Below are 288,358 nucleotides of genomic sequence, written 5' to 3'. Positions count from 1 at the left end.
TGAGCTTACTCGCTAATTATTAGGTCGATGCCTCATAATCTTGTTATTCCGGGTCGCAGGCAAGCTGGTATGTTAAGTAGTATTCTTCAATAAGTAGGCATTCATTTTTGTCTAAGTCTTCTGTGACCGCGTGGTCTGACAGCCATTAGACGACACCCCGTCTTTATTGTTACCCACCCTAGAGACAATGTAACGATTTAACAAAGGGAGTCGATAGGTCGACGTAAAGTCGGTCCGAAGGCACAAGTCACTATCGGCCCTAAGTGTTGGAATTACAAGATCCATGATTAGTAAGTCGTGTAGTATCTGATTCAGTGGCTCGGGTGTGGCGGCGCGAGGGTGAGCGCGGGGGTAGGCGCGGCGGAGGGGGGGGGGGGGGGGCGACGGTGCTCCTTATTTTATTATCGCCTTCCTTCCTACCCGCGCCCCTCACCCCGCCGCGCCGCAGCGCGCCTGCGCACAGCCCCCGCCCGGCAACTGTAAGGCATTACAGTAAATACTCCATCTACGTTTTTCTGACTCTGTTCGGGATTATTAACTATTCATTCTGTATCATAGACCTAATGTATTCATCTTATCGCTACGAGTCTCTGTTGGCGAGATCATCATCGTAAGTCTCGCTAGTCTGCTTCGGACACGTGGTGGGTGTAGTTTGGGATAACTGGATGAGCCGCTAGCTGAGTGGGGTGTTTGCTTCCCAAACATATTGTGTTCACGTACAGGCTCTTGTTTCACTCTAATTCGATTTGGACGATTTCTTCGTTGTCATCCAGTTTTCATTTAATCCTGAAATAGAAAATACCTCTGTTTGTCCTCGTTTTCCCCAGATTTTTACCGTTATGTGTTACATTTTACTTTATTTTTGGAAATGTTTATTGCAATCATTTTAATGTCAATTACACCTAGAACTCAGCTGGACTAATCGAATAGTTAATAGTTTATAGTCGATAGATGATAGCGGCTAAATTACAAACAGTTAGTATTCCTAGAAAATGCTGTCTGTATCTGTTCAAAACAAACAGCATGATATCGTTATAGCAAGATAAGTATTTTACACTATCATTAAGTCCATTTTACACACTTGTAATGCTTGCTTTAATATGACTTTATGCTTGACAACATTGTAATATTGATGTAGAAAATTGAGACAAGTGTCAGCCCATAAACTGGTAACCATATACATTGAATACTGAGATCTCTTCATGACTCAGAGAGTAATTCAAGTCGTAGGCATAGATTAGTTTATACATCTATAATTGTGGTTACGAATAGTATGAAGTTAGAAAATCGTACTAATAGTTTCGGATGCCAACAATGTTGTGGAGATTTCGTGGCCTGTCAATTACTGCAAGGATTGGTCTTATTCAGATGATCATATAAATAATTTGAGATAGTGCAACGCATTCAGATGTCTATTGGAATTATGAATTCTGTGTAACGTCCGAGTGTAATGCAGCGATTAATCTGCGTGACAACTGCTTTCGTTGCTTTTGGTGATTATAATTCATATTCTTGCAGTTCCTGGCAAAAGGAATCTTATTAAAATCACGGTTCTCAATATGTGGTTCGCCAAAATAAGTTTAACAAAATCTTCCAGTAAAACGAGAAAATTTAAAAATTCACTGAAAAAGGAAACCCTGTCATTATTATTACATTTCAATCAGAGCGTGAGTCATGCGTGGGCGCATTCGTCACATAAATGTCTTATTAAAGTTCTACCCACGCTAAACTTGCTAACTAAGTAGAAGAATAGTAATAAGTTGTAAGAACTATATATTCTTACTTGGTAGTTTCTCCAACCAACATCAGATTCTCCATCAATTTTAAGTTAAGCATTGTGTATTTTTTACATAATGGATTTCCTCTCTATTCTATATCTCTCTATCCTCCTATATTATATATCTAAACTGTTTGGAGAATTCAGCTATTTTCAGAATGTCAGTGATTTAGGAACACCTTCGTGATTTGATCTTTATTGAAATGTTATTAACCCAAAGAGACTGCGGACAGATTAAACTTGTAGTTTTGTCTAATCCGTTTGATCACAATGCGGATAAATTCTTTCAGTTCTTGATAAGGTCGATGATCTCTACATTGTCATGGTTCTCCAAAAATTCCATAGATTCCAATTGTCGATTTCTCTTATTCTAATATACCTCTAGATACCCACAAATGTAAGAAGGAATCTCTGATTTTTTTGTATTTTCTCGTCGATTTTGGAGCTAGATAGCGGCAGAAATTGCTGTATTTGGCATTGGCTTCTGAACCCTACACTGGCCATGATAGACAAAAATATTGCGCAAAAGAAGCCTCACATTGCATTATCATACTCAAGTAAGCCAATCTCACTTAAAACTATACCTTCCGTGTTATTTGAGTGTATAATCTCGTTTGACACATTATTGTGAACTGCGCCAGCTCTAAACTTAGACGGTTCGTGTCAAACGTCCAGTTTACCCTGACATCTTGAGAAATGGACAGCTCTCTGCAGTTCAGTCTCATGTGAACAATGCAGGGGTCAAGTAATAATTGATGGTGTAACTGAACATTTCATAGGCTTCACGTCCTCAAACTACACTCACACATGCAAATTGTGCCAGTGTCGGTTACGCCCTTTGAATATTTAGCTGTTCGGGTGAACGAGGCTGCAAATTGCTTCGCTAGATCATTTATTCTCGCATACAAGATTAATTAGTTAAGACATAAGAGGTTCTCAGATAATTTTATACCATTACAAAGACTTGTCTTGAATTGAAGCCCAAGATCTTCATAATGTAAACATTATGAAGATATCTACACGCTTAATGTTATCTAAGTACATAATCAAAAGGTCACTGTGTCACCAACGCATTAACGGAATTAAAGTAAAATAGACAAACATGTCAAAACATCAATGTAAATTGACCCGAAACGTCCACATAAACCGAGAAATGTTTTCATCACTGCCCGTCTACCGTCACGTGTCAAAAGGTCGTATAAGTATATCACGTAAAGTGTACATAAGCCCTTTGCACTTAAGGAGAAATATTGCCTAATGTTATACAGAGTAGGATATAAGCTAGATATACAACATAGGGGGAATATTAAACAGTGCTTCTAGCGTCCTAAAATAAGGCCGGAGTGGTGCGTGGCTTTTGGCATAATAGGCCGCTTGGCTGGCGCCTCTGGCAGCCTCTATGCGCGCATTTGCCAAACAGTTTTTTTCTTAATTGCCAAGCCTTTGTCTAGATGTAGATGTTGTTGGCATCGCGTCGTGTGCACTACGCTTTTTGTTCGAACAAGCTTGCTCTTGTTGCGCACTACCTTTATACGTCTCGTGCTGCAGTATAAGGGGCGTTTTGGAAAATACGTAGTGGCTGAAGATGTACTGCATATTGTTGCTTACCAATTCATGAGCTTGTACAACTTGTTTCAGCAACATGGGATCAAGTTTTCTTTTTCTAGGATAAATTACAATTGTATTGTTACTATTTACCTCCTCTGTATAATCCAATAAGCAATTACCACAAATATAGAATTACCTAATCTCGTCCAACTGTAATCGAGTTCTAATCGATACAGAACCCAATATAGCAACAAAAACAAATAGCCGACTACGGCAAGTAGCGGTGAAGCCACATTTAGCCGAGTGTCCCGACCTTGTCTCTCGTAAGAGGCACCTGAGGACAATCGATTTAATTAAGTCCGGATTGGTCCATGAATTATGTAGTCCGACCCGCGTGATAGTCGCGTTACAGGCTAAACGATGCCACTCTATGACGTATAGATGACCCGACATTTGAATATGTGCACAGGCTGGGTTTATGACTGACTTATGTTAGGTCTAAGATTTTGAAGTCTATCTTAATCTTACACTTTATAACTTAGTTACGATGTGAAGTTTTGGTTCTTTTATCAGTCGCAAATTAGCTTTATTTAAACATGGCTTTGAATGTTTCCGAAAGTAGCAATCTTAAAAGTATTTCGAAGAAACACAATGACTTGAGAAATCAACCCCACATTCCATTAACCCATTTCCCGTATATCCATACATAAACAAACATAGGCACATACGTGACACTACACTCTGTACCGTTTTCAACAAAATCCCTTTCTTGTGTCCTTTGATACAAACAGATAGGGGTTTCATTAAATTAACTGCTAGCTAAGTAATTCGTCCTTCAAAGGAATGCCGTGGAATTTTGATAATGCTTTCGCAGAGAATTTGCGTAACTATTGAGTTGCGTGCCGCGGCGTAGTTGCGATGTTGCGGCGACACAGATATACTCCCTGCGAGGCAATATTGCAGATATATTGCTGCAGTGGGTGAGTGCTGCTGGGAGCCGCGGCCTGCGCCTGACAGCTCCACATCAATTTACATCAAGGCCGAGCGAAGCGGTTTCGCGTTTGTGAACGTGAAACTGTACAAGTAGTCCACCTTGTAAGCGTCTTCACCTTGACCCGAATGTAGTGCGATTAGTTACACGCGTAACTAGTTGATTTCAGTCATTACCATAATTGTGTAAGATTACCCCAAATTGATATAAACTTTACTGAGCGTACAATAATGTCGTGGGCGGCGTGAGAGCGGCGCGCCACATTTTACTAAAACTTTTCACAGCAATGGAGGCTTTACAAAGCACAAAGACAGTTTCGTGTGAAATCCGGGAACACAATTAAATTAGCTTTTCCAGGCGGAATTATTTCACGTGCATTTAAATTAGTTGCATTGTGTTGGGGCGCGGCGCGGGCGACTGCGGTTTGTACAAATAAGTCCGGGCGCACACCGGAACACGCGCCAGTTTATTTAGCGTGAGCAATTTAACTTTTGCACCGAAACTTATAACGCGCGGCAAAGCGACTCGCTTTAATTTAAATATTCAGTAAATCAGTTAGTGTATGTTTTACCGTGCTCATGTATAATGTCTGTACTCTTACGTGTGTGTGTTGAATATTTTATTTAGCTTTAAGTGCTGCGTTGTATTCATTACTGGTATTATGTTAATGGCCCATTAAAACTTGGCGTTAACTTCTAAGGATCTATAACTTCTTTAAAGTATTCTGTTCTTCGTATCGAAATTGGCGGCGATGATCAAGTATACATCATCCATTTCTTAAAAAAAAAACTCACAAAAAACTGAATCAAATCTAAAGTTTCTCGCATATAAAGTCTAGGTGTAGAAAAGTTTAAATAAATAGTTGTGAACAAAAGGCGTAGTTTTTCATCGTCAGCGGCGGGACACGCGGAGTTGAAACAAAAGGCTTTCTAACGAAGATTTAGTTGTAATGGCGGCCAGTGCCGAGTATATTTATTGCTGGCCATATATACAGGCGGAGACAATAGATGACGTCACACCGTTGCGTGAGCGGATGATTGAGCGATTGCATTGCTGCCCATTATGGACGATGCGTAGGGTTTCTTGCTGTGTGTGGTATCTTGATGAAGATCTTTCATTATTATACAGGATGCTATGTGTTATAGTTGGAAAATCTTACTTTATTAAATGTATGTCTTATCAATTCTTTTAGTATTTCTGAAGCGTTATTTAGCACGATCACGTTAGACGGCTTTGTTTTGATGACTCAGCAAGCCAGGACTAGTAATTATAAATGTAGGTATAGTTTGAACGTGTTTTTCCTTACCGCAAAAGTCTTATAATGAAGTACGTTAGTTAATTACAACGATAATAATCCCCCCAAGTATTGGCGTGGCCATTAAAGCGGCATGTTATGCAAATGTATGGCGCATGCCATTTAATATGCTGCGCGGCTCCTGTCATTATACAATTGCTTTCAATGACTTTTAATTTATTCACAAATACCCCTTTGTTGGCCGCCATTTTGCTAACGTTTTTAATTTGCTGCTGAAAAGGAAATTTCTTTTTAAAGTAATATTGGCGTAGGTATTGAATCGGTCGCGTTCCCTACGCGGGGTTTGCGAATCCCATTTTATGTGTAATAGATTTTTATTGAAATGTAACGTAAATGTTAAATGTGAAATAAAACGTAGAGAATACAAACGAGTTGATTACATCCAATTCTCGTTCAAAATTGTGCACTAAAATAGTTGATTGCCTGAATAATTCCAAGTTTGTAATTGCGGTTGCTGAATTTCAGCTCCAAACTGAAATAGAAAAGAATATTACGTTCTATTTTAATAAAACGTTGTATATTTGCAGAGTATTTCAAATTAAAGCGGAATAGTTATACAAAACAGGAGTAAAATCCCCGGTGGGAGCATCAGGGAGTTTAATTAAAGCAAGAAAACCTCATAATTAGAGGAGACTATGTTTTGCCGCGGGTTCGGCCGGGATGCGGGAGTAACTAATTGCTCGATAAGGACCGTCAAACAGTCGTTACCGTCTCGCACTTCGGCCTTCTCATGTAGGTGTACTAATTAACTCAGACCGGTAGACCCAGGGAATACCTGCGACAATGTTCTGCAGTGTACTTCCGATATATGAATACCTTTATCTTTGAACATTCCTATATGTTTTCATCTGCACACCTATTGAAGTATTGAATCTAAAATAACCCTTTTGCGTAGTGTTTACATAATTGATTATTTAGGTACTTAGAACTTAAAATAGGTCTCAGACATTCTTGAAATTGCTGAATGAAACGAAAGAAATTGTGAAACTGTGTACCTAATTACATATAACACATGCTATGTAATTGGTAACACATAAGTGGCTCTTGTTTAGCATGTAGAGCAACTGTCTAGCCGTAACACTTAGATCCCCACCGTCGTAAATCAAAATGGAAATCTAAAGAGAATGACCAGCAGTTTTGTAAGTATCGCAGTAAACCTATAGTTGTATATCTTTACGTATCTTTCAGGAAACTTCCGCAGTCGATACTTTGCTATGACTTTTCCTTTCACTTCCTGAGTCAGGAAATTAGCATAATTGACGCTAATATATCTTATTTTAAAGTTAACTTTGTAAAATCGGAATAGATTTCCGAACTTTATTGAAACTCCTACAGTATTAATGATGAACTGAACGATAATTACAGGGTGAGCGAGTCGATTATTTGTGTGGAACCGATAACATGACCGGTTATTAATAACCGTCGAGTTATCGTATCGTTCGCGTGGCGTGGCGTGTCGTGTCGTGTCGTGTCGTGGCGTGGCGTGGCGTGGCGTCGGCCGCTCCTCGCTCAGGACATCATTCCGCAGTCCGCATTGTTATTCATCGCCGACCTCCTTTGTGACGTTTTAGGAGCATGCGATGCCGCATCCTGCCTCCCGCTCGCACGCGTGCCGCCGCGCGCCCCGCACGTGAGACGGCAGATGTGGTGCGTGAGTTTTGCGCTATGAGCTTGTTCTGGAGTCCTTCGCTCCGTCCCACTCTCCCGCAGCTTTCCCGCTGGGTGCGAGCGAGAGCGCGGACTAGCGCAACAGTTGTCGCACGTAGTATCGATCGGTCGGGCGCCACGTGCGTAGCGCGCCTCTGCTGCCGCTCACTACAGTTTTCATTGCAATTTTTACTTTTGAGCGACGTCCATAGCGGCGTTTCTTTTGTGAAACTATTGATTTATTGTTGACGGACGAGCGTTGTACGTCGTCACGGCTGAGCGGATGGGCGGCTCGCAGTAATTGCTTCATTTGTTAGGTGTGTGATGCTCGGAGCGGCGCGGCGCGGGATGCGGGGCTCAGCACTACATGTGCGCTAGTAATACTATCTCGATAAACTGTTATCATGTTTGGCGATTACGTAACACGATAGCGCAGTGATAGATCTTTCAGTAATTCCCGTAACTTGTGATACAAACCGAATTACTTAAGAACTTTAGATAAAGTGCTTGCTAACTGAATATAAGATTTTAGCCTTTGAAGTTGTAAGAATATGTAAAAATATTCATTAAAAGCTACAAACTTTGTTCTTTGATCTCCACTGTTACAGCTATAGATAACATGGTAATGGCTTTCATCGGATCAGTTTCTATATTATACTTTGAAATAATCAACTTTATTTAAATACAGACTGAAAAGGCAAATCTTGAACATTTCCACCCAATTGATATAAATATTCTCTAAGTTTACAAAAATGAATTGATATTGACAGACTCTATTATTTTACGTAGGTACAATCATGCACCATCATTATTGCTAGATATTTCAGTATAGGTACTATAGTTTATCGGTAAAGCCTTTGGATAACAGTAAGTATCCAATATGCGTACTTAGCTAAAATTACCGCAGACCACTTAACCTCAAGTTGGATTCCCTTTTGTTTTCCTTCTGACGTTCAATTGTTCATATAAAAGCTTTTATGTTCACTTATGTTTGATCTATTTCACGTGGGGTCGTGCTATTCACTCTTTTATCGCGTTTTATTCATTTCCTGGTATTCTGAGCTGTGTTACAAATAACTTGTATTAAAAATAAAGATATTGAAATTACTTCATTTAAAATTACCTAGTACCTATTATTTACTGGCATTTTTAGTATAATGTAGGTACCTACAACTTTTGACTTATATCCAAAATAGAGGTACTTATTCAAATAACTTTTTTCTCCAATTTCTAGCTAAATAAAGTAAATAAAATGAATCCTTTTAACTAACAAGTGAGCCAGTTGGGCAAGTTAATAGAGGCGAGGAGAGAAAGTTTAAGTCCCTATTACTTGTTCGGATGAAGTCAGTCTCCGGCGACAGTTGTGTTCGCAGTCCGCTCGTGCACGCGACTGTACCGGGAGGAAAACTGGCTGAAATTTTATAAAGGATTGGATTTTTTTTTAACTAAAGAAGAAGAATCTCTCTATGGCTTTAAGGTTGGCTGTAAGAGAACCCAATTCTGGGTTAAGCTCACCATTTATATAAACTGTCTATATTCTTTTTAAATTAAAGAATAAATCAAAATAAACAAATAAGTTAATAGGACCGTTTAAAATATAATAGAGTAATGAGCACAAAATGTGATGCAAAGTTACTTTAATATTATGTCACTCAGAAAACAGCTTCATAAATATTAAAATAAAGGCATTTAAATTATTTAACTACAATTTCTAGAGGAGAGAAAGTTCAAGTCCCTATTACTTGTTCAGATAAAGTCAGGCCATGGCGACAGTTGTGTTCGCGACTGTGTGCGCAGCCCGCTCGTGCGCTCGACTGTACCGGGAGGAAACCTGGCTTTATAATGCTGGTACAGACTTATTGGTTGAATTGTACGTCGTTTTGTAAAGGTTTGAGAGTTTTGTTTAGTAAAATATTAAATGTAATGGGTTAATAGGCAGATTTAAATAACAGCATAGCGTGATCTGTAATGTATGTGAGGTAAAGTTTCTCAATTTAATATTTTGCAAGTCAAAAATCTACTACCTTCACATAGATTACATGTTAATTTATATCTGTAGCACTGTCGGAGAAATGACACTCAAAAATACTTTCAAGCGAGATACAACCAACGGTATATAAAAAATACTTAATATTTTAAACTTCACTTTAATCTTTTCACAAGTCAGTTTCTTCAAGACACTGATATAGTTAATCAAAAACAAAATGCTAATCCACCTTTGAGCAGTACTTCGCGAACTACGTCAAAAGGTTTACGAGGAAGCCGCGGGCTCAAGCCGTGGCTTTGTTACAGAACTGCGATTACTACTCCGAGCAGAAGCTTCCAGATAAATCGGATTTTTAAACAAACTCCTATAAAGCCAAATATTTTATCTTACAAAAGAGACGTACAAAAATATCCTAACATTCAAAACAAACAAGTATGTGTCGTTGTATGGTATGTGTGGTTCTGTATATCGAAGCTGTGTACTTTGTTAATTGTCTGTCTACTTTGATTTTGGATGTGCCTCATTAAAGCATTTTGATTCACAAACTAGTGACATGTTGATTTTTGTAGTTGACTACCTTATCTACTTTTGTTGCTTAAATAGTTTGAAAACATGTTATCATTACTTCACAGTACATTGTGTAAATGTACCTATGTACTCTAATAAAACTGTGGTTCCCGTCCCTACAGGCAATTTACAAGTTTCGTTTTCAGCATTTAACTGCGGAACCTTAATAAAAACAATCATAAAAGTTGGGCAAAACGAATCCAACGAAACAACATTCAAACAAAACTTGAAAGGGAATATTCAGAAACAACAAACGGGCAATATATTTTCCTTATTGCGAACAAAAAATTCGTTAGTATTGCGTGCCTTTTGGAATACTGGAACATTGTCATTGCTGACATGAGCCGGACCGGCGACACGTGACGCACGCGACCGCCGCACGACGCCGCACGATACCGTCACGTCAGCCGCGTTTCTGCCATCCGTCATACGCTTTATGAACACTGCACTGCGTTATTAGCCTCACTAAAATTTCGCCACGCTGCCTTAAAATACCCTTCTATCTATCAAGGTATTTATAGACAGAATTTAGCTCAACCCTAAAATATTCCGCAACGCTAAAACCCGCATACCAAAAATTTTCATAACGGTACAAATGTTTTATGTGGTACAAAATAATGAGATGCGGTACATCGCCGCCATAGCTGACGGAATCTAGGCTACATAGCTCACTAGATAGCTACACCGAAATCTGTGAATTATGTACGGCGGATTTACAAATACCTGCCTACGCAGTAGGCCTTAATAAGATTCAAGTTACCTGCATATTTTGTCTGTATTTTCTCCTTAATGAAGTACAAAAGCAACTGATTATAATCTTCTAGGAAGGCGAGCTAATCCCCCAAGGTTTTCTTAGTTACAAATTCCATTAAAATCAGTTATACTTCCGAAGTAATAAAACTTAAAGTTACGGAGTTGGGACACTGTTGAACAAGTACACAACATAAATAGTTGAAGCATTGTGGTTTGCTCATTAAAATAATAGTGTTTAGGTACACAGCGTGGTGTGTCGCATGTCGGAGCGAGCTAGGGCGGTCGACACGCGAGCCGCTCCGCGCGGCGGGCGAGCGCGCGTCGGCACGCTGGATTTTTCAATTGATTTCCAATTAAGTAGCGACACGGCCACCTGTGCCTGCATATTGATATATTATTCAGGCGCATTACGTTTGAATGTCAATCGATTCGCTGTCGAATGAAGTGATACACTGATAAATGGTTCAATCTGTACAAATGGAGCGCGTTCCGTTTTACATATTTATTGAATTGTGATATTTTTTTTAATGTATTTTATATAGCGTATATAGGTAATATAGGTGGTGGGTGGGGGGAAGTCCTGTAGATAAGAATGATAGATAGTGTATGTGATGCGTCTTGTTTATCTGTTTATGAAAGCAGCACTCATTCATTATTGTCTCCAGTTATTAAAACCATAAACTATACGCACCATAGTTAGATAAATAGTCATCGTTATTATTTGCAATAGATATTGCGTCACTAGTTCGCATGTACGCGGCAAACAATTTATGAGTTTGGTATTTGCGTTCTCAGATATCTGCCGTTTAATATTAAAGTGGGAGCCAGCGAAACAACAGACAGCGTTGTTTACCGTGTAAAAGGAAATTATTTGTTGCTTCCTAAATAAGGGTGAATCGTTCATAAAATGTAAGTGTAGGTAGGTATGAGTAGCTAGTAATGTTTGCGCGGGTAAGTCGCGTGTTTATCGAGCGCGCGCCGATGCGCCCGGCACGACACCACTCCAAGGATAATGATTTGCGGCAACTAGAAAAAGCCAGGAGGGGAGGGACTTCACGAACTTTTGTCTTATCTCTCGTTTATATCTGTGAAAACTATCGTTATATTTTTGTGGAGAGAAGCTCGAGGTTGTGCAACTTTACTTTTAGTTTACTTTAGTGTAATAGTTATATGAATATTGAAATATTTTAATGGTTGTTACCTACATATTGAAGTTTCGTTCCAAAACAAAATCCATGATTTTTTTCCCCAACCAATAAAGTTAGCGAACACAAATTCGCACGTAACATGACTAACAAAAATTTCCCACAACAATTTCATAACAATAATTTTCCTTTTGTGAAATTACTTTCGGAATTTGTTAATATTTCGTCAACGAAGTTATAATACCACAACGTGACATACAAGTCACTATCGCTGGAATTTAGCTATTCCCTTGAGACGTGGAGGATCGAAACACACACACACATACATGTACCATGTACACATAGGTATATATACGTGTATGTAGTCACCCACACTACCACGTGTAAGTTAGCGAGGCCTAAAAAGGGACGTTCCTTGATCCCGGTTTCCGGGATTTGCGCGATGGCCCGCGATTGTCGGCTCCCCCGGGAAATGTGCCCGCATTAGATATTTACCCTGCACATTATAATAAGGAAAAGTTTGCCCGTGTTGTTATTTGTGAGATAAAATTTCAACTGTAAGTTTCATAATTTAAGATTTATGTGATGATGGCAAGTTCTTTGTTCGCTGAGTGACTCCGGCTTAGTGCCAGCAGTCATGTGAACGTAATGCCTCCATTTAAAAAGCTATTTACTGATAAAGACATAAACTTGTTGGAGCTTTCATATTTTATTAAAATAAAATTCTGTCTGCATACTTTATTCCATGTAATAAAGTCACAATTTTAGAACCGAACGGAATATTTATGAGCGCGATATTTCTGTCTCCACAGAAATAATGTAGGAGCTTCGGAACCGGCTTGCAATTTATTTGGTTAAAAATGTAGTTGTATATATGTAGTTAGTGTTGATAAATCCGTGAACAAGCGACACAAATGACGGCGCTTCGTCATTCAGCGCTCATTTACATCAAGCGGTGAGCACGTGCCTCGTGCCTCGCTACTTACTACAGAAGTAATCTCTTGAAGAATTTTAGTAAGGAAAGGTGAGCTGTAGGGGTATAAATACAAGGTTTGTAGGTAGATATAGTTATTAGCCAATGTCGCCAGTATTGAAGTAATAGGTTGATTTGAAATTTGTAAACAAGGGATACTCGTTTCTAGCCATACATACAATATTTCATAATATCTCTGCTGTCTCGTGACCGCTTACTTGTCCTATGTAATTCTCAACACCTATATATGTACTTTCAGTGAGGAATACATAGTTTAGGCATGTTTGGTGTGTGCTAAAATTCCTATGAAGGTAGGTTTAAACGAATAAGAACTAGTAAATAAAAAAGAAAGAGAGTCTTCAGGCGAAATATATAGCTACAGATTTATAATTTTATTCAGGGTGATATAGCTTACATATCCACCCAAATCTTGCGACCATTTGCGTGCGGCGAAGACAGATGTAGTAGTGACGGCGAACAAATCACGCCGGGCGCGTCGTGACGCGGCGTGACGCGTCAACACGCGTCGTGCTCCATTATTCACGCAGAGTACACGTAGTGGCACCACGCGCGTTTACAACATGGTTCCCACGCGGTTCTGTGTACCTTAAAGCAGAATAAATGTTTGTTTTATACAAAAATGTGGAAACACTGAGGATTACTCGTTGTGTTAAACCTACTAGAGTGTAGAGGCGGTGAAATATGTTCACGCACTGTTGTACAGATTTGCATGATATTTAATGGTCGCTACGTAACCAATTAATCATTTTATTTCAGCCCAGAAAACATGTTCATCAAAACTTAGTATTTTGCTAGCCATTGAAATATATTTCAACTACTGATTAAAATTCGCTAATAAAAATTGATGGAATTCAAAAAGAAAGCTATTTCGTGTAAATAATGAAGTGGTATACTACTTCTGCCCCCCGACCGCGCCTGTCCCAGTGGGTGCACAGTTTATAGCCACGACTGCATTACGTCTCGCTTTTATTCCCTACAAATGATTTTAATTTTTTCGTGACTTTGTGTAGGGTGTGGCGCGTGGCAGTTTATCGTGCTTTGTGGACCCAAGGGGCCATTCATTATGTTCGTAATAATAAGGTTCTATTAGCACTTCGTGTTATGAGCTTTTGGTTATGCTGTTCTTTTCATGAAGTATCTGTAAAGACATAAATACATGTGTCACCATTAGGGACTTATTTACAACAAGGTGATGGTTTCTCGACGTCATCATTATGTTCGAAACATTCGTCATCGTCAGGATTTAATTTAAAGTCTACGTTTTATGCGGTTTTGTGAAGAAGTTTTCCTCGGAACGTGGGTGAAACCGCATGGAGCAGCTAGTGTAAAATATAAGAACGAGTATATAAGTATTTTGTTATAGGTTGCCTGTGTAAGCTCAGTGCTAAAGGAGAAGTCTATTTTGGTGGGAATGATAAATGAGAGTCTACATAATTTAGTGTTAGTATACAATTCACATTAGTGATGAAGATGTATGATCGAGACGATAATATACAAATTACCTACTTGTACGTTTGTTACGAAACGCTACATCATATTATTGTAGAAAAATAGATTTGGAAAAGTTTTTCTATTATTTGTAATATCGTTGGTTCTAGAAGTTGTTGCGTGACTGTTTGTAGTAAATTTGTCTTTTCTAGGATTATACTGAGTCTCTGAATAACCAATAAGATAAGTATCGCCAATATCCTATCAACAATCAAGATAGTCAGTGTTCCTTTTTTATCTGACGATACCTTTCCTACCAGTGCGACACTATATATTTTAGTGTACTGAAGTAAATTTCAGAAATAGGCAAAATGCGTAATGTAGTGTGTAGTTTTATAGTGTGTAAACTAATAAACATTCCACAGTTATTAGACCCAGTCATATTTTGTGCTATCCTAATACTGCTACATTTAAATGGCAATACTAAACGAAATTATAGCACGATAAAACGTCTGCAACTTACGACAGCTCTGAACGCTATATCACTTAATATTCCAGACCAAATGAGGCACTAAAATGTATACATATACACCGTATATACGTACTGTATACATTATATACATTCCCGACAACGGCACGGAATTTATCTTAAAGCAATAATATACCGTATTGACGTAGCATATTCGTAGCGGCGTCGTAGCGTCGTAGCGTCGTAGCGAATCGTAGCACGTCTACGATATCGTAGACGGGAATATAAAACGGGCTAGGAATACCAAATTAGGGATTGTTGGTTGAGTCATTACTTTATAGGTCGTTTACACAATGCCATGTATTGCTGTGTTAGGCTTTGTAGATTTATGGAGGAAGCTGTAGTTCACCTATTTACTAATAAACATTTATTGATTTCATAATAAGAATTAAAAGCCATGCTGTCAACGTAACGTAATATTATGTTTTTAAGAATAAGGGGTAGGTACCTATATATTTATTAACCGGCTTCCCAAAAAGGAGGAGGTTATCAATTCGGCCGGTATGTTTTTTTTTTTTTTCTATGTATGTACATCGATTACTCCGAGGTTTATGGACCGATTTACGTGATTCTTTTTTTGTTCGACTCGGAATAGCTGCCAGTTGGTCCCATAGTCATCAGGTCAGGATCTGATGATGGAAACCCTGAGAAATCGAGGGCAACCTTCGAAAGTTGTAGGCATACATAGGGTAAAAACTTGATACTCAGGTGTACGCCTAAAAGCACTATTCAACAGTGAAGATTTGGAGCTGATCTGATGATGGAAACCAGAGAGGGTCGAGGGAACTCGACAACTGAATATGTAAACTACCTCGTGTTTGGGCTTAAATTATTTGTATTGACAAGACCTTTGCAACAGTGAAGGTTTGAAGCTGACCTGATGATGGAGACCAGAGAAAGTCGAGGGAACTCGACAACTGAATAAGTAAAATACCTCGTATTTTGACTTATATTCTTTGTATTGATGAGAACTTCCCACTTGTATGGATAGTGACAACTATACGTATCACTGAAAAGCTTTAAATAAAAAACTTTTTTACAAAAAAATTAAACCGACTTCCCAAAACACTAAAAAGCAAAAAAAAAAACTATTTTTAGGTGCATCGGCCTAGAAGTCGGTGGCAAAATTAACTTAGTGACATCCATTAGACACCGAATTCTAGGCCGATGCACCTAAAAATAGTTTTTTTTTTGCTTTTTAGTGTTTTCAAATTTTAAATTCTTGCGTGTCTCTGTTAACCCAAATAGTCTTCCAATTATATGCATAATTTACACTAGCTGAAATACTTACATATCTAATGACAACTGTACCTTATATCATTCTCCTCAATGGCACTAACGTCTCTATTCTCAGTACTATCCCATTAAACCTCAATAACACGACACAATCAATGTACCACCACAATAATATCGAATCACCTCTGTACCGTCAGCAGCGAGTCTCAAGGGACCAGGCGGAGAGCTCGCGTTTATTTGCTGACCTTACAGCGCTGTTGCTGTTTACTCGGACGATGTTAGGATAGCGGAGTGAAGGAAAATACTACAAGGATAGGTATGTCTAGTTGTATGAGGTTGTAATGGATTTCTAGATTATAAGGTCCTTTAAATGGAATGGCAAACAGTTATTTTTTAGCTTAGGATATACAAGAAAAAATACTTAACGTAACCAGGAACACTGCGTGTGTCAAGTTCACATACGTTTCAAAAGTTACATCAAATTAGTGGATCCTGATAGTCGTTTGAGCATCTTTGGCAGTCGTTACGGGGCGTCTGACAACCAGTCCTACAAAGGAGTATAGGGTTGACTGGGTAGGACAAGCAGGAGGTCAGGTAAGCCGTCGCTGTATGTGGCCCACTGGTACTCAGATGCATCCCGTTAGCCGCGAAGCCGATCTCAACATGATTGGGAAATGATGATGATGGTTTTCAGAAATGCTAATTGGGACCATTTAGGCAACATTTTATCTACACATTTATGATATACTCGTACATAGAAATTATTATACAAGTGTATGTTTGTTATATTAACCTTTTGAACGCCAATGTCGGCTATAGCCGACATGAGCAAGCGTGCCCTGTGCGCCAACGACGGCTATACTCGACAAAAAACAGGTCGCAGAAAAATACAAAATAAACCTATTAAATCATTACTTTTATGTATTTTTTAGTAGATATTTAATTAAGATTTTCGGGCTTGGCGTACAGGGCATAGGAATACCGATATGGCGTGGCGGTGAAAAGGTTAACCTAACATGTTCTTACCTAATATAGCAATTATTTAATACTTTATCATATTTACTTCGTATCATATAAATGAGGCAATAGTTCTAGTAATTTGTGAGTGTATTTCCCACGAGTATATTTACCGACCTTGGTTCACCACATTGAACGTTATTTACTATTAACTATTGTTTGTTGTACAAATATCTGTCTGTTTACATTGCGGTTTTACTGTTATTGATGTGGGATGCTCTGACAATTATGAGTTAGATACTGTAAAATATGGCACCTAGAATCATGGAAGTCTGAACGTAATATCGAGTAGGTAAATGAATGATGTAGTTTATAGACGCAGTTCAACGTATGAAAAAGGTTAGGAACAAGGAGTAAAAGAAGGCCGAGAATTAACTAAAATTGAATTGGTCCTTAGATTCCAACAGTAGAACATTTCAATGCTTCTGTAAGCACACACAATATTAGAGCAACAAGCAATACTTATAAAGCTTAGCACTGACAGCACACGTTATCCGTGGCGCTTACACTAGATTTGAGAGGCGACGCTCACGAGATCGTCGAACTGAGCTGATCTCATTAGCCGGCGGCTCTCGGCTGTCGGCCTCATCCGCTATGCAGATGATGGCTTTGATCCTCAGGGGGCTGCAGCCACCCCCCACTGCCCCCCCTCCCCGGGGCAGTCTAGTGTAACGAACTCTGATGGATATAAAGGACCGATAACAATGTTGACGGTTTTACTATTAACCTGCTAATTACTCGAGTACTTATAGTTCGGCCATTCAGAGAATGCGTTCCTGACACGTCGCGATTGAACTGACGACGTAACTTTGCAATGGCGTTGCAGTTACGATAAAAATATTTTTGCTGGTTGTTTACCGTTTTAACAATTGAGGAGCATTAAAACAACATTATTATATCAATAATCAATGAATGTTATTACGTCGTCAGTTCAATCGCGACGTGTCAGGAACGCATTCTCTGAATGGCCGAACTATAGTCGGTTAAGGACCGGTGCCTATTTCATTTTTTAACAAATAATAATCAGGTTTGAGTTATAAATCTTATAGTATGGTTAATAGATTTTTTATCGGCTAATAGGTAACTAGTTTTACTACAATTATAACGGTGAAATATTTCAGTAGCTAGATTAAATTGGTCGACCTTGTTAGGAAAAGCCACTGCCTACAAATTGTTTTAAAATAAACTGCTGCTTGCTACAGTAAATAAAAGTTCGTTCAGCAATGCTAGTAATAAATCACATACAAATTTTTCAATCTCCTTCCGCAAGAAGCTGAGCGCGTCAATTTGTCGATAAGCGATTGCGCGGCTCCCCGGGGATTAGTCCCGCATCCCGCATCCCGCAGTCCGGGGCGCGGGACGTGCCACATTAGGCCGCGCTTATCGTGCGGCCCGTGGCGTGGCGCACCGGCGATGTCTTAATACTTACCAACACGGATGGTGGACGCCAAGCTTTAGTTTCGCCAAGTAAGAATGTTATAAAGCTATAACCATGTAAGGAAGTGTATGAGGTTTCTCGATTTCAGAGATGAAACTTTTAGTAGTCTATGGGAATTTCGGAACAAATGTTAGAGAACAGAAAAGTATCGAAGTATCTTTTCTTTTTGTTGAACAAATGTAACTGGAATAAGATTCTAGAAGGTATTTCTGGAGCGTTTCTTTTGCAATTTAATAGCTAGTGTCTGCCTTGCTAAACGGATTAGTAGTAAGAAGTGCTCATTAGTGTAGAAAATAAAGAAAGAAAACGCAAGACAGTACTTATTGACTACACTACAGAGCTCTTTAATTTACTGTAAAAGCTAGCTTTTACAGTATTACAAACATACATTCGACAAAAGAAATACTTGATTGTTGATATTTTACAGGAATTTACTTTTAACTTTAATATTTACGTGATACCTATAAAATGCAGATATATGAATTTTAATCCGATTGTGAACACTTAAATAATTTGCCTACAAAAAATCGCAGGCCTTTCGTAAGTTTGGCCTAGTACACAGAACTTCCTACCGACACGTGTATCATTTGTTCGCACAAAAGCAGGCTTATCAAGCATAGATATGTATGGAGCGTCGCCTCTCACGTCGTAAAGTGCGCACATCGCCACACAGCCGCGGATTATGCGCACACATTCAGAAAGGCAACTCTATTGAGGTCTCATTTTATATAGCATACGCTTGTTTCGAGGTATCAGGGTCTAAGGCTCAAGATTACGAACAACATAACGTCAGTTTTCTTGAAAAAGAACCTGGAAATTGTCTAAACAGTGGTGTTAAGAAAACTTGGGCTTAAAGCTGGGAAGTACACAGTCTTATTCAGCAAATATATATGTAAATGTGTAAAGGTGTCTTCCTAACTTAACAAGTGCTAAGACAGCGCGGGCCGGAGCTCAGAACCGCGCGCTCGCTGCAGCGTCGCGGTTAAGCCGAGCGAATAACTTTACATTTATCACGCCTTTGTATGCAAGCGAATGAAACTGTTACATTGTAATGTTGCCAGGTTTATAGACTGCGCATAAACCTGTTTGTTATTTTGAGATAGAATAGTAACATAGACAGGTCTTCATTTTTACAGAGTATAGAGCCCTTTATAAGACTGGTATCGACAGGTCATGGGTGTCGAATAAAAATCGACAGATGGGCTAGACTATCTACGCAGTAACTTGAAAAAGGTGTAACCTGAGATAAAAGGTACTATAGAGATGACCTAAAAACATTTGTAGCGAATAGTACAGATTATGGCAACATGGAAAGGGTAGCAAAAACGGGATGGCAAAACTAAAAAAATATGAAACGGTAAGACAATACAAGCGACCTTTAACCTTTGCCTCACATATAGCACATTACAAGCATTCTGTTTGTATTAAAGCCGTGTAACTTAAGTTAGAAATAACTTGGCTGTGTAAAGTGAAACGCGTGACATTTAAGATTTGAACACACTCGCGCTAACGTGAATACCTTCGTTGTAACTGGGTAACGTTGTTTGTACTACACATACATAATGGCTTTATACAAGCTAGATTTATTAAAAGGTTGTCGAAAATAGTTAAACCGATTAATTAATTACATTAGTACTAGTAAAATAACTGTTGAAGATAAAAGAAGCAACTAGGTCCAATAATATAATTAGTTACTGACAAGACAGGATTTGAAAACCAAGACGAATACACGATGCAATGGACCAAAGTAGATATACATAAAAATGCGTATATATGTATAACGAATAACGCAGTTCATTTATTTGCTGTGGATGTCAACGCACTCGGCGTGCCTGTCCGCAGTCTCATCACGTGCGCCAATACTTCCTTATTTCGCTACTAATTCTTCCCCAAGGAAAACGCTTTAGAATAACGAGCAGTTCAGTAGAAACCTGAAAACGAAACGTAAAAAATATCATTTAATATTTCATTATTATTTTGAACAAATAAGAATCTAAATTAACTTGGTAGAGACCAAATTGTTCATCATTTTCTCAACTGAAAATAAAAGCAATTCTAATAAAACCTCACAAACTATTCAATCAAAAATAAATTGATGTCGAACCAAAATAAATTACAACGAACTTCAATAACAATTTCATTTGAAGAATTTATCAAATTAAATAAAAATACACGAAACAAAGTGGAATGCCTTCTACGAGGGAATGAATAAAGTAATAAAACTCCAAGACCTATAACTAGAGAATAAACAAACACAATTCGCTTACATTTTAAAATAAAACCGTAGAAATAAAGTTGCAACCATCAAAATAAGTGTAATGGTCTCGGCCGCGGTTACGAGGGGCCACCGAACATTATCGTGAGTTTTGTGGCGCATAAACCCGTCCTTTAAACATAAACATTAGCTGGAGGTACCTCCGACCGCGACCTCTCACATTTATCACGAACACCCGATGTACCCACCAATATCTTTTTACAGATACACACGTTTTACGACATGCTAAGCACAACTATATGTCTCCTTTTACGTCTCGTTATTATCGTATTTCTGGCTTACATCAAGGATACGCAATCGGTTACTACAAAAAAAGGTTTGGAATAACAACGTACTAAATCAGGTTGAAACTTACTACAGCGTCCACTACGCTTTTGACATAAGAATGAATAATATTAGGTCGGCGTGAACTATGTACGGCGACTATATTAATAGTGTCGCCTGAATATAATACAGCCTTGGCTAAAGCTTAACAAGAACATTGCCAAGAAAAAATAAGGAACACGAGCAAGTAGGGCTGTCACTTATTACAGTAAGTGTACCTTCTCCTGAGTTAAGAAGGCAGTGTTTGTTAACGCAGTATATGTAAAGCAGCTCCCCAGCTGCAAATGTACTAGTTTTCGTGAGGAACCTCTCCGCGCATGCGGGTAAGCTCCCTGCAGCTGCATTTATGTATTACCTTTATAATAAGACTGCTGCAAACCTAACCTGGGCATGGGCAGATATTATTGAACTTTGTTTCGCTGGCCGATTACAAATGTACTAAAATGAGAATACAAACAGATGGCTTTTAGATTTAATATGATCTAAGTCCGTCGGTAATCTAGTAATAAAATGAACCACTTTTAATAATTTAGAAAATACTCCACTCAATCAGGTGATATGAAAGATCGGCGTGTTGTAGGCACGGTATGTGGTTATGTGGTACATCTAAGATATGGTATTCCGCCATTGTAATATGTACCGCATCTCTAAATCCGTAGAAGGGTTGTATTTACAGTGGTCGTGCTATAGCCAGTTTGAGTAACATTTTCAGGATTCGTGACAAGTTCATGTTTGTAGGATGCCGAGTGAGAATACTTTCAGATGTAAAGCTTGACCTCCTTATTTCCTCATGTGTTCGTAATTTGAGTAACAGTTGCTGGTTTATGATATGTTACCTATAGTGCAGTTCGAGTTCTACAAAATTATTCAAGCATCATTGCAATTCTGTAACGTATTTGAATCCAAAGGTGAATATTATTTTTGCTATATGGTTTGTCACTGAACATAACTAACACTGCATTTAGGCTTGTACGAGTATGGTATATGGTCTTCACCCTTTATACATATCATTATTACACCATCAAATCAATCACAATACTCTGCAAAGCCAACAACCAAGTACCCAGAAAAGGAAATAAACTGGGAAAGTAACAAAGGCACAAAAAATAAACATTAACACGATAAGGGGTCGACAATTGTTGTCCGGCGGGCTCATGATGAAGTGTGACCGCGCTTTGTACTGGATCGTGTTTTTATCAGGAGTAGGCTTGGGACATCCTGGTGTAGTGGTCAATAGGTACAGATATGGAGTTGGATTGCTGGAAGACTATAAGTATGTATATATAACTCTACTTCTAATATTTTAACGCTGAATAGTTAGTTTGAACGCGTTAATTTCAGGATATAGTGGTTGGATTGAAAAATTCTTTCAGTGTTAGATAGCCTTTTTTGTTGACTTCTACAAAATGTAATTATTATGTAAGATAAAATCAGATATTTTGAATATGTGTTACTGTGACAGAATTTTCTTCTTTTTTACCAAAGAACGATAAAAATAGGACAACTACACAATCATGCAAAAAATAAAACCGATTACCTGAAACCTAGGACGGGAACAGCGAAAATATGTACCTAAAGGTCGCAGCAGTCTTGTACCTCTCCACCTCGGTAAGTATTCATAAGCGGATTTATGTTGCCAGATGAAAAAAATATACAAGCAGACGTTCTGAAAAAAACGAGTTTCATTTTGTTTCCGAGTACGAACGACATGACAAATGTTTGTGTTTGTATGTACATGAGGGCTTTGCATTTTTAGGGTTCCGCATACAGAGGACGGAAAAGGGGTTGCCACTGTCTGACTCTGTTAGGGGGTTATAAATCAGATACCTACCTATGTGTATTGTAATAGATACAGACAGGAATATTTCACAGATAGAGTATTCCTTCAAAAAATATATCTGTATTATGTCACATGGGATTATTCACATTGAATCCTTTTCGTTCTCCTCTAATACGTACTTGACCGGTTTTCACACTCCCGGTCACCTTCATTCGAAAGGAAAATATGCTTGGAAAGGTTCGGCCGGCAGATATATCTGTGAACTATTTGAACGATCGCGTAATGTACTGAATATGTTAGCCGAACAAATATTGTTTTATCTGTTCACTAGTTCCAGTAATGGCGTGTTTGTGTGTCTAGTATTTATAGTGTAGCGTTTGTGATGTAAAACATGCCTATACATATTTATGCTATCCAATGTTCACTATGTTCAATACCCTGTTACAATAATAAGTGAACTACATTACATATGTTTTCTATTAACGTTGCCGCCTGTCCTTTAATTGTTCTAATAATCGCCAACTAAAAAATATTTTACTTAAATTTTAATTCCAGAAGTAGGTTAAAGTCCTGGCGCGATGCTCAACAAACGAAACCCTTCTCCAATGACAGACATGAATGAATACCAAAAATACTTTCAGAAGCATCAAAGTCACGTCAAGAGTATTCTTACAGATTACCTTCAGATCGTCAGTAATGTACCACGTTGGGCGATGCATCTCAAGTGCATGAGGAGATATCGGCGTGACGTCATCAGCATCCGGGTCGAGTGGCGGCGAGGGCCATCGATCTGAGGTGACGACTCACCTACTCTCGGCTCTCATGATGAAGAGGAGCTTTGGAAGACGGAGATAGGAACCTACGTGTAAAGTGACTTGGTAATGTTGGTGATTATTCAGGTACCTAATTGGAGGCAGACCTGTAAAATATTGTAACAGTTCTTCTTTGAAGAGTGTCTATGGGCATTCTTGACGTGTCTTATACCTATCCATGATATCAACTTTTTAGAACCGTGCACCTGGTTATTGACGTGTCTTAAACACCTGTAATAGGAATGGAAACAAAAACCTTTGACTTTGAAAAAAGACCAAAAATTCAAATATATTAATTTATTGCAAGAATTTACATTAGGTACAGATATGCATCTTTATCCTATTTATACATTACCCTGTTAGGGCGCAGCAAATTAACTTAAACCTAGGTAATAAAGTGGTATATATACAACACATGTGATACACACAATGTATCTCGATATTTACATAGGACAAAATAATACTGTTTAATTCTTAACTAGACTTACATGAGAAGTTAACAATATCTGCAAATAATTATTAGTTAAACTTATATCTAAAATCAAGTAGTATTTACCTCTATATAAGTATATATTTATAAATAGTGTAACAGTTTTTGGTGTTTATATATTTCTTAATTATTATATCTACTACTTACAGGTATTAGGTACACTTTTTTAGATACTTATAATTTGTAGTATCGTGTATTTAATTTTCTGGTGTATTTGTTGCCTTATAGAATGTAATTTAACACGTTTTCCATCACAAAAACTGACAGTGGTACAATTGTAATGTATTGAAATATCAATCGTGATAAAACCCACGCTAAAATAATATCGAAATCGATCTCGTCCATTTCAGATTAAAGTGCGATTTATTGAAAACACATCAATCGCACATTTTGTTGCGTTGTCACACTCGCCACTTTGCGTCGCACTAGTGGGCACATCACTCATCGCAACACACATATATCTTTTACAAATAAATCAAAATGTATAAGAAATATATCTCTTTAGTAATAACAGAAATATCTCCATAATAAGCAGCTGCAGGCAATAACAGTTGGGACTGTTGTTATTTAACTTTTATTGTATTATCTTTATAAAAGCCAGCGTCTATCAGTATAGGGGTTTTAATAAAATCCAAAGGTCCAGGGCGTGCGCGGGGCGACGTGAGGGGTGGGTTCGGAGGGGTGGCGGGGGTGGGGTGTTGGATCGATGAATATAAAGTTTGGCAATAACGCGGCGGGACAGCGCCGAGTATGTCATCGATGTTCACACAAACACTATCATGTACATTGTTTTTATACTAAACTCCGGGTTCACGCGGCTCCGTTCGCGTTCTATGAACATTTCTACCGTTTTGGTATGCTGGGACTTGGATAGATATTCTTATTCGAGCTCGACTAGATGTCTTCAATAATCGTTAATACTGTCTGATCTACAGTTTTAAGAATTTTAATAGCATAACTGACTAGTTCTTTAAATACCCGGGGAAAAAACGTACTTACTGAAAATAGCACATCATATACCATGAGATAAGCCAATTCATTCCCCGTAGCTTAACTTCGTAATCGCTTCAAAAGACTTTTGAAAAGTATCTCTTTAACGATCCAAAGTTTTTTCTTTTAGCCGAATACATTTTCTGTACATCTTATTTACTTTTTGTGGTGAAAGTTACTCGAATTGTTCAGATAATGCTCGTGGAACACCGCAGTGTTTAATTTAAAGTTGAGGTTGGTTATTTTATATTGCTCTGTAATCTGGCTGATTGAATAAAAACTATATTATTTACTGTTAAGTCTTCATCAGCTGACGAGCAGAGATTGGACGAGTTAAATATGTTTTTAGCGTATCATACTAATTTCAAATGAGCTTAATGGGTGCATGAACATACCTACTAACTAATCTTTCATACTGATAATGGTTTTCTATCAATATTCATATCTTTCGAACGTATCGCATGAAGGATTCATTAGGTTCATAAATATAGCTCCATAATTTATTTCTTCTGTAACCGTTCCTGAAGAACCATAGGCTGTAAGTAGTATTATAGGTATCTGCCAGACTATCACAGTTCCCCCTCTGAAAATCAGACGCGCGACGTAATACTGCGTTTGAGAAAATAAATAAAATGTCACCCTTTTTTATATATTTTTACCTGTTTTTTTCCATTACGCACCATACTTTGATACATAGTACCTCTCGAGACGCACCGCATTATAAGTACCTATTAAATCCAAGCTCACGGGATCTACAAGCATGTAAGCATTAGCGTGTGGTATTCCGCCTACCTTGTATGGCCCATCATATACCAACGAAAACTCCTTCGATATCTTTGCAGCCACATCGGATCTATTATCTCTCCTGACCTTCACTAAATCACCAAGATTGAATGTTTTTACCTTATAGCGTTTGTCATACCCTTGACTCCTAACGGTTGCCACTTTCAATAAATTATCCTTAGCCCTCTTCCGTATTTCCTCAACGCTTAAAAGTGGTCTGATCTCAGGATTGTCACCCAAAGACTTATCAAAAATTTGTTTAGGGTTTTCACCCTTAAGAACTTCACATGGCGTAAATCCCGTACTAGAATGTATAGTGTTGTTATAAGAATGCCCAATCGTTGATAATACTCCCACCCATTTGCGTTGAGAATTGTGATTATAAGCCCTAAACAATCGCCCTAATTCTTTGTTAACGTACCTCGTACTATTTGGGCGGGGGTTTCTTACTGCTGTATGTGACATAGCTATGCCTAATTGTTCCATTCCTTCACACCATAACTTTGATGTGAATAGTCGACCGTTATCCGTTACAATTTTTTTTATCGGTACGGCCGATTTGTATTTGCGTACACATGCTAAGGCAATCCTTGCATTAGCTCGCCGCACCGCATACAGGTGCACATACTTGCTAAACACATCCTGCATCACCAATATGTACTGCATACCGAGTTGTCCCGGCGGCAGGGGTCCGTACCAGTCTGCCATCACTATTTCCCCTACTTCAGTTGCTATCACTGGTTTACAAGCTCCAACTGCGGTCTGGTTTGGATGCTTTGTCTTTTGGCATAGTTCACACTGCCTTAGAACTGATTTGATCATCCTTGCTAACCCGGGGAAATAAAATCGATCACACACCAATCTCTTAATCCTGGCCTCACCAAAATGCCCCACTTCCTCGTGCACTGCTTCTATTATCTCTGCTTGCATAGCCCTGGGCACCACCAGGGCCTCCTTGCCAGAATGATCTGCTTTGTATGTAAGTTTACCATTCACTAAAATGAGTTCCCCACCACGTTGTTTTATACTTTCGCATCCACCGAGACTTAGCTTCTCTATGGCTTCCTTACAAAATTCGTCCTCAATTTGTAACTTTATAATGTTTTTAATTTTAGTGTTAATAGCTTTAGCTTTGCAGGATGTAAACATGTCTATTTCAAGACACAACTTTTCTAACTCTTGAACAGCCTCCACTGCATTTGCGTACCTCGATAATATATCAACAAGATTATTACTTCCCTTCACATGTTCTATTGTGAAATCAAACTGTTGAATAAATAGAATAAATCGCGTAACTCGTGCACTGTACAAGTTCCAGTTATTTATAAAAGATAAATTCTTATGGTCAGTCCGGATGACTACTCGGGAACCTCTTAAATACGTCTCGAACTTCTTGAGACCATACACTACAGCCCACAATTGCTGTTCCGACACCGTCCACTGTTGTTCAAGACGGGTCAAGGCCTTGCTACAAAATCCTATCACTCGTTCATTATTTTCGTCGTCCAACTGGTAGAGGCAACCAGCCACTCCTACCCCGCTACTTCCGGTTTGCAAGTAATATATTCTATCGGTATCTGGATGAATCAGGACAACGGTCTCTATAAACGCGTCTTTCACGGCCTCGAATAGTCGGTCTTCTTCAGGGGTCCACTTCCACGCTGTTCCCTTCTGGAGCATCTGGCAGAACGGAACTGTCATGTGACTATACTTAGCGACAAACCGTCTGTAATAGTTCATGAGACCTAGAAATGCCCTAAGTTGTTTCACAGTACGAGGTGTAGGGAATTCCCTAATAGCTGCGACTCTGCCTGGGTCTATCCTGATCCCCTCAGGCGACACAATATGACCCAATAGCTGTACCTCACTCTTTATGAATTGGCAATTTTTTAGACTACACGTCATATTTGCTCGCTCTAGTAAGCCTAAAACGTGGTCAAGATGAGCCAAATGTGTCTGAAGATCCCCGAATTTCGTAAATACTACCAAATTATCTAAGTAATTTACACAAAATTCCCTCACTTCCGCTCCTAGAATCACATCCATCGCCCGAGAGAACCTACCCACAGACGTCTTCAAGCCCTGCGGTAGCACCGTGAAGGTGTATCTCTTGCCCATAAAGGTAAAACCGGTATATTTAGTAGAATCGGGGTGGAGGGGTATTTGGAAATAAGCACTCTTAAGATCAATCAAGGTGATAAACCTAGCACCGTTAAATGACTGTAATATATCCGCGACTAGAGGTGGCGACTCTACTTCACCTATCTTCCTTTTATTTAACTCGCGCACGTCTAGCAAGATTCGAACGGAGCCATCTTTCTTTAATGTACATGTCAGCGGACTACTATACGGCGTTTCCTCTCTCTTAATTATGCCTAGAGTTAACAATTCCTTCAGTTTCTCTTCCACCTTTGACCTATACGCGAAGGGTATCGGGTAAGAGCGTTTAACGAAAGGCTCCTCATCTCTCATTTTAATAACGTGATGGTATTTGTCGGTGCGTCCCGGATGTACTGAAAACACACGTTTGTTCTTTATAAGGAGCTCTCTGAGTCCATCCAATGAAAAATCTACCGTTGCCTGAAGCCCCGATATTAGCTCATTTATGTTTTGTTCAGATTCATAGCATATCTCAACTACATTAGTATCTAAGGTTAGTACTTCTACCCCAAACTTGTCGCTAGATAAAGCGGGCCTTTCTGTCTCACTACTAATATTAGACGTAATATTTTTCTCTATACTATTACTGTCACCACCATCGGTCAGCATACATCCAATTTGATCCTCTTCAAGATTAATCTCTATCACCTTTCCTAAGTAGTTTAAAAGCAACGACCGCCTAGGCCCACATATATTGACAGTAGCCTCCCATTGTTCTAGCCAATCCATGCCTAAAATTATTTCCGGGACTAAATTATTAACAATCAGACAAGGCGTCTCTACACAGATTCCATTTATTAATAAAGGCACTAAGGCGGCCCTGTCAACTCGGCCACTTTTAGTGGTACCGTGAATCTGAACAGGAGATACGGGCATAAGGGGCACCTGTATGCCTCTATTCTTAAGTGCCCTGTAGGAAGCCTCAGCTATACAGGTAACTTGACTCCCCGTATTAATTAGGCATCTTAGAGTGTATTCCTTTATTTGTACAACTATCTGTAGTGGTCGGGAGCCAGCGCTTATACTATCAACCTTGTCTAAACTTAAATATCTCGCGTTAGTGCTTACTTCTTGGGGCGTTTGATTAAGAATATGGAAAAACAGATCGCGCATATCGTTATAGTTTGATACAGTCGTTGCAATGGATTCTATTGGGTTTCGTATTCCCTTACCTGACAATCCTAAGCTTGTGCCGGGGGACCAATTATATCTAATCATATACCTATATGCGGCCTCGGTGGCCTTACGACCGCACATGTTTGAGCCATCTTGACATATACTTGTTGGACCATTGGGACTCAATTGACCATTAATTAGTTCCAACCGCTCATCCTCCGGTACTACATATTGATCATACTGGTCTTGGTCACTATCTTCGACGAATTCTATCGCGTTTGCCTGCCACTGGTGATAGGCTGGGGCTCTAAATTGCTTGTTTGTATTACCCCTACCTCTAGCTTGCATGTTCGTATGTGCATAACCTCTACCTTTAGTCGTCATGCGATTTCTGTTGTTGGAGTCATCTACTTTGACTGGCTGCCTTCGCACATTTTTTTCTATATTCCTTAAAAACTTTATCCCGTCTTCACAAGTACTAGTGTCCCTATTGGCAAACCACGCTATCTGTATGTCTTGCGGGAAATGGCGTATTATGTAGCTAACAACTTCGGATTCTTCCAATGGCAATCGTAAATCCTTTACTAAATCGACTAGTCCTGCAAAATACTCTTCCATAGTAGACCCACCGTTTGGGTTCCATGTCGAATCGAGTAATCGGCTCTTCGCTCTCTTTCCTTCCCTACTGCCCCAAAATACATCCAACAAATCTTTCTTGAAATCATCAAATGACTTCCAACTCTCACTGTATAACTCCATTATGCTCTGCACTGACCCTGTCAAGCTGCCTGTGTTTATATCTAGTGCCCTTCCGGTACTATTTTCTACAGTAACAGTGGGCTCGTTTTTAATAACGTTTACACTGGGTACTCCGGAGCCCCCTGCTGGCATACTGTTATTGCTACTTTCTACTGCGGTCTTACTGGGTGATCCAGTTTTTTCCACCTTTTCAAGCCGAGTGACAATATCGTCGATTTTCTCCACGATCTTCGATAATAGTGAGACCTCGCTATTCGTGTTTACGTAACCTTCACACTGCTTTTTATTGGTTATTGTTGTAGTGATGTCACCATCATTGTTAGGCCTAGGGCGCTTCGGTCTCCTACCCTGACGGTTCATGCTTACACTTTAATTTGTCACTTACTTCAATAGCTCAGTTTCGGAGAATCTGAGCTACCTAATTTTGTTCCTGCTTGACACGACGTTGTTCATGCAACTGTCATCAACCTGATATCAACACGATGGTCTTGTGGCTGCAGTCAACTGCAACGCCAGACGCTGACGCCGAAACAGCTTGTATTTACTTCCACGCCGATGCTCCGTCCTGAAATATTCGGCACACAAGTGTCAAAAACTGATTTAAACAATATGTGATTCTACTCTGATATCACGTCCCATTATTAGTTAATAAGGAATCTAAGTTATTGCCGTAATGCAATGTTTATAACAATTTGATAATGTATATGTAGAATTTTACGCTGTGATTTCGTGTAGTAACCCATTTTGTATTTTTATACTGAAATGAATTAGTACACTTTATGACGAGAATCCTGGTCGGCACCAAATGTAGGTAACCGTTCCTGAACAACCCTAGGCTGTAAAATTTTTCGTTTTTCCTAACATATAAGTACCGCAGGCTTCCCTCGGAGTGGAAGCCCCACCATCCGCGCAACCCTGTAGAGCTCGTCACCTTACTGGTCGCTCTTCCACCGCTAGAGGGTCATGCTTTATCTTTACTTAAGTCCCGTCTAATAAGAACTAAGGGCAGGGGATGACGACACGTCAACAAATCAAATCAGACTTTACATGCACGGTACAATTGAATTACAGAATTACAGTAGAGAGTGAGAGGAGAGGCAAACCTACCTATCGGAACCTAACAGAAGAAATACACAGAACTTTAGGTTATAATGGTATACTATTCTAAAGCTGCAATCCCCAGTTTAGTGACGTGGAGTCAGCCTAAGGAGACCGTAGAAGATTCTAACTGTCACGTTCTTTACACACTAAAATATCCCATCCAATCCTAGGACAGAATACTGCGAATTATTACTGACATTTAGAATGAGAGACAATTTTCCAGTTAGAATGAACGCGTACAATTGATGGATCCCCGTTACGGACCGATTTACCCTAACAAAGATCAAATTAGCGCAAGCGCAGTGTATGGTCGGTCGGTGGTAACTTTCTCTATGAATACACTTGGTATGCACTGAAGTGGTAATTAAGATTTGTTCCGGCGGAGGGTAAGCCTGGTGTTCTGTAATACAGGATCAACCTATCACAGACACCAGTCTCTATATCCAATGAAACGTGTACTATTATATTCTTGTACTTGATGATGAGAAAAATAAATAAATGATTGATTGATTGAATTCGTCACTTCCTCTTCCTTAATCTACCCGTTCGTGGAGGCGTCGGCGAATATTCGAACCTAGCCAGTCCAGTCTGCGTGTTTCACCATCAACACAAAATCAGTGAGAGACCCAGGGGGTCGAGTGAGTGAGTGAGTCGATGGCAAGACACGGCCCTAGCGTCCATCAGGAGGGGTCTATGGTTTGGTTTTGGTCGTCATGTTTTGATTTAGGCTTTGCAATAAATTATGTTTAAATACCAAAGCAGCTAGAAGGTACAGCCTAGGGGTGTCAGTCGGAGCCGAACTACATAATTAAGGTCACACAACTGTGGTCGCGAAGTCACTGAGGTAATTTTGAAGGAGGGCTCAACTCGATTCCCTACGCAGTGCATAAAGTACACTTAGATAAAAGACAATAATAATGTAAAACCGTATGTAACGTAGATATAAATCACTCACCGATCAATAACCTGGACCTAATCGACTTACTCAGCCGAGTCCTCTATGCCGCTTGCTCGAAGGACGTTTCCTTCCTTCCTACTTATGACCGGCTGTGGGTCTTGAGTTCACGGTTCCTACGACTTAGTTACTACCACAATACAACACTCTCGCGCAGATCACTTCGATCAGACACCTTCGCCTTCAAAGATTCACTGGCACCATCTCGCGTCGTCAACACCCTCTCTCCTCATATCCCTTCTCTCGCACCTCAGCCCCCCGCGACACTCACCGCGTCCCTAGCGTTTCTTTTCGTTCAGCCGATTCCCTTTGTTTTTTCCTAATAGCTTTATTAGTCTTTTGCTAAACTCGATTGTTCTCAGGATCGGGTCGGCTGGTTCGGTCCAAGTGGTTTGCACGTGTGCACTTCTATTGAATGTTACATTTCCTTATCGCAACTTTTCGGTTATTCCGAGAACTGTAGTGTTTTAAGCATGGGATTCGTATCTAAACTGTATTTAAGGTTCGGCGGGAACAAAGGAAATAGGGCATCTGCTAGTTACTCCACTTGCTCGTTTACCTAACGAAACCCGTGGTCCATAGTCTGAACTCGTTATTGCCCAGGGCTAGTCTAGCACGCATCTAAACCGAGGTTCCGAGCTTTACATTATGCCCATCCAACTTCAACCCGTGGTGGTCCAATGGCGTGTAAGGGAGCCGTGTGGGAGCATTCCCCATATTTAATTCCATGCATAATAACAGTTCATGTACCTACACAGTTGGTGAGTCAAAATATTATCTTAATCGGTGAATGCGCCGGACGAACTTCCCTTTATTCTCATACCGTTATTTTTTTAAGAATGCAAGAATGCGCCATTGACTTAACACGTGTTAAACATGGGCCAGCAATAGGCCCTATTATGAAAGGTCATAAAATACAATGTTCATGGGTTTATAAGAGGTCCGCTATTATTTAGCAGGCGTTTAGGCGCCTAATAAATAATAACAATGAGCTAAGTTATGTTTACCAGAAAGTTATGTTTATAGGTATGTGCCAGGCTATCACACTTCAATACATATAATAAGTATAATATACACAGTTGTCAGCATTTCGTGTGTCTGCCACTCACGGCCATAACATTATAATGTAAAGCCGGTCCGAGGCTGGCGGTGACAGGCGCGACTCCGCCCGAACGTTCAGCTGTCACCCATTACTGCTGTTCCAAGTAGCTGATTAGATCGCTCATCTTTACTTGTCTGTCGCTGTCTTATAACAAACTGCTTCAAGTATTCTAGTATTATACAGTAAAATGTACTTTTAAGCTTTTCGAGAACAAAGCAAATAATGCCCCGAAGAGACAGCGAAAATAATAGATTGTTGACATTTTGATGTTCCCTTGAAAAAAAATCTAAATTGTACCTATTTATAAGTACAAAGTCAAAACACGTGGAAGATGATAAGACAAAACATACAGTTTATTGATATTTTCCCTGTGTTTACTGAGCCTCTTTCGATGTGATCTCGCTTCGTTCTCATAATAACAATAACACATAACAATTACACAGACAACAGCGTCAGAGCTGATACTGTGATTACGTCACTGCAGCTGATCATCGTTATATTCCGAAAGAAAAGTGCCTATTGAGTGTATTCCCTGGATAATTTGATGGTGTTAATGATGTGGTATGAAGAAATCAGTTTTAAGCTGATAAGCGTCAGAGATTAGCTGCTTATAAAAAAGTTTCATTTGTGTTGAGTTTGGTTCTAAAGAGTAAATCGATATCGACCTATTTCAAATTATTTGAGACTGACTGGATTTGAGGCTGAAAGGGGCGTTGACGTTTTAAACTTTTGGCTTAGACACCTTCCGATAAGGATAAGGTTACTTACCTCACATTTGGGAACTAAACATACTTGCAAAAGTGCTTGGGAACTTTTCCTGTCTGCCTGATCAACATCTACGCAACAAAGTTTTAATTTTGGTAAGAAATTGTAGGCATTTGCTAATTATAATAAATTCAAAACGTTAACATCGTTACTTCATTAACCAGATTAAATAATATTATCACAGAGCAATGTACGTTGATTAGTTTACACAGAACGAAGAGGAAATAGCATGGCAATCTAGTAACAAGTTCAGTAGAGCGAGAACAGTCGGGGGGCGGAGTAATGCTAACGATATTACGTTGTGTTCTGATTGATCTCGAGTTTGCCTTCTCGATGTCGGTGTAAATGTGATGATGTCTCAAGATATTCGAGGACGATGTAATATATAATGCGTGGATTAATATGGAGGTGTTCGTGGAATATCACGGTAATTGATTGAGTATAATTTAGAACATGAAGTAAAATATAGGTACAGTTAATAATATGTATTGTATTTGCTATGGACCTTAGATGCCTGATTTAAATAAATAAATAAGCGGGGTTTATATTAATTTTTTAACCGACTGCCAAGAAGGGTAATGTTTTACTTATAACGTAACCCTTTAACACTTAAATTGGATTAGCTATATACAGAGGCACACTACCAAGGTCTAAAAGCATCTTCCCTCTCTTTTGTGTCTTGTGTCTCTACGTCTACCTAAGTTTACAGTTCTATTGAAATACAAGCTTCTTTAAACCCAGTCTTTAAAACATAATGAAGCAATAACCGCGAATATTTCACTTGAGAACGTTACAGCGCCTGACGTCCATATTTAATAAAGCGGCGTTCACAGAGGTCACGGCGCCACGTGTAAGGCTCAGCCACACAGCGCCATGTAATACGACCCTGTTTATCTCATACACACCCCGTTTGCTTTACGACTCGACGTGAATACAGCGAGGGTTTAGGATTTTTTTGTTCGTGTCTCATATTATTTATTCTTGAAAAGGTTTAAGAAACTTGTGAATGTCATGCGTAAACCTGTGAATGGGATTTTCTGAAATATTATCCTAAAGCGTAGTTATATTTATAAAAGTTATTTTTCATTTAATATTACCTGCATCGTAGTTCATTTAACATTTTGAGTATATAGGGTTTTTTTTAATGCCAGAAAATGCAAGGAGAGCTCATTGCTTCTTCTAACTTCTTTTCTTTAGTCTGCATGTCGAATTTTATTCTAAACAAAATAGCCAGTCTTCTGGGCACGTTTCCGGAGGACAGTGATGCGGAGGAATACTTCGACGCCTGATCGATGCTCTTTTATATTTTATGTTTTATGTTTATATATATTTTGTATATAGTATTTTATTTTTAGTTTTGTATAAAGATAAGTAGTTTAAGTTTGTATATATGTATAGTGTATTTGTAATTATTTAAATTGTAATGTAGGTACCTAATTGTATTGACAAATTGCTTAGAACATCGTTAGGTATTTTATAATAATCCTAAGAAAGCTAACTCTATTGAAGTACGCAAAAATATTTGTTTCATGCCTCAACTTGTTCGTACAGCTCGCCGTAAACCTTTTACGTTAGCCCGGGGCGTGATTCCCGTGATTTGCCGGGAATAAGCCCGCGGCGTGAGATACGGCCCGGGCCTCCTGCGAGGCCTCGCACGCTTGTTTACGAGACACGCCTCGGAGGAGCCCCTAAACTTGATAACACATGTCCTTTAAGGAATCACGAGAGATCTTGTTTTGTCTAAGAAAAGAAATTGCGAGTAACTTGAGTAGGTATGGCAATTTTTGTTATTGAACAACTGAGATGTCTTGTTTTGGTAATTACCTATGTTGGTGGTGCTAAAGAACTCGAATTTATTTGATTCATATTCCCTTCTTGTAAAAGTGACGTGTCAGAGTAAGTAGCTAATAAAATAGTATCAACATTCAACTCCTAGCATAGTTGGATAGTTGAGAGAAGACTAAACAGATGCTCGAAACATTGATTAGATACTGAGACATGACCTTACAAAAATGACTTCGACAATATCTTTATTTTCAAGCTTTCTATAACCATCTTTATTCCTATATTAATATTGGTTCAGTAATTCCACATTAAAAGACCAAGTAACATAAATATCAGGTCGGATGTGCGGACAGTGTATGTATGTATGTGTGTGTGTATGTCTGTATGTTTCCTGTTAGTTCGTGATATATTATTTGTGTGTATTTGTGCGTTGTATTAGATTTATTTGGCGCAGTTTCTTCTCCGCAGTGCGGGGACGCGTGCATTCTTAGAGGTTATTTCTATTTTTACTGCATTAGTGTTTAATGGTAGAGGTCACACTACGCTACGTTGGATGTATGACTATTTTACATGTGCATATGTAATTACGTACATAAACAACATTGTAATTGAGCTAATGAAAAAAATACTCTCACGCATGATATTTTGTCAATGTTATTTCTAGGCGGTGTTACATGAATGAAGCAAGCGTCCATCCTTCACACATATTTACGTTACATAACACTGGAATGCATTTTACACGATTTACATCACCATCAGTTTTCCCACCTTCATCTTAAATCTCCCTCTTGAAACTTAACACACTGAAGTCCACATCCAGGACTGTATAATAGAGCTAATCATCTAATATAGCAGCAAGTGACCATAGCTCAGCTGTGGAGCTATTTACAACGCTACTGCGGTTCCTCGTTATATTTTTAATCAAGATGTTATCAGTGAGCTCTGACCTTGTGTTGTAGCTACATATAAGAACAAAATACATAAGTGGGTATTAGGTACTTACGTATACCAGCTGTTTTTTGCGGTTTCACCCGGGTCCTGAGGGAGCTTCTTCACCACTATGCTCAGATTTCGAAATGCTTGCAAACCGTAGGTAACTTTAAAAAGAAGTGATTACTCGATTGATTTTAAAACTCTTTTACCATTAGGACAACATATTATCATTAATTAATATTGCCTATTTTATCCAACTATGAAAAGTAGATCTGAGAACACAGTCGAAACCGTGTGAAACAGCCGACTGGCTGTTTCACACGGTTTCATAAAACACCATCCCACCTCTAACTTAGAAGCAAAGAACAAAGCAAATCCTTTGACGTTCAACAGCCCACAATCTAGGCCAGGTCTAACCACAACTTACCTCCCAGGATCAAGAAGTCACGCGTCAGTACAGCCCACTAACATATTGTAAGTACGACTCACACGATCAGTGTTCGTGTGGGACACAGTAGGCTGTTGTGTGGGATTAGTGCTAGTGAAGAGAATAGCTTTGATATGAGAGTGTTGTGTGAACTGTGAACTGACAGCAGGATGTGAGGTTGGATGTTTGTGATAGCTTGTAATGTGTGGCTTTGTTGAATGTACTGGTCAGCGAACAACTCGGAATGAAACTGTGATACCTAAATTACAATATGAAAAAAATAAAACCTCGACCACTCAGAAACATTATCAAAAATTATGTAGATCTCATAAAGTCTACTGACGCTGCGGTTGACACGACTTACGATGGTTTATTAAAATTCACTCAATAAAGGCAACACAATCTTTACAGTTAAGATGTTACACGACTCCCATAACATCGGCTATTGAGAAACACACATTCGCACATTACAATTTCCTTTGCATTTTTATTTATTAGTAAAATTATAAAAAAAAACATAGACCACAAAAAGCCACACAACTCAGTTCTTACTCTAAATATTCCGTGGTCATTGCAGCAATAGCATTGTCCTCGAGTCTCCAATCAGTATGCACCGGCGCTCTGCACTCAGCACAAGTGGACGTACGTGGTCAACGTGCCACCACGCGCAATACTGCAGCTTTTACTAAAATGCTGGTCAATTGTGGGGGTTTATGTCATTATATTTCACGAATGCTATTTCGAAATGGATCATAATGAATCAATCTGCAGTAAATAGATTACGAATTATTTGTGGTGTGTTTTAAGCTTAAAAAGTTCTACTGTTTCGTTATCATGATTATAGGTATTTATTCTTTGCATTAATACTAATTCACAAATCGTCTACAACTTTTGTGTAAAACCATACAGATACCAATGTATAAGTATTTAGCGTCTGTAAAAAACAAGGTATCTCATAAAAAGCTAATGAAAAGCTAAAGACAGAAGTACCCATTACGGCCAATTAGATTACCATATGAATACATGTCTATTACAATACTATGTATGTACCAGGTCCGAAGGCGTGCTTACCATAGCATTAACATAACAACTGACACTCGCCGACCTGAGCACACCTTGTGTGGCTCATTGTCACTTAAGTAGTACTACAGATACGTAAATATTAATGTAGGTACTTGTATTATTTCTTATTAGTTTTCACGAATGGTTTTATCCGTTTCCGAAGGATGAAGTTCTCGCAACCGTATAAAATGTAGCGTATGTGTTATTCTGATATGTAAGCTATTACTGCTAAGGTTCATCAAAATAAGTACGTACAGCCGTTTCCGCGTTCTCATAAATTTAGTTCTATTTATAGCAAGCTATACATTAGTGTAGTATTGATAGCTAATGCTAGTTTCATACACCGTTTAAAAAGAGAAGCTATATATTCATCATTTTCATTTAATTTAACCTAACCTAAACGCTATGAACGCAACCTCGAGTATAGTTATAAATATCCACCATAAACACGAGAACGACTGCAACACATTTCCTTATTACCATAAAATTCACTTTACCTAGTACAAACTATTTGCTTACCTTACTCTCAATTCACCTATAAACGTGAAATATGGCCGGCGTAGTCAGACGTGATGCCTACGCCGTAGCCCGTAGCGCCGTAGCTCGTAGCACGCGCTACACATTATTATAACACATTGTTCCCCGGGGAAGAAACACTGCGAGTCTTATTTTAATTATGTGAGTGTTTTTGCTGTGCCGTTTATATTTTGGCAACATTTTGTTGAGTTATGCTGGTGAGAAAATAATTTTAGTATTATTTTAGGTGTCTGGCTAGAGAATTTACGGTATGTCAAAAAATATTACGACAAACATGGACCTTATGTCAAAATCTTGTGTATTATCTGGAATATTCGAAAAATAATTAGATTTATAATAATTTTAGGAATCTCATGTAGAGTTAGAAAATTGGGTCCACGGGAGATCTGATTGCTTTTTGGCAGTGTGAGCAATACTTAAGTCCCGTATTGCCAAACTTTTACACAGTGGCGGATTTACCAATAGGCCAAGTAGGCCAGTGCCTAGGGCGGCAGATTTAGAGGGGCGGCAAATTTTGCTAATTTTTTTACAGTTTTTTTTTTTAGAATTATACGAGTACACAATCCATATATAAATAAACGATTAATAAATGCACTGTAATATATGCTTAGGTTTATGTGATCATGAATTTTAAAATATTCCAATAGCGTTTCAATAAAAATAAATTGAAAGATCCGCTCGCTTCGCTCGCGGTTCCTTCATCATTTCTGGTTTATTCTGCGCTCTTTGAGTCCAATGTAACAAAAAGTTAATGCACCGAAGTAGCAAAAACAACTGACGCTCTACGCTGACGATTTCTAAGCTGTTCAGGAGGTGGAGGACTTTTGTGTCCCAAATAATTTCGCTTTTGTATCCCAAAACTCAAAAAATTTCGCGCTCGCTGCGCTTTCAACTTTTTCAATTTACATTGGTTTTTTTCAAACTTGTTTGAGTATTTTTGTGTTTCAAGACTCAAAAATTTCGCCTTTCACTTGACAGTTACTTTTTTCTAATTTCTTTAGATATCATTGCGTCCCAAAAATCACAAATTTCGCGCTCGCTACGCTCGCGGCTTCTTCTCTTTGCAGTGGTTTTTTTTCACACTTGTTTGGGTACGTTTGACTCCCAAAACTAAAAAATTTCGCGCTCGCTACGCTCGCGACTTTTTCACTTTAGGCCGGTTTTGTAAACTCGTTTTGGTACTTTACTGTTCTAAAACTTAAAAATTTTGCGCTCGCTGCGCTCACGGCTTTTTTACTTGACACTGGTTTTTATAAAGCTAGCTAGCGCTTTATAACTTTGCAGTGGTATGACTCCGGTTTCTTTATGTTAAACCTAGCAAAAAGCACCATGAATGATTTCTACACGATTTTTAAGTACTTCAATTACAATTTTAGTCCGTGATTATATTGTGTCGTTTTTTTTGGGGGGGTGTGCTCAATAGGTAGTCCGCCCCGGGTGCCACCCGATGCGGCGTACGCCACTGATCATAGTATCCGAACGAATGAACCGATTTCAATTTAGTTTTTTTTTTGGTATTACAGGTGTTTTACGGGCGAGTGTTCTTAGACATGTTTCCTGAAAATCAATTGAGCCGTTTAAAAGTTACAGAGGTTTTACGCTTTAAAGTCGCTGTCAGATAAACTTGTTAGGTCAACATTAAACTCTTCGTTACATAGCGGGTTGCAAAAATAATCTAGTAACTGACAGAAATGTCATCATTAAGTTCACAATCATTAGGGGCGGCAAAAATTGAATGGCCTACTAGCGGCAAATTTATAAATCCGCCACTGCTTTTACATAAAAAATGTTAATCTGGGATATATTTCAGTGGTCACCAAACGATCAGTTCAAAACAAAACAATCTAATCATGACCAACACGATCAAATCCATCTTACTACGGCGTAGCGCTACGAGCTACGTTGCTACAGAGATTGCGTAGCAGCGGGGGTCCCAATATACCGCTTACTGGTGACCGGGGCCTCTCAGCGGGACCCAGTAGGAGGGATATTTACTGGTAGAGGATAATAATACGGTCAATGGTGACTTGGCTTTGATTTAAACATGTAATTGGTTGGTAATGTGATTTCTGTGCTGGTTGAATTAATTGCCTTATTAATGAATTCTGAGTCTATATTTAGTGTGTAGTTAGAGTTTTAACCTTTTCCTTAACCTTGACTATTAATTTGTATGTACGTTTGACTTTGTCTATTTTTGAAATTAGTTGGCTATAGTTAATAAAAAAAATATTTATACATTTGATAGTTATTAGGAAAGAAAAGCAATTTGATGTCCACGTCATTTTCGGAACACAAACAGGTCAACCATTTTCAATCCATGAAACAAACTAAGTTACTCTAGAAACGTAACACAAACGTAAAATCTCAATAAAATAAACAATGTACAGTACAGTACAGTGCTTAAACTTAACTTAAACATATAGAAACTCGTTCAAAAATCTCCATGCATTCGTGTACAATAAACATTAGTTCGCATGACGTCACTCGCAATGTAAAGCGCACTGTGTTACCATAGAGTGGGGAATTTCTAGATGACGTCATAGAAGTTTAACGTGCACTCAACTTAGCTATGACTTAGCTCATGTTTGAGTGACATGCGAGAAGGTTGTATGCTTAAATGGAGACGATCTATAAAGACTTGATGGCAGGTCAAGAAAGGGTTAAAGGGACGTGACTGCCCGCACAGTTCTAAACTTCAGAACTAAAATTGTAAAGCCTAAGAGTAGCCGCACACAGCCAACTTTAAGTCGGCCGATAGTTTGTTTGGACTCATGAATCAGTATGAAGATGAATGGTTGTACGCACATTACAGAGATCAGGTATTTGGCCGGTATCAGACTCCTGAAAGCCGTGGTGGCCTAGTGGGTAAAGGACCAACCTCTCAAGTATGAGGGCGCGGGTTCGATCCCAGGTCAGGCAAGTACCAATGCAACTTTTCTAAGTTTGTATGTACTTTCTAAGTATATCTTAGACACCATTGACTGTGTTTCGGATGGCACGTTAAACTGTAGGTCCCGGCTGTCATTGAACATCCTTGGCAGTCGTTACGGGTAGTCAGAAGCCAGTAAGTCTGACACCAGTCTAAGCAAGGGGTATCGGGTTGCCCGGGTAACTGGGTTGAGGAGGTCAGATAGGCAGTCGCTTCTTGTAAAGCACTGGTACTCAGCTGAATCCGGATAGACTGGAAGCCGACCCCAACAGGATTGGGAAAAAGGCTCGGAGGATGATGAGACTCCTGAAAGCTTTGATTAGAGATCAAGATTTACTTATAAAAAAGAATTTTGCCAAACATCGGCCGACTCTTTAGTCTGCAGTTTGCGGGTACTCTAATACGCTGAACCGATTTGAAAAATTCTTTCATTGTTGGGAAGGTACACTATTCTTGGGTGACTTAGGCTATATTTTAACCGGGTGCTGGAAGAAGAAGCGTGTGAAACCGCAAAACGACCTCATGCACACAACTCCGAGTAGTAAGATATGAGTTATCCTTTACTAAATGGGTGCTATAACGGCCATTTATCAGATATAGTCCAAGCGATTTGCACAATTCCCTTTACATATTGATTATGATGAACACCATCCCTTACACTCCACGCATCAATAATGTATACTATCGTTATCATCCATTATCATGCGATCAGTCGCGCGGGGATTGAATACTATATGCCTTGTTACATGTTGAATAGTTATGACTTACTTCCTCTAGCTTGGATTACTGATGTCTGTTTAAATGTAAATTGTGTTAAAAGGTTTAAATTATTATATCTTATGTGTATTCACCTTGTATATACGGTGAGAAGCTACAAATATAAATCGATGTGTTAGGACTGAGATGAGCATGTCTATAACAGTGTCAAATGACTGCACCTGTATTGGACGCATTTGCAATAAAACATGGCACACCAAATCTTTATTTACTGCCAAAATCAGTGATACGTAAAGATCTTCCCACAGACAAACCACAAACATCGATGACCTCACTCAAAGGCTTTGCCTCACTCACCGTACCACCACAAAGCAACGAGATAATCCTTGTTGCAACCGTAACTGTAAAATCGCCACAATCAGTCGTATTATTAAATCTCTTTGTTACTTCCCTTTGTTCGCCATGCCTGGGCTGGCTACTGGGGCGCTATTCTGCTATTTGACTCAAGCGATATACGATTCACATCCGACTGAGATCCAATCACGACTCAATTACGATTGAAGCTTATGTGGCATGCCGTTATTTTTTAACCGTTTATGTGATTCAATAATGAATCATATTGTCTAAAAATTATTTACGATTGAAATATGATTGGAGAATAGACTAGACCAATGGCGGACGGATCGAATGTCATTGGAATACGATTGGTCTTATTTTAGTAGCAGAATGCCCGCTAAGGTTAAAACTGCTATTGCGATTAAATTTTGACATTATTAACTTAGCAGAATCGGGCCCTGGCTACTGTTGTGTGCACGCGTGTGTACGTGCTGAACTCAATGGCGTCGAATGAATGGGACTGTATGATTAATTGTGAGGATTGATGGAGGCTCTTCCCTTTTTATTTGATTTGCTGCGTGTCGCTGTAAGGTGGTGGAGCCTATTATTTGTACATTACTGTCTACTTTTATGTTTAGTTTGTATCGATCGTGTTGTGGTAAGTGGGTTCAATCAAAGCTACCACTTTTACATTTAGAACATACAAGTTTAAACGTGTTTGGGTATATTAATAAATATAGAAATTATTTACTTACTAATGGTACCTTTATCGCATTTAAAGTAAAATATATGTGTGTGTACAAAAATTTGTAAATAAATAAATAATAAATTAATAAATAGAAATTGTGTTTTATTTCTTTACTGAAGTTGTTCCATTGTGCAAATATAGCTTAAGTAAAAAGTAGGTTTACGATGTTTGGTTATTTGTTAAAAGGCTAATAAAATTGTCCCAATACGACGCGCATCGCATCCCACAGGCACGTAGTGTATGTGTCTGCGGGTAAATAATACAGCCACTCTCTAAAAGGTGTACCTACCTATGTGGGTCAAAGCGTGACCCGCGCACATCGGCCCGAGTCCCACTGATAGCGATCTTTGTAATGGAGGTGAACTATTATAATTAATTCTATATTTTAAATGTAAAAGTGGCCATTTCAGTTTTCAATAATCAAAAAACTTAACTTTAAAGAGCAACTGTGATCTGTGAAGTATGTGCTCATGCGCTGTACCAACATCTTTTCATATTCTTCGAACCTTGGAGATCTTTCTAAAGCAACCGTCCAGCGCCGTGAGTAACCTCCATGATCTACCTATTTATTTACGCAGCTACTTAACTTCATGCCTGTCAATGTCATAAAAAATCTATAAAACATAGCAAGTAAGTGATCTATGCTCCCACCCGCTGTGAGTGGCGCCCCACCCATCGCCTTTGCTAACGACCAGCATAATGATGAAACACGCGCTCGCTAATGCCTCGCGAATGCCGCACTACAGTTATTGCACTTGTTCTTACACACACAGACATATTACCTACTAGCTGATACATGCGGTTTCACCCGCGTTCCGGGAAAATTCTTCCTGTACCCGGATAAAACGTAGACCATGCTCAGCGCAGACAGTGTTTCTTAACAGTGAAATAATTATTTAAATAGGTTCTGTAGTTCCACCAGTAGGTGCCTATTCGATTCAAACAAATATACAATCAAATCTTTCCTCTTTGTATATTAGTAAAGACTACATTACACATTTACAACACAAACACTTATATTCATGAGGGGCTACTTTGAAACTACTGTAATGTATTGTTAGTTATGTACGTTAAGTTGGAAAGGTGGAAAAATCGATTGTAAACAGCAATTGCGTGGGAAATTACGGGTGATTTCATAAGGCGAGCATGTAGCCAGGAATAGAACAATATTTACAGGAACCACTCGTAATTGCACGTAAACTTTCTAGTTGCAATATGCTTTTTTGGTGGAAAAAATGATTATTGGCCTCTATTCTCTTTAATCCTAAATTATCCTTCATAAAACAATGTTGAATCTGCTTCAATAAAACTCCGAGGAGGTTATTTTTGACCGTAATTGAATTATTTCGTTAACTGATCTTAGCTAATTAACCCTTATTACAAAAGTACTTGAGGTAAATATTACAATAATGAAACTTGAGATATAATTACGTTTTAATTAAATTTTACTCTTCACTGTGACCTATCATCGTTTAAATTGCTATTAATAAATCCCATTAAGTATTTGAAAGTTAAGTTTAAGACATAAAAGACGTCAGTTTTAGCTTAGTTCAGGTCAATTGTAGGTGTAGAGAGACTGATACTAAGATAAACATGTAATAAGCTAAACTTTCATGTAAGTCTTGTAATTTCTATAGCATCTACTCATTCTACTGTGAATGTACCGTGAGAGCACTGCGACGTACACATTTTTTTCTTCTGGTTTCTAAAAAATAATTGCGTGCGAGCAATTCTCATAATTCCAATCTTTCTAAGAGAGCTAGCAGTAGATTTAGGCCGAAACTCATACATATTTTTGGTTTTCACATTCACAATTTCAGTGGAAACTCTCCATATTACTACATTGTTATAGTCGTAACACCTGTCGTGCAGTGAAATCGATCGCTGCAAGCAGTCAGCTGCAGCCGTTCTCACAGGATTACACACCTGGACGCCACTTAACGGCAATTATAGCCAGCCTCGCACATTCATTACATTTATAACTATCGCAGTTTGTTTTATCGATTACAGCTTATTACTTATGCAACATATCTGCAAGGTTTTTGCAGTTATATTGCGTCTTTTACTTAGTCCGCAATGTCAATAATAATGCTAAAAATTGTAGTGTGTGTTAACATGTAATAATTTGTGTCAAATATTTGCAAAAATGTCGACAAATGATTACTTCCTAAATAATAACAGCCGCGCCCACATTCCGTAACAACCGCCTATTACAGTAGTACCCTAGTTCTGTGTAATAGCTTATAGTTATAAAGCAATTTGCTTATAAATACCGTTCCGGGGTAAACACAGGTAAATTGCTTCGCTAATTAAATTAAATTCATGACTGGGTACTTTCGTTCGCGAAGCTTTCACATTAATTAGTGTCTTTGTACCGTTGTTACAGCTCAATGTGTACCTAAGCATTGTTGTAACTCATAATATGTTATTCATTTCATATTGTACTCTTCCACCTTAGCTTAAAGAAGGATATTATTTATATTGACGTGAATAAACGAGATTAATACCATGTGTCTAGTTTTACACAAGAGAAGTGATTGTTATTCTTTTGTTATTTTCACAAAATAAACAGCCAATAAATTCATATTAACTGACTTCTTAACTTCGTTGAGAACCAGTGAGTTATAACTGTAAAGCGTCACGTGAAAGCGTGCGTCTGTTCTCGTGAATATGTAAGTAGTACGTAATTGTCAGCGCGCTGTCACTCAGGCACTCAGTAATTAGTCGCAGTTTGCTCAGACCTGTGACATTACGTGTGTTTGTATATCAGTTGTAAAGGATCACTGTGTATGCTAGGTATTCAGATTCATTAATAAGGTGCTAGTGGCCACAATAGATCGTTTCATTAGGTAATTGAGTAGATGACCCGACTTGATAACTGCGAGTGATGAATTAACTTCTTGGAAAAAACTTTAATTTATCTACCACTGAAATGTTCCACAATAGGAATTGTTCCTAAAAATAGATTATTCAATTCACGTCTAAATTTTCTAGAAAATTGTTTACAACTCCACAAAGTGGTACTGGCATATACGAAAACGGAACCTAGTCATATAAATTAGCATAACAATGTTACCTGAACAAAATGTCGGCCACATTTCATCCTAATAGCTTCCACAATAGTCGTATAAAACGGCAGCTCATTCTACTTTTCCTTTTCTCCGTTCATTATTCAAAGTTGATGAATTTTAAAAACTCGACAAAGCAAAGGTAATAAAGGGGAGGTTATAAATTCGGGTAGAGCGGCGGGCGCGGCCGCGGGGCGGGGAGACCTCGCGAACGGAGTAACACGGGTACCTAATGTCGCTTCCAAAATTATCAGCTACTTTTAGATATTTTGTATCTGTTTCAGTTACCTCTACGTGTTCATATATCTTAGTCAACCGCATGGAATTTTCGCAATTGGTGACTCTAATGTAGTTAGTATCATACATGAAAGGGATGTTTGGTAGGTAATTCTGGTGAATTGAAATCTAAGGCAGTATTATAGTTACTCTAACATAAAATAACTCCTAAAATTGTTTGTTTAAGCATATCTGCAATGGTGAGTGAAGTGGTTGTTATTTCCTGCTATTTAATGCGGGTAATATCGGCCAGTCAGCTTGTCCGTAGAAAGCTATTATATTATCCAACTTTATGATAGCAGTAAAGGAAGTCCTGTGTCTGCTTCTTCAAAATTTTATGATCCATATTTTTGAGTCATAAAATGGAGCTTATTACCAATTTTGTCACGAAGCTGAATTATGCTTGTTTGTACCCAGTTCTTAAATATCGGGACACCTTTCACCCACGGTCACGTTTACTCCGCGTGGTAAGCTATTGATTGGGTGCTAACTGCTAAACTATGTAATTACACATAGACACTTATAATGCCCAGACCAGAGCAATCAAGCATGTTCATCACACAAATGTCATCCGAGAATCGAGCCCAGGACCCTTAGTTTGGCAGTCAGGTGTGGTGACTATTGCGCCAACTGGTAAGTATACTTACCTACAAAACATCATCATAGAGTTGACATCGTCAGTACTAAACTGTGTGACGTGTAACAAAGCCCCGTTGTGTTGCAATGACTTGCGGTTTTCACATGAATATGTGGTCGGTTTTACACTCTAAAATGCGACATCTTGCGGTAAGATGCACCGGGTATTTAATAAGCACTACTGAGCTTTTGAGAAAGCTTCTATCTGCCAAGTCTCTTACAACGTACATTTCACTGAAAATAGCCTAGTAACAGCGTTAAACAATAGATTCGGAAATCTGGCAATGAAATTATAAAGGTTCTGTATAATGTCAAAGATTTCATCTCAATCCCTAGGAAGTTTAAAATAACACAAAGCAATAAAATCTGAAAGGTGTTCGTTTATTTTCCATTATCTCGCGTTCGAAGGGAATACACCCGAGGGCTAAGATTATTTCGCAGAAATTACAATTGGTTAATTTTGGCTGGCTCTAAAATACACATATCGAAGTTAAATAAAGGGAAATAGGTACTAATACACGGAATGAGGTTTAATTATGTTTATTCAAAAGTAAAGTCCATATAAGATCCTGTTCTACTCGTGACAAAATAGACTTGTTCGCAATAACTGTTTATGTGTCGTTCTACACTGAACTACCGACTTTATGTAAATGCAGTATCTTTGGATTGGTAAAAAAATCTAGTTGATAATTATATTTTTCGCGAGATTTTATAAATATTGTTTTTAATAAATCACAACTGAATGTAAGTAGCCTTATATTCCTTAATCCCTTTGTAATTGCCATATAAATTAAGTATACATTATAAATTGCTACAGCAACGATTATTAGGTCTTGTTCAGTGGCGGCCCTAGGGGTGTGCGAACTGTGCCATCGCACAGGGCCTCGCGCTTGGGGGGGCCTCGCGCTACAACCCACACTAATATAAAAAAATTATAATTAAAAAATATTTATATCTGGTCCAAGAAAACAAATGTGCATTTTTTCTTTATTTCTTATTCATTCTGCGTTTACTTTTTGAGCCCTCAATTTAACAAAAAGTTGGAACACCAAAGTAACAAAAACAACTGGCTCTCGATCCAGTCACGGATTCTTTGTAATTGTGCTTAATTCCGAGTTTAATTTGAAAGTCCTTAAACAAACAATTTTAAAAAATTCGCACTTGCTACGCTCGCGGCTCTTCACTTGACAATGCCTTTCCTTCTAACTTGATTAGAGTACTTTTGTCCCAAAACTCAAAAATTTTCGCGCTCGCTACTTCACCTAGCACTGTTGTTTGTTATACAAGTTTAGGTGCTTTAGTGACCCAAAGCTCAAAAATTTTTGCGCTCGCTACGCTCGCGGGTGCTTTCCTTTCCACTTGTTCTGTTTTTTTAACCTTTTTTAGCCGAACCTAGAAGGTAGTGCCGCTTTTAAGTCTTTTTATTAACAAGAAAATAACTCCTAGTTTCCGTATGAACTTTCTTATTTACGACGTTCGATTGACGACGTTGATTCTTTAAATATAAACTGTAGTAAAAATAAAATTTTATTAATTTGTTTAACTTGAGCATTTCTACTCAAACGACGTTTAGCTAAATCAAAACACCAGACCTACTCTCGCAGGGCACGCCACCATAGTGGCGGTAAGTCCCCTCTTTGAGGAGTGGCTCGGGAGGAGTCACGGCGCCCTCACGTACCGCATGACGCAGGTCCTCGCCGGACACGGTTGTTTCGGGAGGTACCTGCATCAAATCGGTCGTGAGGAGGCGCCCGGGTGTCACCACTGTGCGGACAGCCCCGAGGCAGTGCCGGCTTTAACTCTACTAGCGCCCTGGGCGAGATTTCTACGGCGCACCCAACTGCAATTCAAACCCATACGAAAAACAGAGACATATGTAGTTACCGATTGCGCGAGCGAAGCGAGCGCGAATCTGAGGGCACGGCAGTGCCCCAGCCAAGACTCGAGCAAAGCGGGCACGGCCGTACCATCTTTTCTCGAAGCGTTTCGCGGCTATTTCAGCCCCCTGTATCTTCCATGTGAACAAAGCTAGGAGTTTAGGTTTTCGATGACCAAGAGTAAGTATTAGAACAAGCTCAGTCTCAAAATTACAAGACATTTGAATAAATAGTTTACGAGATATGAGCGATCAAAGTTACACCATTTTGTCACTGACTCACTCACTGACCGATCATCAAAAGTCTAAGGTACTTCTAGCAAACTTAGAACCTTCAAATTTGGCACCAAGATAGGTTATTAGCTACATATAAAGAGAAAATTATAAAAACCTTAAAACTTAATAAAAAAAATAGGAAACAAATTTATATTTGCGGTTTTTCAAGAACATTGTGTATGAATTTTGACTGCATTGATAACTTTGTTTTTTATTTATGTACAAAATGTTACTAAGTATTTGTTTTATTATTACGTGGTGGTATATTGTTATTATGTATTAAATATACAACATATGAATAAAAAAGCTAGGTTTAAATGAAATGAATAATGATAAAATCTTTCATATTAATGCAGTGCGATAAACACTGCATGCTCGCTCGATAGATGGCGTTGTCCTGGTCTAAATCGCGCTATGGTTTCGTTACATAGCTTAGTATAAGTAGTACTTAAAAAAAAATCAAATAATTTCATGTGATAGCCTCTGAAATAAATCTCTTTTATTCTAAAAGATATTCGATTAAAAAATTCGACAATTACGAAATTTTTTAGGTTAAAAAAAATATTGTTTACGTGCTACTTTAGGTGTACATATTTAGTTTGTTATATATTTAGTTAGTTGCATGTAAGTTAATTTAATTTGTTATACCTATACTTAGAGAAGAAAGAGACCTACAAAAAATAAATTAGATCCCACCAAAAACATTAAATGTAAAAAAAAGCCAATCCTCTACGCAATTCCTCCACCGTAAAAAGTTTTGAGATCGCATAGAAGCCAAGTCCTGTTCTACTTTATTTGTAATAATAAATCAATATTTTGTGACTATATCAATAGTTTTGTTCTCATTACAATAATACTGTCTTGGCCATGAGCACAAGTTAAAAGTCGCTCCTTGTAATAATGTGTAAATACCAATGAATTGATAAATTCTATATGGACATGATTTTACGATTGGACTGATTATGGACTGATTGGAATTTGGACTAAACATGCGCCATAGTACATGTGCAGTTCATTGATGTTGGATGATACTGACTGTCGGTCATTTAGTAACAATTGAATAAACTAAAAGTATTTAATTCTGTGATATTAAACTTCATGTTTGACTTTCACCTCTCCAAGATATGCTGTATTATATTTGTAGTTTATTGTGCTCATGGCCAAGTCAATATTATTGTAAAGTGAACGAAACTATAGATATAGTCACAAAATATTGATTTATTATTACAAATAAAGTAGAACAGGACTTGGCTTCTATGCGATCTCAAAACTTTTTACGGTGGAGGAATTGCGTAGAGGATTGGCTTTTTTTTACATTTAATGTTTTTGGTGGGATTTTGTTTTATAGTTAACAAGTCAAAGCAAAAATTACCTAAAATGTAGCCCAATCGTACATAGGTTATTGCTGGTTGATGAATGCAAAAACACGGGAACACAGGTTGTGATTGCGCGAGCGAAGCGAGCGCGAAATTATTTGTTATATTTTAGAACTCAAAACAAAAATGACTTAAAATGTAGCCCAAACGTAGATAACTCTTTGTTGGTGTTGGCGCCTATGAATTAAAATTTTGGGACTTAAAGTAGTACCATAAATAGACACTAGAAGTTACTTTCTTATCAATAAAAGGACTTAAAAACGACGCTACCTTTTTGCTAGGGTAGACAAAAAAAATTTCAAAAATAAAAACAACTATCACCAGGCACCGCCGGGTCCTCGTCGAGGTTTTAGGCGGCGGCGACCTCTCGCGTCCGGTCCTGGTTCAGGCCATGGTCCGGGGCGAGAGGGAATGGGATGCCGTCGCCTCCTTCTGTGAAGCGGTCATGCTCGAGTAGGAGGAGGCGGAACGCCAGAGAGTCCGCACCTCTCATCCCGGCCGCCGCACTAGGCCAGGTAGACATCACGGGCGCCGGGTGTCGCGAGATGACTCCCGGCAACCGTAGGCGTGGGTCTATGGGCGGTGAGTTCGGGTGGCTCATCGTCCCTCTGTCTGCTTAGACGTCAGACCCGTGTCGACGGCGCGTGTTGTTCCACGCGCTCCTCAAAGAGATGTCAGCAACCCCAGCGGGTCCAGTAGGGCCAAAGCCTGCCGGGGCTACGGGTTATTCGAAAGAGATACCGCGGCCCTGGCACATGAAAGGCTTACGACGGAACACGACGGTTTTTAGTCAGTAAAAGTCTGACACTCCCTCGCCGCTGCTAACCCACAGCGGGAGGGGTCAATTGATGATTTTTGACGTCGTTAAAAAAAAAAATACCTACTCTCGCAACACATACTTTTCACGTAGGACAAAGGGCCTCGCATAGACCTGCCGCACATAGCCTCGCAATCGCTAGGGCCGCCGCTGGTCTTGTTACATCGCTGTATCATCACAACCAAGCATATTTGTTGCAAACAGAAAATTACTACATCACTTTTACCGCATTGTGTAAAAACGCCAACAAAAAGAATACTACAGACTACAGCCTATAGTAAGCTACAACAATAGTAGGCTTTTACGCCGGGGAATCAGTAATCAGGCTAATTTTACCAGGAAGTTCTCGAGCGCGTCAATGGCAGTCGATACCTCATTGAGCAATACCGAGGTAGGGCCCGCCCGACGCATGCGCACTGCACGACAATATAAATTAATTAGCGGTAATGAGCGAGCCGTATTCACGCTTTATGGCGAATAAATTCTGTTTAGAGCTGATATTAATGCGGGATATTGTTTTCTGACATTGTTTGATGGCGTGATCATTTTATTGGGGATTCAGTTTATGTTATTAGGTATTATAGCGGCCTTTTTGATTGCTGGTGTTAAACCTTTTTTGTAATTTGCGGTGTTTATGGAGTTTTACTTACTTATGGCTGTCTTGTGGCTTCCCATTTTATACTAGGTAGGTACTAAAAATGGCATTATAGTTCTAAACCATTTTTGTTTAATAATACATAGGTGAATAAGTAATGTGTAAAGAAACACTGCGTACATAGTTTACGAAGAAAAAACCAAATATCCGTCTCACATGTATGTGAAACATTTTTCCAACAAAAACCCCTTTGAACCCTTCGCATAACTTGCAGTTGAAGGCGCGTTTGCGTGCAAATTGTCACTTTGTGCGCTCGCACGCCTGTGGTATAGTCACATACTTTAACACAATATGGACTTTTTCACATAGAAACTGTATGTAATATTATTCCGATAGTTTTATGTATAAGGCCTATTGAAAGTAATCCTATATGAGAATATATTTTTTGCAAAAATACATGATTTATGAGCTATCCATTACCTGTAGATTTCCTGTAGCAACTTAATATAATAATAAGAATTTATTATAACATCTGAAGCCGGGCTAATGCCGGTCGCCGACGGCACGGCGCGGCGGGGCGGCGGGGCGGGGCAGGGGGGGGGGGGGTGACTGTAGGCTCAGCCGCTCCCTTTGTTTCAGCTTATTTACAAAAACTTGGCAACTCCGGCTCTTTATGAAGTCTTGCTAACAAAGAGATGTTTGTTGACGACTTATTATTATTTTATTTAGAGGTAACGTTACTGGGAAAAATGTGACATTGCTACTTTTTGATGTAGTCATCCCTAATTACGTATGTATAAGGGATACATGCCTAATTAACCTTATCCGTGCTCTTAACCTTAAACAACATAAGTGACTTATCAAAATTGATTATGCCATATAGTCCTCAAAAAAATCCAGGTTTTTACGACCAGCCTAAATGGTAGACTGTTAATACTCTGTAGGTCGGTTTTTATTATCGCGTAGGATATTCTCTTATTCACTAAATTGATCTTTAAGTGTCTTTTTATGTAACGAAAGAAAGAGGTGGCCATTTAATGTCAGTACTTAATTGACTAGGCTATTATTAATTAAACTTCTAACAATTAAATGTCCTGGTTATTTGTCCTGGAGAGTATAGGGAGGTAAATTAATTGCAACCATTTTATTGGTCAGGCAGCTAGCAGTATGTATTCTAGTCTCGTGAAATGACTGCAGTATTTAACAGGCTGTATTGGAGGGCGGGGTCACCAGTTGCTTCCGTGCGTCAGCGCGAAGCTGGCGGCCAAGGACGGTGCACCCGCATCCCTGGAGGAAGCTGCGACTGTACCAACGTAGTTGTATCAACTACACAGATTCTATACTTCCCAATTGTTTATTTTTTAATCAAGTTAAGAATAGACTTTATGCACATCAAAAATACCTAATATTATTAACTATTCAGAAATTAGGGCACAGTTTTGACTGCTAAATAAATTAATAATAATAAAGTTGAATTGGCTAATTGGATAAAAAAATATATCTCAAACACGATTTATGTACTACTGTCTAGTTTCAAATCATCAAAATTCATTTAAATAAAACTACTTTTACGGATTTTATCGCGTTATATTAATATTATTTAATCCCGACGTTTCGGATCCTTTACAGCATCCATGGTCACCTGTCAAGTGTCACATACCTCTACAAGATGCGGGTGTATACAAGCTTGAATGTGACTGTGGTCTCTCTTACATAGGCCAAACTAAAAGAAGCATAGGGACCCGCATAAAAGAACACATCGCCGATGTCAAACACCGCCGTTCCAGACAGTCAGCAGTTTGTGAACACACACTAGACAAGGCCCAGCATTACATCAGATTTGATAAACCACAAGTCCTTGCAAGAGAAAACCGATTCCTACCTAGGATGATTCGCGAGGCTATTGAAATTAAAAAACATCCAAATTTCAGTAGAGAAGATGGCTGGTGCATACCACCTGCTTGGAATCCCATCATAGAAACTATTAAATCAAAATCCAAGCCTACAACTGCTCGACCTATGGATACAGTGAGCTCGTTTTGCGTGAATCGGATTGTCAATAATAATCAACAAAATGTAGGGTAGCTGTTTGTAACTAATATATCAAGACGACCAACACCTTAGTCTGCCCGTGACCATGGATGCTGTAAAGGATCCGAAACGTCGGGATTAAATAATATTAATATAACGCGATAAAATCCGTAAAAGTAGTTTTATTTAAATGTCTAATATTCGCGTAAGTGTCAGAAATCATCAAAATTCGTTCAACAGTTTTTCCTTGTAAGAGCAACAAAGCACCTATATAGGTATTCACACTTTTCTTATAAAATACTACTGTAATGTGATGACAGCATAAATAAGTTACAGCTACTGCAATGACCTGTATCCGAATGAATCCTAAACGAATAATCTGTGATCGGAATCAGATGTATCGAATGATGGGCGGCGCAATGCAGGCCAAGGTCGGGCCTGCCGCATCCAGTTCCGGCCGCAGCTATGTCCTACATCGCAGCTCAGATGCCAGACCTAAGCCAGGCAGACATGACCTTGGATTTACATTTTACACCTGTGAAGATTTATCTTCATTGGTCATTCTTCTGAAAGTTGGTGGCCTTTGAAAAGGTTTATAGAAAGATCGCGAGTTTGATATTTATGAACTAGCTACAGGTAAAGATGCTCCTGATTATGATAACAATAAGTCACAAAAGCGATGAGAGATAAGTTAGCTGATGGGCGATTATCAACGGATTAAGACAGTTGACTTTGATCGATTAGTACAGGTACTATTCTATTTTTAAATCACCTACAGACTATATGTTAATAATTAGTCACCCTGCATTTACAAATCTGAGAGGAAAGTTATGGACTAGGCACTCATTTACGTATGCTTGTTATAAAAATGTAGGTACATACATATGTGAGAGGAAATAAAGATGATATTTCCGCATGATTGTTGACGTGGGCGTGTCTGCAGAAAATATCAGTAAATACAAATTACGGTGCTGCAATTATGGGTCAAGGGCGGTTCTCCCGCATCCCGATCCCCCCCTGTCCCGCTCTCCCCCCGGCTCCCCCGCTCGATAGCCGCGTTACTTGTGCACCGAGCTCATTCATACCTGTGTGTATAGTTATGAATTAATGGCGTCGTCAACTGGACGAGAATAGCTGATGCCTGGCAGAAAGGATTAGCCAGTCAGCAAGGTTGCCGCCGAGGCTGGCTTACTTAAGTATTTACACTCGTGGAGACATCACTTATTTATTTACAGCTGTATTACATAATATGAGTCTGAGTTGGGTCACAACAGATAGATTTTATCTTTTCAGTATCAAGTCGTAAAGGCCTCTGTTGTCTGCAGTGTATTGTCGTCGCTCTATTTCGGGTAAAATTTGGGATAAATAGTCGACTTATCTGCAGAATTACCTACTTAATCTAGTGTCTCCAACGTCGTAGTCTTTCAATGCAAATATAAATGTAACCGCCCCTATAAATACTCTTACCAGCGCCAAAAATATATTTTTATAAACTTTCCATAGCTCATCTATCAACTAGATAAGACAGTATAAACATTCTGTAAAGAAAATTATAGTTTCAGCTTCTCTATCTATATTTAGGTGAGTACGCAGATAATCTAGATGTTCCGTTGCAGCCGCCAGGTACCAAGGACGCGAGAAGCGACCCGGGCGGGCGCGGCGGTTAATGTTACTTATATACTCAGGTATTGTACCTTTATAGTTCTTGTATTAAGTCGTTGCGCTGAACGATATTCTAGACTTCAAGCGAAAGGTTAATAATAGGTACAAATAAAGTGTTGTGAAATATCTTAATCTTTGAGAACTTTTATATTAGCTATGAATGTATGGATAAGCTTAGTTTGTTTTTAAATTAAGAGCTACTTTTACTGAAATATGAATACCTACGTTATTTTATTTGACGGATGAAATTGTTTAACAAGCTAACATCAAACTGTTTATAAGTATTTCCAGAAGTATATCGTAACCTTAAAATAAAATACAAGTTTACAGCTGGCTGGCTCGCCTGTTGCTAGGGTCTGGCTGAAGCCTCCCTTTCAGTCGTAAATCTACGTTACGCCGAGGGCATGCGGTGCCCTAACGAAATTACTGCCATCCTTACACAAATTCTTTTGGAAACACAAATGGTGCTCCTTAAAAAGGTTCGTGTAATAAGCTGATAAAGTTGAAACAAACGAGATATGCCTATATTAGTAGATATGTTGTGTTATAATGTTGATAAATGTATTTCGGAATAAGCGACTATGAAAATGAGAGGTTATCTTTTTTTATTGCTAAATGAGTAAAACCTTTGCCAATTACCTCTGTTGAGTTATATTCTTCATTATATTTTTATTTATCTACACAATAATATACGACCACTGTTAATCACCCGTTTATTTCCCTACTCGAGAATAATATGCAACTTCCACACAAAACCCTTTTCAATCAAACACTAATCCAATCCTCGCCTTACAAAAACGCCAACTTTTCCTAGAAACGGTAACTTAATAAAGTGCTTCACCAATTCGAAGCTGTGTCCGGGCTGCTGGAAGCTGCATGGAGCGCATACAGTTGCAGCTGCACTGGCCAAGGACAGCGGGTCCTCGCGATCGATACGTCAGCGCCGCCCACTAAATACCACTCCACCGCCCAATGTACGCGCTCAGGAACATGCAACTGACTGAATCAAGGTGGGGGCTTGAAAGCTCTGCTAAAATAAGACTAGAGCATCATCGTAATTAGCCAATGTCCTAATACATGATACATACTGTTCCCACACGTAATGGGCGTTGAGATTGGCATTATTAAAAAAGAACTCAATTACAAACGAGTGCGGGGTCTCGAACAGTATCAAATGAAAAACACCACTTAACGTACCCGTAAAAGACACTTAACTCCAAATAAATTACCCCATTAATAAAACACTCAAGTATTCTACAGAAAGCATTCAGCATAACTTTTTCTTATTGCCATATTCAAGAACGAAAAAAGGCTTTTTATATTCAGAACTTTTTCATTGATATTTATTCCCTCTGCGAAGAAAATTGTAACCATTTCAATAGAATCTCCTCCAAATTGAGATGAATGTATTGGGACATTACTTGAATGTAAGTCATGAGGAAGTCTGGTCCTTACGAGAAGTGACGAGAAAAAGGTACTCGTCACAGATACTTCAAACAAAAACTTGACGAAGGAATACTTTTATCTTTCTTTATTGCACGCCTTCGTGATGTAGATGGCAGTACGGTTTTATTTGATCGCTGTTCGCTACGTCCTTTCTTGTTCTTAGACAACTACTTACTTAATGTGTCTTTGTTGATAACAGCAAACAGAAATTCTGTAGTTGTTTATTATATCATCTCATGTGGCGTAAGTACGTATACGTTGTCTGTGAAGATCGAGGGAGAGACACGCTGTAATGAAGTAGGTACTCAGCGTCAATAAAAAAATCATATGCAAATTAGTTCTACTATCTAGAAAAACTGGTATGATTTAAAATGTGGTTAGGTTAGGTTAGCTTAAGTCAAGTTGTCAGAGTCATACGAGGGTACCGCACGATTTCCTACGAGGCGGCTTGCGTCCTGGCCGGATCCCCGCCCTGGGACCTAGAGGCGAAAGTACTCGCGTCATTATATCGATGGCGCGAGGAAGAGCGGGCACGAGGCTCGAGGCTGTTGGAGCTCCGTCAGGACCTAGTGGCGGAATGGCGGCAAAGGCTGCTGCGCCCTACCGCTGGCCTTGCTACCGTCGAGGCGATCCGGCCAGTAATAAACAAACTGCGCCTCGTGAAAACTGCACAATTTTAGAAATGAAAGGGACCGTAAGCTCAAGTAGGGCGCATTGAGTATATAAGCAATACCGCGGGCAGACCTAATCACAGTGCGACATGAACGACAAACAAGTCTACTACTAGTCTACTACCACATCATTACCTGCGCGGATATTGAAGAAGAACTCAGACAAAGGCAAGTGTATCCTATTGTGCATTTCTATGATGAAACGTGTCAAACAAACTGCCGCAAAAACAAACGGCAAGTACTGGAGGAGACATCCCCGTCACCGATGACATCACAGGTGACCACCACCGAGCCCGGAGACGATCAGGGAGGGGATAGACGAGTGCGGGTGGGAGAAGAACTGGAGCAAATTCCGGGAAGAGAAAATTCAAAATTATGTGCTGGAAACGAAGGGATTGGGGAGCTTACAAGCGATGGCTGCGTTAAATGGAGAAATGGAAGAACAAGACGATACTCAAACGGAGGAGGAAGTTGCGAAAGACTTGGAGATGACCTTGGAAGAATGGGACAAGATGTATGTCCAGTCGGTACGTATATCACAAGTGCAGAAAATAAAATGCCAGCAATTTATAACGGACCTTATTAACTCATCGCTTTTCACCAAGGAATAAGAAGACGGCATTGGCACCTCATTTACATCAGTAATAATAAACAGTAGGGCGCTAACTCTAGATTGGGACGAATTATTCAAAACGGAACCTACAAAAATTCAGACATTAATTGTGTGTCTTGTCGACGCGAGTATCTTTATTCCGGCAATGGTCGTCAAGTCGTACAAGACATTCTCAGCAACGTACGCAGGTACGTTCAAAGGTATGGTCATATAAAGTATTTATATTATGCATTTATACATTATGCATGTATAATTAAACTAGTAGTAGACGTAAACCTGTAACCTAACCTAACCTAACTTGACCTAACAAAGACGTGTAACAATACAGAGCTGTTTCAATACAATGTGAAGCACTCGGAGGCGTCGAGTGCGTCTGTGTGATTAATAAAGTGCTTCCTTCCAACGTCTCCTGTCGCCGTCACCAGGTGGCTATTGTTCTCTCTGCAGGTTTTATAGTTGACATGTTACAACTACTCTATGATGGTTTTATTACATGTATGGTTGTGCAAACATATGAGTCAAAATAGTGCGCAATGGAAGGATTAGCAGCACCTTTAGATGCCCAACTCACGTTATCAACCAATTATTATCAGTAATCGTAAAACTTTCCATACCACTTTACCAATTAAATAGATTTATTATTTACCTCCAAAACCTGTACAACAATGATTTATATAAATATTCAAACAAAGGGCCAAACAAATGTAGGCTATTCACACGAGTACAATATGAGCTCATAAAACATGGACACATAAAATGAAACACAAAGGTATGACGTATCACCTCTGACCCTCATCAGCTCGCGCCGAAGCAAATTGAAAACGGAACATTTAGATCCCATCGCACTCGCTGATGCCTATAAAGGTAAACCAATTTTACCGCGGGGTGGGGGGATAACGCTGTCCTTTTCGCCCCCCATCCCCCAATCTCCTCGGTGGAGGGGATGTGGCCCGACATTGACCCGCACTGCGCCGTGCCGCCTGCACAGGTGCGTCATTCATGTGCCCTCCCCCACCCTGCTGCATAGCCGGTACATGTTGCAATGCCTTGTTACCGGATCAAACTAGTTTGTGGGAAATTCGCTGCGAACCGCTTTGTATGACAGGAAATTGATATTTACGTGAAAATTGTGGGAAACCCGCTCCGAAGACGTACTCGAATGCTGGGAAGATGCATTTGATCGCTAAACACTTTGTGAAAGTTTTACGTTCTACATAAAATTTTTAAGGGAAAGTTGAGCATTAGGTATACTTATAATAAAAGTTGCTACAAATAAAAGAGCTAAAGTCCGGTTAAGCAGTACACGGCCTCCTAGGCTGAACTTACGTAGTAACTATTATAAAATCTGTGGCTGAACTACGAGATGCCATACCAAAAAAAAAGAGCATTATTTGAGCCCCCTCGGTGAAGTAGTGCCAGTTCAGATATTACGGAGTCAATGGTCCCGGGGAGACTCGCGCTGGTGGCTCGCAGGTACTCGTTATCTAGGACAGAATGGAGCCGCAGCTTCATACCTATGAATATTCGCCTTTCTTACTATTTTAGACGGTTAAGTTATGAATATAGATGGAGAAAACGTTACATAAGCCCTACTTACACTTTGTATTGTAAGTAAGTATTGTAAAGTGAATTTAAAATACCTAAATACTAAGTAGGTACTTCGATTTTGATTTTGATGTTCTTCGTACATTGAACAAAAATACAAAGGCCTAATGACACTAAATTCATCGGTAGGTACGAGTAAAACACGTTAGGTCACGACTCTTTCGACATTGCAAACTGGTAAGACTACTAATAAAATATGCAAACACGACTCCACGGCAAGTTGTAAATTCTAAAATTACAACGTGGCTAAAACTATATTTAAGTTCATGAACGGCTCATTGAAATAGTAAATAATTTCGATGTAAATACGAGGGAGGTACCGAATGTCAAGGTGTTTCGTGTGGCAGAGAGCCTGGCAGCCATTGGCGCGGCCTGTGTCATACGACGATAGACATGCTCGATAAGCTTAAACTAAGATCTGGTAAGACATTATAGAAAGTTATTTTTTTTATGTAGCGTTTCGGATAACCTAGACACGTTAAGGGATTACAATTTACCAGACAGAATAGGGATTGTTAGGCGATTAAACCTGCAAACTCAATCGAAAATATTCAAGATTTAGAACTCTGCAATTTTTCTTCAGCCAACGGTTGCAGGGTGCCGCCGATAGATACTTACCTAGTTACCGAGAAGGGCGGTAAACTTAGCTAGGATTAGTCGTCAGCTTGTCTATGTAGCTTAAAATATGCATATGGACTAAAGTGTTTCAAGGATGTTTTTTTCAATATCAGATTACAAACCCTACCAGGCTAGACCTGTGGGTATTAAATGAGACTTACTAGGCCACAGATATTGAACCCATTCACGGTCCGACTGCAGCAAACGTTATACCATCTTGAAAAGAAAATTACAAAAATAGCCTTTAAGAATAAACATTGGCAACCCAATCCAGGTGTTAGGTAAGGTTGTGCCCTTGCCTGCGCGCAGTGTCAGCCGGCGATAATCCGGCGAGCGCGACGTCGCCGCCGCCCTCCGCCCCGGGCTCACCACGCATTACGCTGTGAGCGGACTGCTCCTGTATTTGTTATACTTAGCATTTCAGTGAAGGAGCGACAATAAGAGTTAAGTTAAGGCCGAAAATATGGACGACAAAATCTGTACTAATATAATAAAACGGAAGCATTTGTTTGCACCATAATGGCTCCGAAACGACTGCTGGGAAACTGGACAATTCCCGAGTAACGTAGGCTATATTTTGTTTCCTTGGGACGTGGGATCAAAACGCGCGAAAACAGCTTTTGCTAATAAAAATACTCCTGAAAATATTTCTTGTAACTCGACAAACAAACAATAGTTTAAGAATTTGGTATGCGATGATTCGCTATAAACTCTCACTAAATACAAGTTGAAAACAGTTTTTAAAGGAACTGTTAGGTTAGAGTGATTGGGAGACAGGGTCACAAAGCAGACATTTCCATAACCTCTTCATGAGCAAAACCGTTTTAGTGCTTATTTCTCCATATTTTTACAAGTCTGTCCCACTACTCCCTAGCAGCGTGGCCACCCCACATGGCGGGTCTCGGAAGCAGTTATGTTATAAATGTCAATCAGACAGCCGTAACGTTTTATATTCCGCTAACTGAGCGCGCGTGCTGGCTTGTACCCGCTGTTATTTGCCATTTGCCACGCCGTATCGACTTAATGGTTGACACAATTCTATGGGGTTTGATGCAGCGTTTGTACGTAATTTTGTCCTAGTTTTTGGTTTGATGATCATGCATATTTTTACTTTCAACTGATCTTAACCGCCACGATTGCTCAACAAGACGATAGAAAAGATAACGTTTTACGATTTTTCCTTCACCAGGTGGTGAGGCGAAAGTCAATTTGGTCTAATGTTACATCCATATGCTTCTGGAGTCTATGTATACTTATTTGTACCTACTATAATGTAGCTACAAAAATTTATTATATATCGTATATTGCATTACATAATATAGGTAAGGAGACACATAAGGTGGAAATTACGAAAATGTAGGTAAGATAATTGTCACAATTTTGGACGGCATGATGGGCATAGCAATATTTTTTAGTTCACTTTTATATACTAATAGTTACTAGTTACCTAAAAAAAAAACTGACTCGTTGGTCTAGCTGTCGCAAGTGCGGCTGCTGAGCACGAGGTCTCGGGTTCGATTCCCGAGTCGGGCCGAAATCGCTTTGTGGGTTTTAGAAGACTTTCACAAAGCAGCCCGGAGCCTGGAAGCTGGTGATTGATACACCCGTGCATCGGAGAGCACGTAAATGTCAGTCCTGCGCCTGATCTCTCTCCGGTCGTGTCGGATTACCGTCCCATCGGGCTATGAGAGTTAAGGAATAGTGAGTGCACCTGTGTATGCGGAAATGCTCGTGCACTATAATATGTCCTGCGCAGCTGGCTGATCTCCTTAAATGAGAACAGCCGCCGTGGCCGAAATCGGCCGTGGACGCCATTATAGTTACCAAACTATATTAACAACTAACTAGAGTGCTATATACTTCGGAGTAACCTTCACACGTCAAGCTGTGTAGCGGTTAACTGTCCATCAAAGCCTCTTCACTCTTGATTAAGACATCCTGTTTATTGATTTAGCTGTCCCACACATTACACTATATTGCCTCATCTCGTGTAAAGGGTTCAGACTTAGATACAATAACCTACCTACACTGCCCTACTTATGAAGGGAAGTTATGATGAGCTCATTTTAGGCGATTAGGGTTTAATTAGGTGCATAAGGTGAATACAAGGAGTGAGCGACTATGTGGTCTGCTGAATGTGCATACAACTGTTTCTTTGCATTTCCATATAGGTATATCTCTATGCAGGTAGACATTATTTTCATACCGATAGGTAGTCAAATGTCACAAAAACTCAGCTTCGTCATGTCCAGCTGCGTTAAGTTTTTCTTGCTGTTTATTCTAGAGGCACTCATTAATAGGTAGCCTGGGTTTCACAAGGAACATTTGCTGAACTGACCTCCACTGCCTAGTTAGCGGTTTACAAAATACCTAGACACTTCTCGTTAAAACTGATTGGTAAACTTCCCGTTAGCCAGTTAGAATATCGGCATCGCAAAATATTCATGTGTAGCTTAATATTCAGCACACGTTCGGTAAGCCGGTACCTAAGTACCTATAGCGCATTTGGCAAATCACCAGTTTTGTATCTGCGGCAGATAGGGATCTAAGTATGCAGGTACTTTCCGACTATTAGGGTGGCTATTGACGTTAAGAGGCCTCTAATACCATAAGGGTAAAGCGTTTCCTACTATCTATCCTAATAATTAAGTATTAGTATAAATCGAGGAATTTGTTTGGTTGAAAGCGCAAAACATCGCATTGAAAATTAGGATTGAAAAAGGAATTAAAGAACTGGACCTATAAAAAAATTATCAGTGTTAAATGGCCCAATTATCTTGAAAGGCTTTTCATCAGGGTACACTAAGACAATGTAGGTACCTAGCACCCACGGGACCCAGGTGAAACTAATGTCGGAAGCTATTCTAAAATTGGGAAGGTAATAAGCATAATCTGTTCCAGCCCATTCATTTATTTTGAAAAAATGGTGTATACTAAACTAAATAGATACATACGAGAAGTTTTTCAAGCTGGTTACAAAAGAAGGAACCACCCTATGGAACCACCCTAAAAATCTTGCAAACTTGGAACTACTAGCGCCATCTGTTGTTGAAGTGCCTACATTAGTATTGGGCTTTTACAAAGTCAGCTACGAATAATCTTGAAAACATTCAATAAAAAACTGAAAGAATAATTGTTTTGAAAAAGCGAGTCTATTTATAAATCATTTGTTAAAACGAATGGAAATGTGAGTTATTGAAATGTGAAGAAAAACATATATTTCGTAGAGTAAACAGCTGTAACAACTAAATGATAATTAGGTATTTGAAAAATATTACCATTATAATCATCTATTTTTGAAGATAATAAAATTCATGAAATAATAAAGAATTTAATACCAGCAGTCATTATGAAACGAAAAACATGAATAATAAACATGTTGCAGAATAAGCTACAGTTGTAGAATGAGCTCCGCGAACTATGTTGTCATCTGTCACATTTGGCCTTCAATTCGCTGGTGATCCTGGGCACTGGGGAACTAATGCAATTTCCAAAAGGTTTTGCAATGTATGAGTGAGGTGTTCAATAACTTCGATGGTGTGACAAACGAGTAAAATAATCCCCGTGTTAAAATGACATCGAGGAGTAAGAATGCTGTGCGAGGCTACGAAACTGAGATCGAGAAGAGTCGTGAGGAGTCTAATTGGAAGAAGGCAGTGGAATTGGCTCAGCAGTTGAAGGCCAGGTCACCGCAGCATGGTCAGTGACACGCGTTACGTATTCTCTGTACACTCGCATTGCTTTCAGGCACTCGTAACGTTCTAGTTCAGAGATGGGCAGGCAGTTGTTATCATGAGAGCTTAAAAATACTGTGTTATTGCTTATCAGAATATGTTCAGGACACAGCGCACGTGAGCTGATGTCATGTATGTATGTGATAAACATGAAAACATAAGCCATGCCCAAACTATTGGTTTATTATGATGATTATTTATTCATATTTCTTTGAATGCCAGTTACAGATTCATTAAGTTTTGATGGTTTAGGCCAGTGAAGAGTAACCAAGGTCACTACAGTTTCTGTAAATAATTAGTTTCTTTTTTAATAAAATGATATCAGCTCTTTATTGCAAATATTTCATTTTAAAAATATACATTGCTTATCAAATGGGTAAAACCATTATTATGTTTATTAAAACAACACTACGGAAGAAGATTATTTATTAAGATATATAGATGTTGCTTTTTTCCTGTAGTCATGACACAAAACCTTTACAATGGCATGGGGAAAAGTGATTGGTAGCCATTAATATAATAACATGAAAGATAACTTTCTGACATGCAATGGAACAACCCTGTTAAATTATTGTAATCCATTAAACCTTTTGGATGACCAAAACATGGATCCATTATAGTTCGGCCATTCAGAGAATGCGTTCCTGACACGTCGCGATTGAACTGACGACGTAACTACATTCATTGATTATTGATATAATAATGTTGTTTTAATGCTCCTCAATTGTTAAAACGGTAAACAACCAGCAAAAATATTTTTATCGTAACTGCAACGCCATTGCAAAGTTACGTCGTCAGTTCAATCGCGACGTGTCAGGAACGCATTCTCTGAATGGCCGAACTATAAAGACAAGTGAATATTAACTCTTGTCTTTAACATTTACTTTGGATTTCAATAACCTATTTATCTAAGGATATGCTTACTAGTCATAGAGTTTTGACATTAGCCTTATATAAGTAAATCCTATCTGTAGTAATCCACCATATAAACATAATGACTCATAATATACATTGTGTTAACAGAAAGCCTCGCCCACTTCCTCATCGGGGAGGGTAAGCTTGAAGCCCACCTGGAAGAATGGCCGCCCAGCAAGGAGAACATCGAGAGGGCACAGCGAGAGCTCTCCGAAGCCCGCGGCTACCTCACACTGGCCACAGACGAGGCGGGCAAGAGGGCTGGAGTGGCACTGGATGCTCATCTACTGCTCGGAAAGCTGAACTATGCGTGTGGAGCATATGACGATGCACTCAAAAATTATAAACTGGCGGAGCTGAATACTTTGACAGAGAAAGAGTTACCTGTGTGAGTTCAATATTTGTTTGTACTTAATCAAATAATCCCTTCTTAGTGCCCGCCGCTTTCAAAGAAATTCTATTAACAAACTCCAGTCTGGTACTATGGCTAGCTATTCCATTTTATAGAAACATGGTGAAATAATAATATACTCAACACTGCACTGATAACAATATCAAAACAGTTAATTTAAATAATAATGTCAAATGCAAAAAAAATAAATTGCATTGACCTTATCAGAGTGTATGAAGATTGCCATCAAAATATTAATAGCATTACATTGTTTGCTATATCTCAAACAAACAATAGATCATTATTTACAATCCTTAGGACATAGAGTGAGCATGTCCTCCGTGCACTTATCTCAGTTGTTACTCATTCATTACAATAGAATTGTTTGCAATCAGACTCTGTATCAAAACCAGTTTTAACTAGTAATAGTACTAATTAACTTTTTTCCCATTAATAGTTTGTTTACTTCACTGCACAGAGTGCCAAATTAACAGTAATTAAAGTCAAAAGCAGATTGTTGCAACACCCACGGCTGCTATTTATGGCTGAATGGATTTGTTGACTCACACCCGCTGTGCTCACGAAACTGCACGCATAATCATTGTGTAACTGTATGTAGTCAAGTGTAAAAGTAACATATACTGCACAATTATTGCACATCATAAAAAAAAACAACTGACAAACGAGGACAGTATTTAATTAATTAATTTATATTTACGAAACTAATGCCACTTTTAATTTCACCATGCCGGACTGCCGAACCTGAGGTCCCGGGTTCGATTCCCGGCTCGGTCGACATTTGTGTGATGAGCATGCTTGTTGACCGTGGTCTGGGTGTTACAATATGTATTTAGAAATATGTATATATGTAGCTATATGTAGTTTATCAGTTGTGTTAGCACTCATAACACAAGTTAATTAATAACTTACCGACCGTGTGTGAAAAGGTGTCCCGACGCTAAAATTTAGTTAAGCGTCCCCACTTAACCCCACACTTAACTAAGTTAACTAAAATTTGCAAATACAACTTACCCACTGCATGATGTCATATGACCATGAGTAAAGCTTTTGCATGTACGGTTCACCTTGGTCTTTATGACTAAATCTATATTCTGTACGACATACCACATGTGTAACAAATCCAATGTTATCTACTAGACTTTCTAGTGTAAACAAAAGTTTATATTTTAGGGATCTAATATGGATAGCTGCTACACGTGTTCCATCTGACGTCATCTAAATCACGAGTATCAGACGATCGCGCATGACAAACTCTAAACAAACTGGTACATGCCATGTGCATAGTAAATATTATGTAGACAGCTATCAGGTGCTATACATTCTTGCAAATAAATTGGATGAATTGAAGCGTTACTATCTGGGTATTATGGGTTATGATTTGTAAAATATGGAGCAGAACATATATACTCATTATAAGCCAATTTATCGGTTGCATTTCAAGAGCATACCTTAAAAAAATATTATAAAACAGAGTGACCATTCTGTATTTACTTGCTCCTTGGTCCATAGCAACATAAAGACAATAATAATTGAATTATTTACGCGCGCAGCTCATTCGTCATACTTTTGACACTTTATTGGGATTTATCCTCAACATTTTCGGTGCTAATTACCGCTCGGTCTCTAAATAATACAATTATGTACACAATGTAATCATGAAACATAATGGTCTATTTATATGTACATGAAAATAGCGAGATGACTAATCCATAATTATGCATTTACACTCGTACATTTTTTTTATCACTAAGTAAGATGTACCTACATATTTATGATGAAGTGTTGTATTAATCACGACATACACGTAATCGGTTTTAATCTTGTTGCACGTAGTTCAGTTCCACTAAGGTAATTGCTAAACAATACTGATTCATTGTAGTGAGCTCCGGGTGCTGTTAACATTGATGACTTATGATATCTAGCATGAACAAACAGTACGGCAATGCCCACACTTATTTCTTCTACCTATACCTACCTAAACATCTGAAGATATCTGATAGCCTGTTCCCAACTATGGTAGGGTCTAACATACCTAGATGGAGATGGATAGTCAGTGATCACCCATCCACGAACCGAACCCGCCAAGCGATGCTTAATCCTACGACTGTTATTTAGTAACGATCTCTTCGAATTCTCCAATTGATATTCGATCTTTTTTTGGAGTCCCTGTGTCAAAATCCCTTCGCTCAATATTTAATATACCTATTACAGTCGCAGTCTCCGCATCGTGGCGGAGTCGTACGCCATCAAGGGTCTGTGCCTGGAGCTGAACACCGTGCCCGGCTCCACCAGCCGGTACAAGCAGGCCGAGAGGGAAAATGAAATGGTGAGAACACAAGAACATGTAGATATATCTTATCAAACTATTATAAATAGGACTTTTTATTAATTCCCTAAAGGTTTCAAAACTTATGTATTGGTACTTAAACCACCTTTTCTTCTCCAGATCCGCAGTTTCGAGCTGTCCTCAGACCTGACCCTGCTGTACCTACAACGCACGGGCGCCAACGCCCACGCGGGCCCCACGCTCGAGACAGCCCTACAGAGAGTGCCCATACTGCACATACGAGCTGGCAGGCTGCAGAATGCTATCGATAGGTGAGGATTACTTTATCATAGTCCCACATTAAAAAAAAAAAAAGAAAAAAAAACATGTAAAAAATCTGAATTGAGAATCTCTTCCTTTTTGGAAAGTCGTCTAAAAATACAATGAATACAACTGTTGGTGGAATGTGTAGAAAGAGCCATAGCTCGTCTTAGGATTTTGGGCGGTAAGTGTTTCACCTTCACCTCTTTAAGGCGACGAATTGGTAAACAATAATTCCATAACTGGCACGCGCACCTAAGGGGCCAAGAGGGGACGGAGCGTCTGAGCGGGACGAGGATTATAATACGCGCGCCAGCTTATAACTAAAAGTCCTAAGCGACACAATGGTTTTGTAATTTTATTATTTAGAAATGATAATTTGATAAAAAATCCTTCTACAATTTTAAAGAATATGTATGTACTCAACTACTAAAAAAGTTAAGAGGCTTAAATCGGTCCCGTTTACCCATAATATGTGAATCTCTTTTTAAAAAGAGGTATGTTTGATATATTTTTGTCTGTTATAAAAGTTACCTAATCATGTTTTGAAGTCTAACAAAATAAGGTTTTTATTATGAACTTTCAGGTAACCAAGTTGTATTTTGATCCGTTTTGTATTTACTGAGAAAAATTGAGATCCTTGGCGCCAAAATTTCCAATTCGTCCTCTTAAGACGTTTTGCATAATCAATAACTTTCTGGCGGAAATATTTATTTGCAAAATAAGCAGTTCACAAACACGTCTTCTGAGACGTTTCATTAAGACGCTAAGGCGTCGTCCTAATTGGCAGCGATCGCACGATGACGCGATGCGTTTTTCATCTCACGATCTCACTATCTCACTTGCGAAGTTCAAATAGGACACTCTGATGAAATCTGTATGTTTGAACTCATCGAACGACGAGAACGCATCGTGTCATCGTACAATCGCTGTCAATTAGGACGATGTCTTAGATGAAAAACGCATCGCGCCATCGCGCGATCGCTGCCAATTAGGACGACGCCTAAAGCAGATCGTATTTCAGCTAGATTACCAACTACCTCACTGTTAAGAAATCACAACCATGATTTTTCTTTTTTAACTGCAATGCTTTAAAAAGAATCATAATAGGAAATAGATAACAAGATTACACACATCGTGTTTTAAATGCTGAGTCACACATTAGATACAATAATGAGGCATGTTCCGTGCGGTCACACAGCAATGTAGGTTGTGAGTTAATGCTAACTGGCTTACTCGTCAGATTGGAGCTATATCCTATTAGCGTCGCGTGCCATCTGTTGCTATGCATAGTTTGTATGAAAACCATGTAATTTCTGCGTGGTTGTGTGTGAACGTTACTTGTACTTTGTACTATGAAATACTAGTTAAGTAATTATACTGTCAATGCTAGAATAGAATGACCGTAATTATATTAATGGCTAAGGTCCAAGTCCACCGACAGTAAATAGTATAGTAAACAGCTGTTTTAAGAAAACTGACTTTGATGTTGTCAGTAAGTTAGGGCCTTATTTAGTTTGAATAAAGAGTCCTGTAATAATCTGGAGGGAGATGTTTAGTCACAAATAAGTAAATGATTGCTCTAATTATTCCGATTGGGTACATTTTATAACATCTCATCTCATGCCCCATTCCCACCACAGTAAAACATGTATTAAGTCACTATGAAGTTGTAAGAATAGCTATATCTTGTATGTGTAGGTATCGTGAGATGCTGAACGCGGTGGAGTCGACGTCGACGCAGGCGCTGCGCCTCACGCTCACGCGGCAGCTCGCCGAGGTGCTCATGCGAGGCGTTACTGGACAGGTACACTTATATTATGGCTTATAAAGTATGCTATATCAGTAAATATAAACATACTTAAATAAGAGACAGTGTTATAAACTGACTATATTTTGCTTACCCTTCATGTTCTGTACTATACCTACATACATATGTTTATTTAACATGCTATATACCACCACATCTCTGGCAACCAATTCATTTATTATTATATAAGCTTAGGAATTCCTATGGTGCTTTCTGCATTACGTTAACAGCTTGTTTTATGGACTTTATAATTAAAGTCCAACGCCAAATAAAGGCAGTTACAGCTGTAGGCATGTAGGCAATGTATTTAACATGTAATTTTGTTATTCCAGGTGTACAAAGCGCCAGAGAAGTTAGCGGTGGTGCCTGCGACGGGCACGTTGTCGCGGCGGAGAGACGATCATGTCGCTGATGGTCCTTGGAAACCTAAGCGATATGCTGCTATTAATCAGGTTAGTGCACTGGCTAATGTGTTTTGTAACATGTCGTAATTGTAGAATTTTGATTAGGACTATTTTCAGTTGTCAAACCCAGGTATCGTGAAGGCATTTTTAGGAACAGCACGCTGTTATGCTACAAAATATGTCGATGAATAATGATTGAAACTCCTTGAGTTTAACAAATGGAACTTTAAAATATTTAATTAATTTTGCGATTCTTTTAGATTGTTTCTTGTTCTTGCTATGACACAGTGTTTCTCAAGTAAATAAAGTAATGATTATGTATTTCCAGTTCGTCCCGCGTAACGAGTACGAGGAGGTGGTGCTGCTGCTGCTGGTGGGCGAGGCCATGGCGGTGCGGGACGCTGTGCTGTCGCAGAGCGCGGAGTTCGAGGCCGCCCGGGCACATGCCCTGCGCAACGCCATCGCCGTCACCGACCTGCTGGCCCTCGCCGCCACCCGCTGGGGGCAGCTGTGTCTCGTGCTGGAGGTCAGTATGTCGAGGCCGCCCGGGCACATGCCCTGCGCAACGCCATCGCCGTCACCGACCTGCTGGCCCTCGCCGCCACCCGCTGGGGGCAGCTGTGTCTCGTGCTGGAGGTCAGTATGTCGAGGCGGCGTCATCGACCTGTGGAGAGGAAGCCTGTGCCCAGCAATGGGATAATAAAAAGGTTGTGACGTAACAGTAAATATCCTGGTTTTAAGTTTGTCTGTTATACCCTCAAACAATTAACATTACACTTGTTAAGATCCTTTATATTTATAATAGTCCCCAGGCCGGCGAACAAATTTTTTTTTGATACATATACATTTAAGACTTTGTGAGTGCCTTCCTTACGATGAGTCCGACAAAGTTTTCGAATGCGCAAATTTTGGTGCCGCTGCGTTTTTAATGCTTGACTCCTGGAATTGTCAATATGACGTCACTATGACTCTTCGTACATACAAGTTTCATTTTTTGAGATTTGTTTAATAAAGTTAACTAGAAAATTGTGGTAAGCTTGTCCGACAAAGATCATGCTGCATATGGAGTGTCCACCGTCCGGAAAATATAGATATATTTTAAGATTTGGTATAAAGTACTGACAATTGGTGTGAAGTATGTTAATAGTAAATGTTGCATTTAGAAAGTCGTTTCGAATGATATATGTATCATTACTACAGGAGGGATTTATTAACTCGAAAACACCTATCGATAAAAAATCTTATATAAGCTCTAGCTTCGGAAATACTAACAATTCGCCGAAGTTTTTTTAATATGAAATGTTGCATTTAAAAACGTCTTTTGAATTATGTATAACTCATTACTAGAGATGGGATGAATGATGATGGAAACATCTATCAATAATTATAATTTTAAATAAGCTCTAGCTTCTAAACTACTAACAATTTGTCGGAAGTATGTTAACACGAAATGTTTCATTTGGAAAGGTTTTTCAAATAATATATAATTTGTTACTAAAGAAGTAATGGATTAGCTTGACAGAACCTACCGATAATATAATCTTAGAAAAGCTCTAGCTTTTAAAGTACTAACAATTTGTCGGAGTTATGCTAATACAACCTTGCGCTTAAAAAGATCTTTTAATTGAAATATGGCTCATAACTTCAAGTGAGATGTTATTCCATAACACAATGTAAAGTATCAATAATATGCCTTAGGTCAGTTATGTCTTCCTAAATACTAAGAATCGGTAAGTGGTATGTTAAGACGGAATATAGCGCTTAAAAAGATCTTTCGATTGACATATGGTTCATACCTAGAGGTGGGACATTATTCCCTAACATAGTAAAACCTATCGATAATACGCCTTATTTGGGCTATATCTTCTAAAATACTAAGAATTGATAAGTGGTATGTTGAGACAAAATGTTGCACTTAAAAAGACCTTTTGATTGATATATAGTCCATTAATAGATGTGGGATATTATTTCTTAACATAATATAAACTATCAACAATACGTCTTAGTCAGGCTACTTTTTCTAAAATAGTAATTAAAATTGGTAAGTAGTATGCCAATTTAATATACTCAAATAATGCACGTGAATATTTAAGTCAGAAATTGACAAAAAGAATAAACTTCTTCCAATTGTAATATTTTTTTCTCATTTTCTTGTCGAACTGACTATTTAACATGTTATCTATCATTGTTATTCTTGCCTGACATGTATGTACGGGGAGACACAGTGACGTCATATCGACATTTTTTGGATGGTGGACACTCTAAACGCGGTATGATCTTTATCGGACAAGTTGACCACAATTTTCTAGGTAACTTTATTAAACAAATCTTAAAAAATGAAACAGGTATGTACGAAGAGTCATAGTGACGTCATATCGACAATTCCAGGAGTCAAGCATTAAAAAACGCAGCGGCACCAAAATTTGCGCATTCGAAAACTTTGTCGGACTCATCGTAAGGAAGGCACTCACAAAGTCTTAAATGTATATGTATAAAAAAAAATTTGTTCGCCGGCCTGGGGACTATAACATCAAATTCCTAAACTTGAATACATGTTCCATTTTCCAGTCCCTAGAACGCGCGATGAAGTTCTCATTCAACTGCGCGCACATCTGGCGGCAGCGCGCGCTCGCCACCGCCGCCGCCGCGCCCGCGCGCGCCGCGCCGCCCGCCGCGCCGCCGCACGTGGCGCCCGGCGCGCCCGCCTGGAGCGCGGGGGTGCGCGCCGCCGGGGTGGCGCGCCGCGCCGCCGCGCTGCTGCCGCACGACACGCCGCTCAGGCTCGTCGCTGCTAGCACGTGCTATAGGATGGGATGGGTATGTATACTTACACATGAATTTAAGTCGGTAGAAAATGATAAAGGGCACTTGTTGATACGATTGAATCTTCATTAAGTAGTTAAGTAGTTCAAAAAATAACTATTAATGGACACTACAACATACTCAAAATGTTAAAAAAAATAAGTTTATATATTCCGCACATTAAAATCTATCACATTAAATAGGTAACTGTAAATCTATGTTATACAAACCATAAGTTGCATAAAATCTTCTAATCTTCCTCTTCCTCGATGGCGCAATGGTCACCATGCCGGACTGGCGAACCTGAGGTCCCGGGTTGAATTCTCGGTTCGGTCGACATTTGTGTGATGAGCATGCTTGTTGGCCGTGGTCTGGATGTTATAATATGTAGTTTATCAGTTGTGTTAGCACCCATAACACAAGTTAATTAATAACTTACCGTGGGGCTAACCGACCATGTGTGAAAAATGTCCCGGCATTATTTATTATTTTATTATTTATTTATTAACTGATTTTTATCATCATCAATCAATTTGACATAATTTACACAAAGCTTATGTCAAAATTCAATCTCTAATTAATAATAAATCAGCAAATAAAATTATATAAATCCGCAGTTGCTTAGGCTTAGGCACCCACACAAAACTGCTAAAACTGATGATGATACGATGCGATTTTGTTCTTCGGCCTGTTTAGTACGGTAACCACACTTTCAAGTGTAGTCAACCATATGGGACGTGTTTTTAAGATTTGTAAGATGAATCGCAAAAAATTATTAGACTGCTGTTATTATTAAAAAGACATATAAAAGATTTTAATAAGATTCTGGGTTCATTTATTTATCACGATTATGAACTCGATGGGAACTATTTTACTCGAAAGAAGGTACAATGGGTTGAGAACTGAAGCAGATATATGTTTTTTATTATTTTAAATGAGCAAATCTTCATTTGAAGAGCTTTTGAGTTTATTATCATCATGCCCTATGCCTACAAAAACGATATACTTGAAGATATGGTTACCCTACTAAACGATTTGCCAGACAAAATCGCATCGCAGAAATTCGTATGGCAAGTACACAAAACTACGATGCGACGCCGCATCACGAGGAAGCTCTTAGATGTAATCATTTAAAAGACAACACTAATCATATCCAAAAATACAATTAAATAATATTCTTTTTTCTCAAAAACAGATAGAGGAAGGCATAGAGATGTCGGAGGAGGCGCTGGCGATAGAGGACGCGCGCGGCGGCCGCATGCTGGCGCGCTGCTGCCTCTACGCCGGACAGGGCTACCAGATGAAGGCACAGGTCGGTCCTTTATTCGACACTAACATACCTATATAGACTGGAAGCCAACCCCCAACATAGGTGTGAAGAAGCTCGGAGGACGATGATGTATTCTCATTTGGCGAAAATCGGACGTCCATTCCCCTCTCCCCTCCTAAAACTATCCTCCCTCTCACAATAACATGAATGCGGCAAAACAAGTGATTATCGATAAATATTCATTAATTACGAATCTACAACACTATGTTATTCCTAATTGAATGACACTGGCCACTTTTCTCACTTTCTACGATCGAATAAAGAATTCCATTTTCAAATTGGAAGCTGGTGATGTTACACCCCCGTGCCAGCACGTAGTCCCGGCGTCCCCGGATGCTATTCAGTAGCAGTCGTTGTTACAATTCTACATCAGAGGCCGCTAGACGGATTTGAGAAAACTTTGACATGGTTTGTTAGGTGATTAAACCTGCAGCTCACTCGGTAAGAAGCTGCAGCTATTTTAACGTGAAAGCCTGACAAACTCATTTATAATGTAATAATTTCCTTCTTGTTCAGAAAACAAACGCGCGCATAGACAAGGAGGCGGCCAACGACACGTCGCTGAAGCTGCTGCTGCGGGCGGTGTCGCTGGACGACAACGACCACCTCGCCTTCTACTACCTCGCGCTGCAGTACATGCACCTCGGCATGCTCAACGAGGCCATGGTATGTTGTACCCACCATGTTATATGCTAGGAAAAATATTTAGCTTTTAGCCCGCGAGACAATCAATCATGACTTTAGATGCAGGATGCAAATGGCTTCACGTGATCTAATTTCTGTCTTTTATACAAACTCTTGATTACAAACGTCTTTCCCAACTCTTTTATGAGTTTAGAACTCGCGCCTTTCTCTGTTTTATTTATGTAATGGTTGTTGCATATAATGTTCAATGGCGGATTTAACGCTTTAGGCGTTCTCTACTTTAGGTGGTGGAGAGAAAGTATTGGTAGGTGCAAAAAAAATATGAAAATACATTACAAAGCATATACCTAAGCCGTGGAACGCCGGCTTAGAATTGCGTTCCCCCAAATCATCCCGTGTGTGTCGTAAGAGGCGACTAAGGGACAAAAACCGGAGGTCGGGCAGCAGCGCCCTCCGTGTACTGTACACCCTCACTGCGATCGCCAACCCGCCTGCCAAATGTGCCGACTAACGGCAAATACCCCCCTCATGATAGGCACAGAAACCAGGCCCCGGCAACTCGTTGTCAGTCAACAGTCAGTGAGCAAGTTACATTGGGGCATTATAGGGTTATGACTGTCTCGTTGGTCTAGTGGTCGCAAGCACGGCTGCTGTGCTCGGGGTCTCGGGTTCGATTCCTGGGTCGGGCCGAAATCGCTTTGTGGGCTTTCTTAAGCTTTCACAAAGCAGCCCGTAGTCTGGAAGTTGGTGATTGATCCACCCGTGCATCGGAGAGCACGTAAATGTCGGTCCTGCGCCTGATCTCTTTCCGGTCGTGTCGGATTGCCGTCTCATCGGGTTATAAGAGTGAAGGAATAGTGAGTGCACCTGTGTTTGCGCATATGCTCGTGCCCTATAATATGTCCTGCGCAGCTGGCTGAGCTCCTTAAATGAGAACAGCCGCCGTGGCCGAAATCGGCCGTGGACACCATTAATAAAAAAAAAATATAGGGTTATGCGAAGTCCGTTGAGCGGGAGAGGACACCGTAACCCTGAAGTCTGGTAACAACCATCGACAGTGTGTCGAACAGGGTGGTATACCTAATACTCAGAATATCCGATAGATATTCGCTGAAGGTCATTCAGGTGTACGCACCGACCTCGTCACACTCCGATGATGAGGTGGAGACTTTGCATGAGAACGTAAGTAGGGCCCCACATAGTTCCAAAACCCACTTCACTGTTGTTATGGGGGACTTTAACGCTAAGTTGGGCAAGAAAAGCGGTGATGAGTTGAGGGTGGGGCGATTTGGGTATGGGCAACGGAACCCTAGGGGACAGAGGCTGGCCGACTTTCTGGAGAAAGAGGGACTCTTCATGATGAACTCCTTCTTCCAGAAGCCGCCTCACAGGAAATGGACCTGGATGAGTCCCGATGGTTTCACGAGAAACGAGATAGACTTCTTCATGACCGACAAGAAACGGGTATTCAGTGACGTCTCTGTGATCAACAGGGTAAAAACCGGTAGCGATCACCGAATCGTAAGAGCCTCGCTGAATATCAATGTTAAACTTGAAAGGTCGCAACAGAAACGCAAACAGAAAGCTTTCAACTCGAGCTCTCTAATCGCTTTGCTTGCCTCGAGAACCTAGCATCAGTGGACGAGATCAACGACGGGCTAGTGTCCGCACGGTGGGGTCTAAGTTTTTTAAACCCTGCCGTAAAGAGAGACCTCAAAAACTGACCGAGCAAATCTTAAACCTCATGGCTGAACGACGCTTGCTACAGTTACAGTCTTCCAGCATAAGTCATATAGGCAGCTCAATAGACGAATATCTAAGTCCTTGCGACACGATCTGCATCTCTTTAATACGAATCGTGTTAAAGAGACCATACAGCGAAACCAAGGCTCCAAAGTGTTCGCAAAGGACAAGTCTATTGGGCAAAGGCAGATGACTAAGCTGAAACGGGAGGATGGCAGCATGGCGTCGACCAAGGCAGAGGTTTTAGGCGAGATCGAGAGGTTCTATGGACAGTTATACACTTCGGTCGCAAAGCCCGTTGACAGCTTGGCAGGAGAGCTGTCCCGACATTATACCAAAGATATCGGCGAATACATCGCTCATTTTCGGTTTGCCGATGACATTGTAGTCATGGCAAAGTCGATGGAGGAACTAAGTACGATGCTCGATGGCCTCGACCGAGTTTCACAACGGGTGGGTCTGAAAATGAACATATTATGGACAAGACGAAAATTATGTCAAATGCCCATGTTGAGCCCACCCCAGTCTCTGTTGGAAGCTCGGTACTCGAAGTTGTTGGCTCATATATCTACCTAAGACAAGTAGTCCAATAGGCAGGTCCAACTTCGAGAAAGAGGTCAACCGCCGAATCCAACTCGGCTGGGCAGCGTTCGGGAAATTGCGCAATGTCTTTTCGTCCGACATACCTCAGTGCCTCAAGACGAGAGTCTTCAACAATGTGTGTTACCAGTGATGACTTACGGCACCGAAACGTGGTCTCTCACTTTCGGCCTCATCTCAAAGCTCAAAGTCGCTCAACGAGCTATGGAGAGGGCTATGCTCGGGGTTTCTCTACGTGATCGAATCCGAAATGAAGAGATCCGTAGACGAACTAAAGTCACCGATATAGCCCACCGGATTAGCAAGTTGAAGTGGCAATGGGCTGGCCATATTGCTCGCAGAGCAGATGGCCGATGGGGTCGAAAAGAGCTGGAGTGGAGACCACGGACTAGCAAGCGCAGCGTAGGACGTCTACCAACGACCTTATAAAGGTCGCCGGAAGATGCTGGATGCAGGTCGCCTCCAACAGGTATCTGTGGAGATCTGAGGGGGAGGCCTATGTTCAGCAGTGGACGTCCTATGGCTGAGATGATGACCTATGTATCCAGCACCTATGTATGTACCTATGTATGGAGTCGTGGTTATATAATTAAAGACACTTCGAACATTACCTTACATGGACATTTCATACACTGTGTTTTAGTTCATTCCAGTACGACAACTATTTTATTTGCTGCAAGTCAGGGAGTGTCGTTAATTACGTGAACACGACTGTATATTACAATACACATATTGAATTTATTTTGATGAATGAAAATAACAATAGTTTCTTAGAGGTTTTTAATTACCCGTCACCTTGTATTACATACTCCGATTTTGTCTTGCCAGTTCATGGTTTAATGAGCTCATGGTGCATTTAGTAGCTTATGCTAAAGCTACTTGTGACGCATCCCCAGGACGCGACGCGGTCGTGCCTGGCGGCGCGCGCGGAGTGCGGCGGCGGGCTGCGCCTGGCCGTGGCGCTGTGGTCGTGCGCCTGCGCCGGCTCGCGCGGGGCCAGAGCGCTGGCGGCGGCGCGGCTGGCGCGCGACCACTACCCGCACGCTGACTGGCCGCTGGCGGCGCTAGCGCAGCTACAGTTGACGTGGGAGACGCCTGAGGTCAGTATGTACGCACACGCAGGCCGTGGCGCTGTGGTCGTGCGCCTGCGCCGGCTCGCGCGGGGCCAGAGCGCTGGCGGCGGCGCGGCTGGCGCGCGACCACTACCCGCACGCTGACTGGCCGCTGGCGGCGCTAGCGCAGCTACAGTTGACGTGGGAGACGCCTGAGGTCAGTATGTACGCACACGCAGGCCGTGGCGCTGTGGTCGTGCGCCTGCGCCGGCTCGCGCGGGGCCAGAGCGCTGGCGGCGGCGCGGCTGGCGCGCGACCACTACCCGCACGCTGACTGGCCGCTGGCGGCGCTAGCGCAGCTACAGTTGACGTGGGAGACGCCTGAGGTCAGTATGTACGCACACGCAGGCCGTGGCGCTGTGGTCGTGCGCCTGCGCCGGCTCGCGCGGGGCCAGAGCGCTGGCGGCGGCGCGGCTGGCGCGCGACCACTACCCGCACGCTGACTGGCCGCTGGCGGCGCTAGCGCAGCTACAGTTGACGTGGGAGACGCCTGAGGTCAGTATGTACGCACACGCAGGCCGTGGCGCTGTGGTCGTGCGCCTGCGCCGGCTCGCGCGGGGCCAGAGCGCTGGCGGCGGCGCGGCTGGCGCGCGACCACTACCCGCACGCTGACTGGCCGCTGGCGGCGCTAGCGCAGCTACAGTTGACGTGGGAGACGCCTGAGGTCAGTATGTACGCACACGCAGGCCGTGGCGCTGTGGTCGTGCGCCTGCGCCGGCTCGCGCGGGGCCAGAGCGCTGGCGGCGGCGCGGCTGGCGCGCGACCACTACCCGCACGCTGACTGGCCGCTGGCGGCGCTAGCGCAGCTACAGTTGACGTGGGAGACGCCTGAGGTCAGTATGTACGCACACGCAGGCCGTGGCGCTGTGGTCGTGCGCCTGCGCCGGCTCGCGCGGGGCCAGAGCGCTGGCGGCGGCGCGGCTGGCGCGCGACCACTACCCGCACGCTGACTGGCCGCTGGCGGCGCTAGCGCAGCTACAGTTGACGTGGGAGACGCCTGAGGTCAGTATGTACGCACACGCAGGCCGTGGCGCTGTGGTCGTGCGCCTGCGCCGGCTCGCGCGGGGCCAGAGCGCTGGCGGCGGCGCGGCTGGCGCGCGACCACTACCCGCACGCTGACTGGCCGCTGGCGGCGCTAGCGCAGCTACAGTTGACGTGGGAGACGCCTGAGGTAACTTCTATTACTACCAGTACTACTTATATGATTGCCTCGTTGGTCTAGCTGTCGACGCGGCTGCTGAAAACGAGGTCTCCGGTTTGATTCCCGGATTGAGCCGAAATCACTTTGTGGGTTTTAGAAATTTTCACAAAGCAGCCCGGTGCCTGGAAGTCGATGGTTGATATACCCATGAATCGGAGAACACGTAAATATCAGTCCTGCTTGTGATCTCTCTCCGGTCGTGTCAGTTTGCCGTCCCATCGATCTATGAGATACAGGAATAGTGAGTGCACCTGTGTCTGCGCAAATGCTCGTGAACTATAATATTTATGTCCTGCGCAGTTGGCTAATGTCCCTACATGAGAACAGCCGCCGTAGCCGATAATCGGCTAGGAGGACATCACCATAGTTGACACTAAACTTAATGGTAATGGGGACAGTATGTCAGCGACGCGCGTTATTCCACACGCTTCTCAAAAAGATGTCAGCAAACTACAGCGGGTCCCACCAGAGCGAAAGCCTATCGGAGCTGCGAGATAGACAGCGTACGAAGAGCAACTGTGCAGAAACCATTTACAATGTGGTAGAAGTGTAATAATCGTCACATACGCGTAGTAATCTATGTTCTGAAATTATTTGATTGCCATTCTGATATTACAAATTTGCACGGAGGACAAAAGACTAGCGGAGATGCCCTAAAGCAGGTAGGTCACGCGCCTTCAGGTAGGTCAAATACGTCACGACTACGTCACGGCAGGCGTGGCTGGACACCGCCCATATACCGTCCTTCACATCAAACTGACATCTTGTCATAGTTGTATTATTACAACAATTTCAACAGATTTTATTTGTTACTCGATTAAAACGATGAAATGCGCTATCATTAATTGTAGAAATTGCTCAGGATCCAAAGTCAAACATACCGATAGGATAACATTTCACGTGTAGGTAATATTTTAGCTTTAAAACATATTTTTTGCTAGAGACATCTGTCGTCGAATAGCTGCATTTCTAGAACTTCTAAGTGAATTTGTATTATTTTCGTATCAATCTTTTATCAATGTATATTATTGGTATCAATTTTTTGCCTTAAAAATAGCTTAATTTTTCCTTGCATCGTACAAGCTTTTTTATAGCTTTTTTATTTACAAACCAAAATATATGATACCATGAAAATTTAAAATTATAAAAACACCATCTTTCGGTAAGTAGTCGACTTAATATTTGAAGTAAAATTGTGTTCATCAAGACAAAGAGACCCGTTACAAAATTAAATGCTACCAGGCATAGAAAATTCACTCACCCATTCTTTTAAAAGGTCGTATTTAAAATCATAACTCTATGTATTTTTTTGTTTTATCTAAGAAAAAACATAAAGGTAAAAAGTACTTTTGTAAGAAGATTTCTCGATATATGTGAATATGAATTTCTATGTAGAAGGAATATTTTTCAGTTAAAAATTATAGGTAGGCACTGTGTTATTTTAAATATAAGGTCAGACGAAATTTGGTGTAGATTTATTTATATTCATCATCAGCAATGTTTTACATAGGTATATCTCTCTTCCCGTACTTACTTTTTGAATGTACCTTTACTCAGAGCAACATGCTACACACATAAAGTCTGCTATTTAGTGGATGCGCCGTTATGATATATTTGTGAAAACTCCGATAAACACTGACCCTATAATTTTAATTCCCATTTTTCTTGGTGAATTTTATAACATGGCAACATTGAAAATAACAACAGTCATCATCAGCACGGTTCTAGAACAAATAGAACAAATTTTCGTGCTTGTGACGCCATAGTGGCTAGTAGACGAACTAACACAATGACATAAGTTGATACTTAAATTACACGATGGGGGTATTTTAGACCGGTGGTGAATAAAAATGATTTTTTAATCGAGTCTCCATTTATTGATTCCTAGTAGAATTATACCTACCTATTTCATTTTTGAGGGTATAAAGAAATTGTTGTGGGGCAATTTTTTCGAAAAATAATACTTATATAAGTACAATTTTTCTATCTTTTTTATCTCTCTCTTTTTCTTCGTTCATTTCAAATGAATGCTTGTTCAAACTTTCCAATTCAATTACTATTTTTAAAGAATTAATAAGTTTGAGTATTTACTTTACTTTTTAGTATGTCACTAGTGGTCGATGTTAGTTTAGGGTTAGATTTTAATTATCCTATTCCACGCTAGATGGATTAACAAAAAATGGGCGGCTTCCCATAAAAGGCGTATAAGGGTGGAGCACGGGTGGAGTCAGTAACTTTCCTCGTCCCCCGCTCACCCGAATTTTGGCGCGCTGCTTTGTTAGGAGATTTTACGTTAGGGCACCTCCGCTAGTCTTTAGTCCTCCGTGCAAATTTGGCAAACGACAACTATACCTGACTTTAAGTCGCAGATAGCAAAACCGATTCTGATGGCCTTACTACAAAAACTTAAACGCCTGTTTTACACTTGTCTAAAAAAATTGTGGCTGCAAAATGAACCATATATCAACGTCATAATTTGACATTTTTTTAGACAAGGCTTAAACTGACGTTTAAAAGTTTTGTGGTAAGACTGTGAATATTTTTTCTTGTGCCATACTGAAACTTTTTAAATAAAATGTCAAATCAGTACTTGTCAAACTTCAAAAATATACCCATAGCGCCCACCCTTTATCGATTCCTGAGTATATTTGATGCAAAAAAATTGCAACATTCCAAAACAACACACATCTTATATCCTACTACTACTGTCAGCGTAAAAAATATATAAATATCTAAAACCTTTAGAAATCCATAAGTTTGATTTTCATTTTATAGCAAAACAGGAAAAAATACTCATTACCATTTATCAGTCAGTTGTAATACCTATTTTCTCATTCGCAGGAAGCATTAGCGACGGGCAAGGAACTGTTATCACTAGTGAACAGTTCCGAGTCGGAACTGGAGCCGGAACACAACGGCTACGCGGAACTAGACGCCATGTCCGACTCCGTGCACGACGACACGCAGAGCAATCGAGATGCTGGTATGTAGCTGGGAATTTGATCTGAAATATAATATGATTAAATATGTATAGAAAAAAAAAGATTGTAATATGTATGCTATGGACAGCGTGACTTGCCCTACAAGCATTATTAATAATGTCTAGCAAGATCGGTAACGTGAATTTATAACTGGCAAAACTTTATTTATCATATTTCCCTGTCAATTTTGCAATTTTATAATATTATTTATTGAAATTAGACCATTAGTGAAGTTGAAGTTAAATGTTGATTCAACGATTCGTTCCGCTTCCTTCGATTACTTCGCCGCGATCGTTTAAGACAGTTGCTTCCTTTTGTGCAAGTCCTTGCAGTCACTACTTATCGATTTAACTGGACACGTACATCATATAACGAAACTATATATCGATGTTCCCAGCATCGATACGCGCGGAGTCGGCAGGCGTGTACCGCATCGAGAGAGCATTGTCTGAAGGCGCCTCGTCACTATCGACCGCGCGGCCGCGGGTGCCGGGGGCTGACAGCCGCGCACAAGCCTGGCTGTTGTTGGCGCAGCTGTGTCTCAGGTATGTCGCGATAGCTTAGTAGGTGCTAAGAATAATACGAATACTGTACAATACTGGACTGTACAATATGCGAGTATAATGACAGTAGAACAGTAACTATTATAGTAATCTGTGGTAGAACGTAATCATCTCCCGAGCATTTTCCCAAGTATGTATGTTGGGGTCAGCTTCCAGTCTAACGGGATGCAGCTGAATACCAGTGTTTTACCAGTTTAATGTAATAAAATAATATACTCGTACAGTAACGATACGATTCGCGCACGGGGTGATGAGCATAAGCTATGTAAATTCAATTCTAGCACTGGACCACTGGCCATGAGGTCTCTACTTGTTATCTTGCGGATAGCGGAGACAATGGAGCAACCCTCGGTGTTGATCGTTCCGCTCCCTCACTACTGCGGTCCGCAACAGAGGAGGGAGAAGCCTAGTACCCACCACATAACAGTCGCTGCCACTATTTGTGACCGTCGTTCATTTACAAATTATTTCGTGGGACGACCTAGATAAAGTTTTATTCACAACAATTTTCGCACCCACTATGTGTGCTTAGTGTGTCACATTCCTTTTTCTTATAAAATGTCTCCTACCTCCCTCTTCGGATGCCCATAGAATGTTTTAGGAAATCAGCATTTGATAATGTGCTTGTGTATGGTCAGGTTAGGGCGGGTGAGCGCGGCGGCGGGCTGCGTGTCGGAGGCGGCCACGCTCACGCCCTTCAGCCATCTTGTATTATATACGGTATGTTCGCTTAAAAACATGTATTCATTGTTTATTAATTTATGGTAAGACTCAAATAAAATTAAAATTGATAGTTTAAAAACTAAAAACCGCGCTTTTAGAACGCACAAATTTTTTTTGGATTTTTGATAAAGTTTTTTAGCTAGTCATGTATTGTCATCAGAACTCAGAGCGTGTTCAAAATTTCATCCTAATCAAAGAACGAGAAGTGGGTCATATTAAGATTCCAAGATTTTCTTACGTGCGTGCTAAAAAAATGCGGCAATATTTTAAAATCCAGTTGAAACCAATGTTTATTTAAAGGAAGATGATATTTACTACAATATATTTATTCATTTTATTGTATTGTTTAAATGTGCGTTTGTTTACCACAGCGAGGTTTAGTTCACGCGGCGAGTTCCGAGTGGGATGAGGCGCGGCAATGTTTTCAGAACGCGTTAGCGATACATCCCACACATTTGGACAGTATGGTACAATTAGGTGAGTAATTGACTATCTACTATATGAAAATAAGTCGGGTTTTCCTTCGTAACGCGAAAACTCCAGAACGCACGAACCGATTTCCACGGTTTTGCATTCGTTGGAAAGGTTTTGGGCTCCGTGAGGTGTGTGGCAAAGGGGAGAAACATATGAGGTGTGTTATGTATGTATGTTTGTAAAATATGAAGTCTTTTTTTTGCGCACTGTTTAAAATTCGTTTAAAATTCATTCTTGTATTTTGTTTGACACGCAGATATTTTATTGATAGTTGCTCATATTTTAATAAATTGCAGGTTGTTTTATTCCGAGATAGTAAAAAAATGATAAATAAAAACATTCGAATTGAGAATTTCCTCTTTATGGAATTAAATTTTTGGGTCTGGATGACAAATCTCCTTAGTTGTTGTTATATAAAGTGTTCGGTGTGCATCAGGCGCGGCGTACTACAACCTGGGGTGGCTGGGGCTGGCGGAGAAGGCGCTGCGCGAGGCGGCGGCGCTGGAGCCGGGCCGCGCCGACACGTGGCGGCGCCTGGCGCTGGTGCTGTGCGCCGCCGCCGAGCCGCTCGCCGCCGCCGACGCCGCCGCCGCCGCGCTCGCGCTGCACCCGCACGAGCCCAAGCTCTGATACACGCCCACGCTCGTCTCCTGCTGATGTGTCCTACTGCAAGTCTACAACCCTATCTATCATGTACTACTACTCGTACCTATATTGAATTTCCTACTTCCTATTTCAAACACTTGCGCGAATATTAAACATTTAAATAAAACTACTTTTACGGATTTTATCGCGGTTATATTAAAATTATTTAAAGCTGACGTTTCGGATCCTTTACGTCATCCATGGTCACAGGTCGGGTTTAAATAATATTAATATAACCGCGATAAAATCCGTAAAAGTAATTTTATGATAATTCCTGTAACAAATCAGAGAAAACAGAATTTTAAACTTGATGACACCCTTTTTCCAGCCTGTCTTTAAAACTGATAACCTTTCTTCAGGCCTGGTCGTGGTAACCAAACCCACGTCTAGTTAATCTGCTTATCCCAGACAGCCACTATTTAAACTTGGAACATACCTATACCTCCCTATAACTACGTATTCAAAAATTATGTCAAATGTATCCTCACATTCATACTAAGATATACCTTCTGAATTTTTAAAGAAAAACAAAACATTCATACAGTCAAATGTATTATATCACTTATTATTATCAAAATAGAGAAATCCTTATCAATGCAAATAATGAACTTCTACATACAGCATTGTTAACAGCCATTACATACAGCATTTTACGGTGAACCCTTTAAAACTACATTTACCAAATAAGTATAATGTGCACTTCCTGAAACCTGTCAATATAATAATGCAAATAAGAAACAAATTAAATATTTTTCTTCTACTACATATTTAAAAATGTCTAATACAACCAAATAGAAATAATGAAATACGCCTAGACGAACGAGTTTAGCTACCTGGTCTAGCTAAACTTCTATTTCGTTGTCCTAGGAACATTTCAAAACATAGATCAATTAAACAAAAATAGTATAATCAAGTATAAATAAAACTGCCGTTTAGTACTTATAATGTCTAAATAATGATAGTGAGATAAATGTACGCATACGATCTGTAATTCCTAACTCGATAAAGTAGGGTAAAATGTTTTGTGTTGCAACAACGAATCGACATCTATCGAAATATACACGTTAACTAAAGAATACAACGTGTATACCAAGTTAGCGCATAATATGCACATTTAGCGCAAAGATAGCGCAGGTTTGCGCAAAGTTTGCGCAACGATACTGAGGAAAGTGATCTGTTCTAATATCCGCAATATCTAACGAGTTTAATATTTAAACAAATTGAAACTCATTGCCGCCTCGAGTAAAATAATACAAAACTTAAAAAAAAATTACTGTGACGGACGATCAAACTCCGGTATAAAAAACAAGATTAGGACGCTCGAAGTAACTCGGACAATGTAGAGATAAACAATAAATAAATACGAAATATTTAGGCGTAATGTAGTGCAAACTTTTTAGAAGCATTTAGCCTGTACCTGTACTCGCGTCGGTTCTACTAGCGTATCTTACGAACTTACGACTGACTACTGTATTTACTCGCCTCGGAATTGATGTACGCAAGTGCTTCATTGCTCATGGTGACTTCATATTTTCATACATCTTAATATCGGTAATATTATAACCACAATTTCTAGACAGATGTGCCTCAAAACCACTTGCAAGTCAATGTAAATCATTCTAAACTAAGATACTATATTCAATACTAAATAATCATTCTATAGATATTGTAATCGTAATAGGTCACCGTGAACAATGACGTCACATATAGTTTCTTTCCTTCAATAAAGATAACGAAAACTGGCGAGGGGAAACTTTGTATGTAGGAATCGTCATTCACTCGCCATTATTCAAAAAAAGGTAACGTGAGCGACTAAAGTGGAAAATATAAATAACTTCTACGCATTATTTATTTTGGTGTTGAACAACCTTTGTCGCTGACTATACTATCGCTGAATATAAAAACATATAATTTCGTTTTCTATTGGATACTGTATATACCACAAAACTATTCAACATTGTCGTCATAAGTTCCTGTTCACTGTGAAACAAAGCTATATAAAACTATATGAAAACGAAAAGAGAAGCAATATATAAAATTATTAGTTAAAATAAACATACAGATACGCAGATGTTATTGTACATAATGTAGTTCTCTATTAATTTCCCGATTTCAAGTGATTGGTTGTAGAGTATCGTGAACTTCGCCAGCACTACAGCGAGTAATATCTAAACTAAGACAATAGCTCGTTACTCTCTAGTTCGGTGTCTGTTATTGTAAATCATTAAATATTATTATAATATAATACGTTTATATCGTTCGTGTACTTGTGCTACTTTGAATTTAATTGTTGAAACATGTTTTCTTGGAGCATGTAAACTCATGCTGAACGTGTCACCAATATAAAGTTTATCTTTATTTTCTTTCTAAACCCGAACTCAACGGCTCGACAAATCGTGTTAGCGTTTTAATTATTAGCTTCCTATATCGATGAAATTCCATCACTAGTGTCGATGTACTGTTTAAATGCTCCAAGTATTTTCAAGTCCCGTCCAGTGGTTTCAAACATTTTGATTGTGACTTGCGTGTATGATATAATTGTATATAGTATTGCGGGAATATCCTCTACTTGTTTTTCCATAGCTGTATAATAATTACTTTATTACAAATATCGTGTAATTTTCTTAACTAAAGTGATGTTAATACTTTTAAACGTTATTATTATTATAACTATTGTATAATTATGGTTTAGGCAATTTAATTATTTATTGTAAATTAAGACCAATTAAGGAAATATTTGTGTAATTTTAATATCCTTGTGTTTGTAACAAACTTACAGAGGCGTCATCAGTAAGTGTGGCAAAATGTTAAATATGATTAAATCCCTTCAACTTGACTCTTGCAGCGCGATGTGCAATGTTGTTAAACTATTTGTCACCAAATATTCCAAAATATTCGCAATTATTTTAGCTACATTGCACGGTACTGCAAAAAAAGCCCTGTAACATTGTGTACGTTGCTTGTACTGAGGACGCGACTGTAAGGCTCACATGCCGACCTCATTAGCTAAGGAGATCATCGCCATATACATATGTAAGCTACCGGTGCGCATATCACAACTTAGGCCTTCGCCGACTACATAAACGTCAGTTTTCTTAAAACAAATCATTATTATGAATTTAAAGTGTGTAAAATTTTCAGTGTTTAAGGAGAATAGACGTTTATGTTGTTGGTGAATTAGGGCCTTAGTGCATTGTAACATTGTATTGTTGCTAGTCTGTGTTGCATGTTGTGTGAAGTACAGTTCGCGAAAAATATCTTTGGTTCTCTGAAGTTAGCTTAGTGGACTCCTAAAGAATTGTTTTGTGAATATTTTTTTGACTATTGTGATGTAAACAGAAGTCAACTTCCAAGCAAAGCTTCTCGACAATACCTGTGGAAACAAATTCTCGAGAAGTCAAATGGCTAACTTCAGGATTGCAAAGTTATTTGGCGCGAACAACATTGAGTAATCATAACGTGTTTGAAGCAATAGTTAGTAAGCTTGAAGATACGTATCAATTTAATTTACTGCGATATAACTATAAATGCGATTGTGGTTAAGTACGTTATAAATTATAATAATATACGATACACGTTTGTTGATAATGCCGACCTTCCGATGCAAAGAATTTTAATGTCTGGATATCTTAAAGAAGTACCTAATCATAAATATTTATTGGAGATCGTATTTTAAATCTAGCTCGAGTTTTGCAAGTTACATAATAATAACTTTGGCGAGTGTATCATTTTTAATTTATTAATGAATAATTGAAGGTTCTATAGGTTAATTAGTTGGTGTTGTGCTAGTGGTGTGAGAGTGGTGACAGAGTGGTGGTGGCTGGTGGTAGCGTGGTGAGAGTGGTGGTAGGCTCGGTAGACTTCCAGGGGTGCACGTATTAGATTATGTAGACAGGAATCGGTGCGAAAAGTCCGTTGTAAAATTGAGTTGACACTTTTTCTGTGTGTGTAAAATAGTACAAGAAATGAATAAAATTCACATAAAACACCATATGGTGTGTAAAAACGCGTGTGCGTGTAAAATGTGTAATTAACAATATTTTGTCCGTAAACGGTTTCGGCTAATCTAAAAGTTTTAAGTATTAATAACAATTAATGAACAAAGTAAACTTAACAAAGCAAACACAAAGTACTAGTTTAAGTAATAAAACGGTCGTTTATCCGAGGTAATTAAAAACACATAATTTGTGGTTAGCTGCAGTTAAATAGTATACACGAGTCATGACTCGGCCAACACTTTTCGCACCGATTGTACAAAGTACGGTTCTAATACGAGAGCCTCATTAAAACAAAACGACATTATTTTTAGATAATTATATGACGACTCTCATTAATTGATCATGGTGTTTTTTCCTATAATAAATACATTTGTATATTTAGCAATTTACTACAAAGTATTGCCAATATGTTTGTCATTTCTGTTCGCACTGACGTAGGTAAAAATAGATGTAAAATTTCATATTTTACCTAATATATTGACTATTAGAAGTTATCATTTGCTTATTTTGATGTGGTCGTCTCACCATGTGATCGAAACCTGGCAATAATTTGTGTCGCAACTAATCAATAGCAAATATAATGTAATTAAATATTAATGTTTCCGAATAGTGGTTAGCCGGTGTTAGTGCCAATGTCTGTCTTATACTTAATAATGTGAATGTCTAACGTGGTGTCTGTTCTCAAGAACTGCTGAGCACTGGGCTATGTGGCATGTCCTTGTATCGAAGCCAGTTATTGTAATAAGGGTCACTTACAAGTGAAACTGTCTGCTCATATAAATTAATGGAGCTATTTGACTACGCCGTAAGTCACAACTGGAAAATTGCTTACTTGGAATGCAATAATATGTATATTATTATATGTTCTATTTTGCATAAGTTTTGTGGCCACTCTTAATCTATGTCGTTTTCTATAATTTGTCTTGAAGAAATGGCATTAAAAGTAATAATGGCGTTAATCAGTGCTTGTTCATGAACATATCGACCACTTTACTTAGGATCTATTCGTTACGGTGCTTCGCAACACTTTGGTTGTGCTCACAGGTACAGTCTGCTACACAAGTGCTACAGTCTCGAGTATTTGTTAAGTTGAAGTAGCAAATGCACACGTGTGTGTGTTAATTTATTAATCTTGCCACTCTGCTATTTCGTTTTATATGGAGGCTTGATGCGTGTGTGAAATATACTAAATTTATGTACTTGAAACTTGTGTAACCGATTGTACTTGAATGAATCTAATTTAATGCAATTTGTTGAATCGTAGCACTCTGTTATAAAGTAAGTAGACACTTGTACATGTTCCGCGACGCAACGGCTCGGCACCTGTTTACATACAAATATTACTGTTTGCAAATTACATTATTGTATGTAGTAATTATAAATAAATAATTAATTATTATGTAATGTTCATATGTTTTGCTCGTTTGTAGGTTACAAGAGTTTACGTTTAGGGCCTGGCAGAGTTGCCTCGGCTCGAGTAGGCGACAGCTTCCAAACAAAGCCATCTTTCAAGTGATAGTTACGTGTCAGTGTCGTGTATCTCTATCCCTTTCTAGTGTTCATTAATCCTTATACAAAGGAAAGAGACGAAACATTTTGAAATATTGTGTGTTCGATAGCTTTTACTGTCCGTGCGACGCGAACGACAGATACGACACGCTGACGTCGTGTCTGTCGGCGCGAGCGGCGGCGTGTAGCTGTAATCATATAAATGTATAATAATCCTGTAATCTAAAGACCAATGTAATATTTATTGTCGGTCTTCATAGTTGAATAAATACATTATTGTATTGAACTTCACAAGTTTTCTATCGTGAGTCTGTCATTGTATGTCGGTCTGTTCGTCGGCCTCGTCAAATGTTACATTTTGACTTTATGCACATAGTTGTTTGAAATATGTGTAGATGTAGCATTTTAAATAATTAATATAAATTCACTAAAATATTTGAAACACGAGGCAGGTGATTTTATTAACACTAAGATAAATGACAAATAAGAAAATCTTTTATTAGCAACTGGATATTTGACGAGTGCCGGCAGTAGACCGACCTGTGAGTATACTGACAGTGAAGGTATAACTGTGTAGATGTATATAATTTATCTATACATATAATATATAAATATGAACATATAATATATTTATAAACCTGTTGTGCTCTTGTGTACTTTACTACGTTGTAGATGTTGTTCTTGGCATTCGATGTTGACTGTATATAAAACGTTTAAGGATATTAAAAAATAATAATTATTATGTTACATAATTATTGGTTTTATTTCATTTATGAGAGCCACGTGTTGTGACGTCAGTACGTCTCAGCGTGCGCACGCGACGCCACAAGCAACTTCATCATTGTTGCAATAGGACTAACAATTTAATAATGATTTATCACGTCTAAACCCACATCCCAGATACCAAAGAAGTATAATCCAGTTTGTGATCAGAATATAATAAATAGCTCTTTACGGTGATGTTCTTTTTAATCTTTATAATCTAAATAAATAAATAATAATAAATTGTGCTAATGTGTAGGTAAAGAGCCAAGCTGATATCAGACGTCTCCTTTCACTCGAATTGAAATTATAGGTAAATATGATAATATAGGTGCAGACTATTCCTGCTGCAATAAACAACGCTGGATGAAGGTCGTAGAATAAGGAGTACTGGCAATTTATAAGCATCTCATAGTTCTTAATAGAGATTTCAATAGATAACATGTGGACTCATGACTGAGTGTGAATGGAGCGGTTGTTATCACCGTAATCCCGTCTAAGTGCCTTTATTATTATTAAATGCATTGTTTTTAGAAAGCTCGTGTGTTTATTGAATATTCAACTGTGTATACTTTTGAGTTAAATTACCTCCAAGTAAAAATCCTTGTTGATCAATTATGCAAGTGGATTGGGGTTTCCACATTGGGTAAACCTTAAAAAATCAATTTCATAGTTAGTCTGAAAGTCGAAACCAGAAATGAGGAAATTCTAGGAAAACCTTCTTGTTGAAACAGGTGGCATAAACCATCACAGCCTATGCAACGCCCATGTCACTTTGACAGAAAATGACCTTCAAAGGGCTCACAAATAATCAGACGTGGTTTTCGATGTAAATGCTATTTGCAACACAGTTTTACAATGTGATGGTATCGAATACTCCATTCGTGCAGTCGGTAGCGTGACATCGTTCTGCAGGAGGAGGCATGCCCGACCAGCTGCAACCCAAGATAGACCTAGACGAGATACTGCGGGAGCTGGGCCAGTTCGGACGATACCAGTTGTGCGTGTTCTGTTACCTGTGCGTCGCCATCATCTTCACCAGTATATACAACTGCCAATACGTGTTCAATGCAGGCAGCGTCGCATACAGGTGAGCTTAACTTGCTTTGTGGCCAATGCTTGCCAAGAATATCTACCCGGACTGTGAAAGATTTGATGCTATAGAGCTGCGTACTTGTACACTCTTGATATTGTTAAATATTTACTCTTACTCAAATCTTTTATTTTTTTACTTGCGCTAACAGTCATAGGAACAGATTTGCTAAAATTGCGCAGGTGTAGAGTGCCAGCATGCGAGTCTACACCAGAGAAATTCGACCCTAACGGTTGGGGAAAGTTTGCATTGCCATCGACGGGGTACGACTGCTGGCAGAAGGTGCCCATCGGGTCCACTTGCGAGCCCCAGAGCTTCTCCAACAAGACCCGCCGCTGCTACTCCTGGGTTTACGAGAATCATTATACAATCGTTCCTGAGGTGAACTCACTTATTGTATAAGTAGGTAGTTTTCCCCTTTTTGGGTAGTTCAACAGGAAAATTGTTAGGATGTCATGTGCTAAATGTATGAATAAATAAATAACTCCGTCCAGTGCCTGACGGAGTAGACTATTTTTTTGATGTGAGACGCAAGGATGTTCTTCCGTGGTAATTTGTTGATATTGCAGTATGACCTGGGGTGCCAGGAGTGGAAGCGCACGCTGGTGGGCACCATACACAACGTCGGCGTGTTCATCGCCATTCCCTTCACCGCGGTTATCTCAGATAAGTTAGTATTACATAAAATTCTGAAATAAATTGAATGAGAGTTGTGTTCCTAAAGTGCAAATAAATTGTAGCGTTTATTGTTCCTTCCCTGTTATGATGAGCCTGTCCACGAACGAGCTGAACACATTAGTCCCCGTATAGTTACATAGTCGCTGTCGCCGAATACGGCTATAAGGCAAAGATTTTTATACTACGCGAAGAAATTCAGAATCAGTCAAGAATGGCAGACTGATATTATCAAAACGCTGTATGATGAGAGTGAGTGTTGGTCAGGTTTGGTCGTCGTCTGGCGCTGATCGGCACGGCGGTGGCGCCGGCGCTGGTGGGGGTGGTCCGAGCCTTTTGTCACAACTACTACCTGTACCTGGTGCTGGAGCTCCTCGAGGCGTTCGTCGGGAATGGCACTTACAGCACGGCTTTCATTATGGGTACTTACATGAATTTTATATGTTCTTTTTACGTCCGCTCCGAATGATCTAAGAAGAGTCCCGTTGTAAATATGGTTTTTTCTTAACATACAAGATTCAAATCAAACTAGTGACTAATCTTTGTTTTTAATGGACTACTATTTTTCACGTTTTCAGCATTAGAAGTAGTAAGTCTTAAGAAGAGAGTGATAGGCGGCAACGTGATTCAGTGCACGTTCGCGATGGGGCAGGTGATCGCCGCGCTGTGCGCCTGGGCCATCCCCTACTGGCGGACGTACACCATCGTCATCTTCGCTCCCTCCTTCTTGTTCATATTCTACTGCTTCTTCGTAGAGGAGAGTGTACGCTGGCTCATAGCCAAGGGACGCAGAGATGAAGCGATAAGAATCATTTTCAAAATTGCGCGGTACAACCGCGTGACGCTCTTACCGGAAACACTAATGTTACTAACCAGTACACCGAGGTTACACACTGTAAGCAACAACCCGCGACCGAGTGCGTTCCCCGAGCCGGAGCCGGAGCAGCCGTCGCTGCTGAGGCAGGTGCTGAGGTCCAAGACCATCCTGGGCCGCATGGCCGTGGTATCGTTCTGGTGGATTTCCGTGACCATGATCTACTACGGGCTGTCCATTAACTCCGTGTCTCTGATGGGCAACAAGTACAAGAACTACATACTGACGTCACTCGTGGAGATTCCCGGCTCATTGCTCGGCTTCGCAACACTTGACCGATTTGGAAGAAAGGCTTCTCTTATGACAAGTTTTTTTGTGTGCGGCACATCACTTCTCATGCTACCTGCCACAGCTGACCGTTAGTATCTTTATATTATAACATTACTTAGTACCTATCAGTTTCGCGTGCCTGTGTAGATACCATCGGAGCCATTTCCACCTTATTACCTCTGAATTTAATGCTTTTTTTTTCAAAAATAGAGCACTGGCCCGTTGGCCTAAAATATAGCAATATATAATTTTGCTTTTTCCAAAAAAAAAAAAAAAACTGTAAGGGTTTTTTTTTAGCAGCAGATCTAAGCGGTAAAGAGGAAAAGTTTGCAGTAGTACCTGCTTATTGAACAAATTCCATGAATGAAATTGCATTCTATGTGATATTTTCCGATGTTTCAGCAACGTTGATAATGTTGCTGACGCTGGTGGGCAAGATGATGATCAGCCTGATCTTCTGCGGCATCTACATCTACACGGTGGAGCTGTTCCCGACGCAGGCGCGCCACATGCTGATGGGCTTCTGCTCCATGACGGGCCGCATCGGCTCCATGGCCGCGCCGCAGACGCCTCTGTTGGTTGGTCGGTCTATTACCTTAAATTATTTTTACAATTTTAGGCGTAAGTTGATGAAACTCCTAAATAAATTGGTCTTGAACAAAGATAAAAAACGGCATTAACTTATGTTACACATAATACTATGGTCTTACAAACGTCTTATGAGTGCTAACATGTAATGAGGTTAATTCTGATTTGCTATTTGTCTAGAAGTCACTCGTTTCTTGAGTTGAGTCGATAACGGTTTGAAAGATAACACTTTAAAAATTATTTCATAAATAGAATAATCCAGATGAGAAAAAAGGACGACGTTTTCTCTGCACTAGAAGTATTCTGGTGCTATGTTGTTAATTGATATGGTAGATGCTGTACATGAAGTCACTGCCGTACATCTTGTTCGGGACGATGGCGGGCACGGCGGGGCTGCTGATGCTGCTCACGCCGGAGACGCTGCACCTCAAGCTGCCCGACACCATCGCGCAGGCGGAGCAGCTCAGCGTGGCCGTGCGAGGGAGGAACACCCCGAGCCCATGAACCCAAACATATTAATAAGCATTCCAACATCAAGTGACATTTGACAATGACCTTCTAACTCGAGCGAGGGCCAAGCATATCGATCAACATGATGTGTACGATGCGTCGTGTGGCGGAAAGACTGATGCAGGTCTTAAGCTGAATGAAGCTTTACACAGTCTGTAAAAGCTTTAGAGTTTTGCACATAAGTATTTCTGCTGCCAATTTATAATTAAGGCTACTTGTATGGAGCATCAACTGGACATTTAAGATATATGCTAAAAATCCATCTGTAACTATAATTGAAAACCGACACCACAATGTTTTAAATATTAGTTGTGCAAGTTGCTCAGAGACGTAGATAATGAATGTATAAATGAAGTAAAACCTATTAAATATCATGGTTTATACGATGGTTTTTTGTTAATTTTTACATAGCTATTTTGCATTAAAGGTTTACTCCTCAATAAGTGTTGGTTTCATTGCTGACCGGTTAGGTATAATAAGTCGTCTGTAACTTGTCATTTTAAATCTGCCGTCTTGCCATCTCATTGTGTTGTAAGATAATAAGCACTTGGGTTTGTTTTTCCTAAAACGTTTTCCTCTGATATCAAGGATGTATCAAGCATGAATAGAAATGAATACCTATGTACCTATCGATCTGTTTCTCACGTTTATCTATAAATTAAAGATCACTCAAAACGTAGATTTTATTAACAAGTTGAATGATTTGCAATCCTTCAGTCTGTCCAAGAAAAGAAAATAATTATCAGTTCTACATTAATGAAAGAATTTTGTTATCTCAAGCTATGCTACGCTACTGCTGAATATGTGTCCAAATGACCGACGACTTTGTTTGTTTATACCTATCTAGCAGAACGTAAACTTCTTACACAAACGTCCTGCACATATCACAAGACGGGTTTGTTTTTATTTTGCTTTATTAATAACTACAATAGATCACACGTGAATCCACAAAGGTCTCGCGGTTATCACTGCTAGATATTCATTTAATCAGTCATTAAAAGAAAAGGTATCTATAGATAGGTGTCACAACTAGTGTTCGCGAAACGCGTCTTTCGAGCAATCTACGCGCTACGCTTGACCATGACGATTGAGCAGAGGATTACGTTGGTTTGCTCGATAAGCTTCAGTTGATAGTCGAGTGCAGCGACTCCGCACTCGCACCTGTGTCCGTGCTGCGTGAGGATCGCGGGCCAGTGCCACACGCGCGCCGCCACTCGTCCACGAGTGTCGTGGACTTCGTAACTCCTTGTTCCTCTTCGTGGCTGCTTCGTCTTCACCATGGCGGTTACAATAGACCTGGATGCCATACTCCTGGAGCTGGGCCAGTTCGGCCGCTACCAGATCCGCAACTACTGCTACATTCTGGTGGTGATCCTGATGAGCGCTGTCTATAACACCCAGTACATCTTCGCGGCTGGAGACGTACCTTACAGGTAGGACTTTATATGTCAAGCTTAATAAATAAATACAGATTATATTTAATAGACAGGTATACTATAGTGTTAAGTCAGGTCTATTGGCTTTTTATGTCATGAATCTTAAAAGGTCTTCAAGTGTAAATAAATTGTTAACTATTAACGATTTTGGTTAAGATATACCTACCAGGTGGTTGAAGGGATCATTGACCACTGAAAAGGACGTGCCAAGAATGTTTTTTCATTCATTAATTAATAGCGTGTATGATGTGTAGCTTATCTTAGACACCAATGACTGTGTTTCGGATGGCACGTAAACTGTAGGTCCCGGCTGTCATTGAACATCCTTGGCAGTCGTTACGGGTAGTCAGAAGCCAGTAAGTCTGACACCAGTCTAACCAAGCGGTATCGGGTTGCCTGGGTAACTGGGTTGAGGAGGTCAGATAGGCAGTCGCTTCTTGTAAAGCACTGGTACTCAGCTGAATCCGGTTAGACTGGAAGCCGACCCCAACATAGTTTGGGAAAAAGGCTCGGAGGATGATGTATGATGTGTAGCTATTGTGTCGCAAAATAATTAAAATCTCTTTCTTACTTTATTTATCTGTCTGAAGGAACTGGTAGCAAAGAAAATTAAACGTTGAAATTGAATTAAGTATTTTCTTTGTTTATTATTTGTTAGAGGAAAGTTAAGAACGATCGACGATCCAATAACGAGTCGTAAAACAATGTCGCAGCGGATACATTTTATCGGAAGAATAACATTTTAATATGAACTGCATTAGAAACGATATATAACCGAAGCTATCATGATCTTAACGATAATAGAGGTACGTAATTATATTACCTTGACGTTTATATCTAGTGTACGCAAATTTTGTAACAAATTGTTTTGATAATAATCGTCTGATTGCCGGTATCGGCGCGGACTGATTGCCGGCACTCGGATCACTCGGGATTAAGACTGGCTCCAATATTGCCTTTATTTTGGGACATCTACGTATGTAACTAAAGAAACCTAAGAAACGATGGATGGATTGTGTGAAAGTAGATATGGTAAGAAAGAATGTTACTTGTGAGATGACGGCAGATAGAAGAGTATGGAAGAAGAAAACATGCTGCGCCGACCCCAAATAAAATTGGGATAAGGGCAGGAGGATGATGATGATCTACGTATGTAACTGCGCATATTAATTTAGGGGGTGATCTAGGTACTTAATTTTATGGACTAATTGGAAGAAGAGCACAGAAAGTAAGCCTCCAAAGTTATTTGCAACATTTACCCTTAGATAACTATGAAAGTCTAACCTCCGACTACCTATATTATGCAAATCCATAAGGAAGAAAGTATGATATAAATGAAAGATATGTCTGTTTAATTCCTCTGCCTAATTGTGAAAATTTCACGTATTCTTATTCTGCTGGCTAAGTACAGACCTATATTTTTGGTAACATATGCAAAAATAATTAATTATGGTCACAATTTCGACTGTCCTGTAATTTTCTTAGCAGGCACATAAGATATAGACACCTTATTATTCGTTTCATAATACAATAATATTTCGTGATAGCAATAAGCTCAAAACAAATTATTTCGAAGTTCCTTCCCAGCATACGGACATAGAATACACAAACTGTGTCAAACAAACAACTTCCGCACCAATTTGTACAATAAGATTTAGTTCAGTTTCCTATAGTTAAGAGGCTTTTTCTAAGACATTGTGAAGATCTCAAACGCGGAAGGAAGGTAGACACAGTCCGGAAGTGCGGGAACAAGGTTAATGTGTGTCGAGTGTGTCATCTTACGTGTAACACGATGCTGTCGTTTGATGACACGAATATTAATCGTCTAGTGGCGCTTCTAGGAGGAAAGGTCGATATGTTATTAGAATATCAAACCTTACTTAATATTATAAATGCAAATGTAACTTTGTCTCGTCTGATGCGCTTTCACGTCAAATCTACTGAACCGATTTAAATGAATTTTCCCATTCAGATAGTTTAGAGCCTGAGATAGGAAATACGTTACTTCTTATCCGGATGCATGAAGTTGTTCCGTCAGGTCGTCGGTGGATCACCTAGTTTTATAAAAAGCTATATTTGAAACCTAAATTATCGTCCTAGACAAAGGATACCTTATATTATATAATGTATAGCAACAATGTCTTGTAGGACAGGTATCTTTTTCAATTTTCCAAATCGGCACCCTGTAGGCATGGCATGTAGTTATAAAAAAACCCTGTATACCTGAGCTTCTTGAGTTCTACTGAGTCTAGGAAGCTCTTTAAAGCCCAACGTCCCACCGTCTTCGTAGTTCAGGTTCAGTGAGCAGTGCACTGTTATCATCACGGTTCAGTTCCGAGGTAAGTACATAGTTCTGCGTGGGCGCACCACCAGCCAATCATCTCGAGATTGCTTTGATTCTCCACCTAATTGAGCGGAAACTCTTTTTGTGAAACTTTTTGTGCCTTGCATCGCAATTCTTGTTATCAAGATGTTTTAGTTCAATGTTAAATGTCTTCATCGGTAGCGTGATTAGAAAGTTATTGTTGGTTGGTACTGTTTGCTTACATATTGGCTTAAATCAATCTTCTTCCCCTCCTGGTACCGTTTGCTGGAGTAGACACAATATTATGTTTTCGGCGTCTGTTTTTCCTACAGGCAGTCCATCCATCTTTTCTTCGGTCAGCCTCTCCCTCTCAATGCATCTACATCATATGTGCATTATGTACTTAACACACAATTAAAATCGTTTAATTAGACCTTTTTTGGCTGGTTTAGATAGAGTAGTTCGTTTATTAATATTTAGCATAAGGTATAATTTTATACATAATTTGAGATGTCATCTTTAAAATAAAAGTGAAATGTAATTCACTTAAGTAGTATATCGAAGTTGTTCGACCCTTTTATCCTCATCGGCTCTTATGTGAAGTGTTTCTTTTTTGTCTGAGTTTGAATCACAATAAGTAGTCACAAAACAACACTGCATTTTGTACCTAAAATGCAAGGCTATTGCACTTTAAAGAGCCAATAAAACTGCGTCGTAACGTTGATAATATACAGGTAAGTAGGTACTAATGGAAAGTTTTGGCACAATATTGACGTCAAATTGGCACTTAATATTTCATTTAAATTCGGTGGTTTTACTTTTGACCTCTCTTTTATTATGTAGCTAAGTTGTAGGAACTTGCTTCACGCGTTTGAATCTGAACTAGAAACAAGTATCTCGATGGTTTAATGCTCGCCAAGCAAGACTACTGTATGTACGTGGTATCGGGTTCGATTTCGGTGGGTCTGACTTCAAAGTGAGATTACTTTATAAAACACAGTTTAACGTCAGTATTTAACTTTATTGAGTCCTAACCTGCATCAATGTAATTACGGTGTTGATAAACTATCGACTTACAATAAAATGACTACAATGTTAGCCTTTTACGAACATACTGACCTAGATGTTAGCCTGCCTTGTGTGACGAGGAGAGCCACTACATAAACCATTCTTGTACCTAAATGATATTACTAATATGTCTTAATATTATAACAACAACAATATTGAAACGCTCTACAAGGAAAAGATTCTCACACCATGTTACTTAATTTCCATTACATTCGCTCTACGCTTATTGGCCAAATAACTAATGACTATGAAAAAATATTTCTTCTGCTGGTATCAAACCTACTTATGAAACGGACGCTCTCTAACTCCTGTACTAGGAAAGTAAATAAGAAGTGTGTCAGAGTTAAATATTATTAAATTGACCTTCCAAGTGTCCCATTTATTTCGAGTACAAGTAAATTACCTGGAAGTGCTCGTAACACTTAAAGCATATTATTCTATAAAGCTGTCCGGAGTAATGGATCACAATGGAGTCAGATTATTTGTGCGCCTAAAATTAACCTCATGCGTAACAATAGTATTTATTGGGATGCAAGCAATTGAGGCTCGGCAGTACTGTATACTTAGTAAGAGAAATTACTCTGAGTTTCTTTCCACTCGTTTCGTAAGAACCTGCAATAATATATATATTAGGTTTCAATTTCGTAAGAACATGAAATTAAAACCTTTGTCTTTAACTCAATCTTTATGACTTGGTGTATATATTTACTCGATTTACGAGTAGCAACTGATGACATTTTGTACGAAGTTCCGGCGTTTGATATTTTATCCAGGCATAATACAAACTGCACCACACTGCAAGAAAGCTAAATAAACAAATGACAGTCTTTTCTAGAAGTTCTGGAGTTAAATGCCAAGAGTTGGCATTCCCGCATTCTAAAACTCCATAAAAATAATATTAGTTTGTAAAATACCAAAACGAAAGAACACATAGTTTAAGTTACTTCGCAGTAGCCATGGCTTGTAGACGTGACTACAAGTCATCAAGTGCTAATATCTGATAATCATCCCAATATTCCCAATCTAAGCTCCATAGTTTCACCATGTAAGTCCACGCCGAAGTATTCACGTGCAGTTAAGGGTACACGCCCACTAAGGCCTGCGCCACGCGCTCCTCCACGCGCCGGCTATCGACTTAATGAAATGCTCAATATCATCGATAGCTCATAATCTATGTGCCTAAACTTGCACGATTAGGTGACGTTACATCTACTTTATATTGGCTAAAAAGTATATTGCGTTTTTGTCTGTTTTGGCCATGTATTTCTGAGCAGTCTTCTGCATAATTTTCAAATCTTTGAAGTGTCCTGCAACATTGTAGGATAGGAGACTGAACAATCTACCGATGTCTATCTTCTATCTAGTTCCTATCTATACAATAAGTTAATATGATCATGTTATCAACATTTTGAGGATTATTTTATGGGCAGTAGAGGATTTCTGATGAAACATTAGTGATAGGGTGATAGATAGAAAGATGTTACAAAGTTCATACCTACAAAAAGTTTTGATCGTCACCGTGAATAGCAGTTTCGAAGGCAATGCTAGGAATAGGTAAATTAGGATTGTATGAACAATTAAAATTACAATATTAACAGCCTACCTAAAAATCTGTCAAGGAAAATTATCAGCTCATACTGATAGCCTTTAGTGGAATGCTAAATCTAAGCTGATAGCATATTATGACGTCTAATTAATAAAATCAAATCTAAATAATTCTTATCCAAGGCATCAGAGTGTCGCCTGTCTTGTTCTGTGAAACTGAGCGCTTATTCAAGTTCCTGAACTAAATATACCTTTCAATTATTCATTAAGTAGTACTTACTACTCCTCTCCCGAAATTCCTGAGACATGCTAGTGTTATTGTTAGCATACAATGCAGAAGGAATCAGTTTGCCTTCCCGCTAATGAAGGCGAGTAGTTCTCTTGTGCCGAACAGACTAACAAGCTCATCCTGCGCTGTGTATTGTTGTCTACTCGCTTCCTTGCCTTACTTGCGGGTTTTTCTAAATGATAAATGTCGCAATTTCTCCAATGGTCGTCTTCCTGGCCTTTTCTGGAGTATAATTTGTGTATTACATATATACTTCGAAATTTTAGAAGTCGTGATCCTGTTTGTTGCTGTCCTGTTAATCTCAACCAGTGAGTGGAAGATTTCTGTCGCTTGAAAGCGCTAATCGACTGTTGGACTGGATGTTTGGTGAAACCACTGCCGCATGCTAGTTTCTTCATAAAGATTAGGGTGTTAGCGAATTCACATTTTTATAAGGATTACGGTGACTAATTTGAATTCAGATTAACGATTAACGATAAGATCTGATTGACTTTTAATATTTCGAAATGTAATGTAAATATGATTAAATTGATTTTAAAGCTAGCAGGGTTTATAAAAAAAACTAGATTACAATAGTGCAAATGTGCTAGAGATTACATTAAGATAAGAAATAGATTACTAGACTAATATCTAGTTTGTTACGCAATTCTATGATTGACATTGTTTTGGCTACTTCAGTAGTAGGTACCTTGTTGATAAGTGCAGATAATAAATAGTTTCAAGACCAATAATGCAATGCTGGTGACCGGCATTGGGGAATATCACTCATTTTGAAAGATTGCATATTTGGGTTAAGTGTGTTACTGATTATGCTCATGGTCAAGATCAGAATCGTCAATATTGAAGTTGAACATGATTGAATATTAATCATTTTATTTCAAGTGAAATTACGATAACTGTTTTAATATGACGAATTTAAAAGTCTACTAGAAATACTATCACTTTTATTATCTCACTCACAAAAAATCACCTTAAGCCCTTTTGCGAGAAATAAATGAAAAGATGGTTTCATCAATCAATTCAATCAAAACATCTTGGCGAGATGAATTCGCAAAGATGGATTGACATACAAGTACACATGACATATAATGTCCATTTGCCTATGTACTGACATCGGGAATAGCATCAGGATCATGAGAAGACCTAAAAAACACCCTAGAAGGCGCATTAGAATAGAAGTAGATAGCGAACTTGGCGTAGGTGTTCAGATTGTGAGTCCTATTCAGTCTATTTACATTAATATCCTGCTGCCTACTGCTGTATCTGTCGTAATAGATGATGAATTTATAAACTCAGCAGTCCAATGTCCATTCATCCAGCTATTAACATGTGTAGGTATCTTCCGGCAGTGGAGCAGGAAAACTAGTGAAATCAATCGCAGTGGGCCGTGACCTAGACCGACACAATGACGGGGGCATTTTCCTCGTCTATGTAAAAAAAACAATGTACTTAATTGCCTTCTTTTCTTGAATAGTTGGCGAGATAATGATAATTAAATAGTGCATACTCGTAGCAAAGCAAAACGAAAAATCTTACACACAATGTACAAAATGTATTAAATTAACCATCAAAGATTACTTAAGTATACGACCAACAAAATAGATACTGGAGCTTCTGAATATCATGTACAAATAAAATGGCCATAAAATTAAACAAATTCCATTTCATTTACGATGTATTCTTTCAAGTAATTTAACAAACAGAATAGTATTTAAATGTATGTCTAAGATAGGAAGTATTTACCCAGACGAGGTTGAGAAGAGCCGGTAGCGCGCTTATCAAATGTTCAACTGCTTTTTAATTAATTAAATAAATAGTACTAATTATTTTAGTCTCATGAAACACGTGAAGCAACAAAGCAATGGCATGCGTAATGCGATAATTTGGTATTTTTGCGCCAATTTCAATCACTGGTGTGCGGTGACCGAATGGCACGATCCTGGGTCCCGGAGACATTACAACTATGTTGGGTACCTAAATCATGCGGTAATCGCTGAGCTCAACAAAATCTTTGTTGCAATTATTTCATGACCCTTATTGTGCCGAAATAATTACGTTAAGTCATTATACCGAACTTGGCAAATACCACACTGTTGCCTGAGCGTGCCACTTGAAGATAAAACAAGATGTCAGTTTGTGAAAACGTGTTGCGGTCTGCTTCTCCAAGGGCATCGGGGTTGTGAACCGTAAATTGACGATTTTTTTCGTAGGTACTTCGATTTTAGTAGGTACTTGCTTTTTGCCTTACGGAAAATATGTATTTCATATGGAGCCACTGCTTTTCTGAATTCCACACTACTTGCCGAGTAACGCGTCTCTGCTTGATAAGCCTGATAACTTCCAGGACCAAACTAGTCCTGGCAACTACGAATGGCTACATGTACCAAAATTTCTTCTAGCGATAGCCATGTAATTAAAGACGCAGTAGTAAGTGTTACTTAAATTACCTGCACTAATTAACCTTAAACTAAACACACTCAATATGTTCCCCAGATGCATAGTACCGGAATGCGAGTCGCCTCCCTTAGACTACGAGGCCGGTGCATGGGGTACCTGGGCCCTGCCGGACTCCGGCGGCCGCTGCGAACGCCTGCAACCCCTAGGCGAGGAGTGCGCCCCCTCCAGCTTCCACACCAATGAGACCAAGAGCTGTCAGGCCTGGGTCTACGAGCATAACAATACTATCGTCAGTACGGTGAGTGCCTTCCAACCTTTTGGATCATAAAGTTTTTACTGTGTAATCATTTAAGCTATCTTGATAAATAGTTAACAGACCTGCATTGGTTGTTTGATATTGTATCTGCAATAATAAGTATAGCCTTAACGAATTTCCGTTACTGATTTTAATTGACTGTGTATACTTTGGCAGTCAGCTCCACTGACATTCTGCTATGCAAATATTTGATAAGGACTAGTGCTCTTTAATCTGAGAAAGTTATCAAGGTGTTTTCTTTTATGACTGTAGACTTTTATGACCTAAGTACTTCATGTCAGAAATTATAGCTTTTGTTTTTAACCCCGGACGCAAGAACGACGGCGTGTTAGTTATAAGTTTGACGAGTCTCTCTCTCTCTGTGTGTGTGTGTGTAAATGTGTATGTATCTGTCTGTGGCATCGTTGCTCCCAAACTGATCATGCGATTTTGTTGATTCCAGTTCGACTTGGCGTGCAAGGACTGGATGCGCACGCTGGTGGGCTCCATCCACGTGGCGGGAGTGTTCGCCGCGCTGCCCGTCACTGCCTTCATCTCCGACACGTTAGTATACTTCTACCATAGATTAACTTAATACTTGCATCCACTGTGATGCATGAAGACCATCCTGATCACAGATATCTGGTGCGGTGGGCTATCCCAAACTTTGTCTTATTTCAATCTTTTAGGTCAAATTAATGAAAAAATTGCGAAACGAATACTCAAAATAAAATAAATTGCTTTGATTAGCTATGATGTCAGATAATCATGATTGATCCGTGATTGTTTCTATAAAAAAACATCCAAGTGATTGTACATTATTGGATTGTCTATTCTGCTATCATAGAAACACAATTGCTTAGCTCATCGTATTTCTTGTGCATGACAAACTAGTTAGAAATTTTCACATAATATGTTTTTCTGAAAATAAAGAATTTTCTGAAAAAAAAAAGACAACAAATAAAGAATTTTCATTTGACTTGTCCGACTTCTGACTCAGTTGTCTGAGTCACAGCTACTACAATTAATAACTTCAGGTACGGTCGTCGCGTGGCGCTGGTGATCACGGCGGTGTCTCCAGCACTGATGGGCGTCATCCGCGCCTTTTCCTCTTCCTACATCATGTACCTCTGCTTCGAGTTCCTCGACTCCTTCGTCGGAGCTGGCGTTTATAGCACTGCATTCATTCTTGGTAAGCTATCTTCCATTGCGGAATTAAATAGCGCCAAAGGACGTTTCTTTTTAATGTTAAGTTTTACATGCTATTGAGTCCGTTCCATGTTCATCAAAACATTACTGTCTGTTTCAGCCCTCGAGATGGTGGGTCCCGACAAGCGCGTGCTGGGCGGCAACCTGATCTCCAGCACGTTCGCGATGGGTCAGGTGGTGACGGCGCTGGTGGCGTGGGTGGTGCCCTACTGGCGCACCTACACTCTCGTCATCTACGCGCCCTCCGTGCTCTTCATCATCTACTACTGGCTCGTCGAGGAGAGCGTGCGCTGGCTGATCAGCAAGGGAAACAATAAAGAAGCCGCCAGAATTATCTTCAAAGCTGCTAAGATGAACAGAAAGAAACTGTCGCCAGAAACAATGAGAACATTGATTGACCAGCCTGAAGAGAAGAAACCCGCCCAAAATGAATCAGAGACGGCAGAGGTGGACTCGCGGTCAATTCTAGTCCAAGTAATAAAGTCTAAGAGGATCATGTGCCGGCTGCTGGTGTGCTCGTTCTGGTGGATCACGCTGACGTTCGTGTACTACGGGCTGTCCATCAACTCGGTGTCGCTGGCAGGGAACAGCTACGTGAACTTCATCCTGACGTCGCTGGTGGAGATCCCCGGCTACTGCCTCAGCGTGCTCACGCTCGACCGCTTCGGCAGGAAGAGTTCCACCATGACTGCCTTCATCGTCTGTGGGCTGTCACTTGTAGCCATGCCTTTTGTACCGGAGTGTAAGTTTGTCTTTGTTTGTAATTATGTCTCTATATCATTTTTTGCGTGTATAGGTATGACATTTGCAATATTTTGATCTACACGTTTTTATTCGGGCGTAAAGTAGTTGAATATTAGTCAGTTATGTAGTAGGCTTGCACTTTTACATTTGTATGCGTCCAAGTGCTCATACAAAACTGAGCGAACCTGGCAGATTGAAGTCGCTCTAAATCTTGCATGTAATTATGTAACTTTATACCATTTTTTTTATGAAGTCAAAGTCAAAGTATTCAAAGTATTTATTATTTGTAAAACATAGGATATGAATCGTTTCTTTGATGAAATATGTCACTTCTTTGCCAACAGCGATACCATGGCTGGTGACGACGCTGAACCTGCTGGGCAAGTTATGCATCAGCATGGCGTTCAGCAGCGTGTACATCTACACGGGAGAGCTGTTCCCCACGCAGGCGCGGCACAGCCTGCTCGGCGCCTGCTCCATGGCCGGCCGCATCGGAGCGCTCGTCGCGCCGCAGACGCCGCTACTGGTCAGTTAAAGCAATCAGTCACGGATTTATCGTACTGGGCATTGTGTAATGTCCATATACAACCATCCTAATCCTTTATGTAATCTCCCTATAACCTCCCCGTATTTGCTTCCCCTATATACTCCCTATGTACTCCCTTATTTACTCCCCCTATGTACTCCCTTATGTACGCCCTTATTTACTCCCCCTAAATACTTACATGTCCACATATACGTTCTCAAAGCTCAGTGGCTCGTCAAAAATATAAATTTTATTCTTCTTTATTAATCATCCTTTATTATGTTTAGATGGCGTACATGGAGGCGCTGCCGTACCTGATCTTCGGCGTGATGGCGACGTCGGCGGGGCTGCTGATGCTGCTCACGCCGGAGACGCTCAAGGCGCACCTGCCCGATACCATCGCGCAGGCCGAGGACATGGACAACAAGAAAGTCTCTGCCGAGTAGACCAACGAATTTACAACATAAATATGTAGGTTATGTGCTGGACATACACTTTACAGTACAGCTTTTAAGAATACATGAATTTTCCCCAATTATATAGTGTGCAATTATCTGCAGATTCTTGAAAAAAACGTAAAGTATCTACTAATAGCAAATTGATTACTTTTTTTGCAGCCCAAAGAGCTTTTCATGTGTTTCTGATATCGTTGTACCGATCGTTTATGTTTGCAAGCCCAGTGTGTGTAATTTGGTCCAGCATTCGTGATTTTTGTAGTCATTATAGTTTAAATGAGTATTTTTAATGTGCATAGTATTATAGCTAAAGACATAGTTATAAGCTAAATATTTAAAGTTAATTTATCTATATATTTGTGGTTTGTTTATGTTTCTAGTGATGGTTTTTGTGTGTGATCAATATTTATTTAGTTTTAGAAGTATTCTAGTTGTAAGTAATATTAAAAACTGACAGTGTCTTTAGAAAAAACTGAAACAGATTTCTGTTTAGTTTTTTTGTAAAAACCACAAGAAAGTACAAACCGAGATTCTAAGTTGGTCATGGTCTACAACCATGCTGTGAAATAAGTGATGTATTCTTAATATTATACATTGATGTGTTCATGGTTTGCGAATACAATAATATTATAATTTTCATTGTATGTACCTATGTACATACATCGTATGTAAAGTAAAAATAAGTTACCGTTTGGTTATGATTTATTAGAAGCCGCCTCACAGGAAATGGACCTGGTTGAGTCCCGATGGTTTCACGAGAAACGAGATAGACTTCTTCATGACCGACAAGAGACGGATATTCAGTGATGTCTCTGTGATCAACAGGGTAAAAACCGGAAGCGATCACCGAATTGTAAGAGCCTCACTGAATATCAATGTTAAACTTGAAAGGTCCAGTCTGATGAAGTCTACGCTCCGACCTACTCGGTCCCATATTCAAAACCCGGAAAGCTTTCAACTCGAGCTCTCTAATCGCTTTGCTTGCCTTGAGAACTTAGTGTCAGTGGACGAGATCAACGACGGACTAGTGGAAACTGTCCGCACGGTAGGGTCTAAGTTTTTTAGACCCTGCCGTAAAAATAGACCTCAAAAACTAACCGAGCAAACCTTAAACCTCATGGCTGAACGACGCTTGCTACAGTTGCAGTCTTCCCATGATGCGAAGTCATATAGGCAGCTCAATAGACGAATATCCAAGTCCTTGCGACACGATCTGCGTCTCTTTAATACGAATCGTGTTAAAGAGACCATACAGCGAAACCAAGGCTCCAAAGTGGTCGCAAAGGACAAGTCTATTGGGCAAAGCCAGATGACTAAGCTGAAACGGGAGGATGGCAGCATAGCGTCGACCAAGGCAGAGGTTTTAGGCGAGATCGAGAGGTTCTATGGACAGTTATACACTTCGGTCGCAAAGTCCGTTGACAGCTTGGCAGGAGATCCAAGAGCCAAGCTGTCCCGACATTATACCGAAGATATCCCGGACATCAGTCTGTACGAGATTAGGATGGCCCTGAAGCAGCTTAAGAACAACAAGGCGCCGGGTGAGGACGGAATCACTTCAGAGCTTCTGAGAGCGGGTGGAACACCGGCACTTAAAGTCCTCCAGAAGCTCTTTAACTCCGTCCTGTCCGAGGGCAAAACGCCTGAAGCATGGAGCAGGGGTGTGGTGGTGTTGTTCTTCAAAAAAGGTGACAACAGCCTATTGAAGAACTACAGACCCATCACACTTCTAAGCCATGTTTATAAGCTGTTTTCAAGGGTTATCACGAACCGTCTCGAGCACAGGCTTGATGACTTCCAGCCTCCCGAACAAGCCGGTTTCCGAAGAGGCTTTAGTACCATAGACCACATCCATACGCTGCGGCAAGTTATACAGAAGACCGAGGAGTATAACTTGCCATTATGCTTAGCGTTTGTGGACTATGAGAAAGCCTTCGATTCGGTGGAAACATGGGCGGTACTTGAGTCACTCCAACGATGCCATATTGACTATCGGTACATCGAGGTGTTGAAGTGTTTGTATAATAACGCCACCATGTCGGTCCGAGTACAGGAGCATAGCACGAAGCCGATTCCATTGAGAAGAGGCGTAAGACAGGGGGACGTAATCTCCCCGAAACTGTTTACCGCCGCAATGGAAGACGCCTTCAAGCTCCTGGAATGGCAAGGACTTGGCATCAACATCAACGGCGAATACATCACTCACCTTCGGTTTGCCGACGACATCGTAGTCATGGCAAAGTCGATGGAGGAACTCAGTATGATGCTCGAGGGCCTCGACCGAGTTTCACAACGGGTGGGCCTGAAAATGAACATGGACAAGACGAAAATTATGTCAAATGTCCATGTTCAGCCCACCCCAGTCTCTGTTGGAAGCTCGGTACTCGAAGTTGTTGACTCATATATCTACCTAGGACAAGTAGTCCAATTAGGTAGGTCCAACTTCGAGAAAGAGGTCAACCGCCGAATCCAACTCGGCTGGGCAGCGTTCGGGAAACTACGCAATGTCTTTTCGTCCGACATACCTCAGTGCCTCAAGACGAAAGTCTTCAACCAATGTGTGTTACCAGTGATGACTTACGGCACCGAAACGTGGTCTCTCACTATCGGCCTCATCTCAAAGCTCAAAGTCGCTCAACGAGCTATGGAGAGGGCTATGCTCGGTGTTTCTCTACGTGATCGAATCCGAAACGAGGAGATCAGTAGACGAACCAAAGTGACTGATATAGCCCACCGGATTAGCAAGTTGAAGTGGCAATGGGCAGGCCATATTGCTCGCAGAGCAGATGGCAGATGGGGCCGAAAAGTGCTGGAGTGGAGACCACGGACTAGCAAGCGCAGCGTAGGACGTCCACCAACGAGGTGGACAGACGACCTTATAAAGGTCGCCGGAAGACGCTGGATGCAGGTCGCTTCCAACAGGTATCTGTGGAGATCAAAGGGGGAGGCCTATGTTCAGCAGTGGACGTCCTATGGCTGAGATGATGGTTATGATTCTGTTGTACCGTTCACTTTTGTTGCAACCTGTAATAAGAATGATAATACAAAAGCACCATTATGGAAAGCTACTTTTAATAGGCATGCATACAAGTGGGCTTTGGTGTCAATGGCCACCACACTGCCACACCATTACAGCATAAGACAAATTGTAAAAACATAATAAGGATAGTAAAGAAGAATAAAATCCTTTACCAATTCCGTAAATGTACGTTGTTTTACTTCGATCTTCTCAACCACTTTCATGTACCTATCTGATAAACCGCTCTATGTAGACGTACACTTGTTTAATCATGCAGTTGCTGGCAAATAATAATTAGGAGTTTTCGCAATAACTCAAAGACGTGAGAAAGGGCGTAAGAATAAGTGCTGTTCTGCCTTATATTAATGTCTAGAAACTCTTTTCTTTACGGAAAAATCGCTGAATAGATATAGAGAAAACATTATAAAGACAATTTGAAAACGAGGAAGAACACGATGGTTTTTAGGGTTCTGGGAGAAGCATTCAAAGTTTGTGTTTGTGGGTGACACCGCGGGAATCAGAAGATGTTCGAATAAAAACAAAAAAAAAACTATTTGCAGTTTTTGTAAAACCTTGAAAATAAGTTTGTATATCAAGAAACTCTTAAATAACGCATGAGAATAAAAAAAGTCGTTCATATAGAAAATAATTATTAAAATTGATAAATACGAGCGGATGGCAACAATCTTTGTCTTTATAATGACGACGATGTAAAACTGCAACAGGTGTAGAATTACTGATAGATGAAATAAAAACACATCGATTTACAATCGATTTACGATGAGATCGCAAGATCACTCTGATGTTCTTGAACTCACGTGACTGATGGTAAAGGATAAACTATCTGCCTAGCCTTTTCACGACTATATTGGGGTTGGCTTCCAGCTTAACCTGATGCAGCTGAGGGCCAGTGCCTACTGAAGGCTGGTTATCAGACTTTCTGGCTTCTGAATACCCGTAAGCACTGCCAAAGATGTTCCATGACACCTACGATGTCTTAACGGCAGAGCATAAAATAGTACAATCTTGAACCTTAAAAGTCAGACCTGTCATCAGATAGGACTATCTACTATTAAATCATCAGATACAGTCTTCAGTCTAAGTCTAGGGTTAATGAACAATAATTTATTAGGTCTTCCGAAGAGGTCCTTCTTCAACAAGGCCAGTTACGAAGTGTCTAGTTTAGGGTCTGTATAATATCCGAATATTTTCAGTACTGCTCACGTGTATGTATTTAGTGCACTTTGATATGACACTGAAATATTTATATCAATTATCCGACTATCAGGTATTCATCGGTAAACATCGACAGTGACACGCACTACAGGTATGCTTTACAGTATATTATCCTTGCTTGTCAAACTGTATCGGATAATTTTGATTAATATAAATTGACTATCTAAATAATTCCAATCCATGAATAGATAACGTAAAGAAGCTCACGATAAGCTTCGCCCTACAATATTTACACGTTGATTAGATACCGCTGCCCATGTTATCTGCGCAGGATTCGAGCCTAGGTCAGAAGCTAGCCCAATCCGGTTCATATGAATCAACTTGCAATGACGAATTAAAATCTAGACCTGAGATAATTCGTTGCCATAGAATTAGCATATCGGCCTTCTTAGATAACTATTTTATGTCGGTAATGAGTAAGGTCAGTTATATCCACTGCAGTCAATACCCGCCATATTATTTTTAATTTTCGATCAAGCCAAATTCTAGAACACAATCTTGTACCTTTTTCGTAACTGTGTCGGGGTCAGCTTCCAGTATAACCGGTTGCAGCTTAATACCAGTGTTTTACAAGAAGCGACTGCTTATCTGACTTCTTCAACCTGGGCAACCCACTACACTACCCCTTGATAAGACTGGTTGTCAGTCCTAAATACTGTAAGAGGTTTCGTAGCCCTGTAAAGAAACCCCGAAGGAGTTTAATAGTTCCGTCAAATCTTAATTTGTGTGTTCGATCGATGTTCCACTAACAGACAGACCAGGTTGACCCTTTAGAAAGATGTCAATTTGTAGGTACTACTAATATTTTTTAAAATTGTACGATAATATCTGCGAGCAACACACGCTTCTGAACTCCGTTTGATTGCTATAACACTACCTACAGCATAATCGTGTTTCAGGATTTAAATGACGAAACGACGAAGCTCATCAATGTATTACATTCGGCTTATATCCGACTGATAGCTGTATTTTATGGACAGACACATTTATATCGAGCTAGTGTCAGATTACCATTATCATGAACATTTACTCAATTAACACATTTATTTACTTTCCATGATTACATAATATTATCCTTTTATTTGTAGGTGGTATATGCCTACGTACGTTTGTACTTATATGTATGGTTAATCATAAGTTTCCTGTGAACTTGTGCTCTTCAACATTTGCCTAGCCTAGGGATACTGACCACAACGCTACCGATAAACACTGCCATACATATGTTACGAGTTCAATTTATAGAGACGTTTTTATACGAATGGTATACATACTTTACCACAATCTCTAATATAGGGCAGACTTATAACCGTTGAAATAAAAACAAAAAGCATTTATTGAAAGTAGGCTGAAAGCCACCAAAACAAATCCTATTATATAACTGTTGCTATTTATAACATCTTCCGAATAATCTAATAAAAAACATTAATAATCCTGGCTAATTTATCTTCATAAATGTACTTGATAAGTTTAGTTCTGAAAAACAACAATAACGGACAATAGAAAGCGACGTTCGAAGTTCAGCACTGGTCACGTGATCGAATAATTTAATTCATGTGAATGAAAGATGCTTCATTTGCTAGCCTTAACCGAAGTCATATTATTATTATGATAGGCACTTCAGTGGTTTTTCAACATAATGCGCCAGTGTAGGAGAAATGAAGAAAAGACGAAAGTTGTGTTTTGTAACGATGGCTCAGTCAGCTATGTTCAATGCTGCGATGTCTTGTATAATCTAGCTAGAAAACAATCTACTTATACATATTCTGTTAATTGCATAATGAAGTACACGTACTTAATTACATCGAGCCTTTTCAGGAAGAACATCGTAAGCGCCAAAATTCCCAAAAAAATGTTTTTATATTAACGGCCAGATCATCTGATTTTGTATCTTATGTCACTCACTTTAGAGTTCAAAGAAGAAGTTAACTGATTTTTTTCAATTTCGAAATTTTCATCGTAAGTTACAACCCATTCAGTTTATGAACGTAACCTACACCGACTGACAGATCGTAAATATAGTACCTGTCGCTAACGATATAATACTAGGTTAATAATTTTATTGCAAGCTCCCTACTTGGCATTTACGATAATAAATTATGCAATTTAAGTTAAATACTTGTTGCTTGCGATAGAAATAAAATACGTTTTGCGTATAATTGTTCGTGAACTTTAACTTTATAATGCGTAAATAAATGAAATGAGAATGGCGTAAACTTTGGTTACTATAGAAGAAAAGTTATCTTTACTATAGGTAGTAATAGAAATAACTTAATAGGATAATAGAAACTGCTTATTATTTTATGTTTAAAAGAATCTATTTAATAGTTTAATAGTGAATCAAAACGCATTTGTAGGCAGTGTAGCATCAAGACAGGTTTCAACGTGTTTTGATAATGACAATGCTATTCTTTGTATGGAAGTTGGGCTCAAGTGTTGCCTACAGTAACTGCATAGTGTATTATGTTCCATAGGCTTATATTAGGTCCCAGACCAAAGCATTTCGAAATCTATCCCGGGAGTCCTGAGAAAAACTGGTTTGACTCTTATTCAATATTACATAAAAATAAGCTTATGAACTCTTAACTATTCCACTTTTATTACCTTAATTGAAATTAATTATATTCATTGACAAATACGAGGTATTGTACACGACTACTTTTTGTTAACCGACTTCCAAAAATGGAGGAGGTTCTTAATTCATTTGTATTCTTTTTACGTTTGTACGTGCATAACTCCGTCGTTTACCAATCGATTTCAACAATTATTTTATTGTTTGTAAGGGCTTACTTCCTCAATGGTTCATTTGTCATCCGGCCCAGGGTCTGGTGATGGAACCTCTAAAAAAATCGGGAGCGACTCTCGAAAAATTGTAGACACATATCGAGTAAAACCTTGTCATTCGGGTATATGTGTCAGACACCACAAAACTGTAAAGGTTAAGATCTGACCTGACAATGGAGACGACAGAGAGACGAGGGAACTCCTCAACGGTATCTACTAACTACCTCATGTTCGAGCTTATTTTATTCCTCTTGATAAGATTTTTCTAGAAGATAGCTTATTGCGCAGGCACCTTGTAGATTTAAACCGTAAATTCAAAAATATTGCGGTAATTGCCTTTTTTTTCAGAAAATCATTGTCAGTTCTTATTAGAATCCAACGCTTTTAGAATTTATTTGAAAATCACAGCAAAAAAAACCCATTCCAACATTTTCCAGCACTGGATCCTGACAGCGAGATCCTAAGACTTATTTGGCAGAAAAGTCTTATCAGATTAATTTCTCGGGACCCCTGGGACCGATTTCAAAAATATTTTGATTTCATGTTTAGAGTGAAGTAAAGAATCTATTTCAATCACTCCCACTACTGGGCAAATGACACAGGCTTTGTGAAGCGATTGTTCATGTGGAATATAAGAACCGGTTTTTCACCCGGACCCCAGGGACCGATTTCAAAAATATTTTAATTTCATGTTAAAAGTGAAGTAAAGAATTTACTTTAACCACTCCCACTACTGGGCAACTGCCAAAGACTTTGTTAAGTGACTATCTAAGGAGAACATTTGAACCGGTTTTTCTCGGGACCCCTGGGACCGATTATAAAAATATTTTAATTTCATGTTAAGAGTGAAGTAAGGAACCTATTTCAATTACTCCCACTACTGGGCAAATGCCAAAGACTTTGTTAAGTGACTATCTAAGGAGAACATTTGAACCGGTTTTTCTCGGGACCCCTGGGACCGATTATAAAAATATTTTAATTTCATGTTAAGAGTGAAGTAAGGAACCTATTTCAATCACTCCCACTACTGGGCAAATGCCAAAGACTTTGTTAAGTGACTATCTAAGGAGAACATTTGAACCGGTTTTTCTCAGGACCCCTGGGACCGATTTTAAAAATATTTTAATTTCATGTTAAGAGTGAAGTAAGGAACCTATTTCAATCACTCCCACTACTGGGCAAATGACATAGGCGTTGTAAAGCGACAGTTCATGTGGAATATTAGAACCGGTTTTTCTCCGGACCCCAGGGACCGATTTCAAAAATATTTGGATTTCATGTTAAGAGTGTAGTAAAGAACCTATTTTGACCACTCCCACTACTGGGCAAATGCCAAAGACTTTGTTAAGTGAATATCTAAGGAGAACATTTGAACCGGTTTTTCTCGGGACCCCTGGGACCGATTTCAAAAATATTTTAATTTCGTGTTAAGAGTGAAGTAAAGAACCAATTCCAAACACTCCTACTACTGGGCAAATGGCTCAGGCCTTGTCAAGTGACTCTTCATGGAGAATATTTGAACTGGTTTTCCTCGGGACCCCAGGGAGCGATTTCAAAAATATTTGCATTACGTGTTCAGAGTGCACTAAGGAACCCTCTGGAACTACTCCCACTGCTGGGCAAACTATGAGCCCAGACCCTGGCATTGTCCTTTGAAGTTTATTCGACTCTGTGATAAACTCTCTTCACTTACGTTGCGAATACTTTTAAAATTAAATATTCCTAGTGTGTATTTGTGTAAACGGGTATTCAAGTAATAAAACACGTGTTATCGAATGACAAGGTAAGTGAAACGTGAAACTAAATTATTTGAATCTTGTGATGTGAACAAAAATAATAACTACAAAAAGTACTTAGAGACTTAAGTAAAATACTATGCTAATTATTTTTCTGAGTTTGATTAAATGCATTGACTTCTTAAATAAATTAAATTACCTTCTGCATGTTATTAAGTTTGATGACAAGTTTTATTGCAATAGTGCATTTCAATGAAATATGCTATGGGTGCAAATAGGGCTGCCATCCGTCCGTTTTTCCCCGGATTTGTCCTCGTTTGGAGGCCGTCCGGGGGCCGTCCGAGCGGGGTTTCAAGAAGTGTCCGGGGAAAACCCGGACACTTTTCATGTAAGGAAGCTCCTCATTGAATTTAAGTGTATGTCAATAGTAAATGGATTACAAATTAGTATTATTTTGTTTAAAAAAAATCGTACATGTTCGGGGGAAAAATGCGGTTTACGCCAAATGTCCGGGTTTTTTAAACGTTTGTCCGGGTTTGGCGAAATTCGAGATGGCAGCCCTAGGTGCAAATAACCCATCTAGTAATCGATTGTTTGTTTCATGTTATGCCTCAATCTTAAATTTCCTTCCCGGGTTTTTTTTGTGCTTTAACTTTTGTTTGGGTGGCGGCGATTTTGGTTTGTATAGCGCTTTTATTTCGCTTCCAGAAAATGGAGGAGGTGGCTGAACTTATACCAACTAATTCTTTAGTTGACTACTCAGATTCTACACATTGCTCGTCTATCGACCAAAACTCTGCAGAAGAAAAAGATTTTAGTGGATATGACTCTGACCAGTCTTGGCATATTCCTAGCAGAAGAAAGAAGACAAGGCAAGTATTTACAAGTATGGACGACTACGTTCGCCCATCCACGTCAACTATTCAAATTCCTACGACGACAATTGACAGTTCGGACTCAACCAAAGAAAGTTCTGATAGCACAGAAGAGGAAGACCCAGGTGTTGTTGGTAAAAAGGGTATGCGAAAGAAACGATCCCTAACGAAAAAACAAAAAGAAAGATCTGAGAGATGGTCTGGAAAGGGAAAATTTGTCAAACCTAATCCCTGCTTAGGTAAAAAATGGGGGAATGACTGCGCTAATAAGTTTACTGAAATCGAGAGAAATTGCGTTCATGAACTCTATTGGGGCCTTGGATCCTTACAAAGACAAAGAGATTTTATTTTGTCTTGTATTAAGGAATGTGAAATCGGTCGAAAAAGAGCAGAAAGTGATCGTCGAAAAATAAGTTACAATTACTACTTACCAAAGGGCAGTGAATCAGTTAAAATTTGCCAACAGTTTCTTTTGAAAACCCTTGATATTTCGCAAATGACACTGCGTTACACGAAATCACATAAAATTGCAAATTTCATGTCAAAATCTGACCAACGCGGTAAAAACACGCCACTGAATAAATACAGCCAATCTCAAACTCAAAATGTCATTAATTTTATTAAAAAGTTGCCTGCCGTTCAGTCACACTATTGCAGAAACAAAAGTAATAAATTGTACTTACCAACTGAATTTAGGGATGTGACCTATTTATATAGAAACTTTTATTTGAAAGACGACGATACGAAAGAGTTAGGTGCAGTAAGTTATCAAAAGTTTAGAAAAATATTTAAGACTGAATTCAACTTAGGGTTTCACTTACCAAAGAAAGATAAATGTGATCAATGTGAGAGAATAAAGAATTTGAATGATGAAGAAAGAAAAAAAGCGATAGAATCAGATGCCTACAAAAATCACATTAAGGACAAAGAAATATCATTAAAGCTATTTCTAGAGGATCAAAACAGAAGCAAAGAGAACAGAAACTTCTTGTGTGCAAGCTTTGACCTCGAAAAGGTCTTAACAACACCTCACGGTCAAAGCGTAAATTTTTACTATACTCGAAAGCTTGCCTATTATAATGAAAGCATTTATGAAAGCGGTACCAGATCTGTATTTTGTTATCTTTGGAACGAAACTGAAGCGAAAAGAGGGTGTAATGAAATCTGTACTATTCTCTTTAAATACCTTAAAATGGTTGACGAGAGAAGGACTCAAAATGAAGTTGTATTATACTGTGACAGTTGCGCAGGACAAAATAAAAATAAAGCCATGATTGTGATGCTCTATTATTTCATGCAATATCATGCGAGTTTTGTTCAAACGCTGACTATAAACTTCCTCATTCCTGGAAATACCATGATGCCAGTAGACTCTGTGCATGCAACAATAGAAGGATTTATACAGAAAAGAACGATTTACGCACCATCTGAATGGCAAACTTTGATTGGAAATGCTCGGACTAACCCCAAAAAATATGAAACAATTCTTTTAAAAAGTAATGAAATCAAAGATTGGAATGCCTATGCAACAGCCTTCTTACCAAACAAAATTAAAATACAAACAAGCAAGCTGTGTAACGCTAGATTTGAAAAAGGTGACAAGTTCTATCTGAAATACGACTATGATGGACCCGAAGAAGTTGTTGATGTCTCTCTTATATTGAGGTCTCGACAGAATCAACAAGCTATTTGTGAACCTAAAACTGCTTACACTGAAAAAATTCCTATCTCGAAGGCCAAATACGAAGATTTAAAGAAAATGTGCGAAAAAGGTATCATACCAGAATTTTATACAAAAGAATATCTGGATTTGCCCTGCGATAGAAACACAAGAGACGTTTTACCTGAGACTGATGAAGACGATTACTGATTTATTAATAAAGCTAATTCACTTAAATTAATGTTTTTTTTTTTGTATTTCTGACTCTTTGTCCTTCTCTGTTTGGCATAGTTTCTCGTAAAAAATGATTTTAACAATTATCGTAATCGACATACTCATATTATCATCTCAACCTAATAACGGTCATCAGTTTTAACGTAAGCGACAAATGTATGTGATTTTAGAGTACTAAGTCAAATTTTAACATTTTAATAAATTGGGAAGTGCCCTTAAAACATCAAGTAAAAATTTCAAACTAATGCTATAAATATTTTGAGAAATATTTTAAAAAAACCTTCTCTTGTAAAATATGCAAAATGGCGGTTACGATCTTCTTCCCGAAAAGGCTCGAATGATGGCGGTAGAATGTTGGTAAGGATGATTTTTATTTAGTGTAGTAAAATACCTTTTATGTGAAGAAATGGTGTAGGTATTTATATATAATAGTAAGCCACGATTCAGGCTCTGCCTAGTGTGATTTCACTGTTATTTTTGTAACTTGTAATTTGAGGTACTAATAATGATTTATTTATTTATTTATTTAATCTAAAAAATTTAGGTAACTAGGTACTACTGGTAGACTTAGGTATAATCTAACTCACGTGCTGAAACTAATAAACATATTTAGTTATCAACAATAAAAGTATATACTTACCTAGGAGCATAAAACACTGTTGTTTCTGTAGGTACCAACATGAAATTATATTATTATCTTTATAAATATCATAGAAAATGAATCATAAGAAAATTGAACTTCATTTTTGTAAAGTTACAAGTAGCCAGATGATTTAGACTGACTGATTAATTGCTCAATTAGATTTATTGAGAATTTGATGAAATGTGCTACTGTGTACTTCAATAAAACCAAGAGGCAACTTAGTAAAGTTTTATAATGCTGTACTTTGTCCCTTTCCTGAACCTCTACCCATAAGAATACAAATTAGTGCCGAACATCACAGACTCGTCTGCACGCTGACAGATTGTTAAATAATGACATGTTATCTTCAAGTTGATTAATTATATAAATCCCACGCATGTACCTACATGTGTGTTCAGTTGTATCTGATAAGATTTCTTCTTCTTTCACAACAAATAGTAGTAGCTCACTCTGTCTGGGTACATGGATCGAGTGGCCGTGTTCACCGCTCGAAGACATCCAGCCGATAAATAGCTATAGTGATGGAGAATGAAAGCAAGGAGGGCAAGGCAGAGGCCAAGGTCATAGACCTAGACTACGTGCTGGTGCATGAGCTGGGCCAGTTCGGCCGCTACCAGATGGTGAACCTGCTGCTCGTCTCCATCCCCATCATCATGTCGGCCTTCATGAGCGAGTACATCTTCTCCGCGGCCACAATACCTCACAGGTAACATTTCTTAAACTATCTCATTTTACTTTAGAACAATCCATGGTTGAAAATCAAAAAATATGAACATCAAGCAGCTCTAGAAGATTGTCAACAAAGCTCAGTTAATCTTCCAAATCAATGACAAAGTGGCTGCAGGAGTCATACTTACGAGTGAACTGCAAATAATTGTCCTTACCGGATGGCGAGTTGGTCCTCCCGGTCAATAGAGCATTCTGCGGTCGCCTCCAATTCATATCCAGTCATAATAGGGTCCGCAACAGGTTCATCCATATGCATATGTGAACTGAAAATAGATTTACAAAATCTATTTTTTGTAGATGTCAGATAACGGAATGTCAAGAAACTGGAAAGACCGTAGCGGACTTCAACCCGGACTGGCTGTCGGGCGCCATCCCTCCCGGCAACAACGTGAACGGGTACGACAGCTGCAGCCGGTACCAGCCGGTGGGCGGCAACGGCACGCTGGACTACTGCCCGGCGCAGCTCTTCAACACCAACGTGCAGCAGGACTGCGACGCCTTCGTCTACGCCAGGGACAACTCCTGCGTCTACGACGTAAGTCTAACATGCCATGTCTGGACGAATGCTATCATTAATGACTCCCTAAAGACCAGTTGTTATTTTTTGAATTTTGGCACAAACTAGTTATCTAATCATACCAGACCATGAGGTCACCAAGAACACCAGTCAATTATACTTTATCAAATATGTTTAGACTAAGAATAATGATGACATCTGTAATAGGTCTACTACTGCAGAATCAAACTTATCTATATTTTTGGAGATCATGAGTGCTTGTAAAGGTCTAAATGAAATAAATTTATTTGACTTTGAGGTCATCACACGATCTGTCTGCTCGTGATCATGGATGCTGTAAAAGATCCGAAACGTCGGGATTAAATAATATTAATATAATTGCGACAAAATCCGAAAGAGTAGTTATATTTAAATACATTTGTATGTATGTTTCCAGTTCGACCTGGGCTGTCAGGAATGGCTTCGTGTCCTCGCTGGTACGCTCAGCAGCGTGGGAACTCTACTGGTGCTACCGTTTACCGGCTACGTGTCCGACACGTTTGGTCGTCGTGTGGCGCTCGTCATAAGCGTCACCAACTTGGCTCTGTTCGGCGTCATCCGCGCCTTCTCCGTCAACTACCCCATGTACCTGACGCTGCAGCTGCTGCAGACCACTCTCGGTGGAGGAACCTTCAGCTCTTCCTACATTTTTGGTAACTTAACTACTTACACTGAACTTAGAAATACCTTAGACAATTGTACTTCGAACTCCTTCTATCATGACAGTTTATCGGATAATCCTTTATCTGGGTATTATTTAAAAATATTTTCAAAGTATATGTCGCTTAAATAGTAAAACAAGAGACAACAGATAGCAAGAAAGCGATTATCTATGTTTAGCATTCCAGAAATATTATACTACGCAAACCCTATGTACTTATTAAAGTAACATATTTTTAATTGCAGCCACTGAGTTCGTTGGACCCAAATACCGTGTGCTGACCAGCGCCACCTGCACGTCCATGTTCGCGGTGGGTCAGGTGATTCTTGGATCAGTAGCCTGGCTCATCGAACCCTGGAGATACATGGTCCTGGCTCTACATATCCCTTGCTTCCTCATCATCACATACTACTGGGTCTTGTCAGAGAGCGTGAGGTGGCTACTGTCCAAGAAAAAGTATGACAAGGCAAGAAAAGTGTTGGAGAGAGTCGCGAAGCGAAATGGAACACAGATCAGTGAGAAGTCTATGCATGCGCTGATGAACCCCCCGGAGCCAGTGAAGGTATGCACTCGTATGTTGTTGAGAGCAGTTGTTATTATTGGCTATTTTCGTCTGCCTGCTTCAGACTTTGAAAAATACAGTTGTGACAGTAAATCACTTTATTCTGCCTTGGGATTTTGCCAGACGTTTGAAGGCTGAGGCTTTCTGCTTTATACTGTATTTCCCGTCTAATTGTAAACAAAGTATGCGTTTACAATTTCGTATATTACATGGCGATAATGTTAAGCCAGCAGGTCGCAACTTGTAGAACAATTTCCAGAAGTAGACCCAAATGTAGCTTCGAAGTGAATGATACTAAAAAATATTCCAGATAGTAGACGACGCTGATGAGCCGGGCCTGATCAAGGCTATCTTCCGATCACGCGTGTTGCTGCGGCGCGTGTGCACCACGCCCATCTGGTGGATCACCACGACGTTCGTGTACTACGGGCTGTCCATCAACGCCACCAGCCTGTCGGACACCATGCACCTCAACTACATCTTGACGTGCGCCATCGAGATCCCCGGCTTCTACACCGCCGTGCTCATCCTCGACAGGATCGGCAGGAAGGCCACGCTCTCCGGCGGGTACCTCTTCAGCGCCGCTTGTAACATCGCCTTCGCATTCATTCCAAATGGTAAGCGATTGTTTTGTGAACTTGTATAATTCGTTTTTTTATGTGAAGTCCTGATGGGGCCACACACAACTTACTTTATACTATGATCGAGATGATCAAGTAAGTATTATTGTACAACGGTGTTTATTAATCTTCATAAAGATTAATTGTAAGTGCGACGGTTCATTATTGTTTCTTATCGGTCTATCTCCAATCACCTGAATTTTCGATTATACGAATCGACCCCGGTCCAAATTAATTCGGATAATCGGGGTTCTACTGTAAATAATTATGCTTCTTCATACGAGAAAAATCATGACTTTAATTAACACTATGCATATTTAGACCTTTCGACGCTGCGCCTGGTGATCTACCTGCTGGGCAAGTTCGGCATCTCGGTGGTGTTCACGTCGCTGTACCTGTTCACGTCGGAGCTGTACCCCACGCAGTACCGCCACCAGCTGCTCGCCTTCTCCTCCATGATCGGCCGCATCGGATCCATCACCGCACCGCTCACACCAGTGCTGGTCAGTATTTACTACAGTAATACAGTAATGAGTTATGTTAATGTTCAAGTAGCTTCTGATATTACGCAGTAATTGTTTACAGTCAGTTTAACGAACTTGTAGTGACGTATGATAACCGGCAACTACTCTTATCTACACAATAGAATTACATACATACAGGGACAATACAAAGTTTATAAAAGACTATTGCGAATTTGGCCTTATAGGCATGACGAATGATAAAAAGGAATTGGCCCGTGTTTTAGATAACCGTAAAATAATGGGCACGTATTTCTTTTCTCTCACAGACAAATTACAGCAATGATACAACACGTTTTAAGTTTACCTTACTGCTAGTTATAAATTTTACATAAACGTGACGTCACAAACTCGACCGTTGTTGCCTTATATCTCAGTAAAGTGTCAATGTTTCGTTAAAATAAAAAATAGGCACGCGTCCGTTTTTATCCTGTCGTCATGCCTTTAATAGGCGATTGAACTACGTAGTCCCATAAAGAGATGAGATTTTACAATTTCTATCAGAAAACAACATTGCGTGGTGACTATTAGTCATTCCATTATTATGTATTTTATTTAAAAAGACAGAGAGCCTGTTATTGAACCTTGAGAAAACCTTGCTCTTGAAGATTTCGTAATACAAAGAGTTGTTCTATGCCAGCAATAATACTAGCTACTGACTAGCTACTGACCAGTTGCCTACAAAACAGTACTAACTCGTATGCATTTTGGTAAATACGCAGACACTAAAAGTCTCTATATCTTATCAAATGGAGTTATTTATAATTTCCTTTTTCGGTATCAAACTAATCCGACAAAACATCTTCTCGCGGGGCTTTTTTAATGAATTCACATTTTTCTAGATGGACTACTGGGCTGGTATACCTTCGGTGATGTTCGGCGGTATGGGCATCCTGTCCGGGATCCTGGTGCTGACGCAGCCGGAGACGCTGGGCACCAAGATGCCCGACACCCTCGCGGAGGCAGAGGCACTCGGCAAGCCGGAGTCTAAAGTACAGAAAGACTAAATTCCTTCGCAACTCCCACTCCATTGTAAATAATAGATTTAAGGACACCTCGGGGGTCATTTAACGTTAAGCATTAGTTTCGTGAATGCTAGTGTTACGAATTCTCTTATTTTTTATAAAAAAAATACCGTCTGAGCTTACATAATATTACATATGTTGTTGTGATAGCGTTGCTCAAGTTTTTACTCGTTGCTTCTATTTATTAGCTTTTAATGTTGTAAACGATTTGACTTTTATTTCATTCATTTTAATTGTGTTGCCTTAACCGTCTGAACTGTTCTCTACATAATGTTATTTCTATTACAAGTAGACATAATTCATTATTTATTATTGTTAAGGTGGGGCTACTCCCGCCATTGTCGTTTGTTTATAAAATAAGTATTATACATTGTGTTACTTTTTACTTTTGTTCGTTTATTCATTACACCTGGTGGAGCAATAGTTATTGCTCTGATAAAATAAAGCACTTTAAAGCATTAACGATAAAAAACATGCTGTTATCGGGTTTGGCCGAAAATTCCCAACGTAAATTTTCAGCAGTGTTTCAACAATATATTTTTCATGTATGTAAATAACTTCAACTAGGGACAGGAGTAACTTCTTTGAAGAAACCTTTTCGTATGCGTGTTAGAAAAAGCACCATTATAAGCTGGACTCTGGACTAATCTGTTATTTGCTACTATGTTAACTATTTACTTCCCTTCTTAGGTCCACGTTCATCCAAATAAAACAATATGCATATCGCAAAATCTAAACACGTTATCGCAAATTATTATATTAATTTAATCCTAGACATTTATCTGATAAGATTTCCTCTTGTTTCGCTGCGATGAGCCGAGGCTCACTTCGTCAGGGCACATGGCTCAAGACGCCGCGTGCGCCTTCTGAAGACAAGCAGTACTCGTAGAACCAGTGAGATGGAGGACGAGAGAAGGAACAGCAGGGCCGAGGGCGCCGAGCCCAATGTGGAGCCCTCTGCGGCTGACGGCAGGAAGGGCAGCCAGTTCGACAACCGCAAGGGCAGCGTCTTCGAGAAGACCATAGATCTGGACCATGTGCTGGTGCACGAGCTGGGCCAGTTCGGTCGCTTCCAGATGGTGAACCTGCTGCTCGTCTCCATCCCCATCATCATGTCGGCCTTCATGAGCGAGTACATCTTCTCCGCGGCCGCTATCCCCCATAGGTACGAATCTCTTAATTTCAAAATCAAAACAATCATTAGCATACCTACTCTTAATTTTCTCTGCATTCTTTATTAGTATTATGAATAAACTCGTCAGTTACTGTGGTAAACTACGGTAAAAAGGTTACGGTGGTAAAAAAGTTGAAAAATAGGCATGCATCCTGATAATCAATTTTAATAAACTTTTAATCAGAATAACTAAACAGTGATTCTACAAAATCTGTTTTTTTACAGGTGTCAAATAACCGAATGCCAAGAAACAAGCAAAACCGTAGCGGATTTCAACCCGGACTGGCTGTCGGGCGCCATCCCTCCCGGCAACAACGTGAACGGGTACGACAGCTGCAGCCGGTACCAGCCGGTGGGCGGCAACGGCACGCTGGACTACTGCCCGGCGCAGCTCTTCAACACCAACGTGCAGCAGGACTGCGACGCCTTCGTCTACGCCAGGGACAACTCTTGCGTCTACGACGTAAGTCCTGCGAACCGTTACTATTTATTAAAAAAAAAAACTATGATCCCACCAGTTTCTAATTTGTGATCACATGGAGGAATAGAATAACTATATATTTGTTATTTCTTTCCAGTTTGACTTGGGTTGCCAAGATTGGCTTCGTGCTTTAGCTGGTACCTTGAGTAGCGTGGGCACATTGCTGGTCCTGCCGTTTGCTGGTTATGTCTCCGATAATTTTGGTCGTCGTGTGGCGCTCGTTATCAGTGTCACCAACTTGGCTCTGTTCGGCGTCATCCGCGCCTTCTCCGTCAACTACCCCATGTACCTGACGCTGCAGCTGCTGCAGACCACGTTTGGAGCCGGAACCTTCAGCTCTTCTTACATTTTTGGTAACTATAAAGACTACATAATAACTATAACTTCACCAGTTAGAAAAATGAATTAGTTTTTCTGATCTGTGACAAAACATGGTAATATCACGTATTGCATTGTGCTTGTTCTAGCCACCGAGTTTGTGGGCCCGAAGTACCGAGTGCTGACTAGTGCCACATGCTCTTCTATGTTCGCGGTTGGTCAGGTGATTCTCGGATCAGTAGCCTGGCTCATCGAACCCTGGAGATACATGATCCTGGCTATACACATCCCTTGCTTCCTCATCATCACATACTACTGGGTCTTGTCAGAGAGCGTGAGGTGGCTACTGTCCAAGAAAAAGTATGACAAGGCAAGAAAAGTGTTGGAGCGAGTCGCGAAGCGAAATGGAACACAGATCAGTGAGAAGTCTATGCATGCGCTGATGAACCCGCCGGAGCCAGTGAAGGTGAGATCATTGAAGAATTTTTAAGATAATTTAAAAAATTCTGTGATAACGGAAATATTAAATCTACAAATATAAAATCAATGAGGATCGTGCCTAAAATTAAAGGCTACATTGCTATAAATATACAATGCACTCTTATTAGAACCCATCAGTAAAGTTGCTTGAGGTCTGCAAAATTTCTAGCTAAGTACTTCGCAATATGGAAGGTAGTGCATTACTACAATGTGATGTATTTGTTCCAGATAGTGGACGACGCTGATGAACCAGGCCTGATCAAGGCTATCTTCCGGTCGGGAGTGCTGCTGCGGCGCGTGTGCACCACGCCCATCTGGTGGATCACCACGACGTTCGTGTACTACGGGCTGTCCATCAACGCCACCAGCCTGTCAGACACCATGCACCTCAACTACATCCTGACGTGCGCCATCGAGATCCCCGGCTTCTACACCGCCGTGCTCATCCTCGACAGGATCGGCAGGAAGGCCACGCTCTCCGGCGGGTACCTCTTCAGCGCCGCTTGTAACATCGCCTTCGCATTCATTCCTGATGGTAAGTCATTTCGATATTGGTGCTATCTGGTTACCCAGCGGTTACTTACTTTATGTACCTATGTACCAACATAATATTTCGTCAATTTCTGGAGTTATTTCACTTTAGTTGATCTCATTATGCAGTTCCATTCCAATTTCAAAAAGTTTTTTTTTGTTCTGATATCTGCATCCTGTATAAAACGATTAACGAACTATGAGGTATGTTTGTGTACAAAAACAATCTCAACTTCGTAGCTAATAGGTTATCAGTTGCCTATCGATGATGTTATCATAATCATATTCATTGAAATTCTTTCATATCTTTACATTTTATTTTTTAAAAGGTATTATTGACGAATTATTGATAATTACCATAAAATGATGCAGATTATAAAGATTATTATATTATTTGACTTAATTCCTTCAGAAAGCACGTGTGCTTCACTTGTATCATAAAATACCTACTTATTTTTTGTACTCAAAATTCGAATTAAAATAGTAATTTATTTATTTCGATATAAACATAATTTATATACATTTGAATAAACCTTATTTACCTACATAAAAAAAAAAAAATTACCTTAATCTAAAATATTGCGTCAAAAACACTCCTGCTGCTCACTGTCACCCGGGAGTGTTCACAATAAACGAACGGCATATAATTTTAATATTCATTTTCCTTAATTTTGTCTTTGTGAAATTGTGCAAAAATTATAATATCGTTTTAATTAACATAAGTACCTAAGGCAAGCACTGATGGCAATAAAGCCAAGTTTATAAGAATAGTAATGACAGCACCTTGTATCAATGTCTCTATATCAATATCTGCAGTGATGAAGATTACTGATGATACATAAGTACTTTATTGATCCTTTGTTGTCATGCGATTAGCGATTGGACAGAAACTAGAACGTGCCGAATGTACCTTGTGCTCGTAAATAATTAGCATTTATCTATCGTAAATCATTAGGCGATAACGTAGCGTTGCGTCAATAACAATGAAGGATACAAATCTTAATCTTACCTACAATTTGATACGGTAGATACCTAATTAGAGCGAAGGTCGTGGGCAGTGGTCAGGGTTGAAAATTACTTACGTCCAGCTTTTTTTCCTAAATAGGACGAGGAATCGTGCTCTGATAAAGTATTTTCCCTATTTGATGATAATATTAGTGCTCAAAACCTATGTCCTTTTAATTACCCGACTTTTGACGGCTTAGGCTGAACGGGCGGTAGAAAACAGTTGACAAACCGCCTTTAAAAAAATGACGTTAGGAACCGCGCGACACCGCCCTCACGAACCAAGCGGTGAAACGCGGAATCCGCTAGCGTGAAAAGGCTATAATTACCAAGAGTGAAGTAATCTTAAAATACTAGTACAATAGGTATCTCGAGTTTGCCATCCCCAAAAATGTAACACACTGATTTATGTAGACCTGGCGACGCTGCGGCTCGTGGTATACCTGCTGGGCAAGTTCGGCATCTCGGTGGTGTTCACGTCGCTGTACCTGTTCACGTCGGAGCTGTACCCCACGCAGTACCGCCACCAGCTGCTCGCCTTCTCCTCCATGATCGGCCGCATCGGGTCCATCACCGCACCACTCACGCCCGTATTGGTAAGTTTGCTCGTTTACGTCATAATCTTTTTCATCTTATAAACATCGGAGGGCCGAAAATTGCGCCTTGCGATACGCCTTGCTACCAAAAAATATCCTAAAGTCTTGCTTTACTAAATCATTTGACGTTAAACTTAAATTGTCTTGAAAGATGGATTAAAATCAGCTTAGTCATGTGCCAGACATCCTTGTTCTTCGTGTTTTGGGAAATACGCAGACGATGCTACTCAGATATCATCATTACATTATATTATCTGTCATGTGCTTTGTAATTAGTTTTATCGTTTGAATATTTTAAATCGAAATAACCCGAAATGGATCAGGGTTTTTAGACTGATTGAAAATACCCTATTGGTGTATAAACATATGGAACCTTAGTTTTGGGTTTTTGACTTTATCTTGACGTGAATAGTCTTTGACGTGGAATTTTGTGTTCAATAGATGGATTACTGGCCTGGTCTGCCATCTGTGATGTTCGGCGGGATGGGCATCCTGTCCGGGATCCTGGTGCTGACGCAGCCGGAAACGCTGGGCACCAAGATGCCCGACACCCTCGCGGAGGCAGAGGCACTCGGCAAGCCGGAGTCCAAGATCCAGAAGTAATAAAACCCTATACTCAATGTACCTAAATAATAGATGTAAGAAATTATTACCAATATGACAATTTAGATGCAGTTCTGTGTGTGCATTATGAACTGTTTCGACAATACAATCGTCTGAAATCACTGATACTGATACCCAGGTTTGTGGGTCAAAGCTTTTTAATGTTATTTATTTATTTAGTTCACGCGCGATTTCGTCTGAATCATTACGATTTATTTTTATACTGCTCTCTTAGGAACGTACTAAGTATGGTATGTACTGGTACAAATAAGTATACCTTATAATTTATTACTCTAAAGAATGTCTTGCCTTGGCCATCGCCATTCTTTGTTAAATTGATATTAAACGATGTATTATTTATCTTTTTCGTTTTATTGATTAATTTCCTTTTATGGGTATTTTTATGATCATGATAAGCACGAGAATTTTAGAAATTTAACTTCTGTACCGCTTGGTTTAGTTTAGGTACCGATATAAGAAACTTTTTATACGAAACAGATTTTTATCATTGTTAATTATGTTAATGACATGGATGTCGGTGATGATGAGGAAGGTAATCCAAGGGAAGATATAAGTCATAAAATGAAACAACCACAGTTTTGTATATAAATTATTAAGAACATTTAGAAAATCGCTAACTTACTCGACAATAGATGAGATTTACAACATTTACAAACGAGCGGCGAGACTCGTGACGCCGCCCGGCGTGACTGTCGTCGACATAACACGCGCATGTGCTAAACACACTGACACATAACATACATATTATGGAAGATACTACAACTGTACACACTTGAGATTTACAAGAATACCGTACCAGAAGAAAAGAGAATTTAGAATAAGTCGATTTTTTTGAGTTTTTTTTCATTAATTTCAGAAAGAAGACCTGAATATTGTTCTTCAGCGAGTTTATGTAGGTATTCATTCTTATTTCTATCATAAATACATTATAGTATTAGCACACATTATCCTCATTAGTGCACGAATTAGATTATTCTCAGAAACATACTCAGATTACGTTATCTAGCTTATGCAAGAAATAACTGTAATTTCTACACTTGGGTACCTAGAAAAGCCTTTTAGGCACGATTTCCCTGCATTTATCATTAATTCATTTCCTGTTAATCAATATTAAATTATACAAACTTTTAGTTCTTTGGAGTTTGTACCATACATACTTGAAGTTATAGATAATACCTGAATGGATCATCGGTAAATTATAAATGCGATTTGTATCAAACGAAAATCATTTTAAATTAAAATCGTTTGTAAATTAGGTTATCAATTTTCACGTCATATGAACATACTAAGAAATAGGTATGTATGCTATATGGAGTTGTTAAATACCAGTTTGTAAGAGCGTACGCTAAATATGTTTCATACAGAATTATAAGTGGCACATATTTCAAGGTATCTTCACATGACTTACAAAGGAGATTAGTATCACAATCACAAGTACCTACAACTGACGTATAAATATCGTAACATTAATATTAATTACGTTAATATTTGTATAATTATCATACTGAGCCAATAGATTCTTATTGTCTAAGCGGTGTTAATAAATAAATGCAATTACATCATCAAAAATGTCATAGACAAAACAAAAGAAAAATCGTATTATTACACTTGAGAGCAATAAAATCGCACACCCTATATTATGACCAAAAACAGTGGATATTCTTAAAACTCTTTGGTTAAAGTAAATGAAAGATATTTTTAATAAAAATACACACTTTGTTTAAAATGTCATGTAAAAAGAAATTCATTTTCCTGGAATTTACGCGCAAAAACATCAAAACAACAAAATTCCTCGAATTAACTCGTTTCAGGTAGACACTACTTGCGCCCCTTCTCGCAGTTATAAAACGGTCAGTTAAAGGTTTTTTCAAATCATTTGTGCACTGAGTTCTAACGTGATAACCCCTCTTGTGAATGCATACGGAAAACTTTGAAAAACATGGACACGACACCTGCAGAGGCTGCTCAAGTGCCTTGTTGGAAGCTGGGCAAAATCAAAGTCAAGTCGCTCGACAGTTGAATTTAAGTCGATATTCAGTTCGACGTGTGTACCAGAGGTTTCGAGAAACTGGAAGCTATATTCGGCGACCAGGATCAGGCCGCCATCGTACTACATCAGACCGTGATGACCGCTTTCTAGTGACAAGATCTTTGCGAAATTGACATCTGAACGCGGTTGAGCTAGGACAAACAGCTTCGAGAAGTACGCAATGTCAGCATAAATCGGTGGACGGTCAGAAGACGATTGTCTGAAGCTGGGTTGACTGCACATCGACCCGCAAATAGTCCGAAATTGATCACAGCCCACCGACAAGCCCGGCTTCAATTTGCCCGAGAGCATTTAAATTGGACGTTCGATCAGTGGAGGGCAGTTATGTTTTCCAATGAGTGTAGAAAGACTTTACATGGCCACGATGGACGCTCAAGAGTCTATAGAAGGTCATCAGAGTGATTTTCACAATGCTGCATTAGCGAACGTGTCGCTTATGGCGGTGGATCGTGTATGTTTTGGGGTGGCATAATGCTCGATTCTAAAACCGACATTGTCTTCATTACTGGGGCCAATTCTGACCCTAGATCGAGAGGATTAACAGCCCAGCGATACGTGGAAGAAGTTCTCGAACATCATGTTAGGCCGATTTCGTAGCTTATGGGGGAAGAATTCCTACTTATGCATGATAATGCCAGGCCACATGTTGCTAGGACAGTTCGCGATTACTTGGAAGACGTCAGTATTAACGTGATGGAGTGGCCAGCTCGTAGTCCTGATCTCAATCCTATCGAGCATGTATGGGATGAGCTGAAAAGGCGTGTTCGAGCAAGAAGTCCAGCTCTCACTCATCTCCAAGCGCTGCAATCAGCCATTGAAGAAGAGTGGAACGGTATACCACAAGAGTTCATAATTAAGTTAATACGGTCGATGAAAACCCGTTTAAGAGTCGTAATTAGAGCTAGAGGGGGTAACACTCCATATTAATAAAGATTTTATTGAAAATTTATTGATTTGTTTCAATTCAATGTCTTGTCCGCTAAATGCAATAATCACAACTTTACATGCAAGTTTCATTTTATCTCCTGAAAGATCCTTCTGAGCATCTTACATGCACTTCAGTGGTATCATTGGAATGGTAATGAAATAATCTTTAAGTATCCATTGCAATGTAATAATTTTTTAACAATTATAATAAGAAAATCTAGCTTTTTTTGTTAAAATCTGGGGTGTGCGATTTTATTGCTCCCGAGTGTATATGAGAGTTTTTGCCTTTATTTACTAACACGTTTGACCTTAACTAAAATCAAGTCTATCAAGTTTATAGTTCAACTCGCAAACTTAAATAAAAGTATTAAAACGGAATAAGTACGAAGTTTGCGAGTATCTTATGACTTTTACGCGACTTCCACACGACTTGAACCAATAACCGAATATCACAAATACCTACAACCTAATATTGCGAACAGTTCACTGTCACAGCATCACGACCGCTGGGAATGCAAGCATGACGTCATCACTTACTATTTGGTGATCGAGATTCACTAAGTATAAAAAATATCCTTAATACAATATCACTGCACAGTTTGGTAGAGTTTTTTGTCTCCACGGCATTTACAACTTTATCACCACGTCACAGAGCTCATTTCTCCCTGGTGACACTGACGGCAATCCTGGGCAGTTCGTCCTGCGTGGTGTTGTCCTGGCCTTGTTCTTCGTGAGGCTTGTCTAAGTTCTCGGCGCTGGTGACGTCATCGGGCAGGGCTGCTTGGCTGGTCTCAGGCAGCAGGAGTGCCAGCATGGCGGGGCCGAGCGCTACCAAACCGAATACCACGCTTGGTAGTCCTGTCATATATTTCTCCTGCAAAGAGACATTCAATTACGATCACAAAACACAAAGATCACAAATTCGTGAGAATAAGAATTGGTACAACACATACGCCCATGATGATTGGAGAAGAAGAAGAATTATGCATAGATGATACAGATAATACTGACCAGCAGCGGCGTCTGCGGCGCGAGCACGGAGCCCAGGCGTCCAACAGTGTTGGCGATGTTGGTGAGCGAGTTGCGCGACGTGGTGGGGAACACTTCCATGGCCACCACGTACATGGAGAACACGCCGTAGCTGCTGCACATCTTGCCGAATAGGTAGAACAGCACCGATAGCCACCAGATCGCTGGAAATATGATACAATACATTAGTACGAGGCATACATACAAGTCACAACAGCGGAGTATGACTTCCGAAAATATCGTCATTATGATATTCCCCCCTTAGCGCACTGAACATAGATGCAATAAACTAAAAAGAATCTTTAATAACATAAATAACTACCAACGAAAACTAGAAAAATCTTCAGAAACATAAAAATACCAAAACAAACAAAAACGCAACAAAAAACAAATACTCACACTGAGGAATAAAAGCGGACGAAATAAAGAAGAGACAGCACAAGGTATAGGCGACACAGATGGGGGCCTTCCTGCCGAACCTGGTGAGCGTGAGCGCGGCCACGATGCGGGTCGGCACCTGCACCAGCATCAGCGCCGACAGGTTGAGGTACTTGTTGCCCGACACGCTGGCCGAGTTGATGATCGTACCGTTGTACACGAACGTGCAGCAGATGAAGCACGCCGCGATCAGCAGCACGCGCACCACGATCTTCTTCGAGCGAAGGACTGAGAGTAGGTGAGGACGCTCTGAAGGAGGATTCTCTCCTGCCTGTAATGGGTTTAAGGATATCGGGTTACTAGGTGAAGACTGACTTTGGGATTGGAATAGTCATTGTACTAAAAGTGAATAGGAAATTAATGTGTGTTGTTCACATTATAAAGGCTATACAAATTACGGTTCAGTTGAATGATCTAAATGTTCAAGTTCAATGAACTTTATGGTAAGAGATGACAATGACCGACGGTCAATTCAGATTAAATCTACACATAATATAGATTGTTAAAATTGTGTTTATTGTGCCCTATAAACTGTTGAATGTTTGTACAAGTAACAACAAATCCTTTGTTCAAATTCGGATTATTTGGATTACCTTGAAATGTATCAATATTTGTATTGCGTATAAGAATGGACATTGTTAGTTACTATGCCAGACTACAATGAGGATGCACCTATTCTATGTTTAGCATTAATCATGTATTTGACTTTATTGCCACTAACATATGTACAATTAATTAATCGACCATAACAATGACTGCATAAAAAAACAATTAAATTGCAATAAAATCATGTCAAGTATACGATATACTCGTTCACTATACAGATAATAGTAACAAAAGGCTACCTGCTGTGACTTGCTCTCCCCGGCGATGTTCATCAGCATCTGCTGCGCCTTCTTCGACAGCTGTATGTTGTTGATCTTGGCCACTTTGTTCAGCACCCTGACGGCCTCGTGGTTCTTGTTGTGTGCCAGCAGCCATCTCACACCCTCGTCTATCAGGAAGATGTAGAACACCACGACTAGAAGAGGCGCGTAGATGGCTCTCATCAGGTGCCGCCAGTAGGGCACCTTCCACGCTATGAGCCCGAAGAACGCGCTGCCGATGCAGGCGAGCAGGTCGGCGATGCACGAGAACATCACTCGTTGGTTTTGACTGACGGTTTCTAGAGCTGTATGAAAAATTATGAGCTTAACTTTAACACTTACTTAACTATACAACTGTGATAATAAACAAAAGATAATTAGGAGAAATTCAATGGTTCATAAACAATTCACGACAATATTAAGTGCATTCAATGACAATGTAACAAATAAACAATAGTATTACACAGTGCAACAAACTGCACGTGCGGACAATGTGCAAATATAACTCAATCGTATCATTAACTGAATATAATGAGAGAGAAGACGCTGCAGCGGAAGATAGTCGTTACCACAAGAATTAAGGGCACGTGTATAATATGTTATAAAACATATTTATATGAAGTAAAGTAGATACTAAAAAATACAATAGAAACGGAATCGTACGTCACAGCTTACATAATATTGAGAGGAATACCGGGCGTTGTGAAGTCACGACTGACGAGCACTATGACAACATGTAGTACGACGCATTGACGTGCAGTAATAATGGGTCAATGCCAATGACAGAAGGAAAGTTTGTAAGGAAATGTAAGTAATTATTATACGTGAATAACAATAGGTAGAAAGAGGTGTAATTACAAACGATTTAGGTTCATTTAAAGCTCCCTACCACCAGCTAGAAAATATACCAATAGAGACTTATGTATACCTAGTTAAAGAGTAACTTACACAAGACCATAGAAGCGTTGCCGTATCCGAGCGCAGTCTCGAGGAACTCGAAGACGAGCAGCATCCAGTAGTTGACGGAGAAGGACTTGATGAGCCCCGCCACGCCCACCACCAGCGGCGTGCCCACGATAATCACCTTGCGGCCGTATCTGACGGAAAAATATATAAATCAAATCAAATCAAATCAAAACGTTTATTCGCGTTCGTGACGCACACACAAAAACGAATACATATAAAAGCTCACAAAAATAAAACAAAACAGGAATGAAAACGAAAAAAAAAAGAGAATGGGAAAAGGAAAATATGCGTCACGATCACGCGAAATGGCCCTCGCTCAGCATATGCAGCGAAAGCGTTATATGAGTTAAAGAAAAAAAAAACCGGTCAAGTGCGAGTCGGACTCGCGCACCGAGGGTTCCGTACAAATCCTGTATAGATAAAAAGTGACTCTCGCGCAAACCGTTTTGACCTTTGAATGATTTAGAATTTTTCACAGTTTAGAGGCAATTAGATTTAAGAAGTGTTTGATATGAATTTTAACTTTAATATCTCTACGCGTTCATGTGAAAAAGGGTAGGTAGTAATTTTATAATTATTAAAAAAATATTTTATGTCATGTAAGCAAAAATAATATTTTAATACTTTATGTGAATTCAAATTTATCATTTTCGCAATTTTTCCTTTATCTGTACTATATAACGTTGCTTTGTGCCGAATTTAAAGATTCTGAGTTCACGGGAAGTACCTTGTAGGTTTTGATTCCCTAGCGTGTGACGGAAATTCGTCTAAGGTGTCGGTATAAACTGCTGTATCTTTTGATCGCGTTAACTTAGAAGTTTGATATTTTCACAGCTTAAAGGGACAATAGACTTGAGTATTTCATGTCAATTTCAGCTTGATACGTCCACGCGTTCTTGAGATAAAGGGTCTTGACAGACAGACAGAGACAGACGGACAACAAAGTGATCCTATAAGGGTTCCGTTTTTTCCTTTTGAGGTACGGAACCCTAAAAAGGTGAAGGGCCAGGCTGTGATAAATTATAACTTGATCGTAAAACAAGTTAAGAAGGAACAAATGAATTCAATTTGTAGTGTTGCTGAATCTAACTTGAATGATTGGTATTCAGTCGTTTGAAAATTGAGTAGTTATGAATTAATTCTTTGGAATGCTAAATGGCTGGTGTAAATAGTAACTTACTTATCAGAAATAAGTCCTGAGATGATGAAAGAGAACACGAGTCCCAGGTTGTGCACGGTGCCAATCATCGTTCGCTTCCACGGCTCACAGCCCAGGTTAAACTGCAAATTATAAGGTTTATTATATTAAGTGCTACATACTACATACGTGGGAGAAATACACAAATTATTGTTTATTCTAGAAGATCTACTAGATAATGAATATTTTGATCTAATGGTGCTGTGGCATGCTGATGAAAATGTCTTCAAATGATTACTTGTACATGTCGAGCAGACACGTACACATTACGATGTTATTGTAGTTACAATAAAATATACCTTCCAACAAGTCATCATGACTGTTTTAATGAACGAAGATATGAAAAGATTAAAACACTTTTGCTGGGCAATAAAATTATTCTAAGCAGGCTATCTGACCTTTCAAACATCATAATGACGAAATTTCACCATTCCTTTGGATTGGAAGAAGAAAACGGTAATGACCGCAACATCAACACATCATAGTCCGTTATGATTTTTGGCCAATTTTTGTTTGCTAAACTGTGCATGAAAACCTATAATTTGGCTAACAAATAAGCAGTTTGCTGTTGAGTACAAAGGCATTACGAACGACTATATAAACACTGTAATGTGTGGTGTTTAGCGCGGCCCCGTGCGTGACGCGGCCCTGAACTTGCTCGTACAATCACCATCATTTCATAGGAGACCAGCTAATTTACTAGAAGACTTTGGTAAACAAAATGTTTTAGAGATGATGCGGAAATATTGGAAGTCTCCGTAGAGTCTTTTCAGCCTATCTTTTTGCAGACTCTAACTTTTCTGTGTTCTGTTACAGCCATTTTATCGTCCCACTGCTGGGCTCAGGGATTGAACTCCGTAGAGTGTTGAACATTAATTATGATTCTTTGAAACATGCGACGCTGCTGATGATGGCGATGATAAAATGTTTGAAAAATTCTCCCCAAGATAATTCCAAAGGAACCCTTAAAATTATTTAACTTCAATATTAATCTTATATGACAAAATTCTCACCTCAGCAACAATACTGTTATAGTCTTCATAGATAAGTTTATCGCAGTTCATGGTGCGGTTCCAGCTGAAGTTGTCGGGCGAACAGGTGTAGGTGAACTGGTCGTCTACCGAGGAGTTGGAGACGGCATCGAGGGGTGTGAGGCGGCGACACGTGCCCGGCTCGTTGGGCAGCGCGAACGAACGCCATGACGCGTTGAACCCGCTCTCCAATGACTCGCATTCGGGGACTACGCATCTGGGGAGAAAAAAAAGTTTTTGTTTCATTTCTGCAATTGTGGGAAATTCAATACTTTATTTATAATTTATTTATTTACACCACTAATATACCATTACAGGTTTATCTTAACCTAACGCGATAGAGGGGACACAATTTTCTTATCATCCTCAGCCTTATTTATTTTAAAAAGTCAGTTTCCAATAAATTACATGAATACAACTCCTGCTGATAAGCAATGGTACCTATTGTTCTTATCCGTTTTCATTGGTTTTCTTACGTTGTCGTCAATCAAAAAAACGAAGTTCACTCAATGCTACAAAGATTTATGAAGTGGACTGAATTCGAAAGGACCAATATCCATTTCTGTAGTACCCATAGACACTACAGCCTGCAGATTATGTAATGCAAGGCACACAACTGACAGCAGCACGTGTGTGGCAACGCGCGCGATGTGCGCTCTTCCTGCTCACGAGTTGATTGTGTTGCGTCGCCGGCGCGGGCGCACGTCTGTCACACTACGCATGCAGGGAGAACTGCACATGACGCGGAAACTGTCACATCTACTAGTTGTTGTGTCACATAAACATTTCATTAAGCTGATGTCTTGATTAAACAATAATTTTGAAATGTATCTATGATTATTCCTTTCTTATCAATGAACTTTTAAATTAAGAGTGTGGAGGTTATACTTCTTTATGGCCAAGAGCTGAAATTTAAATGATTCGCACTATAATTAACGCTTATTAATCATCATAACAGCTTTCAAGCAACAGCTGATCTGTTTCCACACTGTGTAAGCATTTCAGCAATCAGCTGAAAGCGCACCATACGTGAGCAGTTTTACTAGTTTGATACCATAACTCGCTGCGTATGCGCATACGTTAATGAGCCTCAGTTTTATGGGCAATCGGAAAATTATAGCATTTCTTCATTACCTTTAGTCTTTAATATTATCTGATGCATCGGTAACTATCTGAATTTAGTAGTATTGTAGTATTCACTTTATATTTGTCTCAGTTTCTAATGTACAAAGATCCTCTATGTTGGTCTTAAAGAAGTTCACTAAACGAGAATGAATCCAGACATTATATTTATTTATATTTATGAATAAAGTGAATTAACTGAGTTGTAGCGTGTCGCGTGCGAGCTCGCTCCGCCAGGTGGCCGGCGCGGCGCGGCGGCGCGGGCGCCGTTTGTGTTTTATTTACTGCCTCATTCAAATTGTAACTTGCTCTGCAGCTGATTGAAGTGTTAGTCAGATATTATTTATTTATTTTGTACATTCGTATCACCGATTGACGTCATCACGGTAGCACCAGCTATCGCTGAAATCCATCGCTGGGACTCTGTCTCGTTTCGGGTCGCAGCATTATACTGAGCTAGGGCCGTGTTGCGCGTTTTAAGACGCAATTTTTCACCTTGTGTGTTCTTTCTTTCTTTATTTCGTCTAACAAGATCATTATAGAAAAAAGTTATTGTTATGATGTGTACCGATGATGTGCCACATGAAACCACTAACTTCAGATGATTTACTAATTTATAATTCCCAGAAAATACATTCATTTGTCTAAAATGATGATATCGAAAAATCTCTTCATTTCTAGTTACTCATCTTTATAGGTACTCGGCTAATCAAGAATGATTTATTACTGTATTATTTTCCTTCCTCGCGCCAACACAAACAGATCTATGATCATTGAGCACCTGCAATTTCTCACTGTCAGATATATTTATCCATACATTTTATTGCATCATTTGATAGGGTAATATGTGATAAGCAGAAGATTCAGTCTTACATCGAGGATTTTTTACTCATAAGTTATTTATTCACTTTACTGTCATATCCGTATACACTAGTTTTTAGAAAAAAAAAACCTAAAAGTCAGATAAAATGTAAGGTTTCATTTCATTTGTAGGAAAATGCAAAATGCAATGAAATTATACTGAAAAAGACTTTCTTTTAAGTTGCGACGAAGTAAATCTAGACAACATACAGGATAATCATACTGTAGTAGGTATATAAATTAAGCATGACTAGCAGGAAAGTGGGGAAATATTGATATAGGTGTAAATGACGTTTATAATATACCTACGCGTGGGAATACACGGAAAATGACACACCCTCTTGGTGACCGTAGAAATTGGCAATATTAGATAATCAGACGTTGAATAAAGGTGCCATCAACTATTCATTCTGAGATAACTACATGTACTTCCCATACCCGGGCAAAACTTATTTCATTATTATATTACACGTATGCTGCACTACAAATTATTTCACTGTAACGTTCCTATTAACTATAATTACAAAGTATTTTAAAACATCGACCGCTTATCACTCGCGACCGATTAGAAAGAAAACATTGGATCGATACAACTCAGTCAAAGTCAATATCAAGAACACAATTTTCATACAAACATAATATCATGAAGTGGCTGTCTTAAAAATGCAGATTAAAGTTTTCAGACAACGTAACCTATTCGGTTGTTTATATTTTTCAAAATAAATAAATAAAAAATTGCACTCAATCTAGTTATCATATAAAGAAAATCAAACACAATAAGGTCGAATTTCAGCATGCTCAATTAGGGCCGTCTTTGTTGTTTTGATAGTTGAATGATTTTTAGACAAAGTGGGTCTCGTTCTGTATTCTTACCTGAAGTTGACCTCGGCAGCTGCGAAGACGTAGTTGAAGTTGCACATGGCGAGGAAGGAGTCCCGGAAGGCGAGCAGCAGCAGCAGCAGCAGCTGGTACTTGCCGAAGCTGCCCAGCTCGCTCAGGATGCCGTCCAGGTTGAACTGGCCCTCCTTGCTCTCCTCCGACACCTGCCGGCAACACATCATCACGTTAATCACATCACGTATCACACTTATATAAAAATTAACCTTGAACTTATGGAAGAAAGTATGTTTGTTTCCTTTTTTGGCAAAAAAGCAACTGAATGGAAAACCAAAAGCAAAAGGAACCACACGAGATTTCATGATATTTTTAAGCATCCCAGTGAAATAATTCTATTATATATGGTGATGATCTACTGATGTGATTGTACAGCACAGCTCACCTTTATACTAGTTTCCTTGGACACCATGGCGGCGGCTGTGGACTCACTTGACGCTGGCACTGCTCGCGCTTGACAACCTCATCCCTGGAACGATGACTTTCTATTAATATCTCACTTCAACTTAATAATTGCCTGTTTCTTCGTCTTTGCGTTCCATGTGAATGATCGCGTTTTATTGAAAGCTTAGCTTTTATTCAAATTCTTTTTCATAGTCGCCCAAAGGTACCTACAATTTTATCTAAGAAAATAAAATTTGATATTGCATAGGAAGATCAAGTTACGTCTGAACTTAAACTCAAAACTAAATATATTCAAAGAAAAACACGCTTTTTTAAGGATAGCCAACATGCAAAGATTCAGAAAATACAGAGAGTAAACTAGCCTATCACTTCATTATAATTAACTTAGACAATTATAAGTAGTTATATCATTTATAAGTAGGTCTTAACAAATGATTTAAGACGACTATGTAGGGACAGAAGTAAAAGGAAAGTTTTCTTTACTTACAAGCTAAACTAGTAAGTGCTACACGCTAGGTCGCCGTTGACAAAGAGTGTGAACTAGTACTGTACCACAGAGAGGCACATATACATATATATTGGAGCACTTTCCTCGACCTGCTGGGTAACTCACGGCGTCACAGAGTATCCGTCATGACTCTATGATTGTCATAGTCTATTGTCTGACGTATCTGTTACTATGAGTGGTATGTTAATCTATCAGGGTAAAGTTGTTCTGAAGACAACCTGCTGATATTTTTGGGGCTCCATACCCAACGGGTAAATCTGGACTCTAAGTCCCTACATATTACAAAACCTTCTCTATCCGTTTGTACCAGGCTGTATCTCAAGAAACGTAATAGCTAGACAGTTATTACAGATGATGTAGGTCCATATTACTATTGCCGCAAGAAGGACTCAAAGTTAGAATGAAATTAGAATTTTAAGAGGCTCTTATAAAGCAAACGAACATAGTAAGGAGGAGATTGAGTCGCGCTTGTCCGGTTTTTATAATGATATAAACAACTTGTTGATGATAAAGGTGGCCATACAGGCTGCAAGTCACCAAAAACAAATAATTCTGAAAGCAAACGTGATACGAGTCATTCAATAAATCATTAACACGTGATGAATTCATTATCTGAGGGCACGGCAGTGCCCCAGCCAAGACTCGAGCAAAGCGGGCACGGCCGTACCATCTTTTCTCGAAGCGTTTCGCGGCTATTTCAGCCCCCTGTATCTTCCATGTGAACAAAGCTAGGAATTTAGGTTTTCGATGATTAAGAGTAAGTATTAGAACAAGCTCAGTCTCAAAATTACAAGACATTTGAATAAATAGTTTACGAGTTATGAGCGATCAAAGTTACACCATTTTGTCACTGACTCACTCACTGACCGATCATCAAAAGTCTAAGGTACTTCTGGCAAACTTAGAACCTTCAAATTTGGCACCAAGATAGGTTATTAGCTACATATAAAGGGAAAATTATAAAAACCTTAAAACTTAATAAAAAAATAGGAAACAAATTTATATTTGCGGTTTTTCAAGAACATTGTGTATGAATTTTGACTGCATTGATAACTTTGTTATTTATTTATGTACAAAATGTTACTATTTGTTTTATTGTTACGTAGTGGTATATTGTTATTATGTATTAAATATACAACATATGAATAAAAAAGCTAGGTTTAAATGCAATGAATAATGATAAAATCTTGCATATTAATGCAGTGCGATAAACACTGCATGCTCGCTCGATAGATGGCGTTGTCCTGGTCTAAATCGCGCTATGGTTTCGTTACATAGCTTAGTATAAGTAGTACTTAAAAAAAAATCAAATAATTTCATGTGATAGCGTCATCTACCTCTGAAATAAATCTCTTTTATTCTAAAAGATATTCGATTAAAAAATTCGACAATTTCGAAATTTTTTAGGTTAAAAAAAATATTGTTTACGTGCTACTTTAGGTGTACATATTTAGTTTGTTATATATTGAGTTAGTTGCATGTCAGTTAATTTAATTTGTTATACCTATACTTAGAGAAGAAAGAGACCTACAAAAAATAAATTAGATCCCACCAAAAACATTAAATGTAAAAAAAGCCAATCCTCTACGCAATTCCTCCACCGTAAAAAGTTTTGAGATCGCATAGAAGCCAAGTCCTGTTCTACTGTATTTGTAATAATAAATCAATATTTTGTGACTATATCAATAGTTTTGTTCTCATTACAATAATACTGTCTTGGCCATGAGCACAAGTTAAAAGTCGCTCCTTGTAATAATGTGTAAATACCATTGTATTGATAAATTCTATATGGACATGATTTTACGATTGGACTGATTATGGACTGATTGGAATTTGAGATCACCATGGACTAAACATGCGCCATAGTACATGTGCAGTTCATTGATGTTGGATGATACTGACTGTCGGTCATTTAGTAACAATTGAATAAACTAAAAGTATTTAATTCTGTGATATTAAACTTCATGCTTGACTTTCACCTCTCCATGATATGCTGTATTATATTTGTAGTTTATTGTGCTCATGGCCAAGTCAATATTATTGTAAAGTGAACGAAACTATTGATATAGTCACAAAATATTGATTTATTATTACAAATACAGTAGAACAGGACTTGGCTTCTATGCGATCTCAAAACTTTTTACGGTGGAGGAATTGCGTAGAGGATTGGCTTTTTTTACATTTAATGTTTTTGGTGGGATATATACTTATTAATAACATCAATACTGAATTGAATTTATTATTAGTTAATTTAATCAGGTATTTATAATCAGAGGAAATTTAACTCTGACGTTATATTTATTTGTGAAGTTATGACCGAAAGCCAACAGTCACATTAGCATGTCACTTACGCCATTAGGCTTCGTCTACATACATATAGGCCTGACAACGCTTTCACACTCGCGGATTTTTGTTAGTCGAACAATTAAATGCACACGTGAACAATCCCACGAATAAAATATAATTGACATTACATGCACATTATTTGCGATAGCCAGATGCTGTAATTAGCAACACTTTAACATTATAATTTAATTAAAATAGTTTTGCGACGATAAAGATTTTAATAACGATTCAATTAACTGTAATTTCTTTATCGGTTTGAGGTTTTAATTCAGGTAGGTACAGAAGTATATTTGTATAATAATTGATCGTTATCCTGGATTGTAAGTTTTCATTTTATAAGCAGGATATTGTTTGGTGTTCCTGTTGTGTGCCCTTTAAACCATGCAATAATTAATATTATTTCAATAAATACCTACCTGTCAAATTAACTGTTAAATATTTTAAAATAGTTCCTGCATAAACTTTCAACCTTCTCTATTTGATCTTTAATATTTAGACAACTGTACATAAATCAGATAAATCGCATACCCAATACACAATGGTTGTTAAGAGAGAAAATGTAAACAACATAAACTTAAATCAGTTATCTGCTGACATCTGAATGTACCCACTGTCACTGAAATCATTAAAAATGTATCTGACATCGACGAATCACTTGCCATTCATTGGCAGAACCGTTAACATTGACGAATCACTTGCCATTAACCAAGAATAGAATAGAATAGAATAGAAATGATACCGTCATCGCGGTGAGATGTGAACACAATGTTCTCACTTAACTGTCACGTTTGTAAATAATATCCGATCATAATCCACGTTTACCGCACTTGGATAACAACACATTATAGCACAAACACTCAATAATATATTATGTATGTCACAATCCACGTGAAAAATGAAATTGATCGCTACCGGCTTATACCGCGGCGTTACTCGCACTGTCTTCACCTATAGAAAACCGAAACAGTCAGTAGTCAAGATATTGACACTGAGTGTATGTACAACTGTATGATAGTTTGATTCAGCAGTTCTCTGTTTGACAATACAAATACATTTTAATTCTATACAATAGGACGTGTTTTCGATGACATAATATTGTTAAAGGTTTATTTGAATGTCATTATACTTTCCAGTTATTTTGGTTGAAACTGGTTGTCTCTATGAGGCTTGTATTCTTAATACCGGTTGCTTTTCTTACTTTAGATGAATATAGAACTCTCTAGAATAGATTGTTATAAATATTCAGCGAGAGAAATAAATAAACATTAGTGTGATAGAGCCTTGAAACATTTTTTTAGATAAATACAAACTATTGCACAATTTGAGACAATATTAAATTAGAAATGATGTTACAAAAACACAAAATATTACCACTGATCCATAACTAGCGAATGTCACTACCGAGCGTAGCCTCTGGGTTAGAATCCCGGGTCGTGACTTTTTAAATTTTTATCAAAAACCGGATATTTTTTCGACCTCTATTAGGTGTGCTAATGTGTAATTTAACTTAAGTTTTGGCTGTCAAATTAAGTGTATATTGTAGTCAAAGATTATTCACAATCAATCAGTTACGATGTATTTCCAGCACAATGAATTTATCTAATAAAATAATTCTCTAAAAAAATCTCCATACCACTGCATCCTGAATATTATGATGATGAGCTCATTACGTACCGTCCCCGCAACAAGTATCTAATATAACGATAATTTATTATTTCTTTATGTTTCAGTAATAATGTGTCGTTAACTTTTCCTTCTTTTAGAAATAAGTGATTATATAATCACTTTGTTTTATATCGAAACAAGTTATATCACACGTATTATGTGGAGAAAATTCTCAAAACACAAAATAGATGCAAGCTTAAAAAAATAATCTTTTGCTACTGGTTTCTACCCAACGATATTACTTAAATTATATTTTTGAAATCAACAAACGCGTAGTAACAAGATCAAACAATTCACTACGGACTACACAAACATTGTACACTTGTACAAACTATTAACATTGACGCGAACAAATTCTACCAAACTACACTTAAGTACTTAATGATTGTGTTTGTGAACTACACCATAGAGTTAACATAACAGACGAAATTGGTTATTTTACAAAAAAAATATTGGCAGCCGTTAAATTAGAACCTACACAAATGAATGTCAAATATAACTCACTTATTACTTCAAGTAAAGCCTACGCAGTTGCTACGAGCCTACGTAGAGGTGTCCCTGGTGGGGTACATAAGGCTACGCTACGCAACGCTACGAGTGGCTGCAGTGCTACGACTGGGATGCAATTGCTACAATCGACTAAATACTTAATGTGAAGAAAGTAACGATACAGATACCCATTCTGAACAAAAAATTTAAGTTATTTAAAAAAAAATACACATATTTCTCTTTACCCGATGTTTCGTCTGAATTGAACCGAACAATGTAACTAGTGTTAAAAAATATAATAATTTTAAGTATTAGATACCTGCTTTAAAATTCTGTATTTCCACTACATTTGTAATTGAAGAAATGATTATGTTAAAAAATCAAATTCACTTTGCATCACGCATTTTCATATATCAATCATGAAACACAATGGTACCTTACTGACCCGATTGCGTTATCTTGCTGCAGTAACCTGGTCCCCATTGTGTTCGAGCAACAAAGGCAACAAAGCAACCACTGCAACAGAACCGCTTCTCAATGACCACGATAAGAACAGATCGGGAGTCGATTGTACGTGCGTATGCGCCTACGAGAGGGTCACTTCGGTTTAAGCTAGAATTAGCTACATGTAATCAAAAAAACTAAGTTTGAGTTGATAGTGACATAATAAATGTTGAATCTTTGGCGTGAAAAATATTATCTAGGTATGTATAAAAATACTTTAGTTGAAATCGTATCCCTAAACGAACTGTTATTATATTAAACGATCATATTAATTTATTCGATCCACAAGATTTATCTTCAATGAATAAAAAAATAAGATATTAAAATGTAACCACGTCTACTTACGAAGAGATCAGTAAACAAATCACAAAACTTTCAAAGCTTGCAACAAAACAAAGTTCAATTTAAATCACAAAAACAATTCAACTGCTAGAATTAATAAAACTCCTTGCACGAGTTATCGACACACATCTGATGTAAAACTAACAAGAAAAATCACTGTTGAAGAATGGAACCTCAAACAATATGCCGGACAATAGTTAAGCTCTCTTACATAAACTATTACACAAGTACGAACACGCGACTGAAAGCCACCGCCATTTCCCTGCGCTTATATACTACAACTAGTTAACGTAACACTCTCACACAATATTACTAATCACCCACTGATTTACTGCTGTATGACTGACTGCTCCTTGTCCATCCTTGGCAGTCGTTACGAGTAGTCACAAGCCAGTAAGACTGACGCCAGTCCAACCAAGGGGTATCGAGTTGCCCGGGTAACTGGGTTGGGGAGGTCAGATAGGCAGTCGCTCCTTGTAAAACACTGGTACTCAGCTGAATCCGATTATACTTGAAGCCGACTCCAACATAGTTAGGAAAAGGCTCAGGAAATGATGATGTCCACTTACTTACAGCGTGAGGAGTGTCACACTCTTACTGACTTATTCCATCATGTTCCTTCTCAAGCCCTGTATGTCCCAGCGCAGCGGTAATTCGACAGAACAATCCCGCAGCCCCGGCAGGCCTTAGCCCTAGCGGGCCACACTCCACTATGGAACTGATGTACCTTCAGGAATGAATCCTTCCTACTGATCAGCTGTGTAAAGCTGTAGCTGAAACTTACAGGAGATGTGCTTACGACGAAGCCTGCGTACGTACAACTAAATGTGTTTACTTACATAGTTATCTTGATTTTCTCGGTTTTCTTTATAACTTACTTTGTGAAAATTGTGTGTTTGTGTGTAAAATTAATATTTAAAAGATAAGTTTTTATCGCTTTGATTCGTTTTAATTATTTTGTGATTTTTATAATTTCGAAAAGACAATTATCGTTAGTAACTAAAAACCAAAGCATTTAGAAGTGTTCAAAACAACAAATTATTATGTTCAGGATATTATCATACCATCTCAACATCATTAATCATCTTCAAATTCAAGACAAATCTGGAAAAACTATTTATGCAACACCTGCATATGATGCGTCAGTGAGTAAAGTCCGCTTCACGTTAGTAATGTACTGTCGTGGGCTCAATCACATAGACACACCAGATCATGCCAGGATATATCACATAGACACACCAGATCATGCCAGGATATATCACATAGACACACCAGATCATGCCAGGATATATCGCATAGACACACCAGATCATGCCAGGATATATCACATAGACACACCAGATCATGCCAGGATATATCACATAGACACACCAGATCATGCCAGGATATATCACATAGACACACCAGATCATGCCAGGATATATCACATAGACACACCAGATCATGCCAGGATATATCACATAGACACACCAGATCATGCCAGGATATATCGCATAGACACACCAGATCATGCCAGGATATATCGCATAGACACACCAGATCATGCCAGGATATATCGCATAGACACACCAGATCATGCCAGGATATATCGCATAGACACACCAGATCATGCCAGGATATATCGCATAGACACACCAGATCATGCCAGGATATATCACAAAGACACACCAGATCATGCCAGGATATATCACAAAGACACACCAGATCATGCCAGGATATATCGCATAGACACACCAGATCATGCCAGGATATATCCTTGTTTACGACTTCATGTCTTGGGATTACAGAACGACGGATGTTTTAACTTAATGGAGCTGCAGCAGAGGCGGTTTAAACTATATCTTTACTGCGATTATTATGATCGTAGTCATGAAATTGTATCAGTGATTATTCCTATAACATCTGAGTCATAATGATTTGCTTTTTTGTGGGGAAATAAAAAATGGTCTTATATCCCAATGAACCAAGCAGCTACCATTTACATCTTCAGATTTTGCTTTCAAGTTAAGTATACGTTGACGCAATGTAAGCTTGTCAAAAGTATGCAGTAAGCAATAATTAACTATTCCTCTTTATATGACGCAATCTATTACTATGATTACCTATACATATAATACCTCTGTTTTCCTGAAGTGACTAGGTTATCCTAGATGCTCTGGAAAATTAAATAGTTATCATCAATTTTCCTTTGATGAAACCTAAGGTTTTCTAAGAAAAGTTCATCATCATCTATTACGCTAAAGTCCATCAATGTTGAGGTCTGGTTTCAGTTTAGCTGCAACCATTGTTCTAGATGAAACGACTGCCTAATTAACTTTTTCAGACCAGTTACCTGACAATTACCCCTTGGTGAATTAACTGGTTGTGAGATTTTCTGGGTTCTGACTATCCGTAACGATTGCCGAATATGCACAAACAGTTTAAAATGGTCATCTAAGGCCCGACCGCCTCGTTTTATCATATGATCGATCAACCCATGAGCTCTAAGAAAACTTTATACGCATAGACAAAAATGTTGGTTTCCAGACAAACCTGCAAAACTACTAGTGTATAGAGTGGACGATAAGGCGAAGCTATGAGAATGCGTGAACAATTTAACATAAACTGTGACACGGCGAACTGGACGCCCTACAATAACATGTGATGTGGCGATACAACTCATAGCTTATAAATACTGTAATATTATTATATTGTTATATAATTATTACAAGTAATATAATATTTTTATTGTAAGTAGGTCAAATAATTATATCATTTTAATCAGTCGTTTTACATCGTCATGTTAAAAGTACGAAAATATATTATTTAAAAAGCATAAAAGATTATAAGCTGCCATGTTGGATGGATAGACAGATCACCTGTGACCCTGAAAAGTGAAGAACATTTTAGAAGCAAATCGATCGACAAAGAAAGAGAAAAGTTCCTTACGATGTCTAATTGCAGGTGTCATGGGCCAATCAAATCTGAGTCATATAACTAACGTCATAGAAGTCATTCTAGGTATGACTTACTCAATCAATTATAAAGATATCTGCCCTTGTAACTGTTCTAGGTAAAGTTGAAGAAACCACAAGGGTTTGACATGAAACCACTCATTTTGTAAATTAGGAATCAGGTCACAAATATTTATCGGAAATTGGTTTAGAACGGGTAAATAAATATAATATTTTGTGGTTTTTCCGCTTCCTTCTTCGGTAAAGGTGGGTTTCAAGCATTAAACACTGTTTATTAATATTTAAGTAATTGAAACACATTGGGTTTTCGATTTCAATTAATATGTTACAAAATATAACTTCAAGCTGAATCCTACTTATATTATAAATGTGAAAGTTTGTGAGAATGTATGGATGTATGTTTGTTATTCAATCACGCAAAAACGGCTGGACCGATTTGATTGAAATTTGGTATGTAGATAGGTGATACCCTGGATTAACACATAGGCTACTTTTTATCAACACACCACGCGGGCGAAGCCGCTGGCGGAAGCTAGTGTGAAATAATAATGTCTCCAAAAAACACCAAACAATTAGAGCGCTTTCCCACTAGCGGGATTTTTCGCGCAGCAATGCTCGGATCGTAAGGGCTTACAACAATTGACAGCTACACGCACAAATATGACACTTGGACCCACGGGATTTGAGCTCGGGGCTGCGGGATTGTTCGAAAGAGTTACCGCAGCCCGGGTACATTAAAGGCCTACAAAGGAACATGATGGGTTTTAGTCAATAAAAGTATGACACTCCCTCACGCTACTAACCCACAGCTTGAGGAGTCATTTGATGACTTCCCATCAAAGAAAAAAGATGCGATTTGAGAACGTGTCGCGCGATATTAGAGGACTTGCTCTGTGCTAAACACACCGAGCAAAGTCCACTAATATGAAAGCGCTGTTACTGAAACAATGATCACTAAACTATATTACATAGGTAATTAATAGTGACGTACACTTGTATCTAAGTACAATCTACTATATTACATAATGTTAAGTTGACATCAACTGTTGTTCATACAGCTTGTTTACCGCTAGATCCTCACGAGCTAACATAAACAATACTTGATGGGCGCGCACGCGCACCAATTATAAGTACAAAAGTAAATCTGATAAAGTGGAACTGTTTGTGTTAACTGTAACACGAGTTAGTACTTTACAAATATATTTTTTTAATAAATAGCGAAGATAAATAACTGTTTTTCCATTAATGTTTTCATCAATATAAAACTAAATACTTTGGAGTTACAAATATTGATCATGTAATCAAATAATGACTTTTAAGAAATAAAAGATAACATACACCATATGTCTGTACATTTATACCCATTGCCCTTCTAAGCAAAGATGTCTTTGATCAATACTTACAAAATGTTTCGATATTGATATCCCGCTTCTATTAACCGACTGAAGTGACTGAATGAAAGTAGGGGTTGCAGTAGAATGCTAACCTAGTGGCCGCAACTGGTTTAGCAAACACGATGATTGTCTATCTGTTTTCAATAATGAGAAGCTCTCACGCACGTGGCATACACAAGGTTTATGAATAAAAAATTGTTCCGCTTCCCTTTGTACATGAAAACACATGTAAACATGTGCACCATATGTTCTCAGGGAAGTATAAATTAATACCTATAATATCCATTCATGATCATGAACAGTAACTGTTTATACTTTTCGTAGCACTTTTACCCAATCGCTGAAAGATTTTTTTCTAAGAAGTTTGTTCTGAATACTCCCATAACACGAGATTATTTACATAAATATTTTTTATTGCTGCTCATAAGGAATTTTGTTTTGATAAAGACAGAAAATCCTTCAGACTTAATATAAAAGACATAGTTATCTATGTGCATCTTGTGCCTACGCAACGTATCAACGCGCTCGTAGCACTGCGTAGCCGTAGTCAAGTGAATGGCCTACGAAAATTATTTGTTGTTGCTGTTTCGGCAAACTGCATTTTCTTCTAGTTTACATAAACATAGAACAAAGAGTAATTTATTTCAGTTACTAAATATCCGTTTTTGTAAATGGCGTGTAGGTGTAGTTAGGTAATCTAGCACGGGCTAACGTATTAAAGAATAAACAATTGAAATTGTTCGATTTAACTACCAACATTAAAATGTGCATAAATTAACTGAAATTCTAAAAACCCTGTGTTTCGTAACTTGGAAATTGCGGGTCTGTTTTCTCGTGACTACGTCTAATGATTTACCTACTATACATTATAGGTAAACTCTATTGTTCGGCAGTGACAATGGCAATGGACTGTGACGTCACAATGTACTGCAAATATTATCCTCTATGTGGTCAGTGACACGAGCCGCGTCACATGGCTCTCGGACAGTTGATAAGTATGCGGTAACAGTTTCCAGCCGCGGTTTCACACTGCGAGAATGCCAGGAAATATACTGTTAATTGTAAACGATAGCATGACATTATCCCAATAATAGCGTCCCAGTCGATTTTCGGCCACGGCGGCTATTCTCATATGAGGAGATCAGCCAGCTGCGCAGGACCTTTTATACTGAGCGAGCATTTGCGCAGACACAGGTGCACTCACTATTCCCTCACTCTTATATCAGGATGGAACGGCATTCCAACACGACAATCAGACGAATCGCAATCGTAAACCCTACTGCACGATAAAGTATAACTTTCTACGTCGTAAGAAATCTCGCCTACACAAGAATGATTTACGAGTAGGTATAGAAACACCACATGACGTCCTATGTCGTACGTCTTGTGGTCACACAGTGAGTCAACTACCCCCGTCAGAAGAAGGTGGGAACTACTCTTCAGTAAGGAGGGAAAGGAAAACCCTTCCGGAGTGAAAGATAACCGGACTTTCTGTGTGATGTGCGTAACAATTATTGCATAAGTTGTGATATCATTCTTATTGTTCCAATTTGTTACGTGCCTACAATTTAGTTGAGAGAAAATTAGAATAAGAGACCACAAGCTTTCATAATTAAAAAGGTGTAAGAATCGGAATGGATAAAAAATTTACATGAATACATCCTAAGTCTATCCTGTAATCTTCCTCGATAAATAGGCTATCTAATATAGAAAAAACATTTCAAATTAGACCAGTAAGTAATTCCTAAGGGGGTTACGCACAACAACTCTTCAGCTTGTACCTATTTGTTTACTTTGGTATTAGTATAGATAAGTCCAAATGTTAAAATATGTTAAAATTATGTCACATGCGTTATGATAATCCTCAATCAATATGTCAACAAAGCGTAGCTAAGGTCGGGCGCACACGCTACGCCTGTGCATAGTCATTACTATCGATCTCTGCACACTCTCTTTTTTGGCGAAAATTGTTTTCAAATTTTTATGAATTTCATCATTCATATTTCTAAAGGAAGTATTGGCAATTACGTAAAGTCTAATCAAGTCAATAATTGAATTTAAGCAGTGTTTAATACATGTGTAGTTAAGAGCACAGTAATGTAGAATGCGCGTGAGTGTCGCGCGCGGGTCAGTGCCGGCGCCCGCGCGCTATCTGTTGACATAACTCGTGTTTACAATAACATACGCCGCATGACACGTGGACCGAGATACAACATCATACGATCCTTACAGAAAACATATCTTAGAAAGGAGTTTTAGACACACTGTCACTTTCTTATTAAGCAATTTTTTAGGTTTCTAAGTATTTAGGTGGGAAAATGTACTTTTCTTACGTTTGTGAACTCAAAACACTAAATGAATGAAAGTGTATGCAATACGTACTATAAATGCAATTTTACTAGCTTTGACCCACTTCCCAAAATAAAGGTTCTCAATTCGGAAGTTTTTAATTTTTAGGGCCTAAATCCTTGCTACTAGCAACGTCAGTGAAATTACTCATAAGAATTGGGGTAGACCAATTAATTTCTACGTCATAACAGTCTTAGATGTATACTTCCTTAGGGAATTCCGTTCCACGCATGGTTTTTGCTAACGTTAGGCATTAGAAGTGACGTCACAGCGTGACTGTCTTCTGAGTCAGTGCGCATGCGTGGAGTGGCACACGGGTGACCGAGTCACGATGTCTGTGGCTCACGACCATACAAAGGTCTCAAGACGCTTCCTATAGTTACACATTTCTATAAGGTAGGTATAATTAAAGGGGTAGAAGCCAGATTTTCCCTAACCGCATAGATGATTTTCATATATCTAGTTGCAAAGGAACGAAAAGCCTCTCAGTCGGTGGGGACTAATTGTAGAGCTTTCGATATTGGTAGGTACGCTAATGTTTATGAAATTACTTGTACACTGAAAAATATTTTAGGTGTTGCCAGAAACTTAATTGACAGAAGGGACAGAACCCAAATAGAATTCAGAAATTAGCCACTTTAAATAAAAAGCAGGTCTTGCTCTAAAATCAATCGAGATCTGTAATAACAATCATTGATACTTTGTTTACGAAAAAATACTTAAATGATGTCATAATAATTTTTCCTCTGTTATTGCAGAAGATGTTACAAATGACACGACTCCGAAAGTCGTGTCCTACAACACGAGATAACGACGTACTAAATTATATGCATGTTTGTCTGTCTGTATGTTTGTGTGTGCAACATGTTTTGTTCTCTGTATCTAGTAGTTAATTAATTGTAATGCTGACGATCGACCTTTACACATGTGCAGTTTTATATAATGTTTCTCTAGTAACACGCAAAGCAGAGAGCTTTCAAAATGTATAAATTCCGCTGGATGTATAAGTTAACTAGTCTGCATAGAAAAAATCTCAAATAAACCTACAGAAATATTGAAATGGATTCTTCAAACAGTTGCGTAATTTCAAACAATCTGTACAAGATTTCAAAATATATGGAGATTCTAAAAATCTACAACTTAGGTACAATAAGGACACTTGGTTGACACCTGCACTTTTTAGATATGTTTGACAAGATACTGAGAAAAATATATGAAAGCTAGACCTATGTCTCTGTATATTCATATAACTTGTAACTACAAGTTTGTCGGCAAATGAATCACTTATGAATATCACAAACAGGTGCGAAATCGATATTATGTGCTCTGTAACAGTAGTGAACGTGTAATATTGATGCAACTGCACAATAGTTATAGGCACCAATAAAATGTGAAACAATAAAACCTGAATGAAACAATAAATCAGTCAATCGATACACCTTCACCATTTCTTAAGGAACCAAAGGTCGAAAGGTAAAACTGGTTGCTGTGACTAGGAGTCTGAGACTAATGTTAGTCTTTAGTTCATGAACTTCTTACACTATGCTATAACAGCAAACTAGAATAAAATAGATATTTTAGGAGCTCCCATGCGGTAAGCGTGATTTAAGCCATCAGCTTTTCTGCAATCAAATGAGTTGCTGAACTGTAATCAGTAGGCGTACAAAAATAATACTCATACTATAGGTAAATAGACCATCAAATCGCTGACAGCGATAAACTAGTAAACATAACAATTCGTCATACAAAACAGATGAGAACATCACGTGAACACACTAGCGAAACATTATGTAATTATATGACATACTAACTCATTAAAACGAACTAAATAACAGCTCAAACCGAAGTAGTAACAATACACCTATTTATAAACATAAACACCTAATTTGCATTAAAAGTTATAAGTACCGAGAACCGAGGAAAAAATTAAAGGAAACAAATACTATGATGCACCTCGACAAATATGTAATTATAAGAATCGGATTTGTGTATCAGTTTGTGAACAGTCATCAGGTATAAAACAGCTGCGTACATAGTAATGATTCATTAGCACTCGCTCTGTCGCACGAAAAGGAGCTTTGTACGTACACAAGTGCAAGAGCACACAGGGTCAATATTTGTGTGCTAGTCTTATGCGACTGTACACTGGGTCTACTGTGGGGGGTTGAAACTTTTAGGAAGCAGTCGGATTTCTGCCCCTAAGAGCACGTAGTTATCAGTCGCCGAAGAAACCTGACCAAAGTGAGCAAAAACAACAAGCTAGCGATTCGAATGAGACTGTAACATTTAAATAAAATGTAGTGTTTAATGTTACATTGAGCAACGAGCGTTCTGAAAAAGCAAGCTATCAAAACCCAAACTATTATTAAGTGACCCTTTGCTCGCGTATCACAAACTAATAGAATCCAATAGCTATACATTGGCAATTGGCATTGAAACAGTCCACCTGCGTAGCTCGTAACTCGCGAGCCGCAACATGTTCCCGCGATTACAGCCACCTTGACTCGACACGTGGCAAATCGTAAAAAGCACTGCCTTACGTAAATTATGCAAATAAACATACTAGTACAGTAAATAAGACAAAGGTTCTTTAATTCAACCAGAATAAGATATGTAGATTATTGTAGATAAATCGATCATCTATCACGGGGACAAGATAATTTGTAGGTTGTGTTTACTGATCCGTGACAATACTTAACCTGCCACTAAGGGTTACTAATTGTTATACTGCCACATTCTGCAACTCTTCTGATACTCTTCCTAACTAGACGCTGAAAAAAATAAAACAACAACATGCTAGCGTCCATATGACCAGGAAGCTGTTCAGCATCACCATAGGCCTGCTGATGAATGCCAGAAGAAATGCCATTGTATAGCAGACGCGACACCAAGGAAGTTATTTTACACGACTTTTCCGCACTCGGTAAAAAGTGAGCGAAATAATGTTAGTGTTTACAAACAACCATAATATTGTCCGAACTGGGATATGATACAAAATGGTTCTCTTCTCATCTTCTCAATGAAATATTGTCATCAATGTTTACTTTCTCTGAGAAAATCGTAAGTTCATAATCTAATAGTTATTGTACGCACTGTTTCCTCTTTACCTACCATTAAAATGTACATTGTACCTCTAGTCTTAGTTGAACCAGCAGCTACTTTATTTAATCGTTACTTTAAATACATACATATGTTAATAGTTAAATATTACTTTTGCTTAAAAATAAACTGTGTCCCAATAAATGTTTATAATTCTGAGTGTCGGCGTCACTAACAAAAGATTTCGCGTCACGAACTGTAACGATTAAGAGAACGTAAATAACTATATAGAGCAGTCGTTGGCCGTATTTTTATTCTATTTGAGGTCAATAGGTTGTGTTGCGACGGTCACCTATCGTGCGCGCGCGCAGGAATCGGCGGCGGGTTGCGCTCCCGTGTCAGCGAGGGCCTGATAACACGAATGCTTATTGTATCGACTACTTAATTACTTCTAATTATAGTGACGTTCAGAAGGCTTTCTTACAATTCGAAGTTTAATGTTAGATCTCTCAACGTCCAAAATGGAAAAAAATTTCAATTAAGCCGGTATCTGAGATCTTTTATATTTAGAAAAGGGGTAGGTAGTAGTAATATATGTAAAATTTAGGTGCTATTTAATCGTAAAAAAATTAAAGATTATTCCAATATTTTCCTCGTGTAATCTTTAATGAGGCACATCCTGCTAACAAGCCTTTAATTGCTAAGTGTCCCTGTTTTATATGCACGACAAGACTTTTATCTAACTGTATCGTGTTGCAAGCTTAGCCTTCTGAAGATTGCTTATCACTTGGCTAATTGTGCGAATACTAGCTTGGCGATAGTGGCGGTGTAAACTGCTCTATATGCGTACATAGTGCAGTAAAGTGCACTGTCACACTGCATGCTAATGTATGCGTATGCGTAAATATGCGGCAGTCGAGTGACACGGACTGTAACACTGAAATACACAAAGAGAAAACTGAAGTATTTATGAAACAGCAACGAAAAATATTCACGTTATAAATATATGACGACTCTACACACGTTGCATTTCCTTTACTCGTGTTGTGCTTGTGAAAAACAGTGGAATGTATGAGTGTCACCAGTTACGGCTACTTTCGCTTGTGTTCCATTCATCGCGTCGGCCAGTGACAAGGAGTTGAGCGTGACGCAGCACGAGTGCGACCTCAAAGGACGATGTCTTTGTAACATCTCGGCCGAACGCATTGTGACTCACTCACTGGAAGTTCTATTTATGTAACATATTGCTTATTTTATTAACAAGGGAATTATAGCAAAAAATACTGTGGAAAGTTTCAGATAGGTCACGTTTAGGTACTTTCAGAAAGTAGTTCATTAAGTATGTTAATAAAAGGGCATGAAAGTATATTTAACAAAGACATTTAGCATACCTATGTACCTACATACGAACCTAAAGATAGTCCTTCTATTACCTACTTATAGAAATCAGAAAAAAAACCCAATGTTTATTTGAGACATGAAATACATTTTGTCATCCTGACACCAAAGATGAATGGTTTGTATTGCGCACAGCATACAATGGAAAACTAATGTTTTAGAAAATGGCCATTCATTTCCTGGTCGTTAATATGTTTTATAGTACCTAATTACAACTAAAATAATAGCAAGACCGCGACAGTTTATGCACAAACTCGTTCGATGGTGGATGAATGGCGGCGCGATATGCGCTCGCACGCTTGCCATCACTACATTGTACATTATACGCTTGCCTATGTACGTGCCTCATTGTCTTCTAACTAAAGAAAGTATTCATCAAAACAATTATTATGGACCACGGACCTTTTATATTTTTAGTCTTCAACAAAGTGATCATTCTATTCATTTGTGTTTACTCTAATAGCATATGATTTGGGATTTATGTTGACTTTCAATAGCATGATTATAATTAATTTGACTGGGGTCCTTACTTAAAAGACTATTCTCTTTAAAACAATACCCGAAAATATTTTCGAGCTCAAAACATTGAACAGCACAGTAATTTAACAACATATAATATCGATCTGTAACAAACAATGACAGATATCCGTTATTGTCACGGATGAAGGAAAGATAGTTATTGTAAACAATGAGAAGTCACATTTTTAAAGAAAATCTTACTTTTTGTTAGTATTATGAACTTTATACCCCAAGATATTCCAGTTTAGAGAATGACGTATGGTATGAGTGTATTATAAGCAATGAGCGACCTCTGCGAGCTTTGATCCCGATTCCTGAACTCTAGCTTATCTAGCGGATCTATATCGATAGGTAAGATGTTTCCATGTCAATACAAACTAGTAATGTGTTAGATATGGGTGAAATAGCATCAAAGAAACTTGCCTGCATGTGACACCCAGTATAGAACTAGGCATCATCGTCTACCTAACATAGGCATTGTCACAATATGGGTACTTAGGTATTGTATAGAGCGATCATATTTATGCCCGTGAAAACACTCTGTTGCTATCCTACTTTATATGAATTTATAAGATAATCTATCCAATTTGCTAATGCTATCCAATTTATTGCATGTTTAGCAGTTTTAAGCCTAATTAGTTCGCAACCCTTCTTGGCAGTTGGTGAAACTAAAGACACACGGAAGTCGGTGGTACCTATATGTACAAAACAAACAAATGCCACACTTGACACACTGAATAAGATGCTGTTCATTTTTAAGTCTGGAAGGAAAGCACTGGTATCTTCTGTTAAATCATATTTCAGGAAAATATGAAAATCACAGGAGGGAACAGCGCGCCAATTTAAATCATAACGAAGTACTTACATTGGTATAATTATATTATCTAAAACACCAGCTAGTAAATTAAAGTGAACTTACACAATACTCACTCGATTTTTTCAGTACAATTTCATAATCACTGCACTTTATTCCTAGAGTATGTGTGAACTACAATAGTCGGTGTGTGACAGTGTACGCGCGGGTGCGCATGTGTGCGTGAGGTGCGCGCGCGCGCCTCGCTCCGCAGTTGGCCGCGACTACGTCTGCGCCGGCGCAGCCGCCCCGATACTAACATAAACGCACCTCATTATTGTGAATTTCGCATTATAATTTACTTGACTATACTGACTGATTATATGAACTTTAATATTCAGTTTATATCCGCTGTAATGAGATACTTAGCTGCCTTATTAACTTTTATGAAAACCTCTACTACAGTCTATATTGCACGTTTGTTTTGAAGCGCATCTAAGCAAATATCTATAGGTAGACCCCCTTGTAGAATCATAGAGAATTCAGTATCCGGTTCGTACGCTCAAACAATATTAACAATATCCCTTAAAATATAACTAAATAGAAAGGCATCATGAAAAGTTACAATCTATGTTGTCCCTCTGTGAAAACTTGCTATTTCAAATAGCAGTTTCGCGTTTGAGCACATTGCCGTAGACACCAAACAGGAGTCTCAGTACTGTTAAATAATTTTGTTAATACTTCTATTCTATTCTTGATCATACAAGGCAGGGTTCAGTGTACATACAACTAAACAACGAAAATACAGTCTTATGTTAAAACTTTAAATCACATAAATACAATCATTTGAAACAATCCATTCATAAACTGTCGATAACTTTTCACACAAACGCGGACTGTTCCTCCGTCGCTACGTATACTCCTCCTGTTTGTTCGTGCCCAGGTTGTTGGCCTGCTCCAGGGTGTCGGGCAGCTTGGTGCCCAGCGTCTCCGGCGTCAGCAGCACCAGGCAGCCCGACGTGAACGCCAGCACCGCGAACATTATGAACGGGAGATCGTCGAATGTTGCAGCACCCTGAGGAAAGGGACTGTTTTAGTAGGGATAGCATTTAGGTAAACATACTGATAACTATAACTATACAATATTGATCTTAAGTTTACTGCCATCAAACTGATCAACATCAACAAACAAAATAATAACTACAACAAATTCAGACTTATCGTATTTCTATCGACGTGGGTGCGTCTTAATCTCAAATGAATTGCGTCATTATCGTCTTTCAATAGACCGTGAAATCTCATCAATATTATAGTGACGTCATAAACTCTTACGATGGCAGGAGTGAGGGGAGCGGTGATGGAGCCGATCCTGCCGACCATGGAGGAGTAGGCGAACAGGTTGTGCCGGCACTGCGTCGGGTACAGCTCGGCAGTGTACATGTACAGTGACGTCACCACGGCTGATATGCTGCTCTTGCCGATCAGGTACACCGCTAGAGATAGCCCGAACATGTCTGAAATGTTTGAAATAAACAGCTTGAAACCCTTTTTGGAAAATATTAATTTTCTTTAGCTCGTTACTTTATAATGTAATTGGACTCACCGTCAGGCATGAGTATATAAGCTACTTGACACGCAGCACATAACCAAAACCCGGATAATAGTACCGGTTTTCTTCCTATCCTTGGAAGCAGCAGCACTGCTATCCAGAATCCTGGAATCTCAGCTGCAGATACCGCCGCATAGTTGACATACGGATTGCCTGACATATTGACCGCATTGATGGACAGCCCGTAGTAGATGAGGGTCATGCTGATCCACCACAGCGGGGAGACCAGGCAGCGGAACAGCACCCGCTTGTGCTGGAACACCTTCACGATCAGCCAGGGCTCGTTGATGTTCTGCTCTTTCTCCAGCGCCTTGCGTTGTTTCTCCATCTCTGCCGTTCTTCTCAATGCATCTAAAGACTTCTCTGATAACTGCTTCCTATTCACTCTGGCAGCTTCTTTGAGCAAAGTCTCCGATTGTTCGTACCGACCTTTGCTCATGTACCATCGCACAGACTCGGGCACGATCCAGAAGTAAGCGATTGTAAACAGCTGTGGTATGTACAGAGCTAGAGTCAGAGATCTCCAAGCGGGCACACACCATGCTATTAGCCCCATTATAACCTGGCCTACTGCAAAGAATGTGTTTAATGTTGCGCCGGCGATGACTCGATATTTGGGACCCACCAACTCCAAAACTGTGTAACAAACAGACGTAACAAATGAGATATCAAATCGGTGATCTAATAGCAAAATAATATTATCAGCTTTACCTAAGATATAAATACAGGAGAAGACTCCAGCACCAAAGGTAGCTTCAACAAACTGTGAGATCATGAAGCCCATGTATGAGTTGGCCCAGTAGCGCGTGAGGCCGATCCAGCCGGTGTTGAAGGCGTTGATGGTGAGCGCCACGCGCCGCCCCCAGCGGTCTGACACGTAGCCAGTGATGGGCAGCGCCGTCAGCGTGCCAAACGTACGCACGAAGCCGATCAGCGTGCGGCGCCACTCGTCACATCCTAAGTTATACTGAAACATTAGGGATAACAAAATTAGATCGTGACAAATCATTGAGAGATGTCTGCGACACTTATTGATAAGCTAGTCTTCTGAATTAATGTCTCAAAGTGATTAGTGATACTTGCGTCATAGACGACAGTGAGCTGGTTCTCATAGACATACTCCTCGCACGGCAGCAGCGTGTGCCTGTCGAAGAGCTCAGCGGGACAGGCGTCGAGCTGACGTGTGGCTGACACGTTGCCGAAGCGTTGGCAGTTGTCAAACGAGTCCTGGACCACGGGAACAGCGTTGCCCAGCCAGGAGGGGGAGAACTCCGGCGGATCGCCATCGCACTCCGGGATCACACATCTGTAATATTAAGATAAATATTTTTAGATACATCAAAATGGAACATACATACGAACGAAATATCAAGTATAGGTTGGTATACAAAAGTTATGTATATCTTTCCTACCAATTTGTTCTTTAAAAGTCATTGTTTGAAATACATAGGTACCTTGTTTCGATTCTGGCAGTAGTGAACACATATTCCGCATGGAAGGCTGCGAAGATGACCACGATGAGCGTGAGGAGTAGCGTCCGCAGCTGGAACCTACCGAACTGGCCGATCTCCTCCACCAGGATGGTGTCCAGGTCGACGCCGTCCTTCTGTCCGCTCGCCGACATCGCGCTCACTACTGAACAATAATCTCACAAATACGACAGCTGTTGATAATGTTTATTGTGTCGTATATTTTAAACTGTTTTATTTGCGATATGCAGTTTTAGTGATCCGCCTCTAACGCGATTGTTAGGTACTCAAGTGTAAGTCTTGTTCTTTACACCCTAGGTCTGAAGCTAGTCTGAAGTCAGCACTTGTACGGACGCATAACGCGCGGAAATCAGTGCATTGTTTTCTCAACAACTATTTCTATCATATCGACATAATTATCTCTTTGTATTTATTGAACACTTTCACTCTGCATATCACTTAATAATAGTTTAGCGGCCAATTACTCAGATACGGAACCCATGGAACAGGTTTTAAGAAACTCTCACAATACAGTTGTTTCCAAACGCGTGTGTCATTGACTTCGAACAAATGTCAGTTCCTAATATTTTTGGCTATCTTTACGTATGTTTAGTAACAGTAATCAAACTCCCGCTTCAATCTTATCTCGAGCAGTATTGCAGAAAATAATATTTATCTGTAATCCCGTCAGATAAATCGATCTCTTTCGCGGACCTGTCTGCCGTAGGCATTTTGGGACTAAACGTGATAATTTTTACATATTTAAGATGTTACCTTTCTTATCTTATGTATTATTATGTGAGCATTATCATAAGGTTGTCTCCAAGGCGTCTCTTCCTTATCAGAGTGAAGCACGTGCAGGTTTTAGTGCTGGGTTTGACGACGATGCCTACTGCATTACAGGTAAGTTGATGATGGGATCAACTCTGATACGTCGGGAGTCTGCTAATTGTATATCGAATACAGCCAGGTAATTACTATGATGGGTTTAAGGTATACTTGTAATACCCATCTAATTGGGAAAATATCATATTGATTACATTTACCTGTACAAATTAGACTATCACAACAGATCAATAAAATTACATCACGTTTTGGTTGCTTCCTTCGAGGGCGTTCAATGTAAATCTTATCGATGTTTTAAGTGACTCGTGAAACCCAAATTTGAAGTGCCTGTATGTATGCATGTTTTCACGTTATACGCATATCACGTTTGTGTGAATAAAAAGATGTTTTCTTTGACCTCTGTGCATTTCTAGATCAAGCATCAGATTGTGATGAATGAGATGATAAAACAATCCAGTCACACCGTGCTGAAGCTAAATAAAACAAATACAAAAACAATAAAAGATTACATTTAATAAATAAATAAAAAAGTAATAAAAAATGTATGTTTAGTGTAGATTACAGGTGCGTTCACTTGGTATGTTTCTCTTTGCTATTGCCTATATGTTCTGCCTGGTCGAGCGTGTCGGGTAGCGTGGTGCCCAGCGTCTCCGGCGTGAGGAAGATGAGCGCGCCCGACACCAGCGCCAGCGACCCGAACAGCACGAACGGCAGCTCCGCGAACCATTGCGCGCCCTGAGCATAAAGCGTCATCATTAAAATGATGTTACTAATAATAATAATATGCCTAGCCTCTGCATAGCCACGTTTACTGTAAGCTCGCTTCTAGTGTAAATAAAATACCATATGAAACTGATGACTGTCGGTAGGTACTAAAATGTTTTTCAATTGACAGCCGGAGGCGACAGTTTTAAACGGTATTTGCATCTCGGGGATTTTCATCAGTACAATTTAACCGACATTGTTAAGATAGTGCGACGGTGTCATACATAATGCAATCAATTTGATACAAGACGCGACTTACAAATGCTGGTGTGAGTGGTGCCATCATGGAGCCAATACGCCCCATCATCGAAGAGAAGGCAAATAAACTATGTCTGTGCTTGGTGGGGTACAGCTCCGCCGTGTACACGTAGATAGACGTCGCCACCATGGCTATGGCGAGCTTGGCTATCAGGTACACCACCAGTGATGCCATGTACAAACCTGGAACAATCATCGCGTATAATTCAGTAATTTATCTCTTTTTAACCATACATGCCAACAAAGTTATCAGAAATACCTTGAGGCATCAAAACATAGGCAAGTTGGCAAGCGGAGCACAACCAAAAGGCTCCAGTGAGCACTGCCTTGCGTCCAATCTTCCCCATCAGGTAGTAGGCAGTCCAGAAGCCGGGGATCTCGACCGCCGCCACCGCCACGTAGTTCAGATACTTGTTGCCTGACATGTTCACGGCGTTCAGCGAGAGCCCGTAGTATATGAACGTCGTAGTGATCCACCAGATCGGTGACACGACACAGGCCAGTAAGACACGCCTGTGCCGAAACACCTGCACTATCAGCCACGGCTCGCCACTCTTCCGCGCCTCATCAGCACCGCTCCGTAACTTCTCCTCAGCTGTATGTCGTAATTCCTCCAGCGATATGTCAGACACTTGCCTTCCGTTAACTTTCGCCATCTTTTTCAATAAAGCTTTAGATTCTTCGAAGCGTCCCTTGCTCATGTACCAGCGCACGGACTCGCTGATGAGCCAGTAGTAGGCGATGGTGAGGAACTGTGGGATGTACATCACGAGCGTCAGGGTCCTCCAGTTAGGCACGGCCCACGCAAGCAGCCCTAACGTCATCTGTCCTATTGCAAAGCAAGTCTTGAGAGCTGCGCCGATAGCGACACGGTAGTCAGGTCCTACTTCTTCGGTTACTATAACATTATTTGTAACATTTATTATTTTATCATCAGACAAGATCCTATCCGTGACCACTCAAAAACTTAGAAGTTCGATACTCACGTAAAATATAGAGACTAGAATACAATCCATATCCAAAGGTGGCCTCTGCAAACTCTGTAAGAATGAACCCGATGTATGTATCAGCCCAGTACCGCGTGAGGCCGATCCAAGCCGTGTTGACGGCGTTGATGGTGAGCGCGACGCGCCGCCCCCAGCGGTCTGACACGAAGCCGGTGATGGGCATCGCCGTCAGCGTGCCGAATGTGCATACTGTGCCGACCAGCGACCGCCGCCACTCGTCGCATGCCAGTCCCAACTTGCACAGAAAAAATAAGTTAAAAACGTACTGAATAATATCAAATAATTAGTGTTTTGTGAATATTAAGTGTTTTGTGGACTCACGTCATAGACGGCAGTGTGTGTATTCTCATACACGTAAGTATCACAGGGCAGTAGAGAGTCGCGGTCGAATAGCGAACTTGGACAAGTGCTGTTATCGCCGAGGGCCGCAGTCGAGTTGCCGAAACGCCGACAGTTGTCGAACGAGCCTGGAGTGGAGCCCGACGGTAAAGCGTTCTCCAACCACGCCGGGGAGAATTCTGCAGGTTCGGATTCACACTCCGATATCAAACATCTGAAACAACCATTCGCAATTATTTTAAAACTTAATACTGAATCTCTGTACCGCCTGGATTAATCCCAGATTGGAGCATTGAAAATCAAATTGAGGATTGCTTTGGTTTATTTAACGATTTTGAATATAATAGAAACCTTTTCGCGCCAGCCACAACAATCATAGTAAATTAGTTACAAGCCATTATGAAATAAATCTCAAGTGATTGAAAAATAATCTTATGTTGTTACCTGGTGCTAATCCTGGCAGTAGTGAACACGTACTCCTGATTACTGCAGGCCACGAACACCACTAACACGGCGAGCCACAGGAAGCTCCTGAGCTGATGTCTGCCGAACTGCCCCACCTCCTCCACCAGCAGCGTGTCCAGCTCCAGCCTGCGCTTGCCACTGCCGGGAGCGCCAGGCTTCTCCTCACTCGCAGCCACCATGTTGTCCACCTTATACGAGCACACTGCACAAACTAGCTACTTCATTCACAAATATTTTCTCTACATCTCATGTCAAAATAATTTTATCTGAAATATTTTTATCTAAGTGACTTATGGGAGATAATTGAAGCACGCGCTAAGCCTAAGATGCATATAACATGAATTGTACCTCTTGCGCAGTACGTATTCGCATGTCAAAATTCTTCAGCAATTTAATACAAGTGCGTAATGACTGACTCGAAAGCAATTATTAAATTATATTTATTTTTATTATCTCACTTAGGTAAGAGCTCAATGTCAAATGATTGTGGTAGACTAGACGTATCAGAACATATTTTTGAACTTACGCACCAATATCTACGAACGAATTTGACTAAACCACATCATTGTGTTCACGTCAGGCAAGGTGGAAATAAAACATCATTAAGTATCTGTTATCGGCACAACATTTGAGCTTTGAAGAACGTGTCATGTGCAAGTCAGAAACGCGTTACGAATGTTCCGTGTTACAGCATACTGTAGGTAAGTATCTGTTTTCATTGCTAGGTTCATTTATACCTATTATTTATTATAGGAACGCTAAAAAGGTTTGCAATAAAAGCTTTCTTTCTGCAGGTTACTAGTATGTTTATCTTATCTACAATTGTCTTTACTAACATATGATTAGCCATTCAGAGCGGTATTACCGGTAATGTTTGCTCAGGGTACTCCACCGCAGTAAAATTAAGTAGACTTTATTTAAGTCCAGTTTGTTTTCCTGCTTACTTGTTTTACTACCTACCTAACTGATTTCGTATCAGTCGTCAAACCGTCGTTCGCATCTAATTATGATACTTAATAATGATTTACACAGCGGAAATAAAACTGCCATTTTAAAAACAAATAATTAACGAGTATTTATTATAATAAATTCCTAGTGTATATGTGATGGAGATCACGTGTCGGGCTTGGTCTTGCCGAGCTGCTCCGCGTCTTCGAAGGTGTCAGGCAGCTTGGTGCCCAGCGTCTCCGGCGTCGTGAAGATGAGGGCACCAGAGAGCAGGGCAAAGCTGCCGAATAACACTGACGGGAATGGCTCCCATACTTCCGAAGCCTGAAATGTACGAAGGAGTTTGTCAAGGTTTGTCTTTCTGAACCAATTAAAAAGTAATTACCTACGTAATCATTTATAAAGGCTGTCATATACCCATAAGGTAAGAATAAGAATAAGAATCTTTATTTGCAGAGACACGGTATTAGGTACAGGTGTTTTGGTAAATTACATAACGTACATGCAAAAAAATACATAAATATCCACTCGTTTCTTAGTTTTCACTTATTGAGCCGACTCTTGGATGAACACATCATCATCATGGTCATCGTCACTTACACTTAGTTCTAGAGAGATTACTAGTAATCAAAGTAAGTGTTGCTTTGATGCAGTATAGAGTTGTCATGGAACATGTACTCACTAGGGAGGGCGTGAGCGGCGCGGTGATGGAGCCGAGGCGGCCCACCATGGATGAGAAGGCGAACAGGTTGTGTCGGTACTTGGTGGGGTACAGCTCCGCCGTGTACACGTACACAGACGTCATCACGATCGCGATGCAGTACTTGCCGAACAGGTACAGCGCCAGTTGCAAACCGTCGTTACCTGTCAAGGGAGGTTTGAGCTTCAAGATTCTTATACAAATCATCATCATAAATACCACAATCAAATAATATTATTTAAGTCTGACACTCAGTTTTACCATTACCAAAAGGTAACCAAGAGGTATGTGTATTCAGTCGAGTTTAAAAATCACTTACTAATATCAAATATTTACCTTCAGGCATGAATGCGAATGCGAACTGGCAGGCGGCGCAGAGCCAGTACGCGCAGATGAGTACGGGCTTGCGGCCGATACGGTCGAGCAGCAAGATGGCTGTCCAGTAGCCGGGAATCTCGATGGCCGCCACCGCCACGTAGTTCAGGTAACCGTTACCCGACATGTTCACCGAGTTGATGTTCATGCCGTAGTACACGAGGGTGTTCGTGATCCACCAAATCGGAGACACCATACAGCGCGACAATATCACACGGGATTTAAACACTAGAAACACCAGCCAAGGTTCTTTCGGCTTTTCAGCTGTCCTCTCAGCCTCGGCAGTGTCACGCAGCGCCTGCAAACTCTTCTCTGAGAGTTCTTTCTTATTGGCTTTGGCAACCTTTTTAAGAATTTGCTCGGACTCTTCGTAACGGCCTTTACTCATGAGCCAACGCACGGATTCGGAAAGGATCCAGAAGTAGCTGACGACGAGGATCTGAGGTGCGTACAGCACCTGCGTGAGCGGCCGCCATGCTGGCACACCCCACGCGATGAATCCAAGGATCACCTGACCCAGAGCGAACAGCGTCGAGATTGTAGCACCCGCTATCACACGATACCGAGGACCCACCAACTCCGTCACTGGAATATTAAATGTTTTATTTGTTATTGCATCTTTATTTATCGATCCAAGTAAGATCAAAGTCGTAAGAACAGATGCTATTCGCATATTCTTACCCAAGATGTAGCAAGAGGAGTAAGCGCCAGCACCAACGGAAGACTCGAGCACTTCAAGCGTGAGGAACCACTCGTAGGAGTTGACGAAGGAGCGCACGAGGCCGATCCAGCCGGTGTTGAAGGCGTTGATGGTGAGCGCCACGCGTCGCCCCCAGCGGTCCGAGATGTAGCCCGTGATGGGCAGCACCAGCAGAGTACCGATCGTACGGATTGAACCGATTTGAGAGCGACGCCACTCGTCACATGCCATGTCGAACTGAAGTCAAGGGTTTTGCAATTAAAGTATCAAGAAAATTATTTACAATATAACAACCACGCTGTGTTAAATGTAGGTAGATACGAAGCTATGTAGAGGTGGGATGTGTTAAATTAAATGGTACAAATTTTGCCGTTAGAGCACCGCGATCATCATCTCATTGATCCGATATTTTGACAATTTGTTTCTTGGACAGTACTAAGTTCCCTGCCATCTTTCAAAGTAGGTTATGGCCACATACAATTAGCATACGTTATCAATGACGAGAGCATCTTCGATATTGACGCTTGAATAATAAATAACGACAGATTATCCCAAAGATAGCCGACACTCGGATTACGATAGCAGGCATTATTTGCTTTAATTACCTAAATATACGTTCATCGGCCGTTTCAAGTTTATGTTTTTAAGACTAAGACTAATGGATCAGCCGATGCGCCTATTAAATCCCATTATGATAGTGTCTAACGATATTGCAAAAGAAATGTGCTTACGACTTTCTCAAGGGCTCAAGGGTTAACTATGCTGGTACGAGCATGTCTGAATGAGCACGATGCATTTCTAAGTGAGAAATCCATATTTTTTTACAATTACCCTAATGAATTGAAATAATGTATATTTGATTTCTTCCGTTCTTCCCCCAAATAGAATACTGATGTGGGTACCACTGTACTGTTGTTCGATATCTAGCTTGACATCAGTAAACATAATTTAATTCCATTACGGCACGATAAGTTAATAACAGATCTGACGATAGAAAGATTTATAGCTGAATACAAAACATGTGCGATTATGTAATAAATAATATGAATTATTTTGTTTTTCCATTTACTTGCATACGATTACTAATGTAGAGGATAAGCGCAACTTGTTATTTTCAATTTGGGTTCTCCCCAGTGGGCAATAAAAACTAAATTCCAATTTATCGTCCTTGTTTGATATCGCGGGCCTTTCCTGTCTCGTCACACAATCCACTGGTTCTTTTACAATCGCAGCTAAAAGAATATGATCGCTCTAGGTAAGGGCACCTTCCGCAAGATTCTATACTTACATCGTAGACCACGCTGAGCTGATTCTCATAGACGTAGCTGTCGCATGTCTGAGTCCTGGAGGTGTCGAACAGCGAGGCGGGACACTCGCCCTCCGGCACCACGGGAGGAGTGGTCAGGTTGCCAAACCTCTCGCAACCATCAAACGTGTTGCCGCTGGCGGGGATCGCGTTCAGCACCCACTTCGGGGAGAACTCAGGGTCGGAGCCGTCACATTCCGGTATCAAACATCTGCAAGCAGAGTACACAATACTCAAACTCAAGTTACCCACGAGTAGGCTTAAGAGTATATGAACACGGAGTCGTTCATTTACACGGATCATTTATAATAACTTATTAATACAAGAGATGGGTCAATGGATCCTGAATTCACACTTACCAATTCTTAGCAAGCTTTAGTTATTGTATCGACGAATTTTAGTTATTGTAATGAAATTATTGGAAAGGTAATGCGATTGAATATGAAAAGAAATAAAAAATTAAATGAGATGACCAGTTCTTCATTAAGTTTGAATAAAAACCAATTCTTTAAGCTCACCTCGTATTTATCCTAGCGGTTGTGAAAATGTATTCCCCGGAGGCAAAGGCGGAGAATATGACGGGGAAGGCGGCGAGCAGCAGCGTCACGATCTGGTACTTGCCGAACTGCCCCACCTCCTCCACCAGGATGTTGTCCAGGTCCACCGGCTTGAACGCGCTCGCTTCCCCTTTCTCTTCCGTCGCCATTGTCACTCCGTCAGTCCTCAGATCCTTGCCTAGCTAGCGGAGCGACACGTGCGCGCGCTACCGCCACATCAATGAAAGTCCCAAATAAAGCTAGGATTAATCAAACCCGCGTCATTCCAAGGTTCGCATTTGTCTTCATCATAATATAATTTATTTATCCAAATTATGTAGATATGTTTATCGCTAATTTATTAGGAAAATAGTGATACAATAGAGATCCGCATGGCGATATGAGAAAATGATTGTTCACTATAAGGGTTACAATAGCTTGAAGCAGCGTGGAACGCAATGTTTATAATCCTCAAGATAAACACGAGTTAAGATACACGGGTTTATTATCTTACTTAATTGTTTAGATTAAGGACAAAATAAAAAAAATGGTGATTATATTCGCTTCCGATAACTTTGTTGTCTTATTCCTTGTCGCAACGTCCTTCTCACTACACAATAACGAATTAATTTTTCCTTTCTAACAACACTTGAAATAGAAAAATAGTGTTACTTACTTAAAATTATTCAATAAGTATACATAACATAATAATCAACAATCAGTCGCTATCTGAGTCAACATTGGAAGTCCTTTCTCTCTTAAGTTTCACAACGTCGCGGTCTCTTATCTTCAAACTGTGTAAGAGCTTCATGACTTGTATCCTGAACTCGAACTTGGCGTTGTCGGAGAGCGTCTTGACGGAGGGTGTAATGGACTTGAAGAAAGCGCGGTCCTCATCCTCCTCCTTCTGTATGAGGTTGGCGAGGACGCTGATGATGCTCTCGTCGCCGTCCTCCTTGCTGAACTCGAGCTTGGCGCGCTTGGGGGGGCAGTCAGGCGGCGGCTGCGTGTCGCCCTCGCCCTCGGAGATGTCCACGAACACCTCCTGCAGCCAGCTGTGCGTGTTGTCCGCTTCTGCGTCCGCGTCTGCTTCATCGTCATTGGAGATGCGCTCCTCTATGAAACTCTTGTCGTTACCTTTCCTGTCCAGCAGGTAGATGGGGTCGAGGAACTCCAACTCCTGGGCGTATAGATAGGGTCTCCGGACTCCAGGCTTCCGCGACTTCACGTATGAGTCTCTGACATTGTACCATTTCCTTGTGATTATATTACCTGGAAGTAATTTACAATGACTATGATTATTATGGAAATAAAGCAATGTGCTCCAAAAAGTTCAACATTTTGGTGAGTCATCTACATAGTGTAACATTGTGATACGAAATATTCATGAATAATTAATTAATTGTCGTTACGAAAATCAACAGACAGAATTTATATTTGCATTAGAATAAAAAAAAATGTCTGACCTATAAGATTCTTCTTGGTGTCGTTGAGCGATTCGTAAGCGGGCTCGAAGGCGAGGTAGATCTCATGCCAGCACTTGTCCTTGTAGATCTTGTCGCGGTAGGAGGCGTGGCGGCGGTCCCACAGGCAGCGGCGCTGGCGCACCTGCGCTATCAGCTCGCGCGTCGGGATCATCTTCTTGGAGAAGCGCTGTCTGCTCGAGCTGGAATATCGTCATGTTCATCGTTATCCTTATGTGGAACACCATTGTACATCAAGACTAGCTGTTTAGGTAGGTACATGAACAAGGGTGTTACAATTCGCTTATTTAATTTCTCTACTTTCTGGTCTCGACCATTCTTGCCGATCGAAGAGCCGATCGAAACCAAACCAGGTTTTGAGAAGGCAGGGTCCCAAGGTCGACACGTGCGACAAGGATGGTTTCGTCAAGGTCGAGAAGAGGAAGAAAAAGAAACCTCCTTGTCGGAACCAGTGCGGTACTGCGCTGGCGGGGCCCAATATGCTGCTGCGTCCAGCTATTCCGACGACGCAGCTGTACGTGTCCAGGCTGCACCATTCCACGAAGGTTGAGGAGGTCGTGGAATATCTGCGCGTGAAGACCAGCTGGACCTTGAGGGTCGTGAGGTTGGAACCGCGTCACAACACAAATTTTAACTCGTTCGTGGTGCGTGTTCCGGCACAAGGTCTCGAGAAGGTCCTCAAGGAAGATTTTTGGCCGAAGGGTGTTCTGTACCGCCGGTTTCGTGGCCGGCTACGTGACACCAGTCAGCGTAACACGACGCCGACACATCGTGTGCATTAGTTTTAAGAATATTTGTTATGTATTTATAGTATGTTTAAGTTTTTATAGATATAGTATTGTATATATATATTGATATGGTGAATTTTTATGTATTAGTTTATAAGTATTGTAATGTACGATATATGTGTATTTGTATTTTTATGGGCCCTAGTTGCCTGAAATAAAGGAATAAATAAAATAAAAATAAATTCTTGGCAGCTAGGCACCGACTATAAGGCGCCCGTGGTTGTAGTTTGTGGCTTTATTGTGCCAAGTCTTGATACCAATACTGCATTTTGGGAAGGGACTGGATGGGAAGGTTCGACTTATAATACATTTTGTGTTACCTTTGTTTTATGATTGAAGAACGTAGGTTTACTTAATTTTACTACGAAAAATTAACTAGCTAGTGTTCTGCGCTACTTACGTACCTACCATTTATACGTACATACGTAGGCAAGTAGAAGTGCCTACTAGACTACTATGTTTATACGGAGACTGTGTGTGGGTTTAGGGCACTGATTACTAAACAGTTCTGAATCGTAGTCTTACCCTTTGTTTTGTGTAGACTTACCCAAAGAAGACGTCCCACCGGTCCCACTGACCCAAAGTTGAGAGAAATTTAACCAAGTAGGTAACCACTTACCTATGTTTAATGAGAACAAAAGAAACACCCTTCCAAGAACAGCCTACCTAATCACTTTTTTATGACATTAGTACCGACTTGACAGATTGTGCGGAAATTAGGGTAAAATAGCAAGTACCTACCTATGTACTTACCAGCATAAAAAAACCTTGTTTGAAACCAACCTTGTATTGCATGGTATGTATGTATTTAGACAGGTTCCTAGGCTTAACCCTACAGGTCATTTTGACCGTAAACAATAACAAACATTTGTGTTTTCTTTTGATATTTTAGTAACCATGTTATCATTTGTTTCGCATGAAATGTCTCCAAAAGTTCACGGAAAACAAGAAAGCGAACGTGGGTAAACAACGGTAACCTTGAACTACTTAGTACAATATTGAACTGAGTTTCGCGCCAACCCACACCGACCTAACTGCCCTAGGCATAAGGACTAAAATAGTCCGGCCGCGGCCCTAAGAGCAGACAAAGATCTTTCTGTTACGAGCTACTTACTTCATGGCCCGTATGTTTTTAAGAAAGTAATTTAAAAGTAACATATATATATAACTAAACATTTCAGTTATCTAAAGTTAATGAAAATCTAGTTATGAAATGAGTACTATATACGTATTATGTATCGCCGTGCTCGCGAGACAACATGAAACGATCACCCACCTTGTGTCCGAGTCCGACATTATCGATCTTCAAACTGCTGCTATCCGGTTTCAAAATGGCGGTTTCTCTTGAAATTTCTCACAGAATTCGTAGCTGATTACTTAAAATACATTTTAAATGGTTAGATGTGACGAGAATATGAATATGGATTGGTATTTTTGTGTGCAAAAATGCGTATATTCCCCTAGCGGGTTTACACAATACTGTCGGCGGCGGAGCGGAGCGGCGGCGGCGCGCCGGACGGCCGCTATCCGGTCCGAGGAACGGCAACGCCGCGGCCCGGAGTGGGAAGTGTCGCAACATAGCGCCGTGCTATGCCGTGCGCTGCTTCACCTTCACCTTACTTTGGGACATCGATGACTGTTTTGTGACCACACATTGTCACTCGATGATGCATTGTTTGCATGATTAATATTATTAATTGTTCACTTCTGATGGGATAGAACTACCGAAAGGCGAATGAACATCTATGACAATTCTAAAATAAATATGTTCTAACATAGTACTTAGCTGTCCTAACAATTCTGACATAAATATGTGAGCTAGGAACCTTATTAAGCAACGACCAAAGTAAATGGATCCACGTAGGTACAATAATCTGGTAGCAAGGCAATTTGCAAGCAAAGTCGAGCATATTATTTATGTACTTAGATATTCTACACATAAGGCTTTTTGTAGGTGGAAATTGGCACGTAAAATAAGAACCTACAGAAAGGTAAAATAATAACTTAAGTAGGTACGTAAATTCTAATTTCTGAACTGACAAATGCTGTTATTTTCCTAGTAGTCAGGCGTTGAATCAGCATTATATTTTACCTATTACAAGGACGAATTTAAAGGAAAAACAATTTCTTATGACAATAAATACAATTTATTGCAATAACACAATTTGTAGTACAAAACATATTTCAATAATTGCAAGCAAATCGCAATGTGTAAATGCTTCAATCTTATACATTTCTAAGTTTCCTTCTTACAATTAGGTATGTACACATAAATACAACTACACAGAAGATCAAATTGTTCTTCATCACACACAACACCAACCACTTTGGCAAAGTTAGTCCCAACAGATTGCTGTCGATCTATAGTCGCAATACCTTAGCGCAATTAGGTATCTACATACATATAAAGAGAATCGTAACAACGAACTTCTCACTTCATCACCCAAAAAAAAACTATTTCATTTACTTAGAACGTGTAACATCAGTAGTCACTGTCAGAGTCCTGGTGAGTATCCCTCGGCTTGATGATGCCGAGCTTGGTGGCGAGCGCGGCCACGTTGGCGCGCACCTCCTCCTGCACCAGGTTGAAGGACATGGCCAGGAGTGCGATGCCGAACAGCAGGTACAGCGAGCACAGCGCTATCGAGTGCACGGCCGCTTGCGTGTCCTCCACGCTCTGACCCTGGGGTTAACAAACATTTACAGACATCGTTACTAATAGAACTGAAGATCCAGCTTCTTATAAATTACGAATTAGATGATGACTCTCACCTGTGCAGGCACGAAGTCCCCGAAGCCGATGGTAGTGAGCGTGATGAAGCAGAAGTAGGCGGCGTCCAGGTACTCCCAGCTCTCCCAGCTCTTGAAGAGGAACGTGCCCGCCACGATGTACGACGCCACCAGGAACACGCACAGCCAGATCGGCACCGGCTTTATCTGACCAAACGATAATCAATTGACCTGGTGCTACTCTTGAACTTTGAGAAGGATTGGTGTTGTTTAAAATTAATTCTTAAGATAGTTTACTTAGCGGTAGCAAATTATACAGCAGACATTTTTCATCACATAATAGACAGAAGGCAACTCTATTGCCAGCTTACATGTTTATCACAAAATAATGGTGTTCTGGAGTAACTTACCTCCTCTTTTACGACATCGGAAGGTGGGTGGTATATCTCAGACGCTCGAGAGCCCCACGCTGCAAAACGCAATAGAAATTTGAAGAACTGTAATATTAATAAGTGCAGTATGTCGATGTACAATGAGGTCACCTGCAGGGGGCCTGCCCCGGCGAGGCACCACCACCGCCTCCACGTCATCGCTCCAGTCATCTCTTTCCACTGAAGGCGTCTGTGAATGCAATTAAAATATTTAGTCGGGACATCCTCATTCCCTTGTAGGAAAGCACTAAGCTGCCCCGGCAAGTCGAAAACAATCATAAATGCTTTAATCTACATTTGAATATGAAATATGTTGGTAGAACCCAAAGGTTCTCATAAGGAGAGGCAGTTATTTGAGTACATACATGCGTGCGATATCTGGAGTCGTCTACAGTTTGCAGTCTCCGCAGCGGGCGGCGCGGTGGCTCGGGTGGCGGCGGCGGGCGCTCCTCGTCCCAGCGCTGCTCGTTGTCATAGATGGCTGAGCGGGCTCGGCGCTGGCGCCTGTTGGTGCGGTCCCACGGCTCCTCACGCTCTATGTATTCTGATCTACCGCGCTCCGATCTGTTGATTGACATTGATTGTGTATTTAATTTCAACTTACCATACTTATATTTCAGAGCAAATTAAGTTGTGAGTTTCACTTATTTACCTCAAGTCCCGTCTTGACCTCCTGCCCTTCGGATAATCAAACTCAAAGTCCTCATCTTCAGGGTCGTACCCGCGGTCTCTGTAAGCGTACAGGTCCTCTCTCTCTCTCCGGCGCTCTCTCTCCAGCGCCTGCCTCTCCTTGTAGTTCTCATAGTCCACGTCATGTAGGTCATGCATCTCGAACATGTCCTTAGGCTCATCATCAAAGTGTCTCTGATCATCAAAGTCTCGTCTAGGACCATACTCTGGTTTGGCTTTAGCTGGTCGAGGCAAAGATTTGCTCCTGAGATCAGCTTTTGACGATGCTATCTTCATGTGGTGATTGTCTAGCTCTTTTAAAGCTGCCTCGAGATCTTGGAGCGGTAAGGAAATCTTGGGAAACTCCTCTGCAAGTGATAGATAGTTTAAGGAAACACAACACTAGACTAAAATATAATTTCGATTACTAATAGAATTCGAAACTTACCATCTTCATCGTAAGTGTCTCGACTTTCTCTGTTATATTTTTCATAGCGGACTGGTGAGGGATCCTCTATGTCATAATCTCTTGCGGCTACGATCAAACCAAACCACATATGTATTAGTTCCAGATACATGTTAAATGTCACTACCTATCTATAGTAGTGCCCCTATAGTTGACGAAAGTTTGTTAGTTGTAGTTTTACCGTGTGGTCTCCCGTGCAGCGGCGGCTGTGACTTGGTGCGCGGCAGTGACGCCGCGTGCGCCGGCGGCGGCTGCCGGGGCCGTCGCACCCGCCCGCTGCTGTAGCCACTGTCTCGATACCTGGCCGAACATGTTAAACATACACAAACCGTACTAGAACAGTCAACTGAAAGCCGACCCCCACGTAGTTGAGATAAGGCTCGAGAGATGATGTCTAGAATAGTCAACTGATTAAAATGTTAAAGATAGGTACAATTTTGTGCCGTTAAACTGGCCATTGAGACAGGAAAAAAACGGGTTCAACAGTAAACACAATAGATGGGTTGTAGCAGGTGTTAATGGTTGCCTACCTGCAGTCAGTGTCGGAATGGGCGCGCTCCAGAGGGCGCGCGCGTCGCCGCGTCGAGCCGCGCGTGCTGCCGCCGCGGACCGACCGCCTGTGTACACAACACCCTTACGTTACTACGCACTAAGACACAAGTTCATCGGGGCTATGGGATTGTTCGAAAGAGTTACCGCGGCCCTGGTACATAAAAGGCCTACGAAGGAACACGATGGGTTTTTAGTCAGTAAAAGTCTGACACTCCCTCACTGCTGCTAACTCACAGCTGGATTTTTTCCATGATCATTTGATGATTTACAATGGTAAAAAAAACATAAGTTATTCGACAGAATAATGATTAAAGTCCGTGTAGCTTAAAACAAGTTTAACAACAAACAGTTTGTGTTGCAGGGGAAACTTAGGCCTTAAAGCTCTATGTGGACAAAGTACATAACAACTACATATTTATAGGTATCATACATACATATATGAACCTTAGAATGTACAATATGGAGTAGACACTGTACCTGGTAGAGTGATGGTGTCTATGGCGTCGCTTTGGTGGTCGAGTGCACACGTAACAGCACACACGCCAGTAGAGGAACCTACACGATATTATAATATAAGTACAATATCAGCTATATTATTTACCATCTTATTAGACTTATCACAGTGAAGTTATTAGTAATCTTCGGTATAAGACAACAAAATTAACGCCCCTACTGTTTACTGTGAGCAATACTTCTAATAGCGTGTTTCTATTAAGTGCCTTTAGGGACCTACTTTATTCAAGTTTTAATAATAAAGTTTATTGATCCACAGTTACATTAATGAGCCACTTTTTAAAAATTAGAGTAAATTATTACAAATGTTCGGTGTAACTTCTGTATGGGAGACATTTTCATAGGTTCTGTGGTCCCCAAACTAGGCGCTGCCTGTATCTTGGGGACCTACGAAATGGTTTATCAAATGTTTTTGTACATACTTAATGCTGAAGGTTTCTGTGTAGTTTTATGAATAAGTAATTCAGTTAAGTACAGTAGAATAAGTAGAAAAAAGCCAATTCCTCCTTTATACACTACGAAATACTATGCCGTCTAAAAAATATTATAAACCTCAGAAAGTTAACTATAGTCCCAAATTCCCAATTCTCACTTATGAACCAATATACCAGGACTTGCCTAAAGGAGGAGGCCATGACGTCACCGATGTTGGAGAGGCACAGCAGCATGAGCGGGATGCCCAGGATGGCGTAGAATATCGTCACCACCTTGCCTGTCTGCGTCTTCGGGGCTATGTGCCCGTAACCTGTTAACAAAACATTTGAATGTCTCTGTTAACTTTGTTTGTATTCATATTTAGATGAACTTGATCATTTTGATTTCTGACACTTACGCGAATATTAGACATTTAAATAAAACTACTTTTACGGATTTTATCGCGTTATATAAATATTATTTAATCCCGACGTTTCGGATCCTTTACAGCATCCATGGTCACGGGCAGACTAAGGTGTTGGTCGTCTTGATATATTAGTTACAAACAGCTACCCTACATTTTGTTGATTATTATTGACAATCCGATTCACGCAAAACGAGCTCACTGTATCCATAGGTCGAGCAGTTGTAGGCTTGGATTTTGATTTAATAGTTTCTATGATGGGATTCCAAGCAGGTGGTATGCACCAGCCATCTTCTCTATTGAAATTTGGATGTTTTTTAATTTCAATAGCCTCGCGAATCATCCTAGGTAGGAATCGGTTTTCTCTTGCAAGGGCTTGTGGTTTATCAAATCTGATGTAATGCTGGGCCTTGTCTAGTGTGTGTTCACAAACTGCTGACTGTCTGGAACGGCGGTGTTTGACATCGGCGATGTGTTCTTTTACGCGGGTCCCTATGCTTCTTTTAGTTTGGCCTATGTAAGAGAGACCACAATCACATTCAAGCTTGTATACACCCGCATCTTGTAGAGGTATGTGACACTTGACAGGTGGTAAGAATTGACTGATCTTCTTCAGCGCCTTGAAGTAGGTTTTGATTGAAGCTCGCTTCAAGATGTAGCCAATCTTGTCTGTGACTCCTCTTATGTATGGAAGAACAGCAGGTAGACGCTCAACTGTGGCTGGTTTCACGCGGGTTCTGCGACGAGGGCGCGGTACTCGGAGCTTGTTGTCGTGCAGTACTTGCTTGACATGTTGAAGCTCAGCACCCAGATGTTGTTCATCGCAGATCCCACGTGCTCTCTGAAACAATGATTTACCAACGGTAGATAACTGTGTTGGGTGGTGGTGGGACTCACCATGAAGGTATTTGTCTGTATGAGTTTTCTTCCGATACACAGCGTGACTCAAGGTGTTATTAGGGTTACAGTTCAGCATATTCAGTAGGCATGTTATTCTGTTTCTCATGCCTACTGAATATGCTGAACTGTTAAAACATTGCCTAACATCTGGCTATTTACTGTGGAATAATCACTTCTACACGCAAGTGGATGGTGTAGCAATGGGCTCCCCAGTATCTCCCATTGTTACTGATATCTTCATGGAGGATTTTGAGGAGCGAGCCCTGCAATCTGCACCCGTAACACCCAAATTCTACAAGCGGTACGTAGATGATACTTTCACAATACTACCATCTGACAAAGTTACAGCATTTTTAAATCATCTTAACTCCATAAACCCCAAAATTCAATTCACTATGGAGTCAGAGGCAAACAACTCCTTAGCTTTCTTAGATGTTTTGGTTATCCGTAACCCTAATAACACCTTGAGTCACACTGTGTATCGGAAGAAAACCCATACAGACAAATACCTTCATGGTGAGTCCCACCACCACCCAACACAGTTATCTACCGTTGGTAAATCATTGTTTCAGAGAGCACGTGGGATCTGCGATGAACAACACCTGGGTGCTGAGCTTCAACATGTCAAGCAAGTACTGCACGACAACAAGCTCCGAGTACCGCGCCCTCGTCGCAGAACCCGCGTGAAACCAGCCACAGTTGAGCGTCTACCTGCTGTTCTTCCATACATAAGAGGAGTCACAGACAAGATTGGCTACATCTTGAAGCGAGCTTCAATCAAAACCTACTTCAAGCCGCTGAAGAAGATCAGTCAATTCTTACCACCTGTCAAGTGTCACATACCTCTACAAGATGCGGGTGTATACAAGCTTGAATGTGATTGTGGTCTCTCTTACATAGGCCAAACTAAAAGAAGCATAGGGACCCGCGTAAAAGAACACATCGCCGATGTCAAACACCGCCGTTCCAGACAGTCAGCAGTTTGTGAACACACACTAGACAAGGCCCAGCATTACATCAGATTTGATAAACCACAAGCCCTTGCAAGAGAAAACCGATTCCTACCTAGGATGATTCGCGAGGCTATTGAAATTAAAAAACATCCAAATTTCAATAGAGAAGATGGCTGGTGCATACCACCTGCTTGGAATCCCATCATAGAAACTATTAAATCAAAATCCAAGCCTACAACTGCTCGACCTATGGATACAGTGAGCTCGTTTTGCGTGAATCGGATTGTCAATAATAATCAACAAAATGTAGGGTAGCTGTTTGTAACTAATATATCAAGACGACCAACACCTTAGTCTGCCCGTGACCATGGAAGCTGTAAAGGATCCGAAACGTCGGGATTAAATAATATTAATATAACGCGATAAAATCCGTAAAAGTAGTTTTATTTAAACTTGATCATTTATGAATAAGGAAAAATAAAGAAATCATCATGCGGTCACGGTCAACACGATCTTATTCATTCACGATCACTCTCACAAACTTGTTGATTGTGATGTCATCAGCTACGTGAGTGAACCGCTATTTGTAACAATCATGTATGAGCATCGGTGGTTCAGTGGTAGAATGCTCGCCTGCCACGCGGGCGGCCCGGGTTCGATTCCCGGCCGATGCAATCTTTTTGGATTCTATTTTATTAAAATACATTTATTTTGCAATTTAATTTAATTGTTTCTATTAATAACCAAAGGAAAAAACAAAGTGTTTCTTTTGTAGCGATTAACTTTTGTAACTTTTACAACGGTTAGTGTGGGTATGAAGTGTTACGCCATTCTTTTACAAGTAGATCTGTAATAGAGTAATAGAATTTATTACAGTATCGCAACCGCCTGGGAATTCCATGCGTTTGGGCCGCTATTACTTGCCAGTGAGCTACTCGCGCCAGTTACTAGAACACAGCGGTGCTGCGTCAGTACGGCACGCATGCCCTCTGCAGGATGTGGATAATGAACAATAACAATTGTATAATTATGGATAAATGTCTCGTCATTTTGTTCTCCAAGATAGGTATTTATGAATTCCCTCGCCTTGACATCCCCCTGAAGTTTTTGTATATAATGGAATTCCGTTCAGTATTATTCTAATGATTTGGATATTTATTTATTTTTTCCTTATAATAAATTCACACTCTAAGCCTTCTAAACAAAAAAATAATGGAACTAGCTTCATTCATTTCGACCACAAGCTAGTTTCTTGAAAACACTCCTTATCATACAAAACCACGGAAAAGAAAGAACGAGTACAAAACATTCACTCGAATTACAAATACATATATGTAGAGAGATACCAGCTATGGAGCTTATGAAGGAACTATAAAAACGTCAGTTACAATATTTAGCGTAAGAAAAATAACATTTGACATGTTCTCATTTACGCTCAATTGATTACTGTTCTCAGTTTAATCTTCCGTGTAGCCACAGCCTCGCCCAAACTACCGACATCCCAAATCAGGTGTAATTACCTAATTACCAGTCCCTGACCGACAAAAAGCACAAAACCAAATTATACAGATATAATTATCTGCGATCAATAATCCAAGTTTATAGATAACATAACGTTTTTTGTGAAATCGATCTGTTTCCGTCGCGGCTTGAAGCGGATACCACCGAGGTCGGCTTCTTGTGCGACCTCCTCAAATAATTGTAACTCAAATGGTGCCCAGTTAGGGAATACATAAAAAAGTTATTGATAAATAAACCATAATATTTTAGGGTTTCTGAATACTTAGTTACATAAGCTGCGAGTAGGATAATGAAAATCAAGCAAATTAAAAATAAAACATTTTCAAATAGGCCTATAAAGCTCTTTTGGGATGTCGAAATAATCGCATATTTCAAGGAACAGGTCTTATAGAAAAGTGTCTGCATGATTGCTCAGTGTTGTTTTTCTTTACGGTGGTATTTCCTTTATTATAATAGTAAATAGGAATAGCATAGTTTTATTTTTATTTTATTATTGTTATAGGTTTGAAAACAATAATAAAATAAAACAAACAGGAAGAAGTTTCATAAAAAAATAAACACTAGTTGATGTCAAATTAATGAGCTTCTGTAGTATTTCCGAAATATACCAGATCAGTATAGGAAACTATCTAATTGGCCAAATAAGACGACAAATACCACGAACCACCAAAGCGGACGAGGACCATTAAAGACGTTCAGTGGCATTTGGCCGCTTTCGTTAACTTGTCTGATACATTTCTCAGCTCGGAACTCCTCATTGCCTAATTTGATAGCCAGAATGAAAACAATACTAATGTTATCGGATGCGCTAAGTAATTGGGTCATCATCGACAGCAGCTCATTACACTGGGCGTCAGTTCGACCTCCGTGCTTCCCCGACGTCCAACTGATGGTGTATGGACAGCATGCAGTCGGCGTATTGACGGACAAAGACAGATAATGCTGCCCCTGAAGTAGTTTTACTTCAGTCTGTATCTTATGAAATATGCAACTACAATATTGCACCCTTGGTTCTAAGAACTGTTTTAGCCTTTCTCTAGTAATTTTACGCAAATAACGTTAGTCTACTTACAAAAAAAAACATTAGAACAACTCCCAGGATGACATTTAGCAGCATTTGTGATCATGATATAAGAAAATGCCAGTTAATTAATTAACGGCTGTTTTTAAGAAAACTCCTCTGAATCTGGGTTATCTGTCATCAAGCTACCTATAGGGTTAATAAACAAATTAACAAAACAGATCTGGATCCTCTTAACCCTTTACTGGAGTATACCTTCATACGTTTTACACGTACACCTCACACACAAAGTAATGAGCTTCCTAAATTCGGGAATGTCTCGGCACCACCGTGGATGATGGTGTCCGCGGCTGCGCGAGAGCAACGCCGCGGCCTTCAGCTTACGTTTCAAGCAATCGGCCGCGCCGATAAAACGCTGCTGCGAAACAACTTCAATGACCAACCCCTACACAAACTTATACTAAGTTTTGAGAAGTAAAATTACTTATTTCAACATATGCGAGGTGTTTAATAGGAGTGTTTTCACATATTCAAAAACATTGTGACATTGTAATAACAGAACTTGCACAGTTTTTTTGCAGTATTCGCCAAATTATTCTACGAAGGGGCATAGCCTAATCTAATCATGCATGCGACAATAAAACAATTCAAATTATGAGTTTCACATGGTCATATTACAAAATATTGGAGCGGTGCAATTCAGTGTCATGCGCCATTTTAGCGGCGCGGCGCGTGCGCAAGTGCAGCTGAAATCAGTGGCGGGCAGCAGCTCAGAGCACAGTTACATAACGTAGGGCGAGCAGACCAGTCGCTCATATAGTGGCATTACAAAACTATAGTGATGTACTGAAAATAATATTACAACAATTATATGTTCAATATTCACATCGACCACAAACGAAGGGAAGTTCCAATTTATACAAAATGAATATTGGTGCGTATTTCTTATTATTTATTTTAATTTTATGAATTAATTTGTGCTTAATAAACTAACTATCGTCCTTTTTAATTAAAAGACACACTAATCAATATATTTTGTAACTTCTGGTCGTCGGTAATGTAATAAAAATAAAATACGTTTATGTGTTTAGTAATATGTAAATTCTTTGTAAATAAAATATAATTCTTAATTCTTAAATATCATAAAGTCCTAGTATGCGTATAAACAAATCCTTGAGATTTGCGCAACCCCGTGCGTGTTGCCGCCCGCCCACTCCAGCCGCCATACACGCGAACTTATTTGAATACGCTTTTTACATTTCACTAACGTTGGGAAATTGCAATAGGTTGGATATCTCAAAAAAGGGCATTAGATATAAAACAACTTATTTCTCAATGTGCACTATCATATCTTAGATGCACACGATATATGAATGTCCAAAATTACCACCTGACTAGTCTTTTATTTTAACGAAATTTTAAAATAGGAATATTATTTTTATTGAATAACTTAACAATAGTTTAAAACACGGTTAAAAGCAGTGAAAAGCATGTATTTAAATCTAATTTAAAAGTCTTTTTGTTTATCTGGTGAAAAAGGCAGACGGAAGTTGTACTTAATATAATAACAGTTAAGATCGTAAATATTTTCTAACTAGCTCAACCAACAGTTTAACAAGTCAACAGTTTCAGGCGCATTCCGTGGAGGCAAGAGATCAAAAGTAGGCTAAAGCTTTCCTCGATAAACAAGTTAAGAAGAAGCTAACTAAACAATTTTGAAATCGATCCTGAGATTACCGCGTTCAAGGAAACAAACTCTTCAGAATTTCTTCCACATAAAATAAATATGGAAGTTGCTCTATATCTGTCCCATTTTCACGTCAAACTACCGGTTTAAATGTTTGGTACAAACAGATTTTCCAAAGCCTGAGACACACAAAGGTACGATACCTACGCACGGTCGGTACAATTTAACCGAAATGATTTTTGTAAATGAGTAGGTACGTGTAAAAATTGCGAATTTTAAAAACCTTTAAGGCCAGCTAATCTCATGCTCAATTCTCTTCATCCAGTAATAATGATGTAGTACATGAGCTCAGTGGGTCCCTGCTGGTCGTCATGTGCTCATCTACCAGGTCATCAATGACATCAACTGTCTCTTGTGACATCATCTGTTGTTGTTTATCTTGTGTCGGACTGATTGTGTCAGGCGCTTACAACATCCGGGCTCTTACATTACCGAATAGACCATAATAAACAAATTTTTCAAAACAGACCTTCCCATTTCCGAAGTCTGTTTTTAAGGATTTTCGTTACAGGAAATCTGAACAATCAGTTTCATAAGTTGAGATAAGTTATTGAACCCAGCACGTTCTAATTGTTGTCTTGCAATGCAATCATTAGTGCAGAGGTACCGGCGTCCTTTCCAAACGCCGAACATTTCCGATAGAACGCGGATAAAGGACCATTGGTACAACAACAGCAAGAGGCGAGTGCTGCGATATTTGTAAACTGTTCCTCGTTGCTGCCGCTACGTGGCACGTGCTTGCGCATGAGTGTGTACTCACACAATCGGCAATAAGCTAATCTGTTTCTGTAAAAGTGTTATTTCACTTTGCCATATATGTAATAGAATCATCGAAAACTCTTAAGTATAGCATTGTCCCTAAAATGATCATTTTTGGTTTTATCATTCAAATAAACCTACTCTAAATCTACTCTATCAAAACAAACAAATCGTTTTAGGGAGTGTTCGCTTTAACAATAGGCTACCTAAATACCTTTCCACCTCGGTCTTTTTTAAATATAAAACCTCTCACTGTTTTTTTTTTCTTTTTTATTTTGTAATTTTTAGTCCTCCTTCCTGTCTTACCGAGTTTGTGTTCTTTGCAACAGTTTTCAGTAGGGAAACACTTAAATCTTGATGCATCCTGTCGTCATTACGTTGGTATTCAAGATTTCATTATAAAGGCCTCCCTTGTTACTCTTTGTTATCTATTTCAGTAATCCTAATTGCGTACCCCTAGAGCTCTGATTCATTGTTTAGCTCCTGTCGTCATAGTGTGGCATAATTGTTGTTTAGTTACTAATGTTATTACAATCACGCGATCAACATTATATCCGAATGACTCATACTACTAATAGGTACTTACAAATCTTTAACAATCCTTGAAAAAGTGGATTCGTTTCCTCGGACCATTAGCTGCTGCTTAATTAAATATCGTCGGTTTCTGTTTTTTGTTCTTCTTTACGCAAAAAACCTGATCCCTTGCCGTTTGTTTTAGTAGACAAAAACAAAAGTTGCTCATTTATTTTTAGGGTACATGAAGTAACCAAATCAACAGTTTTTCTGAGATACTTCTAGAGCTTACAAAGATCATAAACAATGTGTATCTGTTAACTATCCATTTCTTTATATATGGTAAATAATAATATGAGATCTTATGTATGTGTATTGGCTATTCCAGGAGTGTTATGGTTAAGCGTGCTGCTGGTGGCCAGCAGCTCCGCCAAGTGGCGCTGGCCAGAAGGCGAGGCGGCGGCTTCAGTCCGCATCGACACCAAAGTGAGATTCATCGAATCTGGCGACGACAGGTAAGTAAACACACACTTGTCGAACAATATCAAACCAATTTACTGCCAAGAGTATCTTCACCTGTGGTAATACTGACCAATACCTCACAAAGTATTGCTTCAGGGCTTCAGCAATAAAATGTCTCTTCAAAAAACTAGCAAACCGCAGGTCAAGATTCTAGTGAACACTGAGACTTGTGGGCTTTCATAAGCCCTAGAATACTACAATAAGTAGTTGTAAAAAAATGCCATTCTATTCACAGGAAGTTTCGAACTTCTGCCAGAAATTTTGAACTACTAATTTATGTAACCGGCTTAAAACTCGTTGGTCTATTGAACGTCTTCACACAGCAGATAGTTCGTGTTACATGATGAGTAGGTATATCACACGGTTGGTGAAGAGACCGCGCCTGTTCGTAGGCTGTTGTAACGTGTTAGCAATCAGTCAGCTCCGTCTAGCTCGACTGGGCGTGGATTGTTCGTACTGCGAGCTCTTACGACACACACCCTAAAATGTAACGAGTTCTCACCACTCTGTGTAATCTACATGTACGCTGTACTACGAAATAGTAGGAGTGCTACTGTTGTCTTATTGTTCTATTTCGTGTAATTAACAGTTCAATTGTTTTCGACCACTATTCAGCAACAGCTTAAGATGCTTCTTAACTTTGTTTAGCAAAAATATTACAAAAGTTTTATCGCCATTGTTCATCGAAGAGTTATCTCGTGAGATAACAAGAACGACTGTGTATAGTAAACCATTGGCATCTGCCTATTGCTGAATAACTAGAACTGTCCAGCCTTTGTACATTATGATAGGGTTAGCAATAAGTATTCGCGACGGCGAGGGATTCTTTATTTATACAGTTTATGAATGACCTCGATGAGTAATTTCGATGACAGACGAGTCGCCTTGGCCCCTACGATATTCAGATTTTATCAAAGTTCGAGATAAAAGTAACCGTTTATGGCAAATCCTTGTTCAAGACGTATAAAACCAATGCCATCCATACAGCATACGTAAATATTGTCCTTATGATAGTTTATTCTTCATCTAAGGTTAAAACTTTGGAAGTTGTATTTCCTTATACCATAGAAGGTTTAGCTCAAAGAACTTATTTTAGAGAACAGTACTGCGATTCTATAAAATTCGAACAACAACTCGCATTTCACTTCGATTCGAAATGTCATTTCATACTTTAGGGGTGGTAGGGGAGGGATGGGCACTTTTTCACTATTTATTGCATAAAAAATCAAATTTTACAGATAATCAACTTTTATTGCCATTTCTTATGTTTGGCTAGATATAATCAAAGAGCTTTCCTAAAAATTACAATCAGTTTCAACATTACGAGATATTTATTAAACGGTTTTATTTAGCTCACCAAGTTTGTTTTATTATATATTCTTGGGTCAAATTTAGTAATTCAAATTTCACCCTCTTCCTGTCAACCGATTGATCAGAAATTTTGTATACACCTTTAATTCCGATGACAATACAATATAGTAATATCAATAATATTGTAAATCCAATATGGCCGCCGGCACAAAATGGCACAACCCCCTCAATATGGGTATCAAATGAAAGGGCTACACAAGTAGAATACTGTCAGCAACCCCAGCGGGGCCCAACAGGGCCAAGGCCTGCCTGGGCTGCGGGATTGTTCGAAAGAGTTACCGTGGCCCTGGTACATAAAAGGCCTACGACGAAACATAACTGTTTTTAGTTAGTAAGAGTCTGGCACTCCCTTACCACTGCTGACCCAGGGAGGAGTCACTAGATGATTTTTGGCGTCGTTAAAAAAATAGACTTTTTTAAATTAGATTGTAATAAATTATCAGGTAAGAGACCGTGTAATAATGATGCACTAAATGAATTAGATAGAATTAGGAATATTCGGTAGGCATTTTCATTAAATACTAAAAACTAGAAAATAAAAAATCGGTAAAAAACTTTTAAGTTAAACGGTTTTATCTTATGTGCACTATTAATCTATTGTTTATTTACTAATCTATAAATTAAACTGAAATCTAAGCCTAAATACGTAGATTCTAAAAAATACCGGTAACTTATATTGAAAATGTTTACAGAGGGAGAAATGGGCATCTAGACTTGCGGGTGGTTTGGGCATGCCCAATGTTCAGTTGAGGATTTTTAACTATTGTCAAATACAGAAAGATGCAGTTTAAATTCAAAAAGAATGGTTTGCGACGGGAAATTCCTAAAGATTTAATATAATGAGCAATACAAGAGGTATCAAAAGGTTCAAAAATAAAAATAGCAGCTGATAAATATGGAGTCCCTAGATCAAGTTGGCAACGGTACCTGAAACAAGATTCTATAAAGGATTTTTCGCGCAGATTTATAACCTCACAAATTTTCACTGACGAAGAAGAACAAAAATTTGCAAATTATACATTACATGGTATGTCCAAGCCTCCCTACCATAGGGAGCATTGGACACTTTTGACTTAGTTTATAAAAAAAAATCGGTAAAAAAACTTTTAAGTTAAACGGTTTTATCTTATGTGCACTGAAAACTAGAAAATAATAAATAGTAACTTACCTGTCAACCTACGTAGGTGGTCCTGGTCATATTAGACTAAAATAAAAACGTGGGGCCCATTAACTATTGCTGTAGTACTTTCTTCTAGAGGTAAAATAGGTGTGGATTCCATCGACTTACTATAATCGTAACTGGAGATTTTGACAATCAATCATTAATAATAGAAAATACACATACCTTTCATTAGTTTTATCTTTATAACGATCCGAAACCGCAACAAAATATTTAAGTACTTTTACGAGTGTTTGTTCTTGACAACTCACAGAAATGACAGATAGTCTATGGATGAACACCGTTACCAGTCGGTAACGTAAACTACCCAATAAAAAAAAAACAAAACTATGATCAAATCAGAATAAAAGGACCCCCCTTTTATTCTGATTTGATCATGTCTCCCAGCTGCCCATCTCTCCCCTACCTCCCCTATAGATAGACAGATTTTGACAGATCTGTCAAAATCTCGAGTTTAATTTAGTTCAACTTGTCAACCCGCTCGAAAGTGTAGCGCTAGTGTAGTTTGACAATGTCAATCACGAAACTTTAAGGTAGAATTCCGTGGGTCGCGATTGTCGCAACCGCGCGCGACAATTGTCAACCTATGAAAATGTATGGCACCGCTGCCGAGGGCCGCGACAGTCGCGCGCTGCCGACGAATTTCGTGAGCCGCTCGCGGCCGTACGCTTCTCAACATGGTCTAGCGCTTAATAACATCTATAGAATTTTAGTAAAACCAGAATTAAATTGTTGACAATGCCGCGAGCAGCTTACGAAATTCGTCGGCCGCGCGCGACTGTCACGGGCCTCGGCAACGGTGCCATACATTTTCATAGGTTGACTATTGTCGCGTCCACGGAATTCTACCTATAGAACGAATGCGAAGTGAGAGTGATGTCGAAGTGAAATGTGAGATTTTATAGAATCGACGTACTGATTCGATGATGGATGACGAAATCGTTTTGTTTTATCGAAAACATATTGTAGTCCTTTGAGCAAACACATCTGACAGAAAATTATTTCGAAGTTATCTTTTGGACTGCCTAATACAATAAACCTTACCATCACTATCAATAGTTATACCCTAAGTAGTTGCACGATGCCAACCTTTGGTACTAACATATACTTAGCTCGAGGTTTTAATTAGATCCTATTCTTTATTAACTACTATTTGTTTGTCAAACTGAAGCTTTTCGATTTATCTTTATCCATTTCATACAGTTTTCGATGTTTTGTTATTCTTGAAGGTAACGAAAGTATTGATTGATCGCGAATGGAGCTTGCGTTATTGAGGGAAAACCCTGCCGTGAGTGGTTAGTCGATCTGGTTGCAGTCGGGTAGGCAGCGCCTTGGCCGACTTCCACTGCTGCACAATGGCTCCCACGATGTTGCGTCACTGACGGCTCATTCCGCTAATTTGCAGTAATTCGCCGCAGGACTCTGTAATTGCTACTGTCACTATAATAATGGCAGCGAGGTAGCGATGAGTGCTAGCGCTCATGTGACGTATGACGCTTTCGGGCGACAATGCCTTTACGTCAGGATTATTGAGAAGGTTTCATACAGAATATATGTTTGTGAATACTGTAATATTTATAAGAGACGTACAATTCTTCCAAAAAAATAACACTGTGTTTAATAAGCGCCTGTTGTTTCAATGCTTGTCACGACACAGGATACATACATTGCCCACAGATGCAGTTTTCCCTTCGCACACGCAACGCTGATCTAGGCCGCCTAATTAAGTACCTAAGGTTAATTACAATCGGACCTAAACTAAGGCACGCCACAATCATTATATTGGCTCTCAACAGACTTACCGACGTGCTGAGTCATAGATTGTTTGGTGTTTTCCAGGAAATTCTGTCGCGAAATCTATAAAAAGTTTTCTAGTAAAAAATATACCTCGCTGTTACCAAATGTATTGAAAACTAGAGTAAGTTAAAATTAACTAGTTTGATATGATGTAATGTTAGTTACATTACGTTTAGCAACGATGGCGGATCGATCTTTTAGTTGCGAAGTGGTTCAGTTTGCGAAATCTTCTCATTACGCGAAGTGATTTTGGACTTTGCAACCATAGGAAATATCTAAGCTATTTGTACGATACTTTTTATTTTCCCATTGGTATTGTGTTGTGGTAATAATGCTTGAAATAAGGTAACGTTTCTCTAACATACCAACCATACCGACGCCTTTAATATCAGTTGATGTTATTATAATGAAGTGACGAAAGGACGATACCAAAAACGTCCCCACCCTCCAACAGATTTGTAACCAGTGTCATAAGCGCCTCATCTGGTAGATCATTTCTTATTATGGCGACATACTCCAAATGTATGTTTGGAGTTATTATTGAGACGTATTATAATGTTTTATTGGTATTGTTTCCAGGGATCCAGAGAAGATCCAGGGCATGCACCGCGTGCAGTCTGACGCGCCGTTCAAGGAGCCGCAGGAGACGGAGGGCTTCTACAACCGGCCGCCGGGCTCCGGGCGCTACCCCGTGCGCGTGGAGGCGCACCGCACGCCCTACCGCGTCGACGACAACGCCATCTACCCCGTGCACACGTACGTATAAATATACTTTCAGGTTCCTAATGTACTAAACAATTCATTGGAATAATGTAGAAATAATGCTGTTTCTAGCCCCCCGAAAACTACGGTTTCTGACGGCACCCTCGATTCGTTGCAATACTGCAAGTGCGTCTCCAACCCCGACTGCGATCCGAGACCAGACTCCTTGGTATGAACTTTGTGTACTTACTCGAACATTTACTTATTTATTATAAACAGAATTGTTGAAGTGTGTTGTTGTCGTGTGCAGGGCGCGTGCGGTGCCGGCAAGTTCCTGTGCTGCTACCCGCGACCCAGCAACAAAGACAGGGTGACGCCGCAGAACACCGGTACGCACCTACTATTATAGATTTATTGAAACATCAAGAATAATTCTTAATGTGTTTTGTAGTAGCGTACACATATAGAATATTACGAAATATAGTTAACAGTCGATTTGTCGACAGAGTTCTTCAATGAACTGGAAGATCAGCGTCCGATGCTGCTGCCGGGACGCGAGAACCTAGCGCGGCCGTTCCCGCCGCCGCCCAACTCCGTGCACAGCGGCCTGTTCGGCTCGTACGGGCCCGGCCACGACCACGACTCCTCGCACATCGGCGTCTTCGACAAGCCGCTCGTACTCATCGGCCCCTCCGGACCCTCAGGACCCGTGGGCCCGCCGAATAAGCCAATAGAATCTGGCGTGCTCGTTGGCCCCGAAGGCCCGACCGGCATCGTCGGCCCCCTCCCCAATGGACCCCCAGACTCAACTCGAAGCGAAAGTGCACAAAGAGGAGTCTTAGTTGGCCCCGTTGGTCCCTCAGGAATAGTGGGTTCATACGGCCGACGTCCAGTACTAGTTGGCCCCGGCGGACCCACAGGAATCATTGGGCCTAGCAGGACTGGACGTGGACCTAATGTACTAGTCGGACCGGGTGGACCCACTGGCATCATTGGCCCTGCCAGACAACCAGGTCTGCTCACTGGCCCAGGGGGCCCAACAGGCTCCATTGGACCCGGTCGCCCAATCCTAGTGGGTCCCGGTGGACCCACCGGTCAGATAGGTCCGAGATACTACGGTAAATAAATGTGCCATGTGTCGTGTGGTAACTAATACAAGTGTGGAACTAACTCGGTACACGTCGTTGTTGTTTAAGTTTAAGACTGCAGTGTACCGTCATCGTGAGCATGCAATATTTTGATTAATTGGTAACGAATACACCGTCAGTGTTAACTGCAATAAACCCAGCTTTGTGTGTGGCGAGTCTGTGCGCTGTGTGCGAGTGTGACGGCTGGGACTCTTGCAGGCTGCGCACACAGCAGGCGGAGGACCGGCTCGCCGGCGTGGGCGCCGCGCGTCGACTTCTCCAGCCCCGCTCCGATACACAAGCATCGGCGGAACGCTCAACCCGTCGCGAACATGTGTGACTGCAAACAATAAACCGTCGCAAACTCTTTTTTGTTTTCTTTTTTGATTTCTTCAACCTAATATTGTTATTTACATCAAGTCACTGATAGAGTCAACATTGTCAATGTCCAAAGCTGTTTGAACTATCGAGCATGAGTGCCAATAGCGGCAATTAAATTAACAAACTGACATTCATTCCTAAAGTCATATGTGTCGGATTTATGAGTAAAATAAGTGCGAGTGATAGAGTCCGATATAAAAACTGTGACGGATGGCGGCTGGCAGCGCGCCAGGCGCCGGCGCACCCACCGCTCGCCGCACCGACACACGCTAGCCGTACACGACAGAAGGCACAACACCTAGCTCACCATTATACTCACATAGAATCAGCTCAACTGAACTGATTACCTAAAAGAAACTTGTCTTAGCCATCGTGCTTGCCAGTCTATGCCATACTAAACATTTAGTTTGTCGCATCTTCCTCGTCGCAGCAGAGTTGTATCAAAAGTGGCGTTACGGGATTGGATGCGTAAAGTACACGCGCATAGTGAGCCTTCTCATCTTACCCTAACCCACATGCTATGCACTTACATATAACGCACACACATTGTGCTGGAAACCTACAATTTTGAAACCTTATTGCATATTTGCGTACCTAACATTGCTGTTTCCAAACCGCTTTAGAAATATGACTACATTTATTTATTGATTCGGAATTTACTGAATTAATTTAAAAATCATCAACTATACGATATCAACCATGGTTGATAAATTCCAACCATTTTTCATAGAAGTAGTAACACTTAATAGATAGATAAAAGAAGATAAAATATAAATATAAAATTAGAAATACTACAGTGTGTATGTGATGGGACTCACCGATGGTGGTGATGACGATGATGGAGTAGAAGAGCGCGCCGGTGAAGGTCCACTGGATGTGGTCGGTGCTCTCGTTGCCGTCCCAGCCGCGCACCTTCATCTCCAGCAGGATCGCGTTCTCAAAGTCCTGTTGCAACAATAACTATTTAGAACGTTTGATCCAACACAAAATATTCCTGAAGTAAGTATTCATAGCCAATGTTATAAGTCCTTAATATTTCTATGGAAAACGTCAATGAAAAGCTGTCGAGATCGCTTCGCACGCGCCAATAAAGTGATTGATGTATGATGTGCCCACTCCGGCATAGTGCTCGTCTACTCGTAGCTCTCTACATCGGATCAGGTGCGTGCGAGTGGAATGTGAAAATATTTCACCTTGGATATTTCGGGTGTCAGTGACTCTGCCGGGCTATAATTGTGTTTCATAAAGATAATCGTGTGTGAAGTTTTAAAAGCTTTGATAGCTATCTATTTTTCTCTGAAGGATACCTAAATATGTAGGCAGGCATATAGGCTGGTAGAAGCTCATATTGTCGCTCAGGGAAGACATTCTCTAGGTATGTAGGTAAAGCCTACCTTGAGCATGTCGACGACCTCGCAGGTCCAGTTGGTCTGGTTGAAGAGCGGCACGGTGCGCGTCATCGTCCAGATACTCTGCGTCGTGTTGCTGCGCAGCTGCGATATGTTCCGCTTCACCTGCATCACACCAACTCCTTACATTGTATTCCCTATCACAAAGGCTCATGTACAGCCATAACGCCTCCACCTACCTGTCTGTTCTTGCTATTATAATGAACGATATTAGGCATTGACGTAGACATTTGACTCAATTAACGGGACGTTGGCACGGCTATTGGTTTCACGTCCGTCGTAGCAACGTTTTCAAATATCGTCCATGTGTACAAACAAACACAGGAACTTATCTAATTATGGATCATAAGAAGTATTTTCTACCAGCGGAATCTCAACGACAGTTGGTCTCCTAGCATTATATATTTATTCACGTACCTATTTCTTTATTTTTCCTTTGTTTGGACATGTGCAAGTCTAGTTAATGTTACTACATTATATAGTACATTTGGACATATAAACGCAAACACAGTCCACAGTTGAAGACAGCTAGACCCCGACGTGTTTGTAAACATTCTGATTCGCGCTGAATATCATTAAGCAGATGTGACGCACATTCCTACATACAGTCTGCACTATCTCAGAGCTGTACTGACGGATGAACAAGTCACAGACAAGACAGGAAAAGCACCTTTAGCTCTAATGTGTCTTAAAATGTTTCAATAACTATAGAAAGCTCCATAAAACTGTGTATATTTCAATTTAAACATTAGAATGTTCGGCTTAAGTACTCTTTAGTTGATTTTTACAAGCATGAATTCTCAGAAAGCTGTAATATAAAGCAAGTTTACGAGGCAGCCACCTGACGCGCGCGCCTCAACAGCGCACTCAACAGCAATACGCCGCCAGCTGCATGATATTCTAATAAGTATTCAACATATACATAGCAGTAGTCAGTAAGTACTTTACAGAAGATCTTGAATTGACCCGTGGAGGAGCACCTGTTTGTGAGCGCGAGCAAATGCTCCCAATTGAAACTTGCTATAAGTACCTAGTAACAAATACTAACTAAACATATAAACTGTTGTAAAACATTCTCGATCTTGTTTAGTTTGTCGCGTGTGACATATTTAATGAATAAATCTTAATACCGAAATAGCTTCACTGGATCCTCTATAACTAACATATTATTGTCGTCTCGTGTAAGATCATGTCTTTTAAGTTGTACTCTTTCATAGACTTTTCCTACAACTGGTCGCATATCGGCCGTCAATCAGCTGACTTTGAGTACTCTGTGGCACACTGCCATAACGTGATAAACGTAATTTATAGCGACAAGATCAGAAATAGCCCGGTTTGATAAATTACTGTTTTAGTTTTTAAGAAATATGTTTTACATTTTAAAATTCATAAAACTGCTGATGATATTATGAAAGGGATAACACGAATAACAGAAAAGTACACATTGCTTGGCCAGCTTAGGTTTAATACACAATTAATTAATACGATATATAAATAACAATCACCGACACACGTGTATTGTTATTCACAGTAGTTTTGTTTATTCGAGTAAATATGTAGTTTAGCTGTAAAAGTGAATATGCCGGTACCTCCTTCTCGTGCTCAGCCTCGAGCTTCTCGAAGGTGACGGCGCCGAGGATGCAGTAGGCCACCACCAGGCTGATCATCACGAAGTGCGAGAACACCACCGAGCATAGCTTCCACGTGTAGTACAGTACCTGATAGACACAGACAGTTCTTTATGAAAGTGCTTAATGATTGGGATTGGGACCCTGACAGGAGTACCTAAGTGTTATTTAAGTATTCTTCCATCACAATGAGTGTAGAAAGTAGCTATATTATAGCTTGAGTGTATAGGAAGATACGGCCAATGGGTCGTCTTAGGTAAACGCAAGACACTTCAGGGGAACACTGAACTCAATAATGAGGTTATGATAATCGTATGTTACGTGAGTGAAGAGCGGCTTCTATCACGGCAGGCGAGGGTTAAGGGAACATTGAAGGTCAGGCTCAGAAGCCAGAACATAATATTGAAGTAGGGTAAATCAGGCATACGTGCCCCAGTCGATAATGTGCCCCACTCGCAGAACTGACAGATACATTTTGAATTTGGCGCTAATTTGGTCCGTGCGGGTTAGTGACAGAAGTATGGTGTCGATGTAAAAAACTCAGTGCCTTTATTTATTTGTTTTAACGAAGAAAAAGTGGTCACAAGGTATGTATCATAGTCTGAAAATGTTTTGTGTTTGTTGTAACATTGAGTTAAAGTATTTGGTTCATGTTTTTTTCCGTTTTTTAAGTTTTATTCTAAAGCTAACCTCTTTGAACTATTGTGTATCTACAATTGCGTTTCGTTTTTCTTAAACTTCTTTTTTGAAATCAAATGGGGCACGTTATACTGAACATTGGCTAATGCGCCCCGATTTCTTTCGTGTAATGTGCCCCACGTCTGTATTGATTTTATATTTTTATTTTTAAGTATTTCTGATCGGTTATTTTATTTTAGGAAAGGGGAAGGAGAAAGCTACAGATCCAAGAAAATGAACAGAAGAAAATATGAAAAAAGCTGTAGAAGATGTCATAAGCATGTAAATTGATGTCATATTGATATGTATTTTGAGATGTTGTTGAAAGTGTTGAGTGAAAATGATTTAATTGGTAAGCCTGAAATAATTTTCAACATGGACGAAAGTGGCATTCAAATTAACCATAAAACTGAAATCGAAGGAAAGGAAAGAAGACTAAAAAATGAGAGGCTTTACTGAGGCACATATGACTGATGTATCCGTGGAATGTGCCCCACCCTAGACTTTAAGAAATCGTTGATCTCAGCTATTTTAATTACTTTTAAGAAGTTTTTTTTTTGTTATTATTATACCTATTGAGTCAGAGGTTAAGACTAATTACTTTAATAAACATATTTTAAATAACCCTGTTTATTATTTCAATTTTTCGAATGGTGGGGCACAATTGCCAGGTTTACCCTATGTACAAAGTTATCCGCAGCAAATCTATTCCTAGTTTAATTGCTACTCTGCGCAGGAGTTCTGTTCGTACAATGAAATAGAGCAATTAATTTGTACTCACACATAGTCCATCTTATACATAACAGTTTTTAGTCAATTAGCTGATAGCTTGTTCATTACTGCCTACACACATACGGGTACATTTCTAACTTTTCAGTGGACTTCAGAGAAACTATCATCCATTAGGAACTCTTATATTTGATTAAGTTCCTTATATAAGTAGTCACAAACAGATTGTCTTGACATTCAGCACACTACTTAATATACAAGCTTCAAAAAAAAACTTTTTATTTAATTCATCTTACTTTTCATTTTAATAAAAAGAATTCTGACGTGTTCACATGATTTAACAAGCTCCAATAAAATATCGTTGCTACCCACTGAGCACGCGCTGTATGTTTGTATGTGTCAAAACAAGTCATTAGCTGAGTGTATTATTGCTATAAACACTCGCAAGGAGTTCAACTACCACCAGCTTTCTAGGCCAGTGAAGATTTACAAACGCACCTGCCTGTGTAAACTGTTGTACTGCTATGTTTTAAATTCGTCTTAATATTTTGTGATTAAGTAGGTGCTCTACATAGCTCCACGTACCAAACATATGGGTACAGAAGGAGCGGTATCGATCTGAACCACTCAAAACAGAAACACGTGAACCATGAAGGAACACGCAGAATAGAAGCTAGACTTCTAATCACTAGCCTACTGAATGATCACTAAGCACAGGATCTTACTTTAGCGCATTTGCTAGGCGGAGGCAGAGGATAGTCAGCGCGCTCGACGCGCACCTCCCGCCGCGACATGGTGCCACGCCGTCACTCCTCACCAGCGACCACTGCTGGGCTCCAGCACACCAGCCCCGCACCATGTGACGTCACACATGACCCTCACTCGCGCACTGCTCATCCACCACCGTCGTAACCACATAAATCCCACTGTTTACGTTCCACCTCGCGGCCGACACTGATGCGAATAACAGATCAAACGGCGTTGATCCCACAATACAGCGGTTAATTTATACCTCGGATATAAATCTCGCATGGACAACGTTATGATATGTGCGGCTAATATTGCCGAGTGCTGGCGCGCGCGGGGACCGCCGGCCGCTGGAACACTGCACGGATAATTCGGGAGTAGGGGATACATCGCGGCCCGAATCCGCGACCGCTGGGTTTACGATCAAAGCCACGGGTTATTTGGGTCGTTATACATAAACCCATTCACAAGCGGCTCGTTATGATCTGCCCACGCGTGAGGTGCGCTCCACGCACGCGGTGTCGGCAGCTTGCGCAACTCATGATAGCGAAGTGTCGTGACCACTCGCCTTCGACACTGTGGGCTAATAGCATAATCTGCATTTAATTCTAAATTAAGGAATAAGTAATGTCTCTCTAATGTGTCTCGTTGGCTAGTGGTCTCAGGCCAAGATATTTTTACGACTAGTTTAACATGAAAACGTGATCTTGACGTTAACAAATGATTTAATGACAGCCTGTCTCCTGTGGGGCAGCCGATGGTTTTAGCAAAACGTCACAGCTTTTGAAGTAGGTATCGTAAAAATAAAGAAACACGATTTAATTTCTTATTTTTCATTTACTTATTTACAAAAGAATTATATTACAAAGGGTACTATTGACTTAACTAAAATCTAGTACTCGTGTAACACAATAAATAAATCTTATGTCTACACAACACGTTGACATACACTTAGTACCCTGGTACTTTTGAACTTATACATTATAATGTCAACGTCTACATTGTATTTCTGAACTAGGTATATGGTAACAATAAATCTTACAAAAATAGTTTTGGACCCTCTACTCATTACATCATGACGGATAACGTATACTGACTGCTACTGCAGTCTTGTGCACTGATTAGTTGCTATGGTAACGGCAAGTGTACAAAATTAACAACTATGTAAATAATATTGAGGAACTTAAGGTAAGCACAAAGTATTTCATTGTAATTAAATGCATCGCAGCGGTGACATCTGTCGGGAGTATATGTGTACTAAGTATCACGGCTACGAAAATGTTTCAACAGTACAAGATGTATAAAATTATCACATTGATAGCTTTACTATTTGTCTTAACCTACTACATCACTTAGAAATACGTTACCTATATTATAAATACCGACGACATTAAGTTTGTACGTAATGGCTATCGAACAGCAGAACATCATGAGATAACACCATAGGTGTATCTACAGCTCCGTTCCCCTGCTCAAGGCGTAATCCAGAAGTAGTATTAAAGTCTGATCTATTTCCTCTTGCTGCTTCCACTCCGGGTGCCTTTACCTTAATATTAGCATCTAACACTTTACTAAAGATATAATATCTATGTGGCACCATTATTTACACATAATTGGAAGACACGAGTGAAACCGAAGCATATAAATACGTCTCCTTAAAATTACACGTTGATAGTTTTATATTAAGTTGGTATTGGTCAAGGCCTCGTAGTCATCTGCACTTCGGTGACGGGTGCGGGGTCCTGGCGCGAGATCTGCTCGGCCTCGCGGATGGTGTCCGGGAGTCGCGTGTTCAGCGTCTCCGGCGTGGTCAGCATCAGCGCGCCGGCGACCAGCGCCGTCGAACCGAACAGCACTGATGGCAGCCACTCCACGTAAATAGCCTGGAAATTAAACACTTCATGTTATTAGATATACGGATAAGAAGAGCTAAGCATCGTTTAATAATTTGTTTGTATCTTCGAACTGGTACGTTTCATGAGTTTCATTAACGTTTATCAATTATTGCCAAACAATAGACAACCAGAAACTCTTCTACTACGCTACACATTATTATTGATTTAATACTGTACTACATTATTTATTATTGATTTAATCTATTTGTTGAGAGAATAGTGAGAGAATGAGCTGACATCACGGCTCACATCGCCTCGTGTGATCTGATACTATGTTATATGAAGTGGTCACACAATGGAATACAACATTACAGGCGCTGTCATTTGTAGATAACTACAGTAATTACAACAGATTTATACATGGCATATACAATTAAGTAGGTATGCCTAGTTGTAATAAAAGCAATGCAGGTACAGCTACAGATGTGGTTTGAAAATATCTTGCTTTAGATGTTTATCCATGTAGGTTTGATGCTTCAGAAGTTAGTAAAAATTGCAGTTGGATAAGAGTCTTGACTTATGGAGATTCTTGTCGGCTTTTCTCCATAAGACCAACTTTTTGGTGCAACTAGTGTAACGTTTGATAGTAGCCTGCAAAAGCCTATTTAACTTTGACATTGACTGACCAGCAGAGGCATCTGCGGCGCGACGATGGAGCCGATCCTGCCCACCATGGAGCAGAAGCCGAGCAGGCTGTGCCGCGCGTGCGTCGGGAACAGCTCCGACGTGTACATGTAGATGCCGCTGAACGCCTGCGTAATCGCCACCTTGCCCACCAGGTACAGCAGCGTCGCCAGCCATGACAAATCTGCAAGTTAATCAATTTATTAAATATCTGAGCAAGAGTTTATATCTGAACCCGAGTATTAAAAGGGTATTTAGTTAGCTTTTTTGTAAAAGTTTGCCCCAGTACGACCGAATTGATCGTAAGCATGTAAAATTATCTAGAATGTCTCTATATGAAGTATCCATGCACAATACTCACTTTTAGGCACGAAAGGAATTGCGACGCAGGCGAGCCCGCACACGGTGTACGCGCACAGCAGCGTGCGCTTGCGACCGATGCGGTCCAGCACCAGCGCGTTGGTGACCACAGCGATCACCTCCACGCTCACCACCAGCATGTAGTTGGTGTACTTGTCTCCCGCCAGCGACACCGAGTTGATGGCCAGGCCGTAGAACACGAACGTGCACGTTATCCACCACCACGAGCAGATGGCCAGCCGCGTCATGATGATGGGCGAGTGGAACACCTGCATCCACAGCCCTTCCTCCGCCTTCTCGTCTTTCTTCTCCTCCACCGGCTTTACCTTCTCTTCTGTTAACTGTTTCATCGTCTCGTCTGACAGTGTCACTTTATTAATTTTTGCAGCCTTCAATATAATCTCTACAGCTTCTTCCTTTCTCCCTTTTGACAATAACCACCTGATACTCTCAGGCAGCAAGTATATGTACAACAAGAACAGCAGAGAAGGCGGATATACTACGATGATGAAGGTGCGCCAGTACTGGAAGGCCTTCGCCAGGAGAGCAAAGCTCAGTCCTCCTAGTACAAGCATGATGCCTAGAAAAGCTGTGGTTAGTACTCGTTTATCCTGGCCAAGTAGCTCGATTGCTGGAAACAATACAATCATTTGTTAAAATCTACTGAAAACTATTTCGAGAAGATCGTTTGGTAATTGTATTGTTCCTTACTCATGATGTAGGCGGCGGGGAAGGCGCTGGCTCCGGCGATGGTCTCCAGGAACTCGATGGTGATGTACATCTCGTAGGAGATGGAGAACGCCTTCAGCGAGCCGATGGCGCCCACCAGCGTGCAGCTCAGGATCAGCGCGCGCTTTCTGCCCCAACTGCAATTTCAGTATGAAAATAGAATATAAAACAATACGAAATGATTCCATTGGCTCCCCGTTACTTAGTAGCAGGTTCTGTAAAACATCAATGGTGAATGAATATAGGCTTACCGGTCGGAGATGTATCCGAGTATGGGCAGAGAGACCAGCATGCCTATGTTGTGCACCGTGCCCACCAGAGTGCGCTTCCATTCTTGACATGCCAAGTTGAACTGAAATTAATAACAGTAATGTGTGAGACACATACCTAAACAAAACTTCTGAGGATGCAAAACTAGGATTTCACGCTGTTTTGTAACAGTCGTGGCAAATTATGTAAATGACTAGTGTCGTTTTAGGATAAAGAACTACCTACTACAGCACGCTAATAAGATAAAATATGATATTAATACTGATATCTGCAGCATCATCTGGCACAGAGGTTGTGAGGCGAGGCGCGACGGTGGCGAGGCCGAGCGCTCACCCGTGACGCGCCTAATCGCTGCATTATCAGAGCGCGATCAGACCTGCCCGCCGCAGACATCATCAATAGCCGTGACCAACGCACCGCGGACAATCTACATATTGTTCACCGAGACAAATCACCAGACGCAAAGCTTTGATAGATCAACAATTGGAGTCACGCTGTGTTACGATTCATTCGGAGCATATCACTTTTATGAAATACAGTGTGTAAAGAAGAAATAATAAGTGTGACAGCTAATTCATATAATGTGCTGAGAGAATCACAAGAGGCCCTCTAAAACATGAGGTCTACTTAAGTCTCGAACAGCCGAAGGTCGTAGCAAATATTTCTGAACAGTGCTGGTCCTTAAAAGTAATAGTTTTGAGCTGAAGTGTTCGACCTCGCGAGAGCATATCACTGCTGACCCACTTTGCAATGCCAATACTTGAACGCACTACTTATACTACTTAATGAGACAATAAATATTTTGTTGCCCATGACTAGGTCCGCGGCTTGCAGTTTTTGTAATACCATTGAAAACAATCGGGTAAAAAATTGAGTTAAGCAACGCGCAATCCGTCTGCCATAGAACATACAACATAACATAATGTTTAAAGTTCAAACTTTATGTTTTCGTTATCTTTGTTAAGCTTAATTACCTCGTCAGTAATTACCTGAAATATTTATTCTTAAACTAGTTTGAGTAATAACACACATAATGCATTATTAGAAAAATGTCATTGTTGACAACAGCATTGTGTTGGTTACTCGATCTTATTAGATCGATACCTGCGCACGCGACTCGCTCGTATCAGAAGCCTCACTGACATTTCTTACGTTGCCTCTTATGGATTAAAATTCTCTACAAAATTCATTCATAATTGGAACCCTTTCCAGATAGAATTATCTTGCTATTAAGTGTGACCGTATTTATCTTTAGGTCATGAATATCCTTAATCGCTTGATATGTCGCAACAGTGGTCTCTGTTTTTGGTAACATTATTTTAATTATCAGTTAATTACAAGATTGATCTTCTGCATATTCTTGTGGAGTGCAATTATGCAAGTGTAAAGTTAAGGCCGTTCGATAGTTCAATATCAATGGATGTAGGTCCCTTTCGCTTTCGTTGTTATCGTGCATGCCTCACGCCCACCTATCCTCTACATTTCACGCATGCTCAACTGCATCACTGTTTGAGTGTCATGAGATTGTTAGCAGGAGTACACTACCGTCCTTAATTTTTTGCACCTCAACTGACATTTGGCGAACAGTACCTCATTCAAAAATAGTGTTCGTACTTGTAAGAGGTCATCCGTGCTAAATGTGTTTCAACATGTTCGTGCATTTCGGTAAGTTCAGGCAACTGCTGAATTTCAATTAGCTAGGGTCTTTTATTTTTCCTCTCTAATGTTTCTTCTATTGACTTTAAATGGTCATTACATTAGCACATGAATGTAATTATTAATTTCAAATCACGTTTGACTAATGGTTCGTCTGACAGTGAGGAAGTTATCCTTAACACAATCAGAATCAAAATAATATAATATTCTGCTTATGTACCTATAGCATTAACATAATTTAGAAACATTGTCATTCTCAAAGCCGAAAACAGTTATGAGTTTTGTTATCATCTAATTTCCATGGCCAGTGTCTCTTGAGTAGGTATGCACAGTTTGAAGCACGCTAAATGACGTACCTCAGTGACAATAGTGTTGTTGGACTGGTAGAGCCAGCGGTCGCAGGGCAGCAACTCCTCGCCGAAGCTGGTGCCGTGCTGGCACGGCAGCTGCGGGTCCCGCGGCGCGCGCCGGGAGCAGCGCGCCTCCACGCCGCCCGGCGGCAGCGCGCCCTCCAGCCACGCCGGGCTGTAGTCCGTGCTGTTCGCTGACTCGCACTCTGGCACCACGCATCTTAGGACAAACAGTACATGTTACACAGCTGTTTAAGATATTTAGAACAGGTCAAAATGCGATCTTCTTGCAAGAAAAGCTCGTGTGGCTCGTGTCTTTGCAGCATCATGTGTGTTGTAATGCAATATGTAGTTGATGTTCAACTGTTTGCGATGCTGCAGAGATGGGAGCCTGCCACAATGTTTGTCTGCTACAAGTAGGTTCCTGACACTCCGGTGCTAAATCAACTGCAGACATTAACTAAATATTGATTGGTGCTTGTTTGACTTGGTGTGTTTACAAACTGGCTCGGACAATAAGTAAACTACAACTTTTCTTAACAAAATCTAATATTTGCAGCCAGTACCTAGTCGTGGTACTTATATATATATATTTTTTTTTTAATCGAAAATGTATTTCAACTAGGTGATGGCCTAGTTTGACTTATTAAATAAAATATATGCAAATAGCATTTTTTAATTCTGGCACAGAAATCGACTGAAGGATTGGATCTAATAGATTTAAAAACTATAACAAATCACAAACAAATGATGCGCAGTGATAGGCGAGCGCGCGCCGCAATAAACTCATCAGTATTCAATTATTCAAATAAGTTAATTAATTCAGTAGCGATGCCATTATAACATCCCAAAACGTTAAGGTGAAGGACCAATCTGCGAAACATCAATATTGGGCTCGAATTTTATAAATTCACCTCATCCCACACAAATTACGATACTTACCCGGTCAGTGATCATAAAGAATGAATTATAATAGAAGGATTATAGTAACCAATTGAATCATAAATATCAATATGTATAGTAACACATACATTGTGTTATATTGCTTTGCTCTACAATGTGCTCCCGGTAAATTCTCACCGGAACAATGGATTCTGACAGCCTCAGACAGACGGACAGACACAGCTCGATATTATTATATTCACAAGCACATGCTATTGCGATGTACCAGTCTGGTAAATACATAATATGTGCTTAGTATGATGTTGTTAACTATAATGGTACTTTGTTTGAAGTCCTATGTCATACGGTGGGTATAACAACAGGTAACAACTTCGGCTTATAAAATTGTCGATACTTCATAAATCTATGGTCTTATAAAACTTAAGGGCGGTGTTAAATATCCGTATAATAAACCACAAGAGCTAACATGATACATCATTTAGTATCAAAAATTGTTTCATTAATCGACAACCGCCGCTAATTATTCGACATTTTGATCATGTTTGCTCAACACAATAAAATCAATTCATCAACTCCTAATGAACAAATCCCAAAATACTTTTATATCAAAACATGCATCGTTAATAAAGGCAGGGCATTCAAACTTCTTACTAAATCTACTCTTCTTATTCTATATCGACGACGATAAGAGAGTTACATTTTTGGGCAATACTGCAATACCATAATAATATAGACAAGTAATAGTGCCATCTATCAACCTATGAGGTAGTGAACTAGTAATGAGGCGTGACACGTGGTCAGTCGGCGACCTCACACCAGTGTCACTTGGTATTCAGGTCGGCTCTCGCGGAAAACTTGCCAGGAAAGCTTCCTATCGCCTAACGTCTAATATCTCTTCTAAATCTTTACATGAGCTTTGATAGACTTCCTTATATGGAGTTTTATTATGAGGACAGTCTTTATCGCAAGGTTATATGATTAGCAAGACATTTCGGTAACACAAGGACCCGTCGTAAATAAACATCTACGCAGAATTTACATAAACTCTGGCGGCTACATGCGAATACTATGCAGGTCTTCAGCCGAGAAACAGGTCAAACTAATTCGCTGAAAATGCTGGTATTACAATATGATTTGTAACTCTTAGATTTGTACCAAAACATGTATGTAACTCTTGCAACTGTGGGAATCATTCTAAGTATAAATTACGTTTGAAGTTACTGCGGTGGCGCTGCATCGCGTGACGTATCGCCACTATCAGTAGCGTGGTAGCTCCCGTGTGACCTGCCTGACGCCCGTCACAGTGCAGTCGATGTCCTGACGCTACTTCCCACTGCCTCCGGCTGCCCCCGGCGCCCTTCGGCTATTTACAGTCCAAGATACCACTGCCATTTACTCCAGTAATAGCGGTTAGATAATGTCCATTCTTAGAATAATTTATTGACTTATGATTAATGATTATGCTCCCAGCACGCCGCATCTATTTTCACGTTGATACCTCATATCATACGTTGACCTTTCTTGATTTATTAACTGTGGTTTCAATGTTCACGTTTATGTCTGGCACTTTTACTAATTCAGCGTTTCTTAACTGTTTTGTATATTGCCATATAATAACTTCATCTATTTGACATGCAATGGAACTTTTCCCTATTAGGGCTGTTAGCCTTCCGAACACGGTGAACAAGATTCACTCGGCGTCAACTCCTAGAGGCATTATGCGCTTGAGCACATTTATATTGCAATCAGCAGCTGTGCCACCAAACTGTCAAATAATGAGCTATTGTTGCTCGGTATGTGTGACGTCACAATGTCCGTATATAGCTCGCACCAGATGGACAGACAGTCATTATTGTCATCGTGATAACGTGATTACAAGGATCCTCAGGCACAATGCTAGTCTCATACATATTTTGATACTTAATGATGAAGTAGAAGATAACATACGTACAAGTGTAACCCCGGCACATGTTCCCGTGTGCGATAACTGACTGTTGATAATCCTCGTGTGCGCAACCACAATTCCTCTTGTACTATTATTAACGCAGGATAACGATGAAATAAATCAAGAATTATGACTATAATCAACGTAATATCCCCATAAAAAGTTAGACTAGCGCGGTAACTAAGCATAGGCCTCGATTAACTTGAGGAAAATTAGTTTTATTGCTTATTGATCAATTAAGTAAAGTGACTGTTGCCGGCTGTCTCTAGACTACAGTCGCAAAAACTAGAGCGTTTTTACGATTACAAAAGTTGTTTCAGTATGAACACAAAATATTTTTCAATAAATAGTTAAAAGAAGCCTTAAGCTCCCTACGTATTTTACGTATTTACGTATTTGTACCTACATACTTCAGTGACCATCCCAATGACAAATTACCTACTTACTATAACTTTTGTTACGTTTATTATTTAACAATAAGCTTCGTGGTAGTTGCAAAAACAAGACGTCCTAAAAATTTAAATATTCTCAGTACTTACTTTAAATAAAATTTTCTGGGCATTTTAGAAAATGGTAATAAGTTACATTACGTTTCGTCAATACGAGTGGCAGGCTATTGAACACATTGTGTACAAGTAAGTCACGGTCGCGTCACGTTGGACCTGCAGCAACTGTTGCAGCAACTACACAAACCTGTTGCTGGAGACCACCAGCATTACGTACCGGATCTCAAACGAACCACTTTTTTACATTAAGCAAATAAACGAACACAAACATATACACAATGAGTGACAATCAACGCTAATGTGCAAAGACTCTTCGTGAATACCCGAACGATGAACAAAAACGCTCGCTACATTGTACATTGTAGTTTTGACTAGTTTTTGCGAGAAACGTTTGAGCTAGTCTATCATCAGCAGTACAGCATACTTAGTTCAATTTCCGAAAGCCATTATTTTGGCAAATGAGCTCGCTTGAACTTGACCCGGCGCACGTGTGCACCCATCCGAGGCAAACGTTGGATAATCTAGTATATGACTAGCATATGTATTATATTTAATGTTTTTGTAGGATGACTTCATGACATGTTACTAGTTCTAAGAGAAAAAAAAACCTAAAACATGAATAAAAACAAGTGGCAGCAAATGAGAATGGTAGACCACGAAGACCTTTGTTGTCATCTTCCTAAATGTGTGTACTTATTTATGATTATAGTTCTGTTCCCAAAACGATAATTTTACTAGAAAACTAACCGAAGACGGTAATAATGAGAAGATTGTCGTTGTGAAAGATGCGCGTGGGCACGTATGCGGTAATGAGCGCGTACGGGACGGGTCAAGCGCCGCTAACGAAGCGCATCCGCGGAACGACTCCTTACCGCCTCATTCAACAATATCTACTCCATGTATAACAAGCTTACTAATTCTATACTACGATATAATGTAGTACAGCGCGCTTCTAGTTCAAGAACAAACTCTTGCTTCATTTAAACGGTATACAATCCTGTCTATCTAACAAGGCTTCATCTGTTGTTGTTTCGTGTGTCGCCGAAGAATGCTAAAGATTTTTATTTTCATTTTTAATAATTCATTAAAATATCTACATGCACCAAGGTTGATAATTAATTAATATTACTCTTCTGTCGGCGTTTTTCTTCTTTCTATGTAGGTACTACACCTAACTACTAATAATGGTGACAATTGCTTTTCTATGTACACAGGCGCAAAATGGGTAATTCATGTATTATAATTAATGAGGAAAAGTGTACATACTCATCAAACAGTGAAACTGGTAAAAATATACCTACTCTGAAAACATCTAAAACAAAACAAGCTCGCCTGTTATATTTTTAGAACATAAACGAGCAGTTAAGTTGTCAACAAGACATGTTAAATTGGCCATGCTGTAAAGGATAGCGTATTATATGGGAAATAACACACTACAAACAAACAGTCACGAATGACGCCAACTGGAGATGATCAGTAGAAACTGTAATTTTAACTATTATATTATACAGTAGTTTGATGCGTGACGGTACTTTTATGGTAGAAAAAAACCTTAAAAATATTTGCCGCGTTACCTCGGTTAATTATTGAGTCTTATGAAGTAATTTTGCTGTAGTTTAAAAATTGATGGCAAATAAATGTGTATGTGTATGCAGTACTGTTGTACTCACAGGTGTGCTCACAGTATAGTTATAATGTTAATAAAATATCACGCAATATATATCACCTGAATAAATAATTCGCCTCAACTTAATGACGAACCTTTGAATCAGAATCATTGACTGAGGTAGTGTAAAAATACAAAGTTTGAGTCGGTAGGTGCACCGTGCACCGTGCTCTGTGCAGTATTTGTGTTGTGTCTTACTAATGGTGATCGGATGTTCTAATAGCGATAATGTCTGATACTCTCACCACTCGGACTGATGCACCAGATGTTACACTCGTTTGATCTACTTGATCGAAAATCGAAATCGAAAATGTCAATAAAGTTTACGTCCGGGATGTCAAAGGTCAAATACCTACTGATCTGATAGCTAAGTGAGAACAGGTGTTCACTTATTTTTTTTTGTATTTATCATTTTCTAACATTTTTACATAAGTAATCCTATTTAAAAAAAAAAAAAACATAAACATTTCAAAATACGAAAACTAGTTTATTGTTATTACGTCGCAGTAAGCCCAGTCAGGGTGGTCTAGTGGTTATAAACCACCTGCCTCCAAGGTATTAGTGCAAGGTCGTCAAGTGCCTATGAAGCTTTGCCATTTCTATTCAGCAGTCATGCTAAGGTAGCACTAGGACAATAGAACAAAGAGATCAGTTAGCTTCGCGGGAAGTACAAGATAGTGCACAAATCTTTGAGCTAAGCAAACATGATGGGACGGCCACTAGACCAATAAAGCAAGAAATTCAAAAACTTTCACAAAGTGTACACAGAGTTAACTTATCAACAACAGCATCGTACGGCATGTAAAGAACATTAACTACAAATAGCCGTTAAACTAAAGCATTACAATACAGCGGACACGACAGATAAACTCGTTTACATACGGCCGAGTACAATGTGCGTCTGTTTGTAAACATTGCGCCTCACAACTATTGACTTTCTCTACAAACACTCCACTACTAGCTACTTACTTGGAGCCCAAGGAATCGTAGCCATCAGTAGTTTCCGTTATGCTCATGTAATTAGCGTGGCACGCGAGTGAAACAAATGCATTCGTTTCGGCAACAACTGCCATGACTAATTTGAGAAAGGCGTAATACTAAATTAAATAAATTCTTTGGATTCTTCAAAAATAATAAAACAATAATGAAATATATTCCAAGATCTGACGATGTTCCCAGAAGACTGTATTGACGCACCGGATGCACGGACACTCAGCATATCATTAAACTAGATAATATCTAGGCACTAATAGGACGCTTAATGATACCTCTCAACGTTTTGTTTTAACACTAACGAACCGTGTAAATTAATCTATCTCGATTAAGTTAAACAATTATTTAATTACGGTAGATTGTATAGTCGCGATTTCTACAATGTCTTGTTTGTAAAATAAGTAGTGCATACTATACATAGGACGACTAGTTAGACAGGTACCTAATGACATGCTAGGCTGTTTCTCTCAGTTTTACCCGGAGAAAATAATTGAAATTATAAGACTACGTGACTTAGGAGTATTGTAGCTTCCCGACATTGAATGAATTTTGAAATAGGTTCTGCAGTTTTGGAGAATTTCGGGTACAAATAAACACGCAAAAAATACAATTTGTTCCCGGACCTAGGTGTCCTCTAAGTTACTTGTCTATATCAATATTATAAAGCAATACAAATATTATTGGCCGGTGGCAGCAGCTTGTTGATCCAATGATTACATCGAATACATGTTGTGATGTACTCTGCGGTTTTACAATTTGTTGCTAAAACACTAGTGACAACAATGTGTGCTCTTTGGGGTTTTTCTCAAAGCTGATAAACTCGACAAAAAGTGAAACAAAAGCATTTCAATAAATCATCGTTATTTATATTCTGCAAAGAGACGCGAGCTAGGACTCTAGTGATTTATGCAGAGGTCGAACCCATCGATCTTATAAAGGATATTGACATGTAACAGTTATATAATTATCCAAGTCATAAATAAGTTATTTTAATTACTTTTAATTAGTAATAAAAATAAGTCAGCGTTGGTCGCCATTAAACAACAGAAGCAATAACCATAAGCTTATTGAATGAGGTATAATGTTCAAGAGTTGCTCGTTGTCGTATGACACACTGTCTTGTCTGAATTTGTCCAGTGTCAGCTACAACGTGTTTGTGAGGTGACAAGTCGCTGATTTACGCATCACAGAGTATCGCATTGTGTCGGTAGTTCTGCGCGATCTCGCGGAAGGAAGTGCCGACTCGTGCGAGGAAGAGGCCAACCAGACAACCTGATCAGTTTGCGATTCTCATCGTAATATCATTAGTAATAGGGTCGAAATTGCTAACTTTCATTATACTTCCGCTTAGCACGGGTCAACGCAGATGAATATCTTAAGCGCGCCCTGGACATGTCTGCTGATAGTTAAATGGAACACGAGTGATGATTAACTAATGAAGTTATATGACAATAACCACTTTGTTAACTGTAACTACTCGTGAAACTCAGTACATACATACAAATTATCTCACCAGAGTATGAAGCATATCGCACCATTAACTTGTGTTAGTATATAAACACGACATCATCTCACCACAAACGCTAATGTTACATTCTATGTTTTTGTGAATGTCTAGCAAATAATGAAGATGGGGATTACCGGCGTTTGATTGAACGCGAGTAGCTTAATAAAAAAATTAAATAAAAACATGTAAAACCTGTCTCATAAATAAATAAGCAATATACAAAAAGTTGTGGTTTCAATTAAGATTTGAAATGGATATTGTAAGTATGTGAATCCCCAATAACTTGGAGCAGTTTTCCTGTTAGGTTGCGCACGCTGAGGGCCGACGCAAGTAACATCATCAGTTCTGTATAACGGTACCTTGTCCCTTCAATGTAAACATTAGATGTGCGCACGATACACACGTCATCACGCTTTTAGAAATCTGCTTTCGAAAGTACTTTGTGAAATAAGGAAAAATAACAAGTTCAGATTTTACCCGTTATTTAAAAATGACGTAAAATGCAACATGGTGTGTAAAAATATCAAGAGGATGATCATTAGACATATTTTCATCTTTGCTTTTTATAGAATCCAGGCATTAGCTCGTAATCACATATTGCACGGGGTTAGGTGCTACGCGTCGTAGCGAGGGCGTAGCGCGTAGGCACTAGTACTTCGCGTACATTCAATGATTACTCGAATTGAAATCATACTAAATAATTATTCGCTATTTAGATAGCCTTTTCAACAGTGATAGATAGATATATATATTCTCTATTATGTACCTTCACCAATTAAAGTTACAAAAAAATAAAGCAAATTCGTTCTTTATACTCCATATTATGCAGGAGGATTGGTTTTGGATCCGTGAAGCTAACGCTTAATTATGTAGTATTATAATTATAACTTCGATATTTTTTTTTAATCATTTGTGACTAACGGGCTTATTACACTTGACTAAATTCAGTCCTTAATTTATTTCATGCATTTCCAAATAGATACACATGAAGTTATGCCATTCTTCTTTTTTTAAAGTTCATAGTGTGTTGCAATTTCGTATTAATTATAATACAGTTTGAACTTCCAATTAAATAATTTAGTTAGGTTCTAAAATAATAAAACTAACGGTTTTAAAGATCAATGCTATCTCTTGATTAATTCAAGACCAAATGAATACCGAAAATATTATCATCCTCACGCAATAAAAATCCGCAAGGTTGTATTTCGGAATATAAAAATTTGTTTCTTCACGACGACGTCACGTGGACAGTGATGATTCTGGGGACATGTAGATAGTATGTAGGCAAGTATACCTGTAGGGCACGTCGGCAGCCAGGAACACGTAGTTGGTGGCGTAAAGCGCGGCCACGAACACCGCCACTGCCAGCAGCGCGTAGCTGGCGAGGTGAAAGCGGCGCGCCTGCCCCAGCTCGCGCATCAGCCGCTCCGTGTCCACGCCGCCGCTGCCCGCGAACACCTCCTTCTCCATCGCCTCTACTTTCGACATCACTCACGGCAATAAACCCAGTACTTTCAAAATCTCCCAGAACTTTTCAAATTCATAAGTCACCAGTAATGTGATGTGCGTGAAATATATCGCGGCTAGTGATGCAGTGGTGGCGTGCGCGCGCGCCGCTCGTCGTGTGACAGTGCGCGTGAGACTACCGCGCAGCCTGCGCCGGCGCCTGCCCTCGCACTGTTTATTTACATGCTGAAGCCTTCCGCAGATGTCGCACTGTGGCGTTATTTTCGGCGCGTATTTTCCGCAAGTTTTTATTCTATAGGTTCAAAAGTTGATCCTCTCAATTTGCGGTCTCGGTATATTTTATAATGGGCTAACTATCGCGAGGTCATCTCCAACAATGGAGTCCTTGTTTTTGCTTGAGATTATCATGGTTACAATTTTTTTTTTTTTTGGTTCTTTATTGTTTTATAGTAACAAAACAAACATTTCTATTAACTCTTCATTGAGAAAACAACACAATTATGTAGACCGAAGTATTTGCCTCTTCAAAATCAGAAAAACACACCAATGATATGTGCATTTACCCCTAATATTTACCATCTCATGAAGAACTTCAGGTTGTATCGTAATAACTCAAACCTACAAAGTTGCAGTTTTAGATTAGTGACCTACAAGAATCGCACTTCGACTTCTCCAAATGTCCATGTATTACCTTTGAATATCACACAATTAGGTAATTAAGTAAGTAAGTAATTAGTATTAGTAAGTATAGGCGTGTAACAGTTGGGTAACTTATTGTGTTAAGATTCTTGTAGAACAACCTTCCAGCGACATCTGTTTACTGAAGTGTCAATTCATGAACGCAGACCGAGTGTGCGACCGCCTTGCTGCAGTACTATGTCATTACGAGCAACGTATTCCTATACCAGCTCGTTAGACCCTGGGCCACTAATGACTGGCACGTAATTACGTACATTACAATCAGTCGGCTAGGCACATTGTAGCGCGTGTCGCGAGACTAACTTAATGACCGTGTTGGGGGCGCCATCGGTTCCGAGCCGACCGCGAGAGCAGACGTGGAGGAATCCACTTGCGACACACTGCTGCTAACTGATAATTAATTTGTTGCAATCGTATAATAGCCACGTGAGCACCGGAATGTTCTAACAAATGAACCTATTTGTCATTCACCGGCTGATAGCCGGCCGGTCCGCTGTGTGCACTACAATCGCCATTCACATTTCTTACGTTACGTAAAGTACATAATAGGAATATTCCTGTCAACTTCTTATTTGGGGCATACAAATAATACACTTAATATCATTCAAATCATTGTCGTCGCTTACTCTTATATTTCTAGAACAAATGATTGATAAAGTACACGCTTGGTCTCAATAAAATTGTAATCGGTGCACGGTCTCTGTATTAGAGCGCCTGACTTATTTGTCACAGCAAAATTGTGTCCGTCGCGGACTGATTGGTTGATATAGCGAATATAAGTGGGGATAGCCAAGTCTTTACATTGATGTTATTGTATGGAACCTGCCATTTATGTATACCGTGCCTATGTAAAGGTATAATTTTAGCAATAATATGAGCTAGTTTTGTCGAGGTAGTGTGTGATGCGATTAACTTTAGCCGGTAGTTAACTAGTGAGCATTAAACTCAGTTTAGCTGGATATTGACCTGCCGGACTCTGACTCATTGTACCTTGTACAGTACACACACAATAGCCGGCTATTTATGTGCTCGTCGAATAGAATAGTGCACGCATCACTACGTACATCACAATGACACAGTCGATGTAGTTCAGCTGAGGCTTGTGTCACAACGAGAGTCGGGAATTTAAAGGTTTATCAAGTTACAGTCCATATGTACTACATATATGCAAGGACATATTTAAGAGGATTGTCTTTAAGAATCCTACTGTCACTAGTAAAGCTCAGAAGAAACTACTTATATTACTACAAAATTATACTACTTATAAACTACAAATCGTATCTTGGATCACCCAGGCATCGTGCTTGCACGCACAGACTGGGCCTGTGTTCAATGACGTTACCACTTCTGTGATAAAACAGCGAATCAATCTGATGGTGTACCCTCTGGAGGTGTATGCAAGATATATTGTACAGTTTTGCTAGTGACAATGCGCTGCTTAGTGCGCGGTTGTTTGCCAGCTGCGCGCAGGCTCATGGCGAAGGCGACAGCGGCGGCCTGTTGGACAGCCCGCGGCGCTTACGACATGCGCCCCACACATTGTAACTGCTATTGTAACTTTAAACACACAATGATCTGCTGTCTATACAATAGCACAAACCGTATTAACATACGGGCCCTGCTGAGGCCCCTGAAACGCTATGGGTAATGAAGTGAAAGCAATGGTCCTCACCATTCAATGCAATGCGAAGCTACTTATGGTAATTGCTTCAATCAACGATTAGCCAAAATAGAAAAACAACTTCAAAAATTGGACGTTTAGTTTTAGTGTACCCTGCTAGGGTGTTCCGCGAGGTTCTTCTAAAGGTTCAACTGCATCTGTTCGCTCCATTATTTTTTCCTATTATATCATGGCAATAGCACGCGTGAGTTGCCATCATCTTGAGGCGTGACCTTCCGCTGCTGCTGTAGCACGTTAAAACATACTTGTGTACAAGCACCACTCCACCGTGACTGTACCATGACATCTATCAATATTTGGACTATTGCGACATTATTGAACATGTACTTACACTAAAAATAGCGATTTAAAAGTACGCGAATTTTGATTCACCTTAGAACACTGATGAATCCTTGGACTAATTTGGCATACAAAAGGTGTAAAATGTTCATACAGGTGTTGGTATATACCTAGGCTACGATTGTACGTAAGGATAACCTAGCGTCGTTTTCTTCAATTTTGAACGTGTTCGTTTTACAATCTACCATGCTGATGCTTAAACCCTGATAACACTGATTAGTCCTTAAGCCCGTACTTCCTCGCTAGAAGAAAAAAACACTGATCAACATTGATCAGATAGCATCGCTAGCCGCAGCATACGCTTGGAGAAGTAGTATTATGTAGTACATACCTGTAGGGCACGCGTCCTGCGAGGAAGATGTAGGTGGTGTGCAGCAGCCCCACCTGCACGGCCACCAGCGCCAGCAGCGCGTACACGCGGCAGTGGAAGCGCCCCGCCTGCCCCAGCTGCCGTACCACGCCGTCCGCGTCCAGCGACCCCATGCCTGCAGCCCGCACTGACGCCGCTGCTGATCGATTAGAAAGCCGACGCGAGGCCAAGGCCCGCTGTCAATCAAGCCTCACTCGAGATGCAATCGAGTGCTCGCCGCAGACTCGACTCCTGCGCCCGCGCACTGCCTTCCTTATTTATGTTTGTGCTCTTATGTAATACTGCCATGGGAATCCCACTGATAGATTTTTACCGAACTTATAGAGAGCTAGATATTATGTCTGAGTATATTGTAGTTAATACTACATAAGGTAATTGCACTTGTACCTCCAGTTGTAATCTATGCGGATTTCGTAACACAATTTGGTAAGTTGTATTTTTTATTATCATTGGTATTTGATGTTAAAACTACAAAATCTTTATTTTTTTCAGCACAATGTTGAACACGTTTCTTTTCCGTTTATTTTTGTTTCAAAGTTCACTGTAGTATTAATTTGCAAAATATAATTTATAATCAAACTATTTTGGTGAACTGTCAGCGGCCGGAGCAGTGACACTGCGTCTGCGCACATCGCACACTCCACTCGCCATTTATGAAGGTAGCCGGAGGACTGGCTGGACAATATTTGTATTGTTGACGAAAGGCCACTCAAAGACATGTAGAATCATAAAAAGTCGAGAAGGTAATTATAAAGCTACTCCGCTGACGGCAGGAGTTTCAGTAGCAACATATGATTGTGTGTATGTGTGTGCAGGATGCAGCTCGTTGTCGTACGACGGAGTTAGTGCACTTCCGACCTATTGATACGTGCCACTTCGCCTAATTGGACCGTGCCTTCGGTTGCCTACGTCTTTCCTTACTAATGAGGAATTCTTTGGTTTGCCGCTAACCGGTGCAGTGTGGTTTTCGTTTAACCAGATAAATGAATTCGCCAGGCTACTGAGGCATTGCAATTGAGGAACACACACTAAACAGTAATAATAATCATTAATGGTTTCATCCTTGTATATTGTATGTAAAAGAAAGCCGTGTTAATTACACTACTCAAGAATGGCTGAACCGTTTCATCTGAAAAATAGACGTAGATAACGGATAGGGACCATACATAGGTGTTTTTGTCGTCACCCTTTCAAGAAAGGCTCTCTGACCACCGGTTACGACTGCTAAAGGAAATGAAACCAAAGCCGGGACTCATAATTTATTGTGCATTCCGAAACATAGAGGAACTTATTTTGACACATATGGTAAGTACATATATCTTACTATCGATGGATCCGTGTGGCTGTTACTTAGCATCAGTTTATTATATTTCCCTGTAATGCATCATTTTAGTATGAACATATCGATAGGCGCTTCACTTTGTTTCATTTAAAGTATAAACTTTCTTAATTAGTTACTTGCAATAAACTGGCGCGAACACCTCTGGAATGAGTTGCTATCATAGATTGTATGCGTCAGAGTGTCAGTGAACTGATAGCTGAAGCATAGTTGGCGCCCGTATTGCTGGCGCCGCGATATTTTCCTCAAACATTCCGAATCCGAACTAGTTCAGTTTCGTCACTGTCGGCTGCAGCGCTTACAGTTACAGTTCACTTAGTACACTATCAATTAAATGACTTGTTGTAGCTCGGCGAGTGACGTCACAATATATTTGGTCAATGAATCAAGTACATTATGTAAGTGTAGTATGATTGCTGAGCTATGCATCCAGTAGCAATTCACCCACCTCAGTCTACGCGACTGTTATTTCTCTAGTAGTAGCGACCCTGGTGCCGGGGCTACTCAATACGGGTAACCTTCCATTGACACCTGGCACAATAAACTATTTAGTTGTACAATATCTCGGCGTGATCAAACAAACTCGACCGCTACACGTGCTGTAATCTTAATTAAACATTGTCGACCGTGATTGTCTGACAAAGCAGTCGCCTCCGGTCCAGATGTTATCATTGTACAGGATTTGCCTAAGCTGATCCTTATTCATACACAACTCATGCATCATTTTTACAAGTTTATTTGAAGATCATAAAAAAGAACATCTGGAATAAAATCTGTGTCAAGTTAATCCTTATCTAAATCGGAATACAAAAAATAATTAAAACAAACAGTACGGTTAATTAAAATGTCGTTTAATGTCTTAACTTTAATACTATCATAAGATGAGCGTGCATCCGCCTTGTACTGGCAGCACTGATACTATCTACTAATACTATACTACAGAACATTGTCGTGGACTCAAGTGTATGTAGCATTACATTATCGTAACAAGTATCAAGTTATCAGCTTACTGCGAATTTTACCTTCGGTTCAACCTTAGCGTTAATTGCCAACAGAGATATTTGTACTGCATTCGGAACCGTGTCATACAACAGCTCCTTGAGATCATTCATGAGAGAGACATGACGCCGAGAGCACGGGACGGGTTGCTGTCACGCATTGTGTGAACATCGTTATGTGGCCTGCTAACACATAATATGGTGCTACCCACTGGAGCATAATCTTCACGGAATGTATGGTATCGCCAACCTTGTTGTAGTACCAAACACACGTCACCGCAAAACAGCCACCCCCCTTTCCTCTCTTGGACATATGTACTATACTCTAGTCTTCCTATTAGCCTTATCAGGGATTTTATTATGTTGTGTGTATGTTGTTAAATAGTAAGCAGACCTCCATATTCGTCACTATTCATGCTACATCACATGTATTCTCTCCATATAAAATGATATTTATTGGGTTCTCAGGTCGGTTCTAGTGAGATTGATGCTGCTGGGTATCACGCAGAAGGTACGTATAAGTAAAACGTCTGCTCGGCTGAACGTAAGTAATTTAGCAGGAACGAACGGGCCATGATAACGCGGCGCAACATTTCGAAGTTTTATATTGTACTTTATAAGTATAACTTGGACACCAATCACTGAGTGAGGTGAAGGAAAATATCTTGATTAAACCTGGCTTCAAAGGTATCGCCAATCCGCCTGCGTACATGGCGGTTAACGTTCACTCCTACTCTATATGGGCAGAGGCCGCAGCCCTGCAGTGGGACAATACAAAGGCTGATCATGATGATGTGGTCAGATGATCTGACAAAGTTCTGACAAGGGTAAGCACTGAGTCGTCAGTCGTTTCTGCTAAACTACATACTTCAAGTTTCCACAAACAGACTGTTTCATATCTACGAAAGACACATATGGGCCCTCCCATGCGCGGATACTTGCGGTTTTATATTGTTTCCTTAAAACTAAAGTAAATTAATGATTAATAAATCATTACATAACTGGGATGTTTGAAAGCTTACCTATGTATTTTAGATTTTCTTAAATATAATAGACACAACAAAACTTGTAAGATTACCCTAACAATGAAATTATAATACATGATAATATATTACCTCTACAACGAGGCTGTTAGCCCTACAATTGTTTACAGAGAGCGGCTATCAGCACTGAAATCATATTTCAGGCATTATGACAATAGCGTGTGGTCCCAGACTGTACTTCCCTTTACTTATAGTTAACTGGGGTACATGGTACATGAGCATCGTCTTATCTTAGTTGTACTCGTAGAAATAAAATAACTGGCCCGCTGTCGTTGTACGACGCAGACCCGTATTTTTGTTGGCTAACCTATTTTACAAGATTCCAATAATAAATTATTGTAATCACCTATGTATATGTAACAAACTTGAGCAGTGCGTCTGACATAACACCAGGCAGTATTGAACGCGAAACCTTGCAAGTATTGTAGCACGTGTCCGTCAGACGGCGTCAGGCAGGGCCTGGGCGGGCTGGTCCGGCGCGGGCTCGTCCAGCGAGGAGTCGTCCAGGTCGGCGAAGGTGTCGGGCAGGCGGCGGTGCAGCGTGTCCGGCACCAGCCGCGTCAGCGCCGCGCTCACCAGCGGCAGCGCGCCGAACAGCAGCGTGGGCAGCCACCACTTGTACTCCGCCTGGAATGCGTGGGGGACAAGTTAGGACCGCTAATGTGGCTACAGAATGACATATTGTTGTTACTTTACAGTCAGTGTTGCAGTTGCTATTCTCTCTTTCATAATCGGATGGGGAGTGAGATGAAGCTCAGAAGCGGCAGAGCACTCACCAGCAGCGGCGTGAGCGGCGCGAGGATGGCGCCGACGCGGCCGAGCGTGGAGCACGCGGCGAGCAGGCGCTGGCGCGCGCGCGTGGGGAACAGCTCCGCCGTGTACACGTACAGCGCGTTCAGCGTCATCGTGGCGCCCATCTTGCCGCACAGGAACAGCGCCGTGCCCAGCATGCCGCTCGCTGCAACACACACAATACATATATCACGTTAGCTGACACGGCCCAAATACCATGAAAATTTTGTCACCACCTACTTCGGGCAAAATCATTTCATCGGTCCTGTAATCCTGTTAGAAAACTAAACGTGAGTTGATCGATCGTGAGTCTGAGATTTGCTAGTACAATAAGAACGCCTAAATATATCACAAGAGCAAGACGTGTTCACGTGTAACATCGACATCATGTTCATCGTTATCCACGAAATCGATTCATTCTGCATCTAAGTTCACCTTGTCATTGTTTGCATTCATGCAATATGTACTTATGTAGTTACATGTTTCTTGTTAGTTACCTGTAATCTATAGGCCCCTTCCTATCAAAAGGTTAGGTATGTACGATGATGGTCATCTGCAATTCCATCTTTATCTGAATAACAACTTCGACATGGAACACGTTCTCATTCATATAAATTACAAAACTACGATTGTTTTGACGGGTCCGTATCGCCAAACTATGACCCCGTCAAAGATTATCTGAAGTATGTGAGGTATAGTGTTGTGAAAGGAAACACGTCAGGTCACGACAAGCGTTTATTGTAGACTACTAGGGCTACATGTTGCTTATTACTAAGTTGCTTATAACTACATTTTACCTCTTCACCTCCGGGGGTGAAAGAAAAAAAAAAGAATACATATATTTTTTTTTTTTTTTGACAATTAATTATAATTAAGCAAAGGTACCTTTTCTTAAATTTTACTTACATACTAAATTTTTTTGTCCTATCCTTATGTATGACATCTAATTTACCATTTTTAATTATCTTTACATTAACGCCTAAATCTTCCAACACTTCAAATGGTCCATCAAAAACGCAGTCTAATTTACGAGCACATTCATTCTTAACTAAAATAAGATCATTTTTCTTATAAAATACAGGATTACATGTTTTATCATATTTGTTTTTTCTTTTTTCCTTACAAGTTACCAAATTTTGTCTTGCATCTCTTAAAGCTACTTGCATTTTATATCTTAAATCTAAACAATAATCATCAGTATTATAAAGTGGTTCTACATCATGTTCTAAACTGTTTGGCAAACGACATAGTCTTCCAAATACAAGTTCGTAAGGGGTATACTTTGTTTGCGTGTTTACACTAGTATTAAAACTAAAACACCAAAAAGGTAACCAATCCGACCACGAATGGTACACGTTATTACAATAAGTTCTTAAAAATGCTCCTAAGTGTTTATGAGCTATCTCTAGGGAACCGATTGATTGATGGTGGTATGCAGTGGATGTTAACTTTTCTATTTTTAATAATTTACACACGTTTTCCATAACTTGAGAAACGAATTCTGTTCCCCTATCCGTAGCTATAGATTTAGGGATACCAAATCGTAAAATAAAATTATTTACAAAAGCCTTGGCTACAGTTATCGTTTCCTTATTTTGTAAAGGGTATGCTTCTATGTATTTTGTCAACTCGCATTGTAGGGTTAAAATATAACAATTTCCTGACTCATCCCTATCCATAGGTCCAACTAAATCGAGGAAAACTTTATCAAAAGCAGCAAACGCTGTGGTAGTTATAGTCATGGGTTGCCTTGTATATTTACTTTGTTTCATTTTCTGACACGCCTCACATTTACCTATAAATTTTTGAATATCTGCACTTAATCCTGGCCAGTAATATTTGCGCTTAATATTATTGGCCATTCTATTTATACCCGCATGGCCACTAGTGGGTAATAAATGATAATTATTCAAAATAAAATCTTTTTCTTTCTCGTCATATATTCTTTTAATTCCTCTCAAAATACATATTCGGGGTCCTGCCCATTCTTTCATGGATTTTATTTCACTACATAATCTTTTAATAAATTCCTTATTGCCATCGTCTTTTACTATGCATAGCTCTTTTACTTTTATTCCTTCACAAAACTCTTTTAACTTAGTTGCAAATTCGGCTCGCGAGAAATGCAAACTAAAGCTAAGATTAATACACAATAACATTTTACTCGGTATATAAACAAAACAATCCTTTTCTTTCTCTATCCTGTTTTCTCTTTTAAACTTTTTTATAGTTAAATCTTCTACTAATTTCATTTCAATAGAATCACACGGCTGTCTTAGTAATTCCACAACTCTTGGTTGATCAGGCCAATCGTCGGTGGTATTACTAGGCTCAGCTTGATCTTTCACACGACTCTCTTCTTCTCTTCTCTTTTGTCTCCTTGTTGTAACGGCTAAAACTGTCTCTTTCATATCCTTTAATTCACTCAATGTCATGCTCACCCTAGACAATGCATCTGCGATAACATTGTCTTTACCTTTCACATATACTATCTTAAAATCATATTCTTCAAGTATTAATCGGAATTTTATTAGTCTACTAGATGGATCTTTCATGCCAAATAAATAAATTAAGGGTTTGTGGTCTGTCATAATAGTAAAAGTTCTGCCAAATAAATATGGTCTGAAATACTTCACTGCCCATACTATTGCTGTCAATTCTTTCTGTATTACTGGGTAATTTTTCTCTGCCTTATTTAATGGTCTGCTAGCATAAGCAACTGGTCTCATGTCCTTATTACATAATACTGCTCCTACAGCTAAATCAGATGCGTCTGTTTGTAATATAAATTCATTGGTTTCAGAAAAATCTGGATACTGTAATATAGGTGGCTTTGTTAATGAGGTTTTTAGAAAATTAAATGCATTTTGACATTCTGAGCTCCAAACAAAAGGTTCATCTTTCTTTAGTAAACGGTTTAAGGGCATAGTAATTGTTGCAAAGGACGGCACAAACTTCCTGTAGTAGTTGCAGAAGGCAACGAATCGTCTCACTTCATCTACATTTTTAGGTATAGGAAAATTTTCTAAAACCTTAGTTTTGTCAGGGTCAGGTGAAACACCGTCAGCAGATACTAAATGACCTAGATATAAAATTTCTTTCTTTAAGAATTGACACTTTGCGGGATTCAACTTTAAATTGACCTTTCTGAGCCTTTCTAAAACAGCAATGAGGTTTTGGTTATGAGCAGCTAAAGATCTTCCAAATACAATTAAATCGTCTAAATAAACAAAACACTTTTCAAAAGCTAATCCTGACATTGCAATTGACATGACTCTACTGAAAGCGCTACATGAAGTCTTAAGTCCCATCGGTAAACGTTTTAATTGGTAATGTCCAGTACTAGTCGAAAATGCAGTATATTTTCGGCTTTCAGGTGCCAGTTTTACTTGGTAATAGCCTTGTTGAAGGTCTAAATGTGTAAAATATATTGAGCCGGACAATGAATCTAAGATATCAGTAATGTTGGGCAGTGGAAATTTGTCATTTACAATATTTTCATTTAATTTTCTGAAATCAATTACTAAACGCCATTTCTGAGAACCCTCTGATTTTTTTGGGACTAGCAGTATTGGACTAGACCATTCACTAGATGATTCTTCTATGATATCATCTTTAAGCATATCTCTTATTTGTTTATTTACTTCTGGTTTTAGGGCTTGTGGCAACCTATACGGTTTGGTATAAATGGGATTAATGTTACTCTTTACTGTTATGGATTGCTCGCAAATGTTTGTTGTTTGTAACTTATCACCGGGTAAAAAGAAAGTATCAGAATATTTAGTACAAATCTTCTCAATAGAATTCCTTTCTTCTTTGTTTAAATGTTCTAACTCCAACAAAGGTAATAATGTATTGGCTCTTTCTAAACTACTTTCATGCTTGCAAAATTCAAAAATATGATAGTCCTCTAAAGGCTCTATATCTAATTTAAAATCTTTTAAACTTACTTCTTCATCTCGAGTATTTAAAATTTTTATAGGGACTCTTTTATTTTTAGGCCTAACTATAGTGCCTGCTAAGAAAACATCCTTTTCTAGCTCTCTAGCACTAATAAAACAATCAGCTTCCACTTCTGAGTTTAAATAGACATAGTGAATGGTTTCACTCCGAGGCGGGATCAGTAATGATCTACTGTAATCCGGTTTGTCATAAAGGGGTAGATTGCAATACTTATGTCCTATCTGTAACGTTAACACATTTTTATCTAAATTAATATTAGCCTTATACCTAGTCATGAAATCTAATCCTAATATTCCGTCAACGAGGATGGGTAATCTTTTAAAAACATGAAACTTATTTTGAAACGATTCAGTTTCTGAAACATCTAAATCTAGTATTACGTAACCAGAGGAGTAAACTTTTCCTCCAATTCCATTGACCACCAAAGTATTTTGAAATACTTGTGTTATTGGAAGTGCTTCTTCCTTAATAATCGAAATGGATGCACCTGTATCTAATAATAGTATAAGTTTTGTACCGTTAGTATAATAATTAATATACTTAAATCTACCGCTATTAGTATTATAAACAAAATTGTTAATCACGAAAAAACTGATTCCCTGTCTCATCAGGTTTCTGTTTCAGACTATTCGCACTATCACTTTGTGCTGAGGTCTCTACTTGGTAAAATCCTTGTGTTCCACGCCTGTTATAATGATAACCTCGTTTGTTGTACTGTCCCCTGCCGCGGGGGGCGTACCTAAAAGGTCTGGAATAGCCTTGATATCTACTCGAATAATTATCAGAATTATTAAATTTATTTTGAAAACTACCTCTGTTATTATTGTGGAAATAAGGACGACCGCGTCCCCTGTTTTGTCCTCGAAATCTTGGAAAACGATAATTTGGCTTACCTCGAAGGGTTGAGGTCATTTCCATTACCTCTGCTGGCCTGGATGAAGACGACGATGGTATTGATTCGTCCTTGGCTGCCTGGATTGCATCCTTCAACAATGTGTAGTTGCGTGCGGCAATAATCGTCCCCAATTTTTCACTCCTAAGACCATCTGTAAATTTTTTTAAAACCATTTTTTCATTAATTGGCTTCAGGATCGCGCATTTGGCAGCGTCACCCTCGGCCTGAGAAATATTCAAATCTGTCAATAACCTTTCAAGTTCCGAGCCGTATTCCTCTATAGACCTATGACCTTGGTTCAATGCTTGAATTTGATTCTGAACTGCTGTGAATGATTTTTTTATTAACAGTTTAATTTTAAAATCCTTAATCATGTCACTAACTGTGGAGTAAGTTCCTGCTACTCGTAACTTTGCATTTTCAGATAACCTTCCTTTCAGCACAAATTTAATTAATAACTGTCGACCTACATCATTAAGCATATCTGCATACATTTCCACCGCATCAATCAATCGTTTCGTTGTATTTTCCTTATCGTCTAAAACAGGTATTAACATACACGCAGTTTTCATATCAAATTCCATTGTTTCGGATTTTATATCTACGCTAGGCAAGGTACACAATTTTGATATCTCTGCAAATAATGCAGTAATCTTTTTGTATGTCGTATTAATTAACTCTAGTTCCGATTCCTTTGCTGTTTTATTTATATTAGAAAATAATGCGTTACATTTATTAAACAATAACTCGGCCTCTTGCAATTTATCTGACGAAACTGAACCTTTATATCTACTCTGGCCTTTTTTTATAAGATATTTTCGAATCTCTAGTAGATCTTCACACAATTCTATTAAATCGTCTGCCATAATACAAGTAGGAAAACATTATAAAAACCAAAATAATTGCAAAGCTGCTACGATCTTATTTCATTTATAACAACTTTATTTATTCTAACTCGAGACACTTTTATTCAATCCGCTGATAACAAAATGTTGAACCAGCATTTTATACTGTGCAATTCTACGTACTGGGGTACCAGCGATTTGCAATCTATTTTTAGATCGTAAAATTAATGAACTTACATACCTCTATTTTCTTTAGCTTAAAATTCCTTAATTACATACCGTATACTAAGATAATGTCAATGTTCTTTACGCATAGAAACACGCACAAACGCACCCATTTTTTTTTTTCACTCACTTTTCAACACTTTATGCACACACAAATCTTCTCTGGAATTGACTTTCTTTACTGCCCTCAAACTTCTTCTTCATCATGGGGTTGGTCTCTCCTTCCAGATAAACGTTGCCGCATCCTTCTAATAAATGCTGAATCCACCTGCTGGTTTATCCATTTCTTATGTTTCTTTATCAATTTCTGGTAAATGACTGCAAGTATGACAATAGCCACCAGCACCAGGAACGTAGTTATTAGAATGTTGTTAAATTTTATATGGTACTCTTGTTCGGTATCACTCGCGCCATTATTGCCTTTCGAAGCGTTCTGGGCAATGATGATGTCCTTTTCCTCTGTTTTAGAGTAACTTTTTCCCATTTTTCTCGCTTTTTGCGTATTGTTGAACACAAATGCAGTCAATCACAGTCGCAGCTCTAATATTCAGTTCGTTAAACATTATAACTTTGTGCACCGAGGCACACAGGAATCCGCCTAGTCCGCACTTTGCGCCCGCTATCGGATAGCTCGCAAGCCGAGTTCCCGGAACGTGTGTGGCAGGGTCGCCATGAAGTATGTGAGGTATAGTGTTGTGAAAGGAAACACGTCAGGTCACGACAAGCGTTTATTGTAGACTACTAGGGCTACATGTTGCTTATTACTAAGTTGCTTATAACTACATTTTACCTCTTCAATCAGCTCAAGAAAGGTGGCAAGCCGTATCGCAGCTGTCGGCAGGGTCACAAGTGAGCGTATCATCCGCGACACTCGCGCGGCGATACCGGCGGGGCATAGTGTTAGCTTATCTTATCAGGTCACCGCGAATGTCAAGTGCTATCGGAAGAGCTGGACTCAAGGTGTACATTCGATAATTGCGACATATCTGGAGCAAGCGCACTCGATGAACTCGCACGTGTCGTACGACTGTACTTACATCGAGTTGTATAATTTAATTGCTCGTAAACAGCTATTACATGATGTTTACACGTTAACAGCCTGTTAATGACACGCCTAAATCAATCCGTGTACATTCCTGACTAAACGATCAACTTTATAATTATCATTTTGTTTACTGAATGCTTGCATTTAATTTCAATAGTTGTAAAACAATCTCAACGTGATATCAATTGCGCATCTTATAAATAGGTAGTTGTTTTATAAATAATAAACAAGTACCTACTACTTGTATATGAACGCAATGTCACGGGATAAGGAAAGGGGGATGATGGCAGTATGGTGGGCGGTTCACCTTGCGGCAGAGAGCTGAGCGCGATGAGCGCGGCGGCGGTGAGCAGCAGCGCGGCGGTGAGCAGCGGGCGGCGCCCCACGCGGTCCAGCAGCAGCGTGTTGAGCAGCAGCGCCGGCAGCTCGGCGGCCGCCACCAGCGCGTACACGGCGTGCGGCGGGCCCGCCAGCGCGCGCGCCTGCACCGCCAGCCCGTAGAACACGAACACCGCCGACATCCACCACGCGAAGCACACGCACAGACGCCGCCGCAGCACGCCGTATCTGTGCACACCACAACGCTTACTACAACGTTCGTCACTCTTGCTCCTCAAGTCAGCCAAGTCTTCGGAGGGGCACAGTTATTAGACATGGCCTTTACTTGTTGACCAGTGTAGTATAGCACACGTGTTTTATAAAAATTTTGTGAAAAAGTAATTATATGCGCCTATTTCTTCTTATCTGAAGCATACAACGCGATGACCTAGCCCGTTGACGATGCTATGTGAACTTACTTGACGATTGCAGCGAACAGTCCCTCATCGATGTTGGACTCGGCACTGGCGCCGATCTGTTCCTTGTCCAGCAACATCTTGTCGAGCGCGGCATCGCCTAGCCGGACCCCGTTGGCTGTAGCCGCCCGGCGCACGGCGTGAGCTGCCTCGCGCAGACGGCCGCGGGAGACCAGCCAGCGCACGCTCTCGGGCAGCAGCCAGGGGTAGAGCAGCAGCAGCAGCGAGGGCGGGTAGGCGAGGCGCGCCCACGTGCGCCAGTAGCCCGCCGCGTAGTCCAGCAGCGCCAGCGCGGCCGCTCCCAGCGCCAGCGGCACGCCCAGCACCAGGCTCGCCAGGATGCGCTGCTGCACGCCCAGCCACTCGATCACTGCGCCATACAACGTAACCAACTGTACTACAAAGTCCACTTATGCACATATTGAACGACGTCGTCGTTTGCCCCTCAAGTATGTCTATTCTTTTAGACCCAGATATTAAAAGTCTAAAATCGCTAATCCGCCATGTACAACGCTCATTCCTTCTCTGTATGAGAAAATGCATTGAGACTATATAAAGGCTGATGATATATGTATTCATAAAGAAGAACAGAGGAGATACAAGGAATAGAGGAGTACAACATAACATCATAAGGGGAGTACATAAAGAAGTACATTAGGTAGTACATAAGGGAGTTCAAAAGGGGAGTACATATGGAAGAATTTTATAGAAGTAGGTACATAAGGCGAGTACATAAGAAAGCATTAGAGGAGTACAAAAGGAAGTACATAAGAGGAGCACATAAGGGTAGTACATAAGGTAGTACATAAGCAAGAACATTAGAGGAGTATATAACGAAGTATATACCTAAGGGGAGTACATAAGAAAGAACATTATATCAGTACGTAAAGAGAGTACATAAGGGGAGTACGTAAGGAAGAACATTAGAGGAGTATATAAAAAAGTACATAGAGGGAGTACATAAGGAAGTACATAAGGTAGTAAATAAGGAAGTACATAAGGAAGTTCATAAGGTAGTAGGTACATAAGGAAGTACATAAGGTAGTACATAAGGAAGTACCTACATAAGGGGAGTAGATCAGGAAGTTCATAAGGGGAGTACATAAGGTAGTACATTAGGAAGAACATTAGAGGAGTATATAAGGAAGTTCATCAGGTAGTACATAAGAAGGTACATAAAGTAGTACACAAGAAAGATCATAAGGGGAGTACATAAGGCTGTACATAAGGGGTGTACATAAGGAAGATCATAAGGGGAGTACATAAGAAAGTATATAAGGCTGTACATAAGGGGAGTACATAAGGAAGTACATAATGCTGTACATAAGGGGCGTACATAAGGAAGATCATAAGGGGAGTATATAAGGAAGTACATAAGGCTGTACATAAGAGGAGTACATAAGGTAGTTAGTATATTTAATTCAAAAACAATGCATTCGCGTAATACTGACTGAGCACGAAGGCGCAGGGGTAGACGCTGGCGCCGAACACCGTCTCCAGCAGCTCGGCCAGCAGGTAGGCGTGGTAGGAGCCGGCGAAGGACTTGGCCAGCCCCAGCAGCCCCGCGCCGCAGCCGCTCACCACCAGCGCCGAGCGCCGCCCCCATCTACAAACACAACGACAATCTCATCCAACAACAACGGTTCACTCAATAATTATAGTAACTAACAGTCAACTAGGTAATATTCCATTCCAGTGGCGCATGTAGGTACAGTAATGGGCATTTTTGGCATGCCCTCGGCCCACAACCCTACTTTGCTTTTGTCGTCAAATACTTCTTTCACAATAAGTTGGTTATCCGCCTATTCGTGAAAGATGGCCAAATGAAAGAGATAATATAAAATGTACTCCTCATATACATGTACTACCCAATAATTACCCCCCTATTCATGAATAGTCAATTGTTTTCTTTATTATTCCTCATCCCCTAAGTACTTGTTTGTGTACTCACATGCACTCTTCGACGTTATGTACCCACATACGAGTACATAATTCACTATATACTTTTCCTATTTACTCCCTTATACTACACTCGTCCTAACGCATTTTTTTAATAGGCATATAAGAGCTCTTTTGAATGTAAAGCAATACCTTTAAAAACACCCCTTTTCTTTACTCTTCGGAAGAATTGCACCGACCGGTCACGACTTACTGAAACTAATCTGAGATGAGTGCGAATGCAAAATGTCAATATTGCGACCATCAAGCGAGGAAAGCAAATAATTGTGACATTTTTTATAAAACGGTCACGTCATCTTTATTTATTCCATATCATAATTTGGATCTGGGAGAAAGGGCCCCTGACCATCAACTACATTTTATTAATGACTACTCTTCAAAGCAAACCTAACCAACAAATCTACATTTTAAAATAAGACGTGAACTCAACAACAAGGCAATAATAATCAAACTGCCATCGCGAACCTTTACATGTAGTTTACATAACGAAGTAACGTCGCGTCGCGTGCCCTTACATTGACAACTTTAATCATACCACCACACGATTGATATTCGATCGATAGCCCGGGTGTTACCTAGCAGTTAAAAATACAACCGTGATACGAAAATAGAGTAGTGAGCGAATGTTGTCGCTTGAACCAGTGTTCCGTACCCCCGAGCTATGCCCGCACAGTGGACGCGCCGGCTCATCTTACTGTAGCCTCTGATCATGCAACATGCGCCGACCTATACCAACCGCTTCATCCCGTAGCATGAGTCGCTCCGAACAACTGTTACTCATAGAAACTAGGCTGCCTTTGGTCATAAGTATTCTATAACTAAAGGGAAACTTGATTCTTGTTTGTCCGCGTTAATGAAGGTAGTGCTTCTAGCACTACGCTCAAAAGGAGGTCACCACGTGTATCTGCAGTAATCATAAGTCTAGTATTGAATATTACCTGTCAGAGACGAAGCCCATGATGGGCAGCGATATGAGCATGCCGATGTTGTGCACTGTGCCAACCAGCGAGCGCTTCCACTCCTGGCAGGCCAGGTCGAACTGTGAACATAACACACATGTGAGAGAGCCGCCGTGTGGTGGTCAGTGCGGGGTCAACGAATGTATAGTTCGGCCATTCAGAGAATGCGTTCCTGACACGTCGCGATTGAACTGACGACGTAACTTTGCAATGGCGTTGCAGTTACGATAAAAATATTTTTGCTGGTTGTTTACCGTTTTAACAATTGAGGAGCATTAAAACAACATTATTATATCAATAATCAATGAATGTTATAATTTTGTGCCAAACTGAGTGTCAAATAACTTGGTAAACAATATTTTTCTAAATCTATACTGCGCTATTACAAGGTTATGTCAGCGGTTTATATTTTGTAGTGCTGTGCTAAAAATAACAGGCAAGTATCGTAATCTGTTCTTATACAGTTATAATATAAAATAATACGTTTTGATTTTCTTTTTAAGAATTGGAAAATAATGGACTATAAGACTTAATTATAACGTTTATGAAATATAAAAATAAAACTATGACCAAACCGCATTTTTATACTTAGATTAAAAATGGTAACCCCAAATGGCGTTATGGGCCGCCATTTTGTGACGCTAAAACAGTCGTCCGTTGTCGTTTCGTGCGCATAGACCACGTTTTTCAAGTGTTTTCGATCTGTTTTTATTTGATTACCCGGCTTTTGTTAGACCGAGATATCAGGATTGATTCTGTTATTGATAATAATATAATTATACATGTAGGCGAAGATGATGATGAAGACACCACCTCCTCAAGCAAATCGGAGTCTGATTAATATTCTGTTCGCACATTCAATTCAATGTACTTGTAACAAAGAATAAATAAAACAATTTTATTATATGAATATTACCTTTTTTTGGTTTCCACTTAAATAACTAAAATATAAAACAAATGATTCCGCCAATTTAAAACGAAAATAATCTTAAAATAATGCGGCGGTTCATTTTGAAGGAACGGTAACGAACTCAGTGTTATGTTGTGCCCATCACTAGTCGTGACTAACTGACGGCCGAAGTATAGTGTAGCACATGTGGTCACGAGGTCCGCACTGACTCAGCCTCACGTGACGCGACACTCGCACAACCTGTTTCTCTAGCGACACAAATGTGCGCAAAATTGCAAAAATAAGTACATTTTTTTACTAGTCCTACGAACTCGTGCGAACCCGGCACGACTAAAACAAGCACACGACACGCTTGCTGATGCTGAGAACGAACATACATTAACGGTTAGTTATTAATTTGTATATCAGCTCTAAGACGCAGAGCAAAAGACATATTGATAAATGCATCAGATCAAGTGAATTAACAGTGATGAGCTGTCTAGCATTGACATAGTAGAGCGTGGTACCTCAGCGACGATGCTGCTGCCGTGCTGATAGACGTAGGCGTCGCAGGCGACGGCGCTAGTGTTGTCGAAGTGGTGCGGCTGGCACGCGTGCTCGCGCGCCGCCCAGCGCGTGCAGCGCGCGCCCGCCGGCAGCGCCCAGCGCTCCCACGCGCCCGACCACTGCGCCGCGCTCGCCACGCCCATCGACGAGTTGCCCTCGCACTCCGGCACGTGGCATCTGCACAACAACACACCTCGTTACTGCTGCCTCACGACACCGCCGCTCTTGCTTGCAGCTCATGAGAGTCATAAGGGGAAAGGAATGATGAACGCGGAGATGCCATAATGTCTTCTTCTAGGTAAAATATGGACGGTGGGTGTGACCAAAACGATCTGTTTATGAGTGTCCTGAAACGCTCGGGTTATTTGACACCTCTGTTCGTTATATAAAAAATAGGCGGGTTCCAAAGAAGGCATATAATATACAAGCCAGTGACGCTCCACGTCCCCCGGATCCCCGCATTTTGGTGAGATTTTGCGTTATGACAACTCCGCTAGTCATTTTGTTCTCCATGGCACACAGGATAACTCGAAAACAATGTGATTAAAAGCTTAGTGCAACTGCTGGTGCACTGAGTGTGCCGGCAGCCCGGCAGTGGCTGGCGCCCGGCTTATGTAAGGCAGACACTTTCCAAGCAGCGCGGCCGGTCGCACCAGTGCACTTTACTGCGACATCCTGCCTGCGCCGGCTGCTCCCAGCAGCTTAGCATATGTATCGCTTACTTATCTAACTGCCTTGCATATCTATCTAATAAACCACAGGGTAATATTCAATGAGCTGGGGTCAACTCTTCGGTATAATATTAGCATAAATTATTCATAAAGTTTAGGCCCAGTACCCACCGTATTGCGAAAATGAAGACGGCATCATTATTTTTGAATACTATAGAAGAAACCACAGTATTGAAGAATAATGCTTCTAACATCATTTTATAAACTTCTCGTCTTGTACTAGTATCCTTATGAGTCCGTGTAGGTAGAGTTTAGTATCGCATCGCCTCTCTGCTGCGGTGTAGAACATGCTTTACGCAAGGTTGTGGCGTCTAAAAGTAGGCACACATACATTTTAAAAACCTGCCCAACTTGTTTCTTGTTTACAAAATATCATCATCCACCTAGCTTTTTCCCAATAAGGTGGTTCTACTCAGTTAGGGTCGACTTGCGGTTCCATTTTCGACCAACTTAATACCAATCTTAAATAAAGTTTCCATCGGAAATGTTAGATCCCCTAATGTATCTATATAATCTACTAGTTTCTGCCAGCGGTTTTATTAGTATTAAGTTTAGTATAGTAATATTATAAAGCTAAAGAGTTTGTTTGTTTGTTTGCTTGAACGCGCTAATCTCAGGAACGACTGGTCCGATTTGAAAAATTCTTTTAATTCTTACTTTTAATTTTAATTCGGGTTCGTGTAGAGGTTCCCACGGTGAAACCGCAGGCAGAAGCTAGTATAACATAATCTTGTTTAAGCCTGTCAGCAATAGCACAGGATCGGATTCCATGCTGTTCCACAGAATTGTGTTTCCACGGTTTTAGTGCCGTGGTTGGTCTAACCATCTTGATCTGTCACACAATTTTTTTATTGAACGAGTTCATTTGGAATGTGCCATATCAGTATACATGTTATTCCTGAGGAGCAGACACCGCATTGTGTATCTCACTCGCAGTAAACACTGACTACATGTTATGGTGACGTCATGATATGTGTTTGTGTGTAAATGATGGGTTTGCTTATCTGTCACATAAGTCAAGGTCGGCGCCAGGAATGTCATGCGGAATAAACCTGATTCGTGGTCACGTGGCCTCTTCCCTAATGTTATACCTTCAGTCACTCGCACTGTGTTTATACTTGTAGGTACTTAACGAGGTATCGGATCACCATGTTAGGGTAACCACTAAAACAAACTCCTTTTCTATTTCACACAGTAGTTAGTAGGTAACTTTGATATTACTTTTATGAGTAAGTGAGTGGAGGTGCCTAGGGGATAACATCACTGACTTGACTTTAAATTGGAACATTACATGAAGTCCATTAACTAAACCTCCTGAAACATAACATGACGTCCTTTACTAACCATGTTGAAACCTATGTACGTACATTAAATCCTAAAAACCATGACTATCATTACCGGTTTTCTATTTGCAAATTCGTTTACATATTTAGATTGCTTACCTAGTGCCTACTTATTTACTAAGTGATAGTGTTTGTCCTTCATAAAGTTCCGATTGAGGCGCGAATCGGTCTTAATTACTGTTGTCCATCTGCATTAACCTTTTGAACGCCAATGTCGGCTATAGCCGACATGAGCAAGCGTGCCCTGTGCGCCAACGACGGCTATACTCGACAAAAAACAGGTCGCAGAAAAATACAAAATAAACCTATTAAATCATTACTTTTATGTATTTTTTAGTAGATATTTAATTAAGATTTTCGGGCTTGGCGTACAGGGCATAGGAATACCGATATGGCGTGGCGGTGAAAAGGTTAATGAGACTTTTTGTCCTCAATTACATGATAATGAGTGTTTACGTTTCAGTAGATCCACGCGGTGTTCGGCTCGTCATTAGCCGGTCAGTTACACTTGGCTCACTAATCTATTTGTACACTCAATACTCACCGGACTCAACTGAATGCTGCTTCCGTATAAATGTGTACCGTGAACTGTTATCGTGCTCAAAACACACCAGACATTCGGCTGCGAACCCAAATAGAATGAGTCCGTAACTCGTGAGCGCGAGCGACTCGCTCTCGCCGCCACCACGAGCGCCGGCGGGCACCGCACCGCGCATGCGTGCACACAGACATTACGCTTTTTACCCGATAGTGTTTGCCCATTGTACGTAAACAATAGTCACGGCCAAGGGAATGGGACGACTGAGAAAATTCCACAACACGAGAAAAAACAAATAACTGTTTACTTACTTACATTCCCATTGCAATGAGAAATTAGATTTGCGCAGTTCACGGCCAGGTTTTTACTAACGCTCGGTATAAAAGAACAAAAAGTAATCGACGGTTAATTTAGTCATCTATTATTGTATCACGTAATAGGCAATCAAAACGCATGTTAACAAGAGAATCGGCAAAAAGGTTAATTGCCAGCAATTTCAGTTCAATTATGAAAAACTTTTTGTGTATCTTAGTCAACGTTCGTGAATGAATTGGTAAATTACAGTGCCTATCTACGCAAGTAAAAACTCAGATATTTTTATAAAGGTTTTTTTCTGAATAAGAAGAGCACATTCGCGGCGTGTCCCCGCGGTCGCTAGTGAGTTGCGGCTGCAGCGCTGACCAGCACGTGTGGCGCGCTTCGTACAATATGTGTGATGTGCGAACAGCGGGCTTTGTAACCAGCTCTGCGCTGCAACGTGCCGCTGATATCAAACGAGCTTTGTCTACCTGCACAATATACTAGTCTATCATGAAAACTGATAGATAACCGCACATTCACTACCTAATCGCCTTACCTTTTAATTTAACCCTTGCCCTGTTGTTACTACAATATTCAGCTTCTCTACGGAAAACATCTAATTAAGTATGCAAGTTAATTCTCATTCATTTCTTGAATGCAAATGATCACTTTTTCATATGCTAGGTCTTAGGATGGGTTTGGATTAATAATATTTATATTCCGTATACAATACATACATCAAGAACATTAAACAGGTTTATCAATTTATTAATGTGGGTACATAAACAGCGTGTTCCGATTTCTAGCATTGATCGCCCAAATATTCCGTGTTTTTATCGCGAGTTTGACGCGCCATCAATATTAAGCAACTCATTATCATAATCGAGTCGGAAGCAGCACGTGACACGGCCGCTCATTTATATCACTCGAGTAGCATATGAATGGAGGCCCCCGAGCTGCCGAGCTCTCCCGTGCGTCTGCAACATGTCTCTGTGCAGTTGTTCCTACGCTGATGCTGTTGTTGTTACTGAATGTTTGAAGGCGACACAAATCAGTAGCTATTTGTTAGCACTCTCATGCTAATGACTGAACTACTACTCTGGCGGGTCCATACCGATTGTTCCTGACTCTGACACTCCATATATTTGTGATTTATGGTTGATAGTGTCAATAACACTCAGAATAGGACAAAGTGTAAAGGTCCAATCCAAAGGTGAATGAACTCGAATTCGCAAACGATAACGAGGAGAGAACAAATTAATATGCTTATTAATAATCCCTAAAGAGCCCAGCTGTCAGTATAGCTAAGTATGAAAGCAAATGCAGTTGAAATAAAGGCGAAGGTAGTACTGTTCCGATACATAGATTAGTAAATAAAATTATAAAACTAGGCCGAAGCCTGCCGGGGCTGCAGAATTGTTCGCGCGAGCTGTCGCGCCACTGGAACTTGAAGGGCTCCAGAAGGAACATGGCACACTAAAGCCCACGCCTTAGTCAGTATGTATTTTATAATTTCCAAGAATAACAGATATCTATTTGTAATTTTTTGATTAGAATCTCGCAACTATTAATCAGATTTAAAATTATTTCTGTGTTTAATAGTCCATTTACTGTCAAGGTTTTCGAAAGCATTCTTTTGCAGTCGGTCAGTCAGATAGGAAGATGGTACTAAAGTGCCGTTCATTGTAGTTTCAAGTACCACCAAATCCAGAGATTTCCGTCATTATGTGCTACAAAGTTAAATTAAATAGGTATTTTGACATTCTTTATCTCCGAAGTCAGTGGAACCGTGTGAAGCTAGTGGTTTCATAATTCGGTCATCGCTCGTGCCTTATCAAACACGATACGGACACACTATGAGGAGTGCCTCCTTCTATTTGTTCACGTTTACGAAAATAACCGGCAAATTGTCCACCATATAATAATAGGTCAAACTCAGCGAAAGTTATCTACAAACAACTATTATAGGAAAGTAATCTACACATAGCATCTATATTTAGGTATCGACTCGTTATGATAACGAGCCCTTTACGGCATATTGGGCAGTAAGCAAACAAACCAGTCTGGGCGCCTTTCGAACATAACCGCCGCCGCGGGGCAAACATCACAAGTTGACTACATCTTCAACGCAGTTATAATCGCTGTGACGACAAATGTGCGAGCTGACACGTGTGAGCTGCTCTCACGCACTCCGCACATGGCTCAGCAGCTCATTATCAACTTAATAGTCGGGCTACACTGTAGCTGTACTGTTCACTGTTAGTACATTATGCATGCTGTCAAATCATCATGCCTACGAATAAACAAACTCGCCAGTTCTCATCTCCTACTAGATAATAATGCTATTCATTTCTGAACTATGTATTGTCTTATGTAGGTCATATACTGAAATAAAATTCACTGAAAGTTGGCTCCACATTTTTTCAGTAAGTTGGCCAATAAAATACAATGCAGGACAACTTCTTAGGTACCCGTTGTTTCAGAGGTTTTGAAAGTAATATAGGATCTATGCGGGTATATTGATGATTAAGCTATTTCCCTAGAAAACCCGAAATAGCTGTATTATATAATTTTCATAGATTGTCATCAAGATGAAACAGTAGCGTCTATTTTAATCGTGTTGTGCGCGAAGTGCCAGAGTGGGCTGCACATTGCGACACCGCCTGCACTTGCAGATAATAGCCCTGCATGCGACACGCGACACTACTGACACTACGCTCTACGGACACTCTCTGAAGACGTATGAAATCTTACGTATACTCATATAATAGGTAGAAAGGTATGTGTGTCATAGAAACTGTTAACCAGCTTTGGCTGTGCTCATCGTGTCGACAACTTTATTTCAGTTTTTCTTTTTTTTCCAAATACCTAAGGTGTCACAATGTAAAGTTAAACAACATGTTTGCTGGGCAGACAGCAGGAGCTGCACTAGTGTACCGCTACCCGCCGCAGCCTCTCCACGACATGATCCACATCACTACACTGGAACTACTTCTCTAACTGCCGCAGGCGTCACGTGACACTCACTGTGCCCACTAACGCCGACCAATACATTTTATATACATAGGTACCTAACGGCAATTGGCACCCTGTTCACCATAAATACATTGATTAATTAACCAAATAAAGCTTAGCTATGAAGGTCACTTATTAAGTTGGCTGTCATTATTATTATACCGGAAGGTATGACGTCGTTGCCTTAGAAGTTGGATAGGTCCTTGGTGTGGGATGCAGATGTGTTGGCACCCTGGGCGCCATCGCAGCTAGCCAGCACGGAATGCTGTGCTGGTGCGGCAGCTCTGCAGAGACCTCAAAACGGCGCAAATATAGTAACCTCGTTGGGAACTATACTGTTGGTTGAGCCGTTTGAAGTCGAAACGCTCGGACCATGGGGACCGAGACCACGGAAAATATTTAAAGAAACCTCCAAAAGACTGATCGACGCTTCGCTTCCAAGGGCTGGCTTGTTCTTTGGTAAAGAATTAGCATTGCCATACAACGTGGCAATGCGGTCGGTCTTCTGGGCCCATGGCAGTGATGCGAAGGAATATTTTGACTTTTTCGCTATTTATTACTTGGGTATAATTATGTACCTATATAATTACTTTAAATACACTTTTTTGCAAAAATAGTGGGCACCTATGCGAAATTTAGGTTTTAAGGACTTTACGTGTACTTATTTTAAAGAGTTTTAATGACTGTAGTCGTGTGTTACTAGCATCCAAAGGATTAGCCAAGCATGCGTGAGAATTTATTCTAAATTAGAATTTTGTAGAATTACTAAGGAACTGCTTGAACCTTGTTCTGCATTAATTCCTGGTAGAAAGTTCGTGGGCGTTTTGAAAAGTTTTTGACGCAATTTTAGAAAAATGACCATGCAGTTTTAATTAATGATTAATGTAGGCACCCTTCTGTTAAGTATATCAAAACACTTAACAATTTTTAAAACTATGCGTAGGTATTTGATAAAATGTTCACCGGCTCTGAATGGTCAATACTCATGATTGATGGCAATATTACGAGTGTAAAGCTTAGATACTATTGTTTAGATATTGTACCCATTGTTTCATTTACTTCTATGAAGGTAATTGCTTAAATAATATAACAAGTAGGAGAACTAAACCTACCTCAAACCGTCAATAAAATAAAATGTACCAACTAAACTCAAATAAGAAACAAAAATTATTATACCACTAATAACAAGTAACAATTTCTACTAACGGTAAACGTAATAATAAAAAAAAACATAAATAAATTCAAAACCATACATAAAATAATATAAAAAACCGAGCTTGATGTTATACGTTGTCACAGAGCGACATGCGACGGTTTGTTTACTATACACCTGAAATAAGTCCCAGCTTACTAATGTGTATGTACCTGTGCGGCGTGGGCGCGGCCAGGAACACGTAGTTGGTGCCGTACGCGCCCGTCAGCAGCACCGGCAGCGCCAGCAGCAGCGCCAGCCGCGCCTGCCAGCGGCCCCAGCCCGCGCACCACTCCTCGCCCGACATCGCGCACTGCTGCTCACTCCACACCGACACTGCACACTACTGCTCTGCTACTGCTTCTAATACTTTGAATACCTATTTGCTCGCGGAATAGACCAACTAAGAGTGTGGCGTCCCTCCAGCCAGAAGGTCGGCGTGCTAGTGGCAAGGCGAGCGCAGCCACGCGAGCGCCCACGCTGCCACCGCCGACACCCGCCGGCATCCCCCGACACCCGCCGGCGCCCGCGCCCTTCAGGATCACCTGTTTCAGTCAGACTGATAGCTGTAAGGAGACGCACAACTGCCTAGCTTGACAGTTGACCCCCTTCGCGATAATGTACTGCCAATAATATTGAACCTTATCGTCCAACAAATTAGGTTGATATTGCAAATCAGTCTTCGCGGAAGTCAGGCCGGCGCCACGTGCTTCCCGAACCGAACGTAAACAGAAAATAAATATGTATTAGTGGGTTAATCCACATTTACTTTCACATGAATTTAAAGGCAATACGCGTACGGCAGACAATTTTTTATGAGTTTTATTTGGCTCTGAGCCAAACGCCGAGATGTTAGATATTAACAAGCTTATTGTGGAGCGGTCACAGCAGTGACGAGCTTCGGACAGCAGTCGTCGCGGGCTAGCTGCTAGTTCGCGACTTACGACACAGATGGCGCGTCCATATCTGCTGGCGTTCGTGAGGATCATCCCTGCTGGGTGCACACTGCAAACCAAATTCCCCATACACAGCTCATGGTTCAGGACTGTCATAACAGCTTAGAAGGATAATTTAAGTAACCCACATGTAAACAAGCACCCACTTTGTTTGTTATTAGTACTTTAACTTTGTTTTCTGTTTTCCTCTGTTTGTGGTTTAACTTCGAAGTTAAGGATAAATTTTGCAGGATTTTATTGCGCACTCGTTATATAGGTCATCTCTAAGTAACGGTTTAAGAATAAACATGCAAAGCTTGACAACAGTACACTGAGTACACATGACCCTTGCGCCAGGACCCTGAAGAGAAGAGCGCGTTATTCTTGAACAAACAATTCTATTATAGACTGGGCTTGTTTACGTCACCCAGGTGAAAGTACCCACTTTATAACTTATTCTGCTTATACCCTCATATTTGTATATTGTATAATATCATCATAATCTGTAATGTAGTTTTTCTCAGTGTTTCTGGAGTTTCTCAACCAACCAGCTGTTTTCCCGATGTCAAAGCTTATTTATCCCCGAGTAACACAGGCTATACACTAGCTTACACTAGCTATAGCCTGTGTAAGCTGGTTGACTACATAGGTGGAGTATATGAAGCAGCAGATAGAGAAAGTACATCAGGATTTACATTAGGGTAGAAAGTAGGAGGAGTATGTAAGGGACTATATGGAGTACCTAAGAAAAGTATAGTATAAGAGATTACAAAAGGAAGTACCCAGGACATGTAATAAATAATAGCGTCCACGGCCGATTTCGGCCACGGCGGCTGTTCTCATGTAAGGAGATCAGCCAGCTGCGCAGGACATATTATAGTGCACAAGCATTTGCGCAGACACAGGTGCACTCCCTATTCCTTCACTCTCATAACCCGATGGGACGGCAATCCGAAACGACCGGAAAGAGATCAGGGACCGACATTTACGTGCTCACCAACCACCAACAATGAATCAATCACCAACTTTCAGACTACGGGCTGCTTTGTGAAAGTTTAAGAAAACCCACAAAGCGATTTTGGCCCGACCCGGGAATCGAACCCGAGACCTCAAGCCCAGCAGCCGCGCTTGCAACCACTAGACCAACGAGGCAGTCATGTCAGACCAGGACATATACACAAAAATAGACTACATAAGGGGGGAGGAGAGTGTAAATACATAGAGGGTAGTACATAAGGGAGTATTGAGTAAGCAGGAGAAGAACATAATAAATTATGTACTCCCTTATATACCTACTCGCTCATGCTCCTGAAATGAAAAATGCGAATTTCATTTCTTTAATTTTTCTAGTTAAACTCCTGCCAAAAAGATAATAGCAAAACTGCGCAAACGCTTCGTGAGTCATCTGCCTTTAGGTCTTCGAGAAATGATAAATATATGGAATGGATCACCACACTTCTTTTCAAAGTAAATGCATATCATATGTAATCCACTAAGTGCACTTTCATTAAATTTCATCAGTGATATTTCGGGTGCAACTGTGCACTACACTGAAGTGAGTTCAGGAACCCGCTCGTACGCGTATAGACCAGGCTCGGACTGTGGCTAGCTCAGCTTACTGGTCGGCCGCACGGTTGTTATCTCACACAGGAATGACACGAGGATCTCGCTGGAGACCTCCCGCACACAGGTACGTAATCTGCAGTTCAAGTATACCTACACTGATTGAAGTTATAGCGATCGGTCACAACATCCATATCGTGAACAATCTCTATCTTATCTACCTGACTGACATGTCACACGAATTTAGATTTTACGTAACTATCTTATTTATAAACTAGGCCTACCTCAAACCGTCAAAAAAAATATTCATACCCTTGATATACCTAAGGAAAAAAAATAACCAGCTACAGTGGTTGCAGATGCCTCAATAAGCGCAAGCTACAACGAATAGTACCGATTACAGTACAAAGTGTACTGTCGCGGGCGGTTCCGCAGCCGAGCCTGATGCTGTGGTGCGACGCCACGCAGGCGAGCGCAGGCGCAGCGGGCGCACGTTATCAGCAGCGGGCGGGCGTCGCGGGCCGCGCGCGCCAGTCGCAGACATGGTGCAGGTGGCGCGCACACGCCGCGGGAGCGGGCCGCGCGACAAGGCCGCGGGCGAGGCGGCCGCCACCGACGCGCTGGAGGCGGCCCTGGCGCAGCTCGGCCCCTTCGGCTTCTACCAGGGCTACGTGCTGGTGCTGCTGTGCATCCCCAACCTGCTCGCCTGCATGTACTCGCTCAACTATGTTTTCGTGGCCGACTCCGTGCCATTCCGGTCAGTACTAACTTTATTAATAATAATAATTTAATAATAATTTATTTATTAACCAAAATCATACATAGATACATGAAAGAGAACTCAATATACATGAATATGGAGCTTAAATCTAGGGTACATAGATCTATGTTCAGAGATTGAAACCCTGCCTCTTACACTAGGACATCCTGTATTATAAGAGACAGTGATTCGGCCATTAATTATAAATGTATTAGTTTTATTTATGTAGACTAGGTCATAAGGCCCAGGACATTAGCGAGTTAAAATTTCATGCACGATGTATGAGTATATGTGGGAGTATGAAAGAGTGTGTGTGTGTGTGCGTGTGTGTTTGTGTGTGTGTGTGTGTGTGTGCGCTCGTGTGGTTGTGTGTATGTGGGTACTACCTCTACGCGATGTAAGTTAATAAAGCCTCAGTGTTTGGGTAGTCCTGTTGTAGAAGCCAGCTTGTGAGCTTAGATTTAAGTTGGTGACGGTTGAGATCTAGTATGTTGAGAGTTTTGTGGATTGCTTTGTAAACGTGTGAACTTAAGATGTAGTACTGGTGTTTGGCGAAGGAGGTCTTGTGTTGAGCGCCAGAGGGGCGGTTAATGCGTTTATTGGGGTTAGATTTCGGCAGCGTGGTATGCTTTCTGAGAACAGATTGGAGCACATACATTTGACGAACTGTGAGCACCTTGGTGTCAGCATAAAGTTGTGTTGTTGGGTATCTGTAAGGTTTTTTCGTCATTAACTTCAGAACAGCTCTCTGCGCTCGTTCTGCCCTGAGAAACCTAGTTTTCCCAGCACCACCCCAGACTGAGATGCAGTATTATATTATAGACTGACATAACGCGAAATACACCATTTTCAGAGTGTCAGGATCAGCCGATTCTCTTAGTCTTTTAAAGACATGAACTAGCCGCAGGGTCCTAGTTGTGACAGTATCAAGATGAACGTCCCATTTGAGCTCGTCATCAATCTGCACTCCCAAGTATTTAATATTGTTCGTTCTTGTGAGGGGCGAACAGAGGCAGTGTGACGTTTGGTTAGAGCAAGTGTGTGCAGTAAGTGAAAAAGAGCTGGGTGGTTTATGCTTATTTCATTTCATTTTAATCACAATGATTGTGAATTAGATTGTTTAATCCTTTCATTTTTTAAACAGCACAATTTGCTTAGTTTTAAATCAGTTTTTGCACCAATGTTACCTGCGGACTGAAAGTAAATTAATAATTATACCTAACTAAGCTGTGTTTGTTAATTAACTAAAAAATAATCCTAAGGTAAGATGAACCACTACGCGCCTCTCGCCAGACATCTACGTTCACAATTGTAAAACATAAAGAGTTTCAGTTTAGCAACAACTGAGCACATTGCACGACTGCCGCAGAGTCCACAAGTAGATGTCAGTAATGTAATCGCAGTCAGGGGAATACTTACCGGTGTAACAGGTCCAGCGGGTGATCATTAAATATTATTAACCTTTTATTTTTTTTAACATTGTTATCCTGTTTCGTTTATTTTTCAAGAACTCTTCAAGAACACGAACAAGTATTTCAAAATCTGACTCGTTTTGTTTTTTATTGCTTATTTTTAATTTTTCCTAGTGGACGTCGCACATGTTACGTTGGACGTTGCACATGACGTCTCACATTTGTATTTCTCTAAAAAACTTTAATATTACATTTGAGTATGTAAGACCATAATTTAAGAGCAGTGGCAGCTCTACTGTCACTGTTAAACTCAGGCCGCTGCTGACACAGATGATGGTTTCGACATGCTTCAGACTACTCAATAACGAAATGTCGACATCGGCACAAAAATGATGAAGGCATTTTGAAACATTAATAGTTCCATATAAACATCAATCCATCCATCGTCCCGTGGGAACTACTCCGCGCACCGGGACTAAAAGTAGCCTACCTCGATGAATGAGAACCGTGGATCAAATCTAGCTGGAAGAACTTATAGCATGAGGTCCATTAGCTCCTGAGATTAACGGCTTCAAGCAAGTGCTAGAACTTCTTGGGAAAACTAGCTAGATAGATACGCGGCCTTCGACAGGTCTGCGACATTCACTGCATAAGGAAGGTGGATGTTGTGGTTGGGGCGCAACTTGGGCACTTCGCTTGCCCAGCAGTGAACTGCGATACTGCTCATTTGTAGACATTGTGTTTGTAAACAAAGAATACGGCTCAGGGTTAGTACTGGGACCGTGCCGTGTTGATGCTGCCACTGCATACAGCTGCAACAAGACAGGCGAAATCTGGAGAAACGTGACGTTTTACAACATAACATTTCCATTACAGTACCACATGAATGCTGATAATATAATCTACATAATTAACATTGTAATCTGCTACCTGCGATTTTATTAGTGCCATCAGCGTGAGTCGCTTTGTATGAGAGTCGCGAGACAGCGGAGATGTCTGCCCAAGAGCAAGTCAGCCGCGAGCGCTATCTTATCGACAGATTGTTAGATAACCATCACCTGCGCGCTCTATACAGTACCATATAGCCTCGGATACATTCAAACAAACAATATGTCACTACTGTCAAAATAGAGTAGTTGTCCAAATATAGACGAACGTCATGACTAGGTGTTACTTGCGGTTTCATCCGCATCCTGACTGCCGATGAAACTGCCTCTTGCACTCGACGAATCGGTGACGTGCAACAAGTTCTACCTACTTTTTAAGTGATTAACTCCTTAATCAAATCAAATCAAAAATCGTTTATTCAAACTTGGCTGCAAAACAGCACTTTTTGAACGTCAGAAAACAAAAGACATCTCCCAAAACGCCTACCCTACCACTCAACTTCGCAACAAACTCCCGCAGGATATAATATGCAACCACCACATGCTAGCCAGCACCCATCATTTATGGCACTATAATATATTCCTCGCTTATAGTTCGAAAACCTATGTTACGATTGTCAGTTGGTGGTCGCCACAATGGACTGTCACATGCAGCGTAGGTCGGCCACCGACGAGGAACTGGCAAGATCTGACAATAGTTGCGGGTAGGTGCCACACGCAAGCCGCTTCCAACTCATCCTGTTGTAAATCAATGGTTCTCCCCTATATGTTCAGCAGTGGACGCCCTACGACACATGTGATGATTATGAAGAAATTCTACAAATGTGTTGCTTTCAATTACTTTGTGATTTATTTAGTTTTCTTCCGTGTGTCTGATGATAATAAAATGAATAGCACTCGTAACGCACGTAACGCAGATAGTACAGGAATCCTTTGTTTAGTTACATCATCGCGGCTGTAGTAGACGGGCCGACTCGCGTGATTGTAAACATTATTGTCTGTGAAGAAGATGCTCATCATTTGTTTCACAGATAATTACCCGTGTCCACTCCACCGAGTGAGCGTTAGCACTCAACAAATAAAGAGGAACATTATCATACAACAGTCACGTGCACACCTACATACGTCACAAATCATTAGCTTATCAATCAAATATCTGTTTGTAATCGGTTTGGGAATTTGTGCTAAAAGCTATTTTGAATATACAACAAATCTACGTGACGTTAAGAACGTAGGTAAAACAAGATTGTGAACTTCCCGGAAATATTTGGGGAAAGAAAATCATGTAAATGTTGGAGACGCATTTGATGAGGTGATGCTTAGATGCATGGTGCCGGAGTGCGAGCAGTCGCCGGCGCAGTTCGAGGACGAGGCGGCGCTGGCGCTGCTGCCGCCGGGCGCCTGCCAGCGCTACGCGCCGCTCGCGCCCCACGCCGCCTGCGAGCGCGACGCCTTCCACCACAACCACACCATCGCCTGCGACGCCTTCGTCTACCAGAACCACGACACTATATTTGCTGAGGTATAAACGTACACGCTATGCACCGTGCACGATATTTACATTTTATTGTGGTATGGCTTCTCTCTTTATAAAAACTCAATACAAAAAACAGATTATCGTACTCGTCTGTGGTGAGGGTATAGGGATATAAAATGGAGCTCATAAAATATACCTCCCAATGTTGACTCTTCCTTTCAAGAGACATGTTCAATGACTTCGTAGTTGTTTGTTTTAGCGCTGTAAAATTGCAAATTAATGAAAAAAAAGTCTTTTTTTATTAAACGGTTTTATTTAGCTCACCCCGTTTGTTTTATTTATTATTTATTCATTCTTGGGTCAAATTTAGAAATTAAAATTTCAGTGCCTTCCTGTTGTCAGATTGATCTGAAATTTGGTACACACCTTTAATTCCGATGACAATACAATATAGTAATATCAATAACATTGTAAATCCAAGATGGCCGCCGGTACAAAATGGCGGATTACATATTTTTCCACAACCCCCTCAATATGGGTATCAAATGAAAGGGCTACTCAAGTAGAATACTGTCAGCAACCCCAACGGGGCCCAACAAGGCCAAGGCCTGCCTGGGCTGCGGAATTGTCCTAAAGAGTTACCGTGGTCGTGGTACATAAAAGGCCTACGACGAAAAACAACGGTTTTTAGTCAGTAAGAGTCTAGCACTCCCTCACCGCTGCTGACCCATGTATAGAATGAAGAATATTCGGTAGGCATTTTCATTAAATACTAAAAACTAGATAATAAAAATTCGGTAAAAAAACTTTTAAGTTAAACGGTTTTATATCTTATGTGCACTGAAAAATAAAAAATAAAAAAACAGTTACTTACCTATAAACCTACGTAGGTGGTCCCGGTCATATAAGACTAAAATAAAAACGTGGGGCCCTCTGAAATCCTACTTATGGCAAAGCATATCTTTATACTTTGGTAGATCGTGAGCTCGGCGTTCGCTGATGAAGCCGCTACGGCTGATAATTGATTGTCAAAATCTCCAGTTATGATTATAGTAAGTCGATGCAATCCACACCTATTATACCTCTAGCTAGAAGAAAGTATTACAACAATAGTTACGGAATGGGCCTCACGTTTTTATTTTAGTCTAATATGACCGGGACCACCTACGTAGGTTTATAGGTAAGTAACTGTTTTTTTATTTTTTATTTTTCAGTGCACATAAGATATAAAACCGTTTAACTTAAAAGTTTTTTTACCGATTTTTTTTCAGTTCGACTTGGGATGTCGCGAGTGGATGCGCACGCTGGTGGGCACGGTGCGCAACGCGGCGCTGCCGGTGGCGCTGCTGCTCACCGGCTACGTCTCCGACACGTGAGTTGCCACACTGTCTCACACTGCCTCGCACTGCCTAGGCTGTCCTTAGCTGTGACCGCATACGTTGACGCCACTACGGCTTTACTATTTGTATGATGACACTCCACTGGGGTCAGTGCCGTCATGCCTATGGGTATCATTTTTTATTCATGATGATTATATGTGGTCAGGTTCGGGCGGCGCACCGCGTTCTGCGTGTTCTCGACGTGCGCGGCGGTGCTGGGCATCGTGAAGGCGTTCTCCATCAACTACCAGATGTACCTCAGCATGGAGTTCCTCGAGGCCGCCCTCGGCTACGGCTTCAACAGCGCCGCATACGTTATGAGTAAGCCCACATTACCCACAATTGAGCACTCTTTTCAATTATTTATTTTACTGCCTTACTGTCATTGTCCCTGCAATTTACCACTTTCTACAGACAGATTACCAGTCAGTATCTTAAACCCGTATCTCTCATCATCTCTTGGTTATCCATGTACCCACTAAAAGCATGGTCTTTGGTGAATGTGGTGAGAGTGTGTGTACAGATAAAGTTTGTCGCAGTGGTGGAGATCGCGCACCCGTCTCTGCGCGCGGTGTTCGCGTGCACGACGGGCATTGCTTACGGCGTGGGCGGCATGGTGTTCGCGTGGCTGGCGTGGAGCCTGCCCTACTGGCGCCACCTGCTGCTGCTCATCCACGCGCTGGCGCTGCTGCTGCCACTCTACTGGCTGCTGCTGGACGAGAGCCCGCGCTGGCTGCACGCGCGCGCCGACGCGCCCGCCGCCGCCGCTGTCATCCGCAAAGCCGCCAGGTGGAACAAGGTAACGTATATACGCCAACTCTGACGACTCCGACTTACCCAAAGGCTGGCGTATAGTATCTGGGTATAATAATATATAATTACTATAAGCGTATACACTCCCTTACGTAGTTCCTTATGTACTCTCGCTATAGACTTCCTTGATCTAGTATGGGGCTGGCCCACTATCACAGTTGGTACTGCGTAGGTGCTCGTGGACGAGGAGCTGATGCAGCGGCTGAGCGCGGAGAGCGCGGGCGCCAAGCCGCCGGCGCGCGGCGCGTGCGCCGCGGGCGGCGCTTGGCGCGACGTGCTGCGCTCGCGCGTGCTGCTGCTGCGGCTGGCCGTGTGCGGCTGGTGCTGGGCCGCCACCACCTTCGTGTACTACGGGCTCACCATCAACTCGGTGGCGCTGTCCGGCAACAAGTACACCAACTTCGCGCTCAACATGGCCATGGAGGTGGCCGCCTCTGTGCTCATCATGATGGCGCTCGAGCGCATCGGACGCAAACTCTGCATATTTCTTGCGTTCCTGCTATGCGGAGTTGCTTGCGTTTCACCATTTTTCATACGTAAGTTAATTAGGTACTTTGAAGTCCCTACCTCCTAAATAGACCTGACTACGTCTTTCTTGGTGTTCTGAGTAGACACCGCCTTCATAGTAGTCTCTACAATAGACTAATTTCGCATCGAATACTTAACAGATGATCTTCAAAATATAAAGTTTGACTTGGGAAATGAATTATAGTCATCATTGCGCTCTGTGTGCATTTCAGTGAGTAAGGCAACTATTGAGAAGGGAATGGTTTCAGAGCACGGCGGCGCGTCGCTGGGGCTGTTCTTCGTGGGCAAGCTGGCCATCACGTTCGCGTTCAACTCGCTGTATGTGTACACGGCGGAGCTGTACCCCACGCACGCGCGCAGCTCCGCGCTGGCCGCCTGCTCGCTGGTCGGCCGCCTGGGCTCCGTGCTGGCGCCGCAGACACCGCTACTGGTCAGTACACTCTTTACTCGTTTGCCAACTAGGCCATACCATGCAACTATGTAAATGTTTTTCATGAAACAAGTAGTTTACCTATGTAACCTCCTTGTCCTAGTTACCAGGACATCCTTGTCCTAGTTGTCAAAAATTAAAACTTTCCGAAACATACGAAAAATTCGCATGTTAAGATGATACTCCATCCACAGAGCTATCGCGGCAAGCCTTGCTTAGCCGTTGTTCGATCGAGCCGTGCGGCCGTTAGGACTATGTTGATGAGTTGTGCTGGTAGTTAGGTAAGATGGGCGCGTATCGTTGCAGAACATGTACGTGCAAGCGCTGCTGTACGGCGTGTGCAGCGGGTCGGCGGCGCTGCTGGTGCTGCTCATGCCGGAGACGCGGCACGCGCGCCTGCCGCAGCGCGTGGCGGACGCCGAGCGCCTGAGCAGCGCGCCGTCCGCGTCCGCGCCCGCGCCCGCGGTGCCAAGCGTCCGACACCTCTCCGCCGACACCTAGCGACACAACACATCGACACTCCAGCTACTTACCACACGTTTTAATTAATATTGCCAAAATAAGAGTCCTTTGACTAAATAGTCATGTCAGAGCGTGCACTGCGTCTTCTGCAGTAGTGCATTAAGTACTTATTGTATGGCTGATCTCGACAGTTGTTAGGCTGCTAGCATAAGAATAACATTTTATAGTAACTTATTATTGATGTTTGTACTTAGGCTAATGTTTTGTAACTGTGATAAATTAATAATGTACTTACTTGAAATAAACAAACGTGCTTTGAACACAATTAGTGTTTCCTTTTCGCTGATTACTGCATGTGTTCAGACAAAGATAAATTGGTACTTAATAAATAAATATTGCGCTCTTCTGATATTAGTCGGTAAACACTGTTGTAAATACATACAACATTACATGACTAAGCAAATAGCAATTAGATCCGTAATTACTTAATAGGTTTGTTTTCGTGCAAATGTAACTACATGGATTCTCAGCCACTTTATAATAAAATTATTTCGTAATACCTACTGCCTGAACTAAGTAAATCAAACTACTCTCAGAGGCGGGGTCGATAGTAAAATAGCTTAAGCAACAAAAATCAATTCATAATTTATTCGATGTCAAAAAAACCATATCAAAAATATACAAAACATTACATCTACTTACACATTACTCTAAGGATATGTACATGTGACGTGAGCAGGGAGCTCCACCTCCGACTGACAACGCCCCAGCAGACTCGACGTGCACCGAACACCAACCTATCTTACTGGCTTACAGCGTTACTATCGACAATAACTTCATGTTCCTTCACTTCTTATCTAACTGCCAAGTTATACATAGATAACATACATGTTCCGCAAGGGTAAGTACCCACCTATAAGGCTATACCGAAGGAACTGCGACCATCTGTCGTATGTTTCGAATGGCAGCCAGTTGGGCTTTAGCCCAAAGACCCAGGGCAAAAGTAAGTTGCGAGTACGGACCCTCCTGCAGGTGCAGTGCACAGTTGAGCGTCAACGTGTCTCGTCAGGCAGTCGCCAGCCAAGGTTGGTAAGATTAAAGCCAAACCATCCAGCTGTTAACCGAGCACTGAACAATACCTACGCAAACCTCCGACTGCCCTCAGAGTACTTTCAGAAGCACTCACCAAATCTTTTTCCTAATAATACCTTACAAAAATCGGTGTAAAACTGACTCTATTTACATTATTTATATATACAAACCAGCATTTTAGTGTTTCGGCTTCTATTCCGAAAGGATCGTGATGGTGGTTATATATTTATGTTGCCGCTATAACCATAGATTATATAGTTACTATAACAACAAATACTAAAAGGTAGAAGACAATAAATATTTTAGCTGTGATTTTTTTTCGATAATAATACGGATCCTTTCGTGCAAGAGTCCGACTCGCACTTGGCCACTTTTTTTTTAATTCTCTACTGTACGCAAAAAAGAGTCAGTTCCACGCCACTATATTACAATACATAGAAGCTACAAGACACCCTGTATAATGTTTATACTGCAACAGCGTACCTACTATCTATCTAACTCAGTCTTAGATATGCCTATCACCGACTCTAACTTATCACAACAACAACAACTCGTGGCCTGGTTACCAACGTGTCGTTATTATCTTAGTCTAACATCGCTACGCAGCGAACTTAGCACGTCACACGCCGCGACCCGCCTGCGACATACATACTGTATACTTACAACTATTCACCTACGCTCCACTAGGTACATGATATATCACAAATACGTATTACTTTGTTCTCTTTGTTTCTCCTGCATTATGTTACATAATTAATAACGGTAGTTGTTTTCTATGACGAGTCTTAACTGTGGCATAATTTTGGCACATTACAAAAAACGTAACGTACGTGTCAAGCTTATTCACGTAGGTATCCTACGCGCAGGTGCCACAGTTATTGACTTAAATAGAAATAACCATCTCACTATCAGTATAAAATACGAGTATTAGAGTACCACCAATGCTTAACATTCCACTAACTGAGACCTGCGGGCCTAGCATGACCGCCATAGAAACAGCTTTTGTCTACCGGAGAATCGACAAAATGACAGATTGAAGAAAGATTTCTATCGATCCGAGCATGGCGATGTTTGACATCGAGAAGAGAAATGTTTCTTTTCTTCATCGACATGTGTCTATCGCGTCGAGCATGACGACTATATTTTATCTACTTTTGACATTTGGGAGTAGATATAACTTTCTATATGAAATGTCAAATACTCTACATCTCATCGGACCTAGACAAGAGTAGACAAGAATATTATTATAATTTTAAGTTCTCAAATAGCATTTACAAAGTATTTCGGGGTCCTACCGTCGTCATGTGGTCAGTATTTATGCTGAGAAGAATCAGTGTAAAGCTCAAAGAACGAGCTATACGAGTGTTAAGCCTCTCGACATCGAAAACGTAAATGTGCAGAGATGGTGCAGTATTTGTGCCAGGAATCTGTCTCCTATATCTCAGGGTCTGCCTGTTCTTGTCAATGTAAGTACCTACAGTCTATTTTATTTTGTTGTGCTTTCCAATTGTTATCAACCAAAAATATGACAAAGTTTTCGTCCTTATAGATAAGGTTTAAATATAGAAAAATCTATTCACTTCATTTATTATTGTTTCTAAGATTATTTTGTCTATTATGTAGGTATTGCCCTTCATTGCAAGAAAATGATTAAACAGAAGAAAAATATTTAACAAAGTCTAATTGTTGCAGGTTCTTTGCTCGGGTCCTGCTTAGGTCATTAACAACATTACTAACCACTGTTAGCAAATTTTTTAAACAATTTGTTTTTGCAATGAATACAAGGTTAGTATACCTAATATTAGATATGACCTCTATTTCAGATTGTAGATACTGAGTGCAAAATACTGAACATAAATGCCAATTATCGTGACAGAGTTCATAAACAATCAATTTTCAATAGTTCTCTCATTAAGAACGAACTGCGCAGGCTATATGACTCTAGAATTGGACAGTTTTATCTGCTAAGAAGAAAATTACATTTTAAATAAACAACCATTATGATTTTAATATTCACATTCTTTATTAAATAATATAATTTCAATAATTTATAATTTGTAAACTGAAGGCCCAGCTGTCATTTAGCATCCTTTTTTTGTAATCTGAAACAAGAACACAAAATTAAATTATCATTCATTTTCAGGGGATTCTAGTTATGCATTAGGGTCTTGGCTCATGACACCAATAATAATGCTGATAATGTATCAGTATCAGTATGTTATTCTTTTATAATACTGTAAAAACTCTTTACCAAACACAGTTATTTCTTTTTGCAGGGTGCCTATGCTACAAGCTACAACTCTTCCCGAGGAAAGGCAGAGAGAGAGAGACACACTAATGACCTTAGTGGTAGCTTACTACAAGCTGCAACTCACAGAAGAGCAACTATTATGAATATCTTTGTATATCAACAGTTCTTCAAACCATACAGACAGAATTGAGTTGCTGGGGAGTTTGTTCCACCGCTTCTGCTGCTGATTTTCAGCCTATTTTGAATAAATGACTTTATCTGTAGCCTTAATTTTATGTAAATAAACCTTTACCTCTGTGTAAATGATTGTCTCATTTTATTTTTTATCTTAAGAGTTGTTGCTTATATTATATCACACAAGCAACAAATAGGTACTATAATTATTATTGCCATAATTATATTTTGAAAACAAAGCATGAGAGTTTTGCTAGAATGAAGCCAACAAGTCTGGGGAACTATTACTATAGTAAATGAATATTATTTAAAGACACTTACTAATAGAATATTTCTCGTGTCAGCATTGTATGCCAAGAACTCGTTCTTTTTCCATATTTTTTCAGCAGCTTTTGAATACTGACCCATTCTTCTTTATCGTGGCCTTCTTTTCTCAATGGATCGCGATATTATCTTCTCTGTTTATTGGATGGGACTTCGTACGCTGTAAATAAACAGTTTTTGTAACGGCGAAAGTAAAAACACTTCGGGCAATAATATAGGGAAGCAAGATAACAGTGAGGAACACATTGAACTGTGCATGGCAAAGTGTTCATCAGACAATGCCACCGATCACCATTTATTGAGATTATTATGTTATTTTCCTTTGTTCTTTTCATCGTATGTATGGATAATTAATTATTGTTCGTTTAGATTAATTACACACAACTATTGGAATAATCAGTACTTTATTTATTTAATCACAAAATCTACTTACTTTTTCCTTGCCGCAGTAGTCACCAATATTAAAAATCAACAACTTAAATTAATATGTAAAATCAACAACAAGAATCGTTTTTTGTAAACAAATTAACAAACAAACATCAACCATTTTAGTTCCACAGATAAGAAATAAGTTCGATGAATACGTTTTGTTGTTGCTTTGAGTTACGTGAGTTTATGTATAGGTTCATGCGTGAAAAATAGTGCATTGACACATTTTTTTGGCTAACTAAACGTAAATTCATCGCAGAACGACCCATCACTAGCTACTTATCCGTTGCTATGGAAAGTCTTTCTCTTGATAGAAACGCGAGTCTACAGCTCGCGCCATGCTCGGGTAGAAGACATGTCGAGTGGGAAAGAAAGAGCTTTGTCGTTTCTTGGTAGAATAGAGATAGAATTGCCATGCTAGGCCCGCTGAATCGAGAGTGTCTTCTTTTAAACAAATTGTTAATTGTTAGCATCAATATCATGAGAGGATTTCTATTCAGATGAGATGGTTATTATCCTGATGTCTTAGGACTCTACGTCACAATCTTACATCATTATTGGATCCTTGAAACTAGCATCTAAAGTGTACGATGTAACGAGTGTTTGAATGCGAGGCGGGCGAGGCGGTCAGGCGGGCACGTCGCGCTTGAGCGGGCGCAGCTCGGCGGCGTGCGGCGCGGGCGGCGCCAGCGGCGGCGGCTGCAGGCGCGCGTACACCAGGCGCAGCGCCGCCAGCGCCGCCAGTGTCAGCGCCGCCGTGCTGCCGAACGTGGCCACGGGCCCGCGCCGCGCGTACACCGCCGACACGAACACCGGGCCCAGCGCGCGCGACAGGCAGCCCGCGCCCGTCAGCACACCCTGCCACACGCCCTGCGGCCGCGGCCCCAGCACCTTCGAGAATATCGTCTGGATGAGCGTCACGCCCAGCGAGTAGCCCACCGACACGCACGCGTAGCCCGCCAGGAACTGCGCCAGCGTGAGGCCCCGCGACTCCGCGCACCACGGCTGCGTCTCCTGCGGACACCCGCCGCCCGCCTCCGCCGCGCCACTGGGCGCCAGCGGCGGCGGGCCCGGGCCCCACGGGATGCACAGCACCGACGCCAGCCCCGTCAGCAGGAAGCCGCCCCACAGCAGCAGCGCGCTGCAACACACACGCGTTCCGTCACACACTCGTGCTCGCCGGCTGCGATGAACTACTGCTGGCAGCCAGCAAGCGCGACTTACCGCTCCTCGAAGACGCGCGTGAGCGGGCCGATGAGCGCGAAGGTGAGGCAGGCGAGCACGGCGCCGCCGCTCATCAGCGCGCCCATGTACTCCAGCGCCTGGCGCTTGCTCCACGCGAACTGGTCCATGGTCAGCATGGTGGCCAGCGTCTCCAGCAGCACGAAGTTGAACACCAGCACGAAGAAGGCCGCCACCAGCGTCCAGCTGCTCACCGGGTCCGGCTTCAAAGCTTTTAAAGCTTCCTTTTCTACAATCAAACATGACCATGGGAGTTTAGTCTCTCTCGTGGTTCCGGAATGTATGGAAGGACCTAAATGCATACGGCACGTTTTGTTGTATCATCATAACAGACCGCAGACATGTGTAAAAATATGAACGTTTGGAAGTATTTAAGGATATGGGATTGTGTGTTACTCTTCGACCCAGAAACCACTTTTCAATAATGAAGCTTATATGTTTATCAGAATAACACATGTTCTACTTTTTATCCAGGTGCAGGAAGTAATTTCCTTGGATGAGAGGTGATACCGTGAGCCAAAGCTAGCACTAAATAAAGTAGACGTTAAGCGTACACACCGTTGTCGGCGCCCTGCGCGATCATGGCCTCCCTGGCCGCGATCTTCCTCTCCTTGAAGCAGCACGGCAGGAAGAGCAGGAAGTTGAGGAAGCCGAGCACGGCGTTGATCCAGCCGGCGGCGGTGTACATGTCGAGGCGCAGCGGCGCGGACAGGTCGCCGGGCGGCGCGTAGGGCGCGCCGGGGCCCAGCGGCGCCGCGGCCGCCTGCAGCGCGGGGCCCACCACGAAGCCCAGCACCTGCGCCAGCGACACCACGGCCACGGCGCGCGTGCGCTCGCTCACCAGCGTCGCCGCCGACAGGTACGAGCGCGCCACCGCGATGTTCGCTGTCGCCGCAACACCATCACATTGTTAGTCAGGCTCACCTCGACCAATGTTATTACATAGCCTGATCGACTATTTTTTGTTAACAAATATGTATTTATTTTATAACATTATTAAGAAACGGCGACTAATCCACCTTCCCTATCCGCCTTCTTCCAAGTAAACACATTAGGATCGACTTTCAGTCTAACCAAATGCAGCTCCAGTCATCGTCATCGTTGACGCGGTCGGTTCGTGCAACCCTTTGCCGGCTGTTACCTTTGGTCACTTAATCTGGCTGTCACATAAGTAGAAGCTCGAACCGGCGCTCTATTTTTACGTAACCATAATAAATTGCCGCCCATTGTTCGGGGATTAAATAACTGAAAATGGTTCCGTTTTGTTTATTGATAACAAACGCTTTGGTAACCTTTCGCTGCCATAGAAAACGTAAAGAGCATATTTTGAAAGGTGTAGAGGCAACATGCAGTGCGATAAGCAGACGCACCTGAGCTGACGCCGACGAGGAACCTGGCGAACACCATCCAGTACTTGGCGTAGGGGCGCGTGAGGTGCAGCTGCGCGTACAGCACGCTGGCCAGCACGAACAGCGCCAGCGTGGTCAGCAGAGGCGCGCGCGCCGAGCCCGCGCGGTTGGCCCACAGTCCCAGCAGCGGCGAGAACACCAGCTGCCCCAGCGGGTTGGCGCCCACCGCCAGCCCCAGCACTTCCTTCTGCGCGCCCGGCTCCAACTGCAACCGGCGCGGTCGGCGTTTACACAATGCATATTCTACCACTAGCTACCTACTAGCTGACTCTCTGTGTGATATAGGCTCGTGCGCGGCTTCTTACCCCGGATGATCATATTAATAAATACATACTATAATCGCAGTTCATACATACTACTTTTTGATAATGTTGTTTCTACGCGCAATGCTCATTATGATGTTGGTTCACCAGGCAGGCAAGCCAAACAAAATACGGCTTTGGTTATACCTATGTTATGTACTGTATGCTTTCGTGAGAAACTTGATTGAATCAATGAAAATACATCGATGTTTGGCAGCAGCAAGCACTGGGTGTGTGTGGCTGGTGGCGCGGGGACGGGCGGAGCGTCGGCCGCGTGCCTCTCAATAACGACTATTTTTAGCCTTCATTCCTTCACACATCGGCTTCGCGACGCTTATCAAGTTAAAGACTGCTGTCCACAGCTCTCCCGCGGCCGCATCATGACGCCACTACTGCCATCAGCGCAACACTTACTGTTGCCTTCACTACGACTGTAGCCACCACACATTGTGCCTACGCGCTTCGTTGTTCTGTGTGTTGTCTGTCAAGTGTGAGAAAACAGAGTGAATGGATATACTCCACCATGTATTTGAGTGAGAACAATTTAGAACGTATTTACGATTTAGTGTGCGTATTATATTATAAGATTTAGTATGCGTGTGAGTGTGTGAGTGCGGCGCGGCGTCGGTCGCTGGGCGCCCGTGCCTTGCACTGCGCTCACTGCCGTGACCGTGCCCGCTCATCACGAACACTGTCGCTTTCTCGATCTCCAACCAAACGACATTCCGTGCACATCGCTTAATATCATTTTAAAATACATTATATACCTATGATTGAACTGGGCCTAAAATCTACGGACTGGAGCGGCTGCCTCACACGCGTAGGTACTCGTTACGGTGCTCGTTATCTGCCAGGTAAGTAGGTTTAATTACCGATTAGTTCTAATAGTCACTCATTAGGTTAGTCTTTCTGACCGAAAAACATTTGGATTCATTCGTACAAAGTAACACTTCATTACTTTGCTGATCCACTTGCAGTCATCAGCTGAACCCTGTCAGACTGAAAGCTGACCAACATAGATGGGAAAAGACCAGGCAAGTACAATCTGTGTGAAGGAGTGACCACGGTATCTTTACATAAATAGGTGCCACGGATACCTATTATGAAATTTTCCCTCAATCGAGCTAGTAAGTAAAGGGCAAAATATTCCAGTGAATGGCAATGTTATTATCAGCAACCCAAGTATGATAACAATGCGGTTATCTCAGGGCCGCGCCACGGTGCCGCGCACGCGCACTGATATTGGGTTACATTGTTCGTACATACCTACTTCTGAATAGTTAATCACTACTCATCCTCCATCCTCCGAGCCTTTTCCCAACTATGTTGGGGTCGGCTTCCAGTCTAACCGGATGTAGCTGAGTACCAGTGCTTTACAAGGAGCGACTGCCCTATCTGACCCCCTCAACCTAGTTACCCGGGCAACCCGAAACCCCTAGGTTAGACTGGTGACTTGGGTATACTTTGGAAAATATTAACGCTGACAAATATGGAGTTTAAAGCTGCTCTAAGTAGGCAGGTACTTCCTGTCGGGGCCGCGGGATTGTTCGAAAGAGTTAAAGCGGCCCTGGCACATAAAAGGTCTACGAAAGAACATTAATAGGTTTAATTCAGTAAGATTCTGACACTCCCTCACGCTGCTAACCCACAGCGGGATGGGTCATTTGATGATTTCCCATAAAACAGTATTTACCTTGTTTTTATTATATAAAATAAAAAAATACCTATATTTTTAAAACACCACCATTTATTTTCTAAACGATACAAAGCAAGATAAAATAGCAGGTGAAAGTTTTTGTAGTACCGAATGATTATCTTTTAATCTACTTCTTATCTTTAAATCACTGAGGAAACAGTGATTTTTGACAACGGTCAACAATTGAAGTTTAAAAATGTCGTTTGAATTCAATTCAATAATTCATTTGTTCCAAATTAAGTATACGGTCCATAATAAGGAAAACCTTTGCCCTGAACACAACATGTATCTTGTCACTGTGCGTACGGTGCCGCCATAGTAGGTAATTACTTACTGAGCACGGACATGTACGGATGAGGCAGGTACACATACAGCCACCAGCTTCCTGACAGTGCTCATTGTTTCGACTAGGTTGCTAATGTTGACATCAATCAACATTACATCAAAACTATTAGCGCCGTCTACAACATACAGGAGGCGTCCTAATGCAGGCCCGTCCATAGCTACGCACACAGGTACTGTACCAGGTTCTGTATGGTTCCCTGGATGGAGACAATTATTGGCTTGGTGGGACCGGAGGAACCTCGGAAACAGAATGTTTACTTTACAAGGCATAGACGAACAGCATTATTCTTAGAGTGAGTACACAACAGAGTATAAGCATGGCATATGAAGAGTACAAGGGGGAGCAAATAAAAGAGGAGGTATATAGGGAGAGTACATAACGGTGGTAAATTAAGGGAGTACATTACATTAACCTATAGGGAAAACATTGTATAGGGTATGCATACGTACATAGTCGCAGATTACTTTAAACGGAAAACGAAATAAGAGTTATGTCCCACGTAAATGAATTGGGCATGCTCCATTGCCCTTTGTGGAGCCCCTGATTACAAATTCAGTTTAAAAGAATGCATCTCTATCAATAACGTACCTACCTATTTGTTAGTGCAAACTTTTTTGTAAACGCTTTAATTTTTAATAGGTATTTGCCTTCATTTAAATCACATTAGAAGGTGATTGTGAACAGTGACTAAGTTTAAAGTATGTTGTAGGTATACTTAATAGGTGCGCGGTACGTGACCTCACGCACTTTCTCTGAGAGGTGGAAAGACCTTGCGGTGGAATGTTACCTTGTCGAGGTAGGGCCACACTCCGGTCAGCACGATGCTGAAGCCCAGCGACATCTGGAACATGGTGAAGTAGATGACGTAGACGCTGCGCCAGCGCTCGCGCCGCTCCTGAGCCGTCTCCAGCAGCGGCGCCGGAGCCTCGTCCGCCTCGGGCTCCTGCCGCACGCGCCCCGCCAGGCCCTTAAACCACTCCATATCGCAAGCACGCACTACGGCTCTACTCCAGAATCGCGTAAACCTTGTAACTTTACGTACACTGAGTTTCGGAGATGACAGAGATACATTTCGTGAAACAACAAATAGCAAGCGTATGGAGCGCGCGACGAACACAAAGTAACGTAAACAAAGAAGCGCCGACGCTGTGGGGAGCGAGGCGTGTTGCGCAAGCGCTGCGCCGCCCGCGCCTCTCGCGACTGACGGACTGACCTCACTCGGCCGATGTCGTTCGTTGGCATCGTTTCCCTCCGCGTAATCTCCACTCTCCTCAACAACATATTGCTCTGCTGTTTTTAAATTACACACACTTAAAAACTTGTAATTACAACTTGTAAATAGACATTATCCTTGCCGTAGTATTGTAATCTGTGTCCTTACCTTTAATCTTTTAAAATGCTAAACTCATTATGATCAAATAAAGTAGGTACCTAATTGGCGATAGGTTATCTATTTTCAGACTTTCATAACTACCCAGACTGTCATTCATAATTACGTTACTAGTCAGATAGATTTACGCAATCATAATGACACGGACAGTTTACCATGATTTAACACAGTGCCGGCAGTGGGCGGTCGCCCGGGGCACCGGATCTGGAGACTTGGTGATTTTGGTCTATACGGTAGTTTGCTCTGCAATCATATTGCAATCGTAAATCATTTGCAGACAAAATAATTCATTATTGAATGACAGAAAAGGATAAAAACGTTTATTTCAAAGAAAAAAAATAGTGGAATGCCACATACGTTTCAATCGTGATTGAGTCGCGATTGGATCTCAGTCGAACGTGAATCGTATGTCGCTTAAGTAAAATTAAGAGAATCGGGACCCTGAGCGCTTATCGGCGGAATGAGGGATTTTGTTTTTCATCTTGTCCCAGCTGATGCCTAGAGCCCTAGATGGCGCTGATCTTGATTGATACGTTACTGGAAGTGGAAGTCACCTCCTATTAAGACGATACCTTGTTGCGATGTTCACGGGCGAACTTTGTAAATGGTTGAGAGGGATAGAACTATGCGATAGCAACGTAAATAGATAGAGACAGGAAACATGCAACCTGCTCGAAAAAAATAACGTAAGTGCCATACCTACCTACTAAATAAAAATGTATTAAAATTCAATTTTATGTTTCTTTAAAACTGATTTCTGATTAATGTTTAATAAGATATTATCTACATCCTTTATTATTTTTATGTGACAGAAAGTACATGACTACAACATAAAATTCATAAAATGTTATTTTTAGAGGTAAATTATGTTTTTTTAAATATCGAGGAAAGATACTTGTTTCGTGTTTTTGTCTTCGGATTAATGGAGGTAATATAGTCAACAAACACATAAAAAAAATATATATTCAAACAAGTATTCTTAAATTAAAATTAATGTAAAAAAATTGTTTAATTACCAGGATATCTGGCAATGGGAATAGAATAGAATATTCTTTATTGCACACTAATAACAAACATAGAAGGACATAACAAACAAGTAGTCTTATCACTAAAAGCGATCTCTTCCAGACCTTTGGATGGAGTCGATCTGTAAAGAAATAGATTACGGGTAGTAGTAGTATAGCGTACAAAAATAATTATTTTATTAGGTACGAGTATTTACACTAAAGTGATCAAATAAACAATACATACACACATATAAAGAAAGTAGTACAAGACAAAAATAGAAATATATATATAAGAAGGAGAAGCAGCATTACAGAGCCAGGAAGGAGCCTAATGATTCTTCACCATAGTCTTGAAAACAGCAAGAGACTGTGCGCGCCTGATAGTCACCGGCAGTGCATTCCACAGACGAGTTGCCTGAACAACAAATTACATGTCATAAAAACTTTTTTTACAATAAAATTAAACCGACTTCCAAAAACACTAAAAAGCAAAAAAAGAACTAAGTTTAATTTTTTTGTAAAGTTTTTTATTTACAACTTTTTAGTGATACGAATAGTTGTCACTATCCATATAAGTGAAAAGTATTTTACATACATATTCAGTTGTCGAGTTCCCTCGACCCTCTTTGGTCTCCATCATCAGGTCAGCTCCAAACCTTCACTGTTAAATAGTGCTTTCAGGCATACACCTGAGTGTCAAGTTTTTACCCCATGTATGCCTACAAATTTCGAAGGTTGCCCTCGATTTCTCAGGGTTTCCATCATCAGATCCTGACCTGATGACTATGGGACCAACTGGCAGCTATTCCGCGTCGAACAAAAAAAGAATCACGTAAATCGGTCTATAAACCTCGGAGTAATCGATGTACATACATAGAAAAAAAAAAACACCGGCCGAATTGAGAACCTCCTCCTTTTTGGGAAGTCGGTTAAAAAGACGTTTTCTTTAAAAAAAATAAAATGATAGATGGCATTGTACCTACGTATTACTTGACTAAAAAACGCGATACAGCCTTTGCTAAAATGCAAAGCTTAGGTAATAAAAAAAACATTGCACCGAGTCTTTTATTAAATGTGGGTTGGTTCAAGAAAGTCAGATTTCTGGACAAATTGTTTTGAAAATGTCTCCGGATATTCGGATAATACGCTGACTGTAATTTTTTCATCTTTTATTCCATTTTTATTTTCTATTTTCATTTATTGATGACGACAAGTACGTTTCGTTATACGACCTCAAAATTATATGACGATAACATGATAAAGAAATGACGCTCCGTTCCTTCCTCATTTAAGTGCTTTTCATGGATGTTTATCGGGATGTAGCTAATATACTGATGTAGTTTCGACGATTTGTTATACTTTTGAAAAATTGTGTAGGCGGGTCCATACTTGTGAGTGTAAATTGGTAAATGTATACACATTGTCTTTAGGGGCATTTCATAGGGGACACCAATTATTTGACTTTTATTTTGCTTTTGGACGAGTGTGCTACTTAAGCTAGCTGGCAGTACTGACATTAAAGCTAGTTAGCAACACCCCTATATAATAATGTACTATATGGCAACACTATACAGAATATCAATACCAGTGCTGCCAATTTCAAGTAAAATCCCCGATTTTCAGGAAAAGAGAATAAAGACCAAACTGAAAATGTTTTTGAATAAAGATCAGTGTTTAAAATAATGAAGGTTCAGAATAGATTTCAATAGAAGGTTTACTGTATAAGAATTTAAAAAAATAAAAAAAACAAGAAAATGAGAAATAAGCATCCGCCAGGAAAAAGAATATCAATCATTGAAACTGGCCGCAAATCCTGAGTGTATTCAAATGATTAATACTTTACATGAAAATATCCAATGAAACACAAGTATAAAACGGTGTTGTAATTTCATAACTATTATTTCGGGGCCTTATAGGGGAAAGAACCTCAAAAAAGTCGGTAGTTTAGGGAAATTGACGACACGGACGCGGAAAATATATTTGGCAACACTGAACACTGGCGGCGAATACTGATGATACTGATTATTGCCATCTGCTGTGAAGTGCTGTATGGGAACTGTCTAGCTCATTGCTAAATTAACTTTCGTGATAAACATTTTATTGAAAACTTGTAAATAGTAAAACCTACAACCATGCTTGTCTCACGCCCGATTGTATCCAGGTTATTCCAACAATCAGGTGAGCTATTTCACTCTTATATGTCGGAATTCTTAACTTAAAAGTGGATCGATAAGTCACGAAATAAGGCATATTAAAGACAGGTTACGATAGGTTCTTGTTTTCATTTAATCATATAATATATATTTAGACTTTTGCTACAATGCCTTAGAAGAAACCAAGACTTTAAAAAGATGTATTCGTATCTGTGTAAAAAATTACATAACACTAGGTAACCTAACTTTGTCAAGTTTTTAGTTTGGGTGTATCAACAGTAGTACTAAAAATGATAAAGTTGAACATAGAAATACTAAGAAATTTCAATATACGGTGAAGCACCAATTTAGTATTATAACGCGACAATAACAATTACATAGGTAGCTCTGCTGACATCTAAAATCATACGTACAACATAAAATAGTTGCAACCCAACAGTGATACAGTTGGCGATCATCAATACTCCAATAATTATGAGAACAAAGAGCGTTTTTTATAAATAAATGCGTGTGTGTACAGTAATATTGTAGGCTGGTTCCTTCATCACATTAAATCTTCTTCTTCTTATATCTTATAAATAAAAATGAAACCCGCTTTCCGTTGTCACGACATAACATAAAAACGGCTTGACCGATTTGGCTAAAATTAGAGGGGAGGTAACTTAGACCCGGGAGAAGGTTTTAGGATAGTTTTTGTTACCATCCGGCTACGGGACGCAAGTGAATCCGCGGGCGAAAGCTAATAACTTATATTTTTCCACCTTCTAGACTGTAGCACCTAAAGTTACTAATGTTACCTAAAGTTATTTTATTTTTAGCTTTTCCGTGTCTTTACCATATTTACTTATTTATTGGTTTGTCTACAATTGTTACACATACATTTATATTAGGTATACAAGCACAGATGTTAATATACAGCCTTTGTGTACAATATTACTTAATTATTAGTGGAAAGGTCTCTTCAATACGAATATCATAAGTCCAAATACAAGGTAGTTAATACACACTGTTGCAGCGTTCCCTTTACTGTCTTTTGTCTCCATCATGTCGGTTTTAAACCTGCACTGAATTATAATGTTATTAAACATACACCTGATTGCTAAGCTTTTCCCAATGCATGCCTATAACTTTCGGAAGTTGCCCTTCAGAGGGTTTCCATTATCACCCTTTTCAAATTTTGGCTAAATGAGAACCTTTTCCTTTTGAAGGGAGGTTGGTTAAGGAATGGTTTTCAGAGAAATATTTAGTACCTATGTATTTGTTATTCATATAGTATGTAATGATGATGTTTGTTTGCAGTGCGCCGCTACCACAACGAGCACTTCAAGGCGCCCACGATGGACGAGCTGCCGGTGCCGCGCGGCTCGTGGCAGACGCAGCACGACGCCAACCAGCGCCGCTACAACCTCGCGCTCCTGTTCGGCGTCGCCTTCACGGCCGGCACATTGGTTATTGTGAGTAGCCATCCCTCAGAGTTGTCATGTCTCTCTATTGCTAATGCCTGCAACTATCTGTGTATATATTGAGATACTAATAGAACATGCATGTATATTTTAATTTTGAATTGTATCAGAATTCTGGCAAGTAATTAACTAATTTATTGATTTGATCATAACAATGTCAGTTACAGTTACCGTTAAATAAATAATAGTTTAAAAAAACTAAAAAACACGCTTTTTATAGAAAAACGAACTAAAAAATGGAGAATAAATTTTAATGAATTTAAATTAAGAAAACAGTGTTAAAAATTTCAATGAATATAAATTAATAATAGTGTGAATACAAAAAAAAATATTTATAAAAAAGCGTGGGGTGCATGGTGTCAATAGTTTTTTTATTGACAGATATGAGTACAGTGATTTTCATTTCGATAATATCTTAAAAAGCACCCCACGCTTTTTTTAAATATTTTTTTTGTATTCACACTATTATTAATTTATATTCATTGAAATTTTTAACACTGTTTTCGTAATTTAAATTCATTAAAATTTATTCTCCATTTTTTAGTTCGTTTTTCTATAAAAAGCGTGTTTTTTAGTTTTTTTAAACTATTATTTATTTTCTACTTTTTAGTTTGTTTTAAAACTATTATTTGTTTTGTAGAATTAAAATTATCTTTAGTATACAAAAATTTGTCAATATTAGAGGAAACGGCTAAAGATAATGATTGGAAACAAAAATTAACATCGAGTCCTGCCTTATCGACTGTAGAGAAAAATTCTAGAAAATTTTAATTAATTTTCTTACCTTATCGACTATAGATGAAAATTATATAAATTAACAAAAATCATATTTTGCAAATTGAAAAGCCTAGAAGTCGGTGTCTAATGGATGTTACTAAGTTAATTTTGCCACCGACTTCTAGGCCGATGCACCTAAAATTAGTTTTTTTTTTTGCTTTTTAGTGTTTTGGGAAGTCGGTTTAATTTTTTTGTAAAAAGGTTATTTATTTAAAGCTTTTCAGTGATACGAATAGTTGTCACTATCCATACAAGTGGGAAGTTCTCAGCAATACAAAGAATATAAGTCCAAACGAGGTATTTTACATATTCAGTTGTCGCGTTCCCTCGACTTTCTCTGGTCTCCATCATCAGGTCAGCTCCAAACCTTCACTGTTGCATAGGTCTTGTCAATACGAATAATTTAAGCCCAAACACGAGGTAGTTTACATATTCAGTTGTCGAGTTTCCTCGATTTTCTCTGGTCTTCATCATCAGGTCAGCTCCAAACCTTCACTATTGCAAAGGTCTTGTCAATACAAATAATTTAAGCCCAAACACGAGGTAGTTTACATATTCAGTTGTCGAGTTCCCTCGACCCTCCCTGGTCTCCATCATCAGGTCAGCTCCAAATCTTCACAGTTGAATAGTGCTTTTAGGCGTACACCTGAGTGTCAAGTTTTTACCCTATATATGCCTACAACTTTTGAAGGTTGCCCTCGATTTCTCAGGGTTTCCATCATCAGATCCTGACCTGATGACTAAGGGACCAACTGGCAGCTATTCCGAGTCGAACAAAAAAAGAATCACGTAAATCGGTCTATAAACCTCTGAGTAATCGATGTGTATGTGTAACCTCCTCCTTTTTGGGAAGTCGGTTAAAATGGAATAATTTTATCAAATTAGTGTATTGTCATCGGTCCTCAATAAATCTACAAAGTTTGAACGAAATCTGGCCGTTTAAAGTGGGTCAAAATCGCGCCCAAAGAAGTCGGTTACAAACCTACAAACATACAAACATACAGGTGAAGCTAATAAAAAGCGTGTAAAAATAAGTAATAGTAACAAGAATCCACCCAGAGTCAGATAGGAGGTATTGCTTGCTTGCAGTCGTAATGTATACTTTTAAAGTTGTTTTTTGTTGGTTAATATTACTGAAACTTCTATGTTTGTCATGTTGTTGCTGAACATAGCTTACATAGCACGCAAACAAACATACAGGTCAAAGTGAGATTCCCTTGTTGATTAAAAAGTCTTATCACAATTGTTATCTTCAATTGTATAGCAAACCAAATGGACTAAAGTAGTAAAGCTAGCTGCTGAATGTCACAAGTAACATATAAGTAATTACTATATTAGAACGGATAGGCACACAGCAAACACTTTAACCGTCTTACCACAAAAACTTTTAAACGTCAGTTTATGCCTTGTCTAAAAAAATGTCAAATTATGACGTTGACATATGGTTCATTTTGCAGCCAAAATTTTATTAGACAAGGGTAAAACAGGGTTTAAAGTTTTTGTAGTAAGGCCCTAAGGGTTTAGTCATTTTTGTTGTGTGCTCCGTTCAGTCTGATCATATTCATTAAATGTTAAGTTGCTAAGTACCCGACAGCTGTACAGTGAATAATATTTGTTTTTGTTTCCTAGGCCAAGGCTTCTGGACTGGTTTACCTGAACTACTCGCCTCCCAAGTCCCTGGATTAAGTTATTGTTGCTGTGAATGGAACAGATCAAGTGTGTTCAGTTTTTGTAAAAATAATCATGGAATACAGTATAACTGATATAAGCTTTTAGGGCAACTTATGCCCTAGCTTTGTATTTACAAAAACTAACATGACATTGACAAGTGATAGTTAAATATAATCAATATTATAGTTCTATTTGTTGTTTTATTTCTATTCCTAGTGCAAGATGTTATACAGTGTTTTTGTACAGACTCAAAACGTTAGCTAAAAGCTAGCAGTTCCTACTCGATTATTTAGTACTCTGGAATGTTCAAGTTGTGTCCACGTTGATGATAGATAACAGTGACATTCAAATTACAAGTTGCTCTTTATAACCAATACAACGTGTCCATACACTAGCCGTTTGCTAGAGGAATAAAATATAGCCTACTAGCTTCTGCCAGCGGTTTCACCCGCATCCCGTGGGAACTACTTCCCGTACCGGGATAAAAAGTAGCCAATGGGCTATCTAACACTGAAAGAAATTTTCAAATCGGACCAGCAGTAGTTCCTGACATTAGCGCGTTCAAACAAACAGACTCTTCAGCTTTATAATTTTTTCGGAGGTGTTCGGGTAGTTTTCTTTTTCATATTAGTAGGTATAGATATATGAAAGTCTCGGTGGCCTAGTAGGTAAAGGACCAACCTCTCAAGTATGAGGGCGCGGGTTCGATCCCAGGTCAGGCAAGTACCAATGTGTACGTTACCCAGGCCAGGGGCCCGATTCTCCTAAGTTAATAATGTCAAAATCGAATCGCAATATGATCGTAATTAGGGCATGCAATACCGGTTAACCGGTTTCGTTTTTACCGGTAAATCGCCCATTTTTGCGAGTTTTAAATTACCGGTAAAAATAATATGAAACCGGTAATTTACCGGTTTTTACGTTTTTCTGATAAAATATAGCAATTGTTCATTTAACGTCAAATCTTTGTTATGTAGCCTGAATATAATGTAATGTTGCATACATTACGTATTGTAAGAGTGTTAAAGTTGCTGTTTTTTAGAAAAGTAAACTTGTGTGTCCTTCACTATCTCTAGGTTAGATACAAATCTTCTTTCTCATCTTAATTTATAAAATCTAAACAAATTGTATTCATTCGGTTATTCTGTTTTTCCTCATAGCTGTCAGCTCATACAAGGTACACATGCTTATTGCTTATTTTACCTACTCTATGACCTTACTGAGCAAGGGCTTTTACTTCACCACCATGCGGACAGCTCTGAGGACACGGTGGAGCACACAGTCCAGGTGTGCACTGCCTGGGAAAGGTACCGCGGTGTTGTCGTCGAGGCAATAGGCAGCGGCGACCTTTCGCGTCCTTCCCTGGTTTAAGCTATGGTCCGGAGCTAGAGGGAATGAGAAGCCGTCGCCCCTTCTGCGAAGCAGTCATGCTCGAGAAGGAGACGGCGGAGCGACTGCGAGTAGCACCTCTCATCCCAGCCGCTGTAGTGGACCAGGAAGACACCACGGGCGCCAAGGATCGAGAGACGACTCCCGGCCACCGTAGGCGTCGGTCTGTGGGCGGTGAGTTCGGGTGGCTCATCGTTCCACCGTCTGCATAGACAACAGACCCGTGTCAGCAGCGCGCGTTGTTCCACAGGCTCCTCAGGGAGATGTCAGCAAACCCAGTGGGGCCCAGCAGGGCCAAGGCCTGCCGGGGCCGCGGGATTGTTCGAAAGAGTTACCGCTATCCTGGTCCATAAAACACCTACTAAAAAACATGGGCTTTAGACAGAAAGAGTCTGTCATTTGATGATTTACCATAAAAAAGGGCTTTCCCTTCAATGAAAAATTTATTTTTTACGGTAATTCTTAGCGTTTATCCCGTCTTGTGACGGGGTCGGCTTTCCGTATCTTCCTTCTTCCACTTCGCTCTATCCTCCTGAATAGACATCTTCCTCTTCGAGTTCGCAGATTTTCATGTCATTCATTACGACATTCAACCACCACGGTTTCGGCCTGCCTTTGCGCCTTTGACCGGGTATATTGAGATTGAGTATCACATTCACACTGCCGATGTCCTCAGGTGTCACTCCTTTTTACATGTCCGTACCATCGCAGCCGTTTTTCTTGCATTTTGTCGGCGACATCGCGTACGGATGGTACTGACATGTTTTTTGTTACGGCCCACGACACAAAAAACGTTTACCACCTTATACTTTGCATATTTATTTAGTTTTTGCTTTAAGACTACCCAATCTTATTGTTATAATATCACATTTTAAAAAAATTACAAAAATTTCCGTTTTACCGGTTTACCGGTAAAAATATTTTTATTACCGAATTTTTACCGGTAATTTTTGTTTTACCGAAATTGCATGTCCTAATCGTAATAGCAGTTTTAACCATATCGGGCATTCTGCTACTAATAAAAGACCAATCGTATTCGATTGACATTTGATTGGTGTGCGATTGGTCTGCTATTTTGGTGATTTTGGTCTATACGGTAGTTTGCTGTACAATCATTTTGCAACCGTAAATCATTTGCAGACAAAATTATTCATTATTGAATGACAGAAAAGGATAAAAACGTTTATTTCAAAGAAAAAATAGGGGAATGCCACATACGCTTCAATCGTAATCGAGTCGGGATTGGATATCAGTCGAATCGAGTCGAACGTGAATCGTATGACGCTTAAGTAAAATTAGGAGAATCGGGCCCCAGATGTTGTCGAAAATGGTCATTTGAATCTTATAGATAATTAGTTGTGCGGCTTCTGTAATTGTTGCGCACATTTTTAAAGGACAATGCCGGATTTTGTATGGACCCTGTCCCCACCCACCAACAGACTTGAAACTAGTGTCATCGAAAGCGCATCCTTCGATAGATCATGATTATCAAAACGATTTACTCCAAATGTATGGGGTTTTGGAAATACATGACATTTTAGTATCCTTAATAATCAATTAACTTCAAGTTTGTTAACCAATTACTCGGAGATGCGTGGACCGATTTTGATTATTTTTGTTTTAATGCAAAGAACGTGTCTCAACATTAGTCCGATATAATTTTCATCGGGATCTTTTTAGCAACTTTTGAGTTATCACCGGTTAGAATGATAATTGGTTTATTGATTGTGTATGGACCTTTACTGACTCCAACAGAGTTGAACCTAGTGTCATCAGAAGCGCTTTATCTGATAGATATTTTTTTACTATGACGATATACTCCAAATGTTTGGGGTTTAAGATATATTCGACATTTTAGTATCCACAATTAACGTAACGTTAGGTTAGGTTAGTAGGTGTATAAAGCAATTACTCAAGACTAAGCCGATTCTGATTATCATTTTTTGTTGGCCAGGAGCTACCTCAAGTGTGTCCCATTAAAGTTTCATCCAGAACTGACTAATAATTTTTGAGCATGCGGGAAAAACTGTGGTAAACCTAACCCAGTTTAATACTTAGTTAATAGTAAATAGTATAGTTTAGTTACGACCAAAACTTACTTATTGAAATAAATAAATAAAATATTTTAAAACAAACTCATATTTTATATGAACTCAGAAATCTATAAATCCAAAAAAAAAAACGGATCTTTTCTCTTAAATAAAAATCATAAATATTGACATTATATAATTATTTAACGTTACACCTAAAAAAGAAACATGGTTAAGGAATAGCTGAATGGTTAAGCGGCCCAAGTTAAGCTACCCAACTGACATTTACCCTCTTAAAACATTGATATTAGGTGGCAGCCATAACACTAGGAAGTGGTGAAAGGGGGGCGTTTTGGGGGTGCTGTCCTTTTGTATTGTTTGACGTGAAAAAGTACTAAAAACTAGCCTAGTGTCAATAAACGTTTTTTACTTTGACATCCTGTTGGGCTGGAAGCTAACTCCAATATAATTGGATAAAGGATGGGCAAGTGGTAAACAAATAGTAAAAAATATTATAACTTTAAAAAACTAACAATGACTGCGTTTCTGTCAGTTGAGTTTTATGCCGAAGCATTTCGAAAATAAAATTCCATATTACGCGTAAAATGACAATTATATAACAATAAGACGCATCTGATAATTTTTTGTCATCAATCTGCAGGCCAACAAGTTTATTTTATACCGGTCGAGTTTAACAGAAAGATTAAAGAAATCAAAATTCAAAGAAACAAACTCAAAAACTGCTGGTCAGTTCTCGATTCAAGTTGTATAACACCATCCTTGAAGTAATCTTTCGTTATGTAAAAAAAATCAGCATTGTCTAGGGGAGATGTTCCTAAAACGGGTAAGCTAACGAAAGATGTTAAATAAAATAACCAAGAACATTACATGCGACTTGTATTTGTACTCATAGGGTTGTTTATATAATAAACTTTGGAAAACATAAGACAGTCTTAGTAATCTTCTTCAATATTCTGGAAAAAATTAAAAAAAATAAACCCCCTCGAAATACCCGCTTTGCCCTAGTGGGGGTCCTAAAACGGGTAACGCCTTTGGGCAAAGCAGGTAATGAATGAATATATGTGATAAATGAATTAAAAAACATTTTTAAAAATATCTTAGCCTCCTATTATCCAGGAAATCTTTATTATTAATTAGTCTCCTTAATTATGTTAAACAGTTGTCTTATTTTGATCAGTCTAGATTACTCTTTTACGTCATTAAATGTTACATTTGAAATTATAATGCTACCAATAGATAATTTTGTTAAAAATCAAAGAAAAAATATTTAAATTTCTTTTTCACGCTGTTACTGTTCTTCTTCAGCTCTCTGTGGCTTTCTTTGTCTTCGATTAGCTTTCAGTGGGATCAATTGAGGAAGTGCCCCTTATTTTATTGGTGTTACATGATGATCCTCAGGTTGAAGAAGGATTGTAGTTTGTGATGGAGTCTTGCATGGTGTTATAAAATCCTTAAGAATTTGTGTTTCTGCCGTTATAGTCTTGCATGGTGTTGAAAGTTCTTCAATATACTGGCCTACTATGGTGTTGGAGTATGAGGTGGACTTATAGCTTCGTCAAGAGGTTGCGGCCCAGTTTCATAAATTCCACATCCCACGAAGCATTTGAAGTTTTTCTTTTATATTTATTCACCCAATTAAAAAAACAAATTAGGTATTTTTTACATTTGAGTCAGATAAATAACGGCACTGGTCAGCGAAATACATAACATAAATGATTCCAGGGCAAATCAGGTAGTCACCCGTTATGCCCCTACCCGTTTTGCCCAAAAGCACGTTTTAAATTTCAACTACCTTAACCATAAAATAGTAAACAAGGAGACCACTAATTATTTACAATTATATAATATGCAAAATGATAATACAAAACTACGAAAATCGTATCTTACACCACATTTGAGTAGTTTGCACTAGAATTATTAGATTTTTTTTAATAAGTTCAGCAAAAAACTTTTTTTACGTCTTACCTCGAACACGCTCGCTCCAGGTGCGCGAGCCGACTGACCGTGATCGGCTAGCGCGCCACTCTACACTCACAGGTTCACACTAAGATCTATAATATTCGAATGGCAAGGCCTACCCGTTTTAGGAGGGGTACCCGTTTTAGGAACATCTCCCCTAATCAAATCTAGGTAGGTAGTCGGTGAAAAACCCGAAGGGTTTCGATTATTAAGGATAATAAAATGTCGTATATTTCCAAAACCCCATACATTTGGAGTAAATCGTTTTGATAATCATTATCTATCAAAGGAGGCGCTTCCGGTGACACTAGTCTCAAGTCTGTTGGTGGTGGTGAAGGTGTCCTTACGACACCCTACATTGCCTCTTCAAACCGATTATTTTAACTGATGACTCAAAAACTGCTTCAAAGATCTTGATGAAAATAAAATCGGACTAGCTTTGAGATAGTTTCTCTACATACAAAAAATAGATTTCAAAATCGGTCCACGCAACTCCGAGTAATTGGTTAACAAACTTAAAGTTAATTGATTACTAAGGATACTAAATTGTCTTATAGTTCCTAAACCCCATATTTTTGGAATATGTCTCCATAATAAGAAATGATCTATCAAATAAGGCGCATCCAATGACACTTAGTTGAACTCTGTTGGAGGTGGTTAAGGTGTCCTTACGAAGTACTACACTGTCTCTTAAAACGGATTATTTTACGGGTATAATTTAGGCGATCACCAAAAATATTTTTAAGACTCTAAGCTGAGGCACCAAATAAAATAAACAACTCCAAAAAAAATAAATTGACTTTATTAAAAGGGCACTAAAGTATATAATATTATGATCCAAAAAAAATAAAATAACATCAGAAAAATCGCAAATCTCGCACAAATATTATTTTTGGTTCCCAAAATGGATTAATGGTCACCAAATTCTATCCAACTAAAAGATTAATATTACTACCAAAATCAAAGTTAGTGACGAAAACGAATCGCTGCAAAACCGACTCCACGTAGTCTTGTCTGCCCTACCCCTAGAGTGCAATTCAAAACCGCGTAGGCGCAGAGGGGCGAGGCGGCCTGCGAGCTGAGGCGCAGGTAGTTTTTGAGGCTCGCCGCCGCGGCTGAGGCTGGCCGGCAGAGCCGGCCAGCAAGCCGAAGCTGCGGTGGTGAGCGTGAAAACCATCTGCGACGATAAGCTCGCATGGGACCGCCGGAGCCCCGCAGTGCCGGAGCCGTGACAGAAGCCATGCTTGCTGCATGTTGCGTGCTTACATTTTACTACTGAGTTACACACAAATTCATATAACAATAAATAAGCGACGTACGTTTGGGAACCCCAGTATATTAATTGGTATTTGGGAAATATTCTAGCGATCGTTAGCTTTTTTAGTCTAACAAAAATGACCAAATTAGGAGTCATGGTATTACATAATTGGTAACATCTAAGTAGTGACAATATATAATATTTGGTCTAAAGTGTATTTTAAAGGGGTATGATTTAAGCTGTCACCAATTTAATTCATTTTGTGTTTGTTAAATAATAGGGTTTGCCCTCAAAATAGTAGATTTGTCACCAAATGTAGTCACCAAACAATATAAAATCATTTCCACAATAAATTACCGAAAATCATGGAGATATGGGGTCAAGTACCAAATAAATGATTTTGTATGTATTATAATAGGTTTGTCCTAATAGTATTTAAGCAAACTAATTTAAAGAGATCACCAATAAATCATATATTATATCACTAGAAAATTTCATGAAGGTCTAAAAATGTAGGGTGGTCGTCATCATCATTTCAACCAAAAGAGTCTACTACTTAACTGGCCATGTGCCTCCCCCCAAGGGCTTTAGTTTCCACAGGTAGTATAAATATATTTAAATTAAATTTCTAGCTGAATAGTAAATAAAACAATAAATCAAAGTCAAAATAATCAATATTTATTGTTAAAAATCTCACTGCCCGCGCCCCGCATCGTATGATCGTACCTCTACAACCAACCTACAACCCATTCGTTGAGGCCCGAAAGCGCGCCAATTTGTCTCCCTTCCCTTCCTCTTCCCTTTGAACATATTTTTATTAAAATTATAAACTGATGTATTACATTGGTAACGAATACATTATTTTAATAACTGAACGAAATAAAATGTAACTACTGTATTGGTGACAAAATAACAAATAAAAAGGAGTCGCAGTCAGGGATCGATTAATCGATTTATTTGGTGACAGATCTACCATTTTGAGCACCAAGCTATTATTTAAGTAATAAAACTATTATTATAAGAACGAAGTTTATATTCATGTAATGCACTACAATTTTATTGGTAATCCATCTCATATTTTACACATTATATTAACAATAATTTGCTAATTCATACCTGGGAACACTCTTTGTTTATCTGAGAACGAAAATATTTCGTGGCGATAGATCTATTTATTAGGTGATACAACTTGATGACAAATATAAATTTTGGTGACAAAAAATATAGTTCCCATTTTAAAGGCGTCCATATATTTTTTTAGTAGTCAATAATACGAAAAAATGGTTTTACCTAATAATATTTTTGGAAACGTTATTTGGTGACCATTTATCCATTTTGGTAACCGTTTAGAATTTTTTTGGTAGTAGAATAGGTACTTTTTTGGGTGGTGTTTAAACACAAGCCTTATTTTACCCGATGATAACTCAAAAACTGCTTAAAAGATCTCGATGAAAATTAAATTAGACTAACTTTGAGATAGATTCTTTAAAATAAATATAAAAACATCAAAATCGGTCCACCCAACTCTGAGTAATTGGTTAACAAACTTGAAGTTAATTGATTATTAAGGATACTAAATTGTCTTATAGTTCCTAAACCCCATACTTTTGGAATGTGTCTCCATAATAAGAAATGGTATATTAAATGAGGCGCATTCAATGACACTACTTTCAAGTCTGTTGGTGGGTGGGGACGTTTTTAGGCATTGTCCTTTGTTGCGCTTAGTTTTTTATTTATTTCACAACTAGCTTTTGCCCGCGACTTCGTTCGCATGATATAGTGACTTCCGGCATATTTTTGGTTTGACCAATAGATGGCGCTATATGTCCGGAATAAATTGTATTTTTTATTTTTATATATTTTTTTTGAAATAAAAACTATCCTATGTCCTTTATCAAGTTCCAAACTATGTCTGTACCAAATTTCACACAAATCGGTTCAGTAGTTTAGGCGTGACGAAAAGACAGACAGACAGACAGACAGACAGAGTTACTTTCACATTTATAATATTAGTTAGGAAAACATTTCCTGCTGGCGTAACGTTACGCCAGCCAGACCTTTTTCTTTCTAATGGGAATATTTAAATAAATATTAACTATAAAATTAGTTGTTTAGATAAAGTAAATGTTGTGGCATATTTTGTTTTTGTCCTTTCTTCGGTTGCTAAGTTATTCGAGATTTTGCTGGGGTAACGTTTTTGGTTTTGCTAGATCTTTGAAATGGTTAAGCGGATTCTTATCAAATTTAGTACATGACTTCCTAGGAATTAGTAAAAATTTTATGTGTTTAAAAAACTATAAGCGCAACAAATTTAAAAATGTGCGCAACAATTACAGAAGCCGCACAACTAATTATCTGTAAGATTCAAATGACCATTTTCGACAACATCTGGCCTGGGTAACGTACAGAGTACCAATGCAACTTTTCTAAGTTTGTATGAACTTTCTAAGTATAACTTAGACACCAGTAGCTTTGTTTCGGATGGCACGTTAAACTGTAGGTACCGGCTGTCATTGAACATCATTGGCAGTCGTTACGGGTAGTTAGAAGCCAGTAAGTCTGACACCAGTCTAACCAAGGGGTATCGGGTTGCCCGGGTAACTGGATTGAGAAGGTCAGATAGCCAGTCGCTTCTTGTAAAGCACTGGTACTCAGCTGAATCCGGTTAGACTGGAAGCCGACCCCAACATGATTGGGAAAAAAGGCTCGGAGGATGATAGATATGTGAAAGTTTATTTTATTTTGTCTATACCTACCTATATACAATAGGTATGTAATAATTTTCTCGTCGGTCCCGAAAGGCTAATACAGGCTAGATATTCTCATGGCTCAATAAAATATCAAACTACCTATTCATCATAGTAAAAAATAATGAACATTGTTTTTTTTCGAAATAACCGCAACTTCCCTTATACATTAATAAAATAAAAGTTTACAACACTTAAAAAGTTTACGGTGTAATTTTAATACATATTGTAGGAATCGGGTCAAATGGCGTGGTGAATTTTCTGAGCGGCATTAGATAGCATTAGCTATGCAGACGATATGGTGTTGATCAGTACATCAATAGCCACGCTTAGGAAGCTGTTTGGTTGTGTGTGAGGAGTATGCGAGGGAGCACGGTCTACTGTATATTGTTAAGCAATGCGAGCTCCTGGTCGTAAACTGGAATATGTGACGCTCGTGATGCTTAACGAACGCTGTCGCGCTTCAAGAGTGTATGAGTTGAGACAACTTCACGATCACTTCAAGCTAGTGTAAGTATCTACCTATATACATATACCTTATTATAGCAAGCTAACCAAAATTATCATAATTATTGCTCTGTAGGTACTGTACTGATACCCGTGTTTATAACGACGTGACGGCATAACAAGTCGAGAATTTTCAACAGCAGAATAACGTTAGCAAATATAAAATATTTTATTATGCATTTATAATACTTAGGTATACAATTGCCTATAGATACAAGAACAAACGTGAGGAATATCCTCTTTGGCATTATCGCGCACGGGTGAAAATTGTCTGCAGCCAAATACAATGTAAACAAACAGGGTCGCAATAAATAGGGCTAAGTACTGGGGTAGTGTGTTGTGCGGCTCAGTGCTCGCGCGCGATGTCGGAGAAGGCGTCGAGGATGTGCTGCGTGGTGAGCGGCAGCGCCAGGCCGGCGGCGGGGTAGCAGGCGGCGATGCGCGCCTGCAGCGCCACGTGCTGCGCGATGAACTCCTCCTGCATGGCGCGCCACACCACCTGCAGCAGCCCGCCCTCCTCGCTCAGGTGCTTCTCCACGGTGCGGTACAGCCGGTGCAGCGACTTGCGCACTGCAACACGCGGGCCGTGAGTGCGCCGCGCCGGGGCCGGGGCCGGGCGCCGGGCCGGCGAGACGCACGTCGTGGCACTTACCCTCGTGCGCGGGGTACATGGCGAGCACGCGCCGCAGCTCGTGCTTGCTGAAGGCGGCGCGGTAGCACACCTCGTCCTCGCGGACGCCCTGCGCCACCGCCTCCGACACGCCCTGCCACACACACACACACTACCAGCTCGAGCTCCACTCTCACAACACTCTTTGAAAGGTCCTTTTGCCTTCTAAAGCTGAAATTGTCAGAAATCTAATTCGATGAAATCAAGTTCCGAACGATGTCATTCAATACTTAGGTATAGGAAGAGAACACTAACACACAGCAAGGTTCTGAAATTATGATTGAAGTTTGTTTCTTCCAATTTCACTACCAGGCTTGAATTTCACTACTAGATGCAAAGTTTATTTTTGTAATATTCAAACTTCCCAAATGGATGTTCTTTGCCACTAAGTGTCGCCACCTCTTGGGCTACTTTAATCTTTAGGTAATTACAACGTGTAACGTTAAATTCGCAAAACCTAACTGGTTGACGAAAACAATTAGCAGAATCTATTAAACCACTTTGTAATATAGGTTTTCGAAAAATCATTTTGTCTGCAATAAAAAATGCAATGCGATTGTAGAGCAGACTACCTAACAGATAGACCAAAATGGCAAACCAATGGAATTTTATTGGAATCCGATTGGTCTTATATTAGTAGTAAAATGCAGATTGCAAATAAGCAGAATCAAGCCCCTGGAGAGGGAAATCAAAAAGGTTTTTACGAGTTCTTAAGCTCACAAAGCCATAGTTTTTAAGATAGTACATAGGTTACTTTTATCTGGGTGCGGTAAGGGTGCGTCTACACGGTGCATGTAGCTGGAGCTAGTTAACACGCGCAAGTGACAAGAGCACGCGGGTGGCTATTTTGCTTTGGTACATGCGCGAGTCGCTGAGCCCTCAACATGCGCAAGCTAGTTGCACCGTGGAGACGACCCCTAAGTATCAGGATGTGAAACAGGTGGCGCACACTGACCTCGAAGAACTGCGTGAGTTTCTCTAGCGGGCGGCCGAAGTACTGCGTGACGTACGCCCGCAGCGCGTCCGAGTAGCGAGTGCGACACTCGCGCCGCAGCGCCTCCAGCGCCGGCACGCGCAGCGCCGACAGCACCGCGTGCAGCCGGTGGTAGTTCTCTGTAACACGCAGTGTGTGTGTCTGTGTGTGCGTGTGTGTGTGTGTGTGGCGGCACTCGCGCCGCAGCGCCTCCAGCGCCGGCACGCGCAGCGCCGACAGCACCGCGTGCAGCCGGTGGTAGTTCTCTGTAACACGCAGTGTGTGTGTCTGTGTGTGCGTGTGTGTGTGTGTGTGGCGGCACTCGCGCCGCAGCGCCTCCAGCGCCGGCACGCGCAGCGCCGACAGCACCGCGTGCAGCCGGTGGTAGTTCTCTGTAACACGCAGTGTGTGTGTCTGTGTGTGCGTGTGTGTGTGTGTGTGTGTGGCGGCACTCGCGCCGCAGCGCCTCCAGCGCCGGCACGCGCAGCGCCGACAGCACCACGTGCAGCCGGTGGTAGTTCTCTGTAACACGCAGTGTGTGTGTCTGTGTGTGCGTGTGTGTGTGTGTGTGTGTGTGGCGGCACTCGCGCCGCAGCGCCTCCAGCGCCGGCACGCGCAGCGCCGACAGCACCACGTGCAGCCGGTGGTAGTTCTCTGTAACACGCAGTGTGTGTGTCTGTGTGTGCGTGTGTGTGTGTGTGTGTGGCGGCACTTACCCATGTGCAGCACGGCTCGCGGGGTGCGCGGGTGTGTGTGTGTGTGTGTGTGGCGGCACTCACCCATGTGCAGCACGGCTCGCGGGGTGCGCGGGTGTGTGTGTGTGTGTGTGTGGCGGCACTCACCCATGTGCAGCACGGCTCGCGGGGTGCGCGGGTGTGTGTGTGTGTGTGTGTGGCGGTACTCACTCATGTGCAGCACGGCTCGTGGGGTGCGCGGGTGTGTGTGTGTGTGGCGGTACTCACCCATGTGCAGCACGGCTCGCGGGGTGCGCGGGTGCTCGGCGTGCTGCACGGCCTGCAGCATGGCGCTGGCCAGCGACACGTACCAGCGGTCCAGGTCGGCGCGCCGCCCGCTCGACACGAAGATGCGCTCGCACGCGCCGCTCAGCTCCTCCAGCTCCTGCAGGAAGCTCAGCAGGCCGCACTTGGGCTTCTTAGCGGCCTGAGGAGCACACCGGCGCGGTCAGTACTGCGTCCGCCGTGCGGAGCCTCCCCCGGCGCATGGGTCGGACCTGCTTGACGGCGTCCGGCAGTGCGGCGAGTCGGTCGGCCACGCAGCGGTCGGCGCCGCGCTTGGCCGCCACGGCCACGCCCGCCAGCGCCGCCCGCGCCCAGCGCGCCTCGCCCCCCGCGCCCGCACCGCCCCCCGCGCCTCCCTCCGCCGCGCCCAGCACGCGCCGCCCCACGCACGCCAGCGCCCGCATCGCGCCGCTGCGGACACACGCGCTACAGAGCCCGCGCCGGGGCGCAGGCGCCGCTCGCTCGCACACTCACTAGGGGTCGTGCCGCTCCACGTGCGCTACCAGCGCCACCAGCTCGCTCTCGAGCGCGGGGAACAGCTCGCACATGAAGCGCCGCGTCTCCGCGCCCGCGCGCCGCGCCTCCCCGCGCTCCGCCTCCGCCTCGCCCGCCTCGCCCTGCACACCGCACGGAGTCAGCAGCCGCGACCCATCTAGCGAGACGCTAATGGATGCGAGCGAATGATATTACCTTGACGTCTATGTCCAAGAAAAAGAATTGCGTACAAAAATCTTGTTCCGCGTTGCACATGCTCTCCACCAGACTCAGCACCTGCGGACAGAGGCGCCGGTGAAAGCGGGCGGTGGCGGGCGGTGCGGGCACAGCTCGGCGGCTACTCACGGCGTCGAGCGGCTCGTCGGCGCGGTCGGGCGGCGCCTGCGCCAGCGCGGCGCGGGCGGCATCGCAGGCGGCGCGCAGCTCGCGCTCGTGCCGCCGCGCCCACGTGCCGGTGTACACGCGCGCCAGCCCCTCGAACGCCTTGTCGTCCATGTCCTTGAGCCAGCGCATGAAGGGCGCGTAGGGCAGCAGCTCGGCGTGGTGGCGGGACGCGCGCGCCTCGCCCGCCTCGTTGCCGAGGTGGATGAGCGCGTTGTTCAGGTGCCGCGCCAGCGCCGCCGCCAGCTGCACACACCGGACGTGACTTCCTCGTTACATTGCTATACGAGGTTTGCTTCCATTATAGATGGGCATCGCAAGCGATTTGGTAAACGACACTCCCATAGTTCCCGGATGACAAGCAACGGGCTACGGGCGCCAGGTTACCTGGTCCTTGGCGCGTGCTAGGCGGCGCAGGCGCTCGCGCACGGCGGCCAGGCGGCGCAGCGCGGCGGGCGCTGCGGCCTCGGCCCGCAGCGCCGCCCGCAGCGCCTCGGCCGCCGCCAGCGCGCGCGCGCGGCCCTCGGGCGCCGCCAGCGACACCTCGGCCAGCGCGTCCAGCTCGCGCAGCGGCGCCGCGTCCAGCCACGCGAACAGCGCCGCCAGTTCGGCCAGCAGGCGGCGCGCGTTGGTGTCGGCGCGCGCGGCGTCGGAGCGCGCGTGGGGGGCGGCGGGCGCGGCGCGGGCCAGCGCGTCGTAGCGCCGCAGCCGCGCCGCCAGCGCCGCGCCCGCGCCCAGGCCGTCGCCCAGGCGCTCGGCTAGCGCGGCCCCGGCGCCGCCGCTCTCGGTGGCGGCGGCCAGCATGCCGGCCACGTTGAGCGCGTCGAGGCGCGCCAGGCGGCTGCCGAGGCGCCGCACGCGCCGCTCGGCGTCGGCGTCGCTCGGCTCCGCGTCCTCCAGCAGCGCGCCCAGAGCCGCATCCGATGGTGTTGCGTCATCGTCCGCCTAAAACATCAGAAGCTATATTGTACTCTCCTGTCTTGAAAAAATTACTTCCTGTACTTTGTTAGAAAGTACCTATACCAGGCCTCTGTCACTCGACGTACTTGTTCGCGCGCGTTCCAATATTATTATTTTTATTTCGTGGCATGTTATGCTGTTGGTTTTTATTAGGTTTTTTAAGCTACCTAACAAACTGATGGATTATTTTGAGTTGTGTTGGTTTATATGCGACTATTGAAGATTTAGAAACATTTTATATGTATGAACTTATTAATTCTATTTTTTGACGTGATAACATCTTTAAAATCGTTTTAGTCGGGTGACATGTTCAAAAACTTGTGTCACACCAAAACCTCACGAGCGCGATCGCAGGTATAACGAGAGAGAGACGGACCGATCTCCCGTCTCATCTCGAGCGCTGCCAGTCATTCCGTGAAACTTGTCACGCGGAATCCTCACGAGCGGAGGCTGGCATAGCGTTCGAGTGAGTGGACCGATCTTCCGTCTCTCTCACTCTAGCGGCATACAAACGAATGGAGATTTTCTCGTGCGGATAAATGTATAAAAGTATGTTTGTATGAAGAAAAATGTATAACCTACGAGAAGAGTTACGTCAACGTAAAGACAAAGGAGAGAATGACCTAATTATAAAATATATAAAAGGAGTCAACATCTTTCAAGAAGAAAACGTGTCATTGTCTTTGACAGAGTTGTACCATATGGGGTATGGCACTTGTGCTCGAAAAATAGTTGGAAACCGCCTTTGATTTTGACGAAAGCTTTACTTAAGTACTTACCTATGCTTACGTATTAGGTAATATTTAGTAATATGTATCCATACTCCATTTTAGTAGGCAATACAATAGTTAACCAAAGAAAAATTTCTTGATATTACTTTTTATTTCAAAACTCAGTTTTAAAAAAGGCTATCTTAAAATAAGCGTAACTTTGTTTTCCTACTTAAATATTAATAAATTGTAAGAAGCAACCCTAAGCACGGCCACGTCACGGTTGCGGTTACTGAACTGTGCGCTATCGCATTGGAATAACAATCAAGCGCTCGAGCTTTTAAGGTTCATTTTATAACGCAGCTAGGAATTTGTAGGTAGTTGGGGAACTTGTAGGTGCTTATAACAGTAGGTATCAACTTTTTGGTATGGAGTGATTTATCTGTTACGTAGTAACTATTATATAATCTGTGCCTATACTATAAATAATTGCGGTCTACAGTGTTCAACATAATTTCATCCCTCATGAATTTAACCATTTAACTATGTAACTGTTCTATACCCTATTCAATGAGCTGTGAGCCAAAAGATAAACAAAGAAAACTATGTTTCTCAAACTTTTAAAGATGGCAGGTATAACCCAGCAGATGACTGTTTGCAATATCTATGGTCTACAATTTAATAGTATTAAAATGTGTTCCATGTTTCATTCATAATTAATTTAAATTAATAATTATGTTATTTGATTTCAAATAAGTCTGAAGGGATTACAAAAGTTCTACAGAGATAGTTCTAAAATTTCATTTTAAATGTTGTCAGTGTATAAACAAATATGTTCACTACTTCAATCTTGATATGCATATAAAGAGCCCTTTTTTATGGTCTACCTTTTGGCTTTGGGCTCATTGAATAGGGTACAGCTGTTTTCCCACAGTTTCAATTGATTTGCAGCCCTTGACATCTACTGTTCCCAAATAAAATACAGCCTATCTTACTTGGAAATAATGTAGTATAGTAGTAGTAGGAGGAAATAATGTAAAGAGTAACCTGAACTACATTTATGAAACTTTGCACATTGTTTAGATTGAATTGCTAACGTACCAAGAGAACAGTCACTTACTTTCCAAAAGATTTATTATAGATAAAAGTTATTTACAGTGAAAACTGTAGACAATTTGTCGCTCAAATGTTAGCCACTGGGAAGAAGTAATTGCACTTATTTAATTTAAAGTTCTATTACTGTTTATAGGAATAGGAAATATCGCACATTGTCATTATTTTAAGATACTTGTTCACTGTTACTTAATACTTTAAGACGCTTAAGTTAGAGCAATATCATTATGTTTCTACTCTCAGCTGTGCATTAGAGTCCATATGGTCAGTGGGTCGTCTTAGGGGCATGGGTTGGAGTGTACGTAACGGGACACTGAGGAAAAAAGACTTAGAAAATTTTTGCAAAAAATTATTTTTTTGTATTTTGTTTATTTTCTCGATTCTATCGTATAGAACACCAAAAAATAAGGCGAAAAGCATCTGGGTGATTTTTGTCTCCGACCAACCGTTTGTCGTCTAAACGATGTCGAAGGGATTCCATTATAAAGGCACCAGGGACTTAGAAAATAAAAAACATTTTTTTTTTATTTCGCTCAAATCGTTGTTTTCTTGATTCTATCGTATAGAACACCTAAAAATAAGGCGAAAAGCATCTGGGTTATTTTTGTCTCCGACCAACCGTTTGTCGTAAAAACGATGGCGAAAAGCATCTGGGTGATTTTTGTCTCCGACCAACCGTTTGTGTTTTTGCACTTCAAGTTAGGGAGTCGATAGTGTCATGCAATGGAATTCCAGAAACTCCCAATGTAGGCTTGACTATGACTTTCAAGGTCATTCGACCTTGACCTCCAGAATCACGACCGTCACCTCAAGGTCACTAACCATTAATATTGACCCAAATTTAGGATACAAGAGCGAACGAAGCGAGCTCGGAGCATGGGGCACCCCGACTCGGATAGGTTAGGTTAGAAGGGATAAATAGAAACGAATCGCTGCAAATCCGACCCCACGTGGTCTAGTTTGTCCCAACCCTAGAGAGCAATTCAAAAGCGCGTAGGCGCGTAGGGGCGAGGCGGCCCGCGAGCTGAGGAGCAGGTGGTTATTACGCTTGTCGCCGCAGCTGAGGCTGGCCGGCGGAGCCGGCCAGCAAGCCAAAGCTGCGGCGGTAAGCGTAGTAACCATCTGCGACGACAAGCTCGCGTGGGACCGCCGGAGCACCGCAGCGCCGGAGCCGTCACAGAAAACCTTTGGATTGCATGTCCCTTTTTTGACATATACAATTTTTTTAACACTCGACTACGCTTACGTATGTATGGCTTTCACAGGGGAAGACACACACACACACACACACACACACACGCTTCCTTGTCTATTCAAGGAAATCACGGATCTTGCTTTTCGGAATTTCAACCTTGTCTCAAGGTCAATGACTATGAGGACAAGGTCAGTGACATAATTAGAATCGCGGATGTTACTTAAAAAATTTTGACCTTGACTTCAAGGTCATTGATCTTGACCTCAAGATCAAGGACTATGAAGACAAGGTCAGTGACCTTAATAGAATCGCGGATTTTACTTAAAAATTTTGACCTTGACCTCAAGGTCAAGGACCACGAGGACAAGGTCAGTTACCTTACTAGAATCGCGGATTATACATAAAAATGGACCTTGACCTCAAGTCATTGACCTTGACCTCAAGGTCAAGGACCATAAGGACAAGGTCAGTGACCTAACTAGAATCGGGGATTTTACATTAAAAATTGACCTTGAGGTCAAGGTCACTGACCTTGAATGACCTTGAGGTGCACCATGGTGTTTCCCCACCCTTCTACTCCCACATCCCACCGGGTCCCGAAGGCTTGATTAGGCGATAGATTTTGGTGAAATTTTTCTAAGTCTTTTTTTCATAGTGTCCCGTTTCGTATCCACTGACCGGGGCATGAAATAAAAGAATGACAATAGAAGCTCTGTGCGGCGGTGTAAGGGGGCGTAGTTTGCTCACCACGTCAACACACGATTGCTCCTTACTGATCTCCCAATCCCGCTGCAGCGCTGTCTCCTCGAACTTCATGTCGGATACCAGCCAGACGCGTCTGACCAAATTCTACACACAATTAATTGCCTATGTGACGTTAATGTAACTAATAAAATATTTATTAAATGCAATCTCACCAAGTGTTTGTATTTGGGAAAATACAAAACATTGGGAAAAATTGCTTTTATTGAATACTTGTACGTCGAAATGAAACAAACCAAATAGATGATTTATACTTTGAATTTTTAGAAACATACAAACAAACAGAAACGAGAAAATAGATGGCTCACTCAACCAAACCGTCCGAGGAAGTTAATTTTGTTGTATTATATTATTGTATTAATCAGCCGTGAGCCGTGCTCGTCCTACTTTGAGATCAGGCACTGTCAATGTCAGTAAAGTGTCAACTGTCATACTTGAAAACTTGATTACCAAGAACATGAACTATTTAAATGAAGTATGGAGACAGTAGTTAGGAACATGAAAGCGTGAGCAAAAAATAATGACAGTTGTCAGCAACCATGACTCATTACGACGCGACGCGTGCCAAATAGGTAACTCCAAATCATCGAGCTTAGAATTATAAGGAGACGCCGTTTTGATATTGACGTATCTATAGTTATATAAATATGAAACAAACTATGCAACATAGTTCTGTCTCACTCTTTCTAAGCAGATAAGTGTATTTGAAAACAGGGACA

At 40.3% G+C, this 288,358-nt stretch overlaps 17 protein-coding genes, 1 long non-coding RNA gene and 1 other non-coding gene across 27 annotated transcripts; 10 read left to right on the top strand and 9 right to left on the bottom strand.

Annotated features, from left to right (window-relative positions):
* Positions 1–64,233: 64,233 nt before the first annotated feature.
* Positions 64,234–91,764, top strand: LOC124633733 (tetratricopeptide repeat protein 7B). Its single transcript, XM_047169051.1, has 16 exons — positions 64,234–64,523; positions 65,582–65,861; positions 68,097–68,211; positions 68,332–68,483; positions 70,174–70,279; positions 70,615–70,734; positions 71,015–71,212; positions 73,255–73,503; positions 74,684–74,800; positions 75,335–75,484; positions 78,703–78,906; positions 82,961–83,102; positions 83,498–83,645; positions 84,302–84,383; positions 84,758–84,863; positions 85,297–91,764. The coding sequence occupies exons 1-16, from the start codon at positions 64,397–64,399 to the stop codon at positions 85,488–85,490; spliced, it is 2,490 nt and encodes an 829-aa protein (XP_047025007.1). The 5' UTR covers positions 64,234–64,396; the 3' UTR covers positions 85,491–91,764.
* Positions 91,765–92,593: 829 nt separating this feature from the next.
* On the top strand, positions 92,594–96,227 carry LOC124633861 (organic cation transporter protein-like). The gene is made up of 7 exons (XM_047169229.1): positions 92,594–92,864; positions 93,050–93,248; positions 93,437–93,537; positions 93,810–93,964; positions 94,121–94,774; positions 95,089–95,268; positions 95,608–96,227. The coding sequence occupies exons 1-7, from the start codon at positions 92,698–92,700 to the stop codon at positions 95,820–95,822; spliced, it is 1,671 nt and encodes a 556-aa protein (XP_047025185.1). The 5' UTR covers positions 92,594–92,697; the 3' UTR covers positions 95,823–96,227.
* Positions 96,228–96,902: 675 nt separating this feature from the next.
* On the top strand, positions 96,903–111,257 carry LOC124634027 (organic cation transporter protein-like). Its single transcript, XM_047169428.1, has 8 exons — positions 96,903–97,217; positions 104,921–105,122; positions 105,583–105,683; positions 106,157–106,311; positions 106,429–107,070; positions 107,417–107,598; positions 107,886–108,747; positions 111,041–111,257. The coding sequence occupies exons 1-7, from the start codon at positions 97,063–97,065 to the stop codon at positions 108,042–108,044; spliced, it is 1,596 nt and encodes a 531-aa protein (XP_047025384.1). The 5' UTR covers positions 96,903–97,062; the 3' UTR covers positions 108,045–108,747; positions 111,041–111,257.
* Positions 111,258–120,695: 9,438 nt separating this feature from the next.
* LOC124633750 (organic cation transporter protein-like) lies at positions 120,696–125,296 on the top strand. The gene is made up of 7 exons (XM_047169072.1): positions 120,696–120,943; positions 121,264–121,501; positions 121,920–122,175; positions 122,429–122,745; positions 123,056–123,362; positions 123,687–123,868; positions 124,729–125,296. The coding sequence occupies exons 1-7, from the start codon at positions 120,759–120,761 to the stop codon at positions 124,891–124,893; spliced, it is 1,650 nt and encodes a 549-aa protein (XP_047025028.1). The 5' UTR covers positions 120,696–120,758; the 3' UTR covers positions 124,894–125,296.
* A 423-nt stretch (positions 125,297–125,719) lies between these two features.
* LOC124633748 (organic cation transporter protein-like) lies at positions 125,720–130,459 on the top strand. The gene is made up of 7 exons (XM_047169070.1): positions 125,720–126,076; positions 126,311–126,548; positions 126,664–126,919; positions 127,034–127,350; positions 127,593–127,899; positions 129,315–129,496; positions 129,938–130,459. Exons 1-7 carry the CDS (start codon positions 125,811–125,813, stop codon positions 130,097–130,099), a joined length of 1,728 nt encoding a protein of 575 aa, XP_047025026.1. The 5' UTR covers positions 125,720–125,810; the 3' UTR covers positions 130,100–130,459.
* A 236-nt stretch (positions 130,460–130,695) lies between these two features.
* On the bottom strand, positions 130,696–141,965 carry LOC124633749 (organic cation transporter protein-like). Its single transcript, XM_047169071.1, has 9 exons — positions 141,888–141,965; positions 141,482–141,651; positions 138,608–138,842; positions 137,577–137,677; positions 136,379–136,527; positions 135,410–135,735; positions 134,526–134,835; positions 134,109–134,290; positions 130,696–133,971 (listed from the first exon to the last, which is right to left on the bottom strand). The coding sequence occupies exons 1-9, from the start codon at positions 141,912–141,914 to the stop codon at positions 133,753–133,755; spliced, it is 1,719 nt and encodes a 572-aa protein (XP_047025027.1). The 5' UTR covers positions 141,915–141,965; the 3' UTR covers positions 130,696–133,752.
* Positions 141,966–161,017: 19,052 nt separating this feature from the next.
* On the bottom strand, positions 161,018–164,505 carry LOC124633741 (organic cation transporter protein-like). Its single transcript, XM_047169063.1, has 6 exons — positions 163,271–164,505; positions 162,900–163,122; positions 162,528–162,783; positions 161,811–162,452; positions 161,540–161,721; positions 161,018–161,282 (listed from the first exon to the last, which is right to left on the bottom strand). Exons 1-6 carry the CDS (start codon positions 163,438–163,440, stop codon positions 161,118–161,120), a joined length of 1,638 nt encoding a protein of 545 aa, XP_047025019.1. The 5' UTR covers positions 163,441–164,505; the 3' UTR covers positions 161,018–161,117.
* Positions 164,506–164,624: 119 nt separating this feature from the next.
* On the bottom strand, positions 164,625–171,883 carry LOC124634103. The gene is made up of 12 exons (XM_047169518.1): positions 171,513–171,883; positions 170,977–171,205; positions 169,670–169,925; positions 168,950–169,573; positions 168,596–168,777; positions 168,082–168,237; positions 166,945–167,180; positions 166,483–166,714; positions 166,141–166,396; positions 165,414–166,052; positions 165,156–165,337; positions 164,625–164,866 (listed from the first exon to the last, which is right to left on the bottom strand). Exons 1-12 carry the CDS (start codon positions 171,698–171,700, stop codon positions 164,702–164,704), a joined length of 3,345 nt encoding a protein of 1,114 aa, XP_047025474.1. The 5' UTR covers positions 171,701–171,883; the 3' UTR covers positions 164,625–164,701.
* Positions 171,884–172,017: 134 nt separating this feature from the next.
* LOC124633742 lies at positions 172,018–175,301 on the bottom strand. The gene is made up of 3 exons (XM_047169064.1): positions 175,079–175,301; positions 172,997–173,196; positions 172,018–172,802 (listed from the first exon to the last, which is right to left on the bottom strand). Exons 1-3 carry the CDS (start codon positions 175,096–175,098, stop codon positions 172,249–172,251), a joined length of 774 nt encoding a protein of 257 aa, XP_047025020.1. The 5' UTR covers positions 175,099–175,301; the 3' UTR covers positions 172,018–172,248.
* Positions 175,302–175,926: 625 nt separating this feature from the next.
* Positions 175,927–200,062, bottom strand: LOC124633868. The gene is made up of 15 exons (XM_047169238.1): positions 199,665–200,062; positions 197,494–197,622; positions 195,890–196,009; positions 195,314–195,440; positions 179,782–179,908; positions 179,128–179,205; positions 178,629–178,715; positions 178,280–178,398; positions 178,081–178,167; positions 177,616–178,000; positions 177,329–177,527; positions 177,075–177,153; positions 176,943–177,001; positions 176,575–176,739; positions 175,927–176,485 (listed from the first exon to the last, which is right to left on the bottom strand). The coding sequence occupies exons 1-15, from the start codon at positions 199,731–199,733 to the stop codon at positions 176,285–176,287; spliced, it is 2,031 nt and encodes a 676-aa protein (XP_047025194.1). The 5' UTR covers positions 199,734–200,062; the 3' UTR covers positions 175,927–176,284.
* Trnag-gcc lies at positions 182,458–182,528 on the top strand. The gene has a single exon. It is a non-coding gene; the product is annotated as a tRNA-Gly (tRNA).
* Positions 185,187–194,481, top strand: LOC124633869 (collagen alpha-1(V) chain-like). The gene is made up of 6 exons (XM_047169239.1): positions 185,187–185,330; positions 187,804–187,930; positions 192,865–193,041; positions 193,120–193,216; positions 193,298–193,376; positions 193,494–194,481. The coding sequence occupies exons 1-6, from the start codon at positions 185,321–185,323 to the stop codon at positions 194,111–194,113; spliced, it is 1,110 nt and encodes a 369-aa protein (XP_047025195.1). The 5' UTR covers positions 185,187–185,320; the 3' UTR covers positions 194,114–194,481.
* Positions 200,063–200,503: 441 nt separating the features above from the next.
* Positions 200,504–214,745, bottom strand: LOC124634039 (organic cation transporter protein-like). The gene is made up of 7 exons (XM_047169440.1): positions 214,385–214,745; positions 205,577–205,790; positions 203,546–203,646; positions 203,277–203,431; positions 202,567–203,196; positions 202,208–202,389; positions 200,504–201,569 (listed from the first exon to the last, which is right to left on the bottom strand). The coding sequence occupies exons 1-7, from the start codon at positions 214,576–214,578 to the stop codon at positions 201,384–201,386; spliced, it is 1,662 nt and encodes a 553-aa protein (XP_047025396.1). The 5' UTR covers positions 214,579–214,745; the 3' UTR covers positions 200,504–201,383.
* A 5,070-nt stretch (positions 214,746–219,815) lies between these two features.
* Positions 219,816–241,830, bottom strand: LOC124633803 (solute carrier family 22 member 6-like). Its single transcript, XM_047169142.1, has 8 exons — positions 241,252–241,830; positions 233,920–234,136; positions 232,483–232,583; positions 231,037–231,191; positions 229,589–229,955; positions 229,099–229,358; positions 221,803–221,984; positions 219,816–221,653 (listed from the first exon to the last, which is right to left on the bottom strand). Exons 1-8 carry the CDS (start codon positions 241,383–241,385, stop codon positions 221,465–221,467), a joined length of 1,605 nt encoding a protein of 534 aa, XP_047025098.1. The 5' UTR covers positions 241,386–241,830; the 3' UTR covers positions 219,816–221,464.
* A 2,124-nt stretch (positions 241,831–243,954) lies between these two features.
* On the top strand, positions 243,955–252,049 carry LOC124633720 (organic cation transporter protein-like). Of its 2 annotated transcripts, none has more exons than XM_047169032.1 (8): positions 243,955–244,333; positions 247,959–248,157; positions 249,384–249,484; positions 249,658–249,812; positions 250,015–250,290; positions 250,477–250,840; positions 251,081–251,262; positions 251,569–252,049. In XM_047169032.1, exons 1-8 carry the CDS (start codon positions 244,119–244,121, stop codon positions 251,805–251,807), a joined length of 1,731 nt encoding a protein of 576 aa, XP_047024988.1. In that variant the 5' UTR covers positions 243,955–244,118; the 3' UTR covers positions 251,808–252,049. The 2 variants fall into 2 exon arrangements, with proteins under 2 accessions (XP_047024988.1, XP_047024990.1); XM_047169034.1 differs by having other exon boundaries at positions 244,051–244,333; positions 250,031–250,290.
* Positions 252,050–252,357: 308 nt separating this feature from the next.
* On the bottom strand, positions 252,358–262,194 carry LOC124633721 (major facilitator superfamily domain-containing protein 8). The gene is made up of 6 exons (XM_047169035.1): positions 261,777–262,194; positions 258,607–258,850; positions 257,795–258,121; positions 257,219–257,465; positions 256,424–257,135; positions 252,358–253,786 (listed from the first exon to the last, which is right to left on the bottom strand). The coding sequence occupies exons 1-5, from the start codon at positions 261,969–261,971 to the stop codon at positions 256,622–256,624; spliced, it is 1,527 nt and encodes a 508-aa protein (XP_047024991.1). The 5' UTR covers positions 261,972–262,194; the 3' UTR covers positions 252,358–253,786; positions 256,424–256,621.
* LOC124633722 lies at positions 253,974–255,144 on the top strand. The gene is made up of 3 exons (XR_006984778.1): positions 253,974–254,282; positions 254,509–254,601; positions 255,093–255,144. It is a non-coding gene; the product is annotated as an uncharacterized LOC124633722 (long non-coding RNA).
* Positions 262,195–265,394: 3,200 nt separating the features above from the next.
* LOC124634028 lies at positions 265,395–269,641 on the top strand. The gene is made up of 3 exons (XM_047169429.1): positions 265,395–265,564; positions 266,839–266,993; positions 269,409–269,641. Exons 1-3 carry the CDS (start codon positions 265,519–265,521, stop codon positions 269,463–269,465), a joined length of 258 nt encoding a protein of 85 aa, XP_047025385.1. The 5' UTR covers positions 265,395–265,518; the 3' UTR covers positions 269,466–269,641.
* Positions 269,642–279,506: 9,865 nt separating this feature from the next.
* Positions 279,507–288,141, bottom strand: LOC124633804 (exocyst complex component 1). 8 transcript variants are annotated; one of them, XM_047169143.1, is made up of 11 exons: positions 287,948–288,071; positions 287,625–287,726; positions 283,287–283,844; positions 282,864–283,145; positions 282,714–282,794; positions 282,498–282,640; positions 282,236–282,434; positions 281,967–282,165; positions 280,987–281,658; positions 280,014–280,125; positions 279,507–279,931 (listed from the first exon to the last, which is right to left on the bottom strand). In XM_047169143.1, exons 2-11 carry the CDS (start codon positions 287,691–287,693, stop codon positions 279,679–279,681), a joined length of 2,568 nt encoding a protein of 855 aa, XP_047025099.1. In that variant the 5' UTR covers positions 287,694–287,726; positions 287,948–288,071; the 3' UTR covers positions 279,507–279,678. The 8 variants fall into 8 exon arrangements, with proteins under 8 accessions (XP_047025099.1, XP_047025106.1, XP_047025100.1 ...); XM_047169150.1 differs by having other exon boundaries at positions 280,987–281,144; XM_047169144.1 differs by having other exon boundaries at positions 287,915–288,067.
* Between the last annotated feature and the right edge of the window lie 217 nt (positions 288,142–288,358).

The sequence above is a fragment of the Helicoverpa zea genome, chromosome 10, assembly GCF_022581195.2.
Source record: "Helicoverpa zea isolate HzStark_Cry1AcR chromosome 10, ilHelZeax1.1, whole genome shotgun sequence".
Taxonomy (NCBI): domain Eukaryota; kingdom Metazoa; phylum Arthropoda; class Insecta; order Lepidoptera; family Noctuidae; genus Helicoverpa; species Helicoverpa zea.
The sequence above is the reverse complement of the archived record's forward strand: the minus strand, read 5'-3'. Positions and strand labels throughout refer to the sequence as shown.

Bases quoted from the DNA above. Each gene is read 5' to 3' on its own strand.
- LOC124633733 (XM_047169051.1), top strand. From the start codon at position 64,397: ATGACATCGAGGAGTAAGAATGCTGTGCGAGGCTACGAAACTGAGATC. The intron at 75,485-78,702 runs GTATGTTGTACC...ACGCATCCCCAG, and splicing joins GCATGCTCAACGAGGCCATG to GACGCGACGCGGTCGTGCCT. The intron at 83,646-84,301 runs GTATGTCGCGAT...GTGTATGGTCAG, and splicing joins TTGGCGCAGCTGTGTCTCAG to GTTAGGGCGGGTGAGCGCGG.
- LOC124633861 (XM_047169229.1), top strand. From the start codon at position 92,698: ATGCCCGACCAGCTGCAACCCAAGATAGACCTAGACGAGATACTGCGG. The intron at 93,249-93,436 runs GTGAACTCACTT...TTGATATTGCAG, and splicing joins ATTATACAATCGTTCCTGAG to TATGACCTGGGGTGCCAGGA. The intron at 95,269-95,607 runs GTCGGTCTATTA...TTGATATGGTAG, and splicing joins GCAGACGCCTCTGTTGGTTG to ATGCTGTACATGAAGTCACT.
- LOC124634027 (XM_047169428.1), top strand. From the start codon at position 97,063: ATGGCGGTTACAATAGACCTGGATGCCATACTCCTGGAGCTGGGCCAG. The intron at 97,218-104,920 runs GTAGGACTTTAT...TATGTTCCCCAG, and splicing joins GCTGGAGACGTACCTTACAG to ATGCATAGTACCGGAATGCG. The intron at 105,684-106,156 runs GTTAGTATACTT...TAATAACTTCAG, and splicing joins ACTGCCTTCATCTCCGACAC to GTACGGTCGTCGCGTGGCGC.
- LOC124633750 (XM_047169072.1), top strand. From the start codon at position 120,759: ATGGAGAATGAAAGCAAGGAGGGCAAGGCAGAGGCCAAGGTCATAGAC. The intron at 120,944-121,263 runs GTAACATTTCTT...TATTTTTTGTAG, and splicing joins GCGGCCACAATACCTCACAG to ATGTCAGATAACGGAATGTC. The intron at 121,502-121,919 runs GTAAGTCTAACA...GTATGTTTCCAG, and splicing joins ACAACTCCTGCGTCTACGAC to TTCGACCTGGGCTGTCAGGA.
- LOC124633748 (XM_047169070.1), top strand. From the start codon at position 125,811: ATGGAGGACGAGAGAAGGAACAGCAGGGCCGAGGGCGCCGAGCCCAAT. The intron at 126,549-126,663 runs GTAAGTCCTGCG...ATTTCTTTCCAG, and splicing joins ACAACTCTTGCGTCTACGAC to TTTGACTTGGGTTGCCAAGA. The intron at 127,351-127,592 runs GTGAGATCATTG...TATTTGTTCCAG, and splicing joins ACCCGCCGGAGCCAGTGAAG to ATAGTGGACGACGCTGATGA.
- LOC124633749 (XM_047169071.1), bottom strand. From the start codon at position 141,914: ATGGTGTCCAAGGAAACTAGTATAAAG. The intron at 141,652-141,887 runs GTGAGCTGTGCT...TGTTGCCGGCAG, and splicing joins CCAAGGAAACTAGTATAAAG to GTGTCGGAGGAGAGCAAGGA. The intron at 138,843-141,481 runs GTAAGAATACAG...TTTTCTCCCCAG, and splicing joins GCTGCCGAGGTCAACTTCAG to ATGCGTAGTCCCCGAATGCG.
- LOC124633741 (XM_047169063.1), bottom strand. From the start codon at position 163,440: ATGTCGGCGAGCGGACAGAAGGACGGCGTCGACCTGGACACCATCCTG. The intron at 163,123-163,270 runs GTACCTATGTAT...TTAATATTACAG, and splicing joins ACTGCCAGAATCGAAACAAG to ATGTGTGATCCCGGAGTGCG. The intron at 161,722-161,810 runs GTGAGTCCAATT...CAAACATTTCAG, and splicing joins TTATATACTCATGCCTGACG to ACATGTTCGGGCTATCTCTA.
- LOC124634103 (XM_047169518.1), bottom strand. From the start codon at position 171,700: ATGGCGACGGAAGAGAAAGGGGAAGCGAGCGCGTTCAAGCCGGTGGAC. The intron at 171,206-171,512 runs GTGAGCTTAAAG...CTCTGCTTGCAG, and splicing joins ACCGCTAGGATAAATACGAG to ATGTTTGATACCGGAATGTG. The intron at 169,926-170,976 runs GTAAGTATAGAA...CCTTGACTTCAG, and splicing joins AGCTCAGCGTGGTCTACGAT to TTCGACATGGCATGTGACGA.
- LOC124633742 (XM_047169064.1), bottom strand. From the start codon at position 175,098: ATGTCGGACTCGGACACAAG. The intron at 173,197-175,078 runs GTGGGTGATCGT...ACGATATTCCAG, and splicing joins ATGTCGGACTCGGACACAAG to CTCGAGCAGACAGCGCTTCT. The intron at 172,803-172,996 runs GTCAGACATTTT...AATTACTTCCAG, and splicing joins CACCAAGAAGAATCTTATAG to GTAATATAATCACAAGGAAA.
- LOC124633869 (XM_047169239.1), top strand. The intron at 187,931-192,864 runs GTAAGTAAACAC...TATTGTTTCCAG, and splicing joins ATCGAATCTGGCGACGACAG to GGATCCAGAGAAGATCCAGG. The intron at 193,377-193,493 runs GTACGCACCTAC...ATTTGTCGACAG, and splicing joins GGTGACGCCGCAGAACACCG to AGTTCTTCAATGAACTGGAA.
- LOC124633868 (XM_047169238.1), bottom strand. From the start codon at position 199,733: ATGTCGCGGCGGGAGGTGCGCGTCGAGCGCGCTGACTATCCTCTGCCT. The intron at 195,441-195,889 runs GTAGGCTTTACC...TTGTTGCAACAG, and splicing joins AGGTCGTCGACATGCTCAAG to GACTTTGAGAACGCGATCCT. The intron at 178,001-178,080 runs GTAAGTTTCGAA...TATCACTTGCAG, and splicing joins AGACACTTACGATGAAGATG to AGGAGTTTCCCAAGATTTCC.
- LOC124634039 (XM_047169440.1), bottom strand. From the start codon at position 214,578: ATGTCGAAAGTAGAGGCGATGGAGAAGGAGGTGTTCGCGGGCAGCGGC. The intron at 203,432-203,545 runs GTAAGCCTATAT...CTGAAATTGCAG, and splicing joins CTCGGATACATCTCCGACCG to TTGGGGCAGAAAGCGCGCGC. The intron at 203,197-203,276 runs GTAAGGAACAAT...TATTGTTTCCAG, and splicing joins CCCCGCCGCCTACATCATGA to CAATCGAGCTACTTGGCCAG.
- LOC124633803 (XM_047169142.1), bottom strand. From the start codon at position 241,385: ATGTCGGGCGAGGAGTGGTGCGCGGGCTGGGGCCGCTGGCAGGCGCGG. The intron at 232,584-233,919 runs GTACCACGCTCT...TTATGTTCACAG, and splicing joins GCAGCAGCATCGTCGCTGAG to TTCGACCTGGCCTGCCAGGA. The intron at 231,192-232,482 runs GTAATATTCAAT...TTGTGTTTGTAG, and splicing joins ATGGGCTTCGTCTCTGACAG to ATGGGGGCGGCGCTCGGCGC.
- LOC124633720 (XM_047169032.1), top strand. From the start codon at position 244,119: ATGGTGCAGGTGGCGCGCACACGCCGCGGGAGCGGGCCGCGCGACAAG. The intron at 244,334-247,958 runs GTCAGTACTAAC...GGTGATGCTTAG, and splicing joins GCCGACTCCGTGCCATTCCG to ATGCATGGTGCCGGAGTGCG. The intron at 251,263-251,568 runs GTCAGTACACTC...GTATCGTTGCAG, and splicing joins CGCCGCAGACACCGCTACTG to AACATGTACGTGCAAGCGCT.
- LOC124633721 (XM_047169035.1), bottom strand. From the start codon at position 261,971: ATGGAGTGGTTTAAGGGCCTGGCGGGGCGCGTGCGGCAGGAGCCCGAG. The intron at 258,122-258,606 runs GTGCGTCTGCTT...TTGCGGCGACAG, and splicing joins CCTCGTCGGCGTCAGCTCAG to CGAACATCGCGGTGGCGCGC. The intron at 257,136-257,218 runs GTAAGTCGCGCT...TGTGTGTTGCAG, and splicing joins ACGCGCGTCTTCGAGGAGCG to CGCGCTGCTGCTGTGGGGCG.
- LOC124634028 (XM_047169429.1), top strand. From the start codon at position 265,519: ATGCTTGTCTCACGCCCGATTGTATCCAGGTTATTCCAACAATCAG. The intron at 265,565-266,838 runs GTGAGCTATTTC...GTTTGTTTGCAG, and splicing joins CAGGTTATTCCAACAATCAG to TGCGCCGCTACCACAACGAG. The intron at 266,994-269,408 runs GTGAGTAGCCAT...TTTGTTTCCTAG, and splicing joins CGGCCGGCACATTGGTTATT to GCCAAGGCTTCTGGACTGGT.
- LOC124633804 (XM_047169143.1), bottom strand. From the start codon at position 287,693: ATGAAGTTCGAGGAGACAGCGCTGCAGCGGGATTGGGAGATCAGTAAG. The intron at 281,659-281,966 runs GTGAGTACCGCC...TGCGTGTTACAG, and splicing joins GCGAGCCGTGCTGCACATGG to AGAACTACCACCGGCTGCAC. The intron at 279,932-280,013 runs GTAAGTGCCACG...CGCGTGTTGCAG, and splicing joins CATGTACCCCGCGCACGAGG to TGCGCAAGTCGCTGCACCGG.